The sequence below is a fragment of the Telopea speciosissima genome, chromosome 3 (assembly GCF_018873765.1).
Source record: "Telopea speciosissima isolate NSW1024214 ecotype Mountain lineage chromosome 3, Tspe_v1, whole genome shotgun sequence".
Taxonomy (NCBI): domain Eukaryota; kingdom Viridiplantae; phylum Streptophyta; class Magnoliopsida; order Proteales; family Proteaceae; genus Telopea; species Telopea speciosissima.
Window position 1 is genome coordinate 58,224,104 of NC_057918.1, and position 280,443 is coordinate 58,504,546.

General features: G+C 40.3%; 8 protein-coding genes, 1 long non-coding RNA gene and 2 pseudogenes across 12 annotated transcripts; 5 read left to right on the forward strand and 6 right to left on the reverse strand.

Moving 5' to 3' along the window:
• The first annotated feature begins 9,666 nt into the window (after positions 1–9,666).
• On the forward strand, positions 9,667–18,621 carry LOC122656723 (transcription factor ILR3-like). Its single transcript, XM_043851343.1, has 5 exons — positions 9,667–9,987; positions 16,605–16,667; positions 16,930–17,007; positions 17,818–17,980; positions 18,173–18,621. Exons 1-5 carry the CDS (start codon positions 9,845–9,847, stop codon positions 18,434–18,436), a joined length of 711 nt encoding a protein of 236 aa, XP_043707278.1. The 5' UTR covers positions 9,667–9,844; the 3' UTR covers positions 18,437–18,621.
• A 23,291-nt stretch (positions 18,622–41,912) lies between these two features.
• LOC122655336 (uclacyanin 1-like) lies at positions 41,913–43,014 on the reverse strand. The gene is made up of 2 exons (XM_043849541.1): positions 42,777–43,014; positions 41,913–42,544 (listed from the first exon to the last, which is right to left on the reverse strand). The coding sequence occupies exons 1-2, from the start codon at positions 42,937–42,939 to the stop codon at positions 41,913–41,915; spliced, it is 795 nt and encodes a 264-aa protein (XP_043705476.1). The 5' UTR covers positions 42,940–43,014.
• A 6,020-nt stretch (positions 43,015–49,034) lies between these two features.
• On the forward strand, positions 49,035–50,164 carry LOC122654206. The gene has a single exon (XM_043848196.1). It carries the CDS (start codon positions 49,135–49,137, stop codon positions 50,161–50,163), a length of 1,029 nt encoding a protein of 342 aa, XP_043704131.1. The 5' UTR covers positions 49,035–49,134; the 3' UTR covers position 50,164.
• A 2,435-nt stretch (positions 50,165–52,599) lies between these two features.
• On the reverse strand, positions 52,600–56,333 carry LOC122654201 (putative receptor-like protein kinase At4g00960). Of its 3 annotated transcripts, XM_043848189.1 has the most exons (8): positions 55,909–56,000; positions 55,467–55,873; positions 55,099–55,212; positions 54,562–54,683; positions 54,245–54,455; positions 53,426–53,663; positions 53,169–53,319; positions 52,600–53,078 (listed from the first exon to the last, which is right to left on the reverse strand). In XM_043848189.1, the coding sequence occupies exons 2-8, from the start codon at positions 55,825–55,827 to the stop codon at positions 52,704–52,706; spliced, it is 1,572 nt and encodes a 523-aa protein (XP_043704124.1). In that variant the 5' UTR covers positions 55,828–55,873; positions 55,909–56,000; the 3' UTR covers positions 52,600–52,703. The 3 variants fall into 3 exon arrangements, with proteins under 3 accessions (XP_043704124.1, XP_043704122.1, XP_043704123.1); XM_043848187.1 differs by having other exon boundaries at positions 55,467–56,333; XM_043848188.1 differs by lacking the exons at positions 54,245–54,455; positions 54,562–54,683 and having other exon boundaries at positions 55,467–56,333.
• LOC122654208 lies at positions 55,118–76,856 on the forward strand. The gene is made up of 4 exons (XR_006331881.1): positions 55,118–55,238; positions 60,105–60,110; positions 73,477–73,486; positions 76,844–76,856. It is a non-coding gene; the product is annotated as an uncharacterized LOC122654208 (long non-coding RNA).
• A 4,592-nt stretch (positions 76,857–81,448) lies between these two features.
• LOC122655337 lies at positions 81,449–109,664 on the forward strand (annotated as a pseudogene).
• A 1,533-nt stretch (positions 109,665–111,197) lies between these two features.
• LOC122655338 (cysteine-rich receptor-like protein kinase 15) lies at positions 111,198–124,234 on the reverse strand. Its single transcript, XM_043849542.1, has 15 exons — positions 124,163–124,234; positions 123,660–123,781; positions 123,301–123,511; positions 122,731–122,965; positions 122,286–122,433; positions 121,633–121,976; positions 120,426–120,631; positions 119,521–119,849; positions 114,195–114,981; positions 113,923–114,048; positions 113,447–113,568; positions 113,088–113,298; positions 112,471–112,705; positions 112,003–112,153; positions 111,198–111,565 (listed from the first exon to the last, which is right to left on the reverse strand). The coding sequence occupies exons 2-15, from the start codon at positions 123,762–123,764 to the stop codon at positions 111,218–111,220; spliced, it is 3,558 nt and encodes a 1,185-aa protein (XP_043705477.1). The 5' UTR covers positions 123,765–123,781; positions 124,163–124,234; the 3' UTR covers positions 111,198–111,217.
• A 299-nt stretch (positions 124,235–124,533) lies between these two features.
• On the reverse strand, positions 124,534–125,085 carry LOC122655339 (cysteine-rich receptor-like protein kinase 25). The gene has a single exon (XM_043849543.1). The coding sequence runs from the start codon at positions 125,083–125,085 to the stop codon at positions 124,534–124,536; it is 552 nt and encodes a 183-aa protein (XP_043705478.1).
• Positions 125,086–218,369: 93,284 nt separating this feature from the next.
• Positions 218,370–221,817, forward strand: LOC122655341 (annotated as a pseudogene).
• Positions 221,818–223,370: 1,553 nt separating this feature from the next.
• Positions 223,371–227,407, reverse strand: LOC122655342 (cysteine-rich receptor-like protein kinase 15). Its single transcript, XM_043849544.1, has 7 exons — positions 226,419–227,407; positions 226,184–226,264; positions 225,654–225,775; positions 225,295–225,547; positions 224,678–224,912; positions 224,205–224,355; positions 223,371–223,763 (listed from the first exon to the last, which is right to left on the reverse strand). Exons 1-7 carry the CDS (start codon positions 227,377–227,379, stop codon positions 223,371–223,373), a joined length of 2,196 nt encoding a protein of 731 aa, XP_043705479.1. The 5' UTR covers positions 227,380–227,407.
• Positions 227,408–235,102: 7,695 nt separating this feature from the next.
• On the reverse strand, positions 235,103–239,758 carry LOC122654202 (cysteine-rich receptor-like protein kinase 10). 2 transcript variants are annotated; one of them, XM_043848192.1, is made up of 7 exons: positions 238,874–239,758; positions 238,588–238,713; positions 238,107–238,162; positions 237,748–237,958; positions 237,132–237,366; positions 236,657–236,807; positions 235,103–235,651 (listed from the first exon to the last, which is right to left on the reverse strand). In XM_043848192.1, exons 1-7 carry the CDS (start codon positions 239,730–239,732, stop codon positions 235,304–235,306), a joined length of 1,986 nt encoding a protein of 661 aa, XP_043704127.1. In that variant the 5' UTR covers positions 239,733–239,758; the 3' UTR covers positions 235,103–235,303. The 2 variants fall into 2 exon arrangements, with proteins under 2 accessions (XP_043704127.1, XP_043704126.1); XM_043848191.1 differs by having other exon boundaries at positions 238,107–238,228.
• Positions 239,759–280,443: the final 40,685 nt, after the last annotated feature.

Below are 280,443 nucleotides of genomic sequence, written 5' to 3' on the forward strand. Positions count from 1 at the left end.
AGTCAAAAATCAACCATTACCTCAGGGCTCTCTTTCTTGGGGATAAGCACCAAATGCACTGATGTGCAACTTTTTGGTAAGAAACCCCTTGCAAAAAAATCCCTTGACTGCCTCCCACACCTCCCTGCCAATAATATCCCAACACGCTGTGAAGAAGTAGCCTGAGAAGCTATCGAGACCTAGAGCACTATCCTTAGATAACTCAAAAACAACCTTTTTGACCTCCTCTAGAGATGGCAAAGCTAACAGAAAAACATTATGAGCATCAGTGACCAATCGTGGAACCGTGTGAAGCAAATCTTCATCTCTTTGAGTGGGTTTGGGTATGATTTAATTTTGGGAGTGTTTAACATCATAGTCTATGATTTGTATGCCATGTCCCATGCATAATTTCATGCTTGCATTATTATAATTATGATTGTGATTATGCAGACATTGATTGATGAGTATGCGATGTGAATGTGGTATTGGATACGGTGGTCGGGTTATACCAACACCAGGATCATGTGGTTATGGAATATTCAAGGCATGCATTCTAAATGGCCTATCATGTGTCGTGTCATGTTGGTACTCACATACTAGATGGTATGGGACATTGATGCACCTGGAATACCTCTTGATACGATAGGATTATATAGTATTAAATGGTTAGGATGTTGTTCCCATTGCTATGACCCTTACCAATAGGGGTTTAGGTATTGGGTAATCAGGACTCCCAGCTTGCCTATGGAGTGGAGAGAGGCCAGGCCAGGGATGATCATTGGTTATCGGGGTCTGCCACTGGGTAGTCTATGTGCGTGTACCATTACCGATATGAGCTCCAAGGCAACAATTAAGGTTGCATCACGGCAATGACCGTAAGTGACCCGGGATGCTTCCTGAGTTGTTGTCATAGCACTGACCTAGTGACTTAGACTGTTTGCTAGGTGGCTAATCTTGTTAATTAATACATCCATCATGGACTCTCTATTATTGCTTGTATGTTCCCCTTCCCCTCGCTGGGCTCAGTGGAGCTTACCCCCTCTATGTGCACCTTGTTTAGATGTGATTTCAGATTATGGACTCACAGCTAGCTTTGAGGCTCATGTCCTCGAGTATGATTACGTTGGTGCCAAGGACCTCGAGTCGGTGACTGAGGATCACAGAATGGCTGTCTTTGTGATGACTGTGCCTATGGGGCACATTGATCGACGATATTTTATCCTTTTTGTTCCTTTTGAGTTGACACCATGTGTTGTATAAACATTCATTGTTATATGTAATGTTTGAGTAATAATTAAATGGTTAGTCAAGATAAGGTGTAATAACTTTACTAACTACTACTTAGACGATTGAACATTTTGTAACTATTATTAAACGCTTCCATAACTCTTGTTTTGTAATGAAATGTTATATTTCCTCTTTCTGTACTCTGATATTGTATTGTGATTTACAAGAGAGTTAACTGTGATTTAGGCCACTGCATCGAGATCCTAATGGCTTTGTGTAGACACCTCATTTTGTCTTTCCCCCTAGAGATTTTTCGTAATGATGATGAGCACCCTCTAAGGCCTAGAGCCGGTGTATCTGTGGATGTAGCATCAGTGGGCACTGCCAAATCCATCTACCGATCATCCATTCCCCTTGTTGAAGCCTAAACTAGAGCCTCCAAGCCCTCTAAGTACCCCTAGAAAGGCTAGTCCTGACCCAGACTCCTTGGAACCAGCCTGCCCAGCACAGAACCTGGCCCAAACAGCCCATTACCCCTGTCGACACCATAACCCAGGTCGACACTCAAAGGTCCTGAGTCAACATCGAGCCCATCTTCCATCGACATCAACAGATTTCATTTCACAGTGAGGCAGTGCGATTCTACTGTCTAACTTGCTTCGACATTCAAAAAATAATATTCGACAGCCAAACACCAACTCTCGATTTCGAGTACTGTTCATTGATAGCCACTTGATGTCAACCTCACCCCTCTTCAATGTCGACTTGGGCAATTTCACAGTCAAAACTGTGCAAATTTGAGAAGCCAAAACTTGCCATGTTTGACTCAGATCTCATTTTCTTTCACAAACAAGCCTATTTTTTGCACCCTGGATCTCAATCTTGGCTCCCTTAGGCCCCAAGAAATGTTCCCTAAGGCAACTAAACACTTGCCCACATCCCCCATTAGTTCTTACCTTGACTTTATACCCACCATTGATGCGAAGACAGCCCCCTTTGGACGATCCGGATTAACCCAAGGATCCCTACACAAATTTGGGAGTGCACACACCCCTCTACATCTATAAATACACCCCCTCTCAAGTTAAGGAGGATTACACAATCTTGAGATAGTCCTTACATGCATTTTCTAAGAACCTTGCTTGCCCCAAGTCAGCTCCCCCTCTCAAGAGCTTTGAGTCTTTAGCTTTGGCCCTCACTTGGCCCTAGCCTATTACCCCTCCCCCCTTTTTCAGTGCCACATACCCCCTTGAAACTACCAAAGATCAAAGCCCCAAGACATCAACCTGGTGATTTTGATGCTTGGTCAACGAAGTGCTCGAGTACAAGAGACAAGAGAAGCCTCCTATGAGCGGCAATACTTGCTCAGCGTATAAATCCCTTGAGTTACAAAAGGAAAATTTCCACATCTCCAGATTTGTTTGTCTTCTCACTAGGTAAGAGATTCTCTCTCTTTACACTTTAACCGAGTTTTGTCATTAATCACTTAATCTTCGTTTTGCATCTCTTGAAGGAGTGTGATCCCATCTCTATAGATGGTGATCACACCTCTTCTTTCTTCTCTTATTTATGCTTGCTTACATTCCTTGTTATATGATGAAGATTTTACCTCCATGCATGCATTCATTTTTATTAATTTCTTCACATGCTATGCACATGCACTTTCATGATTTATTAATGACTTCCATCATTCTGCCATGTTTAGCTTAGAGTCAATCGCACTTAGGCCATTTAGGTTTTAAGTCTTTTATTTTACATTCATGTATACTGACTCTTGTCTTGCATCCGAACCTCCGGGTATGTATTTTACCGCCTTCCTTTGCATTTTACTTTCTTGTTATTCCCTTACTTTGCATTTTCTCCCAAAGCATGTTGTACCATTGCCTAGTCTAGCAAGAGAAAGACTGGCAAGTCCAGGTAGACTTGGGGTGCCTAATACCTTCCCCATACTGTAACTTGACCCCTACCCAGACCAACAGACCATTTGTCTCCAAGAGAACAACGCATGAGAGTCATTACATTTACATTATGGGTCCTAGACCCTCCTCTAGGTGGCAACTCCCAACATTCAACACACCTCTCTCTTTCTCCCCAAAGAGGAATGAGGTAGAGAACATGTGGAGATCCCCCGCCATGTCATTATCCTCATACTTTGTAGGATGACAGGTGTTGTCCTAGTCATATCCCGAGTATTATACTTATATAATACACCTAGTTGGAATGGAGGTGTCATAAAGGGAATCGCCACCTAGGTTGTGAAGGGCCTAGAACCCTGAAGAGGTAGCCCAAATCCTAGTTAAAGGATAGGGGTTATGATTGATTCTATTTGATCTGGCCAGAGTATGGGTAAGAGGTCAGGTTGGGGAAGGTTTTACATACCCCACTCTGCTAGATGAACCGATCTTTGTGCTAGATGCTAGGGTTTAAGGATTCTCTCAAAATAAAGTTTCTTGTAACAACATGCAAATTTAATAAACCATCATAATATTATGCATCATAAGAAATAAAAAATGCAAACAAGCATAATATGATAAAAATTATCAGAATGCCCCTAGATAGCAGAAATATAGAAAATACATTTAAAGTCATATTTAAACATCACCACTGATTAAAACATGACTAAATATATGAACAACATATATACAATATATTCCAAATATCTAAAATACAAACAATCATAAAAGGATAAAATTATCAAAATGCCCCTAAAGGATAGAAATGCATGAAAAGTCATATCTAAAAATCGTCATTGATTAAAATATGACTAAATACATTAACAAGCATAAAATGTAAAAATTACCAAAATATCCCCCGGAGGACAGAAATGCATAAAATGCATGAAAATGTTTTCTTTTCCTAAACACATGTTTGATAATGTTAAAACATGTATCACAAGTGTTAGGAGTCCGTCCTGGGTCCTAAACAAGGTTAGGCCGCAAAATTACCAAAATGCCCCAAAGGGCACAATGGTAAAACTGTCAAAACAACACTTAAAGGCATTGCAGAAATCAAAAGTGATGTTAATAAATTTAAAATTACAAGACATACCAAATAGTATTACTGGAATGACATTGTAAGCCCACAATCAGTAAATTATCGAAATGTCCCAAAGGGCAAAATTGATATTTTATGTGCATTTATAGTGTATGATGGATGAATCTATCAATGAAAACCTTATGAAACACCTTAAATAGTATTAAAATTTACAATAAAAAGGCTACTTTAATGGCCTACATTATGCCAAATTCAAAATGAAATGAGGTGAAAATACCTAGATACGACCTTCAACGAGGATTAGAAAGAGAAGAACTTTCGTACAGAAATTTCTGTGGAGCTTCAGGTCTATTAGACAAACTTCATTGATAAAATCAAGGTAGAACCCCGACTTATCAAATGAACTTTTGTTTATGAAATTTGGGCAGAACCTCGGTGTGTTGAAATAACTTTGTTGAAATTCTGGCAGATGCTCGGCTTATCAAGTGCACTTTTTCGATGGAAATCGGACAAAACCCTGGCTCAAGTGGAGGAGGAAGGATTATTTCTCTCTTTATCTTGAAGGACTATACCTCCTAAAAAGGTAGGGTTTAGAAATGGACCACACACATACTTCTAAACCAAATCTGAAAAATTTTCCACTTTTACGGATTTGGGACATTGAGGGACTATCCACATAAAGAGGGGGTTGGGGCATTGAAATAACATTAATATAGAGGGAAAGTGCTCAAAAAATGAACTTGGGAGGTAGAAATCCGGGTTATTTTTCAAAAGGAGGGGCCTCCTATTTATAGGAGAAGAAAAAAGGACATAAAGGGGATTTAAATTTGATCCACTAATCCACTTGGAAAATCCGTGGAACCTCCAAGTGATCCATGGATCCTCTTTGGGTCCACCAATGACCTTTGGTCCGGTTTCGAGCACCGATTCTTGTCAGGACATTGAATTTTTGCGTATAATATATCATTGGAATTGTCTTTCAGTTCAAGTGTTGGACCAAGTTTTGGTCAAAAAATATTTTGAATTTCAGAACAAAGACTAATCCTAATTTTGTATTGGGGGTATTCCCGATAGTCTTTTTTTACATTGTTTTTGCATCCTTGGCTTCCATCAAGTATTTTGCCCTTAAAAACATTTGTCCGAACCTTGTCGAGGTGATGGTGAGGTAGGTTAGGTGTTCAAGTCCTTCTTGAGAGAGATACTATGTCAATCCACATTAGGTTGTTATCACTACCGAGGGGTGAGAAAATTCAGGGTCTATAGAATGCCTCTTTGGCCAAGGCATGTACGCTAGCCGAAGTGAAAAGACAAAAGAACACCTGATTTTGTCACCCAGAGTTGTACTGTTGGCACCCTGCTCAGGGGTGACGAAGATGCAATGCAAAATTACAAACGATAAAACTAAACCAAGCAAAATCGATCGGTAAATCTATGGTCCACTAAAATCTACGGTTATCAACCTAAGGGTTTTTTGGATAACAATCCCTATTAGTAGCCAATTGGTAGTTACACGAATATAAACCTAAGGGTTTTGCAACAATCCCTATTGGCAGCCTCACAGCTATAAACCTAAGGGTTTTCTGAGCAACAATCCCTATTGGAAGCCACACAACTATAAACCTGAGGGTTTGTTGGGTACTATAAACCTGAGGGATTTTTATGATTGCTTAAACCAGCAAAAAAAAAGTCCGAGACATGGTCAAACAAATACAATAATTTGGAAAATGATTGAGGATGATTGAAACGGGATGCAAAACCATGCCCCGTGATGTGAGACCATGCTAATTTAAAAGTGCTTGAAAAAATGGTTGAAAATGATGCATACGGGAGCAAAAGAAAGTCCATAGGCCACTCGGAGCCCAATCGAACCAAAAGAAGCAATCCAGAGCCATGGGATGGCCTAGGCCATCCCACGGATCCATGGGAGGGTTCCATGGATCTGTTGAACCTCCATGGATCCGTGGACATAAGGTCATCCATTATATAAGTATAAGAGAGGGGAGTCATTCTTACCTTTGGCTTTTTATGTGAAGCCTTGCTGAACTCGTGTCTTGACCATTTTTCCTCCTCTTCTCAGTGTTTTTCATCATTTTTTCACTTGAAACATGAGTTCAAACAAACACCCACATGCCAGAAAATGGAAATATACAATGGAAAATTACAAGCATGTTGAGGAGAAGGCGGATTGGTACCGTAGCCATCACATTTACGGGCACATTGTGGATGATGAGCTAATTTCTTACTTTTCAGAACATTGCTTGCATTTTTTGCCCCTTAATTATGATCCTATGATCAAAATTGTCATGCCTTCACTTTTTAGAAAATTTAATGTATATGTTCTTTCTTCAATGATGATCCCATGATCAAAATGACTTTTTTTTTTTGTTAGGGCCCACCTAAGTACAAAAGGTACGGATTCCCTAAATTGGTACGAAGTTGGTATAAAACTCTCTATTCCAAGGTCAAGGACCATATTGCAAGGGACGGTTTTGATTACACAACCTCTTTGGACGCTCTTGACATAGACTCGACTATCGTGCACCTTTTCTCTGAGCGCTGGTGGCCAGGGACCCACACTTTGCACATGGTCATGGGGGAGATGGATATTACTACCCTATGTTTCCATGCCCTTATTGGACTTCATTGTAGGAGAGGTGTTGTTTCCTTCCGATACCCAGAGTATCGAGGACCTGATTGGTATGCCAGTGTAGGGTAATCTCATCTCTCTTACTGCCCTGAGAAAGCATTGGGAACGTCAAATGGTACTTGATGCCTCTTCGCTGATGAAGCTTGATCAACTGGCCAAAGTATTTTACTCTACATGATAAGCCAGTTATGTTTCTACAACTTGTCGGGAGAGATGCCATCTGAATTTTCCCTCTTCTTTGCCCTCTTTGACTGTGTCTAGGAGTATGATTGAGCTGGGGCTGCATATGCTCATTTTCTAAGGATGATGGATATCCTTCCCCTTAATTCTATCAATTTATATGGCTCAACCTTTGTCATTCAGGTATGCTTTTCTTCACCATAGCTTGTCTTCTTTTTTCCTTTTGATTTGTTCTTATATTTATTCTTCCTTGTGCAAGCATGGGCCTACGAGCATCTGGGGTTCCTAACTCCAAAACTGAAGGTGGATGATTTGACCTGCTTCTCTCGCACCTCTAGGCGGGGGCCGTGGATAGACAATTCAGTGAAGGGTAGCTAAACGAGCTCGACCTCTTTTGCTTAAGCACTTCTTACTCCCCTCTTCAATTTGTGTACTTGTTTCCTTTGAAACAACTTTTCCTTTGATTTTTTATTTTTGATTTATAGGTCCGATGGTGTCCCTTTGAGAATGCTGCTTTCCCGGATATGGACTAGAAAGAGAAAGCCCTATAATTGACTTGCCAACAGGTTCTTTTCAAGGGCCCAGATGGTTATGCCTGGCACTTGGGAGAGCGTGTGTACCGGCAGTGACCAGGGTCTCTAGTCCATATAGTCCCCTACCCTCCTCCTGAGCTTGCATGAGCCAGAGTGTCTTTCAGAGGAGGATATGGCTATCCAGAGGGAGGGACTCGATGCTCAGGAGTTCCTAGATCGGAGGGCAAACTACCAAGAGTTCCTTGTGAGAGAGAATGTATGACCACTTTATTAGTAAATATCTTAAGAGACTCCCCTTTTAATCTCCACCACCTTATCTTAGGGTACACAGGATCTCTCCTCTTATGCTTTTGTGCATGGAGGTACATATCCAGGACCACCAGTCTATGTTGGGTGGTTAAGCTCTCCCTAGAGATAACCTTACAGTCCTTACACATTGTTCTGTCTGCCCTTCTTGTAAGGAAGAAGTCTATTTGGCCGATATGGTTCTCACTTGTATAGGTAACTAAGTATTTCTCTCTTTTTTCAAAGAAAGTGTTCACAACGGGAAGATCGTAAGCTACCACAAAGTCTAGGATTGAGGTCCCCTCCTCGTTCCTCTCCCCAATCCCAAAACTGTTATGGACACCTTCATAACCTCTACGGTCCCTCCCAACATGTCCGTTCAGGTCACCTCCAATAATAATCGATTCATCTTGGCCAAAACCCTAAATTAGATCATCCATGAGTTCCCAACAATAATGACACTAAGTACTTTCTTCCAAACCTATTTGGGGTGCATAAGCTCAAACAATATTGACAAACTCTTTCTCCAATACCAGTTTGATGGATAGAATCCTGTCTCCCAGTCTTTTGACCTCTACTACATCATTCTTTAGTTCTTTCTCCACAATTATACCCACTCTGCTTCTATTACTATGGTCTCCCGAATACCAAAGTTTGAACTCATTCATAACCTTAGTTTTGTTACCCTTCATCTTGACATTTGGACATATGCGATATTAATCCTACATCTCCTCATAATATCTACCAACTCCAGGCTCTTACCCGCTAAGGATCCAATATTCCTGGAAGATAGTCTAATCCTACGCTTCTGGGCTGAAAAACTTTGTCTCACTTGCCCTTGACTACTTATCACCACACTCGGGAGTCGGCACAACGCGTTGCTTACGGGGGACACCCTAGTAAAAAGAGCACGCACATGAGATCAAGAGAAAATAGATCATAAAACAAAATGATCCATGTAAAAGGTGATTGGCATAATATATTAAAGTGTTGGCTGCCGACCTAATTCACCACTATATATATATATATAAGTATATGCAAAAGGGTAGAAAGGAGAGGACACAACTAATGCATTAAAAGACAAACTCAATAGGTCAGCACAATTAAATTATATTAATTTTTCAAACCGAATAAGGAACCAAGTAAAATTATATTATTTTTAATATTTTAACCAGTTTGGATGATAAATTCTATTCCTTTATAATGTTTGAAAAAAGTTTGGTGGAATGTAGCCCTAATAAACAAGATTTTTTTTTTTTTGTGAAAGATGAAAAATAGTTGGCCCAAACACCTAAAATAAGAGCTAAATCAAATATAAAACTGACTAAAGGATCAACTACTAAATTGAATTGAGTTGTTTCGTTTTTAGTTTTGAAAATTGTGTTTCAATTCACAATTTTGTTTAGTTTTGATTTTTGCATTTTGCATCTTGAAAAACCGAACTGATTGACACCCTTAGGAGTCCGTTTTATCTTATTCAGTGCACTACATATGGTTGCACTCTCGATGTAACCATTCCTCGATACATTGAATATTTCTTTTTAGGTAGAAAGAATGCCACCCAGTTGCATCAGATATGTCGCCCCGGACTCTGACACAGGGGCACACAAAATGATCACCACACCCCTAGTCATTTCTCCAGGGGGTATAATGGTCATTTCAGGTGCCCGTGTCATAGCGCAAGGTGGCGTGCCCTGCGCGACTGGTGGCATTCTCTATCACTTTTTTTAATAATTTTTCCTACATCCCCTCCCACTCTGGGACCCTGGGAAGCTTTTACCACTTCCAAGTCCAAGCTCCGACGGGGTCATGCATCAAATCAAAATCCCAAGACTTTCCTACTCCGTTCATTTTCTCAACCAAAAAGCACACCCACTCTTTTTCTCCTCCGGCCCCAGTCCTCACCTACGATTGCCAGAAGACTAAAGACAAAACGTGCTTGAAAATTGCCGGTTGGTCTTAGCCGGAAAAATAGGTTTCCGGCGATTGGTTGGCGATGATTTCTCCGGAAAACAATAACTGGCTCTATGATTACGGCGTTATTGACGATGTTCCTGCATCAGACGGTGAATTTCAAGTTTCGGCAACCGGGTTTCACTGGCCTCCTTCACAGGGCTTGAACCTTTCATCTACTGTCAGGTTGGTTGGTCTGCTCTCTTCACTGAATCATCCTCTTACCATTCATTTTCTTTCCCTTGGCTTCAATTTACAAGCCCTTGTGTTTGAATAAACAGAGAAATGTTCGGCTTCAGTAGAATCGCACATAAATTTCTTATTTGGGTTTCCTTTTTCCTATTCCTTTGGTAATTGGTATTATTTCTTTGATGATTCATCTGTGTAATGCATGGGTAGAGAAGATTCTTTTGAGGAAACAACAGATGTGACCTTGAATGGTTGTGTTTTTTTAAGTATTGATGAGTCCTTGAATCTGAACCAGGACAGTTGAGATTGTAGATAAGGATTTTTGGTTTTCTTCTACAAGAGAGACAGAAAGCAGTGATTAAATTTAAGGATTTGTGGTATTTCGGAAGGATATGATCGTTTGTTGGCGGGGAATCAGATCATAAGGATATCATCTCCTATACACCTATGGATATCAGGCCTATTTTGGATGATATTATATATATTTGTCATCCTATTTTATTTCATGTAATTTTTTCTTTTGTTCCAAGGGAGTAAAACAGCTTTGCTGATTCCCTGGTAAGGAAGGCACTGTTGGTGACATGTAAAACAGTTTGGCTGAATTCCGATCCATGGATGATGGAGTTATGCTCATCTCCATCCATGTGTAAGTCACGTTAATTTCAATAAAGTTTCTCTTTCTAATAAAAAAAAAAAAGACTTTAAAGATCAGTGTGATCATTCAATATGAATCATTGTAGATTTGAATTCGGTGGGGCCTGAAATACATGCGCTTTGTGCATGTGAATTAGATACTAAATAGTCGCGCTTGGTTCTTTTTTCTTAGTAATACTTTACCATTAGTGGTAATTGGTAGAGTTTGCCAATTTTTTGGTGTATTCCTTGCTGCAACCAATAGGGAAGAAACAGTTGTAGTTGGTGTTTGCTTAGATATACTTTACTAGGAGTGAAAATGTTACGGTCCCATATCAGTCATATGGAGGGTTGATCCCACATCGAAAAGGAAAAGGGTGTGGGTTGATATGGTGGTGGGTTCCCTCACCTTTAAGTCAGTTTATGGGTGTCAAGTGTAATATTATTCCTTGATTATGATTCTTCAATAGAGGAATGTATATATACAGGGTACAAGAGATTCGCATATACAACGAAACAAATAATGGAGATTACATAGAATATTAGATTAACAGAGATTGTGAAAGAATCCATATCGCATGTGATCACGATTTCCCAACTATGGTAGAGTCCTTATCGCATGTGATAATAGTTGCTTGAAATAGGAGATTGAGTCATACATGGAATGTACAACCGTAGGAGAGGGTGATATTGTCAATAATGGGGTTGAGTTCTCTTAAGGTTCGTATCAATAGTAGCAGAGCCAAGACATGGCCCTACCAGTGGATTCCTGTATTCTTCCCCTATTTTATGTCATTCCTCTCCTATGCACGTAAACGAAAAACGGTCTTTCAACAAGCCTCAAACACTTACCAAAGTACATGCTTAGGAAACTCATTAGACACCCCTACCCAATAATAGATATGAAGCTCATTGGAGAACAAAATCTATTTACATCTTCCTATCCATTCTGTTACTTTGATATTTACAAATCCGTAATCCATCTCATAAGACTGCAACTTATAAAGAATCATTGATTTGGAAATGTGTGAATGGTAGCTCTTGTTGCCACACCCCACCCAAACTAAGCCAGGTTTTTGTGATTGAATGTCATCAACATTATCAAAATCTCCAGGATCACAATTACAGTGGTTCTACTCACAGTTAAATCAAAAGATTAAATAATCAATTCACAACTGAAGATTAACTATATAATATAAATGTCAAGAATATATCAGAGTTCTAAGTGATATTGTATAAGTATGTATCAAAATTCTCAGCTTTACATCTTGTATCATGTACTTTATATACTCAAAGATTATTTACATCAAAGGAGTTCTCAAACATAACGAAAGAAATAAAGTTCATAACAACTGTCTCATCAGACAAAATCCACTGAAAGCACAGCTGTCACAAGCACAGGAGTCATCATGCTCAACCAGATCGGCACTCCCAAAATCACCACCCAGATCATCAACAGACTGAGAGGCATCAACATCATGAATCTTCTCCACCTCACCTGCAAGATCACCTAAAAAGAAAGAATCCTCGAGAGATGAGCTCTACTGAGCCCAGTGGGAGGAAAACACACAAACATACGCACATAGTTCATGGATGCATGTCATATTTTAATATCAAGAATTAATCCTAACAAATAGAATGCCTAAGTCTCATAAAGGGTGTATGTGCTACTGCAACACACTAGGTTGTATCCCTGGTCTCGGAAATTGCACATCGGTCACCTAGCGATACAAGTCATACAACTCTAGTTGCGGGTAAAAGCCTGTCGGTCTCGGATGCGCCATCGGTCACCCAGCAAACCCCCTTGATAACCCTAGCCCTCGTCCGGTCCCGGAACTAACACATCGGTCACCAGGGTTTAGGAATGACATCCTAGAAATAACACATCAGTCACTGTCATTGGTTATCCAACACCTTACCCCCTGTTGGCAAGGGGTGTAACATAGGGTTAGATAATCCTAGCCGCATGCTCCTATTCATGATGAATCAATGTGCATGTGTAAGAGTATAATCCGTGTCCATATCACGGTCATACAAACACACATGACAGTGATCACTCAATATGCATCATAACAGTTCATACATAGGGACTTGAGTGAGAAGACCCGACACAAGGCATGTGGGTCCCACAGAGGGTTAATGCCGTTTGGCAGTTCAACACCATCGGATTATCAGACCTGTTGATCATTGGATCGACCTCTCAGATCAACCGGTGGCTGTTGCTGAACTTAGTCAGCAGGCTTTTGCTTCAAGGTCTCAACCAACACATTAAAGAGAATATAAAGCTTACCTCTTGGTCCTCAATGGTCATTGTCCACAATTAACCAGTGTCAACGGGTGCCATGGTGGGACCTACATCATTTAAAATTAATAGTTAGACCTGCTTCAGGTGTCGGTATGACACTTGTCCATCCCTTGCTTAACGAAGCTCTTGGCATGTCCGTCATCTATTTCAAAGGATCCATGTTTTAATCATTTTTGTTGCATGACCAACAAATTGTACTTGCTTCTAGAGACTTGTCTGCTGTTAATTGATGATGAGATACTATTATAAACTTCCCTTGGTACAACACTACGAACATCAATTTTTGGTTAGACAACTCCCAATTTGACTTCGTGAAGCCTTAATTTTAAATGTGTCATCACTGATGTGGTACTGCCTAAACATGGTCCACATAATATTCTATTTTTTTAGGTCCCTTTTTCTTATATGAATATTCATTCTTATTTTGTATTTTCCCTACTATTAGGTAGACCTTTCTGCATGTTTTTGTGAAATCTAAAGTTCTTTTGATTTGCTTCGTTTACTTAAGTTTTTTAAATGTATAGGAAATTGTAGCACCCTTCTGTAATCAATTTGTGTGTTGTTGTGATGCTTCTACGCAATATCCAACGTGGCCACTCTCTTTCATTAAGGATACCAAATGTATGCAATAAGTTACTTTTCACTGTTTTATGTGATACTGGAAATTCAAATCCTAGATATGACCTGACTGGGTACTTGAATTCTGAAATTTACATTGCAGGTGTTGTAGTTACTCTTGTTAAAAAGAGACTTAGATCTATAATTAAGATTGTTCAATTTAAGATTAGTGTGAATCACATGATTCATATCATGAATTGTAGATCTATTCAAATGATGATCTGCAAGATTTTAAGAATCATGTTTTCATGTTCTCCTGTTCTCATCCCATGAGTAACAGATTTCCAGAGTCTTCCACTGCTTCTATCATTTAATTTGAACTGAAAGGTGATTTGTAGTTTTTCGTGTTGATGAGTTTTGGTCTGCTGTTCCAGAATGTTTAATCCAAAGATGTGACTTGATCCTGCAAACTATGTATCTTGTGGGTGATTGAGAGATAAGAACTGGAGATGCTAGGAATATCTTCAACGTTGCAACTGGAACTTCTTGGGATATGCATCTATTTGACCTTACTATAGTTTGATACTTCAAGCTGTTGGAACCAGGAGCTAAGCCTAGAAATCTAGGAGGAAGCTATAATCTTGTGGTTAATCATGCCACACGTAAAGATTGAGAATAAAGACTGGTTAAAGCGGCTTATTGTGTAATGTGATCCCTGGTTATCTCTTCATAAGCTCCATGCAACAATTCCAACTGCCCAAGCACTGCATCTTACAGGCGATAACCATATTTCCAGTTGCAATGACATACTGGAATTAACTTCATAAGTCTCACTAATATTAGGGACTTGATCAAGAATGATGGGAGTTAGGAACCCTTCTATATTTAGGAATGATAATTGTCTCCAGCAAAACAGTTGGAGTGACTAAACCATGACGTTACTGAAACTGAGAGAGAATTGTTTTTGAAGTTGCTAGAAAGTTCTTCCTGTTATGGAGGTACATGCCCTGTTTCAAAACAGGGAAAATGAAAATCTTGCCCTCATGTGGTTGGTTAAAAATTCTGTCCTCCTTATGATTAGACATTATGAATTTACATGGCAAAACTGGTCATGAGTCATGACAAGACCATGAGATTCCCAATATTAAGAAAGAATTTAAAACTATTCAAGAACTGGTTTGGAAGGTTCCCCCTTTATTTGGAGTCGGTTTTCATGTATCAAAACTCGGATCATTAGTTTTATCTTCCTTCTGTTTCTGAGTTCTAATGCTAAATTATTTCATCAGAGGGGTCATCCGGTCCAAGACTGAACCTGACTGCCTGCTCTGCAACTTTGGTTGAGCTAAGCTGATGGGCTCCTCCACTCTGCTTTGTATGACATTGTTGGGTGTCTAATCAATTTTTTTTTTTTTATGACCTTCCCCAGACCCCACAGTGGGAGCCTCATGCACTGGGTATGCCCTTATTTATAGAATTTGGGGGGCCATGAGGGTGGTGAGTTGGAGCTAATTGTGATATTCATTCATATCAAGCATGTATTGCCATTTCGTACTGTTTTAGCAGTCCTCCCCTATCCCCTAAGTTTACGGTTTCGTTGTTGGAGCCTATAACCTTTTAATGCAGTGGTAACCTTGAACCAGTGAAGTCCAATGGGAGATCAGCTTGCGACAGTATCGTAGGTATATAAGGATAGAACCCTAATTGAGAAAAAACCTGATAACTCAATTTAAACGGGTCAGATATACATGAAATTCTGGTTGAATGGTCTATTTGTCAAGGATAACGAGTCTGTAAAATCTTATGTTTAATGGTCCGATTTGAAGACATGTGGTAGTCTCGAAAATAGCAAGTCACTAACAGAAAATAGGAAGTAGGAACCAAGAAATAGTAAGTCAAACCCAAAATAGAAACATGGTTCAGAAATAGGAATTAAGGTGCACAGAAAATAAATAGCAAGTAACTTCAGCCAATAGAAACGTGTAGAAAATAGAGATAAATGTAAAAGTACTACTGTAACAGAACTCATAACCGGGCTACAGAATCGATCTCGAACCAGGGAAGAACCAGTGGGAGACCAATCGCAATGAGATCGCATGTGAGGACAAACCAGTATTAAGAACAAAATTCTTTAACATTTTGGGAAAAAAAAAAAACATTTGAAAGAAATAAAAAGGATATGACCAAGGCTTTACCACTTGGTCTGCAGGAATAGAATCACCACCATACTGAACCTATTGAATTACCACAAAGAGGTGTTACAACTGCACAACTGCACAACTCTCCAGATTCATCACAGAACCAAAGAAAAAGCAAACTTTATTTCTCAACCATTTCTTCTATTGTAGGAGTACATTGTTTAATAAAAGACTCAAAGATAAAAAAAAATGCAACTAACTGGAACCTTCCCTATGTGGACAACACTACTCAAAAAGAGAAATCATAAAAATAGTAACTCTTAACTATTAATTTAGAAACTATTACAATAATAGAAGATAATTACTACTAGGAAAGCATTCCAGCAGATATTCTAGTAATTTTCAAGATATTCTAGCAGTGGGTGCATCTTCTTGTAACTAATTTGGTGAACTGACAAGTTATAACCTTTTTTTTTATTGCCCCTTGTCTTATTCCCAAAAGTTCTTTTAGTCGGGTAAAAAAGGATTTTCAAAATAATTTGAAAATGACTTACCATTATGTCATTCTCAAGAGCCGTCATCGTTTTGCATACTTTCCAAGTACTCATGTGAAATGATTACATTTTATCCTTATTGAAAGAAGTGTGTTATATCAAAAGGTCAAAAAAGTAAGGTTACAACAAGATTTCCCCTTTATTTATTTACTAATTACGTCTATACATGGAAAAATTCATCGAGCAACCATTCATGTTTCATTGTGGATGACAGATGACAGATTAAGTTCTACCTGTTCATTTTTATATTTCTGATACGTTTTTATCTGTATAGACATGCATAGCTTTGGCCTTGTATCAAGTATGTCCTCGAATAGGAACTGATTGGAGGGCTAGGATCCATGTAGCTGACCCCATTTAGTTGGGGTAAGGCTGAGTTGTTGTAGTCATTATTTAATTATATTTTGATGGCTAGACTATCTTTTTCAGTGTGGAAATTGATGGCTTCTTGGGGGATTCAGATGCTTTGAAGGAAATGGGCTCCCGAAAAAGGTACATACATTCCTGTATATTTTGTTAAATGTTACAGAAAAAAAACACATGGTGCATTGCCTTGATCAATTACAATGATGTCTTGTTGCCATCACTTGTTTTCGCCAAGGCTTTATTTTGTATGTTGTTTACCATCGTTGAGTTTTACAACTGTGGCACTTTAGCAAGTTAGGGTTCTTTTGCGTCTCTCTGTGACATACACAAACACTAGTGTGCCACTTGTTTGTTATACTCTTTAACTTATTAGTGATTTCTGTTGCAGGGTGAGGTCGGAATCATGCTGTGCTTCTGGGTCCAAAGCATGTAGGGAGAAAATGCGAAGAGATAGGCTGAATGACAGGCATGCACCCCCCTCTTGTGCCAATGCTTCATTCAACCCACCTGTCATCTTTTCATTTTATTTCTATTTGAGTAAGTTGAGGGTTAGGTAATCATAACCCTGTCAAAATTTGGGCTGAGTGGGCTGTAATTCCCCAACCAGCCCTGACATTGTTGTCGTCTAACTTCTAGTGAGGGGGTGCCAATGGATCCCCATTTGTCAGATTGACCAGTGAGCACAATCTCGTTTAGTAGGTCTAGTTCCATCTCTGGGGTCCTTATAATAGGGTTTGGTCAGTGTACAATATGCTGATACCTGATTAGCGATTGGTTTTACTAATGAATAACTGATACATTCAGGAATACATGAATGTTATGAAGTTTCAAGGTTAAATTGATCTATTTTTTGAGTTTTAGCAGTTATCTTATACCTCTTTATTTTAGTTATCCTATATGTTTAGAGAGTATATGATGAATTCCTCATTTAGTACTCCATGTTTTGGTCGGTGTGCTCTGATACTACATAATATTATGTTAGGACATGGACCCAACAAGACTGGAATCTAGTTGTAATTGGTCTAGGAATTGATACAGCCAATTCTGACTCTTCGACATCCCTATGATTAAAGGCCCAGCCCCTTTTTCCTTTTGCTGCCCTGCACGGATGCATCCTCTCTCCCACGCAAGAAAAAATGGGATGAGCACCATAACACACCTGACTATTGCAGAACAATTTCATTCTTCTGGTTTGGGCCGGGCAGTCCCAACCCGATCTAGGCCATTGCAACACCTCTCTCTCTCTCTCTCATAGCAACTTTGAAATGATTGCAAGGTTCCTGGATTTGGGTTCCATCCTTGAGCCTGGAAGACCACCAAAACTGGACAAGGCAGCTATTTTGAGTGATGCTGTTCGTATGGTGATTCAGTTGCGCAATGAAGCCCAGAAACTGAAGGAGTCAAATGAAAGTCTGCAGGAGAAAATTAAAGAGTTGAAAGTGAGCCCACAACTTCTCACGTTCTCTGCATATTTCGTATTGTTGCTCTTTTGAATGTACAGTTCGTTTTCCTTTCATCCTGATCATAATTTAGTTGTTGCTGACCTGGATGGTGCTGATGTTTGTTTAGGAAGCGGGTAAGATTAGGTTGTTTGCTGTGAGTTCTATTGAATTGTAATTCTAACTTTGTAGGCTGAGAAGAACGAGCTTCGTGATGAGAAGCAGCGGCTGAAGGCAGAGAAGGAGAAGCTGGAGCAAAAAGTTAAAGCAATGAATGCTCAACCAGGGTTTCTGCCTCACCCTTCTCCCATCCCGGCTGCGTTTGCTGCCCAAGGCCCTACTGTCAACAAGCTGATGCCTTTTGTCAGTTACCCGGGAGTTGCAATGTGGCAATTCATGCCACCAGCTGCTGTTGACACCTCACAAGATCATGTTCTCCGTCCACCAGTTGCATAAGTCAATAGATTTCAGTGATTGATCTTCATGTAGTTCTGTTCAGTCCATGTTGATTATGTTACATTTCTTGCAGTCAGAAAAGCTGGATTAAGTTGGTGTGGATTCCCTTGGAGGAAACTCCCCTCTGATTGAAGCAGAGAGCTTGTAAATGTCAATAAGCAAATCTGGTAATTTAGTTTTGGGCTTTCTAGCTGTTTGTACCTCCTCATGCCTGTGTTGAGACATGCACTGGGTTCTTAATCCTAGTTTTTAGGTATGGTTGTAATTGCAAAATGCTTAGATAAATTGGAATATCTGAAAAATAAAAAAAAACCAATCATAGTGTCGTTTAGCTAATAAATTTTAGAGTAAATTGCACTGACCTCTCCTGACTTAAGCCTTAATTACATTGACCTCCCCTACGTTTCTTGACAATTACCCAGACTATTACTTTCCAAACTTATTACAAGCAGGCAAACAGTTAGTGATTTATGGTTAGTTGATGACGGCAGGGGGAAGTAGATTCTAAATTGATGACTTTACCCATCTATGAAATAGTGGGACCCACATTAATGCACCCTTTTTCTTTCCTTTTCTTCTTTAGTCTTCTTCCTCTTGCAATCCCACTCGCACCCACTCCTCTTCAACCCCATCCTTGCAAGCCACAACCCCCACCCTCTGTCCTTGAACTACACCCGAGCTGCAAATTCTATACAAGGATCAAAAACTCGGTTTCGACCTAGTTGAAACTGAGTTTTGGTCGAAACTTGAGATTTTTTCCCATTGATGGAGAAATCATGGTTTCGACAAAAAAAAGAGACTTTAAATCTTTTTTTTTTTTTTTTGCAAGTAGTCTATTTTTTACATTTTAAACACAATTCATGAATTATTTTCACAAAAAATCACTCAAAATGGTACTTGTGGTTGTGACCCAAGTTTATTAATGTACGTGCTGATACAGACACTATAGTGGTATTATAAATATAAATATTTAGTTCACATAATTTTTAAGTACATGAACCATGTATAATACATATTATCCAAATAAAACATTAAACTGCTCTTTTCTCAATTCGATGTAGAGTTTCTTGGTGGGTTTAATTCACGAGTAGCGTACCACTAAAGATTTCGAAGCCGTTCATTCGAATGCACAACATACATATCCAATGACATGTTATGGGACCAATTGTTCTTATAGTCCATTATTGCCCAATGATAAGCCCTATCATCAACTTGTCCAAGATATCCCAATCTAAGGAAGGGTTCTCCGAGAGTGTAAGAAAGTGGATTTGGTACACATGGCTGGGATGGATACCCGAAGATACCATCGACAAGAGATGATCTAGCACCTGACCCATTCCCATATCCATATGTAGCAGCAAATGTATCATGACCACTCTCATATCCAAATAAACTAATGCTCTCAAAGGATGGTCCACCAGCATATCCACCCCCCATACAGTCCATACTTTGTGGCAAGTTTGATGGAAAAATGCCAAAATTGGGTGAAAAATGATTGTGAAGGGTCGAAACCACCGAAACCAGAGGGTTTTTGTCAAGTTCTTGGTGAGAAATGGCTTTCTCGGTCAAAATTTGGGATTTTATATACATGGTTCCATATGGTTCAACCAAGTTTCGATCGAAACAGTAGTTACGATCGAAACGCTGGATTTTTTTAAAATCACCCTTCAACTCGTCTCAGAAACCTGTGAAACTGAGTTAACTCGGTGGTTTCGACAGGTTTCGGTCGAGTTCTTCTTCCATGATTCTATAGTCTATACACCCTTGCGGTTCTGTAAGGACCCCGCCCCTTGTTTTCAGTGTCTTCCATCAATGGATACGATGTGAATTCATTATGCACCTTCTCAACATTCACTTCCCCCCTATGAACTCCATGGATTATTGTGAAGCTACTGAAACATATAAGGACTTAGAGAGATTTGCTTCTTATCCTCATTTTTTTTTTGTTCTTCTTCCGACAACCTCTCCCGCCCTCATCCGCCCCACCCCTCTGCAACCACGCCCTATCCCCACCCGCCCCCACCCTTCTGTAACCCCTGTTGCATCAAGAAATTATCGTGTAGTCTTGCGAGTGCCGTCACCTGCAAGTGGACCAAGGGGTCAACAGAGAGAACCGGTGTGGTTCTGACCTAGGGCTCTCCGATGCCAAAGTTAGATCTCTTGAGCAAATAGATGAATAGTGATTATTCAATATGAGTTTAGATGTCCCCTCTAAGGGTGGTGTACCTTTCCTTTTATAGTGGAGTATGATGATGTGGAGAGTCCCAGTTTGATGGCGAGTGTGCCGTTGAGTGGGTAGCAGGGCTCTATCCTGATTGGTCATCTCCCCGCGGGAGGAAGTGTCCCAGTGGTATCAAGATCCTTGACGGATAGATACTCGCGTGTGGTGATAACGTCATGGGTGCTTGAATCCGTCTGGGTGACGTGGCTTCTAAGCGGTGGCCTAGAGTCCTGGTGGTGGCATAAGTTTGTAGTGACACGATTGGGTGATAGACGAGCGGCCTCAGTGTCCGTGTACATCACGTCTGCGTCCACGATGCCACGCCTGGGTGAGAGGCCACACCTGGGTGCAGGCCGCGCCTGGGTGAGAGGCCGCTCCTGGGTGAGGCCGAGCCTGGGTATAGGCCGCGCCTGGGTGTGTCCGCGCCTGGGTGAGGCCGTGCCTGCGTGAGGCTGCTCCTGGGTGCTGGCTGCGCCCGAGTGGGACCCCCGGTTGGTTCTCCTTGGTTCTGGAGCGGGTCGCTTTGTGACACGTGGCAGCTGCTGACTGGTTCGGTGAATCTTGGAATGTATCATTTGCCCCCCACTCTCTTGAGATACGATGTCCAAGAGAGTAGATGCCTTTATATAGTGAGGGGTCCGCAGCTAATGAACTTTCTTTGTGGGGCTTGCCTGTAAATCTATTAGTGAGGTAGAAGAGGTTGGGGGTTCAAACCTTTCCTCCTATACTTTTCCCTCTTCTTTTTTGCTTTGTTGTTTTGTAGATATATGTCCCTCTTCTTCACTTTCTCTTTTTTCACTTTTCATTTCTCTTTCTTACTTTTTGTCTCCCACTTTTTGCTCTTCTTGAATTTCTTCTTTGCATTGCACTTTTGTCTTTTGTCCTCTTTTTGGTTCCCACCATGTGCTTATCCTTGGGTCACCTAGACTAGTGTCTATTTTTTGGTTTTCCTTCCTTTGGTTTTGGGTCCCTGTGCATGCCTTGTGCTCACTTAGTGCCTTACTTACTTGGAGGGCTTGAGTGGTGCTTAGCTTGAGTGCCTTGCATTTGGTGGTCTCTGTCACTTGATCGTGCTCGTGGTGTGGTCGCATCGTCATGTGTTTGCTCCCCCGTGCGATCGCCTTTCCACTAAGGTAAGTTCGACCCCTTCACTTTCTTTTTTTTTTATTTTTTTATATAGGGCCACACCTAGGTGAGGCCGCGCCTGCTGGTGTGAGGCCACGCCTGGAGTGGCCGTGCTTAAGGGCGTGAGGCCGCATCTGGGGTGGCAGCGCCTATGGGCGTGAGGCCGCGCCTGGGGTCACCGCGCCTGTGGGTGTGGCCATGCCTATGGGAGTGAGGCCGCGCCTGCGAGTGTGAGGCCAAGCCTAGGGTGGCTACGCCTGGGGTGGCCAAGCCTGCGGGTGTGAGGCCGTGCCTGGGTGGCCGCGCCTGCAGGTGTGAGGCCGTGCCTGGGGTGGCCGCGCCTGCGGGCATGGGGCCACGCTTGGGGTGGCAGTGCCTGCGGGTGTGAGGTCGTGCCTAGGGTGGCCGCGCCCGTGGGTGCGATGGACCCTCATGCTTCTCCACTCTCCTTCTTCTTGTCTGTGATGGATCTGATGTTTATACTTTGCAGGTGGTCTTCATTTCATTTTTCTTGCTAGCTTCTTGTCTGGGAGATCGCTTTCTTGAGTAAGTAGTCTATTCTTCTCTTGTCGTTCATGTCGTCTCCTGATGACCTTGGCCCTGCTTCGATCGGGGTTAGATCTTCAGAGGAGCGTTCCCCACGATCGCCTTCTTCTGTGTGTACTCCATCCTCTATACCTTCCCCCAGTGCTATTGATGGGGGTGTGGGACCTTCTAGTGTCTCTGGTTCTGGTAGGGATCGTAGGCCTTCTGGGGCGGCGTCCTCAGTCGCCGGTCCTGTTGAGATGTTGGGTCATGTTGCCAGTATCTTGTCCCCTTCCGACTTGGTCTCCCTCCGTGAGGAGTTCCACATTCCCACTGAGGTCGTGTTACGTATTCCTAGACCATGGCGAGTATGCCTTCTCTCACTGTGCAGATGAGACTGCCTCTACCGTGCCTTTTTCCTCCAAGGTCTTCACCTTCCTATCCCTTGCTTTGTCGAGTTGGTGCTAGAGCATTGGCACCTCACCCCTGGGCAGGTGTTGCCCAATTCTTGGAGGGTGATCTTGGGTTTCTATATATTTTTCATCCACATGGGGTGTACCACCACTGTTCCCCTATTCTCCCACTTTTATCTGTTGAAGAAGGGGAATCATGGATGTTATCACTTTGCTCACCGCGTGCTCAAGGGGCCCTATGCCTCTTTGGAGCTTCTCACAGGGATCACTAGCAACGTGAAGTATTGGAGGGATCGCTTCTTTTTTACCATGGTCCCTCGATGCCCACTACGGACTGTTAGGGAAGCCATTAACCTCAAGAGGGTCAACTAGGGGCTCGAGCTGAGTGATTTTGTGGGTGACTGCCTCAAGCAATGCCTGGGTCGCGATCCATTCCACATCCAAAAGTTGGACTCGGAGGCCTTCCTGTCCCTTTAGAAGCTGAGTCCTGGTAAAGCATTGTCTTTTGTACTTGATTGGCATGTCTGTATTTTAATATATATGTCATCTGACTGGTTGGGCAGTTTATGCAGTGGATATGCGTCCGGATTTCAGTTTGCTCCGTGGCAATCTGCGGAGGAAGGCCGCTTCTCAGGGTGGTCCATCTGTTGGAGTAACATATGTTGGTGGTCCTTCCGCACCTGTGGTTGTTGGGGAGAAGCGAAAGGGTGGTCCAAGACATGCCCATGTGACGAGCTCTGGTATGTATGTCCTCCTTCCCCGTACTTCTCCTGATGATGATGGTGTTTCGGGCTCTGTGCCTCCGCCTCCTATTGTCACCCCCTCCGGGTCTTCTGCATTGCCCCTCTCCAAGGGGAAAGGGGTGAGTTCCTCCGATGGTACTGCCACTGATCTTCCCGCTATGGATGAGTCCCTGGTGATCACCTTGGGCATGCCGGAGGGTTCTACCTTGGCTGGATCCGGCGTGTCGCGGGAATAGGTGGACAAGGGGAGGCTTCCTACCGCGAGGGTAGCCTTGCAGAGGCTTAGCGATGCGTGTCTGGCCCAGACTCTCTACCATGATATGGCTTTGGTGAGTTATGCCTTTTTGTTTCGTTATGTTTGCTGCTCTTCTTATACTTAGAGTGTTTACCACTTGTCATGCTGATTATAGGTCCATCACCGTGTTGCTGAGGCAGTGCTTTGACTGGAGGGTCACGCTTCTCGCGAGGTGCAGATACAGCGTACCCTGCGTGATGTGGAGAGGGAGCTCCAGGGACATATCAATGCCTGTGAGAGGGCCGAGGCCCGCACGTAGAGGGCATCGAAGGAGCTCGCGGTGGCGTCCGGGAAGCTCCTGGAGGCATCTGAGGAGCTTCGAGTGACCTCTGCCGGTGCGGCCGAGAGTTCGGCCAGGGTTCTTGCCTTAGAGGAGGAGCTTCATGCTTTGAGGGGGAGTCATGAGGCGGAGTTGGCATCTGCAAGCGAGCGAGCTGTGGCTGAGTTCCAGGCGTCCTCGACGTTCTCGGCGTTGTATCAAGAGCAGCTTCAGTCGACGTATAAGGGAGGGATCCGAGACTTAACCGCTTGTGTCCTCGAGGTGACTCCCGGTTATGACTTCTCCATCCTGGGGTTCTCTGAGTTTGCTGCGGCGCTTCCTGGTGTTGCGGTGGTGGAGAGCGTTCCAGTGCCAGAGGTTGAGACTGCCCTGCCTGAGGGGGGTGCTGCTGTGTGCCTTCCCGAGGTGGACCTGATGTCTCCTGCTGGGTCGGAGGTGACCCACGCCTCTGTGGTCCCTTGACCCTATGGCCGTATCGAACTTATAGACGTCTTGAACCTTTTCTTTTTGAACATGAGTTGTAACTATTATGACTTCTCTATGTGATCGTTGTTGCTTTTCTTTGATTGCACTATCTCTTGGTGGTTGATTGCGCATTGGTGCCCTATGACCCTTGACAGTCATGGGACTTTGGTAGTGGCGTTGCGCCTTGGTGGTCATCAGACCTTAGTGGCCTTGCGCCTGGGCGGTCATCAGACCTTGGTGGGATAACGCCTTAGGCATAAAGCCTCAGTGGTGGCATAACGCCTTAGGCATAAAGCCTCAGTGGTGGCATAACGCCTTAGGCATAAAGCCTCGATGGTGGCATAATGCCTTAGGCATAAAGCCTCAGTAGTGGCATAATGCCTTAGGCATAAAACCTCGATGGTGGCATAACGCCTTAGGCATAAAGCCTCAGTGGTGGCATAACACCTTAGGCATAAAGCCTCAATAGTGGCATAACGCCTTAGGCATAAAGCCTCGATGGTGGTATAACGCCTTAGGCATAAAGCCTCAGTGGTGGCATAACGCCTTGGTGTAGTGGCAGTGATTCGATTGAGTGGTAGAAGAAGACAAGTATTCCCGAAACACCTCTTTATTTTGAATGAAAATTTTCAAATTGTCCTTGAAACAGTGATGTCGTCTACTGCTACTGTTACCACTACCACTACTGCTACTACTTGACTGCTACTATCGATGGAGCTGTTGCTTCTACTGGTAATACTTTTTCAGATGTTCTGAGTTCCAGGTGCGGTCTACCTTCTTGCCCCCTGGAGTCTTCAAGCGATAGGTCCCTGGTCGTATCTGCTTGGAGACTATGTAAGGTCCTTCCCAGTTGGCTGACAGCTTTCCTGCCTTTTGTGGCTGTGATGCACTTGCCCTAAGTAGGACTAGATCTCCCTGGTAGAATAGCCTTTCCTTAACCCTGGCATTATAGTACTTGGTAGTACGTTGTTGGTAGGCGACTTTCCTTAGTAGTGCTCTCTCACGGACCTCATCTATAAAGTGTAGGTTCGCCCATAGTCCATCGATATAGGTACGTTCGTTGAAGTGCAGAACCCTATGGGACATGGCGCAGACCTCTACTGGCGCCAATGCTTCAGTGCCATATGCTAGGCGGAATGGGCTCTCTCCTGTGGGTGTCCGTACTGTAGTTCGGTACGCCCATAGAACGCTTGGTAGCTCTTCGACCCATTTCCCTTTGTCTCCCTTTAGCCTTTTCTTGACTCCTTCCAGTAGTGTTCTATTGGTGACCTCCACCTGACCATTGGCCTGTGGGTATGCTACCGATACAGGTCAATAGTCGATGTTGTAACTTTGACAGAATGCTTGGAATTTGGGATTGTTGAATTATTTGTCATTATCTGAGACGAGGATCTGTGGAACCCCAAACCTGTAGATGACGTCGTCGCAGACGAACTTCTCCATCTCTGACTCTGTTTTCTTGGCCAAGGGTTTAGCTTCGACCCACTTGGTGAAGTAATCAATCACGAAGACCAGGTAATTTCTGTTTCCCGGTGCTGCGGTGAAGTTTCCTAAGATGTCCAGCCCCTACATGGCAAAGGGTATGGGGTTGAGGATTGATGCTAGCTTGGTGCCGGGTAGATGGGGTACTGGGCCGAATAACTGACATTGCTCGCACTTCTTGGCATATTGTATGGCCTCCTCTTACATTCGTGGCCAGTACAGTCCCTGGCAGAGGATTTTGTAGGCTAGGGCTCGTCCCCCCATGTGGCTTCCACATATCACCTCATGGACTTCTGTTAGGGCGTACTCTGCCCCCTTAGGTCCTAGGCACCGGAGTAGTGGTGCTGTTGCCCCCCGCGTGTACAGTACCCCATCTAGGACGGTGTACATTGCAACTCTCATCCTGATCTTCTTTGCCTCAACCTTGTCTTCTGGTAAGACGTCGTTCTGGAGGTAGTTGAGTATGGGGTCCATCCAGCTAGGTCCCTCCTCGATTTTGTTAACCTACTTTTCCTTATACGTTGGCTCATGCAGGATCTCAACATAGACTGCACTAGCCAAATTTTGGAGTTCCTCATTGGCTAGCTTGGATAGGGCGGCGGTGGCGGCATTCTCATCCCTGGGAACTCGAACCATCTCAAAATTCACAAAACCCTCAATCAATGCTTGAGCACGTGCTAGATATGATGCCATCCTATCATCTTTCTCCTCGTACTCTCCATTCACTTGATTCACCACAAGCTGGGAGTCGCTCCGGGTGGCTAGGTGTGTGACTTGAATGGCCTTGGCCACCCAGAGTCCAGCTAGTAGTGCTTCGTATTCTGCTTCATTGTTGGATGCTTGGAAGGTGAATCGGAGAGCATATTGGATACGAAATCCTTCGGGGCTCGTTAATATGAGGCCAGCGTCGCTTCCTGCCACATTACTCGACCCGTCCATGAACATGTCCCACGATCCGGGATCCTTCTCCTTGGGTTCCCCTATCTCTGGCTCGATCTCAGATAGGGTACACTCTGCAATGAAATCTGCCAGGGCTTGACCTTTGATGGCTGTCCTTGGTTGGAACCTGATGTCATGCTCACTTAACTCCACTGCCCATGCTATCAATCGTTCGGAGACGTCTGGCTTGAGGAGTACCTTCTTCAGCGGTAGGTCTGTGAGGACTGTGATGGTATGGGCTTGGAAGTATGGTTGTAGCTTCCTAGCCACGATTACCAATGCATAGGCTACCTTCTCGATCTTGGTATACCTGGTTTCTACATCAATCAGAACATGACTGACATAGTAGATGGGCCTTTGGACTTTGTCTTCTTCTTTCAGCAGTACTGCGTTGACCGCAATAGGGGTAGTGGCCAGGTAGAGCTGCAATTCTTCGTTAGGTTCTGGTCGCCCAAGCAACGGTGGGCTCTCTAGGTACTCCTTCAATTCTTCGAACGCCTTCTGGCACTCTTCTGTCCATGTGAAGTCCAGAGGTTCTTCAATGTTTTGAAGAATGGTAGGCACTTGTCACCTACCCGTGACACGAACCTTGAAAGGGCGGCGACCCTTCCATTCAACCTCTGCACTTCCCTGATTGTTCAAGGAGGTGCCATCTCTTGGATGGCCTTGATCTTGGATGGGTTGGCTTCTATTCCGCGTACTGAGACCTTGAGCCACAAAAATTTTCCTGACGTTATACCGAAGGTGCACTTTGTAGAGTTTAGCTTCATCTGGTTCCTCCTCAGTACTGTGAATGCTTCCTCTAGGTCAGTCAGGTGCTGGCTGGCGTGGATGCTTTTCACGAGCATGTCATCTACATATACCTCCATGTTGCACTCGATCTGTTCCTCAAACATCTTGTTGACCATCCTTTGATAGGTGGCCCTTGCATTCTTCAACCCGAACGGTATGACGTGGTAGTAGTAGTTCTCCTTGTCTGTCCGGAATACGGTGTAGGACTCATCACCCTCATGCATGAGGATCTGGTTGTACCCGGAGTAGGCATCCATGAAACTCAGCATCTCATGGCCGGCGGTGGCATCGATCAATAGGTCGATCCTTGGCAGTGGGTACTCATCTTTTGGGCATGCCTTGTTCAGGTTGGTGTAGTCGACACACTTCCTCCACTTCCCACTTGGCTTTGGTACCATGACCACGTTTGCGAGCCAAGTTGGAAACTTCTCCTTTCTGATGAATCCTGACTGGCTAAACTTCTAGACCTCTTCCTTGATTGATGCTTGTCGGTCGAGGGCGAAGTTACGCCGCTTTTGTTGGATGGGCTTCCTGGTTGGGTCAACATGTAGTCGGTGCTCTACTATGGAACGTGGTATTCTAGGCATGTCAGAGGTTGACCATGCAAAGAAGTCCATGTTCGCTTGGAGGAGGTGTCCAAGTCCTTTTTTCTGTTCCTTGCTTAGTAGTAAGCCAACCTGTACGACCTTGGTCATCCCTGCTGAGGGGCCATGGGATGAGGTCTTCCATTGGTCTTCCTCTTCACTTTGTCAGTTCATCTCTTTAGTCACAGACCATGTTCTCTAGGCAGAGTGCCATTCCGCGGGTGTTACCATTATTCTTCTTCATGAAGGTGGTGTAGCACTCCCTTGCTTTCTTTTGATTTGCTCGGACTTCGCCTACCCCATTCTCGGTGGGGAACTTCATCTTCAGGTGGAGTGGCGATATGACTCCTCTAAGGGCTATCAGAGACGGTCACCCTAGGAGACCATTGAAGGACACCACGGACTTGACAACCATAAAGTTCACCATGATAGTCACTTGTCGAGGATGTACCCCGAAGGTGACGGGTAGTTCTATGATACCTCTGATGGAGACGGTGGCACCTGAGAATCCATGGAGGTAAGTGGGCTCTGGTTTGAGATGATCCCCCAAACCCTAACTGTCAATAGGCGTCCAAGGAGAGTACGTCTACAGATGCCCCTGTGTACAAGTCGGTTGGCTACCTCCACCTGTACTACCAGGGCATCCTCATGCTGGAAGCTTAGTCCTTCTAGGTCTTCATCCGAGAAGGAGATCACCGTCTTGATCTTGGCTATGTTACTTGGCTTCTCTGCCACTCCCACGAACCTGGCATGGGCTTTAGCCTTCCTGGTGGACTCTTGCCCCGGTCCTCCAAGTATAGTGAGGATAGGAGGTCCCTTGGTGCCATTACGTTCTGTTGCATCTCTCCGCTCTTCTAGGCGGTCTCTCTCTCGATCTGTTCTTCTTTCTTCTCATCTCGGTTCTATTTTGTCTCCGTCATGACCTCTACCTCCTTGACCTGAGCGGTTGTCACGTCTCCCCTTCACATACTTGTTCAAGCTTCCTGCTCTTATAAGTTGTTCAATCTCTTTCTTCAATTGATAGCACTCCTCTGTGTCGTGACCATTCTCTTTGTGGAAGAGACAGTACTTGTTAGGGTTTCGCTTCTCTGGTCCTACTAGCATGGGTCATGGCCAATGGAGTAGGTCACGGTCTTGGATCTGCATGAGGATCTGGGACCTGGTGGTGTTCAGTGGTGTGAACTCAGGGCTGCTTACCCTCTCACTTCTCTCTACGCGATGGTCAGTCCTCCCAGATGGGCGGTCGCCCTTCTCTTGTCGACGCTCTATCCTCGACCTCTTATTTTCTTTGCTGTCATCAGGTGCTGACCTCTTGCTGTCCTGCGGCTTGGCCTCGATTATCTTCGTTCTAGCTCGTAGTACCTCAGCCATATTTGTAAACTCGTTGCACTACTCCAGGAGCTCTTTCATAGTCCTGGTCTCATGACGTGCCAGGTCCTTGATCAGGTCCAGGTCCCTGATACCTCCTGCTAGGGCTGCATGCTGTGTCTGGTCGTCCAAGTCTCAAACCTCCAAGGACTCCTTGGTGAACCTGCTAACATACTCCCTGAGAGATTCCTCAGGGTTTCGTACCATGTTCAGTAGGTTGACGGTGGTCTTCTTCTGCTAGACACTACTCTAGAAGCGGGTGACGAACTGTTCGTATAGCTTCGTGAACGAACCTATAGATCTCAGTCGTAGTCTGAAGAACCATGATGTGGCTGCTCCCTTGAGGGATGCAGGGAATGCCCGAAAGGAGACCACGTCTGACCCACCATATAGTGTCATCATGCCATTAAAGTAGTTGATGTGGTCATTAGGGTTAGTGGTACCACTATAAAGTTCAAAGGTGGGTAGTCGGAACCTGAAAGGTAGCGTGGCTGACATGATCTCTGTCAAGAATGGGTGTTGTCCAGGTATGGAATGTGTCTCTCCTTTGGTCTGCTTCTTCAGCCCTTCCAGCTTCTCATCTAGGTCGCAGAGTCTTCGATCGAGCTCCTCATCCCATGTCTGTCTCTCATGCCTGGCAGGACGTTCACTGCGACCTCATTCACACTCTCTCCTGGATGTCTCCTCTCGCCTTGAGTGTTGGCAGTATGGTGAATGGTCACGCCGCGATGAACCCTGTAGCGAAGGTGAGGGGCTTTCCTCTCTGTAGGTCCGGCTTCGTCGTGGTATGTGACCTTCTTCAAGTCGTCTGTCGAACACAGACCTCTGGACCGATCTTTCCGGGCTAGGCATCCTCGCCCTGGGTGTTGGTGTCCTCCCACACTCTGACCATGGTGGGAGGTCTCTTGTTCTCCTGGGATGCTGGGAAGGCTCCCACCGCTGCGGAGTAGGGGTTACCCGTCGCGTAAGTCTCTCTGATCCCACGCCTCTGAGAGATGATCTCCTAGGGTTTGGCTCTTGTCGAGGTACGGACTCTGCTCTTGCTGACGGTGACGTCCTTCGACGGTGAGACATCGCACGCTGTGTCAAGTATTCTCGAACGAGTCGTTGTTCATCGAGGATCTGTCGCTACAGGTTGTTGATCTGACCCACAGTTGCTGGTGCATTGGGGTTAGGTATCACCTCCACCACCACATCATCTGCCTCGTCATTGTTGGGCTTGTCGACCACAAACTGGTCATTAAGGAGGATCTCTTCCTCCAAAGGGACATAGTCCTGGTCATTGGCTTTGCGGTGAGAGCACTCTGGGGGTGGTGATCCATCCCTCGCCACGTTGTTGGTGGTTGTAGTCTTCCTTCGTGCCATTGAATGAATATGGAAGTGAGCTAGTAGATGTAATGGCTAGCGTCGTTCCCACAGACGGCGCCAATCTGTTGCGTCAAGAAATCATCGTGCGGTCCTGCGTGTACCGTCACCTACAAGTGGACCAAGGGGTCAACAGAGAGAACCGGTGTGGTTCCGGCCTAGGGCTCTCCGCTGCCAAAGTTAGATCTCCTGAGCAAATAGATGAATAGTGATTATTCAATATGAGTTTAGATGTCCCCTCTAAGGGTGGCGTACCTTTCCTTTTATAGTGGAGTATGATGATATGGAGAGTCCCAGTTAGATGGCGAGTGTGCCGTTAAGTGGATAGAGGCCCTGGGTAGTAGGGCTCTATTCTGATTGGTCATCTCCCTGCGAGAGGGAGTGTCCCAGTGGTATCAAGATCCTTGGCGGATAGATACTCGTGTGTGGTGATAACGTCATGGGTGCTTGAATCCGTCTGGGTGACGTGACTTCCAAGCGGTGGCCTAGAGTCCTGGTGGTGGTATAAGTCTGTAGTGACATAATTGGGTCATAAACGAGCGGCCTCGGTGTCCGTGTACATCACGTCTGCTTCCACGATGCCGCGCCTGGGTGAGAGGTCGCGCCTGGGTATAGGCCGCGCCTGGGTGAGGCCGCGCTTGGGTGCAGGCCTTGCCTGGGTGTGGCCACCCCTGGGTGAGGCCGCGCCTGGGTGCAGGCCGCACCTGGGTGAGGCCGCGCCTGGGTGTAGGCCACGCCTGGGGCAGGCGGCGCCTTGGTGTAGGCCGCGCCTAGGTGAGGCTGCGCCTGGGTGCTGGCCGCGCCCGGGTGGGACCCCCGGTTGGTTCTCCTTGGTTCTGGAGCGGGTCGCTTTGTGACACGTGGCTGCCGCTGACTGGTTCGGTGAATCTTGGATGTATCAACCCCCATCCTCATCCACCCGCCCCCACCCCTCTGTGACCCTGCCCCATCTTTGTAGCTTTGCCTACTCTTCTTCATTTCTCTAGTTCTGCTTCCTCCTCAATCTTCATTGTAGAAGGTAGCCTAGCGATAGATGATGATGGCCGTGAATCAAACTCAACCAGTCACCAGCCTTATAGTGGCTCACCCCCTCCAACTGCAAACCTGATCCAGAACATGGTGCTTGATTTCAGCATTCTTCTACAACTAGAAAGATTATCATTTATCGAGTTGCATCTATGTTTCTTTAGGGATTCAGGGAGATTTGCTTCTTACCCTCTTCATGGCTCGTTCTCTCCCCATCTCTATCTCTCTTTGCCATTTCTCCCCCTTGAGCAACCCTGTCAAAAATGGCTCCTCCGAAGACCAATGCAGTTTTGGCAAGGGTTACATCTACGATCTCCCACCAACGTTCAACGGAGAGCTCTTTAACAACTGTCAAGACTTGGAACTCTCGCTGCGACGCTCTCTCCAATGGTAGTTTCAAACAAACAGTCATGGGATTGACACTAGAAAAAGACCTCTCCCTTCCTACTGTCACCAAAAAATGGCTTAGGGTAGCTTATCCAGGAAGTAGTACAGCATCTGGCGGTTATGAAATGCAATGTCCGTGGGGCATAATCATAAAAAATCTGTGGTTTATATGAAAGGGCATTTTGGTCAGAGCATATTTTTCACTAACACGGTTAGCATCAGGGGGTACGGGAGTAATTGTCAGAAACATAGGGGAGGTCAGTTTAATTAAGGCTTAGGTCAGGGGAGATCTGTGTAATTTAGGCACCGCTTGATAACATTCCCAGAAACAGTTTCTGGTGTTCTTTTTTGCTGAGAAACACACCAGAGCACAAAAACTGCTTGATAACCACTGTTCTTTATAAATTGTTTTCTGCAGCATAAATCAGAATTTATACTCTCCAGAAGACATTTTACAGAACATGTCTGCTTGCTCAGCACAAACTGATTAAAAACTGTGCCCGATACTTTTAACCCAACCCCACCCCAAAACCTAACAATTATTCAACGAAGGAACTCCTCTCGCTCTCTCGCTCTCTCGCTCTCTCGCTCCCTCGATCTCTCACTCTCTCGATCTCTCGCTCTGATTGCTCGCTCTCTGTGGGTTCTCCTAGAGATCAATCTCACAACTTCATGAAGGTCTCGTTCTCTCGCTCTCTCGCTGCCTGGAACTCTCTGGGGGTTCTCCTATAAATCAGAAGGGATTTCGGTGGCGCATTTTACAGTGCTTCTTCACGCACTCTTCTCCCTGGTCTCACTGCCTCGTCTCGCTCTCTCGCTCTGTCGAGCTCTGGGGGTTATCGATCTGAACGGATTTCGGTGGTTTTCTGCAACTCTGAAGGTAACTCTCTGTCTTTTCCATCATGCACTCTCTCTCGCTCACTCTCTCTTTCCCTCTCTGTCACTCCCTGTTCAAGATTTTAGGGCTTTTTTTTTCTTCTCATTTACTATTTTTTTTTTCATGAGATCTGTAGTGTATTATTTTTTGTATAAATATTGAGATCTGTAGTGTATTAATTAATCAATTTTTAGATTCTATATGTTTTGATGTCTCAAAGACCTCTACCCTTGAATTTTCCTTGTTATATAGGCTTGAATTTTTTCAGCCGAATGGGTTGCTTTGTGAGTCTTGTCTCTTGATCTGGATGTTCCTCTATTATAGATGCTAGAAAGAGGGAAAAAACAGGGATGAAATAACTTGTGATGTCTCTTCATCTGGATTTTCCTCTTAAAGTTGCAGTCTTCATTTTTACCCTTGTACCCATTAAATTTGATGTTTTTAGTTAAAAATAATTGGATGAAGCCAACGTGACAAGATCCCTGAAGTGATTCTGCAGTTGATCTTTGCTAGTGAAATATTTTATTATTTGTATGAATCAAAACCTACAAACCCCAGTTTGTTCCAAAACCACCACCAGATGTGATTTCAAGGGGTTAAAATCCTCTCTTCACTTGCTGATTGGGTTGAATCTTAGTTGCATTCAACAAGTCTATGTATCATCTACCTCCCCTTAAAATCTTAGGTCCAACTGAGAAGCACTAAAGGAGTGCTATCCTTCAAAAGTCTGCTGGTTTGTCCACCTCTTGCCTAGCTGGAGGTTGAAGACAACCCCAAACCCAAATCGTGGGTTTTGTTTTTAAGGCCTTATTTCTTAGTTTAAAAAATTACCCCCCTTCTTATTCCTGTAAAACCATGCCTCATTCTAGTAGTGAATAACTGACTTTAGTGATTAAGAATCATTAGACCAGTGAATTGTTAAGAGGCACATTAACCTGAAGTTGACTTTGGAAAACAGATGCATGCTTCCACGCCATGCAAATTTAATGGTTCATGTGCATGTGTGTATTTGTGTTATTCTCTGTCAATGAATGACAACAGGTCCATTACTAAAGTTTCCCTATTATCAATTGCATAAAGGGTGTTCAAATGTCCATCCTCCATGTTATTAAGTCCAAAGATCCATTTTTTCCTCCTTTTCTCCATTTTCAAATGACTAGTTCCTATCTTGTATGCGAGTCATTGTATGTGCAGATATTTCCAATCCCTCATATTAAAAGTATAAAGTAATTCTCTTTAAGCACTGTTATATGTTTGATGCTAAGAGCTTCAACTTGTAATGCCATTTGGAGAGTATATGCAGAGAGATATTTGAACTAAAAAAACTGATGTTTATAGCTTTGGGGTTCTGGTGCTTGAAGTGTTGAATGGGAAAAGACTCATATCTGAATTTTGAAGTCATTCTGGGATATATTGGTCTACTGGGTGCATGGTAGAGATGGAACTATGTCAATTAACAATTTCAAAAAGTTGCCTTCTTTTTTTTTTTTTTTGGATCTTGTGCTGTATGCACTGTCACCTTGAAGACTGATTTAGTCCTTGTTATATTTTAGTATAGTGGAAACTCATGGATAGATGTGACTTAAGTAGTTTGTTATTTTGCTAGGTTATGTTGGTATTTCAGATGTCATAAGATAGATTCCATTTTATTCATATTTGTAATGATAGAGAGAGATGACTCTTTTTTCTTGAATTTCATTAATCTACATTTTACCAAGTGGATAGATGTGACTTCTGCAGCTTGTTTGCTGTTGATTTTTGCATCAAGTGGATTTCCTCCTCTTCTTCTTCTTCTTCTTTGTTTGTTGTTTTTCTGCAGTCAAAGTCTGGGGTTTGTTCCTTTATTGGAAGTCTGAACCCTTTTAAGTAAATAATGGGATTAGTTGAGGTCAACCATGCATATTTTTTTTTTTTTTTTTTTTTTAATATAACTTATATATAATGATAACCAATTGTTATATTATTTATTTATTTATTTAGGTTTTCAAATGGTATCTAGTTCAAATCCTGCCCCAATGTTTATCAACTGGACTGCAATTGAGATCGAAAAATTCATTACTCTAATGGTTGATAATATGAGAAATGGTCAAAAGACAAACACAACCTTTACCAAGACTGGTTGGAGTAACATCAAAGCTGCACTTGAAGCTGCATTTCGACGTTCTTTTACTAAGGACCAATTCCATAATAAAATGTACAAATTACGGGGTGATTATGATAGCTTCAAGAAACTGCTAGATACAACAGGATTTGGTTGGGACCATCAGACTAGGACTGCTACTGCTGAAGATTCTGTTTGGGAACGGGCTATACAGGTAATAAACGAAGTTTTTTTTTTTTAGTTATATATTATATATCTAATTAAAGTTAAAAAGTTAGGTGTACTAAATCCATGGTTGTTTACCAACAGGCAAACCCAACTTGGTCTAAATTTCGAAAGAGTGGTCTTCCATGGTGGCCTGAGTTGGAAGAGCTTTTTTTGGAACATCGTGCTCGGGGAGATAGAGGGGTGAGTCAAATGATAGTGAACATTCCTCCTAGGGCCATCGATGAGCCTGAGGATGTTATTCCTCAAACCCAAATAGATTCTCCAAACTATGGAGGTTTGGATGACATAGAATCAAGTGATGGAGAGGAAGAAGTGACTCATACTCTAACCAAAAAGAGGAACTTGAATAGAACACCAAAAGATCGAAGGAAGAAGGGTACCGACAAATCATTGACTGCTTGTACTGCAGATTTTACTAGGTTTCTTAATTGGAAAATGGAACGAGCAGGCAGTTGCACTCCCACTTCATCCACCCAACCAGCAGCATGTACTAGTACTGTCATTCCTGCAGATCCTCTAGTAGATGGACCCTACAGTATTAAGAGCTGTCAAACTGTGTTAGACTCTGTACCAGACATTACAGAGGATATGTATGTGAAGGCTCAGAAGAAAATTCACGGTGACCCTGTTTGGAGACTGTCATTTGTTGAAGTGATTCCTGAAAAAAAGATGTGGATGTTGAGAGCTTTGCTTAGGGAGTAGTCTTGTAGGATTGGAGTGTATGATGATTTCTGGATTTGAATAATACCGTTTTAAGTTGGTTGATTGTTTAAGATATTTTATGGTACTTTTGGATATTTGATTTTGAATAGTTAGGGTACACTTGGATGTAGGATATGTATGGTGTATTTGGATGATTGCTTTAGACTTGTATGTCATTTTATTAAGTGATTTGTTTCTGGATATTTGTTTTTTTACTTATATGTTATGCATTTGACTTCTTCTACTTTGATTAAATTGCATTTTGCTAAAAGAATTTATAGTCATATTGATATGTCTATGTATATACAGATATGTCAATGAACAATGATCATCATGATGATTCATCAAGTGATGATGATATACTCATGATATGTGAACTTCAAAGACAAATAGATCATTACCGGATTAGAGAGCCATTAATGGATAGTTATTACACAGCATCTATTAAGGTAGCAAAAATTTTGAATGGACATTCAAATCTATGCTACGAACATTTTAGGATGGAAAGACATGTTTTTCTCAACCTCCATGATAAGATAAGATGGTACGTATAAGTAGATGATGAAATTCCTCAATACTGCATGGTAAATCTAGTAGGAGATGTTGTCATTTAGCCGCACAACAATTAAAAAGTGACTACCTATATTTTAAGGTAGTCTCAAAACAGAATATGGAATTATATATTATTGTTTAGGATGACAAGTCCATGATTTTGGTTTGTTGCCTATATCATATAGGATTGCATTAGTGCGATAGACGGTACTCATATTAGTGCTGCTGTCCCGGTTCTAGATCAAACCCGTTATAGGAATCGAAAATGATTAATCACACAGAATGTGATGTGTGTATGTTCCTTCAATATACGTTTCACATTTGTGTACGTAGGCTGGGAAGAAAGTGCACATGATGCTCTGGTATTTGAAGCAGCAAGATCAAATCCCAACTTGGGATTTCCTCATCCACCTCCAGGTATAATTTATTACTATAAATTTAATCTTATACAAATTATATTTGAATGTTTTTACTAAAATGTTAATTTACAATGTCCATAATACTTCAAGACAAGTATTATGTTGTTGACTCAGGTTATGCAAGTCAACTAGGATTTTTAACACCGTTTCAAGGTGAAAGATATCATTTACAAGATTTTGAAGGGGATAGAGGACGTGCAACAACAGCGAAAGAATTGTTCAACCACCGGCATTCCTCTTTGCGGAATGTTATTGAAAGGACATTTGGCGTGTTGAAAAATAGGTTTCAAATTTTAAGATTAATGAAACCTTATGACATTAAGGATTAAGCCGCAATTATAGTAGCATGTTGTGGACTGCACAACTACATCAAAGAAGAACAATGACGGGATGAATTATTTGAAGAATATGGGAATGAACAACCAGTGAAAGATGAGCTAAATCCAGTTCGTCAAACTTTTGAGCAAACTGGTTTAACTGTACCTCAAAGGGTAGGGGCAAGAATTATGAATGAGCTTCGAATAATTATTGCAAATAGTATGGCTAGAAGAAGGAGGTTAGTGCAGATTCCAGTTTAATAGTGGTCCTCACATTGTAATGTTTGAACTTTTAAAGTACACTGTTTCATTATACTGTTCTTATTCTATTTGATTTAGCAATTTTGTTAGCTTTAATCTGACAGTGATTGTAGTAACTTTTATTAAACTACATATGGTTAAGTCTAAATTATGTTACATTTTGCATAACTGTTATTGCATTTATTTCTTTTAGTATTGAATAGATGACTTTCAATGCGTCCATGGGTACCATTGCAAAATGCGAAGTCTGTCAAACATTGTGTAAAGTTTACAGAACAAAGAACGGTCCAAATAGTGACAGAGACTTCTTCAAATGTCCAAACCATATTTCATTTTTTTATGTGAGTGGACGAATTTCGATTATGTGGTTGTGGCTTGGGACAATGTACAGTTCGAATTCCAAAATCAGAAACAAATCTAGGCCGACGATTTTGGTGTTGTCCGCAATCTACAGGGGTATAAGACTATCAACTTATACATTCTAATTGAAATTCAATCCATTTTTTTTTCTTTTTAAACCAATAAGGGTATTTTAATATATAATAGTTTATATGGCATACAGGTTTCAAACCGTAGTTGCAATTTTTTCAAATGGGTGGAAGATGAAAACAACAGCTCTACTACCAAAGTTAACCCACCCACAACTGATTCTGTGGGACCGTCCACATCTGCTCCTTCTCCTGACACTCCCCCTTCATCAGATTATGTCAAGGGATATATACAAAGAGCAATCCAAGGCGAGGAGGAAAAAAAAAGGATGTTAACTGGACAAATTGAAGATGCAGAGGAAAGGTCAAGGATATTTAAAGATATCCTTGGTGTTGTTCAGAAGCTTGATTTAAACAAAGGAGAAAATTAGAACCCCATTTGAGCATATTTGGCACCCCCTTGCTTTGCTGTGGACTTTTATTGGACCACAATCCTTTTAAGTACAATGTTTATTTTAAGCTTTGTTGTGGACTTTAATTGGACCAAGGCCTGTTTATTTTAAGCTTTGTTGTACACTTTTATTAGACCAAGGGGATCTTTATTGAAATGTTCATAGCATAGTTAGTTATGCATATTTTTAATGACATCTTTAAAATTAGACATTTTTAATTTGGTCCTTGAAAAAGGATTTTACAAGTCTTTTTTTTTTTGTATAATTGAAAAAGAAATGGCATTATCGTAATTAACATCAATTAGGAACTACCCATATTTTAATTACAATGTTTAAAATGCAATATTCAGCATAAATATTATTAAAATACATTATTCAATATAATTATTGATTAAAGTTGGTCACATTTCCAAAACAGAAACAAATTTTATCAAGCACTAATGGTGTTCATTTGTGTTCTGGAAATGTTTTCAGAACAGGTTTATCAAGTAGGTAAAAAACAGTTTCTCAGCAAAGAAAATGAAAAAAATTGTGCTGCACAACAAAAAAATGTTTTCTTGTTACGCAGCACACTTCCATAACAGAAACACCAGGTAAGGTTATCAAACGGTGCCTTAATTCTCATACTGATTCTGATTCTCAACTTTGAATCGAGAATCAGGATCGCATTTGGAAGAGTATACACGTAAGTAGGAATTAGGGGTGTAATCCACAATTCGACCCAGAGTCCAAAATTGTAATGTCGGCTTGTTATCGGTCAAAACTAGCCTTGGGTGATTAAAGACGAGTCTGGATCCTCTACCATGTGGGTTGGCACCCCACATGGTGAGAACCAATCAAACAAAATCTCTCCCCTATCTAACATAGGGCTTAGAGGATCACGTAGGGTTGAAGATTCTTTTTGGTTGGTTCTCATCATGTGCGGTGGGCTCCTACATGGGTAGAGGATCTAGACTTAATTAAAGACAGTCTCACATCGGTGAGTGAAGGGAAGAATGTGGTCTTTGTAAGGATTGGAGTCCTTACTCTTTCATTAGGCCTTTTAATAACCATGAGGGCGACATTAAACTAGTTTTGGCGGGCAGCTCAGAGAGGACAATATCATAAGACATATTCCTTGACCTCATCATTGGCGCTGTCTGTGAGAATCCCTGCTTGCGTTAGTAAAACCTAGCAACACGCTCTTCCCTTCGTTGAGAGGCCTTAGTTGTAGATAAAAACTAGCCTCAGAGGAAACTAAAGGCAGTCCCACATCAGTGAGTGACGGAAAGACCGTGGTCCTTATAAGGATTGGAGTCCTCACTTCCTCATGAAGCCTTTTAAAACCGTGAGGGCGACTTCCCTTCATTGGGGGGCTTTGTTGTGGGTAAAAACTAGCCTCAGGGGTGACATCATCATATTGTTCGTTCTAAGCTACCTACTTCCCTTCACTGGGGGGCCTCTGTTGCAGTTAAAAACTAACCTCAGGGGTGACCTCATGATACTGTTTGCTCTAAGCTACCTACCGAAGCTAACTTAATGTCGCTCTCATGGTTTTAAAAGGCCTCATGAGGGAGTAAGGACTCCAATCCTTATAAGGACCATAGTCTTCCTTTCATTCACTGATGTGAGATTGTCTTTACTCGCTCCCTGAGGCTAGTTTTTTACCCACAACAGAGGCCTCCTTGTGAGAGGGAAGAGTGCATTGCTACTTTTTACCTACCCGAATAGGGATTTTCATAGACGGCGTCGATCTGAGCTGTCCACCAAAACTAACTTAATGTCACTCTCATGATTTAAAAGAACTCACGAGGGACTGAGGACTCCAATCCTTATAAGAACCATTGTCTTCTTTTCACACATCGATGTGGGACTGCGTTAATGACCCACCATGTGTGGGACTGCGTTAATGACCCTGAGGCTAGTTTTTACCCACAACACTGACTCTCAAATTCTGGACCTCTTTTTTCTGCAGATGCTAGAAGGTCAGACCCTGAGTCGGATTCCGGGGTTGGACTGGATTCTTCGTAAGGTGGTTCAGTTCACGTTCAAATTGAAGGGTAAAATGGTAAACCTGTGTTCTAACAAAATATTGCACATAAGGAGGGAGGGTTATGTTTCCTCTCCCTGCTGTAACTCTGGGGTTCCTTCTCCGTCGACGGGTGATGGGCGAGTCCGTTAAGTTCAGCAATTCTCTCTCTCTCTCTCTCTCTCTCATGTGGAGCTATTCTTTACCCATCGAACCTTTCTTTATCTCCTCCACGCCATGGTCTTCTCTTCCCATACGATAATTCTCTAATTCTGATATTTGCAGGTAAGGTTTTCAATTTTCTTTTCTCATGTGTTTTGATTTTGTCGATTTGAGATCGGCATTCTTTGGTGACATATGTGTCTCCGGTCGAGAGATTGCCATAATGGGCCATGTTTATGCTCTAGTATTGTCTTTTCAATCTTGTGTTTTTTGTTCAAATGGAGGTAAAAGTAGGATCCGATTAAGCGTTATTACCACTTTCTACTTTCTCCCTCTCTTTTTAGGTTAGGCGTTACCAACCTCTGCAACTGAAATGGTTGCTGGAGCTCTGTGTGTGTGTGTGTGTGCATCTCCTACAATCCATTCGTTATTTAATTTTTTTTTTGTTCAGTGATTTAAGAATTATGTATTTGAGAATTCGTGCCAACCAAACATGTTTCTATTCTAAGCCATTAGAATCAAAGAACAACATTTGTGCCTTCCAAATGCAATTCTACAATTCTTAGAATTGAGCTACAATTCATGTTTCTAAAATTGTTCAAAATCCCAAAATCTAGAATTGTTCATTTTTAGTCCCCCCCCAAAAAAAAAAATATACTTTGGAATTCTTATTGTCCTCTGGTTGAATTGTGCAGCCAAGCTTGGTTGTGAGTTGTGTTGATCAAAAGTTCAGAAATGATAGTTGAAGGAGCCGCAGAGGTTTAGGGTAGGGCATATCATTTTTACTCTGAAACATTAAAAGGGAAATAAGATAAAATTTCTATCTTCTCGCATGGCTAAGGGAGAGCCGGAGAGAGTACAGAACAAGAATGTTTAGGAAAAAAAAAAAAAAAAGAAAAGAAAGAAGTGACAAGAATTTCTACAACAAGAAGACACCTCACACAACATGTTGCTGATGCTTAAAAGGCCTGCAACATCTTCATTCCAAAACATATTCCAACGATGAGCAGCTTCGTCTGTAAATGGCCCCTGTTAGCCGACGAGGTAGAGGGAGGTGGTGGTGTTGTAAATGCAATTCCAGAAGGCGCCACCCCAGGAGATTCAGAAGAGGGAAGGATGGGTGACAATCCACTAGGAACAGATCCATCTGGTGCCAATGAGGGGGGACTGAATGGAGCCAAAGTTGCAGTGCTAGGCAATGGAGGGGTGGCTGAAGGAGCAGTTGCTACAGCAGGTGAAGGAGGGATGACCGAAGGAGCAGTTGCTACAGAAGGTGAAGGAGGGGTGGCCGAAGGAGCAGTTGCTACAGCAGGTGTAGGAGAGGTGGCAATATTTGGCAAGGTGGAAGGAGAAGTTGCCGTACTGGGTGATGGAGCAGTAGCAGCAGAAGTAGCTAGAGTGTCAACTTGGAGCTTCATTCCTTGGGTACAATGTCCTGGGACTCCACATGTGAAGTATCTCTTCCCTGGAGTGGTTAATGTAATCACAGTGTTGCCGTCACTGTAAACCTGGAGCGCGTTGGTTGCCTGGCAGGAGTCATAATCGGACTTTGTAACCTCGGCCAAATTGTGAGGCGACGAGTATTGGAAAACTGCAAGCATTGAAGGCCATGGTGAGTGTTCTGTAATTGGAAGTTCATGACTAATTTATTGTTATTTCTGTAAAGAGCCATGGAGCTTAAGCAAATTCAGGGCAGATTAGGCATTAGAGTAGTACTGTATCTAATAGACAGACCACCTCTGTTTCTGATCATCTTCCATTGCTAATGTGATACTTGCAAGTAAAATGAAGAGAGCACAACATAACCAGGAGAAGAAGCTTACTCAAGTTGTCTCCAACATGGAACGATTGGGCAGCCGACCACGCCTGTAAGTTGGAGGTTAGATCCCACCCATTGCTACCTCCCACTGTGTAATTCGCTCCCATGGCAAACTCAACCAGCATGGGTATGACAATCAGGCTCAGAAGTGCTCTAAACATGGCCATTTTTCTGATGGAATGATAAAAACAGGGAGAGATGTCCAAGCATACAAACACAGTTCTATGGGTTTGGTTTCAATGCTTGATGAGAGATCATTCATAATATATATATATAGCAATAGAAAAGAAAGCTTTTCAAGGGTAGAGATGATTTCAAATTTAAAAATGTATTTTATTAACTTAAATCTTGTCTTTTTTTGGGGTTTGTACATTTGTTTAAGTTATTTGAGTAGTTAAAATAGCAAATACAGAGTTGTTTGGTCCAGCCTATTCTGCTCTCTTTCTTCACTATTCTTGACTTCCCTGATCTCATTCACTGCTAATGAAACACTAGTTCCTGGCCAACCCAGATGAGTATATTTTTCTTGTGTGCTTTGTTTCTTAGTATAGCTTATCATATATACATCAAAAAGCTATCCGGGCTACCCATCTGATCAAGGTTTAATTCAAAACCTCAACAGAAAACTGAACTATTTGTTTGAGCTGGATTGACCAGCTGGTCTAACCGGGTTACCCAGACAAGTTGGCCAAACCATCTCAGGAAAAGCACATGTGTCACATCAATTAGACAACCTGGATTACTTGGAGAAAGCATGCTTAAAGGATCTGTAATGATGGATTAAACAAAATTCAAATTTCAATAAATAACTTCCTATTGTATGTTATGGTTAGTGGTTCTCAACTAATAATTATGAAACCAGTTGAAATGGGTTCAGTGGGGGAATAATTTTTCACTTCCTCTTTCTGCCAATTTATCTTCTTGGTTTTTCCTGAATTTCTGTATCACTATCATGTGACTATGTGAAGGGAGCAGCAGGCAGAGTAGATAGGCTTTTTGGTTAAGACTTAATTGAGAGGGTTCACCTAATCCTAACGTTTCTCTGCTGGAATTCAATAAAGTGGATTCCTCATCTTTTGAGCTTCTGCATGTCCTGAATTGAGTTTTGAATTTCTTTATTGTTTCACAGGGCCTGAGCTTACCAACAACTCCCATAAACAAATTTTAACTAGTATGATATAATTCCCCCAGATTTTTTGAGTATTGGTCCCTGAGTCCTGACCATGGTTATTGGTATCAAAATCGGTGCATGGTTGTATCGGTTACCGCCTATACCAATTCCGATATGTTGTGATAGGAACTGATTGTATCAACCCGTTTCAGAACTTTATTGGATGTAAATTTAAAAAGAAATCACTTTTTGGTTGATACGTTCGATCTGTAACGATATCGGGTACTAATGCGTATTAACTAATAATACCAATACTTGGAATCATGGTCCTAACTGAACGCATCAATCATAATAATATATTATTAATGAAGAGAAATAGATTCTTTGAGGAAAAAAACACTTTGAAGAACTAAAGTTCAAATGTAAGTGCTCTGAAAAAGTTCGAACTTACTCTGTACATGACCTTCTCTTGATCTTTATTTTGAGTATTCCTACTCTTCTTAAACATGTAAGACCCAACACATGTGACCCTATTTATATTAGAAGATTAGCATATTAATGATCTTTGTTTTGATATGCATAGCTTCATGATTGATCTAGATTATCTTGGAAATTTTAATTATTGTTAAATTAGAAAAACATGATTGTTCTCGAGATCAAATGATGGTATTTGGATCTGGCACCTTTTATATTATTAAGTAGAACATTAAACTAGCTTATTAACAACTCTAAGTTTACTTATTTTGGTGTGCGTGAGAATGTTGTCAAACTCGTTTTGAATGTAAATATTTTTATAGCTATTAAAATAAATGAATATTTTATTACTTTTTTGATTTTTAGTGATGTTCTACCATATTAAGATTTATAAAACTTTTAGATTTGAGAAAAATCCTAGCCTTAGACAGGTGAAAGTGAAAATGCTCTCGAGTTGGGCGGTTGACTTTTTATCTTTTTGAAATTTGATTTTTTGATTATTTTTATTGAATCTAAATGATGAGTATTTTCCTATTTATGAATAATATTGTAAGTAAATGAAATACCAAATATAAAATAAAGGAGAAACTTTTCTGCCCGGGAGTGTGGCCTACATCAACACTCCCATGTGTCTCTCTCTCCTCCTCAAAACAAGGGGGTAGAGGTGTCTTTTCATATGGGGAGGAGACAAATGGAAGTGCTACTCCCAGACAGAAAACTAATTCCCATAAAATAAATAAGAGATAATATTTGAGGCTTGTACAACAGACTTAGGAAGGGGCTTATGTGAAGCTTCGTTTGCGAAATGTTTTGAAACACTTTGTTTTTTTTAGGGAAAAGAAATGCTAATAGATGCTGCAGCGTAACGTGTACCTAAGACCAGGCACAGCTGTGCTTGAATTGATCGATACACCTCTCGTCTTTTCTCGCCTTTCTATGGTATTGTACCGATCATTTCACACACGACTGTTCCTAGATGCAGGTACACGCGGTGCTGCGACACCGGTTAGCGTTCATTATCCCATTTTTTTTTATTATCTATTGATCAAGAGCCAAGTGAACACAACGTGAAAGGACTGTCTAGTGACTCAACCAGAGTACCTACGAAGATGATGCAATGACTGGCACCAGCTTTGAACTGAGAACATGAGACGTATGAAGTAACATTCCCCATTGAATGTAATGGTAGAGTTGCATCATCCTCATATAATTAATGAAAAAGAAGTGGAGTTTCACAATAATGAGTTAGCGATCTCAACCGTGCATCCCAGTACTACGTGTGCCTTGTGTTTTTGTCTCAATACCTGAAAACCTTCTTTGTGAGTAGAATATTAAAAACTAATCATTCTCATTTTTCGTATCTACATGAAAGAAACAGGAACAGAAACAATTAGGTCTTAAGTTGTTGTTGTTAGTTGATTAAGGGCTCTCTCTTATTTTCTATCTAACTCCAACCTCCTCACAACTCTTTCTACCAAACCAAAAGGGAGGAAGAAGCTAGCAGGGATGAGAAAAACCCCTCTGGCCCACAATTCGCCCTTAATTTGTTTAGTTTAAAGTTCTATATTTCTATTCTCTTTCTCTCTCTCTCTCTCTCTCTCTCTCTATCTCTCTCTCTATCATTTATATAGGTGGAAATCTCTATCAATCTTGGACATTTTCGTGAAAGAAGAGACAAAGTTTTTTCTTCTTCTCTTCTGACTTAAGACTTCTTATGGTGCTACACTGCCACTTGGCTTTGTTTCATGGAGAGAAGCTAGATTTACCTATATATGATGCAAGTGTATTGGTGAGTTTGGTAAGTGTACCGTTGAGGAAGAGAGACCTTGAGACCAAAACTACTCCTGTTTAAGGTGTTTATCATATGAGCAGTCAGTTCTTTATTCTAGTTACCATAGCAAGGTCATGCTTTCTTGCAAAATTAAGTTGTAGACTTGGATTGCCAATAAACTGTATAGAATTTAGTGGTTTATGAATAATTTTTGTGTCATTTTGAATGGTATTTTGAAGGCACTTACCCTTCTCTCTTTTTGGGCCGAAATTGGACCAATTATATGGATCTAGGCCTCTTCCATTGCATGGACCCACCCATAATTGTGACCTAGAATGTGACACCATTAACCTTCAGGTTGGGCTTGGGGTGGAGCTAAATCCTCTTGTCTACCTCTATCCAAGCATAAGTTTGTTGGGAAGAAATATGTCATCAAGATAGAATTTCCTAAGTGGAGATCTAAAGCTCCGGAAGTTGATGGAAAATTCAACCTTGGAAATTGAAGGACAAAAAAATTCAAAGATGTTAAACTTGAGATGGCCATAAGATTGTTTCATGGATTTTCACCCAAAACAATTCTCGACTAGGGATAGGACCGGGCATACTGTTTATATGGTCGTTATATTGTATGTCAGTAGAAATGATGATTTCAGGGTATAAATGTAATTACATATCATGTATGCGTATAGAAAAGAATCTTATACAATTCTCACATGTATTACTGCTTTGTGGTATTAGGATGCGAAGCATATTTGTTACGAGTTGACCCTTTGACCTGAGAGATCCTTATCGTTTCAGCGTTAAGTTACTGGGTTTGGTACACCAATGGTTGATGTTATGTGAACTATATATCGGTGTGGTGGATTCATGATTGTGCATCGTGAACGAAAGAGATGATCAACATGTAACCAACTACTTTTGATTGGGGAGTATCAAGAAGAGAGAAAGTCTGTGATCAATTAGATTGAAATTTCGATCGAATGGCGTTTTTGTAAATTGTTTACAAAATTTATTTTCTTATTATTAAATATATTATTGTAATGATGTTTGATCACGTTTTTTACATCTGATTGTCATCACTAATCTCTGATAAAGACATGTATGATGGATTGAGGTTTGGTAGTATTTAATTACATATCCTATAGTTCATTATGAGGTATTGTTTAGTGATGGGTCTTATATGCAAATTAAAAAATTTAATTGTGCATGACATTTAGTGGAAAAATAAAATAGATTGATTATCTATTTAATTATAGTAATTTTATTTGATGAAATTACCAATTATAATTCTAAAGATATCAAATTCCCTTTTAGTTTCTACCTCTTCCAACTTTGGAAGCAAAATGGATTGCAAGTCAACTTCAACAAGCCTCACAATCAATTTAGAAAACTGAATGTTGAGATTCACCTCAACCCTGAAGGGTTGTGGACTATAAAAAGACACATGGGGGACACGGCTGGCCGAACTCTACTGGTGCTCCCCCGCACTTGGCCAATCCACTCTCTCTCTCTCTCTCTCTGAGGTGTGGTGTGTGATTATGACTAGGATTTTTGGGAACCCTAGTTCGTTAGTGATAGTTTTTTATTACTTGCATCGAATTGAAGAATCAAGAGTTGATCGTCATCAATTCTCATCATTGCTCAAGCAAGGAAGAAATATATCTAGAGAAGGAACTACAATTGCAGTTCTAAAGTAACATATTTTTCTCGCTTCAATTTGTTATGGGATGTTAATATCAAATTTGAATGCAAAGGTTCTATATCTAATTTGAATCCGATGCACAATTGGAGTAACTATCATATTTTGTTGGAATGCCCATTTGCTCATGCAGTTTGGTTTGAAAGTAGCTTGAGGTATATTCCTTGTCACGATATTAATCTTCCTAAATGGATTGAAGAGAGGAATTATTTTTCCAAGCTTGGTAGGGCTTCTGGTCGCAACTTGATATCTCTGTGTTCGTTCTTTTGTTGGTTCCTTTGGATTGCAAGGAATGACCATGTGTTTGGGAGACATTTCTGGAAGCCTGAAGAGGTTATTATGACTTCATCTAAAGCTTTTGAAGAATATCAAGCTGCATTCAACAATGATGCTTAATCTCAGATATCTAATGGCGTTAGAGAGAAAACTCAGGTTTTCTCGAGAGCAAGGTTATGTAATCCACCACCACAACATTGTGTTAAATTGATTTGTGATGCAAGTTGGAAACTAGGAACTATAACTAGTGGTTTGGATTTCATCGTTAGAGTTAATGCTGGACAACCTCTGTTTGCACTCTCTTCAGTTAAGAGTCTGAGTGTTGTTGAAGCATTAGCAGTCCCGTCAAGCTTTACTGGAATCAATTTCTTAAGGATTTGATAATGTGATTGTTGAGTCTGACAATAAGGATGTTGTCCCTTATCTTCAACAGTAATCTTCATTTTCGCCTTTGGAGATAGTATCCATCTTTGAAGATATTCAACAGTTATCTGCATTTTTTGTATCTTGTTCTTTCCAATGTATTTCGAGGGAGTTAAACAACATTGCTGATTTCCGTCAAGGAGGTCACTATCAATTATAGGTACGATGATTTGGTCTAATTCCGATCCATGATTTTTGAAAATGTGTTCAACTTCAGCCATGAGTTATTTACGTTGATTATGAATAAAGATCTTTTCCTACAAAATACACAAAAAAAAAAAAAAAAAAAAAAAAACTACATAGTTTTGTAATGCAAAACCCAAAACTGTGTAGTCATGTAATTTTCCTTTTTTTTTTTCTTTTGGTTGGATTTAATTTTTTTTTTCTAATAAACAACTGTTCCCCTAATTAAAATACAAAAAAGAAGGGATAAATGATTGTAGCAAGACATTAGATATGGGCCGTTTTGGAATATAGTGGATTAATCCTGTTTGGATGGCTGCCATGATTTGTCACGTTATCTGTTTCTGTCGAGAATTGGGAGCCTCTCACTCCCACACACACACTGAAACGAGCAGAGGCAAGAGCCATTTCTTTTACCCTTTCAAATGGCTTCCAACGTCCTCAAACTTCAAACACCGACAACTAAAATTACAAAAGCCACCACTCCATTGAACCCTTCAACAAGAACTCTCTTCCCATCTCAACCAACTCCTTTCCGGCATCATCACTATGAACATCATCACCTCCACCTCTCCTTATTGCCCCACAAACAGTTATTCCATGGGCCTTTATTTCTGCAATCTTCACTCTCATCTTACACTCCACCCACCACTAAAGAAGAAGCCATTCTCCAAGCCAAGACATGCCTCTCAACCACCTTAGAGAAGCCCCTCAACAACCCAAGACTCGCGGCAGGCAAGCTCAGGAAACAGAATCAGCCCAGGTTCCGAGTCGAGATCCCAGTCGTCGACGACTCGGCGGAGTCACTATCCCAACTCGCTCTCGAGGTGCTCGGAGACCTACCCATTAGAAGAAAAGGCTCCCCGCTTAAGATCCTAATTTTATGGCCCGATCCCACCTCTACAAGATTAGCTAACAAAGTTTTCGAGTCTCTTTCATCGAAATCAAACCAAGTTGAACATATTGACATTTCTTCGCTCACTGATTATGATACCAGAGTCTTGAATTCCGCCGATGTAGCAGTGTTTTTGGCGCCAGAGGCTTCAAAATTGAATGTTATGAAAGCGGTTAGTGACAGTTTATATCCGAAACCGGTGGTGGTTTTCAATCCCAAGTGGGCATTCGAGGAAGAGAGCGGATTTGGGGAATTGAGTAGCTTTGTTAGGTCGTTTGAAGTGGTTTATTCTTTCATGGGTTTGGAGGTCAGAGGAGTTCTGAGCAAGAAGAAAGGAGTAGTTTTCAGGAGTGTAAAAAATGGGGTTTTGTCTGGTGAGAGATGGGAGGTTTCGGTTGAAGAAGAAGGAGAATTGAAGGTGATTTCGAGGTTCAACAAACGACCGTCGATTGGTGAGGTTGAGAACGTCCTGTATAACCTGATGGCCGCCAATTCGCCTATTACCAAGTCAGCTAAGTTTCTGAGAGATTTGGTGTCAAATGCGAGGGGAAAGAAGTAAGTCTCGACGGAATGTATGCGTCTTGTTTGTTGAAATTCCTGAATAACTGTTTGGTTACCCTAATTTTGTCACTTGAATCATCATGAATTACTGTTTGATATCCATGAATCTATTAGTTAGATTCATCCAAATTCCACCTGAGTAACTGTTTGGTTTACCATGTGTCTACCAATTGGGAGTTGGGACACCTCTCCTATTCACCTGGCTCTTGTCCTACCGTGGTGGAAGCTGGACCGTCCAACCACGCTAATCGACAGCAAAATCAGGGGTGCGATGGTCATTTCACAGTTGGGTCCCAGGTAACCTTGTGTAACCATGACTTTTATTTGAATGAATTTATATTTACGACAAAAAAAAATACCATCTTGTTTTAGTGTTTTTTTCTTGCTAGAAATAGTGGACAGATCCGGTGGAGCCATGTGATGATTACATCTTCTAATCAATCAAATGATGGGAAAAGATATTTCCTGGGGTATATAAATACACTCCGTAGATAACAAAAAAGGGCATACCTAGTGCACAAGGTTCTCGTCACTACGAGGCCTGTGTAGGGTCATAATGTAAGCAGTCTTACCCTTGCTTCACAGAGAGGTTGTTTCTAGAACTCTCCGTAGATAACTTGAAGGGAAAAAGAATGCTGCCTAGTCACATCAAACTTGCACTCACACACGGGAACACAAACTTACTACTCCAATCCCGTGAAATAAAAATTTCCATCCATGTTGATATTCCTATGCACGCTCTCATTGGCTCTGCACTGGTGCAGAGTCCACACCACCAGGCAACAACGGATTATTATCCCCTCCAATTCCTCTCCGGATGGTCGCCACGTGGTCAAAACTAATCCTTCGATCCATTTTAAAATTCACTTTTGTTTTTCCCAAAAAAAAAATCACTTTACAGTGACGCTGGCTTCTCTTTCCCGCTATTCTCCCTCCTCTCGATTCTGTCTCTCCTCTCTACCTCTGCAACCTGCGTGCAAGAGGGATGAGAGCCTGCTGGAGTTCAAAATCGGACCATTTTTTGCCGAAAAAGTACGATCCGAGAAGAGTCACATAATGAAACAAGTATCCAATTCTTAACTACATTTTACAAACTGCAAAGACAATCAGTACGAGAGCATAAACTGCAAGATGGATTTGGGGATCCCAATTATATTGGAGAACAGGGTGTTTAAACTCAACTGAAACTCTTTTTAAACCATCAAAGCTCGAGAATAGGGTGTTTAAATTCCCAAACTGGAAATGCTCACCTCACAGATTTTGTGAGCCTCATGAGCCCTAAAGCCCAACCACCCTCTATTTTATGTGACTCCCAATGTCTAGGATCCAGTTTTCCATGTTTGAATAGGGCAGTGACATTCAAAGTGAATGAAAAAGAAGTGAGAAGAAAATGGAGGTGGTCGCAACCATCGATGAGAAGAAATTTCCAACTTTTTCATGTAAAAATCTCCAAGGTTTCCTTCTCGTGGGGTTGGGTGATTTGAAGAGATTGGGGAAGAAATCTGTCTTGTGTTCTTCTGCTCCCTATTGCTGTCATATATAAACTAAAATGTTTTGTTAATTTTTCTCTCTACTCAAACCAGTTAGATGTGTGCATTGGGCCACATCCACTGATGGATTAAATTATGGGACTTGTTCTGTTTCTTCTTTGCTGGTTAAGAGTTAGAATTTGTATTGTTTAACTGTTCACAAACCAAAGATCCTAACAGAAACAACCCTAAAACTCCGCAAGCCAAATCGGTCTCAGGTTTCCTGTTATTACTCAAAAAATTCATCAAAGCGCAAACACCCAGCAATCGAAAGTTGCAGGTCCAGAGAGACCGAGCCATATCCTAATCCTCATTAATCTGTAGGGCTGATCTTGGCTGCAGCATCTAACCCAAGTTTGTCCATGCCAAGTTTCACTCAACACCTTAATATCCCCATTGCAACAAATCCATGGAAATAAACCGATCGGTGTGTTGAAGACCAGACATGCTAACTTTGATATCAACTGCCAATACTTCCCCCCTCAAACTCACTCTTAGGGCCCAGGGAACAAGCATGCAAGCAGTAAACAAGATGAGAGCTTCGCTTGTTGATTTGACCGGGTTTTTCCAAAATCCTCCCTTCCACATACTATTAGACACTAAATGGATGGATCAACAAAACAGCATGAGCAAGCTATATACGTTTTGGGAAAAAGATCTCTGTCCGGGAGTGCGGCCTACGCCAGCACTCCCATGAGTCTATCTCTCTCCTCCCCATGTGAAAAGACACCTCTGCCCCCTTGTTTTAAGGAGGAGAGAGATAGACACATGGGAGTGATGGCGCAGGCCACACTCCCATACAGAAAACTGCATCCCATATGTTTTTTATGGGTTTCTTGTTTAGGAAAAGCAAATCAAGCTATATTTGTTATCAGGTATTTTTGTTCATTAAAAGCATTAATTCAAAGAATAACATAATGATAGAATTATTATTATTATTATAGAAGATAAAAAATAATATTCAAATGAAGCAATGACTATTAATTTCAACAACACATCAATCTGATTCTTAGCGAGGTTGCAATTCACTAAACGTAACATCATTATTTGAGTGTTGTGGTTGTGAATTAGTTGTAGACAGTCCAGGTTCACTTGCATATGAATTAGACCTTCCAAGATCATCTGCATCTGAATTTCTAGGAAGCTTATCTGGTTCAGTTGTACTCCAAAGAAAAAATGCAGGTCGCGAAGGTACTGAGAGGCTTATCGAGTGGCTAGTAAGCATGAGAACAACTGTTGACATGGTTGGCCTATCAGTTGGCTTTTCTTGAACACAAAGTAGCCCAATATGAATGCATCTTAAAACTTCATGCCTCGGGCAGGGTTGTCTTACAGTTCTATCAAGCAAGTCAGTTGCTGTTCCATTGGCCCAATGTTTCCATACCTTTTACAAACATTAAACATATGATGATCAAATTGAAGCATTTATGTAAATGGTAAGAGAAAATGCAAAGGAAGATTCCATGGTACTTACAAAACTTGAAAGATTGGTAGAGCTGTTAGAGTCGCAGAAAGTCGAATTTTTTCGGCCTGTCACAATCTCTAAAACCAAAACCCCAAAACTATATACATCTGATTTTGTTGAGAAGCGCCCATGAACAGCATACTCTGGTGGCATATATCCACTGCATGTGACAAAGAATGTTGCATTGGTAAATATGTTTTGGCTTTTTTAAAAGGGGTAACTTTTATAGTAAAAACACAAATCATAGTATAAAATGTATAACTTACTATGTCCCAGCAATCTGCTTTGTATGGTCTTGAGTTTTATCTCCATGAAAAGGTCTGGCCAAACCGAAGTCCGCAATTTTAGGATTCATTTCTTCATCTAATAAAACATTGCTGGCCTTCAAGTCCCGGTGAATTATCCTAAGCTGAGAATCTTGGTGAAGATAAAGTAGTCCCCGAGCAATCCCTTCGATGATTTTGTGCCGTCGTTCCCAGTCTAACATCAGACGCTTTACACGGTCTATCTCATACAAATAAAAGAAATGGTTAATATCAATCAATATATGTTGAAAGCCAATTGTTATTAAGATTTTAAGTATAGTGGAATGGTGGAATAGGATTTGTGCAGTTAAACTTCTTGTTTTGTGGAACCTGTAAACGATAGCAATTATTGAAGAACACACACACACAGAAAAAAGGATTTACGTGGTTTGGCCAACGTGCCCACGCCCACGGGGATGATGATTCTTCTTTGGTCAATGGAGTAAACAGGAATACAGAGTGTTTTCAGCTTAAGCCTCTCTTACAATCCTTAACCCTAAATACTCCAAGCAACTACGACAACAGGACAACAATAATAGGGACGAAGTTACAAAAATAACCCCCAAAAAAGTATGAAGCTATTAGACTGAAACAGAAACAGTCCAATCATCAGAAGTCAAGACACCAAACCTCAACAAAACTCAAGTAGTTGGATAAGGGTTAATTGAATTGGGTTATAGTCTGCAGAACTAACACAAATGGTGAATTCATCTAATTTGATTATGTTTTGTGCAGTAATTTCTCACAATAAGAGAATTTAAATAGTGTTGGAACCCATACGGAACAAATAGTTGTCGAGGCTCAAGTTAGGGAAGTATTCATAGACAAGTAGCTTCTCTTGCTCATCCAAACAAAAACCCAGAAGTCTCACTAAGTTCCTATGCTGAAGTTTGGCAACCACAAGTATCTCAGTTCTTATCTCCTCTAAACTTTGAGGCGAACTCCGTGAAAGTCTTTTCACAGCTATTTCACGCCCATCCAATAGTTTACCCTGTAGAAAAGTATGAATCTATTAGACTGAAACAGAAACAGAAACAGAAACAGAAAATTCGATAATCCAGATGCAACAAAAGGGTAACGGAAAAAGTTTTTTTAACCTTATAAACAGTACCAAACCCTCCCTGCCCAAGCTTATTTGAATCAGAAAACCCTCCAGTGGCAACTTTTAGTGTTCTCAAATCAAACAATAGCGAATCCGCATCTTCTGTCTTCTCTGTCTCTGCACATAGAAGATGCAAAACGCAAACAAGATTATTAATAGTGTTGTTACCCAAAACGTTTGCTATATACAATTCAAATATTAGGAAAATGACTTCCATTTTCAATTTCTTGATGTTGTTTTCAGAAAAAATAAACTGGTTATATTATGGTCAATGATCAATTGCCTCCCATGGAGGATACCATTACCATCCCATCATATGGATGTATTTTTTTCCTCACCATTAAAAAAAGAACAAAAAGCAAAGACATACAAAACAGGTTTTTTTAGAAAATAAAAATTGATATTTCAGAAGAAAAAAAATTCCCTTTGAAACTAGCAGAGCCGAAAAATAAATTCCATTGAAACAAGCAGAGCCTTAACAAGGGTTCTGTTGTTCACGAAATAGAGCATAGACAAGGTGTAGGGTATTTACCATTTTCTTTCCTTAAGGACCTCCGTAGCCACCAAACTCGAACTGCAATCACTAATATTGTAACACTAACCACAGGAATGACCAGAGAACCAGTAATTATTAAGGTCAACTTTCCTGCAACAAGGAAGAAAATTAAATCAGTGAAGCAACTAACAGAATACTAAAGAAGAGACATTTAATAGTACCATAGGATTCCCCCCCCCCTCCTCAAGACAGCAACTACTTTGCAACAGAGTTACTAAATGATACCGATGCCCATAATTGGTTCAGGAAATAAGCCGAACAGTATGTGGGTGATATTGAAAACCTGAACTAAGGTTGAAAATCTCAGAGAGAGAGAGAGAGAGAGAGAGAGAAAGAGAGAGCACCATCTCCTTTTCCTCGTGTTGTATTGGTTCTGGTGGTCCCATCATCCGGCATAGGTGGGGATGGTGGTAGTGGAGAAGCCTGCGTTGGGGACGGAGGAGGCGGAGATAACAAGTTAAAGAAGAGATAATAATCGTATCTTAAGAAGCAACTAACAGAATACACATTTCCACCCGATCGCCAATTACAACAATAAGGGATGTCTGCAATTATGTCTCTCAGGCAGGAGTAACAAGTATTGTCCGACAAGTCACTCGTGCACTGCAACATTCCATATATAAACTTAAAGTCATTCAAAAACCTGGTCCTTCCAGTCGCGAATTTGGAAGGGCTAACAGCAGCTGCAATCGACAAGTTGTCCATTAGACCTCCAACCCTCTCGTTAAACAGAGCCACATCTGTCACGTTATCCACTGGAACAAAGTAGGCTCTCCCGACTCTATCATCGATTTGGCCGAAGAAGTTCCAGTCCGCGTAGCGTAAGACACAACCCCAATAGCGTATCACTCCCTCCTTTCGAAGAGGACAACGTCGAACAAGCTCAATGGTCGAAGTATTCATACAGTTCCGGCATTCTTCCTGTGTGGAATCTCCTCTGCACTGGACCAGACCATACACCCGGTTGGGATCTTCGCCGGAAACGGTGGTGTTGAAACGGGTTAAGGGAGTATTTTTGGATAAGGTAGAGAAGATGTGGTGGAGATTAGTTTCGAATTGGCTGCCGGAAGTATAATTGGCGGAGTCATAACAGGAGCAGATAGAAGGATCCTCAGCTTTTGATATGGAGGAGAACTGAAACAAAAAAGCAAGAGTTTCAAATAAGAGAAAGGTGGGAATGACATTTGATGCAAGAGGAAACCGCATGGCCATACAAGGGTACAAGAATTAGGAGAAGAAGAAGAAACACAGAATTGCGAGAGTTGGTGAATGTCTACAAAGGTCGATGTGTTTGCGGAGTGGTGAATCAATTATACAATGGAAATGGAAGTTCAACCATTGACAATCAACACGTTTTTGTTTATTTTCCTGGAAAATAGTCTTCTTTTTTGGTACGACCTGGAAAACAGTCTTCCATGGAGGGGATAACGTCTTCTACAGTTCTACCCTCTCCCTATTATATAGCTGCCATGCGTAGGAAATACTGGATCTAGAAATATTTTTTAAATGAGAGTCACAAAGACTCTATAAAGACAAAAAAAAAAAAAAAAAAAAAAAACTTTGATTCTTTGACTAGTCCTCTTTCCAACACTACACCGTGTCTGGACTCGGCTTCTGTCAATCCAGGCAGCATGCAGCCATGTGCAGCACTTGAGTGAGGCGGTGCGTATTTATCACCTTACCCCTACCCAAACACCTTGCTCGAGCAAGGGTAAGGCGGTAAATGCGCATTGCCTCACTCAGGTGCTGCACATGGCTGCACGCTGCCTGGATTGACGGGATCTTTTTCACGTCTATATACTCTTGTTCTTTTTCTTTATAAAGAGAATTTATTAACACTGAAACAAAGTTCTAGAAAAGTCGGCATGCAAGGCAAGGTGAATAAAAGGGGGAGGAGAATGAAGCCAAACAAGATCAGCCTGAACAGAAGCACCAATAGTCGCCAATCTATCTGCCACGAAATTGGCTTCTCTAAGAGTGTGACGGAAGAAAACATTTTGGAAAGCCTGGGACAATATCCTGCAGTCGTTGATAATGGTAGCAATTTTCCCAGGAATGGCCTGAGATCGATCTGGAAGAATGTTCACAACCAGAAGATTATCACTTTCCACAATGATCTTCGAGATACCCAAACTTGAAGCCATCCGAAGAGCACACCGAATTGCAATTGCCTCAGCAACCAACGCAAAATTACTACCAATACCCTGAGCAAATCGGCAAACGAAATTTGAATTGGGCAACCTGCAGACACCTCCAATACCCGCTTTTCCTGGGTTACCATGACTCGCACCATCAACATTAAGTTTGAAGAAAGGCTCCGGAGGGGGAATCCATCTGACCAATCTTGTAGTAGCTTGAGTGAATTGGGGAACTGACCTCATGAACTCTTTAGTATTAGAGATAGCGCCTAAGATGACCTGTCTTGCATTGAAGGGAGATTGCCTGAATATCAAGTCCCAATATCCAATCCAAATTTGCCAAATAATGTTGCACAGAAGAGAGACCTTAAATTTATCATCCCTGTTGTTGTTGGTGGCCAAAGATATAGCTGATAAAATCCCAACTCTTATATCCATGTTGGAAAAAAGTTCTGAAAGACCCACTTGCTGCCAAATACTCAAAATCTCTGGACATTCTAAGAACAAATGATTGGCGGATTGAGGGGAATTATGAAAAATGAAACACAAAGGGTTTAAGTTGAACCCCCTCAAATTGAGTAAGTCTGGGAGCGGTAATTTCTGATGAAGAGTTTTCCAAATAAGGTGTTGTAGTTTAGGCACTGCGGGGAGATGCCACAATTTCAACCAGTAGGAATGTGAAATATTAGAGAATCCACTAATGGCTATGGCATGGGCTAAAGCAATAGTGAAACGGCCAGTTGATGTACCATTCCACACAAGGTGGTCCTCACAGGGAAATATTGGAATAGGGATTGAGAGAATGGTGAACGCTATGTCAGGAGGCCACCAATGAAAGATCCTTTCTCTTATCCAAGAATTAGAAGATTGATCAATAAAGTAGGAAACAGAGAGAGGAGCATTGTGAGGGAGAAGAAATGGAGCAGATGAGGGAGGGAAATTGGGGATCCAAAAATTGATCCCAGGATTGATCGATCGACCGACCATTGCCAACTTGGAAGAAGGATCCTTGTCGCAGTAGATCCCTGGAAGAATAGATAGACTTCCATCCCCAGGAGGAGTTAGAAGAGCATTTGGCATGAAAAAAGGTTGTGGAGGGGAAGTATTTCGCTTTCATGAGTTTGGACCAAAGAGAGTTAGGGGGTTGTAACAACTCCCAACCTTTTTTGGATAACAATACTTGGTTCATTATGCCCGACGATTTCACATTTAAGCCCCCTTGTCTTTTAGGAAGATAAATTGTATTCCAGGAAATGTTGGGAACCTGTTTGGAACAGCCATTGGACCAAAAAAAGCTTCTACAGATGCGATCCAGAGATTGGTGTATGGATGAAGGAAGCTTGAAACAAGACATGGTGTAAAGGGGCATAGCTGAGAGAGTAGATTGCACAACACTGAGCTTCCCTGCAGGACTAAGAAATTGGGTCTTCCAATGTTGAAGCTTCTTGGAAACTCTAGAGGTAAGATTATCACAATGAGTCTTAGAAAGCTTCCCGCTGATGTAAGAAATCCCTAAATAAAAGTCCAAGGAAGAGGTGGGAATAATTTGAAAGAACTCTCTCAATTGTCTCTTAATAGCTGAACTCACCGAGGGATTGAACTGTGCTCTTGTTTTGTTTAAATTCAAAGCTTGCCCAGAAACTCTGCAATAATCATGTAGAACTTCCTTTAATGCTCTAGCCTCCACCATAGAGGCCTCACCAAACAGAATAAGGTCATCTGCGAATGCCATGTGCGAGAGCTTCTCTCCCCCCCCTACAAATTTGAAGCCCTTTAATTTTATTTTCTTGAAGAGCTATAGCCAACTTGGTTGATAAGACCTTTGCACAGAGGACGAACAAATAAAAAGATAAAGGATCCCCTTGCCTTAGACCTCTAGACGGTTTGAAGAATGAGAGTGGAGAACCATTGAACAATAAACTTAACTGGGTAGTTTCTACACAGAACATCACCCTCTGAACCCAACAGCATCAAAGCCCCAATGGAGGAGAGTGCTACGAAGAAAATTCTATTCCACCCGATCATAAGCTTTACTCATATCGACCTTGATAGAAAAATATCCCTTGTTACCTCTTCTGGTGTTCTTGATTTTGTGCAGCAATTCAAGGCATATGAGAACATTGTCTTGAATATGCCTTCCTTTAATAAACCCATTCTGGCTGAAAGAGATAATCTTGTTTAAAATAGGTCGAAGTCTGTTCACCATAATTCTTTATATGGCCTTATAGATGAAGTAACACAAACTAATAGGCCTGAATTCAGATATGGAAGAAGGATGATCAACTTTTAGGATAAGAGCAACGTAAGTCATATTAAGAGGAAGATTGAAAGTTCCAGAAGTGAAAAAAAATTATATGCAAGAAAGGACTTCATCACTAACTATATGCCAAGCATTGTGAAAGAACATTCCATAGAACCCATTAGGACCAGGGGCTTTATTAGAAGGCATGGATTTGATAGTAGCAAAAATTTCTTCATTGGTGACCGGTCTAGTAAGCCTTCTGTTATCTTCAGGAGACACTCTACCTCTGATCGGATCAAAGTAGAAAGCATCAATGATAGGACTAGAAGTGGAGTAAATATCTTTAAAGAAATTCATGAAAGCTTGCCCCATATGTTGCTCATCTGAAATTGTAAGGCCACCCACATTGATAAATCTAACCTTGTTCTTAGTAAGATGAAAGAACTTGAAATTCCTATCTCCATTCTTGATCCAATTATCTCTAGACTTCTGCTGCCACAAAATCTCTTCTTGGTAAGCCAACTTCCTTAAAGAACCTAAAAGAAACTTCTAATTCAAGAACCATTGATTGTCTCTATCTCTAGGCACAATGTTATAAAGAGAAGAAAGTTCTTCCTTAGCCTCTTCCATCTTGCAGAAAACATTGCTGATATAATTTCTATTCCATTCCTTGAGATTTCCTTGTAAGGTATTGAGCTTATTGCAGACTTTAAAAGAAGGAGAGCCTATAGAAATGGGAATAGACCATGAATTGGAAACAACTTCCAAAAAACTCGGTTTAGTCAACCAGAAAGCTTCAAACCGAAAAGGTTTGACAATACGAGATGGGATTCTATCAGTACAGAGGATGATGGCTTTATGATCAGATGAAGCAACAATATCCATAGAAACAATAGCATTAGGGAACAAATTAAACCACTCCGAATTGACAAAGGATTGGTCAAGTTTAGCTTCAATTCTTCTTTCACCATGTTGACGATTATCCCAAGTAAAACTGTAACTAGAGTGATTAATTTCAGAAATACAAGCATTGTTGACAAAATCATTGAGTGGAACCAATTGTCTTTGAGATAACGGTCTTCCTCCCAATTTATCATCCACACTTAAATAGGAATTCTAGTCACCATCAAGGACCCAAGGATTACTAATAAAAGGGGAAAGTTGGAGAAGAGAATTAAATTGTTCAGCCCTTATATGATCCTAGCAGCTCATGTAAACAAATGTTAGAGTCCAGATTTGATTAATATCCCCAAAATGCATATTCACATACGTACAAGTCCAGATTTGATTAATGTCCCCAAAATGCATATTCACATGCGTACACCACGTAGTTTTCCATAGAACATTACAAGCAACATTGTTGGACCACATTAGAATAGTGCCACTTGCTCCATTGATGGCTGGAAAACATTCAAAATAAGCAAAATTTAGAGAATGACAAAATCTGAGTAGGTTTGAGCTGGACTTTTTAGTCTCCGAAAGGAAGCAAACATCAGGTCTGTATTTAAATATAAGCTGACGGATCTCTCGCTTAGCCGAGGGTTGACCAATCCCTCGATAGTTGAGCACAATGACTTTCATATCTCCTCGGGTGACTGTTTCCGGCCAGCCATAAAAGCTTTGGAAATGATCAAAGCAGTAAAATCTCCACTTTTTCTCGCATTGAAGTAACATCCACATCAACCGAGACCAATTGCATATTGAGTATATCTAGCAAGGAAGAGAACACGACAGCTAATCTCTCCACAAAGGCTAACGAACTAGCAATTTCAGAGAAGCCAAAGCCAGATTAAGAATACCAGGAAGGAGAAAGAACCAAGGGGAAGGAGAAAGTGTCACATGACTATACCACAGAAGCGCTCATACAACAGAGGACCTCTAGGCGGATGAAGAAGGTCAAACAACCCTTCCTCCAACGCCATCCGTAAAAATACCAATGAGAATCATTGTAAAACAAGCCTAGTTAACCTTTGAAGAGCTGCAGCCATAGAGAATGAAGCAAAAACCTTGATAAAAGGGGGTAATAATGAAATTATGCAAGAGGCGTGATGCGAACGCCGTAACAGAGAGCAAAGTGAAAGTCTCCAGGTCGACAAAGTTTCGTGGAATTCACATGCATAATAAATGAAGACCCAGAAGCAATTTAGTAGCTAAATCTGAAGAAGATGACGAGACTTACAGAAGAGATGATTCTCAAGAAATGAAGATAACCAAAGAAGATCTGGGAGAACAGCGCCGATTTAAGCGTGAAGTTAGACCAAATAAGAACCTCAGTGTGCAATACTGCTTCAGAACTTGATGCAGAAGGCGACGGAGGGAGATCGAAAAGTCTGCTTTGTAGATGAGCTCTTAGTGATAATCCAAACACAAAATAACAAGTGCCAATTTCCAGCATAATTTGAATTATAAGTAACCCCGACGAGCATACAGACCAAGAGAATTTGGGGAAAAAAGCATCTGAGACTCCAAACCAAATGGGGAAGAAAAATAGAAAAATGGGAATACCAAGAAGCTGAAAAAGGGAATCCGAAAGTAGAGGGGAAGAGCACGGTGAAACGCCAAAAAAATCTAAAGATTCCGGCAGAAGAAGCGGCAACCTAGAAAAACTTTGGAAGGTCCGCTTGAAAACCTTGGTGTTTCCACTCTATCCCCTTATTAGTCTTGATCAAAAAGATGATTTTATATACTCTTGTTCTCATAACAATTGGACCGTTAATCCCAGACAGTGGGACCTACTATCAGTGTTGGTATCCCTTAAAACTAAGGGTGTTAAACGGTCTGGTTTTGGTTAAACGATTCGGTTCGGTTTAAACTGTTTAAGTAACCGGTCTCAATTTTGAAACCATAATCGAACCATTTATTAAAAGGTTTCACGGTTTCGGTTTTAAATGGTTTGGTTCGATTCGGTAAGCGGTTTTTGTTTGCTTTTGGCACATTTATGTACAATTAAGAGTGTTAAACGGTTCGGTTCGGTTCAAACCATTTAACTAAACAGCCTCAATTTTGAAACCATAACCGAACCATTTATTAAACGATTTCATAGTTTCGATTTAAACGGTTTGATTTTGGTAAACGGTTTCAGTTTGATTGACACCCTTACTTAAAACACCCATTGGTTTGTGAAATCAGTATCAGATGGGCCATGTTGGCTGATCCGGATTAGTATCGGCACTAGCCCATTTTGATTCCTAGTCGATCAAGTATCGAAGTAGTGGTAGTGGTACACTGGTACTGATGTGAAAGTAAAATAGGTTAAAAAACTAAGGGAGAAAGAACGTCACTTGGTCTGCAGCATAAGCTGTCCCTGCGCCTAGACACGTGAGTGCACGACATGACCGCCGCAACCCCAAAATAGTGCAGCGGTCATTTCACATGCCCCTATGTCTGACGCAGGCGCAATGTACGCTGCACAACAAGATGGCATTTTTCATCCTAAAAAAAAAAATTTATCTCTTCTAGTTCCCTGATTTGCTAGCATTTTGTGTGTATCTCTCTTCCCTTTACATGAAGTGCCCTTGCTTCCCTCCAATATACAAGGAAAATTATCTCCTCCAGTTCCCTTCCTGACCCAGTTCCCCTATCCCTCTAATAAGGGGGGGGGGGGGTGGACCCCACCCGGGTAAAGTGTTCGGGCTAGGCAAGGAATTGGAGGGGATAAAGATCCAATATACAATACCGTGTTGCCAAAACCTCTACCCTAAGTTATTTTGGGTTTTGCAAGCCTAATAGTAACAATTGTTTGTCCGAACTGGCCTCTATTTCTATTGCACTTGGAATATTGAGAATAAATAAAATGGGAAAAAGAACCTTGCCAAGCTATGTGTAGGCTGTGCCTAGAGACCCTAGACACCCTAGACACAGGACCCATGAAGTGACTGCTCCTTCCATTGATGCCCCTATGGACGCTCTTATTGGCCCCTACGCTTGTGTAGAGCCACACATCTTGACAGCAATCTTCTGCCCAAATAAAATTTGGGAAAAGAACTCTATCCGGGAGTGTGGCCTACCCCAACACTCCCATGTGTCTATCTCTCTCCTCCCCATATGAAAAGACACCTTTGCCCCCTTGTTTTGAGGAGGAGAGAGATAGACACATGGGAGTGCTGACGTAGGCCACACTCCAGAACTGAAAACTGCACCCCATAAAATTTAGTTGACATTTGATTGGGTTGTCATTCTTCATGAAAATTAACATTTTGTAGTTGTTTAATTTTCTATAAATTTGGATGGAAAATGTAAAGGATTTAAGGTTTTAAAGCATTGATATGCATTTATCGAAAAAAAAAGACTAATTACCCTCCCCCACTTGGTGAATAGAAGATAGTATCCTAGAGTTCACGAACCCCTCTTAGGTTTTAGTATGCTCCCTAAAATACCCTATGATACCCTGCGTACATCTAAAGGTGCCTCTGTCAATGGAATCCCATTCAATGTGGCTGGAGGAAAACTTGGTCCTTTTCTATGTATGGGATCTCAGCCAATCAAGCATAAATGCAGTAAAGTGTTGAATGGCAACCAAGTCAAAATAATAAGGGAATGCACCATTTTCTTACCGCTCTGACAAGTACCCAAAGTGTAGAGCACCTAGTAAGCCCTTTCTGTCAAGCTTTTTTATTTGGTTACTGATGAGCACATTTATGTGTGAAATCTTAGGATATAAAGCATTCATTTTACCACATTGAACAGTGCTACTCGGGTACTTTTTGTCATTTTTCAGGTTTAGGGGCATTTTGGTCAAAGTGGAGAATACATGTCTAATTGGACCGCCAAATGCCAGATTACAAGGTTGAAGACTTCAGTCGGGTTAGCTTTCCAATGCGCAACATCGGAAGTCACTTGATTAGAGCCAATTCGAGTTTAGAAGAAGAAGAAGAGAGAAAAATCAAGCATAGGGGCATAATGGTAATTTTGGAGAATCAAGAATCTTTCAAAAGATATCGGATATTGGGCTCATATTGTCTGAAATTTAAAATGGTGTAACTTTAATTCTCGGGTTAGTTCCATCTGGACCTAGGATAAAAAGATATAGCCCAAAAACGATTCTTAATAAAGTTGGAATTTAGGATAAAAAAATATAATAAAAAAAATGAGAAAAATATCTTTTCTCTCTAATCTCTCTCCTTAACTCTCTCGGATTCTCTCTCGGATTGTATTTCTTTTATTTTGGTAAATTCGGTTTCTATATCTTCTCTCTCCCACTTCCTCTTAAATTCCCTCATCTCTCTTATCTCCTTCCCATCTCCCTTTCACGAGCTCTCTCCCCCATATAAAACCCATCTTGATCGCACTCCAGACGCTCTCTCTCTTCAATCCTTCGATTTTTTTTTTTCAGTTTTAATTTTCTATTCTAGAATGATAATAGCAGCAGTAGTGCCGTTCCTCTTCGTTATACCCGATCTTTCAACCTCTTCTTTTTATTTTTAGTTTTTAGATCTTATGTAATTAGGTTATCATATGTAATTTTATTTTTTTTTTAGAATCATTGTTAGGATAAATTTTATTTCCCCATCCCTTCGATCATATGTGTAATCTTCATTATACACTTTGGTAATTTGTTCTTCAATATTGGATGCGACTTCAAGTGATGGGATTCAAGTGACGGAATCATCTTCATTGGAGTTATTCGAATCAGCTAAGTTCTTCTTCTTATAAATTTTTAGTTTTAATAATTTCTATGTCTTTTTCTCCATCAATCCTTCCTTCCCTCTTCATTGCTTTCATGGCTAGCTAAACCTCTCCTTTTGGGAGTGGGTGAAACCATGAGAGAAGGAAGAATTGATGACTAGCATTGTCTATGTGATTAATGGACATGATCAATATTGGACTTACAATGGATGACCGCCCACAGCTTGTATGTCATTCCAAGGGGAACTATATACATGTTCGTTAGCCGTATCCATTGTGACACAATTATGTCCATGTATTTTTTTTTTGTTTACATTGTATGTTGTATGAGCACTGTTTTCATAGGATATGTTAGCCGTATATGAGCCGTGCCGCATATCTTATAGACTTAGGCCGTATGCATGCTTTGCCCTAATATGCTAGTCATTGATCTGCCCTAATTCTCATGGTGGAACTCATTCCCAAGTGACTTTCTTATTTTTAATTCATCCATTACCTTAGTGGTTGCCCTAGTTTCTATTTTTAATTTGTTATCTTTGGTAATTTAGTTGCTTCTATATTTGCTAGTTTCCATAATTGGTAGTTTCTATATATAGGTTGTTTTCATATTTGGTAAGTTGTACACTTTGCGTTAATTAAAAGTGAAAATTTATTCAAGGTTGACCTCCTCGTGTTTGACCCGTAGCTACGATTGACCCGTACGCCTGCGGTTATTATTTTAAACTCAAACAAGTTTTTGGCGCCATTGTCGGGGAGGTGACGCTTGTTTAGTTTCCAATTTTAATTGATTCGTAGTGTTTTCAATAAATAAAAAAAAAAAAAAAAAATTTAAAAAAAAATCCAAAAGAAAAAAAATAAGAGCTTTGTGCTTTAAATTTCGGATTGTGGCTTTTGTATGCTTGTTTGAGAGAGGAATTTTAAGAACCGGATAGAACGAGTTGAGATTCCAACTATGGGTGAGGAAGGAGAGAGGCAACCTATGACCCTTAGGGACCGCTTTTATCCCGCACGGGTTGCACAACCCCCATGCATTCGCTTACCCGCCACCCAAGGAAACAATTATGAGCTTAAATCTAATTTCATTAGTATGTTGCCCCACTTTCATGGGGTAGCTAACGAAGATGTATATTTGTTTCTTAGGGAGTTTGAGGAGGTATGTGTGCTCATTAAGATGCAACAATTGACTGATGATGTGGTTAAGTTGAGATTCATCCCCTTTGCACTTAAGGATCAAGCTAAAAAGTGGCTCTATGGTTTTCCTAGAGACTCAATAACTACATGGGATCAATTTATAGTTGTCTTCCTAAAGAAGTTCTTTCCCTTGCATAAGACCAATAGGATTAGGAATGATATTCTGCAGTTCAGACACAGGCCAAACGAATCCTTCTCTAAATTCATGGAGAGATTCAACAACCTTCTTCAAGAGTGTCCTCACCATGGCCTAGATACTTGGCATCTGTGCCAAATCATCTATGAGGGTATAGATTATCAAACCAAGCAGTTGGTGGAATCCATGTGCCCAACTGGATTCACATCATTCACCGATGAAAATCAAGCTTGGGAGTTTTTGGTTGACTTAGCGGACAAGACCAGAGAGTGGGAATCCACTCAAGAAAATGAAAACTCCGGTGAGGGATTTTTGGTAGAGGGAACTGTAGCCTAAGAGGCTCAGTTGGACAGTCTTATTAGAAGACTAGAAGCCATAGTGACCAAGGGACCTTCCCCGATAAATCAGGTTTATCAGACCACCCCTTTGTGTAGTGGATACCAATCCTCATCACATGTGATGGATGAGTGCCATAATAGGTGTAGTGGGCATGGAAGCTATGAGAGTGTGCATGTATGAACAATACTTATAGTGGAACCTATAATCCTGGGTGGAGAAATCACCCTAACTTCTCATGGAACCAAGATCCCAATCAAGTTGGTTCATCTACATTCCAGCCTCCAATCCAAGGTCAGTTTGCTCCCCAGCAGACTAACCCTAGATTTGTCTCCCCTCCCAATAATCTAACTCCAATGATGAATCAGCAACCACCTGAATTTTTGAAAAATAGTGATGAGTCTACCAGGTTAAATTCCCTTGAGAAGAGTATGGAGCTCCTCATGAGCGCATTCCTGACCAGCCAACATAACATGGAGAGGCAAATCTCTCAACTGGCCAATACTCTCCATGAAAGGGAAAAGGGTAAGGTGACGAGTCAACCAGATCCGAACCCTGGGACCTCTATGCCCTATCCACCTCACACTCAGTTGAACTCTATCCATCAGAGTCCACACCACTCAGAACCCTCTAGTCAATGTAATGCCATATATGCTCTGAGGAGTGGACATGAGAACCAACAAGAGGCTCCAATTCAACCAACTCCTTTAACTTCTGAGCCTCCTATTGATGCTGTGAATGTTCTCCATCCATCACCCATTGTAAGTGCCCCACATGACCCCCCCCATAGTTGTGAATGACCAGCTCCCTGTCCAAGGTTTATTTGATGAGCCTATAGTGGTTAGTGAAGAGAAACATGAAGAGCCACCTGAGAAGACTTATGTCTCTAAGGTTTCATTTTCCAATAGGCTTAAAAGCAACAAGAAGGATGCAATAACTGAAAAAATTTTAAATGTCTTAAAAAGTGTGCAAGTTAACATTCCTCTTTTAGATGCTATTTCCCAGGTACCTACCTATGCAAAGGTCCTCAAGGACTAGTGTACTCAGAAAAGGAAAATCAATGTACCTAAGAAAGCCTTCCTGACTGCCAATGTGAGCTCAGTTCTGTCACAACAGATAGTGGCTAAGTATAAGGATCCTGGTTGCCCAACTATCTCATGCATGATTGGTAACACTAGAATTGACCATGCCCTTCTTGATCTAGGAGCTAGTGTCAATTTATTGCCATATTCAGTGTACCAACAATTAGGGTTAGGAGACCTTAAGCCTACATCTGTCACATTACAATTGGCAGATAGATCAGTCAAGACTCCCAAGGGAGTAATTGAGGATGTGTTATTAAAGGTTGGAGAATTTCTTTTTCCCGTGGATTTCATAGTCCTAGATACCCAACCTGTGACCAATATCAAAGGTCAAATCCCAATTATCCTTGGTAGACCTTTCTTAGCTACTAGCAATGCTCTGATCAATTGTAGGAATGGTCTGATGAGGCTATCTTTTGGGAATGCATCTCGTGATTTTAATGTCTTTCGATTGGAAAAGCAACCATACTTAGATGAAGACGTGCATCTAATTTTTGAACCACCTGATTTGGTTACAACTGCTCTTAACACAGGTATTAATCAATGTCTAAAGGATTTGCCTCAATCCAAGTATGGGGGAGAGCCTTCTAAATTGTGGACCAAGCCACCACCTGTTGAGCCAGATGGTAATCTGTCTACTTCTCTTCCCAAGTCACCACCAGTGGAACCGCCTGAAAAGGAACAAGAGGTGTTGTCCCAACAACACAATGGAGGCCTTGTAATATTTGATCCAGGTAAGGGTACACACTCTACAATCTCTAGCACATCTTTTAATTCCTCTCTCATACCACTTTCTTCACCACATTCTTACGAGGTCATGGCTTTCCATGCACCTCCTTATTTTGAGCCACCATGATCATATCCGGTACGCCCCCTCTTCTTTGTCCTTATTTTTTTTTTCATGCATTGAGGACACTGCATCATTTAAGTATGGGGGGGATTTCATTGAATTGTAGTCTTTACTTTGGTTTGAGTGCGAGTGTGTAGCCTCTTTAGTTTACTTTTCTGAAAGACTTTGAGAGCATCCAAAATACCCTACACTTTGAAGTAATAAAAAATTTCGCACTGAGGAGAGAATTGAAATATACCGATCAAAGGGATTTTAAATTCTTTGAAAGTATGCTGTCTACTAAGAGAGCCGATTTTGTTAGTCATCCTGTTTACACGAGTTTTGGCTAGGTGCTAAGGTTGAACCATGATATACTTGCATGATATAGCTGATTGCCAAGAAAAAAAAATTATTTACTCTTTGATCCAGTCTTGGCTTGTAGCCTATTTGGTTTGAGTAAGTAAGCCCGAGGGGTGTTTTACACCTAATTCCTTAAAGCCGTATGGTTTGAGAGTAATTGGCCTAAAGCTCGCTACAAGAGCCACCTAGAAAGCTTAAGAAGTCAAGACATTGCACGGATTGGAGTAATGTGTGTTGGAAAAAAAAAAAAAAAGAAGTTTGAACTCATACTGCATCAATGTCTAAAGCCATAATATGGCAATCAAATGATATATGCACTGAGAATCTACTCCAACACTACTTAGTAACTTGGGTGTCTGGTGCAAGTCCTGCATGTCATTCAAGCCAATTGTAGTGGAGGGAAACTTGAGTTCAATACTTGAAAATGTATGGTAAAGTGAAATTGAAAGTGTGCATATGTTTAAAGGTTCTACCAAGATTCCGAGCTGAAATCTTTTGTAGCCTTGATGACCTACTCGATCTAATCTCAAGGAAAAATAGTGTGACTCACCTGACCCCAAACCTCCCTAAGTTAGATGTATGATAATTCTCCAACTCAGAGTGGGATAATAAAGTTCAAGTGTGGGGGAATATCTAGAAAATCTCAAAGTAAATTATCTTGGGGTTGCATTCCTTATCTTGGCTATAGTATGGATTTACAAATTGAATTTTGTGTGTATATTCACTGCAAACACTCACGAGACACAACTCGTCCACTAGGGGTAACCTAGGGGTTTAAAAGCTTGTTGCACATACTAAGTGCAACCGTGATTCCTACGAAAGTGAGTTAGGATTTTTGCATTCTAGATTAGTTTTTGTTTTGTTTACTTGAGGACAAGTAACATTCAAGTGTGGGAGAATCTGATGAGCACATTTATGTGTGAAATCTTAGGATATAAAGCATTCATTTTACCACATTGAACAGTGCTACTCAGGTACTTTTTGTCATTTTTCAGGTTTAGGGGCATTTTGGTCAAAGTGGAGAATACATGTCTAATTGGACCGCCAAACGCCAGATTACAAGGTTGAAGACTTCAGTCGGGTTAGCTTTCCAATGCGCAACATCGGAAGTCACTTGATTAGAGCCAATTCGAGTTTAGAAGAAGAAGAAGAGAGAAAAATCAAGCATAGGGGCATAACGGTAATTTTGGAGAATCAAGAATCTTTCAAAAGATATCGGATATTGGGCTCATATTGTCTGAAATTTAAAATGGTGTAACTTTAATTCTCGGGTTAGTTCCATCTGGACCTAGGATAAAAAGATATAGCCCAAAAACGATTCTTAATGAAGTTGGAATTTAGGATAAAAAAATATAATAAAAAAAATGAGAAAAATATCTTTTCTCTCTAATCTCTCTCCTTAACTGTCTCGGATTCTCTCTCGGATTGTATTTCTTTTATTTTGGTAAATTCGGTTTCTATATCTTCTCTCTCCCACTTCCTCTTAAATTCCCTCATCTCTCTTATCTCCTTCCCATCTCCCTTTCACGAGCTCTCTCCCCCATATAAAACCCATCTTGATCGCACTCCAGCCGTTCTCTCCCTTCAATCCTTCGTTTTTTCTTTTTCAGTTTTAATTTTCTATTCTAGAATGATAATAGCAGCAGTAGTGCCGTTCCTCTTCGTTATACCCGATCTTTCATCCTCTTCTTTTTATTTTTAGGTTTTAGATCTTATGTAATTAGGTTATCATATGTAATTTTATTTTTTTTTAGAATCATTGTTAGGATAAATTTTATTTCCCCATCCCTTCGATCATATGTGTAATCTTCATTATACACTTTGGTAATTTGTTCTTCAATATTGGATGCGACTTCAAGTGATGGGATTCAAGTGACGGAATCATCTTCATTGGAGTTATTCGAATCAGCTAAGTTCTTCTTCTTATAAATTTTAGTTTTAATAATTTCTATGTCTTTTTCTCCATCAATCCTTCCTTCCCTCTTCATTGCTTTCATGGCTAGCTCTCCTTTTGGGAATGGGTGAAACCATGAGAGAAGGAAGAATTGATGACTAGCATTGTCTATGTGATTAATGGACATGATCAATATTGGACTTACGATGGATGACCGCCCACAGCTTGTATGTCATTCCAAGGGGAACTATATACATATTCGTTAGCCGTATCCATTGTGACACAATTATGTTCATGTATTTTTTTTTTTTGTTTACATTGTATGTTGTATGAGCACTGTTTTCATAGGATATGTTAGCCGTATATGAGCCGTGCCGCATATCTTATAGACTTAGGCCGTATGCATGCTTTGCCCTAATATGATAGTCATTGATCTGCCCTAATTCTCATGGTGGAACTCATTCCCAAGTGACTTTCTTATTTTTAATTCATCCATTACCTTAGTGGTTGCCCTAGTTTCTATTTTTAATTTGTTATCTTTGGTAATTTAGTTGCTTCTATATTTGCTAGTTTCCATAATTGGTAGTTTCTATATACAGGTTGTTTTCATATTTGGTAAGTTGTACACTTTGCGTTAATTAAAAGTGAAAATTTATTCAAGGTTGACCTCCTCGTGTTCGACCCGTAGCTACGATTGACCCGTACGGTTGCGGTTATTATTTTAAACTCAAACAGTTACCTTGTAGAGGATTGAGGAGAGGATAGACAACCTGAGCAACCCTAGACTACTATTTTTCAATTACTTGTGAATTAATGGACTGCTAACCTTGCGATCCCTATCGTATCTAACGTCCTCTGGTGCTTCTCTGTCTGTTATCTGGCTAAATAGGAAACCGACAAATTAGAAAGCTAAAAGCTACAGTTTTGTTACCCCTATTTTCACCTAGTCAATCTTTGCTATGACGCATTCTATTGGATATGTGTCCATCAAACCCAGTTCACATTAATAAAAGTGTTTATTTTGTTTCATGCATGATATATACTTTTATTGGGCTTATAAGTTGTTCCATGGGTTTTCAACAAAAACAGTTCTCGACTAGGGACAGGACCGGACATCCCATTCATATGGACATCACATTGAATGCTACCAAAAATGTATTTTCGGTACATAATATGGGTACGCATATCATGTGTGTATAGAAAAGAATCTGGTTAGAATCTCGCATGTATTACTGCCAGTTGTTGGTGACGAGATTTGCACACATCATTTGACCTTTGACTTGAGAGATCCTATTCGCTGCAATGCTATGTCACTTGTTTTGGCAAGCCAATGGTTGACGTCCTACATACTACATATTGGCATGCTGGACATGTGATCTTGCATTGTTAGTGAAAGAGACAGTCAATATGGAATCTATTACCGTTGATTCAAGAATATCAAGAAGAGAGAAAGTCTGTGATTGATCAGACAAAAATCTGGTACCAGTGGCGTTTTTTAGTAAATTGTTTCTGAAAATTATTTTTTTATATGAAAATTTATATATTATACATTGAAATCTATTTTAAATGTTTTTCTGTGTCTGATCGTAATCATATAATCTCTGGAGCGTGCTTGTACGATGAGTTGGGGTTTGGTAGAATTTAAATACATGCCTCGAAGTTCATTATGGGATATTAGAACTGTAGAAGGTCATATATGTAAATTAAAGTATTTAATTTTACATCAAAAATTTTGGGAATATTAATTGATTAATTATTTTTTATTTATGGCAATAAATAAAATGTAATTTGATTATATGGGTGGCCATAATTAAAGAGATTGGAATCCCAGTCAGTTATGGAAGCACATGGCAGTGCAGTTCACTCTGTCGGTTATGGCAGTGCAGTTCACCTGTCGGTTATGGCAGTGTAGTTCACTCCCCAAGCGCGGTTATGGCGCACGGAGCATGATAAGTCAGAGAGAAACCCTATAAATAGGGAGTCACCGAAGAGAAAAGGATTCCGAAACACTAATCTTCTTCACCCCTTTGCCTGGTTCGGTTAGGGTTCCTTTTGGGAAGTTTCATATCATCGTTTTTCTTCTTAAAGTTCATTCTTGAGCTTCCATTTAGCCTATTTTGGTATTGTGAGATGTCTGGGCTTCAATCTAAGCCCCTAGCATAGCTATATTCTCAACCTCAACATTGGAATCAGGAGATTTCAGACCTATTTCCATCAATAACTTCAACCTTAGATCTGAGAACTTGACTTTCAGCAATTCACAACTCCAGCAAAGGTAAAATCTATAATCCATGTTTTCTTTGGATGAATTAACAATGCTATTTTTGCTTGTAATGATTCTTTTAGTCTTACTTGAATTAGTGAGTGGTATTGTAAAAATAATCTTATAATTCCTCATAAAGAAACGGTTCATCAGTACTATAAATTCAGTCTTCCTCTTCTTTGGCTTCTTAGCTTGATTTTTCTTTCTTTCTCCTCATTCTTATTGTGTTCTTGATTTACAATTCTTCACTAAAATGAGTTGTTTTGTAGTTTTGTTCTCCATTCTTGATTAAAATAGATTGATAAGCTTTGTTCTCCATTCTTGATTAAAATAGATTGATAAGTTTTATCCTCCATTCTTGAGAAAAAATAGATTGATATGCTTTGTTCTCCATTCTTGAGAAAAATGTATTGATGAACTTTGTTTTCCATTCTTGATTAAAATGAATTGATGGATTGATGCATTCATATCCTCCTTTGCTGAATATCTATTTAGAATTTATGTACTCATGCCTTGCTTTCCATAATCAAATTAATGCATTCATACCCTTTTTTTCTGGATTTTCATTTAGAATTTATGTACTCATGCCCTCTTGTCAATGATTGAATGATGCATTCATACTCTCCCTTGTTGGATTTCCATTTAAAATATATGTACTCATGCCCTACTGTCCATGATCCCCGTTGTCCATGATGAATTGATGCATTCATACTCTCTCTTGCTAGATTTCCATTTAGAATATATGTACTCATGCCCTACTGTCCATGATTGAATTGATGCATTCATACTCTCCATTGCTGAATTTCCATTTAGAATTTAGGTTCTTGTGCCCTGCTGTCCATAATCAAATTGATGCATTCATATCCTCTCTTGCTGAATTTCCGTTTAGAATTTATGTACTCATGTCATGCAGTCCATAAGTTAATTGATTCATTCATATTTTTCCTTGCCAAATTTCTGTTTGGAATTCATATTCTTGTGCCTGCTATCCATAATTGAATTGGCGCATCCATACTTTCTCTTGCTGAATTTCTATTTAGGATCAAATACACTTCTGTCTAGCTATCCATATGTGGATTGATGTCACTATAATTCATTAATCAATGTACTTGTGTCTTATTTGGGTTGATGTAACTATAATTTGCATATTAAAATTCTATTTAGGACTTTTACACTAGATTATCTCATATTGAAGTCCATGCAAGTATAGCTTGCTTATTAAAATTCTATGTAGGACTTTTATACTGGATTCTCATGTCAAAAACTGATGCATCCATGATTTTTATAATCAAAATTCTGTTTAATATCCATGCCAACTTGATTTTCATACCAAGAACTGATGCATCTATGATTTTATAATTAAGATTTTGTTTAGCACCTATGCATACTGGATTCTCCATGATAGAATGGATACATCTATGGTTTTATTGCTGAAAATCTATTTGAACAATATGTTTACTAAATTCTTGTCTTAGAGTATTGAACTCTATATGTTATTTTCATTCTAAGAGTGCTGTACTTGTGATCTCACTGCTGAATTTCTATCTTATCTATTGAACTCTATAGTATCTTCCCATTTTGCTGTACTTGTGATTTATTTGCTGAACTTTTTATCTTAATTTACAATTGTTCATTAAAGTCTATAATATCTTTCCATTTTACTGTACTCATGATCTCCTTGTTGGATTTTACCTTGGAATACAAAGGCCTATTAAATTTTCTGTTGTTCTCCCATTTCAGATTTGAAAGTGCTTGAAAATGTCATTGTATTCCTTGATATTCTCTTATTTCATAATAAAAAATCTCTTGTGGTCTCTTTGTTGGAAATTTTACTTTTACGATAGGGACTGCTCATTGACTTCTTTATTTATGAAAATATTAATTCTTTTGCTGAAATTCCTATTGGATATAGTCATGCACATTGATTACCTACAATTTGGTAGGTATCCTTATAGTTTTAACCATCTTTTATCAAATTACGTTGACTCATGGGAGGGCCAAGGTTTGGAATATTGACTTTATGTAATCTCATTTCCTTCATTAGATTGTTTGGCCTTAATGAAGTATCGAAGTTTGCTTTATCATTTGGTTTTAGGGTCTATTTTGACCATTTCCAGTTTCAAGTCGAATTCAAAACAAAAAGTGATTTCATTGTTCTTAAAATGGAGTCTGGTTTAAGTGATGTGATCATTCTTGATATCTAGTACAAAATCTTCTGACTCACATCAAATTTGGCCTTAGGATAGATATTAAATGGGTCAGATTTTGAGTTGGATTTCAATTTGGAGATTCTGATCTCCTTTGTTCAATGAGTTTCTAGACAGGACATCACTTGGCCTTTTGGCCTAGGGATTCTGATTTTCCCCATCCTTCGGGCTTATGTTATCCCAAGATATTCATTTGGCTAGGTCCGTACACGAACCAAGTCGATTGTCAGAACTTCATGTGCTATTCAAAACTTAATGTGTTATTCTATCCCATTTGATGGTTGGTTCACTTTGTGCTGAGCCGGATAAAATTTTGGGGGATTTTAAGTCAAAGTTTAGAATAGATAGTCCAATGCTTGCTAGTTTATACTTGGATCATCCCAAGGGTCATACATTTCCCAATTTGTCAATACAAATTGGGACTTCCCTTTGGTATTTTTCTTTCTTTCTTTTCAAATCTTTTCTTATTTTATTTTATTTTATTTTAAACTCTATTGCTTTTAATTGCATTTTTTATTTATCCAGTCTCTAAATGATGTAGTTTAAATTCAAGTTGAACCATTTAATTCTAGCATTTTCCATGTGTTTAATGTATGATCCCATTACCACTTGTACACAAATACATATCTGTTATGGCCGTATTCATACATACTTGCTTGTTTTCATATCACACATGACTTAGGTTAGAAAAATGTAGAAACTTGTTTTAGGTCTTCACATGTGCGTAGGTTGCCTAGTTTTAGGTTCAAGTTTTTAGATTTAAGTTCAATCAATAGGATGTATGCAATGTTAGATCCAAATAGAAAGAGACCGACCCTAAGGTCTGGCAGGTCAAGTTCCTAACATCTCCCCGACCTATAAATTGACACTTATCTAGAGACCTGGATGCTAATCTAGTACCTTATCCATTATGAGAGTCATTAGGTTTTATCTTCTGTAAAGAAGAGAATCTTTTTGGAGTTCTTGGAATATCTCATTGAGTTCTTTCAATTTTGTGGGTGCCATTTGATATGGGGCTTTGGAGATAGGTGTTGTCCCCGGTAATAGATCAATGGAAAATTCCAATTCCCGATCAGGTGGTAACCCTGGAAGATTCTCTAGGAACACATCTTGATATTCTCTATGTAACACTCTATATTTTAGTATAGAAATTCTATTTCTAACATTGAAACATAATATCTCAATTGCGCATACAAAATACAACATCACATTATGTAACATATAAAAGAATATATCACAAGGTATCATATCTATGATGTATGGTTGAAGTGGATGCATTTGCATTGCTGGTTGTCAAGGCAAATACCCATCCTTGAGCCTATGACCTCTGTCCTCGCTTGATAGCTTGGTGGTTTTGAGGCTGCTGAACTAGCTCCTCAAGGCAGCTCCTCGCATAATGTCCAGGTCTTCCACACCAGAAACATGATCTCTCACCACACGACCCTTGGTGAACATTACCACACCTAGGGCATGATCTAGATGCTCTAGACATCATACGGCCTCTTTGGTGCCATTGTGGTGCTACTGCCCTGGTGTCGGCCGGGCTGGTTTCTCTTCCTTGAATCCTGCCCTCGAAAATGTAGCTCTACTCGAGTATCCCTCTCAATGATCAAACCATTCCTCACAACTTGAGCATATGTCTCATACTCTTCGACCATCATGAACCTTTCGATATCAGGGTGCAGTCCTCCCTCAAACTGCCTTGCTCTTGTCTCCTCCGTATCCACAAGATACATTGCATACCTAGATAGCACTATGAACTGATGCTCATACTCCTTCACTGTCATGCTCCCTTGCTGGAGTTGAATAAACTCTGCCTTCTTCTTCACTCTTATGGTAACTGGAAAGTACTCCTCATAGAAAGCGTTGACAAAACTCTCTCAGGTAATTGGCTGCCCCTCCAACACCCTCTAAGTCATCTCCAACCAGTTGTATGCTTATCCCTAAAACGTAAAGGTGGTACATGTCACCTGCTGCTCATCGGTGCTCCTTAACGCTTCAAAAATCTTCTCCATTTCCTTCACCCAAGTTTCGGCAGTGAATGGATCCGTAGATGCCCCTTGAAAGACTAGGGATGCCCTTGGTATGTCCTTTGGGATTACCACCAGAGAAGTTGTTTCCAACAAAATCTTGTCCCTGTTGTCTAGCTGGGATTCCAAGACCCATATTATGTTGTTCCAGAGCCGGTGGAACATGAGTTACTCCCAATATAATACCCCGTCCCTAGAAAAGCATTTAATTTTGAGTTTTATTAGTGATCAGGCATAGACGGGTTAGTTTTGACGGATTCTAGTTTGGGATAGCTCAACAAAGGAGATTTGAATAGCAAAGGTAAATATGAAATTTCATCATTTACAAGCATTAAGTAGGTTCGAATGACCCTACATGATTGTGGACCCTATTGGTATTCCACACTAAAGAGGAAAGAATGGAAATTGTATTCTTTTGGTTATCGTTTCCAACAAAACCTTGTCTCTGCTGTCCAGTCCGGATTCTAAGATCTATATGATGTTCCACCGGGGCCCCGGTGGAACATGAGTTACTCCACCCTCGGCCCCAAAAAACCATATAATTTTGAGTTTTATAGGTGATCAGGCATAGATGGGTTCATTTTGACAGATTCCGGTTTAGGTCAGCTCAATAGAGGAGATTTGAATAGCAAAGATAAATATGAAATTTCATCATTTTCAAGCATTAAGTAGGTTAGAATGACCCTACGTGACTGGGGACCCTATATTGGTGTTCCATACCAAAGAGGAAAGAATGGAAATTGTATTGTTTTGGTTAAAGTATTGACTTCACGTGGATTTTAGAAGACCTTGAGCCAGAACTTGAAAAAGTCCTAAACATAAAACATGTAGGTAATCTAATTATATTTCAAGCGGAAAAAAATCAAGTTATTTTGAGGTGTATCGGCCGAGTTATGGCCAAAATAGTGAGTAAAGGTCAACCAAGGGAATTTCGAGAAGCAGCCACTGTAGCCAACCAATTAGTGAACCGGTTCAACCGGTTTTGACATTCGACTAGAGATTCTCCACTCGGTATGAGGCCAGTTGACACAACAGAGGGCTGGTTAAGCAACCGGTCCGACTAGTTGCTCATACTGGTCGACCGGTGGCAGTGAAATAAATAGTTTAAGTGCAAATTTTGGATCATTTCTAAGCCAGGAAAGATAGATAAGAGAGAGAGGAAAGAAAGGTGAAAAGAGAAAGGAAGAGGGATTTGGTGATTTTGGAGCCTTAGGATTGTTGCACGATTGAAAGAAGTGTGCCTTGGGTCGAAATTGCGCTCAAAGCAGATTCAGAGAGGGATTTTTTGGTTTAAAAGGTAAGCCCTAGGTTTCCTTTTGGTTTATTTGGGTGTTTAACTATGAATTGATCCGTTAGAAGGTTTCCTTGTAGTGTTGTGCTTGTAGTAAGACTAGTTTCATAGAAAGTAGATGAGTTTCCACAAAGTTATGTAAGAAAAGGGAGTAAAACCTAATTTTGGGTTTAGGTTTTCCCTATTTGGACTGCTGGTTCGACCTATGGGTCGACCAATGGTACCTAAATGTCCAGGTAGGGCTACAGAGATAAGTTTGATTAAGTATGGATGGTGGGGTACTATTCCCACTATTCCAAGAGTAGAAAAAGGTTAATGATATTGAAATGTCGTGCAGAGGTCTAGTTTGACCCAAAGGCGACAAAGAGATCCTAGTGTTTGGGGGGGTCTCAATCGAGACCCCTCAAATCTCATATAATCGTCACGAAAGAATAATCTTTAGATTTCTCTATTTCCTATAAAGCATCAAAATTCTATAGTCAAAATTTAGGAATATTACAAGAGTACCAAATTATCACTATTGATTAGGACAAAGAGATCCTAGTGTTGGGAGGCGACAAAGAGATCCTAGTGTTGGAGGGGGGAAGAATAATCTTTAAATTATTCTACATTGATGATTGAGACCCCTCAAATCTCATATAGCCGTCCCGAAAGAATAATATTTAGATTTCTTTGTTTCCTATAAAACATCAAAATTCTATAATCAAAATTTAGGGATATTACACGAGGAGTACCGAATTATCACTATTGAGGACATAGACATAACACATAGCGCAAACACAGACAGGTGAGAGGAATTCTATCATATTTTTGAATGTTTTCTCAGAAATAGTATGTTTATTAGTCATTTGAGATTGTAGTATGTTTTTATTAGAAGAAAATCTATTTTTATGAATAGTATAAAGTAGGATGAGGAATAATAAGCTAAGTAATAGTACAAAACAGTATAGCATAGTAAAGAACATACAAAAAAAAATAAAAAAACTAAAATTGAAGGTTTCAACAATGTTTGCTTCAACAAAAGGAATGAACGGGGTAATGGGGTTTTACAATGTGCACAAAAGATGCAGTGATCAGTTGGACCTTTGATTAATTAAATCTCTTTTTTTGATTGACCTCCTGTGAATTAAAGAAAGGAGGAGGTCAAATCAAATACAGTACAATGTGCTGTTCAAGTTAGTGAATTAGTGAAGTTATTTCATTATAATTCGGCCTAACAAACAAGGACCCCACTAATATGGTGGACAACAGGGATTTTATCAATATATAGTTCATTCTAGAGTTGAGGTAGAGATAGTGTGCACTAGAATTAGAGGTTAGTAAAGAAAGCAAAGGAGGACCAAAGGCTCAAGAAAAGAAAAGCAAACTAAAGAGTAGAATAGTAAGACCCCGTGGCTGCCAATCTTTTTTGGTAGGGGTTTAAGTACTAGATGAGGCATACATAGGTCTTCTCTGCAACATGGGTCAACGATACATAATAGTATACTGGGAGCATGATGCGACGGCGATACATAACAACAGTGAGTGAGACGTGTTAAGAGTTTACAGAGATGTAATAACATATGATGTTTACAATATGATATGGCTTATGCTAGAGTTTATAGAATACAAATGATTATAGAAATGTTTAAAGTATTTCCGCTGTGATATTCAGATGTCTATGATATTATCTAATATATATTTATGTTTCTATACATAGAAAGTAACGAAAATGAGATTTCAACCGTTACTTAATAGCAGCCCGGATCTAGGGGTGCAACAGGTATTTAAGGTGGTTTTGGTTGCACGTAGAGGAAGAAAAGAATGGTCGACAAAAAATCGATATCGCGATTGGATCGCACGATATGGTGCGATATATCGCATATGGTATCATATTGATATCAATATGATATGGGTCGATCTCATATCGGATCGATAAAGAGTTGGTATCGAATCTGTATTGAAAGTGGTTTCGATTGCATAAAGAGTAACAAAAGAACGGAAATTTGAATGAAAAAAAAAAAAAAAGTATTAACAAATAATAATAAATGACAATAATTTTGAAAGATTTTGAATAAAAAAATAAGGAGAAATTGAAGAGGTAGAGAGACACACCAGCCCTTGGATCCTTTCCAATACACATGTCATATGGAGAGACTTCACTGCGAGATCCCCAACAACCTCCGTGCTAGAGAAGATCGAAATGCAATTTTTTTGAAAAAAACCCATTAGGGTTGGAATGGGAGAAGTCTATCTACAGTCTTGGACCTTAGTCCAATCTAGCTGTAGTGTTATGATCTCTAGCCGTCAAACACAAAGAGCATTGGTATCGTATCGCCCGTATAGCAGCACAGTACGGATAAGGAGTAAAATGGTCAGAAAACTTATTTTTCAAGCGAATCTAGGTCGATACCATATCAATATTTTATCGATTTTACATGTTGACGATACTTGTTCCCATACCATGCACTAAAACCATGAGTGAGACGGCCAAAGAAATACAAATTCTATTGTGATTGTTTTTTTTGTTTTCTTGGTAAGGAAATTCTATTGTGATTACAGTTTCCAAATTTTTTATTTATATTATTTTTTCCTAAAAATAAACAAATAACTCACACTTTCATTTGGAGAAGAAGTCTCCAATTTTTCGAAAACTTACTAATTATATGTTATTAAATGCAGGTACAGTGAACAGAGCAAGAGCTTTTCCCTTTTGTATGACAATGTCCGATCGTTTCTCTCCCTCTCTCGAATCTGAAGTTAGTAGCTCCAACGTAAAGAGGCATTGCAATCAAGTTAGAGAACAAAACCCTATTTCTTCCTGGAGCGAATTGCCTAACGATATTCTTATCATAATCTTACAGAAACTAGGGTTTCTAGATATTTTATCTGCTTCTCTGACCTGCAATTCTTGGAAGAAGGCGTGTTTGAATGTTAACGCGTTTTCAGTTATAGATTTCAGAGATTGGAATACAATTTATCAAGTTGTTCGTAATCGTTTTCTTAAACTTGATTCCTCTTCCCCACCTGTTAGTGAAAACAAGATATTTGGTTGGATTCTTCGCTTCGCCGTCCGTCGTAGCTTGGGAAGTGAAACCACCATTATCTATCCTAACACTCATCGTGTTCCTAATGCCATCCATTACATCAAGAAACGGTAACTAAACTCTCTCTCTCTCTCTCTCTCTCTCTTTCTCTTTTTTTCTAGGGATTGATTTGTGTGATTAGGGTTCATGTAAGAAGTGTTGTTTGTAGGTGTCCGACTATCAAAGTGTTCTATCTGGGTGATGAAGGGGAGTATTGGCATGGAAGGAAGATGAATTTCTGTTGCAAATGTTCTTTCTGCGCAACTAGAATAGAATAGATTGATGCTGGCAAGGAGAAGGCTGATGGTTGTTTCTTCTCTAGAGGATGGGGGAGAGACTATAATTGGGTTTCTTCAACGAACAGTGGCTGACTTATAATTGGTTTATTAAAGATAAAGTATACCCAGGTTGTGTAATAATTTGATTCTTTATTTAGACCTTTTTTGGGTCCAAGTAATGACTGCATACCATTGTTCTAAGTATCGGTATCGTATCGTCTGTATCGGGCGATACATACTAGTTTTGTTAGTCACCGATATCGATACCATGTCAATACCGTATCGATAGCACGGTACGGATAAGGGGTAAAATGGTCCAAAAATTCATTTTGCCGATAATTGTTTCGATACCGTGCACTAAAACCATGGACTGCATACCCAGGTTTTAAAGTTTAGAATTTATTTTTTTTCCCGATTAAATTTAAAGTTTACAAGTAAAACTGTTCTGAGTGTTAAATATTTATGAAACAATATGTACAAATCAAAAGTCTATTCCTATGTAAGCAGTATTTTATGTTAAAAAGTAAGCGAAATATTATTATCACATGGTCTAGATTAGTCATGTGTCAAATTTTGGAGTCTAAAAAAAAGGTTGTACTAGTGCAGAAGGCTCCTGCATTTAGCAGGGTCTGGGGAGGGTCAAATGTACACAGCCTTACCACTGTTTCTAGGACTTAAACCTGTGATCAAGCGTTCAGCAAGTTAGCACTTGACCAACGCATAAAACATGACCTTCTATCAAATTTCGGAGTCTAATTCAATCAAATACCCCCAGTATATTAACACAAATCTAATTTGTGCATATATATCTGTATTCTAGCCATTAATATACTTCTCGCATATTAGAGTTGGAATAGACAATTTAGAGAGAAAAAGCCATGAAAATTGATGGCCAGATCTATCTTGTGACCTCTAGAAATATCATATACCCTAGTGTTTCCAATAGTTACTGTTAAAACAATCATACACTAATAATTTGTATCCTACCAAGGGTCCAAGGGTATTAATTATTAAAGCTTAGTAATAGATTAGTCAAGTGTTAAATTTCATTACTAATTCAATTATTCAATCAAATACCCCTTGTTAAAGTATGTGCCGTGAGGACATAGAGTTGTAACTCAATAGGGGGTATCTTTTCTCTATCGAGATTAAGTGTTAGGTGTCCTATCGTATTGTGTTAATTAGGATTAGTCATTGATTTATATTTGAGTTGTTACTTACTCAAAATTTTGATTCCTTTTACAAATAGGAGTCTATCCCCCTTTTCTCTTCATCTCTTCTCGTCTTCTTTAGATTCTGGTTTATATTATCATTTGTTACATGTATCAAAGTGATAAAGAAGAAGAAGAAACTTGTGAAATCCTAAAAAAAAATATTTCATGTGTTGGTCGTACCTGCTGTTTCTAGATTCTTTTTTAGGTTGTTTCAGCACCACTGGTTGGATAATTTCTTCGCCTTTTTTTTTTTTTTTTTTTTTTTTTTTTTTTTTTTATGGAAAGAAAAATATATTACTGAGAAGAAGAAAGGGAAACAACATGATTGTTACAAGTTCAGTTATCCAGATTAGCTTTAGAAGCTAAAGATTTAACCATATGAAAGATAGTAGGGTTAGGGGACCAACAAACTTAACAGTTGAGAAATTTTTTGTTTTGATCCGCCATTCTAATGAATAAGGTCATTAAATTCCAAGGCCAACAGGTGGTGTCTGTTGGTGGAGGAAGAGCAGTGGAATCTTTGCTATTAAGCCAGATTTCTTGGGGCTTAACCACAAACCGATTTGCTTGTTTCAAACCCTGCAAAATTCCAAAAATCTCTGCTTCTTACATTTAGGTCTGGGTTATATACCCCTCCGTAGATTGAAAGCATGGTTAGAATCATATAAGAAATCAATGGAGGTGAGGGGTTAGTATTGGTGAGGTAGATATAATAGATGCAATCGAAGGGGAAGTAATGTGAAGCTCTGTTAGTCATTTAGTTACAGACCGAAAAACCAAATTAGGATTGGCAGTAGCCAAACCTTTAACAACTTTGTTCCTGACAAACTAGATATAATAACAAGTAATGATAAAGACAGAAAAACCAACTGTAAGATTGTTTATCAAGGGCCTTGGAAGATAGGAAGTGAGCGCATAGGTGGGTCATAGTAGAGCCGGAGAGGAGCTCTGTTCTCAATCCGAGAAGACCTGCTGCCCAAATACGCGTAGTCCAATCACATGATAAGAAAAGGTGCCAATTGGATTTAGCACAAGAACCACATAGAACAAAAGTAGGGTCGACTGATATCCATTTTGAGAGTCGACACTTCAACTGGCAGTCTTGCATGTAAAACATTCCAAAAGAAAATCTTAAATTTAGGGAGATTATTTAGCTTCCAAAAAACGAAAAAAAACAACACCATTTCAAGAGGATGGGGCTTGATTCAACAAGTGCTTGAATGAAATTTGCAGCTAGTTGAGTAAAAGAACACCCAATCTTGGATAACTGTTAGGCATATTTTATACCTCATTTTAATGTATTATTTACTGTCATTTTATTCCAAGAACAGTACTATTCGGGTACTTTTTATCATTTTTCAGGTTTAGGGGCATTTTGGTCAAAGAGGTGAATACATGTCTAATTGGACTGCCAAACGCCAGGTTATAAGGTTGAAGAATTCAGCCGGGATAACTTTCCAATGCATAATGTCAAAAGTCACTTGGTTAGAGCCGATTCGAGTTTAGAAGAAGAGGAAGAGAGAAAAATCAAGCATAGAGGCATAAGGGTAATTTCGGTAAATTAGGAATCTTTTGAAAAATATTGGATATTGGGATCATATCGTCTGGAATTTTAAATGGTGCAACTTCAATTCTCGGGCTGATTCCATCTGGACCCAGGATAAAAAGATATAGCCCAAAAATGATTTTTATAAGTGAAGTTGACATTTATGATGAAATAATAGAATTAAAAAAAGTCTCACTCACTCTCTCTCTCTCTCTCTCTCTCTCTCTCTCTCATGTGATAACACTCGGCTATGGTTATGGGTAGGGGTGTCAATACCCAATCCGAACCGATGAAACCAGCCCGAACGAGCCCGGACCACACTGGACCGAACTCTTAATGGTTCGGATTCGATTTGTGAATCCAGAGAGGCAAACGGTTTGGTTTGGTTTGGGCTAGCCCGATGGTGCACCGGTAGCCCGAACCGTTAGGCCCGAACCCAAACCGAACCGACCTAACCCGATAAATAAGTAAATCAATAAATGCCTAATGCCCCATTGCCCCCTAAATGTGTTGTGATAGTTTCTCACTTTATCTCATATCCTTTGTTAGTGATTACCCAACCAATTGTATCCATAGGCCATACGACATAGGATACAAAGATGCATTGTATTTGAAATATTTTATGTACTTAAAAGAGAAAGAGAAGAAAATTTAACACTAACCGGACCTTACTAGTTGTATAAAACCGGTACCAAACCGAATCCAAACCAATATCAACCCGTTATCATAAACCGAAACCGACACGAAACCGAACCGCACCGAAACCGAAACCGCACCGAAACCGAACATTTCTTAATGGTTTGATTTCGGTTTCTATAAAAGTCACACCGAAACCGAAAAGCCCGAACCGAAACCGGCCCGAACCGGCCCATTGACACCCCTAGCTATGGGCGACGTTTTTTGTGCAAGACTCCAAATTAGAATGGTTTTTCAAGATTGAAGACTCCTATTCCTTTATCTTTACTCTTCTAAATAGGTTAGGTTTCTAAGGCCTGGTTTGGTATGATTTTTATTTCAATTTTAGATTGATTTCTTGAAATAATCAACAAATAGATTTTTGGTCAAAAAAATTGAAATTATTTTGATTGTATCAATATGAAATATTTCAAAAATAAAAAAATCCATTTGATAGTTCAAATTCTAAGAATAGATTCTCTATATTTCTTTGGGAAGGATGGTGGTGGTGGTGACAGTGGTGGCAGGGTAGTGGTGACGTGGAAGTAGTGAGGGTGGTGGTGGCGGCGGTAGCGGTGGCAGCAGCAGTGGTGGCGGTGGTGGTGGTGGTAGCGGGGTAGTAGTGGTGGTGGTGGTAGCGGGGTAGTGGTGGTAATAGGGTAGTAGTGGTGGTAGTGATGGTGGCGACGGCAATGGTGGGAGTGGGGTGGTGATGGTGAGACCATTAAGAGAAGAAGGGTGGTGTTTTATTTTTAACATGAAATTACTCCTTTGCCCATGAAATTAACCATGTGTTCTTTCAAGAGCAAGAGTGCTAAATCAAATGAAATAGAAATTCTGAAACAGCTCCTCAGCTATTTCAGAATTTCTATTTCATTTGATTTCTATTTCACTGAAATAAGGTGCAAAAATTAAACCAAACAATTTCAGAAATAGAAATCACCTCTTGAAATTGAAATAGAAATCATACCAAATCAGGCCTAAGTTCTAGGAACTTTAGTTTATCTTTCTATTTTAGAACAAAGGGGAGAGTTGTATTTAGGGTGGGATTCAACCACGATTTGGGTGGTTCTTCTTTAGTTTTTTTATTTTTCTTCTTTCCCTTTTATCTTAGGAAAAAGATATAAAAGGGGAGAGAGGAGAAACGGACTCAAGATTTTTTTCTCTCCCATCTAGTTTTTCTACTTCTTTAGTTTTTTGTTGGTTTTATTCTTTTATGTTCTAGTCTCTTTGTCTATTAAGCAATTCTGATTTCTGAGTGGGGCTGTAATCGACATTCAAGTTTGTGGAGTTATTGAAGACTAGAAGATTCAATTCAAAGCTATTCTATTTTCTTCAAGTTCGGCAATTTTTTTTCCATTCTATTATTCTGTTCTTCTTATTGGTAAAACAGAATTTTATCTCCCTTCTTCTAAGATCATATGTGTAATTTTATTTAAGCACTTTTGTAATTTGTTCTTCGTTATCGGGGTGCGGCGAATTCAAGTGATGGGCTAGAGTGACAGAGTCATCTTCATTGGATTGTGCAACCTCCTTAACCAGCTAAGTTCTTCTTCTTATAACTTTAGTTTTAGTAATTTCTATGTCTTTTTCTCCATCAATCCTTCCTTCCCTCTTCATTGTTTTCATGGCTAGCTAAACCTCTCCTCTTGGGAGTGGGTGAAAACATGAGAGAAGAAAGAATTGATGGCTAGCATTGTTTATGTGATTAATGGACATGATCAATATTGGACTTATAATGGATGACCGCCCACAGCTTGTATGTCATTCTAAGGGGAACTATATACATGTTCGTTAGCCGTATCCATTGTGACACCATTATGTTCATGTATTTTTTTGTTTATATTGTATGTTGTATGAGCACTATTTTCATAGGATATGTTAGCCGTATATGAGCCGTACCGCATATCTTATAGACCTAGGCTGTATGCATGCTTTGCCTTAATATGCTAGTCATTGATCTACCCTAATTCTCATGGTGGAACCCATTCCCAAGTGACTTTCTTACTTTTAATTCATCCATTCCCTTAGCAGTTACCCTAGTTTCTATTTTTAATTTGTTATCTTTGGTAATTTAGTTGCTTCTATATTTGCTAGTTTCCATAATTGGTAGTTTTCATATATAGGTTGTTTCCATATTTGGTAAGTTGTACACTTTGCCTTAATTAAAAGTGAAAATTTATTCAAGGTTGACCTCCTCGTGTTCGACCCGTAGCTACGATTGACCCGCACGCTTGCGATATTATTTTAAACTCAAACAATAACGAACATCTCCATTGATCTTCATCTCCTGTAATAGGAATCTGAAGAATTTCATCAACAAAAGCAGGGGGTAAATGACTATGAAGAATATTAGTATTCCAAGAAGATATAGTAACAGTATCCTTAACAAGATGTATGGTCCGAGATCGAAGTATTTCAGGAGGGATTGAAAGTCCAGGAATCCAAGGGTCAAACCAAAAATTAGTTCTATCTCCTTTCCCAATGTTGATAAAAACCAACTATTTCAAGCTTGGAATGATTGAAGTTATACTGTTCCAGAACCAGGACCCTCTTTTGATTAATAGTAATACATTGGGGTCAAACAAAGAAGTATGAGGGTAGTATTTAGCCTTAATGGTTTTAGCCCATAAAGAGGATTCCTCAGTTAAAAGGCGCCATCCGAGCTTTAGGAGAAGGGCTTTGTTATGGGTCAAGGCTTTTCGAAAGCATGGCCCACCAAAATAGGTTGGTCCACAAGTTTTATTCCAACTAATTAAGCGAAGTTTCTTAGAATTCCCAGTATCTCCATTCCAAAACGGGAGGCATAGGGAGTCGAGAGTCTTGCAAATTTTAGTAGGAAACAAAAACCAAGACATGAGGTAAGAAGGGATGGAAGCTAAAATAGATTGGCTTAACATCCGTCTACCTACATATGATAGGGAATTAGCTTTCCAAGTAGTGAGTTTGGTCCTAAACCGTTGCACAATAAATTCAAGATCCTTAATCTTAGAGTGGGAGTGAGATAGCTTTGTTCCCAAAATATAAGGAGTCCTTTGACATTTCTGAAATATGAAGAAGGGAACTAAGTCTTCTTATATTTTTCAGCATAATTTCTTCGTTGTTCCATGGATGTTGCGATATGAACTTGAGGGCTGTTTTGGATACTATTTTGAATATGATGTGGACTGTTATCTAACACCAATCGACATGCGCCATGTGGCGTGGCTACAAAGGAGCGTATAAATTTAAATGTGTGTACAACTGGAATTCTCCTCAAAAAACGAAGTTAATTCAAGTCGATATCAGTTGCAATTGGTAACTTATTATATTCCTATTATAACTTATGCGTATCTCGAGGAAAAAAGAAAACTCTAAGGATTTTATTCCTATCAGAGCTAGGATCTTGTGCACAAGAAGGGACATATCCCCTAAACCTTATAAATACCATGCTCCGAGCAAGAGCTAAACACTTTTGAACTACTCTTTCGTTCCCCATTGAATATTTGATTAGCATACTGATTTGAGCGTCAGAGGGTTTTCTCTGGAGATCAACTCCGGGCTCTAACTCTCTCTGTTTCAGGTCTTCAGGATCGTTCGTGAAGAAGAAGATAGTTTCTATTAGAAAAATTTGGCACTGTCTGTGGGAATGAAGAGAATCCTTCACAAACATCTACCATGGTGAATACTCGAAACACCATTAGAACAGCCCCTTCAAAGCAAGAACAAGAAGGACACCCAGTACCTGTTGATTTACCACATCCTAATCCCATTCAGGAGGATGAGCAACAACAAGTTCACCAGAACCATGGGTCTCGAAGCCACAATCGATAAGAAAATATACCAGGGGAACCACAAGCCTATGTCACCATGGCCCAATTCGCTACTCTACAACAGCAAATACAACAGCAAGATGATAAATCTCCAATGACAAGCAGTTGCCAGAACCAATCCCTCTCCACCACCAGTTCAAGTGGTGGTAAGGACTCGGTCATCTTCTCCCAATCATAGTGCAAATCACAGCAACTCCAATGATGACTGTGGACAGGAGAAAACCAAAGCTGCATCCACCGCTAAAAAAGTGGAGTCGCAAATAACAAGGGCGAGCTAGCCCCGAACGAGCGAGTACGTGAACTGTATGATCAGATGCAAGAAGTTCTGAAGAATCATGCCACCTGCCATGATTTCACTTTCAACATGGATACAACTTTCACTAATAAAATCAAGGCAGACCGATTACCCAAGGGATTCGAGATGCCAACCTTAGATCATGATGGAACTCTTGACCCCAAGGATCATCTGGAGAGTTTCAAATCAGTGATGCTTTTCCAGGGAGCATTAGATGCCATCATGTGCAGAGCCTTCCCTTCAACTTTGAAGGGAGCTGTTCGGCTCTAGTTTTCTTGGCTAAAGCCACAATCCATCTCCAGCTTCAAGAAACTTCCTTGCTTTTCTTGGTTATGCACCCGATTCTACTTATTGTGTGTGTTTTCTAATGCTCTAGGTATGTCTACCTCTTTCAACTTTTTGTACATATTTTCTTATAGTGGTGCATCAGGTCGGGAACCAGAACTTTAATATATTCGCCAATAGTCTCTTGCATAGATCATTTTGGGTTTTGATCATTTTTCCCCTTGATCTAATGTCTTACCATCCTAATTTTAGTAGGGCATCCCTCGTAAGCGATGCGCTGTGTCATCGCCTGAACACAGTGATAAGTAGACAAGGGCCAGTGAGAGGAAACATTGCAGCCCGGAAATGTAGGATTAGAGTAGCTTCTTAGAACATTGGATCTTTAACGGGTAAGACTCTGGAGTTGGTGGATGTTATGAGGAGACAAAGGATAAATATTACGTGTATCCAAGAGACAAGATGGAAGGGTAGCAAAGCTAAGATATTAGATAACTTCAAACTTTGGTATTCGAGAAATCATAGTAATTGAAGCAGAGTGGGAATTATAGTGGGCAAAGATCTTAAGAATGAGGATTATATCCATCAAATTGGTATTGAAGAAAGAGGTTGTCAATATTGTTTGCACTTATGCACCACAATTAGGATTGGATGAAAGTTGTAAGAGTCAATTTTGGGAAAACATAGATGATCTAATCCAGAGTTTTGACTAGGATGAAATGATTATTATTGAAGGAGATTTGAACGGACATGTTGGGAGAGATCACAGAGGATATGAAGGTGTACATGGAGATTACGGGGTTGGGAAGAGAAACGAAGAGGGGACCTTAATCCTCGACTTTGTGGTAGCATATGATCTTTCCATTGTGAACACTTTCTTTGAAAAAAGAGAGGAGCACCTAGATACCTATTACAGTGGGAATCATACTTGCCAAATAGACTTCTTCCTTACATGAAGGGCAAACAGAATGATGTGTAAGAACTGTAAGGTTATCCTTGGAGAGAGCCTAACCACCCAACATAGACTGGTGGTCCTGAATATGTACCTTAGTGCATAAAAGTATAGGAGGAAGGAACCTATGTACCCTAAGATAAGGTGGTGGAGATTAAAAGGGAGAGTTCCTAAGGACATTCACTGATAATGTGATCAAACAAGGAAAGTGGGAGTTTGGGGGAGACACCAATGCAATGTGGAACGAGATGATGACTAGTATTAAGAGGGTTGCCAAAGATGTACTAGGGGAAGTGAAATATAGTTGTTAGGCCCCTAGGCAGACTTTGTGTTGGAACGGTGAGGTCCAAACAGCCATCAAGACCAAGAAAGATTGTTTCAAGACATGGCAAAGAACTAAAGAACCAGAAGATAAAAAAAGGTATTATGATGCTAGCAACGAAGTTTGGAAGATTGTGGGGATGACTAGGACAAAGAAATATGAGGATCTCTATACCAACCTAAACACAAAAGAAGGCAAAAAAACCATTTATAGGATAACTAAGATGAGAGATAGGGAGAACATAGATTTTGATTAGGTGAGATCTATCAAGGGTGATGATGGAAGGGTGTTGGTAAGGGATGAAGACATTGAGAAAAGATGGGATGAGTATATCTGTGACTTACTAAATGGAGATAGGTCGCGTAGAGATGGCCCAGATGATTACATTATTCAACAAGGCACCACATGTCATAGATACTTACAAAAGGTTAGTGTGGCAGAAGTTAAACAAACCCTAAAAAAGATGAAAGCAAGCAAGACACCAAGTCCAAATGAGATTCCAATAGAAGTGTGGAAAACCATATGAGGTTGTGGGGTATTTTGGTTAACCAAGTTGTTTAACTTGATTATGATCTCAAGGAAGATGCAGATGAATGGAGAAGAAGTATTGTAGTCCCAATATACAAAAATAAAGCTGATATCCAAAGCAGCAATAATTATAGAAGCATAAAGCTAATGAGTCACATTGGAAGGTTATTGAAACCCGTTTGAGAAGAGATACTCATATCTCGGTGAACAAATTTGGCTCATTGAAAGATACAGAGATGGCAAGAAGGATCCCCATATGATCTTCATTGATCTGGAAAAAGCCTGTGATCGAGTCTCTAGAGATTTAATTTAGCAAGTTCCAGTGAAGAGAGGGGTGTGAAGTAAATATGTTTCTGTAATCAAAGATATGTATGAGGGCGACGTAGTGACTAGTGTGAGATCTGTGGGAGGTTAAAGCAAGGAATTTTCAATTATGATTGGGTTACAGTAGGGATCAGCCTTAAGCCCTTATCTATTTGCACTAATGATGGACGACCTAACCAAGAACATTCAAGACAAGGACACTTGGTGTATACTGATGATATCGTTTCAGTGGATGAGACAAAAGTAGGGATTAGGACCAAGTTAGAGTATGGAGACCAACCTTGGAAGTAAGAGGTTTTAAGATTAATAGAATGAAGATAGAGTATTTGACGTGTAATTTTAGTAATGCTATAATGGATACTGACATGGTGAGAATTGGGGAAAGAGAGATACCGCGAAGTGACTATTTTCGATATTTGGGGTCAATCATTAATAAGGAAGGTGACATATAGGATGACGTTTCATAGAAAATTAAAGTGGGTTGGATGAAGTGGAGAGGTGAATGTGGAGTACTATGTGATCGACGTATTCCTTTAAAGCATAAAAGAAAGTTTTATAGGATTGTTGTTCGACCAGCTATGTTGTATGGGGCAGAATGTTGGGCAGTTAAAAAGTGTCATACTAAGAAGCTTTATGTTGTAGAGATGACGATGTTAAGATGGATGTGTAGAAATAGTAGGAATGATAAAGTAACAAATGAGTCCATTAGAGCTGACTTGGGAGTTGCCCCGATCAACGACAAGCTCCAAAGGAGTCGGTTGAGGTGGTATGGTCATGTTCAACGGAGGCCTAGGGACGCTCCAATAAGGAGGAGTGATATGATCCCGATTGAAAGAGTTAAAAGAGCTAATTTTACGGGTAAAATACTACAACCATTCACAATAAGACACGTGGAGACGCAAGGATAGGAAACATGGACCGTAAGGTCTCTCACCTTACTTTCCCGATATGGAAGCCTTCTAAAATCCCTATAGCAAGGACATACACTCCAATATGGAAACTTAGAAGATCTACGTCATCGCTCCCCATTGGGGGAAGGAATCTCATCAATCTCTGAGATATAGAAGCTTGCCGAAAACAGACTCTCCAAGAATAAGTTCCTACTCTTATTAGGAATCTCCAATCAAGGCTACCATGCCATCAATATAAATAGAACTTCCCCCCAGGGGGCAAGGTATGTTACAACTACTGCTTTACACTTAGAGGAGATTACTTTGCTATTCCCTTCAGTTGCACTTGTAGCTACAGAAAGTCAGTTTTTGCTGCAACAGAGAAATTGTGAGGAAGGACATACATGGTCTAGGTCTTGTTCCAAGTATGACCTCAGATAGAGCCTATTGGAGGGCAAGGATCCATATATCAAACCCCATGTAGCTGAGTTTCTTCTAATTTGTCAGGTTGTGCCTCGTTCCTCTTACACCCATCTTTCATTTTTCTTTTATTTCTCAATCTTTCTTTTGACATTTGACATTTTTCTTTTCTCATCTTATCCCCTATCCCTCTTTTCCCCTTCTCTGGTTAGACTTCAATTTTCCCTATCTTATTTTGTTTGGATCCATGTAGCCGACCCCATTAAGTTGGGATAAGGCTGAGTTTGTTGTTGTTGTATCCAAGAATCTGATCCTCCTTATATTGGAGTGATAAAAATATAAGAAATAAAGTGTCAAATTACACATGATATTGGTAATTGAAATTGAAACAATATTTAAGAATTCTAACAAAAAAAAAAGAGCAAATTACTTAGACCTCCCCTGACCTTTCTGACAATTCAGGGAACCTCCCCTGCCCTTCTACAACTACTCAGACCTCCCCTACTTTTCAAACTTGGTTTTACTTAGCCCAAGTCCGTTAACGGTGTTAGTAAAATACCTGTTGTGACCAAAATGCCCTTACACATTTTCCTTTTTTCTTCTTCTTCTTGCCACTGCCACACCATGATCTCCATGCCTCAACTCACCCCCTCCATCTGCAAACTCCATCCCACACATTCTCTGGTCACTCCATCAGTATGTTTAATCCCTGCATTGCCATGAGAGATACTAGAATAGAGCAAGAGAGAGAGAGAGAAAGAACAGGCTCTCACTAGAAAAACCAAAAATTTTAGATGCTCTTGTTTTTCATTCTTAAATCTTTATGAGGATATTATAGAACTGGGCAATATGCTGGAATCCTTCTCTGCTTCAAAGTTGAATACATAATTGTTATCTTATTGTCACTAGTTTTTGGAGATTAAGGGACATAATATGAATAAATTGATGACAACTCCAGGTGAGTTTTGTCTTCCTTTTGATCTGCTTTTCAATTTTTCTCCTTAAAAAATAAATTACTTCCAAATTTTACAATTTGGTTGGAGATCTTTGGTCATTACATTTTAGTCAAAGACTCAAAGTTCGAGTTTCAATGAGTTTAACTTTTCCTTGAATCTCATTCTATTAACTGTATAGGTAATGGGGAGAATCTAAAGACGAGATTCCAAGATGAATATTTGACTGCCATGATTTAAACTGTAGGTTTACTATTGTTACTACTTACTGTAAGTCTGTAACCCTGATGCTGTGATTAATCAAGATTTTTCTTTGTTTCTATGTGTTGGTCAACTGGGTCAACTGAGGTTTGCTGGAGTGGTGTTGTCATTGTTGGCAATATTTTTATCCATATTGGTGATGCGGCAGTGGTATTTGATGAGTTGGAAGAGCTGAAATGGTCAAACAGTCACCTACACAGCTATAAGGGTATTTTGGTCATTTGGTAGGGTTACAAGGGTACCCGCACTTGAAGAATGTCATTTAACAGCATATTAAGTCCTTATATAGTGTTTTCCAAAGGGGTGAATTAGCAGGTGAAGGTTTCATATTGTTAAAGTTGTGATTTCACAGGTTCATGCAATGGCAATGACTTTAAGATCATTTTTGGAAGGTTTAATGGCAGTTTTGGGTGAAGTAGGCTTCACTAGAAATGAAATTCGTTGAGTCGTGGTTCCAACGCAACTGGTCTCATATCATTTCAGTGTCGGACGAGAAAGTTACAGATGTTTCCGTGTCAATGCGCAAAAACGGAGCGAATCTGGAATAGGCAAAAGGTTTTATACTTAGCCAAAATTTTTGGTTTTTTTTTTTTAAAGTGCTACTGTAGACAGACGTTTGCCATTGTTTTATAAAGTTACAGGATCATGGTGGCCGTTGGATGTTGTTCATCACGTCATTTTTTATTGATCCGAACTGGCACATCTCCATTGGCTAGTTCTATGGTATTTGGTACAGCTGCACTACATCGAATCAAGATCTCATTGAAACAAGGTAAAGAGAGCTGTATTCGTTTCTTCCGTCAGATTCTCGCACGAGCTCTCTGATTGGCTTGCCCTTGATGGTGCACGGTGCTACGCCATACACCATAACATAGTCCCTTGAAAGAGTTATACTCGGTTTTGGATTTTGAAATCTGTTTTGGGTAAGTGCTGTACAGCTGTCACCTTATTTTGGAAAGTGATCTCTCGGCCAATCTTGCTATGCAAGTCGTGCCTTGCCGATTGTCACAAATATTTCTAGATATTACATTTCCACCCTCCACTTGACATTTTTGGATCATCTAACTTTAGAAGGCAATATCTCTCTCATTCGGATTCCAAATCAATTGGCATTTTTTTTGAAATTGCATAATTTTTCAAGGAAAATACAGTGGAAATGTGAGAAACTATAGAAGTATGTCAGAAACATAAAAATAAAAAAAAAAACTGTGAAAAACCTTGATTGAACAATCGAAGATGCTGCTTTGAACATTGGAGGACGTGCACGACATCAGGAAGGCTTCAAGCAGTGGGTTGGTCACGGGATTACTCAAGGAGAGGTAATCTTTTGTTTCACAAGTCCTATTTGATATCTAGGGTTTGATTCATGTTGAAAGAATTCAAATTTTATTCATGTTATTGGGAGAGACTTGTAATTGAATTTTTATATTTATATTGTAATTCCATTCAAGTTGGGGCTTGATTGGATTGGGGTTGTAGCCCTAAATTTCGTTGTTGCGGAGTCAGAAGCAGGTGTTGTAGCACCTGGGCTATTGTAGTAGTCGAATTCGAGTTGAATATTTAAGGAAATACGAAACCCTTACGGGTATTCCTCCATGGATGTAGGCAGCTTAGCCGAACCACGTATACTTGGTGTACTGTGTGCTTGTTATTTTGTTTTCGTATTCTTGGAGTGTGTTTGCTGCAGAGTGGTGGTGCATTGTCTGGTAGACCTGGCCACACAGTGGTTGCGAGGTGGACGTGCATGTGTGATTGGTAATTACGGGACTGTCCCGACCAATCTTTGTGTGTGATTGTTATTGCTACGGGATTGAATTTGGAAGAATTTTTTAAGGCACTAATTCACCCCCCTCTCAGCGCACCTGGGATTATCACTATGGTGAAACTTTCTCCATACACATAACCGAACCCATCCCTCCACTGAACTTCAAAACCCATCTCTCTTTCTCTTCCATTAACTAAAATTCCATCATCATCGTGATCCACTCCCTTTCCAAAACCCCCAAAAACAAAACCCATTTTCCTCACTTCATTCTTTTCCCCTTAACTCAAAACCCCTCCCACCACTTCTTTCCATTTCCCTTCTCTGTGACTGCACAAGCCAATCCTTCGAAAAAAGATCACCGCTGCAGATTTTCGATGATAGGGTGAGGTGGGAGATCGATTAGATTTGCAGGTAAGGGTTTAGATTTGCAGATTCGGAATTTTTAGAAACAAAGAAGAAAAGTGGGGGAAAGAGAGGGTGGTTGGACGGCTGCTGTGAACAGGTAACCAAAAAAACAAAATGGTATTCAATATTGGATCCTTCTTATCTCTAATAATCAGTTTGACTTCAGATCTAAACTTGAAGAAATTCAAAAGCAACAAATAAAATCGCACAATATGGGTACCTTTGGTTGTAGAGGGAGTAGATTTGATTAGGACAAACATTAGCGAGCACAACAACACTGTTGAACGACATGGAAAGCATTACCGGAAAGGGAAGAGAGGAAATCCTTGAGAATCTCCTCTGGAGCAGAAAGGGAGGTTTCGGATGGTTACAGAGTAGATCGAAGCAATAGGCAAAAAAATGGAGTTTCATACCAACAGTTTTAAATTTCATTGCACTAGCCATTTCGATTCAGCGGTTCTTCTTCAAAACCATCTTCTTAATTTATTGGATCGAAATCACCATATATGCAAGATACCTGTTGCCTCTCCTTGCTATTGGACAAACCTGTAAAATCTTCAAGATGATTCATCACGTTTGAAGACTGCTTTCTTTTTTGGTTGTTGGATCCTTCTCATGGATCCTTCTTATGCTTGGATTGGGTTGCAGACGGGTGGGAGCAGGGTGGGTTTGCAAGAGGAAGAAAAAGAAGATGAGGAAGAAGAAGGGTTTGCTAGAGGAGGAAGTAGAGGAAGTAGCAATAGGGTAAATTCCTATAGATAAAATAGTAATATTTGGCAATTTTTTTAGGTTTTTCAAATTTATCGGTTACCTAGCATTAAAAAACTAACGAACTGGGGCTGAGTGAAGCCCAGTTTGAAAAGTAGGAAAGGTCTAAGTAGCTGTCAGCAGGAGAGGGGAGGTTATTTGAATTGTCAGAAAGGTCAGGGAGATCTAAGTAATTTGCTCCAAAAAAAAACTATCTAAGATTTACCATCTCACCCTCCCATCTAGAAAAGGTATGATCACCTCATTGTCCCCTTGTGTTGATGGTTGAGTTTGTTGAGCCTTCAGCGTTAGAGTATCCAAAGAGCCTAAATGGGTCCTAGGCATGGTTTCCAGAATGGGGAATCGGTAGATCCGGATTGGAATTGGCTAACACCGATCCCGGTTCCTACCTATCTTAATTGTTATTAATTGAATCGAAATTGAACCAGATCGGATCGGCAGATTCCTAGTTATTTTCTTCGTATTTCAACTTGGATTGGACCCATTCATGAGCCAATTCCCAATTCCAAAGTTGATCTCATTTTCACCCCAAAATGGTTTAGAATCAAATGGCCTACTCGAGCAAACCGATTCAAGCCGATTCTGATTCGAATGGGCTTTGATCGACTCAATCCTCAATTCCGGTCAACCACCACCAAAACCAAAGGTGAAAGTGATGCAAATGCTCAATGACAAGTTTTAGATGAGTTTTTTAAACAAATGAAGATTCAAAATACTTCTTAATAGTTGTTTAAATGCAAAAGAAGTTCCATAATAGTTTCTACAGTTTGGAGACTATGTCTCCCATTGAATGTTTCTTATTCTCTTCATTTCTTAGAGATTAAATAGTCTCAATGTTTTATTCAATTCTTAAAGTTTCCAATTAAGTCCTCCTCTCAAAGTGTTTGTTTGAGTTAAAAAATTACCGCAAGCGTACGGGTCAATCGTAGCTACGGGTCGAACACGAGGAGATATACGCCATTCTATTTAACTAACTTAAAAGTAATGCAAAGTGAATCAGATTAAAGTGTTAAATTAAACTAATTAAACTAATGAAAATTAATGCATCCTAACTCATAAGCCTCTAACAAAATTAAGGGATTAAATTGTCATCTTAACACATGAGCATCTAACCTATCAAACTAACGCAAATTGGAACGAATTGGAAGGAATAAAAATAGAATGCAGCCACACTTCACAACCACATAAACAAAATAACCACATAAAGGGAAAAAAAAATAAAAGAAATAGAGGGAGAAGAAGAAGAATAGAGAGAGAGAGAGAGAGAGAGAGAGAATGAGATGGAGGAGAGGTAGCATGAGATTGAGAGTTTAGAGAATGCAAACCTAGATGTGCTTGAACCGGATTAATTGAAGAAACTTGAATGAATACTTGCATGAACTTATCATGGCCTTCTCTTCTAAATCTCCAAGTCTTGTCATCAACATAGGAGCTTAGACTAGGAAGCTTTAAACTAAAACTATTACAACCATATTGAAGACATTAAAGCATGAACTAATCCTATTACAACCATTAATTAATCTTATGAAAGCAAAATTAAGAACTTGAAAGAACTAATCTTATGAAATCAAACTAAGAACTAAAGTCAAAAATAGGAGAAGAAGAAAAAATTTCACTAAGTGAATGAACTAAAAATTACACTAAAAACTGAATTAAAATTGAACTAGAAACTAACTAAAAAACTAACTTGTTACAATCCAAAGGGCAAAGGGTATTTATAAAGGGAAGAGAGGAGAAGAGAGAAGAAGGAAGCGTAGGAGAAATATTTTCTAAGAAAAGAGAATATTCTCTTCTCCTTCCTCTTTTACAATGCCTTGAATCCTAAGAACAAAAAAAAAAAAATAGAAAAAGAAGAAGAAGATTGTTTACATAGGCCTTCTATTTCTAGAAAAGTAAACGTCCAATTCTAACAAGTGCTTTCTTTTCTTTGTAGATATCTTCTCCAAGCAATAAAATCAAAGCATCTTTGATTTTTCAACCTTCCATAGATGAGAAAATATCTTTTAAAATAAATCTATCCCAAGTAGAATTTCAGAAATGCCCTTAGAAAGTTGGAGGAGAGAGAGAGTGATGACTAGGATTTCACTCATAATTAATGAAATGCCAAATCTGTCCTTCAAAAAACGTGGAGCATGGAGTGGTTATATAGGTCTCACCATTGTGTTCCTTGCGAAAAATCACCCAAAATAGGCCCAAATTTCGTCCAATTTGGAGTTGGGGAGCCCAAGATATCTCAAGTTGAAGTTGGACTGTCTAGAGCCCTCCAAATGGAATCTTTCGGGTATAGGAAAGTAATTTCTGATAATTGCGTTAAGGCCCCTAGAATCCAAACTTCCACTTCACTTTGTCTCCAACCAACTGTCAATAATTACAAATAAACCCTTATAGACCATTTTCGCGCGTCATTACGAAAACGGCCGTAACTTCTTCGGTTCAACTCGAAATCAAGTGTCGTTTGAACCGTTGCAAAGCTGACTCGATGGGCTACGCATCCATACTATTAACACCTCTAAAAAGCTTAAAAACATTTCCTTAGCATCATCTCCTCCATTTTCACAAGAATTCACCTAAAACCTGAAAAGCACAAGAAAGCACCGAGTAACTCTGTCCAATGTGGTAAAATATATGCTTTATGCCCTAAGATTTTACACATAAATGTGCTCATCAGATTCCCCCACACTTGAACGTTACTTGTCCTCAAGTAAAGCAAAAGAAAAACTAACCTAGAATGCAAAAAATTCTAACTCACTTTCGTAGGAATCACGGTTGCACTTAGCATGTGCAACAAGCCTTTAAACCCCTAGGTTACCCCTAGTGGACGAGTTGTGTCTCGTGAGTGTTTGCAGTGAATATACACCCAAAATTCAATTGTAAATGAATGATGTAAATTTTAATCATGGCATAAGTAGGACAGTGCACATAATCCCAAAAAGTGCTCAACTAAAGATCAAGGAACCCAAGGTTCCCCCACACTTGAATTTTATCACCCCACATCAATTCAAGTAACAAGTATGCATCAAATTCAAGGGATCTCCTCATATTTTCTGAACACTACTCACCTTCAAGTAAACCCCCCATAGCATCGATGGAACCAAAAACTTAGGCATTGAGTATTGTTGACCATACTTTTTTTTTTTTTTCAGGCATTAAGGCAAAAGTTTTTTTTTTTCTCAACCACAAACTCGATTTCTACTCTACTACTGTTCTCTGAATGACATGGTGGAGCATACACCAGACACCCAAATACTTGGTAGCTTCGCTTTTTGCATATATCCATAAGACATTGAGACATTGATGCAAGAGTTTTTTTTTTTTTTTTTGAGTTTCCTTCCAAGGAATTTCGATCAAGTCACCCTGCTTCATGAGGCACAGTGCCCTGTCTAGTTCCAAGGAATTCCACTTTCCTTTCTGTTTCTTTTTTTTTTTTTTTTTTCTTTCACTTCCACTTTCATGCCTTGCCTTGCCACAAACAAATTGATCTCAACTACTAGCCAAAAGATCAAAGGGTCCATAAAACACCTAGAGGAATCTAGCCATCAAATGAAATAACGCTCATATTTTTCAGCTCAATTCCCATCACCGGATACATACCAACTACTGTCCTTGAAAACTTGAAAAGGGATTTTTTATTATTTCGCATGCTAGGACACCTAATTCCCTCTCTCTCTCGTTTTGCAATCAAAGAGACATGCACAAAACCAAACTATTGTCACAATCAAAATTCACCAATTAAACCCAACATCCCCCCCCCACTTAATTCAAGCAGTGTCCTCAATGCATGCATAAAAGAAAGAATAAGGACAAGGGAGGAGATGAAGGGGCTTACCAGATATAATCAACAAAGAGGATCATAAAGAGTCATGAGCTCTACAAAAAGTGTTAGGAGCAGCAACAGAAATCTCAATCCATGGCCAGTAAATGGAGAAATAGCTTCAAACCCAGAAAACACTTGACCATGAATTTTAGTAAAACGAGAAATAATATAGAAGCTAAGCACAACTGAGAAATATCCAATAGAAAAATCTGTCCTCATGGGACAGTAGAAAATGAAGGCACTAAAACTCAGGCCATAAATCCGTCCCTTCTCTCCCGTTTGCAATGTAGAACGCATGTCATTATCGTAAAAATCAACCAAGAATGGATCACAATAAGCATAAAAAAGATTATGAATAACCTCATCAAAATAATCATAAAAAATGGGAGGTTTACTCAAATCAATCCTAGCAATAAAACTATCCGCTTTTTGCAGAACTTGGTTTGCTAAATAAGGATCATGGAAATATGCTTGAAAGGCATTATGACTAACATTGTCTTCCTCAATAAAATCATCAAACCTAAGAGGTTTGGACAAATCAACATGTGACACAATGGAATCCTCAAAATGACAATTATCTAAGTTTTCCAAAGAGAAAGGGGGAGATCGAATTTCTTGGGTTTCTATGTTATCATGAAAATTTGATTCTAAATTAATAAATTCACTAGGCTCACTAAAATCAAAAATTTCAGGCAAAAGGTGGACTTCCCCAGGTAGCTCATCAAACCTCGCTTCACTAATATCTTTAGGAGACTCAATCTCAACAAATAAATCATCATGAAAAGCATCTTGTTGGGAGTGACTCTCATTAACCTCAAATTGGGGTGGTGGACTTTCAATATCATTAAATTGGGGATGGGGTGATTCATTCTGAATAGGAATTTGGTAACATAAACTAGGTTCAAGCTGACTAGGTAATGTACCCATTTCCTCCTCCTATAACATGGTGATCAGTTGAGAGAGTTGTTTCTCCATGATATTGTGGTTTGTTGTGAGAAGGACTATGTTCCTCTCAAGCTCACTCAGTCTGGCCTCCTCACCCATGTTCTGAAATTCAGGGGGTTGGTGATATGGTTCAAGGAGAGGTGGCCCATTGAGATTCAATGGAGGGTTGGGCATTGGAGGACAAAACTGACCATGATATTGGAAATTGGGTGGTCCAGCTTGGTTATTCCATTGATCACACGAGAAATAGGGATGATCACTCCACCCATGATTGTAAGTGCCAAAAGAATTGTATTGAAATTGAGGGCTCACATTCTCATCACCATAGCTACCCCCATTAAGATTAGGGCATCCTTCCATAACATGGATTGTCTGGGGATGTGACCAATCAAAATTTCTCGAAAACCCATAGTTGGGTTGGGGAGCAAAATTGTACTGGGGTAGGGCAAAATTGTTCTCTATCTCACTACTTTTGGCTTCCCTAACCTGTTTAAGCATTTCCTCCAAAATCATGGTTGCCTTAGCATAGTTCCATCTTTCCCCCAAAGTCATATATGGAAGTGTATCTCCCATTATTCTAAATTAACCACCTATCCCAAATTGAGGTCTCCCATAAAAAAATGTTTAAAGAAAAATAAAAGACTAAAAAAAAAAAATACTAAAAACAAGAAGGAGCCCAAGGTAGATAGTGCATCTATCCCTCAAAAATAGAAACAATGGTTCCAAAGCTGTAAGGTTGTCATATAGGTTGACAGCAAGGGAACCCGTATAATCTTCACCAGCCACCTACGGGCGACTCCAAATGGATTCTGATGTAGGGTAGAGGACTACTATACGTTTATGTTTCCAACGCTCTCACTATGTCGTTTTCCTGTTATCAAGAGTGGTCACCTCCAAAGATAAGTCACATGCCAATCCAAACCACCCAACGAATCAAGGAGCACCAAGATTGGCTGGGTTTGGGCATATGAAGGACTTTAGATTGGGCGCACACTATTTGAAATAGAAGAGAAACAAGAGAAAGAGAAGAAACTAAAGCACTTCGAATTACTTAAAAATCAAAAAAATAAAGTGGTCAATAATCTCCCCGGCAACGAAGCCAAAAACTTGTTTGAGTTAAAAAATTATAGCAACCGTACGAGTCAATCGTAGCTACGGGTGAACACGAGGAGATATACGCCAGTCTATTTAACTAACTTAAAAATAATACAAAGTGAATCAGATTAAAGTGTTAAATTAAACTAATTAAACTAATGAAAATTAATGCATCCTAACTCATAAGCATCTAACAAAATTAAGGGATTAAATTGACGTCCTAACACATGAGCATCTAACCTATCAAATTAACGCAAATTGGAACGAATTGAAAGGAATAAAAATAGAATGCAGCCACACTTCACAACCACATAAACAAAATAACCACATAAAGGAGAAAAAAAATAAAAGAAATAGAGGGAGACGAAGAAGAATAGAGAGAGAGAGAGAGAGAGAGAGAGAGAGAGAGAATGAGATGGAGGAGAGGGAGAATGAGATTGAGAGTTTAGAGAATGCAAATCTAGATGTGCTTGAACCGGATTAATTGAAGAAGCTTGAATGAATACTTGCATGAACTTACCATGGCCTCCTCTTCTAAATCTCCAAGTCTTGTCATCAACATAGGAGCTTAAACTAGGAAGCTTTAAACTAAAACTATTACAATCATATTGAAGACATTAAAGCATAAACTAATCCTATTACAACCATTAACTAATCTTATGAAAGCAAAATTAAGAACTTGAAAGAACTAATCTTATGAAATCAAACTAAGAACTAAAGTCAAAAATAGGAGAAGAAGAGAAAATTTCACTAAGTGAATGAACTAAAAATTACACTAAAAACTGAATTAAAATTGAACTAGAAACTAACTAAAAAACTAACTTGTTACAACCCAAAGGGCAAGGGGTATTTATAAGGGGAAGAGAGGAGAATAGAGAAGAGAGAAGAAGGAAGTGTAGGAGAAATATTCCCTAAGAAAAGAGAATATTCTCTTCTCCTTCCTCTTTTACAATGCCTTGAATCCTAAGAACGAAAAAAAAAAAAAAAAAAAAAAAGAAGAAGAAGAAAAGATTGTTTACATAGACCTTCTATTTCTAGAAAAATAAACTTTCAATTCTAACAAGTGCTTTTTTTTCTTTGTAGATATCTTCTCCAAGCAATAAAATCAAAGCATCTTTGATTTTTCAATCTTCCATAGATGAGAAAATATCTTTTAAAATAAATCTATCCCAAGTAGAATTTCAGAAGTGCCCTTAGAAAGTTGGAGGAGAGAGAGAGTGATGACTAGGATTTCACTCATAATTAATGAAATGCCAAATCTGTCCTTCAAAAAATGTGGAGCATGGAGTGGTTATATAGACCTCACCATTGTGTTCCTTGCGAAAAATCACCCAAAATAAGCCCAAATTTCGTCCAATTCGGAGTTGGAGAACCCAGGATATCTCAAGTTGAAGTTGGACTGTCCAGAGCCCTCCAAATGGAATCTTTCGGGTACATGAAAGTAACTTTTGATAATTGCATTAAGGCCCCTAGAATCCAAAATTCCGCTTCACTTTGTCCCCAGCCAACTATCAATAATTACAAATAAACCCCTATAGACCATTTTCCCGCGTCGTTACGAAAACGGCCGTAACTTCTTCGTTTCAACTCGGAATCAAGTGTTGTTTGAACCGTTGCAAAGCTGACTCGATGGGCTACGCATCCATACTATTAGCACCTCTAAAAAGCTTAAAAACATTTTCTTAGCATCATCTTCTCCATTTTCATAAGAATTCACCTAAAACCTGAAAAGCACAAGAAAATACCAAGCAACTCTGTCCAATGTGGTAAAATGTATGCTTTATGCCCTAAGATTTTACATATAAATCTGCTCATCAATGTCTTTCTACCAATATAAGTAGAGGGGGAATTTAACCTTTTAAGCATCAATCATGTCTCTCTTGAACTATTCGTATGTATGTTCTTGCTCTTCTTTGGTTTTGAGTTTGAAAGTGATATTATTGTAAGTGTTATCTTTATAGTTTGAGCACAATCCTATAGTATTCGAAGGGGTCTAGTAGTTGAGTGCATAATTACTAAGAGAGTCAGTAGGGTTGTTTTATCTTGGAAGTTGATTTGCAATACTCTCGGACATTTATTGTCTTAAAGACAGTGTCAACTACACAACTCAGTCCATCAATCTTTCTAGCAATTTTTTGTTAAAGGTTTCCGGAAAAAATCAGTGCAAGAGATAGTTTGAGACAACAGATAGGATTGATCTCTCATATAATACCAACATATCTTCTGAATGACATGAGTCCAGATAATGACTGAGTACATTGTTATTGGTGAAGCCTGATTTCTGTACTTTTTAGATTACGGCTTCTCTATATATTGTTCTTTTCTTTAGAAAATCAGTAAATTTAGGGTTTGTAATATTTCAGAGATAGTCAAATCCATTTTGTTGCTTGGTATGTAAATCTTCTGTGTTGTGTATTTGTGTATTGCTTCTTCTCTTTCATTTTTCGTTTTCTTCTGCAAATCGCCACTTCTGGGCATTGTTTCTTAACATACAGGGTGAGGGTGGAGAATTGGAAAAACAATACTACCATGCATGGTTCAACCCCAAGAACCCAAGTAGTGTTGGTAGTCTTCTTCCTTGTCGCCCTCTCATTCCTGTGTAATTTCTGCAACTGCGCCCTCTACAACATTTGCTCCAACACAACTCTCTACTCTTACAGCAGCACTTACCAGTCCAACCTCAACACCCTCCTCTCTTCTCTCGCCTCAAATGCCAACTCCAACAACAACGCCTACCGGAACGCCACCGTTGGCCAGAGCCCCAACACCGTTTACGGCCTCTACTATTGCAGAGGTGACGTTGCCCACGATGTGTGCAGGGATTGTGTCAACAACGCTGCTTGGGAGATCGTCCAGAAATGCCCGGACCGAAAAGTTGGATACATTTGGTACAACGAGTGTATGTTGCGGTACTCCAACCAGTCCTCCTTCTCCATTGTCTCCGAATCCCCTAATTTCACCCGGTGGACTACGGAGTACATCTCTGATGCAACTCAGTTTAATAAACTCGTGGCAAATACCATGAACAAGGTCACCACTACAGCTGCTACCAATTCAGAGAGATTCGCTGCTCAAGAAGCTAATTTCACGCAATCTCAGATTCTGTATTGTCTTGCGCAGTGCAGCCTGGATTTAGAAGCGAATGACTGTTACAGGTGCCTAGTGGGTGCTATTGCTGATCTTCCCAGTTGCTGTAGCGGCAAGATAGGTGGAAGGGTTGTCAATCCCAGTTGTAATATTAGGTATGAGATGTACCTTTTCTACCGAGTTACACTGTCTCCTTCCCCTCCAAATAGCAGCACTGCCAGTCAAGGTGAGCCACTTGAGCTTTAAATTTTGATTATACTATAAGGAGCTAATATTAGATTTATAATTCAGTTCACTTTGATATCCTAAAACAGGGGAGTGGTATTTAGGAAAATCATCCACGAAAATAGTTGCCATTGCTGTTCTGGTTGCTGGGGCAGGAGTAATTCTTTTCTCTGTTCTCTTGTATTGTCTGCTAATTTGGAAGATAAAGGTGGATCCATCAAAGGAGAATGGTATGAAGCTTTGGCATTTTTTATCTACTTTGAAAAACTCTGAATTTGATCTTATATCTTGGTCCTATTGGGGAGGTTTATTTGTTCATTCATTTTGTTCAAAAGTCAAAACTTCGTTTATTTCCTCTTGTGGCTTAATTCAGGGACATCTTGCATAGGTGAGAACACAAGTAGAAGTGCAGGATTATTGCAATTTGATTTCAGTACAGTCCTTGCATCCACAAATAACTTTGCAAATGTTAATAAGATTGGTGAAGGAGGATTTGGTGAAGTTTTCAAGGTAGAAAAAGAAGTCACAAACATATAGTAATCAAAACTAGAATTCTTGTATGTCAAATTTCATTTTGCCATGGAATAGAAACCTGATTTGCTAATGAAGCTTGAGAGATTTATTAATCACTTGTAATTTGTCTTCAGGGTAAGCTTCCTAATGGACAAGAAATTTCTGTGAACAGGCTCTCAAGAAACTCTGGGCAAGGTGCAGAGGAATTCAAGAATGAGGTTGTGATAGTAGCAAAGCTTCAACACCGGAATCTGGTCAAGCTCTTAGGATTTTGGTTGGAGGGAGGGGAAAAGATACTCATCTATGAAATTGTACCAAACAAAAGCCTTGACTACTTCCTATTTGGTTTGCTCCACACCTTCTCTCTCTCTCTCTCTCTCTCTCTCGTGGTGGGAGGATGGGGGGAATTGTTTTGTTATGGAAATTTCCATGAATTGAACATCCCAATTTTCTGTGAAGTTTGAAAGTAAAACTGACACATACTTTCTCCTCCAATTCCTTCTAGTCGAGCCTCCTGATCTGTCATTATACCTCGAGAAGTTGAAAGAATTACAATCCCTATTCCACCTAATATCCTAAGAATTCGTTGATAATTAGAATAGATTCGTAATCAGGATCATCTAATACGTTTTAAAATAGTTCTATATGGCCCCTTCCTATTCCTTCTAGGTGACAAGGTTGAAACCAAGAAATATTTGTTGTTTTCCCGGTGTTTCCTCATGTTTTCGATAAAACCTTCTCGTAGAAGTATTTTAACAATGTTTTCAATGATATTATTGGATGCTATTCGAACTGTTCCTTTTTTATTCATGTTAGCATTTCGTATAGAAGTTATTATATTGGCAATAATGTCTCCATCCATGAAAAACTATAATTGTTGGTGCCCCGAGTTTTGACATAATCAACATGCTCTATTTTTATTATTTATGGATATGATGCATTTTTAAAAGTATATGCGTGAGACAATCTACTAAGTTAATTAATATATTACAGATATCTTATTCAACACTATATCTAGAATTTAGATTCTATTCTTATATATTTATATTATTATTATATTATAGTCCTAACACTTCATCCTCTTGTCCACACACCAATCTTTCTTTTTCAATTTTTTTCTTTTGGGTAAATTACACTCCAATTATTCATATGATAAATTATTTGGAACCTTTGTTTTTTTTCTAAATTCTGACTTTACATTTCATTTGGATGAGCACAGATCCTGAGCAATATATGCAGTTAGATTGGCAGAGATGTTACAAGATCATAAGAGGGATTATTCGAGGACTCCTTTATCTTCATGAAGATTCCCGCCTTCGAATTATTCATAGAGATCTTAAAGCCAGCAACATCTAGTTAGATGAGGAAATGAACCCTAAGATTTCAGACTTTAGGATGGCAAAAAATTTTGGTGTGGACCAAATTCGAGCAAATACAAACAGAATAGTTGGGACTTAGTAAGATTCAGAACCATATTCCTCCTCATGATTATGATCAGAGAAAGCATTTTGACGCATTCCAATTTTCTAAACTCTAATTGAATAGTATTTTTTTTTTTTCTTTTCCTCCCAGAAGAAAACGTTGGCTACCATTTGTAGGTCCTCCAAGGCCTGTTGAGGAAATATTTATTTTCGCTTTGGCAGTGAAAGCTATACAAAGCATCTAGTGAAAATTAACTGAGGAGAACCTCAATCTAGTAGATTCTCTATTGTTACCTTTAGTTGCTTAAATCATCTTATAATAACTTCTTGCAGTGGTTACATGTCTCTGGAGTATGCAAAGCATGGGCAGTTCTCAGTCAAATCAGATATGTTCAACTTTGGTGTATTAGTTTTGGACATTCTAACTGGAAAGAGGAACAGTAGTTTCTATCAAACAGACTATGCTGAAGACCTTTTAAGCTATGTAAGTATGGATGTCTACAATCCTTTTCCCTTCATCGTTGTAGATTGCTACTATCTACTGGACCATTATTAGGACCTTCAGTTTGTCTGAAGAACCTAATAATTACTTATATGGATCAATTGTTGCAGGCATGAAGACGTTGGAATGCAGGAAGAGCCTTTGAGTTGATTGATCCAATTATGAGAGAAAATTGTTCAATAAGAAGTTATGAGATGCATTAATATTGGGTTATTGTGTGTTCAAGAAGATGTAGCTGACAGACCCACCATGGCATCTATAGCCTTGGTGTTGAGCAGCTTCTCAGTTACTCTCCCTTAACCCTCACGACCAGCTTTTTTTGTTCAGAAGCAAAATGGAATAAGGTATACTTATAGTAGGGAAAGAAATGCAAGAAGCTGAATCAGATCAATCTAGAAGAAGATCGATACCATTGTCTGTCAATGAAGTGTCGATCACCGACTTAGAGCCCCGATAATGTGAGTGGATTAAGAGTAATGAAGAATAAATGTATACTAGTCATCAAGTAAGGTTGGATTGTGTAACATTTAGTGTATTCCTTGAATGGAAATAATTAATTCAATGAAGCAAGTGAAGGGAGATCACATATTTGTAGAAAGAATGAAAAGAGCTTAGTAACTGACAAAGTAAAGGACTTAGTCACAAAAAGGATGGATAAATGATGAAAGTGTGAAATAGAAATACCAGTTTAGACTTTGAAGTTGGGACAATCTTTACCCCCATGGAATGAAAAACAAATTGCCTTCAAAGCCATAGCACGAGTAGTGTGTTAATGGATAAGTTATAACAATTTGGATCCTCTACTGTCGATATGCTTGTAAATTGCAACCTATTTATTAGCAATTTGAATGAAGGAATGATACGTAGAATTTTGCTAAAAATTTCTCTCATTATCGAGGGCGAGGCAGGACTTCCTCGTTAGAACTCAACCCCTATTTCTTCTTCATCAATCGTGTTGAACTTATCTTTCCATCTCTCTCTTCTCTTAAAAGTTCTACATCATAGGTAACAAAAGAGGAACCACGTACTGCAACAAGCTCGGGTTGCGCTGGGCTTTATAGAACCTTAGCCCAATCCTAAGTCCCCTTAGTTGGGCCAATACCCCACCCGACCTTGACTCAGGGCCAAAAAAATCCAACCCTGACCCCCCTTCAGGGTCGGGCCAGGTTGACCCTGATTGGCACTAATTATGAAGAGTGGAAGGAAATGCATGGACTAACATGGGCTGGGGAGAAAATTATCAATTTTACGAAAAATAACACTGTAATAAAATGTATTATATTACTTATTGTCTTCATATATAATATATTATATAACAAAATATGGATGACGTTTAAAGTTTATAATATATATAATATATATATCAATATATATTTTATAGTATAACTTAAAATAGGATCGGGCCGGGCTTAGCCCGAGGCTTCATCCCTAACCCAACCCAACCCTGACTTACGGCCAGAAATCTCTAGCCCTGACTCGCCCTGAGGGCCAAATATCTCAGTCCAGGCCCTGTTCGGGCTCAAGGCGGGTTCAGGTAGACGGGGCCAAATTTGCACCCCTAGTACATACCACAAGCATTGAGTGCATTCCCAGGTTATCAAAGTTTAGAAGTTTATTTGTAATGATTGTCAACTTTTTATTAGATTTAGTTTATAATCATTAAGCATGAAACAATTGGTTAACAGAGTCGAAGTTTATTTCCTATGTATGCAGTATTTTATGTTAACAACCATGTGAAATATTAATGTCACAAGGGTCTTTAATTTTCCAAACATCATAAGAAATCTATTCTACCACATAGTCAGATAATGTGTCCGTTTCCAAGTATTGTATAGAGAGGACATGGTCTAGATTAGTCATGTGTGAAATTTCAGAGTCCAATTCAATCAAATACCCCTTGTAATAGCATGCATCTCATGTATGTCTGTATATGTACTAGTATTATTACTATACATTCTCCCAATTTGGAGCAGGAATAGAAAGTTTAAATAGGCAAAGCCATGAAGATAAACGGCTCAGATCTGTCTTGTGACCTACAAAAACATCATAATTAAACCTTCATGTTTCCAAATTGCTACTGTAAAAACAGTCGTGTACTACTCTTCCTTTGTATCTCACCGAGGGTAAAGCTCGGTAATAGATACACCATTTATAGACCTTGGTGTTGACTTAGTTGTGGATGGGCGCAGTTGTGTTTCCTGGGAATCATTCTCTGAGGAAGATTTCTCTGTCTCGTTTCTGTTATAAACGGAAAAGGAAGGTGACGATGGTATTGGAAGAGAGAAAGATGAGCTACTGAACATGAGATTAACTGATGCCATGGTGGGTCTGTCAGCAACATCCTCTTGAACACATAGCAATCCAATGTGAATGCAACGCATTACTTCACTTATCGAACAATTTCCTCTCAAAGTTGTATCTATCAACTCAAAGGCCGAGTTTTCCCTCCAATGTCTCCATGCCTACAAGAATTCGTCAACATAAGCATATAAAATCAGAGATAGGTTCTATGATTTGTATATGCGAGTCAAGGATGATGATGAATGACAAGTAGTTTTAGTACTCATGAATTGTGCAATTTTGTGATGGGTTGGATCAGTTCATATTCAAGTTTAGGTTAGTTTCATGATTTCCTCTCATAATGGATCATTGACTAGAGAAGTTGTGTGGGTTAGAAATGTCTTTTCTTTATTTATCTTGGGTTTTGCTTCTTTCTAAGTTTCACTAGGTGAGTTATTTGACATGTCCTACCCAAAGAAAGATGAAGTGGAAGTGACTTATATTAGGCAGCCCAAACAGTTATAATAATGCAGCTAGGCAAGTTATCTCAAGAATTCCCTTGAAGTTAGTACACACTACTTATGAAAGAAAGTATATTACATCCAGAGTTTATACGTACATAGCTAAGAAGATTCTCAGTTTGCTCCACTTGATAAAAACTGTTGTTCTTCCGCCCACTCACAATTTCCAAAAGTAAGACACCAAAACTAAAGACATCTGACTTAACTGAGAAGAACCCATGCAATGCATACTCTGGAGCCATATATCCACTGCATTCCATATCAATACATTAGTTATTACAGTAAGAAGAAATTTTTTTTTTAGTTTGTAGTCAATGAATTAGGATATTCGAAAAAATGAACACTACTAGTATTACATTAACCAGAGAACTAAATCAAATCCAATGTAACAAACTTAGCAAATTTGAACCCAGGGAAGTGCAGGAATGCCAACTCAAAAATATTGCTCTTTTAGAATAATTTACCTCCATATAGAATAACTGAAGAATGTTTTGTCGATTTCTAAGACGTTTCACAAATTCTAGAATGATAGCTAAGATTAATAGGTTCACGGAATTTTCACTTACTATGTTCCAACAATCCTATTGGTATTTTGAGTTTGGTCGATCTCAAAAAGCCTTGCCATACCAAAATCTGAAATTTTTGGGTTCAAATCCTCATCCAACAAAACATTGCTGGCTTTGAGATCTCGATGTATAATCCTAAGTTGAGAATCTTCATGAAGATAGAGAAGCCCTCGAGCAATCCCGATGATGATTTTGAGACGCTTTTCCCAGTTCAATTGTGTGCATTTGATTGGATCTACATGTTCACACATAAAATGATCAAATTAGGATTCAGGTATTAATGCAGTTTCCAAATAATCATAACAATTACATATGCAGTTTCCTAATAATCATAACATTGCATACACAGTTTCCAAATAAAAGAATTTAATTGGATCTCATAATGAAGCTTTATGCTTAAAATAATGGATGCAGAAATATCTTTGAAATAGAGATCTCATAGGCTCTCGATGGATTATCTTTTGAAGAATCAGAAGGTACTCTTCTCCAGCCAGACATCTTAATGGGATTCCACTTTGCATCAGAAAAATAGAAGATAATTTCTATTTTTCTCTAGCCAAGAAACTCAGAAAATAGAAAGAAATGCAATTAAAAAAGAAGCAGAGACAGAGTCTAACCAAAGATGAAATAATCGAGGCTTGTATTTGGCAAGAATTCATAGATCAGGAGCTTTTCTTCTCCTTGTAAGCTGTAGCCGAGGAGCCGCACAAGATTTCTGTGCTGCAACTTCGCCACTAACACCACCTCATTCTTAAATTCTAGTTCACCTTGTCTAGAATTTCTAGAAAGCCTCTTCACAGCAACTTCTTGTCCATTCAAAAGCATACCCTGTATACTATTTGTATTAGAAGATACTAGAAAAAGTGTGGTCTTGTATAGACTGATTTAAAAACACCTTTAGGAATTCAGAATGCAAATTTATATTGTACATGTTAAGAATTTGCTGTATACTTGCATCATAGTTTTGTATCATTACCTTATAAACGGGACCGAATCCACCTTTTCCAAGCATATTCAAATCAGAGAAATTGGCCGTGGCAGCTTTTATTGTATCAAAGTCGAATTGGAATGATTCCACCATGCTAATCTCATTCAAACCTTAAATCCCCCAAATGCAAAACAATAAAATCAATCAATATTTGCCTAATAAAAGTTCTTCCAAATTTTATGCAGTGAGCATAGGTAGCCAAAGCTTTATATTTCCTTTCAGCAAAACTAGTTCTGTAGGGAGTAGAATATGTTTCTCCCAAGGGATTTTCAATGGGTCATTAATGTTTGCCCCTAATATTTTGTTTTTCCCTACACAGCTCCTTTTGATTCCTCCCACAATCATCAGGATATAATGAAATTAATCCATTATTAGTGTTTTTCCTGCAAACAATTTTTTTTGGAGACATGGAAACCAAAATAAAATGTAGAAGATAGAGAAGTATTTGAACTATAGTTGCTCACCATCAACTTCAATCTTTGGCTTCCTCCTCATCCAAAAATATATACATATGCCAGAAACAAGTAGAACTCCTGTTATTGGCAGGACCACAGCAATAATAACAATATTTGATGAACTTTTCCCTTTCCCTGCCAAAACCCAAATATTTATTTTCAAGTATGATCTATTTTCTTGAAATTGATATTGAGGAATGTTAATAGTTCATTGGTGGAGCTAAAGGAGAAAATCAGAAACAGAGAGAGAGAGAGGAATGAAAGAGTACCATCTCCTTTACCTTGTGTCGTATTGGTGGTGGCGGTGGTGTTGGTGCCTCCACCATCAACAGTCAGTGGGGTCGGTGAAAGAGAAGCCTGCGTTGGGGACGGAGGTGGCGGAGGAAACATGTCAAAGAAGAGATAAGAATCGTACCTTAAGAAGCAACTGGAAGTATAAACATTCCCTCCCGATCTCCAATTACAACAAGTTGGAATGTCTGTAATTATGCTTTGGAGGCAGGAATAACAGTTACTGTCCGACAAGTCGCTTGTGCACTGCAACATACCATATACAGAACTAAAGCTATTCACAGAACTGGTCTGTCCAGTCGCAAACTTGGAAGGGCTACCAGCAGCCGCAATCGACAAGTTATGCATTAGACCTGCAACTCTCTGGTTAAACAGAGTCACATCTGTCACGTTGTCCACCGGGAAGACGTAGATTTTAGGGCTTTGATTGTCGATTTGGCCGAAGAAGTCCCAGTCAGCGTAGCGTAAGACACAAGCCCAATAGCGTATCATTCCTTCCTTTCCAAGAGGACAACGTCGAACGATCTCAATAGTCGAAGTATTCACACAGTTCCGGCATTCATCTTGGGTGGCATCTCCTCTGCACTGGACCAAACCATAAACTCGGTTGGGATCTTCGCCGTATACGGTGGTGTTGAAAAGGGTTAAGGGAGTATTGTTGTATAGGGAAGAGAAGGTGTTGTTGAGATTAGTTTCGAATGGGCTGTTGGTAGTATAATTGGCGGAATTGTAACAGGAGTAGATGGAAGGATCCTCAGCTTTCGATATAAAGAGAATCTGAAACAGCAAAGCAAGAGTTGCGAATAAGATAAAGGTGGGATTGGGATTTGATGCAAGAACACGCCGCATGGTATACAAAGCTACAAGGAGGAGAAGAAGAAGAGTTGAAGACGAAGTACAGACTTTTTTTGTTTTTGTTTTTCGGTATGAAGAAAATTATTTTTTTGGGAATTGGGACCTTTATATATATTCTGAAGGAAAAGGAGTGTGGCCTCACGGTGTCAATTTGGAACAGTAATCGTATACCGAAATCGAAACCACCCGTGTAAAATCGTATCAAATCGTATCGTTGCAAAAATGGTACGGTACAATATGGTCAAATGGTATTGACCACGATATGGTATGATATCGATATTAAATACAATACCGTTGGTATATATCGAAATCGTACTATTTTAAAAGATATATTTATAAAATTAAATAAATGTAAAAACAGTAGAGTGATTTGACCACACAGTTTGAATTTGAAACCATAAAGAGAAATTATATCCAGCCTGACCCTTTATTGTCAGACTGTCACATGTCTTGTACATAAAACCATCTATTAAATGCTTTTCTCTATTGCTTTTCAGAAGGCATCAGTTGGAATTATGCTCTAGTAGCAGAAGCAACAGCCGCCAAAAGAGCTATTATGATTGCAATGTCTCTTAATATTAAGAAGATCATAGAGAGTGACAATCTCCTTGTCGTGCAGATTCTCAGTGGCAAATCGCAATCCATCCCTTGGCGCATTGCTCCCATTGTGGCCGATTGTATGTTTTCGGTTCAGTTTTTTTATGAGATTTACTTCTCTCATACTCTTCGTGAGGGTAACTCTATAGCAGACTGCCTAGCCTCTGCAGGAGCCGCATCACAATTGTCTACTTTCTCTAATTCCCCTCCTCCGGGTATCCTCTCTTGCTTGTACTTTGACTTTGTTGGAACTTTGTTCTTTTGCTAATAAATTTGTTTACCAAAAAAAAAAAAAAAAAATCATCTATTAAATGGTTTTATACATAAAACAATAAACCATCTTTTTTATTTTTTGTGTCAGACTGTCAATGTCAATATGTCATAAATAATTAAACCACAATAAGGGCACGGATCCCGTTGCATTTTTACTACTTATACCACTTTAAATACATTCAAATCTTAAACTTCACACCCCACATACCGTTTTTTCATACAGAACGAATATCGTTTTTCATACAGTTTTTATATCGTATCAAAATTGTATCAAAACGGTACGATATCGGTATTAAAAATGATATTTTTAAACTGTATGATACGGTATCGATATTGGGTACCTATTTTTTGTACTGTACCAATTGACAAGCCTAGTGTGCCCTATGCCAGCTGTCCCATGAGTCTATCTCTCTCCTCCCCATGTGAAACGACACCTCTGTCCCCTTATTTTAATGAGGAGAGAGAAAAACACATGAGATTGCTAACGTAGGCCGCACCCCGTACAGAAAACTGCTTCCCATATTTTAAATAGAGTTGAAGACAAAATACAGACTTTTTTTTTTTTTTTTTGGTATGAAGAGAATTATTTATTAAAGCATGAGAAACGCATGGTATCCAAATTACATAAGTCGAATATCCAAAGAGTGTGAATATGGACAAAGAAATCGTACACGCAACAGACAGTGCCTTCCTTGACAGATAGTCAACCACGCTGGACGTGATACTTAATGTCCTAAATAATAGATGTGATCTCCAAAAAAAAGCAGAGTCCGAACGAAGTACAGACTTCAAACGTCAACGCTTTTTTTCTGGTCAACAAAAATAAGTCAACGCGTTTGGTGTTGAAAAATAGTATATGGCGAGTCTTCGACCAAAAACACCAATGACGTGAGTGCCCGACAATAGCTCTAGGCGTCTAGCTGTTCAGATAAGGACAAATGTAATGTTGGCCACGGTCAAGGACTCCACACATAAGGGTTTAATTGATCAGCCCAACCCATTAAAGGTAGAACTGTCCGCATGTGTGAACCTCTATGCATGCTTTTATTGGCCATTACCTAGGGGTCCAGTCCCAACCTGAGTTTATGATGGTTTTAGTTTTAGGTTTTATAGCTTTAGTTGATTGCTGATAAATTTTTACATATTTAATTTCTATAGTTTCATTGTTCTCGGATTTCAAATTCTATTTTAAAACCCTAAAATTGTAATTAAATTGAAGTTTTCTATTTCAAATCTGATTCTTTTAATTCTGATTTGCATGCTGAAACTGAATATTATTTATGCTCTTCCTAAATTTGAATATCTACAATTTTGTTTTGAGTTCTTAAAGTTCCATAATCGATCCTGCAATTCGAGTTTGCCTTTCAATTTCCTAGTTCCAATAGGATTGCTCATAACTTGAGATCCATCTATTAGAATTGGATAAAAAAATGACATAAAGAGGGCCCTAATGATAAAAAATCTGGGCCAAATAGGGTCAATCAAGCCAACCCACCCTAGCCCAGCCTGATCAAGGTCAATCAGGGTGGGCCTGGGTTGGGCTGAGCCCAACAAGGTTGGACTTGGGTTGAGTTTTTTAGACCCTGAGTTAGGGTCAGGGCGGGCCTGGGCTAAGCTAAAGGGTTCCAGGGTTAGGCTAGGATTTTAAAAAACCTGGCCCAACCCCACCCTATTTCACCCCTACCCTTAACTATGCATAAGGGCCACTCTTCCCCTATCATTATCATTGTCATTTCATTTCATTTCATTATCATTACTACTTTTAAAAGTACAAACTGTCTTTATTTTCGTATACTTTTTCAGTAGACAAAAGCACCTTTTCCCTTCTAACAATAACAATAACAACCACTTTTAAAAGTACAAAGTGTTTTTTGTTTTCGTATACTTTTTCAGTAGACAACAGTACCCTTCCCCTTCTAACAACCAAAAACCTCTACATGAAGCATTCTTCCCCGTTCCCGATCAGGCACACACCTGCTACCCTGATTTCTCTCTCTCTCTCTCTCTCTCTCTCTCTCTCTCTCTCTCACACACACACACACACACACACACACAAAGGCGTTATTCGCATCCATTTGGTGGACGGGCCATCGGCGAACAGCCGCCAGTTCCAAAAGAATCCGAACAGTGACAAGTTTGGGCACTGGAGCATAAGAGTCATGATAATTGACACCCTCAATTTGAGAGTACCCTTTTGCAACAAGACGTGCCTTATAACACTCAATACTGGCATCGGAGCCGCGCTTAATCTTATACATCCATTTTGATCCAATGCGTTTTTTGCCAGGACGAAGAGGCACAGTGACCATGTGTTATTTTGAGACAGAGCTTGAATTTTGTCCTGCATAGTGTCTCTCCATTCCTTGTGTTTCATGGCCTCGGTAAAGATGGCAGATTCATTCTCAAGAGTAACAAATGTAAGAAATGCCCAATGAAAGTTGTGATCATATGTAAGAAAATTTTGTAAAGGATAGGACGGTGGCAAACCTGCATTTGGGAAGACAACTACGTTGGGCTGCACAAGCATTGGTAGTCTTGAAGATAGCGGGGTGGCTGGCGATGCTACTGAGGTCGAACTGATGGTGAGGGAGGTGGGGTAGTGGTATTTGGTGAAGAGAGGTCATCAAGAGATGGGTCATCCGTGTGGGATGGTGGCAAGGGAAGAACGGGTGAGCCAAGTGGCATAGGTGTAGGGAGGGTAACATAAGGAAAAATGTGTTCCTGAAACACTACGTCCTGTATCACGTAAATTTTTTTTGTTGGGGATCAAGCACACGGTAACCTTTCTGGCCATGGGACTATCCAATGAACACCCCTGAGGAAGCCCGCTTATCAAACTTATGCTAGACAACATGATTCCATCCAAAAATAGACAACCAAAAACCCGCAAATGGGAAAGATTGGGTGTTTTGTTATGGAGGGCTTCATAAGGGATACGCCCTTGTAGACTTTGGTTGGAAGACGATTAATCAAGTACGCTGTTGTCAAAACACACTCCCCTCAAAACTCAATAGGTATACTAGACTGAAAATGAAGTGCCCAAGAAACATTGAGGAGATGTCTATGTTTACGCTCCACAACGCTATTTTGTTGTGGAGTGGCAACACAACTGGATTGTTGGAGGACCCCCAAAGATTGAAGATATGTCGAAGTGGGATGGTTAAAAATCCAGTGACATTATCGGACCAAATGCACTTAATGGTGATGTTTAATTGATTATAACCCAAAGCAAAAAATTGTGGAATTTAGTAGTTAACTTTAGATTTAGATGACATAAGAAATAACCATTTACTTCGAGAATAATCATCCACAATAGTTGAAAAATAACGGGCACCAGATAAAAAAGTGGTCCGGTATGGCCCCCTAACATCAAAATGTACTAAATAAAAACAAGACGTAATTGTGATTACACTAGTAGGAAAGGGAAGATGAGATTGGTTAGCTATAGGAAATACGGTGCAAGTGCAATTATTAGAAATGGAAATTGCAGGAGTAAGATGATGCAAAAGCAACACAGAAGAGTAACTCGGTTGACCCAACTTGACCCGACCTCCAATGCTAAAGGTCAAAGTAATTGCCAGGGCCAGTCACCGAAGCAAAGGGAAGTGTCAAATCAAGGAGGTAGAAGACACCATGCTTGCTACCTGTCGCAACAGTCCTCTTCGAATGTGGGTCTTGAAAGAGGCACGAATCAACAGCGAAGGTGACAAGAAATTTAGAAGAAGTAGTGAGCTTGTTTATAGACAACAAATTATATTTAAAAGATGGAACAAGTAAGACCCGTTCTAAAGTAAAGCAAGGAAATAAAGTGACAAAAGCAAAACAACCATTGGATAAGGTGATAAGCAATGAAGAGGTGCAACGTGTAACTGCAGTAAAAAAGGAGGCATCAAAGGCAATGTGTTTAGTTGCTCCAGAATCTACAATCCAAGTAGAAATGACATTAGAACAAAGAATGTTACCTGCCAAGGTGACCAAAGGATGATTACTAGGAGGAATTAGAGTGAGGAGATGTTGAATATGCTCGAATGTAAGAGAAGGGGTGTCGGGCTGAGAAGGAGATGACTCAGTGGCGGTAGCCACGGCAAATCGTGGGTGGTGCCTCGAGAAGAACCAAATTGTACATCATTGTGCTTTGATGTCACGGCGAGAGGTCCACCATTCAGGATAGCCATTCTTCTTGAAACAACGACTCTCCGAGTATCCATCCTTATTACAATAAGTGCAATGATATTGAGGCTTGGAAGAGGGCTGTCCGGTTCATTGGGAATGAGACGGATCAGCAGAAATTCGGCTAGCAGCCATGGCAGCCGAGTCATGTAGAGATGATCGTACATCATGTATGGAACGTTACCGTTCCTCTCAAGGAAAAAGAGCATAGGACTTATTAACTGTGGGTAAAGATTCCATGAGCAAGATCTAGGAATCGTTCAAGCCTTGAAGAAAATCCATTAAATAATCCGTCTCCAAAAATTCTTGAAGAGGTTTCAATGCACCACAAGAGCAAGGTGGTAGGGCATGATAAGAAAGCAACTCATCATGGTAGCCTTTAACAGTGGTGTAATAAGCCAAAATTGAATCTGTGCCTTGGACATGGGTAGAAAGAGCACGCCGAATCTCAAAGATGCGTGGAGCATTTTTTTGAGAAAATCGATCACGAAGATTGTTCAGCACATCAAAAGCCGAATCAAGCCATAAAGTACTACGAGATATGGAAGAAATAGTGTAGTGTAAGATCCAAGAATGTACCATGCTGTTGCACCGAATCCAATTAGGTAAATCGGTAGAGTTGGAGTCAGGCTTCAAAAGAGTACCATCAACAAAGGAAAGCTTTTTCTTTGCTTCAAGCACCATGATCATGAAAGAAACCGGAATGGTGGAAGACAATGCATCTGCCGGCAACGTTTTAGAAGCAGTCGCCGCCGTAGTGTTGGAATCACCAGGCATGACTGACTAAAGATGGGTCGATTAGGCTGATACCATGTCAAACCTCACTATCCAAAATGGATTGTATTGATCGGATTTTCTCTCCACAATTGTGGGATATATAAATCTTTGTATGATTGAGTTACCTAATTCTACTTCTACCAATATGGAAATTGCAACAAATATGGTATCTAGGATAAGAATGAATAGGTGGAGAGATTAGATGATAAGACAATCTCTCTCGCTCTCTCCCCGGCCCTTCCAAATGTCAAATTGTTCTATCTTGGTGATGGAAGATAGTATTGGCATGGACGTACGCAAGCTTGCTAATTGGAAGTCTATGAACTATCCATGTAGATCAATTTCTATTCCAAATGTTCATTCTGTATTAAAGGAAACGAAAATACTTCAATCCCGGAAAGGAGAAGGCTGCTGGTTGACTCTCTCGTCCAGGGGGGAGGCCAATAATTCGTTATTAGAGAGAGTATACACTAACCAGCAATAATTTCTTTCTTTGTAATCCCTGTTTTCGGATGCAAGCAATGATTTCATTCTCCAGATGATCAAAGTTTAGAACTTAGTCTGTATTGATTGTCGAATTTTAATTAAAATTTAGAACAACCAAATTGGATTCTATTTATAATCATGAAAATATGAAACAATATGTCAAGAGTCAAGAGTCATTTTTATAAGTAAGCAGTATTTTCTCATTTCAGGCTCTATTTACCAGTGATTTCACCCTCTGTTTTTATGCACTACCCTTCCTCTGTGTCTCACCGAGGGTACAACTCAGTAATAGATGCATCATTGGTAGACCTTGGTGTTGGCTTAATTGTGGATGAACCTGACTCTGTTCCTTGCGAATAATTCTCTGAGGAAGATTTGTCTGCCTCGTTTCTGTTATGAATGAAAAAGCCAGGTGATGATGGTACTGGGAGAGTGATGGATGAGCTATTGAACATGAGATCAACTGATGCAATGGTGGGTCTGTCAGCAACATTTTCTTGAACACATAGCAATCCAATGTGAATGCATCGCATCACTTCATTTATCAAACAATTTCCTCTCAAAGTTGTATCCATCAACTCCAAGACTGTGTTGTCCCTCCAATTTCTCCATGCCTACAAGATTTCATCAACATATGCATATGAAATCTAATGATCTATAAAATGAGAGAGAGAAGTTGTGTGGGTTAGAAATGCTTTTATTAATTTTTTCATTTTTTCTCCCATGTTTCATTAGGTGGGTTGTTTGAGATGTCCTACCTGAAGAAAGATGAAGTGGAAATGATTTATATATGGGGTAGCCCAAACAGTTGGGATAACACAGCAAGGCAAGTTTTCTCAAGAATTGTTTTGTAGTAGTAGTAGTAGTAGTGGTAGTCATCTCTTATAAAAGAAAGTGTATTACATCCAGAGTTCCATACTTACACAGCAAAGAAGGTCCTCAGTTTGCTCCAATTGATAAAAACTGTTCTTCCGACCGCTCACAATTTCCAATAGTAAGACACCAAAACTAAAGACATCTGACTTAACTGAGAAGAACCCATGTAATGCATACTCTGGAGCCATATATCCACTGCATTCCATCTCAATACAGTTAGTTATAACAACAGTAAGCAATATTTGAAAATATGAACAAACAAAACTGCTACTATTACATTAACCAGATAACTACATGAAATGTGATGTAACCAACTTTAGAAAATTTGAGGACAGGGGAGTGCAATAATGCCTATTCAAAAATATGGTTCTTTTAGTGCTATTCACCCCCACCAAGAATAACTGAAGAATGTGTTGTTGATTTATAAGAAAATTAGCAAATTCTTGAATGATAGCTATGTAATATCAATAGGTTAATGGAATCTTCACTTACTATGTTCCGACAATCCTACTGGTATTTTCAGTTTGGTCGACTACAAAAAGTCTTGCCATTCCAAAATCTGAAATTTTTGGGTTCATCTCCTCATCTAACAAAACATTGCTGGCTTTGAGATCTCTATGTATAATCCTAAGTCGAGAATCTTCATGAAGATAGAGAAGCCCACGAGCAATCCCTCTTATGATTTTGTGACGCTTTTCCCAGTCCAATTGTGTGCGTTTGATTGGATCTATATGTTCAAACATAAAAAGATCAAATAAGTATTCAGATATTAGCAACTTATCATAATCAAAGCAATTCCATATGCAGTTTCCAAATAAAAGGAATTAATTGGATCTCATAGCTAAGCTTTATGCCTAAAATAAGGGATGCAGTAGTGTCTTTGAAATACAGATCTCACAGGTTCTGTAGTGATAATCTTTTGTAAAATCAAAGGTACTCTTCTCCAACCAGACATCTTAATGGGTATCTTCTTTGCATTGGAAAAATACAAGATATTTTTCAAAGAACTTCAAAAAAACAGAAAGAAATACACTTGAAAGGGAAGCAGAGATAGAGTCTTACCAAATATGAAGTGATCGAGGCTTGCATTTGGCAAGAATTCATAGATCAGGAGCTTTTCTTCTCCTTGTAAGCTGAAGCCAAGGAGTCGTACAAGATTCCTATGCTGCAACTTGGCCACTAACACCACCTCATTCTTAAATTCTAGTTCACCTTGTCCAGAATCTCTAGATAGCCTCTTCACAGCAACTTCTTGTCCATTCAAAAGCTTACCCTGTATACTATTTGTATTAGAGGATCCTCTCAAAAGTGTGGACTTGTATAGACTGATTTAAAACAACCTTTCAGAATTCAGAATGCAACTTTAAACTGTAAATGTTAAGAATTTGTTGCATGCTTGCATCATAGTAATGGATCATTACCTTGTAGACGGGACCGAATCCACCTTGTCCAAGCTTATTCATATCAGAGAAGTTGGCTGTGGCAGCTCTTATTGTATCAAAGTCAAATTGCAAGGATTGTGCCATATTGATATCAGCCACACCTTAAAAACCAACCCCAAAAATAAAATAAAAAATAAACAAAATCAATCAATACTTCCCAAATAGAAATGCTTTGATGAAAACATGCAAACAATTTCGTATAGTGAGCATAGCTGGCCAAGTGTTTCTTTCCTTGGATTCAAACTAGTTCTCTAGGGAGTTCTGCAATATGTTTCTCCCAAGAGATTTTCCAAGGGAAATTACTGTTTGCCTAATAGTTTGTTTTTCCCTGCACAGCTCCTCTTGATTCCTCCCACAATCAAAAGAATATAATGAAATCAATCCATTATATATGTTAAATTTTCTACATACAAAATTTCAGATACATTGACACCTAAATAAAATATAAAAGACAAGAGAAGGATTAAAGTATAGTTGCTCACCATCAATTTCACTCTTTGGCTTCCTCCTTATAAAAAACCATATAAATAGGGCAGAAACAAGAATAACTACTGTTATTGCCACGACGACAATAATAATGACAATAGTCGACGAATTGTTTCCTTTCCCTGCAAAAACCAAAATCTTTCTTTTCATGTGTGATCCAATTGATTGATTTAAAAGGATTTATAGCAAATGATGCATTTTTTTTTTTGGTAGAAATAGCAAATGATGCATGAATACACATAAAAAATAGACAGTCTTGAAGTTAAAAGGTGTGTGTTTAAGGGGAGGGGGGTCAATCTTGCTTCTAATAGAAAAAAATTAGAAGTAAAAAATAAAATGAAACATCAATCAGTATTAACTAGAGCTCCTAAAAGCATAACATACCCTGTGTTACTGTACTGTTTGCCGGTGGAGGCAAGGAAAGAGGAGGAGGAGTTGAAGGAGGTGATGGAGGTGGTGGAGCAGCAATTGATTCATAGAAAGGATCATTGAGCTCAAACCTCAAATTACAGCTGGGCATGAGAACTCTCCCACCTTGCTTTGCATTGCAACAATTTGGGATATCACCAACAGCTTCAACTAAGCATTTATTGCAATCATTCTGAGATATATCAGGAGTACACTGAACTAACCCATAAATCTTCTCAAAGGTGCTTGTATAATTTACAGACCCAGCTGCAAACATTCGAGTGGAAGAACCAAAGATAGCTTGGTTCACAAGGTTATTCATTAAATCTGCCAAAGTCTGATTAAATTGAACTGGGTTTGACACATAATTGACATTCCACAAATACCAAGTTGGATTTTCTTGAATAGTTGAGAAGATGAACTGATCTGAGTACCTTAACATGCATAAATCATACCATACTATTGCACCTGTTTGATTGGGACAAAGTTGTGTGATATCTTTGCTTGCCATGTTAACACAATTTTGACATTCTTGGGAAGTAATATCGCCTCTGCACAGAAAGAGACCGTAGACTGTGTTGGAATTCTGGGTAATTGTTGTGTTGTAAAATCCAGTACTATTGATAGCATTAGAGGATATAGAAGATAGAAGATGGTTGAGATTGGTTTGGGATTTGCTGTTAGCAGTGTAATTAGTTCCTGAGCAGGAATTGGCTGCAAAATTTGGTTGCAGAGTGCTTTGGCTCAACAACCAGAGGAGACTAGAAGAAAGAAGAAAGAGCAATCCAGAGCACTGCATCATCGCTTATGGCTGTCGCTGCTGGAATTTCACTCTGATTTGTATAGTTGTAACATTTATGTTTGGTTGCAGAGTGTTTTGAGATAGGTTGCAAAGCACAAGGAAATGAATTATTAATGTCACCATATGAATTGAATATTCATTACGAGGGGAAGACTTTGAATTCTAACACGCCAAAGCAGGTTTTTCCACCCTAGAAACCGAATTTTTTTCGTGTACAGTTCCTTGACCGGTGAGGTTCCCTAGTTTCTCACAAGAGGGGGGGTGGGACCCACCCGGGGCACCTAACCGAATAGTCTGCCCAGGTGGGGTCCACCCCCCTTTTGTGAGAGGAACTAGGGAACTGCACCAGTCAGGAACCGTAGACGATAATTGTCCCAAGAAACCACCTAGAAAGCACAATTGGTCTTTCGGTCATTCGGTAAACCGAGGGATGACTAAAAGCAAGTCCAATGTAGGATGTAGCATGCACCGAAGCATAAGGAAAAAGGAAGCATACGCGGCTGCGCAAGTGGGGTTCATTCTTTAGATTTTTCATTGGTTTAACAGACAAATTCCTTCTTACACTGCCTCATTGGGAAATCCTCCTCCTTACAATATAGGTATAAAAAAGTCAAAAATCTTGATTCCATGGCATAGGAGAATTGGATAGGAAAAGGGAATTTTTATCTGCTGTTGTACAGGCAGTGCTGCTATGTGCATCGTGTGGCGCAACAGCAGCCATGTGTGCACAACAGGCCCCACTGTGCAGACATGGCCGCTGTTGCGCCGCACGATGCGTATAGCAACGGCTTCTGTACAGTAGCGGATAAAGGTCCTAGAAAAAGGACCTATAATTTAGGATGTCAAATTAAAGACCTAATTCAAGTATATTATATGCTTTGTATTGCAAATATTTGCTTGTACGTTTATAATCTAGATTTGCTTGAATTTTATGTGTTTTCACTAATTTAATTTGTTTACTTTTATTTTGACATAGTAGAGTTGAATTTCGATTGTATTCTATCAAAAAAATAAAAATGTGATCATATTCAAACTCGGTACACCAAGAAATTGCTAGGATCTTTTGTAGTTCATATCGGAAAGAGACATCCCTCCGGACAATTGTTAAGTACAATAGTGTTTTTTTTATCACATTTTTTTTTTATTTAGGCTCCCTTTGTTTTGGCTTACATGTGAAAATTGTACATTGAAAAATTTTATATGTTGACAAATTTTTTAATGTTTGTTTACCATTTATTTTACATGGTAAAATTATTTAAAATAATTACATAAGATGTCATTACAACAAATTTGAATTAGATAATCTATATTATATGATTGTAATAATCATATATCGACAAGAGACCCACAAATACATAGGTCTTATGTGATCCAAGATACACTCAATGTGAAACACTTTTATCTTTAATTTTATTTTGTCAATAGTGAGGTTGATAGCCACTCATCATATCTATTGATCTGAATAAATATATTCTTACCAATATATATATATATATATGAAAATTAAGATACCTTGCATAATCCCAAACAGCTAAGCCTAATTTGCTAGAAACAGGCTTTAAGTGGCTCAGTAGATATGCTAGAGGACTTCTACCTGTGCTACTCTATTGTCTAATGTACTCTATTTAGGCCTTAATCTTCCACTTGTCTTGTCTGGGCCAGATACAGGTAAATTGGGCTAGCCATTGAGAACGCAACACATGGCCAGCAAAATCTCAACGAAGAATGATGGTTTGCGCTGCCGTGCAATATCACAACTTCCCATGTAGAGACCTACTCGAAATCTGGCGCCTGCCATCTATGTCCTACCCCTAATAGGAAACTAACTCCACCAAATCCTAACGACCTAAGGAGCCTATTTTACAGGGGCTGAAATCGTCATAAGGCAAGAGGATCGCCCAGAGACCGCCAAGTATAGAAACCTCAAATGTCAGGACTCCATATATATCCCATCTCCCACAAGGAAACTACTGACTTAGCGAAGACAATGTACCAAACAAGGACTCCTATCACCGCTTCACACCTCTTGGGAACAGAAATAAATAAGGCTACAATCGAACAGGTATGGATCAAGCTTTAGCTGTGTGATTTTGCTCTGCAATTCTTAACTATTACTAGAGAACTAACTTAAGATCTTAGAGCTCTCCCCCCCCCCCCCTGAGTCCACTGTAGCCATCTCTGGTGTTCTTCCCCTTATCTTGCAGATCTGCCGCTGTCCACAGGTTGGGAAGGCGTACAGACAATTTTTTGTTGCAACAATTTGGCGCTTTTGTGGGAAACGATCACAAAGCAATCCAACAGCCTTCTTAACAATCAACATGGTGCAAACCTGAGTCGCAACTACCTCATCAAGCTGCACAAGAGACTGCAACTAACAAGGCTAGTCCTCTAGGGCTGGTTGGCCCCACGTCTCTCTGCAGCCTCTGACGGTGTGACTGCAAACCCCAATGGAGACGAGGTACAAAGTCAAGCCTCCAGAACATTAGCCTCCTAGATTTTAGGATCTCCCAACTATCGATCCTCCTAATCCCCAAGTCTCGGCAATAGATGCTAGACTTGATGCCCTGTAGCTATAGATCCTGAACATGGAGAACCTCTTGCATAACGCTGTCAGGCAGGTCACTCAAGCTCCTAAGCCATCTGTCCACCCAAGGCGTGTCCCTCGTGATGTTGGGTATAACTTCAGTAAGTCAAGCTCAAGTAGTCCCAAGGGAAGATTTCCTAACTGCAATGATCAACTTGCCAGACAGTCCCAACAAGTCAATCCCTCGGCAGGTCAAAGATGACCTAGAAGATCATCCTTGGGTAGATCTAAGCGAAGACATTGTCACAGCCCTTGTCGAGCTGCGCCCACTAGAAGGCCCGAGAAAGAATGACCTCAAGAGATAGAGGAAGGTTTGAAAAAACAACTCTGTGACCTCAATGAACAGATGTAGAAGGTATTGAAGAGGAAACTAGGCACTGAAGACCTTAAGTTCTCCAATGACAGTGCGCTTTCCGAAGAGATCATGAAAGCCCCACTTCCAGCAGGATTAAAGCCCCCAACATTTGAGCTGCATAGTGGGAAGACAGATCCAATCGACCATCTGAATTACTTCAATTCAACTAAGATCCTAACTGGAGCACAAGATGCTATCATCTACAGAGTGTTCCCCGCTACTTTCAAGGAACCTACGAGAACATGGTTTTCACAACTCGTGTCGAAGTTAATTAAGGATTTCACTAAGCTTAGCCAGAAATTCCTTACCAACTTGCAGAATAGCCGCTAGAGTAAGAAGAACTCGGCGACGCTCATGTCGATGAAGCAGCAACCTGGTGAGTTCCTCAAAGATTATGTCAGATGCTTCAACCAAGAGTTCATGGAGGTTGAGGACTTGGACTATGCCATAGCCTTCGCCACACTCCATAACGGTGTAATAGACTGAGAGTTGCTGAGGTCATTAGCAAAGAGAGCATTAGAAAGTATCGCCAAGCTCCTGGCAAGGTACGAGAACTATGGTAATATGCTTGAGGTCTTGGCGGCTCAAAAAGAGAATGACAGCAAGAAGACTAATAAGAAGAGGATGTATCAAGATGACAATATAGCTCATACCGACCGAGGTAAAAGACAAAGATACGAGCAGCATTCAGATCGTCCCAAGAGCCCTGACATGACTTATACACCTCTTACTCATAGGAGGTCAAAGATCCAATACCAGATCAGAGATCGTGACATCTTGACATGGCCTAAAAAAAGAAGGTCTAATCCAAAAAATTGAGACCCAAGTAAGTATTGTAGATTTCATTTAAAGCATAGCCACGAAACTGACCAAGTGCAGGCACCTTAAGAGGAAGATAAAGAGCCTGATCCAACAAGGCCATCTCGGCCAATACGTGTGAAGAGAAGAAAAGACCCCAACAGAATCTTGGAGACAAGAAGAACGAGAGGAAATTAGAGGAAGAGATGACCGCTACGACAATAGAAGCTGTAATGATCGTTCGGATGACCAAAGAGGAGAGGATCTAAGAAGAGAAAGAGACTTGTCCCCAACTAACCGAGGTTAGCGACTAGAATGACCTGCTCAAGATGCCCTAGCTGGAGTAATCGCAACGATCGGTAGACTTGTCACATCAAAAATCTCATCTAATAGATAGGCCAATGCCTAAGCCAGAAATCATCTTTATACAAAAAGCTGAAGACTGGCCAGGTCATCTATTTCTCAAAAGATGGCCTCGAAAGGATAAAAACTCCTCACAATGACTTAATGGTGATAAAGATGATTATTACCAACTTCGAGGACCAAAGGGTCCTAGTGGATAACGGTAGCTCAGCCGATATATTGTTCTATCACACGTTTGAGAAGATGAATATCATACTAGAGAGACTAAAACCAATTATCTGACCTCTCTATGGTTTCTATAGCGCTCCAGTTCACATCGAAGGCTTCATTAGCCTACCAATCACCCTGGATACGAAGCCCAACCATTCCACGATGATGACCATGCTCATTGTCGTCAAGGTTGCCAATGCATAAAATGCCATACTCGACAGAACGAGACTTAATGCGTTGAAGGTATTGATGTCTACACCACATCTGAAAAATGAAGTTCCCTATGTTGAACAGAGTTGGCGAATGCAGAGGAGACCAAAAGGAAGCTTGGGAGTGTTATACTACCTTAACCCGAGTTATCCGAAACTCAGGCGAGAAGCCCTTCCTATCTAGATAGAAGGCCTTCGCAATGAGTTTGACCCGCGAAGAGTAGAGCCAACAGAAGATCTCACTATTGTTAGGTTGAACGGAGACCTTAGCAAAGCTATGTAGATTGGCACACGACTAGAGGGAAGAGAATGAGAAGCACTGATCTAATTCTTGGAAGAGAATTTTGATGTTTTTGCCTGGTCAGCCTCGGACATGTCGGGGATCGCTCAGGATGAAATAGAGCACAAGCTAAGTGTTGACCTTACAAGGAAACCCGTCTAGCAGAATTGAAGGAATTTTGGTCTTAAAAGACAAGAGAATCATCAAAGAGGAATATGATAAACTACTCAAGGCAGGGTTTATTCAAGAAATTAGATACCCAAAATGGCTGGAGAACGTGGTCAAGGTTCTAAAGGAGAATTAAAAGGGAAGAATTTGCATTGCTTTCACCGACCTCAATAAGGCTTGCCTAAAGGACACATATCCCCTACCTCGGATCGACCAAATGATTGATGCGACTATAGATCATAATGTGTTGAGCTTCATAGATTCCTATTCGGGTTACAATCAGATCAAGATGTACACGCCCAATGTCCTAAAAATAGCTTTCCTTACTAGTGACAATCAGTACTGCTACAAGGTCATTCCATTCGGGTTGAAGAATTTAGGAGCTAGCTACTAGAGACTCATCAATAAAATCTTCACAGAGCAGATTGGAAGAAATATCGAGGTATACATTGATGACATGCTCATCAAAACCATGCAAGACAAAAATCATATTTTAGACTTACGAGAAGCCTTTCAAGTCCTCAGAAGCTACTAGATAAAGCTGAACTCAGCCAAATGTGCCTTTGGCATCTCCATGGGAAAGTTACTCTGATTTATAGTCTCCAATAGAGGTATAGTAGCCAACCCATTGAAGATCAAAGCCATCTTTGACATGGCACCTCCGAGAACCATAAAGCAAGTACAAGAGCCCACCAGATGAATAGCGGCATTGGGATGCTTTATTTCCAAGCCAAGAGACAAGTGTCTCCCATTCTTTAAAGTGTTGAATGGTGTAAAGAAGTTTGAGTGGACCAACGAGAGATAGAAATCATTTGAGATGACCTAGCCTCCCCACCTCTACTTACAAAGTTGGAGGTCAGAGTTGAACTGCAATTATATCTAGCAGTGACACCAATGGTTGTCAGTGTAGTCATAGTCCGAGAATAAGGAAAGACCCATTGACCAATCTACTACGTCAGCAAGGTACTATTGGATGCAGAGACGAGGTACAAAATAATAGAATTTTTTTATATGATTTGATGACAATAGCTCAAAAGCTCAAGCCATATTTCTAAGCTTATACCATACAAGTCCTTACCAATCAACCACCACAGAAGATGCTACAGAGACCATTTACTTTAGGTCATTTGCCAAACTGGTCAATGGAGCTAAGAGAGTTCGACCTCCGCCAATATCCACGAACTACGATCAAGGCCCAAGTCCTGGTGGACTTTGTGGTAGAATCCACACTTTCTAATGAGACAGCTGGCGAAGAACAAGAGCAGGACACTTTGAATCAGTGGACCCTATATGTTGATAGCTCCTCAAGATTAGGATGGGGAGGTGCTGGCTTGATACTCACAAGCTCGGAAGGATTCATGGTACAATACACCCTAAGGTTTGGATTCTAGGTCTCCAACAATGAGGTAGAGTACGAGGCACTGCATGTAGGACTGAATCTGGAAAAAGCCCTAATGGTAGCATGGCTAATAGTGCACAATGACTCTCAACTCATTGTCAGGCAAGTGATGGAAGAATACATGGCAAAGGAGAAAAGGATGATGGAATACCTGTAGAAGGTATGAAGCGGTCCATAAGTTTAAAGATTTTTAGATGCGACTGGTTCCTGAGGCAGAGAATACATCTACCGATGTACTATCTCGACTAGCCACCTCGGATTTCCCAAATTTAGGCCATAATGTCTATATCGAGGTTCTATAGAAGCCCAATGTCAAGAAGGAAATGAAAGTGCAACAGGTTGATTTTGAACTCACCTGGATGGACCCATACTGCATTATCTTAGAGAAGGTATTCTGCTAGAACAAACATCTGAAGCAATGAAAGTAAATTGAGGGCAGCCAAGTTCCTCATCATAAATGACGAGTTGTATAGGAGGTCATACACATTGCCCTATCTCAAGTGTCTAAAGCCATCAAAATCCCAGTATGACTCCAAGAAGTTCATGGAGTTTGTGGTCAACACCTCGAGGGTAGAGCATTAACTCACAAGATACTCAGGCAGGGCTATTGCTGGCAAAAAATGCACCAAAATGCATAGATTACATCTTTTGGTTTGGTGTACCTCTAATATTAGTCACAGATAATGGAAAGTAGTTTGCTAACCCACAGTTCAGGGCTTTCTGTGATGAGCTGGCGATAGACCACAAGACGACTTCAGTAGGGTACTCCTCAAAGAATGGGCAAAGCGAGGTCATAAATTGAACACTCCTCCAAGGCCTCTGTAGACACATCATTTTGTCATTCCCCCAAGAGGTTTCCCGTGATGATGATGAGTACCTCCAAGGCCTAGAGTCGCTGTATCTGTGGATGTAGCGTCAGTTTACACTGCCCGAATCCATTTATCGATCGTCGATCCCCTTGTCGAAGCCCAAACCAGAGCCTCCAAGCCCTCCAAGAACCCCTGAAAATGCTAGCCCTGACCCAAACCCCTTGGAACAAGCCTGGCCTAGCATAGAACCTGGCCCAAATAGTCCTGTTTATCCCTGTCGACACCGAAACCCAGGTTGACACTCAAAGGCCTCTAGTCGACATTGACCCTACCTTCCATCGACATCGAGCCATGCCCTTTGACCGTCGGGCATAGCCTTCCTATTGTCTATCCTACCTTGACATTTAGAAAATAACCATCGATAGCCGAGCACATCTCCTCGATGTCGAATGCTTTTCATCGACAATCACTTGATGTCGGTCTTACCCATCTTCGATGTTGACTTGGGCAACTTCACTGTCAAATCTATGTAAATCCGAGAAGCCAAAACTTACCATGTTTGACTCCAATTTTAATTACTTTCGCGATCAAGCCTATTTTTGGCACCTTGGATTCATATTTTGGCTTCTTAGGCATCAAGAAACACCTCCTAAGGCAATAAAACACATGCCCACCTCCATTGGATCTTACCTTGACTTTACACCCACCGTCGATGCATAGACAGTCCTTTTCGACGATCCGGATCAACCCAAGGATCCCTACACGAATTTGGGAGTGCACACATCCCTTCATATCTATAAATACACCCCCCTCATGTCGTGGAAGGTTAGACAGGTAGTGAATTTTTCTATGTTAGTTTAGTGCTTGCATGCTCTAAGTTTAGCTCCTCCATTCAAGTGCTTTGAGTCTTTGGTCTTTGGCCCCCAATCTCCCACTTCTTGAGTATTACAATCCAACTAGAAGCTTCAAGATCCAGGCTTGGAGACATCAATCCGGTGATCTCGGCACCTAGACAACGAAGTATTCGTTTATAAGGAGACAAGAGAGTCATTATAAGTGGCGATACTTGCTCAACGTACGAACCCCCCTGAGTCACAAAAGGGAAGCCTCAACATCCCTGTTTTGATCTTTTTCTAACTAGGTAGGTGACTATTTCTTCTCACCTTTTGGTTATTTTACATTATTTTACTGATTTAATTCGTTTTGCATCTCCTAAGGAATGTGATCCCATCTCTCTAGATGGTGATCACACCTCTTCTTTCTCTCCTTCTCTCTTTATTTCTTTTTTTTCTTTTTTCTTTTTTTTTTTAATGTTGAAGACTCCTTGTATGCATATCTCCATGATCCTCATCCCTTGTTGTCTAAGACTCCCTCATGCAAATATTTATGTTGACCTATTTACATGCCATGCACACATTTTCGTGTTTTACCTTCGATTGTCATGTTTCTCCATGCATATGCATTTAATTATCGTCTTTGTTTTTGCACCTATCATGCTACCATGTTTAGATTAGTGTTAATCATGCTTAGGTCATCTAGAGTTTGAATCCTTTATTTTACTTTTTCGTATACTAACCCTTACCTTACAGCCGAACCTCCAGGTATGTGTTTCTTTTCCTCTATCCTTGCACTTTACTTTCTTACAATTTTTCACATCTTTATATTCTTTCCAAAAAGCATGTTATGACCTTACCTTGCCTAGCAATAGAAAGATAGGCAAGTCCAGGCGAACTGGGGTACCTAATACCTTTCCCGAACCATAACTTGACCCATACCCAGACCAACAGATCATTTGTCCCCAAAAGGGCATTTTTTTTGAGTCATTACAATACAATTTTTGGATCCTCGACCCTCCTCTAGGTGGCGAGTCTTAAACATTCAATTCACCTCTCTCTTCTCTCCTCAAGGAGAGGATGAGGTGGAGGACCCGTGGCAATCCCCCGCCATGGCTATTTGTCCTCAATGCCTCAAGAAGAGGTTAGACGATGCTAAAGGACTTTAGATGCTCTGAGTTTCAGAGCATTCTATGGGCATACATGACGTTAAGCCAGTCCACACTAGGAGAAACCCCCTTTATGATGGCCTACAGTTTAGAAGCAATAGTTCTTATGGAGATCAGGGCGAAGACTTACAGGGTCTAGCACTTCGACGAGCATGCTAAATAGGATGCATTAAGGGTAAACTTGGACCTAACGGGATCAGACACAACTCAAAATGACAGCCTACCAACAAAGGACTACTAGGTATTACAACTCGTAGGTAAGAGAGAAAAGATTCTGACCTAAGGACCTCATGTTAAGAAGGTTAGAAGTCTCAGACCCCACTAACTTAAGAAAGCTTGCTCCCAATTGGGAAGGACCTTATAGAGTAACTAGGGAAGATTTCCCTAGGACATACCACATGGAAGCTTTGGGGGGAGGGACGAAGAGTATCAACAGAGCTTGAAACTAGGAGAACCTACAAAAATTCTATCAGTGATTAGGTTGCCTTACTTCAGTTTAGATCTCACCATGAACAATTGGTTTATTTATCTTTAAATTTTTCATGTTATCATGACTCTTCTATTTTTTTTTTCTAGTTTGTAGAAGCTTTTGCTTGTCATGTTTTTTCAAGAACTAATAAAGTTGTAGATTTCTTCAGTAAAGAATAGTAAAATCATAAGACCTTTCAAGCAGAGGCATCTCGTAAGCCCTCTCACGTGGAGGCACCTCAAAAGACCTTCCAACCAGAGGCATCTTGTAAGCCCTCTCATGCGGAGGCATCTCATAAGACCTCCCACACAAAGGTATCTCGTAACCACTAACTGAGGCCTTGAAGATAACATAAACCTTACCCTTTCTGAAAGTCTAGATTTTGCAAAAAAAATAAATTGAATAGAGTAGATATGAGAAAAAATACACTTTTATTATGAGTAATACGTCTTAAGATTCTTGGAATTCCATGTCTTGAGTATTCCTATGCCCCAAGAGTTTACAAGTTGTATGTATATGATCCTTCCTAGTTGGGAGGTAACTTGTTTCGTTTTCTTGGTTGCGACGTAGCAGCTCTTTTGAGAACAAGATCCCCGGGATGGTATGCTCGTTCTTTAATTTTGTAGTTACAATAGTGAGCAGTTCTATGTTGGAGGTGGTAATTCTCAATCGAGTTGCATCTCTGGTTGCTTCAAGTAAATCCAAATTGACACGAAGTCCTTCATAATTGATTTGTTCGTTGAAAGTTCGGACTCTGTGCAATACGTTCCCTATTTCGGTTGGAATCACTGCTTCTGTTCTGAACGCAAACATGAAGGGAGTTTCTCCTATTGTGGATCGGTCGATTGTTCTATATGCCATAGAATGCTTTTTTGTTTTTCTACCCATAACCCTTTTGCATCTTCTAGCTTTTTCTTGATGTCGTTAAGTTGGATCATGTTAGTCGCCTCCGTTTGTCCCTTCGCTTGGGGGTAGGCAACTGAAGTATTTCAATGATTGATGCCTAATTCTTCACAGAGGTTGTTGAATTTTGAATTGGCAAACTGGGTATAATTCTATGTGATCATGACTTGTGGTGGAAGTGACAGTACTTCAATTGGTCTCTGCTCATCGTGGTGAGATGCATTCTTAGGGGCCACTTCAAGAGGTCTTTATCCTAGATTTGCATCAAAATATTCATAAGAGAATGGGTCAAGGAACTATAATTGACTTCAGGCCTTAGTAGGCTTCTGGGCCGACCATAGATTTGGTCCTAGCGAGGCCGTTTGTCTTGTCTGGCAAATTTTATCTCTTGATCCTCTCATGGCTTTCTTTTCTCCTGGGTAGTCCCTTCGTGACCTTATATGGCTTCCATCATCTCCGAAAGGTTAATGAATGGTTCAAAACGTGCCATCAACTCCATAAGGTCCTTTAGTTCCTCCATGACCACTAATTAGGCAAGTTTGATGTCTTGGATTCCAGCCAGTAGAGCAGCAAATGAGATATGGGAATCCAAGCCTTTTACCAACACACTTTCCTGGGTGAAGCATTTGAGGTAATCCCTGAGGGATTCACCTAATTGCTACCTGATGGTCATCAAGCTGACAAACGATCAGCAACCAGTTTTGCTACTCATGAAAGGATGAGTAAAAGCTTCGCCTAGCTGGCGATCGAAAGCTACTGACTATCTTTTTGGGAAGGCGGGTGAACCAAATCAGAACGCCCTTTCTAAAGTGGCATCTTTCACGCATGTTAGACCAATGTATGGCTTGATAACAGGCATCTTGAAATTTGTCAAAAGAGGAGCAGCAATAATGTCATCGGTGAAAGCCGTTTTGTTAGTGAAGCACTTCTGCTGAGTCCGACATTGTCTTTGTTCGCTTGCTGCTTTCTTTAATCGTCCTTCTTGGGTGTGGGGGGGAAGGTTTCTCTTCGACCCCAACTGATTAGTCTTGTCGATTTTGCTCTCACCATCTGCCTCTTGGAGATTTTGCACAGCGTTCTCTTGGGCTCCACGAACTCGTGTTTGTGGAGTAGATGCAGTATTGCTATGCTCAACATGGAGATTTGGATTCCTTTGTCAAGTAGTAGTTTGGGCCAAATTTTGCAGTGTTTTCGCCATATGAAGAAGTCATTGGTCAAGTTGATTAAACCCTATTTAGGTTATCAGAGCATGGATATTATTTGCTTGGATATCAGGGGAGTTTTGGGTGCCAAGGTCAGGTTCCCTCCTGGTTTGGTTGTTGTTAGTTTGTCTAGAGGTCGCATGTTGCACCCTGCTTCGAACCATGTTTCTTTTCTCACACTGGTCTCTTAAAGGTCTAAAAAAGGTTGGTTATGAGGGCAATGCCCCACGGTGGGAGCCAAACTAATGCGGGTGAAAACTGAAGGTGTGGTACAGGCTGTCTACGCCAATTTGCACAAAAGAAAGAGGACACAAGAGGTGAATCGAGGCTGGCCTTGGTGTAAACCTCCAATTTCTAAGGCAGTTTTTGGGGCAACCAGTCAAGAGGGAGAGACAGGCTCGAGAAGAAATGTAGAATCATATCAAGGATCCTCGACCATAGCCGAATCGCTTCCAGAACTTGCTCTAGGGTGGTAGATTGAGTTCAATCTGTCTTACCCAAAGTCTTCAGTTGATCTTTTTAGGCAATCAGAAGGATGCATAATGATGTGTCATGATGGGATGTTGAGCCATAGGCGACCTAATATTGGTCGGCTTACGTGAGCATGTGTTAAATGCAATGCGGCTTGTTAGGAGATAATCAACCCTTTCGGTGGATATTTGATCACTCTGAGCATGCCTCATTAAATACCCGCCGAATGATAATGTGCTTCGACACAAGACGTATCGGGGATGTGGACGATGGTGGTTCGTTCCCCATCTCCCAATGCTGATTAATTGACGTCTGCACCATCCTTATGTGTGTGTCAGGTATAGGCTTTATATCCTAAGGGATATTTAGGCTAGCCACCCCTGGTTCCAAAAGCTTCCATGAATTAAAATCGAACCTTGCTTCAAACAAATCGACCCCAAAGCTTTCCACGTGTCACTCATCCGTGGAACGAACTTTTAGTGACACAGCACTAATCATGAATCATGACACAATTAGGTTTCATCCGATAGGAGATTTACATGGTCAAGGAGGGAAGAGAGTATAATGTGAGACCCATATAAATGTATTAAAATCCTCTCCAATTCTTTAATCTGGCAATGCCTGGCAATACAACCTTCATTGTTCGACATGTGGCACAGAAAGATCTTAGGGTGGAGATTGGTTTGCACCATTTCGTGAAGCCCAACCCGATTTGACTTCCGGATCATCTCAACCCGCGACTTTCCCTCTCTTTCTGTTCACTCCTTCCCTCATTCCCACCATTGGAGAGCTTCAAAGTCTGAAACCAGATCTGGTTTCCTTTGCAAATAAACCCAAATCAGAGAAAAAAACTTAGGTACTCGGACAGGCTTTCAAATCGCACTTGACCTCTCTCTCTGTTCATCTCCTTCCCTCTATTGCCTTGCTTCAGAGGTCTGAAAGCAGGTCTGAAAGCGTCAATTTTGTGCACCTATTTCCTTAGTTTGAAGTCCTTGGGTTGGGTTTGCTATTTTTGTATCTGCAGTATCCAAGAATCTTTCGACAAAATTGAAAAACTCCCTTAACCTCGAATGAAATCATTGAGCATTCTAGCCCATTAAGTGACCTCCCCGACCCTCTCTCCACCCAATGAATTTTGAAAACCCTAAACTCCTTTAAGTTGTAATATCTGCAGATCTTCTCATGAAAAGCAAAGCAGAAAGTCGTCTTTAATTCCCTTGTTCTTTCTTCTTCGCTTCCTTCCCTATTGGTTTGGTTTGCTTGTCGGCTTAGGTGCTGCAGTTGTTCTTTGCGGTGGCCTTCTTGGCATTGCCTTTGCACACTCTATGGTCTGCTGCTACAAACTTGAATCCCTTTGGGGAGACAAGAGACTATTTTGTGACGAAGAACAGTAAGCCATGTCTGATCTATCAGCATATTTGGCACTTGTATTCCAGGATCTTCACTTCTGTGTTTCATATCAGGAGGTAGATTGTTCATTATTGGGTTCAGATCCCATCCCCCCCCCCCCCCCTCCTTGGTTTAATAAACTTGCTTTGGACAATATTGGTGTTGCGTGTGAAAACCTCCGGTACTTGGTTCGCCCGTGGATGAACCTGCAAAAACCAAACAATGAGCGCAAGAGGGCCGGTGTGGCTCCGGCCTAGGACTCTCCGATGCTCAAGTCAGGTCTTCAACGCGACAGCGTAACTGCGTAGTAAAAAGCAAGATCTCGAATAGAGCTCCATACCTGGGTATTTATAGAGTAAGGAGGAGATGAGAAGGCTGGGAGAGTCCTAGTATGGTAGGAGTCCTTCTTTGGAAGGTTCTCTCGCGTAGAGCGGAGTGGAGAGTTATTTTTCGGGTCGGACTCTTATTAAGGTAAGAGTCCATATAGAGTGTGATTCCGTGTTGCGGCTGGGATCGTGGCTCGGTCCTTATCCCATGATTCTCGGGATGTCTTGACGTGGCCGGAGATCCCGGTGGGGTGCTATGAGAGCCTCCATGGAGGAGGGCTCGGCCTACGAGGTCGGCCGTGGGGTCGGCAATGGAGGTCGGCCGGGAAGAGGTCGGTCTCGGCCATGAGGTCGGCTAGGAGTCTATGGCTGACCCGTATAATCTCGACCTCAGCCACCGGCCAGCTCGCTCAAACCAGGCTTTGTCGGGTGACTTATCGGATATGGGGTCGGCCCAATTTCTGCTCGACCCAACTCGGTTTCGGACTGAGGTCGGGTCAGCCACGTGGCAGCCTCGATAGGTGGGGTGTTTTATGCCTCATCACGAGGCCCCCACTCATCAAGTGTCGGCTCGGCGTTGATGAGTGAAATTTCCGGGCGCTTGTCGGGAAGATTCTTGCGGTTGGGCGAGATTATTTATTGCTGCGGTTGGCGTTGCACGATCGGCGGTTGAGTGTCCGTGCCACGTCGTGAGTCATTATGGCGGGCTCGGGAATTCGAAACGTCCTTTGATACGGGCCGTTGGATCATCTTTGAGCTGCAGTCGGCCGTTGGATCGGTGAAACCCAAGGATTATAAATAGGCGACTCCTAACTATTCATTCTTCTTTGCTCTAAGTTATTGACTTCTCGGCAAGTTTGGAACCGTCAACTCGGTAGATCTCATCGTTTGCTGCTCGTGATCGACTCAGTGAAGCTTCGTTCGTGATCGACTCGACCGTCGTTCCGTTCGCGCTCAACTCTTCTTCAACAGCGGTAAGTCTTCTCCACCCGAGTATGTCGGTTGGTAGTAGTCCTATGGGCGAACTGCTCGCCCAGGGCTGCGAGAGCGAGTCGAGGCGAGAACTCCCCGTCCGCTCTCCCACCATAGACTGTTGGGCTCGACCTCGACGAGCCCGATGTAGTGGGCCGCGGGCCGAGTGGCGGCCCCGTTACCCATGGAGTTTGACCACGGCCCAATCCACAGCCCACCGGGCCGAGAACTCCGGGTCGTCCTCATCCGATGAGGAATCAAGAGAGGGAGATTCGTCGAGATGGGGTTGGCTCGAAGCTGCCCACCCCCCCCCCCCCTCGTCCAACCCCCTACCCCCTACCCCCCCCCCCCCCCCCCCCCCCCCCCCCCCCCCCCCCCCCCCCCCCCCCCCCCCCCCCCCCCCCCCCCCCCCCAGCAGTTCCTAATCCGGGGAGATGGCCGCTTCATCGGGCCCGGTGAGGTGGCTCTGTCACGAGCGCCCTTCAAGTATGCGTTTGGCTCCCGTTCTCAACCTGGTGGACCAGATCTTGGACCACTTCCACTGTCTCCTGGTCGGTGGTGCCGAACTCTTGGCGGTTGTGTACGGCTTCTACGCCCTGCTACGCGAGATGGGCCGAGAGTGCGAGCGTGGCGCTTTTCTCTCGGCTCTTCTTCTGAAGAAGTCTCCGAGAAGGGATGGTATTATTTCTTCCGCCGATCGGGGAAGAGTGGGGCTCTAGGCGGTCACAAATTACGAGTAACACGCCGACCTTCAACAAGTATTGGAAGCCCCATTTTTTCTTCGCTTCCATTCCCAACATGCCCTCTCCGAACCGAGTGGAAGGAGATGAATCGAACTATGTAAATAGAGTACTACCCGACCGAGAAACGAGATGACCTCGCTCGACACGATCCCAGCGTCCGCCCTTCGATGTTCTCAGCCTTCAGGACGAGGGTTTCTTGAGTTGGCATATGACCCCTGGTAGGAACCCTTGCCGAGCTTATCTCGGTTGTCGAGCCGACCCCTCTACTTAACTTAGTTTTCTTTTCCTTTTCGACTTGTTTCCTATGTTTTCGGTTTCTCTTGCGCAGTGGTCGGCCACATTCCTCCAATGGACACGGCTCGGCTGAGGGCCGAGATTGTGCGGATAGGAAGAAGAAGAATGCCGAGAAGAGACCGGCGAGTCCTCCAAGGCCTCAAGGGAAAGGGGTGATCTTTGGGACCATCGGACGCGGTGGTCGATGCGGAGGCCGAGAAAAACACGGGTCAAGCCGGGTCTCGAGGAAGGAAAGGCCGAAAAGGCGAGAGGAGCCCGCCGAGAGACATCAAACGCCAAAAGCTCTCGGTAAACTGGACGAGTGGCGGCCTTCCGCCCGTGGCCTCTCCCACCAACATCCCCGCCCGCCCCCAGGGGGGCCCCCCCCCCCCCCCCCCCCCCCCCGGCCCCGCCCCCCCCCCCCCCCGGGCCCCCCCCCCCCCCCCCCCCCCCCCCGCCCCCCCCCCCCCCCCCCCCCCCCCCCCCCCCCCCCCCCCCCCCCCCCCCCCCCCCCCCCCCCCCCCCCCCCCCCCCCCCCCCCCCCCCCCCCCCCCCCCGACAGCTCGGAGAAGCTCGAGGCGCTGTCCGACCGACTCGAGCTCCTCTCCACCCTATTTCAAGACTTCAATATGGTAAGTTTCCTTGTCGGCTCTTGCCTATGATCTCGATATGTGTAGTTTATCCTGATTTTGTTCTCATGCTTTGTTGTAGGGGTTCGCCAAAGAAGGAGACCATGCTCCGCTTGAGCTACCTCTGGCCAAAGAACTATTCCTTGGACGTCCAGTCTGCAAGAAGGCTTATCGAGGACGCCCGGGATGCGCTCGCAGGCGTCGGAGACCCAAAGAAGCTCACCGAGGCCGTAAGTGGGAGAAACACTCTCGAGGCCGAAGGTGGCGGGCGAGGAGAGAGAGAAGGTCGAGCTCGCAGCTCGGCTCGCCCAGGTAAAGGAGAAGGCCAAGGAAGATCTGGCCACGGCTCGGGCGCGGCGATCGGCGACTATCTCCAATCGGAGGAGTCGCCGATATACGCCATGAGATCGGGAAGCCTCCCTTCGCCGAAGGTTTTGAAGCCCGCAGCCGAGATGAGCTTTTGGCCGAGATCAAGGGCGTATCCTGATCTCAATCTCTCCCTTTGACGATGATGCGACTACTTTGCGGGGAGATGGGAGATGAGGAGGGAGCCGAGGTCACCCAAGCTCAGCCCACGGAGGCACCTGCTCCGGTCGGCGTCTTCCCTGCGGGAGCTGGACCTCAAGACCTGCGCCGAGCCCAATATCGTGGACGCCTCGAGGCGCCTCCAAGTCCCACGAGGAGACGGAGATGTAATTTTTTTTTTTTTTTTTTTGTGGGTGTGGGGCCGAGCTGCCCTTTTGTAACCGTGCCGATCAGTCGGCTTACAATGAATAAAACAACTTATTTTTGTCGAATTTGTCCGAGTATTTGAACTCGGTGCCCTCGGCATTCTTTCCTTGCGTATTCTGTTTTGTTTGTGGCCAAGCTACCGAGTCGTTACACTAACCGAGCTTAGGAACTCGTCTCTTTTTTATCCATGCCCAACGTTGTCGGCGGTTTCGGCCATTCAACGCCCGAGGTCAATGTGATCTTCGCTTTGGTTGGTTAATTCGCCTTTCCTTGATCCGATTGGAGAGGCCTGTCATATAAGCGGACGCGTGGCCGAATATCCTTCTTGGCGAGCCTAATGCCTTAGCTTGGTTTTTGTACTTTGTTAGGCTCGGCCAAATAGGGATGTCGGCCCTTGAGAGGTCGGCCATGTCTATGTGGGACGAGTCTTACGACTCGGCTGCCGACCTATGAGGGTTGGTCTTTGATGTCGGCCTGGTCTATGAGGACCGGTCTTATGACTTGGCTGCCGACCTATGAGGGTCGATCTTTGATGTCGGCCTGGTCTATGAGGACCGGTCTTATGACTTAGGCCGACCTATGAGGGTCGGTCTTTGATGTCGGCTGGTCTATGAGGACCGGTCTTATGACTTGGTTGCCGACCTATGAGGGTCGATCTTTGATGTCGGCACTGGTCTATGAGGACGGTCTTATGACTTGGCTGCCGACCTATGAGGGTCGGTCTTTGATGTCGGCCTGGTCTATGAGGACCGGTCTTATGACTTAGGCTGCCGAGCCTATGAGGGTCGGTCTTTGATGTCGGCCTGGTCTACATGAGGACCGGTCTTATGACTTCGACTTGGGAGCTTGCCAATACGTTGAGTGTTGGAGAAAGACTTTATTGAATCAAATGTCGGAGCTGAAGCCGAATACAAGCATGCTCAATTATTGAAAAAACTTTTTCAAATTTTCAGTTCCAAGGTCTCGGTACCTTCTTGCCCTTGAGTCTCTGCAAGCGATATGTGCCGGGCTAATTTGCTTGGAGACTATGTACGGCCTTCCCAATTTGGTGCTAATTTTCCTTGTTGTCTCGGCAGGATGCGCTGAGTTTTACGAGAACAAGGTCCCCTTGACGAAAATGCCGCTCTTTGACTCTTGAATCATAGTAGCTTGCCGTCTTACGTTAGTGCGTCGCGTTTGGAGTAGAGCATTTTCTCGGACTTCATCGAGGAAGTCAAGATTGGCTCTCAGCCCATCTTCATAGGTCCTCTAATCAGTTGAGCACTCGATGCGATGAAGCCATAACTTCAACCGGTGCGAGGGCTTCGGTCCCATAAGCGAGGCAAAATGGACTCTCCCGGTTGGAGTTCTTACGATCAGTCCGATATGCCCATAGGATGCTTGGGAGTTCTTCCACCCATCTCCCTTGGCCTCATCCAACCTCCTCTTAATGCCGGCAAGTAATGTTCGGTTGGACACTTCTACTTGTCCATTTGCTTGTGGATGAGCTACCGAGATGGGTCAAGTCAATGTGGAAGTGCTCGCAGAATTCTCGGAAGGCCGGGTTGTTGAATTGCGCGCCATTATCGTGATGAGAACTTTCAGTAGTTCGAACCGGTAGATGACCTTATCTTGGAAAAATTTTTCCATGTTCTTCTCGATGATGGTGGCAAGGGGCTCGGCCTTGACCCACTTGGTGAAGTAATCGGTCGCCACTACTACGTATTTTCTGTTTCCCGATGCGGGGTGAAATCTCGAGAATGTCCATTCCCCACATAGCGAATGGGATTGGGCTCAGCATTGAGGTTAATTTTGTTGCTGGTCGGCTTGGGATTGGCGCGAACAGTTGGCACTTCTCACACGTCTTCACGTATTTCATGGCCTCTTCTTGCATTCTTGGCCAATAGAATCCTTGCCGAAGTATCTTGTATGCAAGAGCTCGGCCGCCCATGTGACTCCGCATATTCCCTCATGCACCTCGGCTAATGCATACTCGGCCCCCTTCGGTCCCGGACATCGGAGAAGAGGGGCCGAGATTTCCCTTTGTAGAGTACTCCGTCGATCATCGAGTACTTGGAAGATCGGATCTTGACCTTCCTTGCTTCGTCTCGATTCCCGGGAGCAGTCATTCTCCAAGTAGTTGACAATGGGGTCCTACCATGTCGGCCCATCCTCTTCAATGTGCTTTATGCTTTCTTCTTGTAAGGATGGCTTCTCCAATATTTCTATGTATCTGACCGGCTCGGATATTGGAGGTCGGCCTCGGCCAACCTAGATAAGGAGTCCGCGGCATTCTCTTTTCTCGGTATTCGAGTCATCTCAAAGTGTTCGAGCTCGGAGATCAGATCTCGGGCTCGACCCAGGTATGCTATCATCCTTTCGTCTTTTGCTTCGTAGTCTCCCGTTGACCTGGTTGACCACGAGTTGGGAGTCTCCTCGCACCTTCAACCGCTTTATGCCCATAGCTTTGCTGACTCAAGTCCGGCTAGAAGGGCTTCATACTCAGCCTCATTGTTTGAGGCGAGAAACTTGAACCTTAGGGCATATTGGACCAGAAAGCCTTCGGGGCTTACAAGTATTAGGCCGGCCCCGCTTCCTCCGAATTGCTTGAGCCATCAACATTCATGGTCCAAATCGGGTCGACCGTAGCCCCGACCTCCTCGATGTCTTTTCTTCTCCAACCTCATGTTCGGGCCCGTGCATTCGGCGATGATGTCGGCTAGGGCTTGTCCTTTTATCACCGTCCTCGGTCGATAGCTTATATCGTATTCATTTAGCTCAACCGCCAGAAATCAGCCGTCCAGAAATGTCGGGTTTGTGTAATATCTTTTTGAGTGGATGGTCGGTCCACCACGATCGGATGAGCTTAAGTACGGCCTTAGTTTCCTTGCAGCCGTGATTAGAGCGAATGCTACTTTCTCAACCCGAGTACCTTGTCTCGGCATCAACAAGAACGTGGCTGATATAGTATATCGGCCTTTGAGTTCGACTCTCTTCCCGATCAACACCGCACCGACCGCTACGGGAGTGGCGGCTAAGTAGACTTGAAGCTCCTCTTTTGGTTGGTCGGCCGAGAAGAGGCGGGTTCTCCAAATATTTCTTGACTCTTCAAAAGCTTCTTGGCATTCGGATGACCAGATAAAATCTTTTGGGTTCCAGATATTCTTTAAGGCCTTAAAGAACGCTAGGCACTTGTCTCCCCGATCTCGACATGAATCGCGCCAACGCCGCCACACGTCCGTTTAGCCTTTGTACTTCTCGGATCGTCCTTGGAGGACTCATCTCTTGGATGGCTCGATTTTTGCTGGATTGGCTTCGATGCCTCCGACAGAGACCATGAAGCCGAGGAACTTTCCGAGGTTACGCCGAATGCACACTTGGCGGGATTCAGCTTCATCCGGTTCTTCCTCAATACGCGAAGGCTTCTTCCAGTCGGCCAAGTGGTGCTCGCCTTCAAACTTTTCACCAACATGTCGCCCGTGAGACTTCCATGTTCTTTCCGACCGCTCGCGAATATATAGTTCACGAGGCGCTGGTATGTCGCTCCGGCGTTCTTCAATCCGAACGGCATGACATTGTAGCAAAATTTCTCTTGGTTAGTTCGGAAGGCCGTGTAGCACTCGCCCTCCTCATACATCATGATTTGGTTGTAGCAGATACGCATCCATGAAACTCAACATCTCGTGACTGCTGTGGCGTCGATCAAGAGGTTGATCCGAGGTAGTGGGTACTCATCTTTTGGGCAGGCCTTGTTGAGGTCGGTGTAGTCGACACACATTCTCCACTTCCCGTTCGGTTTAGGGACCATGACGCGTTAGCCAACCAGGTCGGAATTTCTCTTCTCGGATGAATCCCGATCGGCGAAGCTTCTCCACCTCTTCTTTGATTGCGGTTTGCCGATCAAGTGCGTAGTTCCTTCTCTTCGCCGGATTGGTTTCCGACCCGGATCCACATGGAGTCGGTGCTCAGCTATATGTCCGGTATGCCCGACATGTCGCGCCGACCAGCGAAGACATCGGCGTCGCTTTAAGAAAACTCCGAGCCGCCTCCTCGATCTTCATTTAGTAGTGATCCGAGCTGGACCACCTTGGTCGGGTCATCTTCGCCGAGATGAAGTGGGGTCGGTCTTCCACGGGTCGCCCTCTTCTCTCGATAAGCTCATCCCGCTGATCTTCGGGGAGATGTACGACGCACATGGCCATTCCTCGAACATTACCCTTGTTTTGCTTGACGAAAAGTAGCGTAGCACTCTCGTGCCTTCTTTTGGTCGCCTCGGACCTCGCCGACACCATTCTCGGTGGGGAACTTCATCTTCAAGTGAGTCGGGAGATGATGGCTTGGAGGGCGGTCAATGAAGGACGGCCGAGTATGGCGTTGAAAGCCACTACCGACCGTACCACCATGAATTTGACTTGGATCGTCGCCGGCATGGAGCTAGCCCAATTGTGACTAGTAGATCGATCGAGCCCTTGATGGTCGCGGCGCTCCGAGAACCCGTGAAGATAGGTGCCTTCGGGCTTGAGCGCCTCGTCGCCGAAGCCAAATTGTCGTGCACGCTTCCGGTGACATAAGGTCCATGGATGCGCCGGTATCGACCAATACACGGTGTCGGGTCTTCGCAATTTCTACCGCACCACTAAAGCATCGTCATGAGGTAAACTTATACCTTCGAGGTCGGCTTCCGTGAAGGAGATAGTCACCGCCGGCTTGAGTTTCTTGGAGGGCATCTCGGCTACTCCGACGAAGCGAGCGTTTGCCTTAGCCTTTCGAGTGCTCTCTTGCCCGGGCCCTCCGAGGAGGATAGTGTATATGGGGCTCCTTGCCATTGCTCGGCCCGGATTCGCCCTCCTTCTTCTCGGCTCGGACCTTGTCATCATCTCTTTCAACTCGCCTTGTTTTCGGCCCTAGGCTCGGCTCTTCTTTGATCTCGGTCATCAGGCCGCCGACCTCCACGATCTTCTCGGCCTCCTTTGACATATCGCTTCAAGTGGCCCGCTTTTATCGGCTCTTCGATTTCTCTTTTGGCTGATAACAATCCTCGGTGTCGTGACCGATGTCCTTGTGGAATTGGCAATATTTGTTGGGATTCGAGATGACCCGCTTGCATCGGTCGGGGTCGGCGGATGTACCCCCATCTTGTATTTGCATCAGGATCTCCTTGCGAGATGCATTCAATGGCGTGTACTCGGGGCTCGAGCTCGATCCGACCTGTCAGCTCGGCGATCCGTCTTTGGCCTTTTGTCTTCTCTTGTGTAGTACTGTTGTCGGCCTTTTCTTGTCGGTGCGACCTTCGTTGCCCTTCCGGGCTTGGAGGACCTCGGCCATATTTACGAACTCGTTGCACCTCTCCAAGAGCTCGCCAAGGTTTCTTGTCGGCTTACGGGCCAAGTCCTTGATAAGGTCCATGTCGGCCAATCCGTTGCTCATAGCCGTGTGGGCCGTGGCCTCATCCAAATCCTTGATATCTAAGGATTCCTTGTTGAAGGAGACGAATGCTCGGATCGACTCGTTGGGCCTTTGCTTCACGCTCGAGGAGGTTGACCGTGGTCTTCTTATGTTTCATACTACTCTGGAAGCGCGTGACAAAGGCTCGACGAGTTGAGCTAAGCTTTTATGGAATTCGGCGGCAACCAGGAAAACCATGAGGTCGCCGCGCCCTTGAGGGATGCGGGAAGGCTCGGCAAGAACGATCTCGGTTCCCGATACATGGTCATCATCGCATTAAAGTAGTTGATGTGATATGTCGAATGGTCGTCCCGTCATACACGCCGAACGGGGAGGTTTGAAACCGTGTGGTAGCGGCGCGGTCATGATCTCGGGAGGATAAGGGTGACGCCCGACCAAAGAGTAGGCATCCGGGTCGCTTGTTTCTTCAACCTCCACTTGCTCGGCCAAATCTCGTAGCCGCTTCTCCAGCTCGGTTTGGTGCTCGGCCAACCGGCTCCTCGGCCCGGGGTTGATAGGGTCGGTCGTCCCGCGTAGTCGGCCATTCGGCCGCTCGGTCCTCACCATCCTTCCTTGTTCTTTTTCTTCTTGGAAGTTGGACCCTGGGGCTCCCCGTTGTTCTTCTTGGGAGGTGAGCTCACGCCTGGAAGTATGACGCGATCCTTCTCCGTGTCTCGGCGCGCGCCTTTCAACCGGGTCTTTCCTTTGTTCTCGGAATATCCTCGGCTGTTCGTCCTCTCCGATCCGTCCGGAAAATACCGACCTCCTTGCAGAGCCGGCTGGTTCAATTTCTGTCTGTTCTCGGGCCACCATTTTGCTGCAAGTTTCTTTCGGCGTGGGCCGGAGCCGAGGAGCGCGGCCGGCGGCGACCCATCGCCCGCCTCGGCCATCCGGTTCATGAAGCGCGCGGCATCTCGTTGGTGTGGAGCATCTGCACCTGCAAATTCATAACTGTCGATTATTTGCCGAGGCTTCGGGTCCAAACTCTCCGGCAAGGGTGGCGGTGCAGGTAGGACATTCCCGTCCAAACTTGGCTCGGCTTGCCCGGCTAGCCGCGGCCGTGGTTAGTGCACCTCCCCATTCCCGCTCCGGAGGTGGAATGGTGCCCGTGATGGGCTGCGCACCACCGCCCTAGGGGTCTTCTTTATCCCCGCCGAGAGGCTTCGGGGCGGTGATCATCTCGTCGGCACAACGGGTTGCGGCTCCTCCGTCACGGGAAGTAGAGCCATGCGCCCCGACCTCGTATGCACCATTATTATTGTTCCGGGAATTGGCGAGAACGACGATGCTTGCCGATGTCGTTCCCACAGACGGCGCCAAATGCATTGCGTGTGAAAACCTCCGGTACTTGGTTCGCCCGTGGATGAACTGCAAAAACCAAGCAATGAGCGCAAGAGGGCCGGTGTGGCTCGGCCTAGGACTCTCCGATGCTCAAGTCAGGTCTTCAACGCGACAACAGAAGCTGCGTAGTAAAAGCAAGATCTCGAATAGAGCTCCATACTGGGTATTTATAGAGTAAGGAGGAGATGAGACGGTGGGAGAGTCCTAGTATGGTAGGAGTCCTTCTTTCGGAAGGTTCTCTCGCGTAGAGCGGAGTGGAGAGTTATTTTTGGGGTCGGACTCTTATTAAGGTAAGAGTCCATGTAGAGTGTGATTCCGTGTTGCGATGGGATCGTGGCTCGGTCCTTATCCCGTGATTCTCGGGATGTGCCGACGTGGTCTGGAGATCCCGGTGGGGTGCTATGAGAGCCTCCATGGAGGAGGGCTCGGCCTACGAGGTTGGCCCGTGGGGTCGGCAATGGAGGTCGGCCCGGGAGGAGGTCGGTCTCGGCCATGAGGTCAGCTAGGAGTCTATGGCTGACCCGTATAATCTCGGCCTCAACCACCGACCAGCTCGCTCAAACCAGGCTTTGTTAGGTGACTTATCGGATATGGGGTCGGCCCAATTTCCTGCTCGGCCCAACTCGGTTCTCGGACTGAGGTCGGGTCAGCCACGTGGCAGCCTCTGATAGGTGGGGTGTTTTATGCCTCATCAATTGGGTTTTTGTATTTTGTAAAGTAAGCGATGTTTAGGGGTAGATTGTTCATTATTGGCTTCTTCCTCTTCTTCATGTTCTTGCAAGGTTTAAGTTTTTTTACGTTGGACCTCTGAAACACGGCAAGGTTTGCCTTTTTTCCTCTGTTTTGGGGCTTAGAATCTACTCGGGTTTAGATGATCCGGAAACCAAATCGGGTTGGGCTTTCCTGAAATGGTGCAAAACAATCTCCACCACAGGATTTTTTTGTGCCACTTGTCGTACAATAAAGGTGGTATTGCTAGGCATTGCCGGATTAAAAAATTGGAGAGGATTTTTATCCCATATAAATAAGGCGTGAGAAATCTGAAAAAAACTTCTCCAACACTATTAGCATGAGAATTTTTTTTTTTTCATTTTTTCATTTCACATTATCCAAACCTACTTTTTTAAGGCAATCGTATAATACTAAAGAGCATGTTTCATACTGCTACAATTTCCCAGTACTTTACTAGTTATGCTCGAGACTAAGGATGACAACTACTCAGTAAAAAATATATATTTTGACAAACTTTGTTTATCAAAGAATAAAATAAAACAAAACGTAAACGTAATATGGTTTATGTATTTTGTGTTTTATATTGATATGTTAGGTAGCAGCATGAAACAAGCTATTTATTTAACTAAAGAAAAAAAAGAAACAAGCTATTTGTCGGAATTTTCAAATTATTGGTGTGGGATTTTAGTCCCACATCGATTGTAAAGAAAAGTTTAATATGGGTTACATCTGTTAGTGCTCTACTATCACATGTTACATTTAGAAAAGATTCTATGGAGCACTTGTAAGGATGGAGTGACCATCCATGTCCGAGCCCGTGTGTGTGCATAAGGCGCAATGTAGCGTTTTGATGATGCACTTTATATTCCTTGCATACGCATCCTTGCAATGAGGCACCTTAATCTTTTCTGGATCGTCGATCAACCTGTTTTATCTTAGAAGACAGATTTGCTATAACCCCTTAAAATAATAAGGGTGCAAAAGACAGAACACCATCGTCATAAATGTAGGCTTTGGAAAATGTGGAATAAGAAAATATGAAAATAATTCCCACCATATAGACTCATGTTGACGAAACCATTTTGCACATTCTTATTGTTGTGGTACAGAAGATTCCTCCCAACTACTGGTGTGAGGAAACCTACTACCTTAAAAATTAAAATCTGTTTAACAATTATCTCATCTAAAAATCCAAAATCCAATATTTTTTTTCTTTTGAAAAAATATCTTTGAGTGATTAGCGTAGCCATGCTCCCTCGTAAAAATATTTTATGGACAAGAGATTGATGCCTAGTTGTATGACCCCTTACACCACGCAGGAGCATTAATACAGATATAATTTTTTATTTTTTAGGGTAGGGTGATAATTTTGTATGCTTCTATGTCTGGGCCTGAGCACACTCTAGAGGACCAAGCAACACTTGTTTTTCAATTTTTATTGATTTATGTAACAAATAATATAAATAATTGAGGGAAAAAATTCTCTGCCCAAGAGTGTGGCCTACGCCAGCACTCCCATGAGTCTATCTCTCTCCTCTCATGGGAAAAGACACTTCTGTCCCCTCGTACAAAAAACTGTTTCCCAATAATTAAATATATTATAAGGGGACGTGGGCCATGCTGCCAGCCTAGACCACACTTCTTTTTTTTTTTGTCCTTTTTCAAGAGTGGCCCTACAATTCTGTGTCAACTTCGACCATGAGCAAGCCGGTGTGAGTAAAGCAAACAACAAACTCCTCCACTATGGGCTGGCATTAGTGAGAAAGCAGTTATGAACCACGAACCTAAGCCTGAAGCGGTATGAATAAAATAGGGAAGCTATTGCATTCAGTAATCTGATACGGATTCTTAGACCCATGAGCCCAACCATCTAAGGGTGCAAGTTTGGTCCTGTCGGCCTGACGTTGCCCTGAGCTCGAAGAGGGCCTAGACTGAGATACCTTAGCCCTGAGGGCGAGTTAGAGGTCCAGTTTTGGATCTCCCTTTCCTCTTCCATGAAGGAGTTGGATCAAAAATTCACATTTCATCCTCCACGTGCTATTAGGGCTGCAACAAGGTCGGGTTGAGCCGGGCTTTATAGAACCCTAGCCCAACCCTAAGTCCCCTTAAATGGATCCAGGCCCAACCCGACCTTGATTCAGGGCCAGAAAAATCCAACCCTGACCCACCCTCAGGGTTGGGCCGGGCTGACCTTGTTGGCCTTGATCATGGGAAGGGGGAAGGAAATGTATGGGCTAAAATGGGCCAGGGAGAAAATTATCAATTTTACGTAAAATAACACTATAATAAAATATATTATATCACTTACTGTCATCACATATAATATATATATATATATATATATATATATATATATATAACAAAATATGGGTGACATTTACAATATATATATATATATATATATATATATCATACTATATTATAAAAGTAGGAACTCAAAAATCATGGCAAATCTTTTCATACCAAAAATACCCTTCAACAATATCAATCCCAAAAAAATACCCTTCATTAATTGTTCTCCAAAAAAAAATAGAAACGAGTCTATTATTCACTCCCTCATTCTCTCCCAAAAAAATAGGTTTTATTAATCGTGTCCCTCGTTCTCTCCCGAAAAATAGCATTCATTAATAGTGAGTAGTTTACATTGAAAATTTCCCTTTTTTTAGGTAAGTATATTTAAATTATTTATTATTTAAGAAGTTAAAACAAAAAAAAAAAAGACTTTCCCATCATTCCAAAAAAAAAAGAAAAAAGAAACGCGTGTACCTTCATTAATAGTGAGTAGTTTACATTAAAATCCCAATTTTTTAGGTAAGTGTATTTAAATTATTTAAGAAGTTAGAAAAACAAAGACTTTCCCATTCTTCCAAAAAAAAAAAAAAAAAAAAAAAGAAACGCGTGTACCTTCATTAATGGTGAGTAATTTACATTGAAATTTCTCTTTTTTTAGGTAAATGTATTTAAATTATTTAAGAAGTTTAAAAAAAAAAAAAATTCCCATTCTTCCAAAAAAAAAAAAAAAAAGAAACTCGTGTATATACATTGCCATGCTCTGTACCAATCTTCATTTCCTAAGACTTTTCCGTTCTTAAAAAAAAAAAAAAAATAGAAACGAATTTTAGAGTTTGTATTTAATTGATTATCCTGCAATTCTGGTAGAAGTAAAATTTTGTTCTTATTTTTATGGATTTTTTTTTTAATTGTATTTGAATGATTTAAGAAGTTTAAAATTAGTAGAAATGATTCAAGCTTACCCAAAAAATAAAGTAGTAATAGTGAAACTAAAGTAGTAGGAAACGTCTTCTCATCTTTTTTGAAATTTTTATTCCCTTTTTTTATATAAGTGGTGGATTTAAATAATCTAGCTTGCATCTCCTTATTTAGCATATGCTGTGTTATCATTGCATTGTTATATAATGTTATGTCGAATTGTATTAGTTTATGTCTGTCTTATAAAGTTATGTAATGATATTTATTGTCATATATATCTACTATAAGAATATTTTTAAATTAAAACCAAGAGAGATAGAGTAGGAGAGAGAGAGACGCTGAGATTTATATAGTGAGAGGAATATCAGGAGGGAGAGAAAGAGTTAGCGTGAGGGATAACCGGATAAGGAAAGAGAACGATATAAAAAAAGTAGGTAGTTGAAGTACTATATACTGATAGTTCAAATAAATTAATATAAAATCTAATATCTATTGGAATTGCAACATTGTTTTAATCTTTTTTTTTTTTTTTTAGAGTTATACTTTCACAAAAGTCTAGACACGTGCGGAAAATAGGAAAGAGAGACTTGAACGTTGGAAAGACACAAAAGAGTAGTAGAGAGGGAAAGGGAGAGAGAGAGAGACATCGTGAGTGGGAGGACAGAGAGAGAGAGACGGTGAGATGTATATCTAGAGAAAAAGAGGGGGAGGAATATCGTGGGAGAGAGAGAGAGAGAGTTACCAAGAGAGATAAGGAAAAAGAGAGACATCAAAAATAATTTAGTTTAGATGGTAGTTACGTGTACATTTAAAAAATAATTTAATTTTATTGTCATATATATCTACTATATAGGGAGAGTTATATATATATATATATATATATATATATATAGAGAGAGAGAGAGAGAGAGAGAGAGAGAGTTATTTTCGATTGCTAATTAATCGTTGTAGAGCAAGTTTAAATTTTTTTTTCTTTTTAGTTGTACTTTCACAAAAGTTTAGATAACAGTTACGTGAGGAAAATAGAAAATAGGAAGAAGAGACGTGAGAAGTAGTTTAGATGGTAGTTATATGGACATTTAAAAAGTAATTTAGTTTTGTTGTCATATATATCTACTATACAAGTCTTTTTAATTTCTTTTTAAGTCTTTTTAAATTAAAACCAAGAGAGATAAGCAGACATGAAAGAGTAGGAGAGAGGCAGAGAGACATCGTGAGAGACTGGAAGAGAGAGAGAGACAGTGAGATATATACAGGGAGAGGAATATCGAGACAGAGAGAAAGAGTTATTTTGGGAGGTTAATTATTCGTTAGAGAGTAAGTTTTAAATTATTTTTTTTTTAGTTATACTTTCACAAAAGTTTAGATAATAGTTACGTGGGGGAAGATACGAAAGAGAGACTTGAACGTTGGAGAGAGAGATTTGAAGAAAAATAGGAGAGGATGGAGGACGAAGGGATGTGTCTTTTTGAAGTAGAAATATTTGGAGAGGGTATAATGTGTTTCATATTCAGGAACAAATAATGCTTAATAATTCAAGAATAAGTCTATGTTGACAAAGAATAAGTTATGCATTTTGTATGTGTCATTCTTTTACTATTTTCTGCAGCTTTTGTATTTCTTTTTTTATATGTAATACAGTTTATAAATTGGATTTTGGAGAGAGCTAATTTATTATTTTGTAATAAATTTGAAGACTTTAATAGGTATGATGTAAATTACTCGGATTCATTTAGCTGATTCAGAAATGAAACAAAGTAAACACGTACATTTGCATGTGCAACTTTACTAGTATATATATATATTTAGTATAACTTAAAACAAGGTCGGGCCGAGCCAAGCTTAGCCCGAGGCCTCAACCCTGACCCGACCCAAGCCTAACTCAAGGCCAGAAATTTCCAACCCTGACCCGCCCTCAGGGCCAAATATCTCAGCCCAGGCCCTATTTAGGCTCAGGGCGGCCATAGCAGGTTCGGGCCAATATTGCTAAACTTGCACCCCTACGTGCTATGCATAATGCTAAAGGTTGAGATGGACAAAAGAACTATATCATGGGTGTGCATTGTCCAATGGCTTTTAATTTTATTTTCAACTGTTCCTGATGAATTCTGTATGATATTTCAAAGCCTATGATGTTCTATACGTATTTCTAGTCCCAAAGGTGGGCACGAGCTACACTGATCTTTTAAGTAGATGTTTACACGGGTCAGGGTTGGATTTTCAAGCCCCAAGTCAAGGTCAGGCCGGGCCTGGGCCCAACTAAGGGATTTAGGTTTGGACTGATGTTTTAAAATATCCGGCCCAACTTAACCTTGTTCCAACCCTACAAGCATCAAATCCATAATTATTGAAACTAACCTGAAGAAACTAGCTTGATGGTTGGGAAACGATCTAATGGAGAGAGTGAGAGAGTTGCCTATCATCTTAATTCTTATTCTTTATAGTCAATTGCAGCTGCAGAAAATCATTGGTGACTACAAATCCATGTTGATTGGGGAGACCAAAGTTGGGGCTGCAGTCTCTTCATTAAGGGATGGGAAAGACTGAAGAGGTTGGGCGCATGAAGGAAGAAGACAGATTTTTGTTTCCCATTTATATTTTTCTTAATCGAAAATACTAAAATGAAGAAAGGATACCATCCTGCATTTCTCTTATGTCCCAAACTCCCATTCACAATCTTAGGTGGACCAATCATCTGAACTGGAAACAAACTATTGCCCCGAATGCTGAAACAGAGTATCTAGAGAGCTCTTCCATTTTTAGCTACTTCCTTTGCCTAATTTTGACTAAAATTTAGCAAAAAACATTGTTATGAGGTCCTCTATCTATCATATATTCACAATGATCCCTCCACAGACCAGGCGTAAGATTGTTTACGTTTTCCCTATAAAAAGTGATTATCTTTGCTCTTTGCCACTGCCATGGCTTTGAAGACAATCCGGACTTATCACTTATCAATCATTACCAGGAAGGAATTTGATAATGAGAGGCAAACGATTGAAGAGTCCAAATTCCTAACCACCCAGCACGCGCTTGGTTAGATTCTCTGAGCGCAAACATCAAACCTTGTACCCGTTTTGAAGATTGACCCGCTTTGACATTTTTTTAAAGCGACTTGAATGGAATTTTTTTTTAGTTTTTCTAAGGTCTGTGATAGATCAATCCGATTGGAAGAGTATTTATATGTTTTACCCATCTTGTTACGTAAGCAAGTGAAAATAAGTGAGACTTGGGGATTTCGAGCTAGGGTTTGTGGGTGAGAGTTATTGCACCATTTTTGGTGTCTTGAGAGATCTCCATTTTTATCTTTTTCCATTTTATATAGTGTTGCGTCAAGAAATCGCCGGGTGGTCCTTCGGATGCCGCAACCTGCAAAAGGACGTCAAGGACAAGGGAGAACCGGTGTGGTTCCGGCCTAGGACTCTCCGATGCCTAAGTTAGATCTCTCTCAGCAACAGATGAATTACTGAAATTCAACATGGGTCATGCGGTAGAATACCTGAGTATTTATAGCTGGGTATGGCGGTGGAGAGTCTAGGTAGTGGGTGATAGTCTCCTTGGTAGTACAGTCCATCACGTGGTAGATCACCTCCCCCTGGGAGGTAGAGTCCGGATAGGGAAGGTGTTCCCTGGCAGATGGATATGTGTGTCCCTCACACATTGGATCCTTGAGGGTCATGCATAGATAAGGTGCATCTCCTTTGGGATAAGATCCCTTGGCCGGTAGGATGATGTAAATCCGAGTGGTGATGCCATTGCCAACTCGTGTAGTGATGACCTTGGTCCTTGAGTGACTTACTGGGTTTCTTCCTCTTAAGTCTAGCGGATGAGTCTTGATGTAGTCGAGTTTGGGTCGTCTTCTCTTCATGCCATGCCTCGTGGCGAATTGGGGTTGACCCCAAGTATTTATGGTTTACCATATAGTGAATCATCTTCAGTTTCACCCGTGGACGTAGCACATCACATTGGTGTGTGAACCACATTAAATCTCTGTATCATCTTTGTTTTTGTTTATTTATGTTTCTTGGTGTTTGTTTTAATACATAACAATCATTGCAAGGATATACAACAAGATTTATCAGCATTATCATCCATGAAAATGTTGGATTGTGTCCATCAAACGGTTAATTTGGAATTTGCATGAATTTATTTACGTGCTTATAAATTTGTTCCATTGTTTTTTACCCAAAACGGTTCTCGACTAGGGATAGGACTGAACATCATATTCACATGATCATTACATTGTATGTCACTAAAAAAATTATTTTCGGGGTATAAATGTAAAGACATATAATGTGCGTATATACAAAAAATCTAGTACAAAATCTCACATGTGTTATTGTCTATCGTATTATGGAGAGATGCGTACCCGTCATCCGTGACCCTTTGACCTAAAAGATCCTTATCGTTATAGTGTTACATTACAAGTTTTTGTATACCAATGGTTGATGTCACATAAACTAAATATCGAGGTACTGGATTCGAAATTGTACATCGTGAACGAAAGAGATGCTCAACATGGAATCTATTATCCTTGATTGGGGAATATCAAGTAGAGAGAATGCATGTGATTAATCGAACTAAAATCTGGATCCATAAATGATTTACAAATTTTATTTTCTGTTTATTAAATAGATTAGTATATTATTTCAAATAATGTTTAATCGCATTTTTGGTTGTCCGATTATGATCACATGATCTCTGATTAAAGATATGTACAATGGATTGAGGTTTGTCAGTATTTAATTACATGACATATATAGTTAATCATGAGATACTGTTTAGTGGAGGTTCCTATGTGCAAATTAAAGAGTTTCATTATGTATGACATTTAATTGGAAAATTAAAAGTATGTTGGTGATATTTTATTTATGGTCATTAATTTTATTTGATACATATAATTAACTATAATTAAAATATCACAAAGTCTCTTTTAGATTTTACCACTTTCCTATTTAGAAGCAAGTTTGATCGCTAGTTAAACTTATCTTCACCAATAGTACCCTATTTATTTTAGGAAAGTGAATAAAGGAATTCAACACAACCCTAAGAGGTTGTGATTATATATAGTAGCACCAAGGGGAGGGAGAGAGCAGTCTTGACTGAATTTTTTGCTCCCCCTCCTTGGCCGAATTTTATCTCTCTCCAGTCTGTTTTTCATCAAGTGTGATTGTGGTGTGGTGCTTTGAGGTTTTGAATCTCAAGTTGTTTGTGATAGTTCAAGTTGATTGCTTGCTTTGATTTGGAGATTCAAGAGTTGTCACACCCCCATCCCTACCAGGGATAAAATAGTAAAATTAGCATACGGGGTATGACTAGGATGCTTATCAACATCCCAACCACTACCAGGATCTCAATGCAGTGGCCAACTCAAAATCATAAACCAATATTAATCACATAAAAATAGCAGAGTGCTGAAGTAAAAGAATATTACCTTTTCAAAGGGATCAAAAGTAGCAGAAGCATTTACAATAATATAAGGGTTCAAAGTCTAAGTGATAGATACTAATGTATATTATATTTTATCCCAAGAGATTCACTGAAACTAAAACAGCAGTAGCACTGCCAGGATTATACAATGCAAATGATAAACAAAATAACAAAACATAAAATTGTGCCCCAATGGCACTGTCTTCAAATGTATGCCAGCAATCGAAGCCCTAGGTCACCGGCTCCGAACGGTTCACATCAAAAGGGAGAAACATCATCAAAACACCACCTACATATAACTAAAAAGGGTTGCGTAACAGGGGTAAGCTCCACTGAGCCCAACAAGAGTATGGGGATGCACACACAATAATTTCAAATAGTCCATGATGCATGTAATGATTAACCAATTTTCCACCTAACACACAAGTCTAAGTCAATAGGTATATGCTACTATGATAACTCGGGAGACACCGTAGATCACTTATTATATCACCACGGTGAAACCTCAATTATCACAATGGAGCCCACGTCGGTCGTAGTCATCACCACCCAGAGGCAGACCCTGATGATCAAAGTCATCCCTGACATGGCCTCTCTCACTCTCTATAGACAACAGAGAGCTATGATCACCTAACATCTAAACTCCTGTTGGTAAGGATTGTAGCACAGGGAACGAAGTCCTAACCACAGTTATACAACATGCTTCCTATCGTGTCGAGAGGTATCCAGGTGTTTCAACGTCCCATTTCATCTAACACCTGGGTACCAGCACAACACGGCACATACAGATCATCATGATATGCAATAGTAGTTCTCATTCCTGGGTCCCAGTGCCGGTATGACCCGACACCAAAACCCATATACAAGTATATCTCAAGTCACATCACATATATATCACAATTCACTAATAAAATATATAAATGCAATATGCAACATGCTTTATTAATGATGCAATCATGAATAATAGATTATATAATAGCAAACCCAAACAATCGACCCAAACTCACTCACTAATTCACGTATCTTTTGATATTTGGAATCGATCGACGTGGTTCGTGCTCACTCGTATGAAGTAAGTAGCCTAAAAATGTATAAACAAGGTGTTAGGATGTATAAGAGGGTCCCTATGTGGGTCCCCAATGGTTACTTTTAAGTTTGGCAAGAAACAGGGCGAACGGATCCTGGAATGGACTCAGACCTTTAAGTCCGTTGGTGAATCCATTCTGACCAAATCAGGGGTTTTGAAGCTTGAAGTATCTCCAACTTCATTCCCATGGATTTTTACCATTTTAGATCTTAGGGAAGGTCAAAATAAGTCCATTTGGTCCACAATACACTATCTTAACCATAGGTTTTAGGGATTCAAAGGTTTGAATCAATCCAGATGGATTTCTAGGTTTTTGGGTAAGGAACACCCTAGGTCAGCATTTAGGGTGGCAATAGGACCTTTAGGATTTTTAAAACAATGCACAAACCTCATTTATGAGGTCCGAAGAAATTTTGAGTTCATACCTTGGGTTCCAAGTGGAACCCAAGACCAAACCTAACCCATAGCTCCCAAGACCCAAAGCAAGAAGGCGAAAGGTTGATGGGGGCATCAAGGGAATGCTTTGGCACCACAATAGGTCACCTAATTAGAATATATGGAGGGAACTATAGGCTGTATAAAATGCTCACAAAAATCTTTTATAAGTCTACCTAACAACCATGAAGCAAGCAGGGCCACTGGGGTGAACTTGGTTTTACCCTCATTGTCAAAAACACATCAGCAAGGTTTTGGCTCACTTTTTAGGGTCCTACATTCATATTGGGTCCAATGCTCCTTCATAAGAAATATATCCCTTCAAGTCTAGTTTACAACACAACTTGAAACACGTCAATACAATATGTATAGACAAAGTTATGGCCCAAATACTGAGCAGAGGTCCAGTAGTCAGTAATGAACAGATTTACGAACGGATTTAGTTGAGTGAATCCATTCGTGAGTCCGTTCATTATCCTGGGAAAGTCCCGTAGGGAACTGACTAACGGATGGAGGCAATAAGGGGAGTCCTTTCGTGAGTCTGATCAATTAAATGCTCTGAAGGTATGGAAAGGATCTACGAACGGAGGCACAATGGTGAGTCCGTTCACAGCAGAACACGAGTTTTCAGCCCAAAACTCCTCTAATTTGATTCCCAAGGACATTAATAGCTTCAAGGGGTTGTAGGGATGGTACCTAAAGTTCATTAGGATCCTATCAATCCTAATGACACAAAGAATCAAAGAATCTAAGGTTCATCCACAATCACTTAACCCAAACTTGGGTTTTTCCCTATTACTCCTAGATTTCTAAGTCAAGGTCTCATCAATGGGGTTGGGTCTTGAATGAGGGATTAAATTGAGTCACCACAGGCATCAACTACCTCTAAATGGCAGCATTTAAGCCAACATCAATGGCTTTCAACATTTGTTGGTGGAACCTCATAGACCTAGGTAGAAAACTTCAAAATAAAGTAAAATGGAGGGAAGGAGATGAGGTTTAATGTAGGGGTGTCAAAAAAGCCCGCTCAGCCCGAACCCGCCCAAACCCGCCTTGAGCCCGGCCCTAACCCGACCCTAATTTTTCAGCCCGAAGGGCGGGTTAGGGTTTAGAAATAGCTTGACCTTGGCAGGGTCGGGTCGGGATCGAGTTTAGGCCTCGGGTTGAGCCCGGCCCGGCCCGGCCCTACCCGACCCTGTATTGTTTTATAAACATATATATAATATATATATATACTTTTCTATATACAATATTTAATTATAGAGCAAATTACTTAGGCCTCCCTTAGTCTTTCTGACAATTCAGGGAACCTCCCCTGCCCTTCTGGCAACTACTCAAACCTCCCTTGTTTTTCAATCTTGGTTTCACTTAGCCCATGTCCGTTAGTATTTTAACGTCAGCTAACGGATAAATTTGAAAACCCTAAGAAATCTGATAATTATACCTATTTTCCATTTAGGAAATTACCATAGTACCCTTACACCCTTTCCCTTTCCCTTTCCCTCTCCCTCTCCCATTCTTCTTCTTCCTCCAGTAAACCCACCTGCTCGCTGCTCCCACCCCTGTGCAACCCCATCCATAGAAGAATAGTAATTGACGCCCCTGCACCACTCTATACTGGTCTAGGGATCGCGAAGAGTAGAGCTGGAAGAAGATCTGATGGCATCGCCAACAGCTGTGGAGGTGTCGATTCGTACATCCCACTGGCAATATTGAGATTTTCAGGAATGGAGAAGAAACAAAAATCGCTGGAGTTGCAAGAACCACTGGTAGCCATGACAACATAAGCGAATCGAAGAAGGAGAATAGCAACGGCAAACAAAAGCATTCTAACCAGTATGTTTTTCAAGGGGCTTGATTTTTCGGTCGTAGGCTCCATGACTGCGTGAGAGACTCTTTCTTTCCCTTGAGAAAAACAAAATAAGAAGATACAAAAAAATAAATCCCTTAATATAATTCTTTACATATTATTGGCCTTCCCATACATCAAAACTGTCTATTTAAAGGGTAAACAAAAACACATCTCTAGTTAGCACAAATAGGGGTGTCAATGGGTCGGGTTGGGCCGGGCCTGCCTAAACCCTGACCCTGACCATGACCCTTGAGGCCTTAACCTAAACCCTGACCCTGACCCAACCCTGGCAGGGCCAAGAAACCCTCAACCCTGACCCGACCCTGTCAGGGTCGGGTTGGCCCTGATTGACCCTGATTGACCCTATCCCTGACTTTAATCTTATACTAAAGCATAAAAATTCTTCAATCAAATGAAATATTCTAGCAAATGAATCAAAAGACAGCAAAATAAAACGCTAATTAAACTTATAATTAAACCGATAGCTATCAAATTCACACAACACTTTCATCTAAACAAAAAAACAGACAAATCCACACAACAAAAACTAATAAAAATGCACACCGTGAAACCAGAATGAAGAATAAGGAGAAGATGAAGATGGAGACGATTGGGATTAGTGGCGGCCACCTCAAACACTTCACTTGTTGGGTACTTATGGGCTCCAAATGCATACTCCATACCATATACTGCAAGTCTGCAAACCAGACTGAAATCAACACTCCATTCATGTTCACTAAGAAAGTCATTCCCATCCAATTCCTTACCCCAAACCAGATAACCTCTTCAATTTTCACTGAAAATCACCCCACCCATTTGACTTAAAAAAAAAAAAAAAACCACTGTCAATTCCAGCGAAAATGCCCACCACCCCTTTTTTCCCTCTGAAACTTTGATTAACCCCTTCTAGAGTTCGAGCCAGTGAAAAGGAACACAAATAAAAAAGAGAAATAGCAAAGAGAAGAGAGCGAGAGACAGAACCAAGAGAGAGATATGGAAGAAGAAGAACAATCGCACATACCTAGTTGGTCCAAACTCGCCTTGCAATTCTCCTCGTCAGCCTTCTCCAAAGCCCAAATGAGAACGATTGAGGCTAATCCAGAGTCCTCAAGAGTGACATCGCAGTCCGCTGGGAAAGAGATGGGGTTTCTTCGAAAGGGAAAGAGGAGAGATGGGGATGAGTTAAAAGAATCGCTTTTAGGGTTTTCAGTTTTGATGCTTTTGAGTGTTTTTTATTATATATAATATAATTAAATATTGTATATATAAAAGTATACATCTATATATATATTATATATGCTTATAAAACAATACAGGGTCGAGTAGGGCCGGGCCAGGCTCAACCCGAGGCCTAAACCCGATCCCGACCCGACCCTGTCAGGGTCAAGTTATTTCTAAACCCTAACCCGTCCTTCGGGCTGAAAAATCAAGGTCGGGTTAGGGCCGGGCTCAGGGCGGGTTCGGACGGGTTCGGGCCGAGCGGGCTTTTTTGACACCCCTAAGCACAAATATCTGCACTGTACATAAATTCTTTACAAGTAGAAGCCTAGGCTGCAAATCCCTTGATTTTTTTTAATCAATCTACATGTTGTTTCCACATAACTATTGTTTTAATATCCTCATGAGCCACAGGCTCCATGTAATGGTTGCAGGAAAGCAAACCCATAATTTTCTGCTCTATTGACTTAATCCTAATTCTTTGGCACTGCAAAACCTCGAACAAACCTAGCAATTTTTTTGAATTAAGCAAAGCTCTTAAGCTAACAGACAGTGTAGAAGGAGGTGTGGAACAATCCCTACAAGGGTCTGAAATAAAGAAATCATTGATATCAGATTTAGGATGTGATCAACAGAGGCAGACCGGATTTAAAAAAGAAGGGAAATCCTATTTTTTTGTCCACATCCACCTGGGCAATATGGAGCTGGCCACGGGCTCTCTAGCCATCGCCTTCGCTAACATCACTGGCTACTCTGTCGTCTTTGGCCTCGCCTTAGGTATGGAACCTCTCTGTTCGCAAGCCTTCGGTGCAGATTTGATCGGTGAAGGCTACCTCTAAAGCTTTATGCATCGAAACCCCAACCGAACAAGACGCATTCTCTCTGAAGGAGATCGGTGTTCATGATGCCGTCAGAATTTCCAAGAAAAAGTCTCCTCCGCTGGTGGTTTCCGATTAAGTAGTTTATCAGCCATTCCATGATAATACTTTTGATTGCAGAGGGGTGGGAGAGGAGGGTTTGCAGGAGGAAGAAGAAGAAGAAGAGGGAAAAAAATGAAAGGGTGCATTGGCCTTTATAAGTAAGGGCATTTTGGTCACAACAGGCGTTTTACTAATACCGTTAACGGACTGGGGCTAAGTGAAACCAAGATTGAAAAGCAGGGGAGGTCTGAGTAGTTGTTAGAAGGGCAGGGGAGGTTCTCTGAATTGTCAGAAAGGTCAGGGGAGGTTTAAGTAATTTGCTCTTAATTATATTATATATAATAAAAAACACTCAAAAGCGTCAAAAGTCAAAACCCTAAAATCGATTCAACTTTTAACTCAACCCCATCTCTTTCCCTTTGAAAGTCGAAACCCCATTTCTTTCCCTGCGGACTCACCGGACTGCGATGTCACTCTTGAAGACTCTGGATTAGCCTCATCTATTGTTCTCGTTTGGACTTTGGAGAAGGCTAACAAGGAGAATTGCAAGGCGAGTTTGGACCAACTAGGTATGTGCGATTGTTATTCTTCTTCCATATCTCTCTCTTGGTTCTGTCTCTCGCTCTCTTCTCTTCGCTATTTCTCTTTTTTTTGTTTTTTCCTTTTCACTGGGTTGAACCCTAGAAGGGGTTAATCAAAGTTTTAGAGGAAAAAAAGGGGTGGTGGGCATTTTCGCTGGAAATCGACAGTGGTTTTTTTTTTTTTTTTTTTTTAAAGTCAAATGGGTGGGGTGATTTTCAGTGAAAATTGAAGAGGTTATCTGGTTTGGGGTAAGGAATTGGATGGGAATGACTTTCTTAGTGAACATGAATGGAGTGTTGATTTCAGTCTAGTTTGTAGACTTGCGGTACATGGTATGGAGTATGCATTTGGAGCCCAAGAGTACCCAACAAGTGGAGTGTTTGAGGTGGCTGCCACTAATCCCAATCGTCTCCATCTTCATGTTCTCCTTATTCTTCATTCTGGTTTCGTATTCTGTTCCTTTCATTGTGTTACACGGTGAGCATCTTTATGAGTTTTTGTTGTGTGGATTTGTCTCTTTTTTTTTTTTTATGAAACTGTTGTGTGAATTTAATAGCTATCGGTTTAATTATAAGTTTAAATAGAGTTTTTCTTTTTTGCTGTCTTTTGATTCATTTGCTAGAATATTTCATTTGATTGAAGAATTTTTATGCTTTAGTCGAAGATTAAAGTCAAGGTCAGGTCAGGGACAGGGTCAATCAGGGTCAATCAAGGCCAACCCGACCCTGGCAGGGTCGAGTCAGGGTTGAGGGTTTCTTGGCCTTGCCAGGGTTGGGTCAGGGTCAGGGTTAGGGTCAGGGTTCAGGCAGGCCCGACCCAACCCGACCCATTGACACCCCTAGTTTAATGTGAGCTATGTACACTCACAGCAAGGTATTAAAGCTTGCTATTAAAGGTCTGCACATTAGGTTAGTGAAGCATTCATTTCATGCTCAAACCGATCCATTCCTAGGTCAACAAAATGGAAAAGAGAGAGACAGAGAGATGTGGAAGAGCACTCACCAATGTATGGGAGCTGAGCTAGGCTTAAGCTTGAGCTCGGGTTCCACCTTTATCCTCCTCCTTCTCCTTCTTCTTTTCTTCTTCTTCCTTTCTTTCTTTCTCATTGACGTTAGGGCTTGTATTTTTTTTCTTTCTCATTTACAGTAGGGCTTGTAAGGTTGAGAAATGGGTTCTTTATAAAGAGACTTAATCTCTTAAGGCATGTTTGGTATCTCATTAAAAACCCAAAGTGCTAAGGTCCTAAGGTCTTGTTTGGTTGGGCCCTTAACACTATTCACTCCATGTATTTAAATGGCCTAGTTAAACCCTGAAATTTATAAGTTAAACTGTACTTAACGTAATTAGACCTTAGTAACCTCTAGTCCAGTTTAGTATTAAGTAGAGCAAGTAGGTCCCACTCGGCCTAGATAGTGTACATGTATACATTTCGATCAATAACCCCTATAAATCGTCATTGCAAGCACCACTGAGGGTGAATTGACCTTAGCACCCAAAGACCAGGTTAGCATTAAGTAGGGGCGGGCCCTACTTAGGGTTAGGTGGGGCCCACAATCATTTAATTTAGTTTTTAGGGCTTAAAACTCATTAAAGCTTTAAGGGAGCCATGTTGGCCCACCTACTTGGCCCAACAAGGCAAGGGAAGGATAGGGGTAGGGTCCACCATGTCCGGGATCATGGCCACGTTGTCTGGGACACGGGCACGTGGGTCCCCACACAAGGAAACATTCAAAACAAGTATGACAACACGAACGAATTATCAAACAGGCTCACCAGTAGTGGGTCTTTTCGTTGATCTGTTCCTGCTGAAAGGGCTGAACAATAATGAAAAGTCTCCGGGCCTTGACCTGTACTTCGAGGTCTTCAAGGGGGTACATTTACATAAGATCTAGGATTAAAAGCTCACCCTTGGGTGGTGTCATTGCCCATCAAACCGATATTCCACTCTTTTATTCCAGCTAACCCATTGACTGCCATGACCCAAGGTCACAAGTGTTGACAATTGGCAGCGTTGCAACACCTACATTTGAAAATTCACTTTAACTTGAAAAATTAGGGTGTACTTTGGATGCAGGTATAACAAGAGTTGATCTTCTTCAAATCTTTTCGTTGCTCAAGTGTAGAAGAGCTATTATCTTGAGGGAGAACTACACTTGTGGTTATCAGGTATCCTACGTTTCCCCGTTTTAATTTTGTTATGAGAAGAGATCTCAAACTTGAATGCAAAGGTAAAATACCCCAATCCAAATTCCGCTGCATATTCGGGTAATCAGGTTGGTGGTTAATTTTCAACAATTGGTATCAAAACCATTCTTTTCTGTTTTAATTTGAGATGGTATGAAATCATATAATTCTTCATGTTTCTCTTATTTCCCATAAGAGTTTTATGAGATGGTACAAGTTAGGGTTTTTTTTTTTTTAATGGAGTTTTCCAAAGTTACCAATTATTCTCCAATCCTTTTAAAAAAAATAATTTTGGGGCTCAATTTGGCCGGATGGTGCTGCTTGCTTGGCAGCACCGGCTGGGCATTGGTCAGACCGTGCTGCCAAGTTAGCAACACAAGGGGTTGACTATACTACCAACTTAGTGGCACGGGCAAAGTACCAATCCCAAGCCATGCTGCCAGCTTGGCAGCACAGGGGGCATTGGTTTGTTCATGCTGCCAGCTTAGTAGGTCGGGCAGAGGCCTAAGCTTTACAAGTGCTACCAAGCTAGTAGCACCTACAGATTATGCCCTTTTCTCTCTCTTCATGGATTTTCAAAAAAAAAAAAATCCCAAGATTCCAGTGTTGAGGTTGGAGTGGCAGATGCTGTTGGAAATGTAGAGAGCTGTGTTGGGGAGAACTTAGTAATGTAAAAAAAACCTAACACGATATACAGAAGAATGGAAATCGCAAGCACAATCACACAATGCGCACAAGAATTTATGTGTTTCAGCAAGGTTACCTACATCCACGATGAGATGAGAACTGTTTCACTATCAATGGAGAATAGGGTTACAGTCGCTCGTTCCTCACACCTCTCTCAGAATTTTCAATACAGAGAAAGAACTCTCGCTATAGATTTATAGCAAAAACCCTATACAGTAAATTTACCAAGCGGCCCCCGGAGGCTCCACACATCAGTCCATAATCAGAAATTAAGACACTAAAACCTCAACAGGTAAAGGCACAGGTTGGACGCAGCTGTAGAAACTAAGCAAGAAAGAGAGGGCGACAAAAAAGAAAAGCATCATGACTCAGGTTATAGGAATTGTGGCCATAAATGGTTCAATTATTTCTCCAATTCTCCACCTCCACCATTCACGTACTCTCCTAGTCTCAATATTCTAGATGAAGACATTAAGCAGAGTCACAGAAAAAATTAGGGTCGTCTTTAATCATTTGCATCACTTTTGTTTTCAGATAGCTTCAAAGGATGCCATGGCCCGCAAGGGTTGGATCCTCACAGCCTCTTGCATAGATTGACCCAAGACACTGTTTGGCTTTTTTTGGTAGACAACGGACTCGACACACACAAGGAGATGATCTTTTCCTACTGATCAAAAAATTTTCTCAACAGATGTTTCCCCGGTCCCCACGGGCATCTAATTCTGCCACATGAAAGGGTTATGTGGGAATTCTCATCATTCGACATTTAGGGAATGATCTCAATTAACCACCTTTCAATTATTGTGTTTCCTTACATACTTTCTTATGCATCAACATCTTTTCTTGTATTTTTAGCTATTTCTGTATAACAAATTGCCCAAAATTCTGCAATAAGATTCATAGTAACTCCAATATATTGCAATTTAGACTTCAACATTGTTTCCATGAATAGAAATAGAGCTGCTGACTGGCTTGCATCTTAGGCTGCATCTTTACTTAACCCTAGTAAGAGTTTCAAGAGGATGACTTGCCTTCTCATACTAAAATTTTATCTCAAAGGAAAAATTGAGGTGAAATACGAAGTTTATAGTACAACAAACAAGGCATTACCCTTTTTCAGTTACCAAGGCCTTCTTGTTCCTTGCTTTAGGAAGATTTGATTTTGCATCACTTGCTTTTCTGAATTTTGTTTTTTTTGGTGAAGAAGGTAATATATTACTGATCAAACATAATATGTACAAGGTCCTCCAAACATTCAGAAGTGACCAACCGAGTCCTAGCAAAACGAGATAGTCTATCAGCAGGTTCAATAAGAGATCTAGGTTGTTTAAGATTATTACAGACCTAAAGGATGCAAAAAGGTGGGAAATATCATAGAGCCAAGAGAAAATATAGTAAGGCCAAGGATTGTCCTCCGGTTGTGAGAGCCAAAGTGTGATTTCCTCTGAATCGGTCCAAACAACTAGCTGTTTACATTCCAGTGAAAGTGCCTTTTGGATTCCTGCTTGGATTCCTCGCAGTTCTGCCTCTTGTGCTGATCCTACAAATCCATAATTCATAGAAGAAGATACCAATTTTTTGTGATGAATAATTAAATAACCCCAACCTCCTTGAGAAGTAGTTGGACAAAAACTCCCATTCGAAATGAGGATACAAGTCCCCTCACTCCCCAATTCCAAAAAGGCGGACTGAGAACTATGGGTGGGAGACAACTGGTGTTGTGTTCCAAGGTCCACCACAGAAGATGGGGCACACACCGGATCCATTGAAAGATTCAATTCAAAGATCCATCTATAAACCTTACGCAACACAAAATGAGGGTTTGGTATCCGGTGCTGGAAGAGTACTAGGTTCCTAAGTCCCCAAATAAAATATGTGGTATTGCAAACGATGCTCAAAATGTAAGATGCATGAGATTTTGAAAGCATAGCACCCATTAAAAGACTATGGAGAGAGTCTAGAAAAGAGTTTCTAGTGAGAAATTCAGTGCGAATACCTAAAGGTGTGGCATCCCAGATCGTTTTAGAAAATTCACAGGAAAGGAATAGGTGCCAGGGAGTTTCAAGTTCAGAACGACAAAATGGACAAAGAGGACACCACCCTCGAAGGGAGCGTAACCAAAATAATTTTGATTTTGTTGGAATGCCATTGTGGAGGAGTCTCCAGGCAAAGATTTGGAATTTTGGGGGAATTTTAAGTTTCCAAAGTACCTTCTAGAGTGGGTGAGGAGAGATCAAGGAAGACTTTGGTGTGTGGGTTAAAAAGGATACTACCTGTTTTGTGCTTAATACCCTTGTCTTAGAAAAGGGAGAGAAAAGGTGATCAGTGAAAGGATGAGCAGATATAGGTACAGAGAGAATTAATTTTGTGATGGATTGGGGGAAGAGAGAATTGAGTAATGGCAAATTCCAAGATCGGTTAAGCAATAGTTCACTGACATTTGTAAACAATGAATTTGGCTCCACCACCTGATTTAGTGTCATGAAAGAGGATGAGGGTAGCCAAGGATCTTCCCAAATTTTCACAAGGCTACCATCACCGATTTGCCAACAAACCAAACCCCTAAGAGTAGGAAGTAAGGACCGAATACTAATCCAAGTCCAAGATCCAGATCCCAGCCGTACACATGGGTTTAGAATAGAAGAGTGGGGGAAATATTTTCCTTTCAAAACCTTGACCCAAAGAGAGTCGGGTTTAGTGAGCAATCGCCAGCCCAATTTTAAAATAAGAGCCCAATTATGGTCCCAATTGGTACGAACACCCAGCCCTCCCTGAAATTTGGGTCGACAAATGGATTTCCAAGATATCAAGGAATGTCTAGTACTTGGTGCAGATTTGCGCCCCCCAAAAAGCAAAACTGATAGAGTCTAACTTAGAACAGACAGTTTTTGGGAAAAGAAAACAAGACATATAGTAGGTTGGGATTGAATGAAGGACAGATTTAATGAGAGTGAGCCTTCCAGCTTGAGAAAGAAAGTTGGTTTTCCAATCCGCTAACCTTGCAGTAACACGATTAAGGATAGGAGATAAACAACGGTGCTTAAACCGAGCATGGAATAGGGCTGTGCCAAGATATTTGGAATCCTCCTTCATGACCTTCATATCCAAAGCTTCACAGATCTCAGTTTATAAACCTGATGGTGTATTTGGACTGAAGAAAACATTTCTCTTAGTCAAATTTAACTGTTGGCCAGAGAGGGATTCAAAAAGATTTAAAATGGCCTTAAGGGTATGTACATCTTCTAAGGTGGCACGACAGAATAGGAGGGTATCATCTGCAAAGAAGAGGTGAGTAATTTCAGGACCACCACAAGAGATTCTAATGCCACGAAATAGGTTCATTTCCCGATAAGTATGTAAAAGGTGGGACAAACTCTCCATAGTTAATAAGAAGAGATAAGGACTGAGAGGACACCCCAATCTCAGGCCTCGAGTTGGTTGGAAGAAATCAAAAGCACTAGCTTGTAACTTAATAGAAAAAGAGCACTGCAGGAGAGTGGAGAGGAGTCTGGTCCAGTGTGGATCAAACCCAAGGAACCCAAAAAGAGGCAAAAGAAAACTCCACTCGACTCAGTCATAAGCTTTGGACATATCGAGTTTAAGTGCCAAGAACCCAGTTTTACCCCTTTTCTTTTTTCGCAGAAAATGGAAAACCTCTTGTGCGATGATGATAGTTTCATGGATCTGTCTTCCCCTTATGAATGCTGATTGGGTGGGTGAAATAAAGAGGGGGAGGAAGTGTTTCAACCTAGACACCAGTATTTTGGTGATAATCTTATACGACACAATACAAAGGCTAATAGGTCTATAATCATCCACTTTGTTATCGAGATCTGGGTATTAGCACAGAGAGCTAATACTGAGAGCACAGTGAGGAGGGTATTTTAGTCTAATCAACCATTAGGTTGTTTATTTTATTTTATTTGGGTGTTTATTGTTTTACCCTTTAAGTTATTTACATAATGAAGGTTTAGAGGAGAGTAACACACATCGTGAAACTCTCCCAGTTCTGCAGATTCTCGCCTCCTCTTCTCTCTTGGCTTCTCTTCTTCTTCTTCCTTTTTCTTAATTAATTTACATGGTATCAGAGCCATAAGGACTGCTACCGATTTCGTGGATCACTGCTTCCCTTATCTACAACATTCAATTGAAGTTTTAAATATTTTTTGAAGACTTGAAGCACTTGCGGTTTCTTCTATTTTTTGTTTGAAGGGGTGCAGCACCCTATGCTGTTTTTTGGATTTGTTTAGAGACTAGTTCATGCTATGAATTAAGAACTAGGTCTCTTTTTTTGTTGGAGGAATATTTGAAGGAGTTTTTAGGTGAAGTGAAGATTTTGTCAGGGTTTTGGTTGAGGAGGTCGATTGCTACCTCCACTGTCTGTATCGGATTTTGTCAGGGTTTTATCTGAGGGAATTGATTGCGGCCTCTATTGACTTCTATCAAGGTTCTTTAGTCTCTATCGATTTCTGTCCCTGTTTTCAGCATTCTTCATTCTATTTTGTCTTCACTTCATCAAGTAGATCATGGGTGATGAGTTGAAATCTGTTGAAGGTTCTAAGTCCGTAACCACAAAGATTTTTTCTTCCTCTTCCAATCGTATTACCGAGAAGAAGTTGGAAGGGGTTACTAATTTTTTGCAGTGGAAGAAAATTGTTCGGCTAGTGTTAACTGGCCGTGATCAGCACAAGCACCTCTTCGACACTAAGCCTGAGAATGACCCTTCGTGGGAGATAGTTAATGCTCGAATCTTGGGACAAATGCTGAATTCTATAGATCACCAAATTGTGGACCTGGTGACACACATTGACACAGTGAAGGAGTTGTGGGAGTTTCTTAATGTTTTGTATTCTGGACAAAACAATCTTTCCCGCATCTATGACTTGTCCCAAGAGTTCTACAGGGTTGATAGGAAGGGTCGTACTTTGACCCAGTACTTTGCTGATTTTAAGAGAATGTATGAAGAGTTTAATTCCTTACTTCCTATCACTGCCAATGTGAAGTAGATGCAGAACCAGTAGGAACAACTTGCTATTATAGGTTTTTTGGGAGGTCTTGGGAAGGAATTTGACTTTGTTCGCTCCCAAATTCTTGGTGGTGACAAGGCTGCCACTTTGTCTGAAACCTTTTCTAGGGTTCTTCGTGTTTCTCGGGAACACACTACTGATGGTGATACTTTAGCCCAAGCTTCTTTTCCATCCAACCTTGTGGTGGTAATGTCAGTTCTGGTGGTGGTGGTGGTGGCCGCGGTCGTGGTGGTGGGGCTGGTGTTTCTAGTAAGGCACCTACCTTGGGTACTCAGGGTACCTTTGATGTTTCTGGGGGTTCCGTGCGCACTTGTCATCATTGTGGTCTTCTGAGACATATCCAACGTTCCTGTTGGAAACTACATGGCAAACCAACTCAGCAACAGTTTGCCAATTCTGCTACAGTTGATTCTCCTGTTTCTCCACAGCCTGAGGTTAAGACTGTGAAGATGTCTGATGATGAATATGCTCGTTATACACAGTTTCAGATTTCTCAACCAGCCCAGCCTCCAACTGCGACCTTTGTTCAGACAGGTAATGCCACTGCATGCCTTTCGACTGTCTCTTCCCGTCCCTAGATCATTGATTCAGGGGCCTCCGAGCACATGACTGGCGTCTTAGGTATACTTTCTTCTTTTTAGCAATCCTCTTCGAGTGTCAATTTAGCTAATGGTTCCTTGGCTAAGGTGACTGGTACAGGTACTGTCCATATTACACCTTCCCTTTCTTTGTCTTCCGTTCTTTATGTTCTTGATTTTTTGTTTAACCTTTTCTCTGTTAGTCGATTTATTAAATCCCATAACTGTTCTGTAACCTTTTCGTCTGACTCTTGTGTATTTCAGGATCTTTCGTCGAAGAGGATGATTGGTAGAGGTCGTGCATCAGGGGGACTTTACATACTTGAGGACACTTCATCTATGGTGTGTACCGGTGTGGCGTCACCCCACCAGATTCATTGTCATTTGGGTCATCCTTCGTTGGAGAGTTTAAAGCTTCTTAATGGTCGTTTTCGATCTATTTCTAGTTTTAATTGTGAGTTGTGTCAGTTTGGGAAACTCCACCGTGCGAGTTATCCACTTAGAGTCAATAAACGGTCTGACAAACCACTGCCTTTAGTTCATTCAGATTTTTGGGGTCCATGTCCTGTCATTTCCACTTTGGGTTTTCGTTACTTTGTAACTTTTGTTGATGATTATTCCAGGGTTACCCGGATCTATTTAATGAAAAATTGTCCTGAGTTATTTTCTATATTCTGTGCATTTGTGAATGAAGTGAATAATCAGTTTTCACACTCTTTGCGTGTTCTTCATAGTGATAATGCTAAGGAATATTTCTCTGCTCCTTTTGCTGATTTTATGACTCAGCGTGGTATTATTCATCAGTCCTCTTGTGCCTACACCCCCCAGCGAAATGGTGTGGCTGAGAGGAAAAATAGACATTTGATGGAGGTTACTCGTTATCTCTTGCTTGAGATGAAAGTGGCTAAATCCTTTTGGGCAGATGCTGTTTTAACCTCATGTTATTTCATTAATCGTATGCCTTCTTTGGTTTTACGTGGTGGTATTCCTTTTTCTTTGTTGTTTCCTTCTAAGCCACTGTTTGTTTTGCCATCACGTGTGTTTGGTAATGTTTGCTTTATTCGTGATCATCGTCCAGGTGTTTCCAAGTTGGATCCCAAGGCTCTCAAGTGCATGTTTGTTGGTTATTCTCGCACTCAAAAGGGTTATCGTTGTTATTCTTTTGACTTGCGAAAATATTTTGTTACTGCTGATGTATCTTTCTTTGAGTCTACACCGTTCGTTCATTCTTCTAGTACTGTGTCTGACTTGGATGATGATATTCCCATTACTGTTGTTCGGTCTACTGTTCACCATGCTCCGCAGGCTGCCTCATTACCGGCACGTCAACCTAGTGTGTATCAACGTCACCAATGGAAAGTATGTCCATGGACCCCTGCTACATCGACTTCTACGCCATCTCCTACTTTACCGGCCGATCGTGTGATAGGTAATGATTCTCGTCCTTTGGAACCTTCTTCTGACCTTGATATTCCTATTGCTCGTCGTAAGGGGGTTAGGGCCTGTACCCAACACCCCATTTCTAACTTTGTTTCATATGATGGTTTGTCTTCCACCTTTCATTCTTGTTTACATACTGTTGAGAACCATCCTGTTCCTAAGTCTGTCGCAGAGGCATTGTCTAGTCATGGTTGGAGAGCTGCTATGGGTGAGGAATTATCGGCATTGGAAGAAAATCAGACTTGGGATCTTATTCCCTTACCTTCGGGGAAGACTGCTATTGGTTGTCGTTGGGTGTATGTGGGGAAGGTGAATCCTGATGGGCCCTTGGCTCGCTTGAAAGCCCGTCTGGTTGCCAAGGGGTATGCCCAAGTATATGGTGTGGATTACTTGGATACCTTTTCTCCCATGGCAAAGCTTACTTCTGTTCGTATTTTGATATCTCTTATTGCTACTTATCATTGGCCCTTATATCAGCTTGATGTCAAGAATGCATTCTTGCATGGTGATTTGCATGAAGAGGTTTATATGGAGCAACCTCCTGGGTTTGTTGCTCAAAGCGAGTCTGGCTTGGTGTGTAAATTGAAGAAATCTCTCTATGGGCTGAAACAGTCCCCTAGAGCTTGGTTCGGTAGGTTCACTGAAGTTGTGTTAGAGTTTGGGCTGACACGGTGTGATAGTGATCATTCTGTATTTTCCCGCTGTTCTGGAGGTGGAAAACTATTTCTTGTGGTTTATGTTGATGATATAGTCATCACAGAAGATGATGTTTCTGAAATTGATGGTTTGAAGGAACACTTGCAGCAGAAATTTCAGACCAAGGACTTAGGAAGGCTGAAATATTTTTTGGGTGTGGAAGTTGCTCAATCAAAGAAAGAAAAATCGCTCTCACAGTGGAAATATGTTCTTGATCTTCTATTAGAAACAGGAATGCTAGGTTCTAAATCTCTAGATACTCCTATGGATCCTAATTTAAAACTTGTTGCAGAGGATGGTGAGATTTTAGGTGATCCAGAAAAGTATCGGAGGCTTGCTGGTAAATTGAATTATCTCACAATGACTAGGCTTGATATAGCTTTTCCGGTTAGTGTGGTGAGTCAGTTTCTGTCTGCTCCTCGGACAACTCATTGGGAGGCTGTTGTGCATATTTTACGCTATCTTAAATAGGCTCCTGGATGTGGTCTTCTCTACAGTGATCATGGTCATGGGCAAATAATAGGTTTTTTAGATGCTGACTGGGCAAGATCTCCAGTTGATAGACGGTCTACTACAGGTTACTGTGTATTCGTTGGTGGAAATTTGGTTCCTGGAAGAGTAAGAAACAAATAGTTGTTGCCCGCTCCAGTGCTGAGTCAGAATACAGGGCTATGGCACATGTTACCTATGAGTTGATGTGGGTAAAGCAATTAGTGACTGAACTTGGCTTTGTTGATGGTGCTCCAATGAAACTGTGGTGTGATAATCAAGCTGCTGTCCATATTGCTTCAAATCCGGTGTTTCATGAGAGGACGAAACACATTGAAGTTGACTGTCATTTCGTTCGAGAAAAGTTACATCAAGGTTTGATTTCTCCTGGCCATGTCCGTACAGGAGAACAACTCGTAGATGTGTTCACAAAGTCATTGGGAAGTGCAAGAGTGGATTATATTTGTAACAAGCTGGGCATGATTGACATCTATTCTCCAGCTTAAGGGGGAGTGTTATTGTGATCTGGGTATTAGCGCAAAGAGCTAATACAGAGAGCATAGTGAGGAGGGTATTTTAGTCTAATCAGTCACTAGGTTGTTTCTTTTATTTTATTTGGGTGTTTACTGTTTTACCCTTTAAGTTATTTACATAATGAAGGTTTAGAGGAGAGTAGCACACATCGTGAAACTCTCCCAGTTCTGCAGATTCTCGCCTCCTCTTCTCTCTCGGCTTCTCTTCTCTCTCGGCTTCTCTTCTTCTTCTTCCTTTTTCTTAATTAATTTACACACTTTAAAGGACAAAGTTGTTTTGGGAACCAAGGCAATCAGGGTATGGTTAACCCGAACAGGGAGGGTGGTAGTGGAGAAGAAATTTTGAACAAAAAGGACATCAGATTGAATAATCTCCCAACAGGAATGGAAAAGACCGGCCGATAGGCCATCAAATCCAGGAGACTTGAATGCCCCAATACTAAAAACAGCCACCTTGACTTCATCCATATCAGGAATCAAAACAGGAGAGGAGGGGGGGAAGCAGGTTGGCTTAACGGAGGGAAAAGACATTCCACGAATGACAGGTCAAGGGGTTCGGATGAGGTCACTATAGACTGAAAATGAGGTGCAAAGAGATGAGCCATGGCAGGAGGGCTTGAAATTAAATTGCCACTAGAATCTTTCAAAGCTACCACACAGTTTGTTCGAAGATGTTGAGAAGCCATAGCATGAAAGAACTTTGTATTCCTATCACCACAGGAGATATATTTTTCCCTAGACTTTTGGAACCAGAAAATTTCCTCCACATTAAGAATCCATGTCAGCTGGGAGTAGGATTCCTTAAGCAAAAGAGAAATATATTCAGATGGCGTACAAGCCTCAAGAGAGGAGATTTTAGAGGTGAGCTCAGATTTAATAGAGTCAATTCTCCCAAAAACATTTGAATTCCAGGCTTTCAGCAAATGTGTGAAACAATTAATTTTAACCATAAGATTATCAGAAGGGGCATTATTCCAAGCCGAGGAAACAAAACAATTGAAAGTCGGGTGGGAGGTCCAAGCGGCTTGGAAGTGGAACAATTTCTTAAAAGATAAAATGGGCGGGGTAGTATTTAGTAGCAATGGACTATGATCAGATCTCAGAGCGGGTAAAATCTGAATAGATGCAAGAGGCCATAAGGAAATCCAAGTTTTATTAGCAATACAGCGGTCTAGGTGTTCCCTAACACAATTTGGTGGTTTGCGACTATTCCTCCAGGTAAACTAGTTGGACACCGGTCTCAGCTCATCCAAACAAAAATCAGAAAAAAATTTTTGAGAAAGCAGCAGCAGAGGGGGATGGAGAGAGGAAAGCAGACCCACCCAACTTATCCTCTTGGCAGAGGACCTCATTACAGTCACCCATTAATAAAAAAGGACAAGAAAGGGTTCCCAAAAAAGAGTGAAGGGAGGACCAAAAGGGGAGACAGAGGGGGGAGTGGGGAGGAGCATAAAGACATATTAAACACCAAGTTTGTCCCACAACAGAATCAAAAAAAGGAAAATAGCAATAAACCGATCAAAATGAATCGTATCAGTAACAACAAGATCAGGTCGACCTAAAATCCACAACCCCCCCCCCCCAAAACCCCTCGACCTTGAGCTACCTTGAAAACCCAATGTAGTATAAGGATGAAGTGCCCGAGGTAGGAGCTTAAGGTCCGGAGATTGCAACTTAGTTTCACAGAGGAATAAAATATCAGGTCTATGTTTATAGAAAAAATGCTTCAAAAACATGGGTTTAGATTTGGCTTTAAAGCCCCTAATATTCTAGCTACACACCTTCATTATGTATACCCCGAGTAACAGCTTTTGAATTTAAATTTCGCAAAAAGAAACAGCAGTAAAATAAAATAGTAGTGAAAATAGTAATAAAAGAAGACAGAGCTTTAATAGGATTAAAGAGTAGTACCGAAGAGGATGGGATATCAGGATCACCACGGCCTTGGCTATGTGTTGTCTGGCGCTCATCAGAATTCTCAGAAATTAGAATGGATCTCTTCTTCTGGGAAGAAGCATGGAATTCCTTGTCCGATTTAAGTTCACAGAGCCAACTTCTCAATTTCCTAGACAGAGCTTCAGGGGAGTCCACCAACTTTATGATATCCTCCGAGAAATTCTTGATTATATCCAACTCAGCTTGGTCCTCAAAGCCAACAAAATCAGAAGTATTATCATGTCTTTTGCATTTTCCTCGGCCCCTGCTAGTACTAGCCTTATGTTTCCCTTTTGCCTTAGATTTTGCCTTGTACCTCTTTCCACTAGTCGTTGTTGAGTCTGAGGAGGTTGCAGAGGTGGAACCAGGCATGGAGGAAGAAACAAGGTCTTGACCCGATTCAACAGAGTCCTTACTAGTGGAGGAAGGAGAGCGAGATTTAGGTACCAAACCAGCACCAGTAGGGGGATTCAAAACCACCGAGAACTTTGGAATCTTGGCCTTCTTTGAACGATACCGAGAGCAGCACCTTTTTGCAACACTTCAAGATTTTTATAACAATAGATCGACTCCCAGGTTTGTTGAGATCCCTAGAATCTAATGCACCAAAGAAGCCCCAGGTGGGGAATCAAAAGGAAAGCTGACAACAGGAACAGCAGGTGGTGGAGGAGCATAATGGAGGTTCCGCAGGTGGTCGTGGGTGTGAAACAGCAGATCAGTGAAGGAAAATCAATTAGAGAAAAAGATAGGTTGGGGGGTTAAGAGAGGGAGACCAGTAGAGACATTAGGGCACAAAGGTTGAGAAAGGCTGGGCTGGGGGGAAGGTTCGAAAATAGGTAGGCTAAACCCAGGGGTGGGTAAAGGTTCAGTAATGTGGTAAAAAACAGGGCTGGAAATGAACAGATCAGCAATAGAAGGGGGGGGACAGATCAGCTAAGGAGGGGCCAGGTGGAGAGGAAATGTGTTCAACCAGGGGGTCAAAGTCCAACAAGGACGGCTCAAAGCAATCCAAGTGGCTGGGTTCTTGTTGCCAGCAGGGAGTTGTCGAGACAATATTGGAAGGAACAACGAGTGGAGGGCAAGTGGTGGGATGGAGCAAACTAGAGGTGGAAGAACCACAAACACATCAGGGCTGCAGACAGGTACATTAGAGCAGACAGAGGGAGGGGAAGAAGGGAAGGGGTGGACGTGGTGGATAGACCACAGGTGGGAAGAGGAGAGATCGAAGTGGTCGGAGCAGGGAGTGAAGAGACCACCGGAGAAGGAGCTCTGGGTAAATGATTTTTCTTAACTGGCTTGGATAGGATATTGGACACAGAAGCAGCAGGAAGAGAAGGAAACAATTCTAAAATCCGCTTATCCTCTTTAGAAGGGGTAGTATTTTTGGATGACCTCCAACCATAACAATCAGCAATTTTGTGTGTAAGATGACCACACCAAGAACACAGGAAATAAGCCTCAAAAGAAAGGTGCACCTGAAATTCTTTTCCAGCAGAGTTAAAGATGGCAACCTCAGAGAGAACAGGTTGCCGCTTTGGAAAGGAGAGTTTGACTCGCGCAGTGAAGGAAGGTAGAAGATTTGCTTCCCAATCCAAGTCAATATCCAGAGGGGTACCAACAGCCTTAATAGTACCAAAGAGGAGATCCTTATCAAAACATTCCGGTGGGATTTGAAGAATCTGAACCCAGAGAGTAAGCTGCTCATATTGGATAAAAAAGAGAGGAGATTTTGGTTTAACCGTGAGAAGGTGAAGCAGGTGGCCCTCGAACCACCAAGGAGAGACTAGAACAACCCTATCCCTATTTTTAGGAGAACCGAATTCCACAGTAAAATGTCCTTGGTCTTCAGTCCACACAGCCTTGGCTCCCAACTTTCCCCACTTTGAAACTAGGAAACTACCCAACCGGTCTTCAGCAGGGGAGAAATTCCCAATCACACTTCCGAAAATTGGGGCTTGAAGTTCTGGAGGAGGCTTGGTCTTCAGCGATGGAGTGGACTCAGAAAAATGCTTTAACGGCTTGGAAGAGGATGACGCAATGGACTTCCCTTTGACATCTTCAGCTCTGATCTTCACTTTGGCAGAACATGGTGAAGGTGAGGAGCATGCCCTGGACGAAGACCCACCACCAGCAGGCACTTGCTTTTCTGAATTGACTATTTCCATTCAAGGCATACACTAAATATTGCAAAAAAGAATCTTGCATGATGATTAGCATACATTTATTCACATTATAGGGACTCTAACACACTGGTCGACAATCCATTGACAGACAATGGTCTCGTTCTGCTATTAGATTGATCTGATTCCATTCTGCTTTGAAAAACAAATGCAGGCTGCGAGGGCAATGGGAGATTAACTGAGTAGTTGTTCAACATGAGAACTACAGATGCGATAGTGGGTCTGTCGGCTACATTTTCCTGAACACACAATAATCCAATATGAATGCATCTCATAATTTCACTTTGTGAACAATTTTCTCTCATAATTGGGTCAACCAACTCAAAGGCTTTACCTGCATTCCAATATCTCCATGACTGCGACAATTGATCCATATAAGTCATTAGGTTCCTTAGGTTTAAAGACAAACTGAACGTCCTATTAATGTTATAGTAGATAATAACAATCTACAGCAATGAAGGAAAAAGGAAGTGCAGACATCCAATACTTACATGGCTCATAAGGGTAACAGAGTCTGTTTGATTAAAACTACTGTTCTTCTTTCCACTTACAATCTCCAAAACTAATAAACCATAGCTGAACACATCTGATTTGACTGAGAACTGCCCATGAATTGCATACTCCAGAGGCATGTAACCACTGCAAGAAGTTATTATAAGATAACTTAGGAAATTAAAAGTAAACACAGAGATTCTATTAAACTGTGTTCCTCAGTTAATTTTCACTAGATTCTATATATAGCTTCAAGGCCCAAGCAAACTATTTACTTCAACATTTATTTTGGCAGGTGGGGGGGCGATTGGGGAGGGAAAAAACTAGCTGGGTTTTTTCTTTGGCCTCTTTTATGGCAACTAATATCAGGTTGGCTAGATTGACCAAGATTGTATTCTCACGTCAGGCATTTCTTGATGGGCTGAACCATCTTCATGAAAAATCATAACAGTTTCTTTTTAGCAAGTTCTAACTGCTATGAAACTTCTCCAAATTTAGGTCAGGTATGACCCACCCAACCATAACACAGATTCTGTTCAGCTCTCTGCTTTTGTGAAACAAGATAGTAAAGGTCGTAGACTTCAGTGATTATGCACTTAATTTTCCCCACCAGGCATAGGAGGAACCTAAAAAAACTAGCCAACATTTTTTGGGGGGAAAGGAAAAAGAAAAAAACCCAAAGAGAAAAACTACTCAATAAGCAAAAAATCAAAGATAAGAACTATTCACTAAGCATTTGGCAAATTGGAATCTATCAAAATGCATTCTCTGATGATACTCATGAAAAGAAATACGGCTCCGAAACTTACTAAGTCCCAATTATTCTGTTAGTTGTTCCTCGAGTTTGATCCACGCCACAAATTCTTGGTGTCCCAAAATCTGAAATTTGGGGATTCATTTCCCTATCTAACAAGATATCACTTGCGTTAAGGTCTCTATGAATAATTCTAAGGCAGGAATCTTCATGAAGATAAAGGAGTCCTCGAGCAATCCCTCCTATGATCTTGTAACAACTCTGCCAATCTAACTGCACACAATTCTCAGGGTCTGTGTTCATCCAAATGAAAGGTAGAGTCAGAATTTAGGATTTGACTCCACACTTTGAGAAAATTGGGATGTAAATTCATGTAAATCCCCAAAGCATGAGAAAACAATCTCCCCTCCCCCCCCCCCCCTCCGCCCAACCTCTCTCTCACACACACACACACACACACAGGAGCGAACCGAATAGGAAGTAATCGAGGCTTTTGTTGGGTACAAACTCATAGATGAGTATCTTTTCCTCTCCCTCCAAGCAGTATCCCAAGAGCCTTGAGTCTCTTGAGAGCCTCTTCACAGCAATTTCTTGTCCATTAGGAAACTTACCCTGAAGACAAATCACAAGTAATTAATAAACTTCTATAGCATCATGAGCAAATCAGTGCTACTTTCAATTATTCCAAATTCATAAGTAATCAGATTTTCTATTCCATGGAAAAAGAAATATGTCATACAAGAATTCTAATTTAATAACTCTATGTTTGTAACTTCTTTTCTACCTTGAAAACTTCACCAAATCCTCCTTCACCAATCTTATTAACATCTGCAAAGTTGTTCGTGGCTGCAAGGACTTCACTGAAATCAAATTGCAATGATTCTGCATTTTTAATTCTGTTCCCACCTGTTCACAACTCACAAGAGGAAATAGATTAAGTTTGACCTTCCAATATAATGAATCAATAAATAAACCTCTCAATAGGAGCAAGAAGCGCTTCTTACCCTTCTCCTTTGACAAATCCTGCTTTCTCTTCCGAATTAGAAAACAATACAAGAGAACAGAAAAAAGAATCACTCCTGCAACAGCAACCGGAGCAACAACGGCAACTATTTTCCTTCATTTTCTGCATAAAAATTAAGGGGGGAAAAGAATTGGTGCTTTTAATCTTGTTAATCAAAATAATCAAAATTTAAAGCACAAAGTAGCTCACCTGGACTGGTAGTTCTGTCACTTGGAGGCGGAAGAGCATGAAGGGTAGGTCTCAAAGCTTTGACAGGGAAGAAACGGTACATCTCAAACATAATGTTTCAACTGGGATTGAGAACCCTTCCACCTTGCAAACCGCTAAAATAACTGAGTTGATCAGCGATGACACCCACAGGGCAAATGTTACAGTCATTCCCTGATAAATCAGGGCTACACTGCGCCGTACAATACAGTGTCTGATTATTTGTGAAATTAGCTTCTTTAATGGAGAATCTCTCTAAATTAGAGGCTGCTTCAGTGGCGGTATCGTTCATTGTATCTCCCAAGAGCTCATTAAACCGAATTGGGTCTGAGATGTTATTAGGATTATACAAATTGAATGAAGGGGAGTCGGAGATGGTGGAGAAGAAGGACTGGTCGGAGTAGCGCAACATACACTCGTCGTATCAAATATAAATGGTTTTTTGGTTGGGACAGTGCTGGAGAATATCCCGAGCACCGAAGTTAACACAATTACTGCCACGTCGCGGGTGACGTAGCCTGTACAGTAGTAATGGCCGTAAACGCCGTCGCTACTGTGGTCGATGGCGGCGTTGAAGTAGGCTTTATTGGAGTTGGAGGTGGCGTTTGAGGAGAGAAAAGTGAGAAGAGAGAAGCGTGTTGAGGTTGGATTGGTAGGTGCTGTTGGAACCGAAAACAGGAATTGTGTCTGGGCAAACGTGGCCAAGGTAAATAGGGTCGCCGCAGCTGCAGAAGCTAAGCAGGAAACAGAGGACGACGAAGAAGATGAGCACCAGTACTTGAGTTCTTGCGGTTCTCCAATTCCACTATACACTCTCTTATCCTCAGAACCCAAGAAGAAGAACACATTTCAAGATAGTCACAGAAGGCAGATTCGTCTCTGACCATGTGCATCACTTTCCGACTCTTTGACCATTTGCACAAATTCCACTTATTCACTTTGCCTCTAAGATCAGACAGCATGATGCCGTACGAAGCTCGTAATGGGTGGTTAGTTCTTCAGGTCCGGCTGCCCTGAACGGCTGAACCTTCTTGCACGGCTGGTTGGTTGGTTTGTCTATTTTGTTTTTTCGAAAGAAGGTGGAGTAACGGAAAATTATCCTCTTCAATTTCCTGTTGCTTGGCACTGCTAGTTTAGATGTCCAACACGTGGTAACTCGGATATTCAATGGTCGGAAATTATTGACTATATTGAGTGGTAACTCGGATATTCAATGGTCGGAAGTTATTGACTATATTGAGTTCATATCATTGGATGTACTGCTGCACTGCCGAGTTATAAGGAATTGGAGAGGATAATAGTCTGTGGAGTCACGCCTCTACCAAGAGAACTTGATTTTATTGAAAACGTGTAGAACTCAAGGCTAGGGTAGAACAACATTCTCTCGATTCACGGATTGGAATTGGGCCAGATCATTATACACAGATATCAAAAGAGTCCTCCTAACCAAGGAGTCAACCAAGTTGTTTATCTCCCTTGGAATAAAATTGAAAATACAAGATACAATATAATCATTTAGATACAAAAAATTTACAATAGAATCCTTTAGATACACGATATCCTCCAAGATAGACCAAATCTGTAATAGGGAGGATGTTAGCCTCTTTTGTAGGTAGGAGATAAAATTCCTAATATCAAATTCGATTATAAGGTTGTCAAAACCTTGAGAAACTTCCTCAAGCAAAGCTCCCCGAATTTTCAATGCCTCTCTTTCCATTGGATCTTGAATTGAGACTAGGATTAGAGACTGAAAGTAAAGCCTCACCATTAGCATTCCTGAAGATGAAGCTAACACCTCTTTTATTTGAATCATGAAGATAACCAACATCACAATTAATCGTCACATAACTAATAGAGGTACATTCCAAGAAACCAAAAGATAATGTCCAAACAAAAGGTCATTTCTTTGTAACCATAGATACCAGAAAATGAAGCTAACGTGAGAGATCAGCCTCTTATTAAAGGTTTTCCCATGAAGTGAAATTGCATCCCACTCCGAAATCTAGGATGATGGTGAATGAACTTTAGAAGTAGGTGCAATATTAGATAGCCAATCCCATAATCACATAGCCAATACAAATCATGTATGGGTGTTGGTCAACTGGGTCAACTGAGGTTTGTTGGAGTGGTGTTGTCATTGTTGACAACCTTATTAGCCATATTGATGATGCGACAGCGGTATTTGGTGAGTTGAAAGAGCTGAAATGGTCAAACAGTCACCTACACAGCTATAAGGGTATTTGGATCATTTGGTAGGGTTACAAGGGTACCTGCACTTGATGATCACCATATAACAGCATATTAAGTCCTTATATAGTGTTTGCCAAAGGGACGAAGCAGCAGGTGAAGGTTTCATACTATTAAAGTTGTGATTTCACATATTCATGCAATGGCAGTGATTTTAAGGTCATTTTTGGAAGGCTTAATGAAAATTATGGGTGAAGTATTCTTCATAAGAAATGAAGTTCGTCAAGTCGCGGTTCCAACGCAACTGGTCTTGTATCATTTGACCGTTGGACGAGAAAGTTACAGATGTTTTCGTGTCGATGCATGAAAACAAAGCAAATCTGGAATAGGCAAAAGTTTATATACTTAACCAAAATTTTGGGTATATTTTTAAGTGCTATACTGTAGACAGATGTTCTCCATTATTTTGTTGGAACTCCAGAATCTCCTCGAGCGTTAGATCGGTATCTTGTATCAGATTTGTTTCATTAAAAGAAAAAGAAAGAAAAAGAAAAAAAGGAGGAAATAATGAAAATTACTAATGTGTAGTGAAGTGTGATGTTGGCATGACATCACCCCCATTTCTTATGAAGGAAGAGAGTGTGAAAATCTCTGATGCATTTTTCCTTTTGTGCACGGTTTGTCACGAATAATCTTTTTATTTACGAATTTGCCACTGGTTACCAATTTTTGGAGCATTCAACTTTGGAAGGTCGTATCTTGGTCATCTGGAGTCCAAATTGGATACAATTTTTTTTTTTAAATTGGATTTTTTTTTAGAGGAATCCATTGGAGCCACTTTTAGAGGCAGAAAATGCAGAGAAAAAAAGTTTTATGCACGAAACAATTTAATGGATCAATCTGTGAAGCTACAATGAACATTCGGATGTATGCATCGACTCTCGAAGGGGTACTGTAGTAGATTGATCTCTGAAATACACAGGAGAGAGGTATTCTTTTATTTTACAAGTCCTATTATGTTTTTTTTTTTTTTGTTTGCTTATGTATTGAAAATAACCCTAGTTTTGTTCATCTTTTGGGGAAGGGCTTGTAATTGATTTTCAATTTAACATTGTAATACCAATCAAGTTGGGGCTTGATTGGCTTTGGAGTTGTAGCCATAGACTGTGTAGGATCATAGTCAGAAGTAGGTGTTGTTGCACCTGGATCATTGTGGCAATCATAATTTGAGTAGTGTATAGGGAAAATACTAAACCCTTTACGGGTATTCCTCCATGGACGTAGGCACTTTGGCCAAACCACATATATCTGGTGTCATTGCATTACTTTTATTTTCAACATATACTTGAAATGATTATTGGGCAGAGTGGTGGGACACTGTCTGGTAAACCCAACCACATTGTGGTGTGTGGTGGATGTGACTGTGTATAATTGGTAATTACAGGACCGCCCCGACTAATCTTGAATTGCAATAGGTGAAGTGTTGCCAATAAGTTGTTTGCTTAAGATTGGAAGAAAAATTATTGAGACCCGCTAATTCACCCCTCTCAGTGGTACTTGGGATTCACAAGTGGTATCAGAGCACACCAGGTTACCCGGTTACAGAGTTTAATAACTTCGGGATAATTACTGAGGCATAGTGCAATAGCTTCAAGCGAAGGCAACAGTGGTCACAACAACAACAAGGTTCCACAGTTACTGGGTTAAACAATTCTTTCTGGCGCATCAGGATGGAAACATATCTGAAATCCCTTGGTTATGAAGTTTAGATGTCAGTGAAGAATGTTTACACAATCCCCACAACAGATATCACAGATGCAACTGAACTGAAGAAATATGACAATGATTCAAAGGCCAAAAACGCTCTACTAAGTGAGTTAATCAATACAGAGTTTGCTAGAGTTATAGGTTGTGAGACTGCAAAGAAGTTTGGAACAAGTTGCAAAACATTCATGAAGGTGATGAAAAAATCAAAGAAGCCAAGCTGCAATGTTTTAGGGCATAGTTCGAAAGCTTGAAGATGTCAGATGGAGATCAATTGATCATTACATGAGCAAGGTGAATGAGGTTATAAATGCAATCAGAGGACTTAGTGAAACTCTCAAAGATGCAGTGGTAGTTAAGAAGATCCTTCGATCCTTACCTGATATGTATAATCCAAAGGTGTCAACCATAGAAGAGTCCAAGAACTTGAATGAGTTGAGTTTGGATGAGTTATATGGTTCTTTAACTGCCTATGAGATGAGAATGGTGAAAACCAAGCCCACAAAGAGAGAGACCGCCTTTAAAGCTATGAAGAAACTCATGATAAAGCAGGAAAGTGGTGATGAAGACTTTGAAGATGAATTAATTGCATACTTAGCAAGGAAGCTCAATAGTGGAAAAGAAAAAACTTCTCTTGAAGTGCTTCAACTGTGGTGGCATAGGGTACTTTACCTCTAAGTGTCTAAAGAAGGGAGAAACTGATGAATCAGATGATGAAGACCCACAAGTGAAGAAATCAAGTTTCAAAAAAAAAGAAATCATTTCTTAAGAAGAAAAGTTTGATTACACACAAGGATAGCACTACCACAGACAAGTCATCTGTGGATGAGGAGTCTGATGATGAAAACTATGAGACTTTGTTCATGGCTACCTCCACCAATGATATACAAGAAGAAGGAGACAAATCAAATAAGGAAGAAGAGCAATCAGAAGATGAGTATGATCTTCAAGTAGAACTATACCATTGTACGAGAACTCGCGAGATCTCACCGAGTTTCTCAATTTTTGGAAAAATCGAGATGAGACTGCCTGTGAGTCTCAAAAGTGCAATATCTCGACGAGATCTCAGACCTCGATTTGGACCCATTTTTTTAACCCACCTAGGCCACCTACCACTTAAATATCTTACCTAACTCGGCAAAACTCGATATATCTTAGCGAGATTTCGTCGAGATCTTGGATCTCGAGTCCAGATCTTGGGTTGACCCAAAGTTGAGGCTTCGAGTTGAAAAAAAAAATGCCCCAACTCAGCGAGATCTCAGCGGGATCTCGACTCATCTCGGTTTTTCCAAAAGCCGAGTTGGTACCGAGACCCGAGTTTTAGTACCTTGAACTATACATCGCCTTAAAGAAATTCAAGGTAAAAAGAAAGAAGATAAAAACTCTTGAGACTCAACTTACAGAAGAAAGTGAGAAGATCAATCAGTTGTCACTTATCATAGAAGAAACCAAGAAGATCAATAAAGATATAAGCTTTAGCTTATCCTCAAAGATTGACGAATGCACTCAACTTAAAGAAGAAATTGTCACTTTGAGAGCTAAATGTGACTTGTTGAAAAAGACTGACTATTGGGCAGTTGTTACCTGAACTCCAACAGTGACAGTGTCAAGTTCAAAAGGCAAAGAAGTGAGTGTACAAGTACTTGAGGAAGATCATTATGAAGTTTATGAGAGTACTATCTTGGATGAGATACGTAGTGTCCAAAGACCCAGTAATGACAAATCTGGTTTAGGGTATGAGAAAGGAGGAGTTTCTAGGCATGGCACAAAATCCAATTCGGTTTGTTGGGGAGAAAAAAAAGAAAAATGGCTCTAATTCTAAAAATTCAGATAAAAGGAAGGTTGATAAGGATGGATTTACTGCAATCAATCATCATAGGTCAAATAGCTACAATCAGAACTTATGGAAGATTCAGAGGTTCAATGGGTATTGCTATGGTTGCAACATGTTTGGGCACCATGTAGCAGAGTGTAGAAGGAATGAAAAACCCACAAATTTTTTAAGCAAAAATAAATTTGCAGCTCTTGTAGATGATAGCATTGAGTGATATAGGTGTGGAAAGATTGGTCATCTAGCAAGGAACTGCAAGACCTTACTTCCATCTCAAAGACAAGCCATAAGAAGTCAAAAGCAAACCCTCCCAAATAGGCAACATAAGAAAAAGAAAATGGTTATTGAAGAGAAGGCAAGAAAATCCATCACTGTTATTGAAAAAACAAGTTGGGTTGAGAAGAAAAAGAGAAAGGACAACAATAGCTCATTAATTGTTCAAACAGCTTTCAAGGCAAATAACAAACCATCTCTTTAGATTCTTGACAGTGGGTGTTCTACACATATGACTGGTGACAAGGGCAGATTCTCTAATCTTAACAAGATTGAAGGTGGCTCAGTTAGGTTTAGGAACAATGATGGTGCCAAGATTGAAGGCAGAGGAACAGTTAACTTGGACCAAGGAAAAATCAAATCTAACAATGTATTGTATGTGAGAAGGCTGAAACATAACCTTCTTAGTGTTAGCCAGATATGCGACCAGGGAAATGAGGTTGTATTTACAAAAGAAGGTTGTGTAATTAAGAGGACAAAAAATGGAAGAACCGTGGCTCATGGTTCCAGGACACCTAGAAATTTGTATGTCCTCTCAGAGAATATGGAAGATAAATGCATGATTAGTCAGGAAGATGAAAATAATCTATGGCAAAAACAAGGCAATGAGAGATCTTTTAAGAATAAAGAATCCAACAAATCATGTTTGTGGACCATGTCAAAAGGGTACGCAAACAAGAGCTATCTATAACTCAAAGGACTATCACTCAATTAAGCCATTGGACCTAATTCATACCGATTTGTGTGGACCGATGAGGACTCAAGCAATAGGAGGTGAGAGGTACTTTATGCTTTTTGTGGATGAGTTCTCTAGGATGACATGGGTTTCATTTCTCAAGGACAAAATTGAGGCCTTGGACTGTTTCAAGATATTCAAGAAAAGGGTTGGGAATGAAATTGATAGGTCAATCAAGTGCATCAGGTCTAACCAAGGAAAGGAATTCACATGGAGTGCTTTCTCAAGTTTTTGTAATGATCATGACATCAGGATTCAATACTCAGTAGCAAGAACCCCACAATAAAATGGGGTAGTTGAGAGAAAAAATAGAATAGTTCAAGAAATATCAAGGGCTATGTTAATAGAAAATAATGTTGTAAAGCATTTTTGGAGAGAAGTCATCTGCACAGCTGTCTACGCATGTAACAGATGCCTATTGAGACCAAAAGAATCTAAAACTCCATATAAATTATGGTTTAAGAGAAAAGCCACAATGAAACACTTTTGAGTGTTTGGTAGCAAATGCTTCATCAAAAGAAAGGAAGATAACCTTGGGAAATTCGATGACAGAGCAGATGAAGGGATCTTTCTAGGCTACTCTTCCAAAAGCAAAGGTTATCGATGCTATAACAAAAGGTCTAGTAAGATTGTGGAAAGTTCTGATAATAAGATTGATGAACAGATAGGATCTTCCAAACAAGTACAACCACATGGTATAATGTTTGAAGATGAAGATTCTCATGATGATGCAGTTGATGTTGAGAAGCAGTTAGACAGTCATTCAGAAGTTTGAAGGCATAATGATTATGGCTCAGATAGTCCAAAAATTGACACACAGACTAAGAGAGATGGCAGACCTAAGGATACCCAAATACAGAAGAACCATCCTCCTCAACAGATCATTGGTGACCCGAGTGCGGGAATTCAAACAAGGAAAATAAAGAAGTCCAAGCAGATGTTTTCTTTATTGTCATAGGTTGAGCCCAAAACAGTTGATGAGGCAAATAAAAATGAAAATTGGGTAAAGGCAATGAATGGAAAGTTGGATCAGATAGAGAAGAACAAAACATGGGAGTTAGTTCCTAGGCCTGCAAACAAAAATGTAATTGGCACCAAGTGGGTCTACAGGAACAAGCTAAATGAAGACAGTAAAGTTGTCAGAAACAAGGCCAGATTGGTTTGCAAAGGATATGCACAGGTTGAAGGAATCGATTTTGATGAGACTTTTGCACCAGTTGCAAGGCTTGAATCTATTCAGATTTTTTGGCATTAGTAGTGTACAAGGGGTTCAAGGTATATCAGATGGACGTCAAATCAGCCTTTTTGAATGATAAACTTGAAGAAGAGGTATACATTGAACAACCTGATGGGTTTCAGCTTTGTGATGATCCCAATATGGTTTGTAGACTGAAGAAAGCTTTATATGGCTTAAAGCAAGCACCACGGGCATGGTACTCAAGGTTAGATACATACTTACATCAGTTAGGGCTTCGCGAAGGTATGGTGGACAACAACCTGTATGTTATGGCAGAAGATAGCAGCAAACTAGTTGTTGTGTGCGTTGATGATATCATCTTTGGAGGACATTGCGATGACCTATGCAAATAGTTTGCGGAGAAGATGAAATCTGTGTTTGAGATGTCAGATGAAATACACAAAAGAAATGTTAAAGAAGTTCCAGATGGAAGACAGTAAACCAGTGGGTACACCCATATTAGTGGGATGCAAATTGAGTATTGATAATGAATCCCCCTCCATTGACCAAACACGTTACAGATCAATGATTGGCAGTCTATTATACTTGACGGCATCACGACCTGATATTCTACAAGCAGTATGTTTGGTGGCTAGATTTCAAGCAAGTTCGAAAGAGACACATCTTTTAGCAGTCAAACGAATTTTCAGATATCTTAGGGGTACAGTTGATTATGAATTATGGTACTCCAAAACTGATAGGTTCACTCTCACAGCATTTTTAGATGTGGATTAGGCAGGCAACATTGATGATAGGAAAAGTACTAGTGGCGGTGCTTTCTATCTGGGGTAGAGTTTGGTGGCATGGCATAGTAAGAAATAAGAGTCTGTTTCATTATCGACAGCAAAGGCCGAATATATTGTAGTGACAGCTTGTTACACTCAGTTGATATGGATGAAGAGGCAAGTTGCAGACCATGGCATCATTAGTACTGAACCAATTCCCATTATATGTGATAATATGTGCACCATCAACATTTTTAAGAATCCGATGCAACACTCAAGGACAAAGCATATCGACATTGGATATCACTTTTTGAAGGAGAATGCGACAGATAATGAGGTGAGATTAGACTTTGTCCCTACATCAGAATAAGTGGTAGATATTTTCACAAAACCTCTTCCCAAGGAGAGTTTTGAGTGGCTTCGAGACAAACTTGGAGTTGTAACTCCAATTGCACAGTAGATAGCACATGTTTAAAGGGAGCTTCTGGATAGGGGGAGTTTCCATGACCCTTTGTACTTGTTGTCAAAGGGGGAGAAGTTGGTGTGTGTGTGTAAAGAGTTGCTAACAATTTCAAAGGGGGAGATTGTTGGTCAACTGGGTCAACTGAGGTTTGCTAGAGTGGTTTTGTCATTGTTGGCAACCTTATTAGCCATATTGATGATGTGATAATGGTATTTGGTGAGTTGGAAGAGCTAAAATGGTCAAACAGTCACCTACACAGCTATAAGGGTATTTTGGCTATTTGGCAAGGTTACAAGGGTACCCACACTTGAAGAACACCATTTAACAGTATATTAAGTCCTTATATAGTGTTTGGTAAAGGTGACGGTACTGTTAAAATCATGATTTCACAGATTTATGCAATGGCAGTGACTTTAAGGATATTTTTGGAAGGGTTAATGGAAATTTTGGGTGAAGTGTTTTTCATGAGAAATGAAGTTCGTTGAGTCACAGTTCCAACGCAACTAGTCTCATATCATTTGAGTGTTGGGCGAGAAAGTTACAGATGTTTTTGTGTCAATGCATAAAAACCAAGCAAATCTGGAATGGGCTAAAGTTTATATACTTAACCAAACTTTTTTGGCTTATTTTTAAGTGCTATACTATATACAGACGTTTTCCATTGTTTTATTAAAACTCCAGAATCTCTTCGAGCGTCGGATCGGCATCTTGCATCAGATTTGGCTCATTAAAAGAAAAAGAAAAAAAAAAGAAAAAAGGAAGAAATAAAGGAAATTACTAATGTGTAATTAAGTGTGATGTTGGCATGAAATCACCCCCATTTCTTATGAAGGAAGAGAGTGTGAAAATCTTTGATGCGTTTTTCCTTTTGTGCACGGTTTGTCATGAAGAATCTTTTTATTTACAGATTTGCCACTAGTACCAATTTTTGGAGCATTCAACTTTGGAAAGTCGTATCTTGGTCATCTGGATTCCAAATTGGATGTACTTTTTTTTTTAAATTGGGTATTTTTTTGAGGGAAATCCATTGAAGCCAGTTTTAGAGGCAAAAAAAATGCAGAAAAAAAGTTTTATTCATGGAATACTTTACTGGATCGATCTGTGAAGCTGCAATGAACATTCGGATGTGTGCATCAACTCTCAAAGGGGTACTGCACTAAATTGATCTCTGGAATACACAGGAGAGATGTATTCTTTTATTTTACAAGTCCTATTATGTTTTTTTGGGTTTGCTTATGTGTTGAAAACATCCCTAGTTTTGTTCATCTTTTGGGGAAGGGCTTGTAATTGATTTTCAATTTAACATTGTAATACCAATCAAGTTGTGGCTTGACTGGCTTTGGGGTTATAGCCCTAGACTGTGTAGGATCATAGTCAGAAACAGGTGTTGTTGCACCTGGATTGTTGTGGCGATCATAATTTGAGTAGTGTATTGGGAAAATATGAAACCCTTTACGGGTATTCCTCCGTGGAAGTAGGCACTTTGCCCGAACCACATATATCTGGTGTCGTTGCATTGCTTTTATGTTCAATATATACTTGAAGTGATTGTTGTGCAGAGTGGTGGGACACTGTCTGGTAGACCCAACCACATTGTGGTGTGTGGTGGACGTTTCTGTGTATGATGGTAATTACGGGACCTCTCCGGCCAATCTTAAATTGCAATAGATGAAGTTTTGCCAGTAAGTTGTTTGCTTAAGATTGGAAGAAAAATTATTGAGATCCACTGATTCACCCCCCCTCTCAATGGCACCTGGGATTCACAATGGGCATAACCATGCAAGTAAGGAAACACATGGATTTCATCAACTATTGAAGCACCACATCACATGTGATAATATGTATCCAAACCCATAAAAATTAAAAAAAACCAATTTTAATTCCAAGTGGGTGGAGAGAGTATCTCTTTACCCATCTTCTTCCTCCAAGCACAAAACTAATGTTTAAAAACAAAATTCTGTTTTGTAATTTTTTTTTTAAATACTGGAGGGAAAAATACTACAGGAAAAAAAAAATTTTGTCCACCGCATACTGACACAGGCCGCGGTCATGCACTTAATTCTACTTATTGTGTGTGTTTTTTAATGCTCTAGGTGTATCTACTCTTTCAATTTTTTGTACCTATTTTTTTATATTGGTGGGTCAGGTTAGGAGCCAGAACTTTAATATATTAGCCAATAGTCTCTTGCATGGATCCTTTTGCATTTTGATCATTTTTTACCTTGATCAATGTCTTTCCATCCTAATTTTACTACGGCGTCCCTCGTAAGTGATGCGTTGTGTCATCGCCTAAACACGGTGATAAGTAGACAAGGGCCAGTGAGAGGAAACATTGCAGCCCGAAAATGTAGGATTAGAGTAACTTCTTGGAACATTGGATCTTTAACAAGTAGAGTCTAGAGTTGGTGGATGTTATGAGGAGGCAAAGGATAAATATTATGTGTATCCAAGAGACAAGATGGAAGGGTAGCAAAGCTAAGATATTAGATAACTTCAAACTTTGGTATTCGAGAAATCATAGTAATAGAAGCAGAGTGGGAATTATAGTGGACAAAGATCTTAAGAATGAAGTAGTTGAGGTCAAAATACTACAAGACAGGATTATATCCATCAAATTGGTATTGAAGAAAGTGGTTGTCAATATTGTTTTCACTTATGCACCATGAGTAGGAATAAATGAAAGTTTTAAGAGTCAATTTTGGGAAAACATAGATGATCTAATCCAGGGTTTTGGCCAGGATAAAATGATTATTATTGGAAGAGATTTGAATGGACATCTTGGGAGAGATCGTAGAGGATATGAAGGTGTACATAGAGATTACCGAGGTTGGGAAGAGAAACGAAGAGGGGACATTAATCCTTGACTTTGCGGTAGCATATGATCTTTCCATTGTGAACACTTTCTTTGAAAAAAGAGAGGAGCACCTAGATACCTATAAAAGTGGGATCATACTTACCAAATAGACTGCTTCCTTACATGAAGGGCAAACATAATGGTGTGTAAGAACTGTAAGGTTATCCTTGGAGAGAGCCTAACCACCCAACATAGATTGGTGGTCTTGGATATGTACCTTAGTGCACAGAAGCGTAGGAGGAAGGAACCTATGCACCCTAAGATAAGGTGGTGAAGATTAAAAGGGAGAGTCCCTAAGGACATTCTCTAATAATGTGGTCAAATAAGGAGAGTAGGAGTTTGTGGGAGACACCAATGCGATGTGAAACGAGATGATGATTAGTATTAAGAGGGTTGCCAAAGACATACTAGGGGAAGCGAAGTGTAGTTGTTAGGCCCCTAGGGAGACTTGGCGTTGGAACAGTGAGGTCCCAGCAGCCATCAAGACCAAGAAAGATTGTTTCAAGACATGGGATGGCTTATGTGGTGGAGTAATGATTTCCATATCATCCAAATCCATCAAGATCTACGTAGTTGTTCAGTAAACAATTATACTTTTCGCATACAATACCCGAGTCTTGCCATTTAAGGAATATGGAGGGTACGCAGTAGGCTCGGTCGCCTTGACCAATCACAGATCAGCCCGACTAACGATCGCTTTGATCCGTTACAGATCAGCTCGAAAGTACCCCCTTTCTATTATGATAGGGGCGGATGGTAGGGCTAGAACAGGCATAATCGCTTGAACGGCTAGAAGTGGGCCGACTATCTTCCATTATAAATAATAATAATAATAATAATAATAATATATTATTATTATATTTATAATCTTTTTATATTTTTTAGGCTTTAGGCGGCTGATCGATTGAAATAAAGATCGGGAGAAATATGAGGATCTCTATACCAACCTAAACACAAAAGAAGGCAAAAAAATCATTTATAGGATAACTAAGATGAGAGATAGGGAGAACATAGATTTCGATTAGGTGAGGTCTATCAAGGGTGATGATGGAAGAGTGTTGGTAAGGGATGAAGACATTGTGAAAAGATGGGATGAGTATATCTGTGACTTACTAAATGGAGATAGGTCGAGTAGAGATGGTCCAGACGAATACATTATTCAACAAGGCACCACATGCCATAGACATGTACGAAAGATTAGTGTGGCAGAAGTTAAAGAAACCCTAAAAAAGATGAAAGCAAACAAGACACCAAACCCAAATGAGATTCCAATAGAAGTGTGTAAAACCATATGAGGTTGTGGGGTATTTTGGTTAACCAAGTTGTTTAACAAAATTATGATCTCAAGGAAGATGCCAGATGAATGGAGAATAAGTATTGTAGTCCCAATATACAAAAATAAAGCTGATATCCAAAGCAGCAATAAATTATAGAAGCATAAAGCTAATGAGTCACACTGGAAGGTTGTTGAAACCCATTTGAGAAGAAATACTCATATCTCGGTGAACCAACTTAGCTCATGGTAATATATAGAGATGGCAAGAAGGATCTCCATATGGTCTTTATTGATCTGAAAAAAGCCTATGACCAAGTCTATAGAGATTTAATTCAGCAAGTTCCAATCAAGAGAGGGTTGTGAAGTAAATATGTTTCTATAATCAAAGATATGTATGAGGGCGACGTGGTAACTAGTTTGAGATCTGTGGGAGGTCAAAGCAAGGAATTTCCAATTATGATTGGGTTACATCAAGGATCAACCTTAAACCCTTATCTATTTGCACTAATGATGGAAGATCTAACCAAGAACATTCAAGACGAGGGCCCGTGGTGTATGCTATTCACTGATGATATCGTTTTGGTGGGTGAAACAAAAGTAGGGATTAACACCAAGTTATAATTATAGAGACCAACCTTGGAAGCAAGAGGTTTTAAGATTAATAGAATAAAGACAGAATATTTGACGTGTAATTTTAGTAATGCTATAATGGATACTGACATGGTGAAAATTGAGGACACAGAGATACCGCAAAGTGACAATTTTAGATATTTGGGGTCAATCATTAATAAGGAAGGTGACATATAGAATGACATTTCACAAAGAATTAAAGTGGGTTGGATGAAGTAGAGAAGTGTGTTTAGAGTACTGTGTGATCGACGTATTCCTTTAAAGCATAAAACAAAGTTCTATAGTTGTTTTCGACCAGCAATGTTGTATGGGGGCAGAATGTTGGACAGTTAAAAAGTATCATCCTAAGAAGCTTTATGTTGCAGAGATGAAGATGCAAAGATGGATGTGCAGAAATAGTAGGAAAGATAAAGTAACGAATGAGTGTATTAGAGCTAACTTGAGAGTTGCCCCAATCAACGACAAGCTCCAAAGAAGTTGGTTGAGGTGGTATGGTCATGTTCAACGGAGGCCTAGGGACGCCCCAATAAGGAGGAGTGATATGATCCTGATTAAAGGAGTTAAAGAGCTAAGGGCGGGCCTAAAATGACCATAGGAGAATGTTACGGGTAAAATACTACAACCACTCATAGTAAGACATGTGGAGACGCAAGGATAGAAAACATGGACCGTAAGGTCTCTCACCTTACTTTCCCAATATGGAAGCCTTATAAAATCCCAATAGCAAGGAAATATACTCCGATATGGAAACTTAAAAGATCTACGCCATCAGCTCCCCATGGGGGAAGGAATCTCATCAATCTCTGAGATTTAGAAGCTTGCCTAAAATAGACTCTCCAAGAATAAGTTTCTACTCTTATTAGGAATCTACTAAATCAAGTCGGATCCAAATTCGAGAAGGACCCTCCTCTCCAATCAAAGTTACCATGCCATCAATATAAATAGAACTTCGCCCCAGGGGCAAGGTATGCTACAACTACTGCTTTACACTTAGAGGAGATTACTCTACTATTCCCTTCAGTTGCACACTTAGCTATGGAAAGTCAGTTTCCTTCTGCAACAAAGAAGTTCTGAGGAAAAACATGCATAGTCTAGGTCTTGTTCCAAGTATGACCTCAGATAGAGATTGTTGGAGGGCAAGGATCCATGTATCAGACCCCAAGCAATTGAGTTCTCCTAATTTGTCAGGTTGTGCCTCGTTCCTCTTACACCCATCTTTCATTTTTCTTTTATTTCTCAATCTTTCTTTTGGCATTTTACATTTTTCTTTTCCCATCTCATCCCCTATCCCTCTTTTCCCCTTCTCGTCTTTCTCCTTCTCTGATTAGACCTCAGTTTTTCCTATCTTGCTTTGTTTGGACCATGTAGCTGACCCCATTAAGTTGGAATAAGTCCGAGTTTGTTGTTATCGTATCCAAGAATCTGATCCTCCTTATATAGGAGTGAAAAAACTACAAGAAATAAATTGTCAAATTACACATGATATTGGTAATTGAAACAATATTTAATGAGTAAAACAAAAATACAACAACTAAATATTACCAATATGGGCAGAGATAGTATTCTTAGCCATATTCCTAGGTCACCATCCTTTACAAAAGACATATCCTGAGTACGGTTAGATATATATAGACAATCAATAAACAAGGTCCATGGCCATAAACATTTGGTGGGGGATGGTAGCGTATCGGGAATGAAACTGTTGTTACTCCAAACCGCTTTAATCTGCAACCCATTTCTGGCAGCGTGGTCGATACCTCTACGAATCACAAAAAGGACAGCAGTTAACTTGTCAGCAGCTTGCAAAGTTCTTGCATCAAAAAACTTAAGCCTGCCACCTATCAAAAAGAAATAGGACCATCATGCTAGGTTTAACCCCATTTGACAGTATCCTGCACAGATCAGAACAGTGAAATTGAGCACTGGCAGTTTAAGGTCATAAGAAGTAAGGGAGATAGAATCAAAATCATCTATTACAGGCAGGGACGAAAGAGGGGGAGGATGTAAATTGTGATCTATGATCCAGTTTTGCGTGCACTGAAGCACCCAAAGGGGGTCGGGAGGATGTGCACCATAGACACATAGATTTCTTGCCATCCAAATAAAATAACAGGTAATTAAAATGACGCCAAAAACCCATGAGACCAATATTTAAACAAAAAAACAATATCTATGATTTACCATCTCACCCTGCCATCTAGAAAAGGTATGATCGCCTCATTGTCCCCTTGTGTTGATGGTCGAGTTTGTTGAGCCTTCAGCGTTACACTACCCAAAGAGCCTAAATGGGTCCTAGGCATGGTTTCCAGAATGGGGAATCGGTAGATCGGGATTGGAATTGGCTAACACCGATCCCGGTTCTTACCTGTCTTAATTATTACTGATTGAATCGAAATTGAACCAGATCGGATCGGCAGATTCCTAGTTATTTTCTTCGTATTTCAACTTGGATTGGACCCATTCATGAGCCAATTCCCAATTCCAAAGTTGATCTCATTTTCACCTCAAAATGGTTTAGAATCAAATGGCCTACTCGAGCAGACCGATTCAAGCCAATTCTGATTCGAATGGGCTTTGACCAATTCAATCCCCAATTCCAGTCAACCACCACCAAAACCAAAGGTGAAAGTGATGCAAATGCTCAATGATAAGTTTTAAATGAGTTTTTTAAACAAATGAAATTCAAAATACTTCTTAATAGTTGTTTAAATGCAACAGAAGTTTCATAATAGTTTCTACAGTTTGGAGACTCTTTATGTCTCCCCTTGAATGTTTCTTGTTCTCTTCATTTCTTAGAGATTTACATAGTCTCAATGTTTTATTCACTTCTTAAAGTTTCCACTTAATTCCTTGTTCCAAAGTGTCTTTCTACTTATATAATTAGAGGGGGAATTTAGCCTTTTAAGCATCAATCAAGTTGCTCTTGAACTATTCGTATGGAAGTTCTTGTTCTTCTTTGGTTTTGAGTTTGAAAGTGATATTACTGTAAGTGTTATCTTTATAGTATGAGCACAAGCCTATAGTATTCGAAGGGGTCTAGTAGTTGAGTGCACAATTACTAAGAGAGTCAGTGAGGCTGTTTTATCTCGGAGGCCGATTTGCAATACTCTCGAGCGTTTATTGTCTTACAAACAGTGTCAACTGCACAACTCTGTCCATCAATCTTTCTAGCAATTTTTTGTTAAAAGTTTTCAGAAAAAAAATTAGTGCAAGAGATAGTTTGAGACAACAAATAGGATTGATCTCTCATATAATACATATCAACATGTCTTCTGAATGACATGAGTCTAGAGAATGACAGTACATTGTTATTGGTGAAGCTTGATATGATTTATGTACTTTCAAGATTACGGCCTCTCTATATATTGTTCTTTTTTTTTTTTTTTTAGAAAAACAGTAATTGAGGGTTTGTAACATGTCAGAAACAATCAAATTCGTTTTGTCGCTCGACCGTAGATGTAGCTTTCCATGTTGGAGGTGAACTACGTAAATCCTTTGAGTTGTATATTTGTGTGTTAGCTTCTTCTCTTTCATTTTTCGTTTTCTTCTGCAAATCACCACGTCTGGGCGTTGTTTCTTAACATACATGGTGAGGATGGAGAATTGGAAGAAAAAAAATTGAACCATGCATGGTTCAACCCCAAGAACCCAAGTCGTGTTGGTGGTCTTCTTCCTCGTCGCCCTCTCATTCCTGTGCAATTTCTGCAACTGCGCCCTCTACAACATTTGCTCCAACACAACTCTCTACGCTTACAGCAGCACTTACCAGTCCAACCTCAAAACCCTCGTCTCTTCTCTCTCCTCAAATGCCAACTCCAACAACAATGCCACCGTTGGCCAGAGTGTTGAACAGAGCAAGGCGCCAGGCTGAAACGACCCGATAAGGATTCCGAGCTGTGACGATAAGATAAATATGGCTAGTTGTGGATTCCTTGTAGGAGATCAATTAGAGATAAGAAAGAAGCAGGATCGTTGTAACCTTTTTAATCTAGATCTCTCTTGTAAATCCTATTTAAGGATAATAAACTCACCCTAAGGAGTAACGTGAAAAAATTGGGGTTTTATCTCTGTGGACGTAGGCATCAATGGCCGAACCATGTTACATCATTTTGTCTCTGTTTTTCATTACTCTTTCTCTGTGAGTGTGTGAATCTGAAACTTAGTATAATCTGATCATGGTATCAAAGCCTAATCGAGCTTGGGAATGACCAAAGTTTTGATCGAGACGTGTTCTGGTTTTATCTTCTTCTGAGTTCAGTTTGAACTTGGATCTGGTGGTGATTGTTAGCTGATCGATCTTATCTTCTTCAACTGCATTCTGGTTTTATCTTCTTCTGAGTTTTGTTTGAACTTTGATTTGGCGTGCATTCTTGCTGCTATGCTTTCCGTGCCCTTTTTGGAACAACTTTGACTGTATTTGTTTTGCTGCTTTGATCTCAGATAAGTTGTCTTATCTTGGTAGCATATTTATTATTTTTTATTTATCATGGGTGATTCAAACAACACTGGTGTTATAAATAAAACATAATGGAACTGTGGTAAACAATCGTCTCACATCCATTATGTTAAATGGATTGAATTATCTACCTTGGGCTCAGGCTGTTATCGTAGCTCTTGGAGGTAGGTCGAAGTTGGGCTATGTCACTGGTAAAGTTTCAGCTCCTGATAATACTGATGCTAAGTATGATGAATGGCTTGCTACTGATAATATGGTAATGTCATGGGTATTCAATTCAATGGAATCCCAAATATATGAGATATTTGCTTATTCTAAAAATTCTAAAGGCCTATGGGATTCCTTAAAAGACATGTATGGACATGCGGACAATGTTGCCCGTATTTTTGAATTACAGTAAGAACTCTCTCACATTAAGTAGTCCCCTAATCAAAGCTTTACTGAACACCTTGGTAATTTAAAGAAAAAATGGGATGAATACCATCAGTACAGACCTCCTGCTCAATCGATTGACATCTATGTGCAACGTGAAGAGCAGGATAGAAGTTTTTAATTACTTGCTAGCATTGGACCTGATTATGAAGACCTTAAATGGCAAATTTTAATGAACTCCACCCTTCCAAAGTTCACTACTATTTGTGCCACACTATAGAGAGAAGAAACTAGACGCAGAGCGATGCATTTCGAACCTAAAAGTGGGGGAGGAACTGTAGAAAACTCTGCTCATGCTGCCAACACCAATATAAAGCATCAAGCTGATAATGGTGCGTGAAATCAGTCTACAAGAGGTAGGGAGAGAGGTCGTATTCCTTATCATTGTGATCACTGCAACAAAGATGGGCACACCAAGGACAGGTGTTGGGTTTTGTTTCCTTACCTACGTCTCAATAAAGATAAAGGGACTAAGTCTACTAAAGTTGCTGCTCAGGCAAGTGTAATTGATTTTTCAGGAGTCGTTGGGAAAAATTATTGATTCGGGTGCCACTGATCATATGTGTTGTTCTAAATATTATTTGTTTGATGTCAAAACTGATGATACTTGGCCTCCCATTACTGTTGCAAATGGTGCTCAAGTACCGGTTGAAGGAGTTGGAAAACATACCTTGTTTTCTGGCACTATTGATGTTTTATTTGTTCCCTCACTTGACTCAAATTTATTGTCTGTTAGTAAGCTTACTAAAGACTTAAAGTGTGATGTCAATTTTTTGCCCAACAAGGTAATCTTTCAGGACAGAGTCACAGGGAGGACGATTGGTGAAGGGTGGGTTCATCAAGGAGTTTATTTGTTGAATTTATCAAAAGAAGCATTCGTTGCTCAACCGCATAACACTGAGAAGGCAATCTTATGGCATTGGTGTTTGGGACATCCATCTGATCAAGTGCTTCGTCATATTGCTCCCTCTTTGTCTCATAATTCTAGTTCTTATGAAACTTATCATTATTCAAAATTGCACAGACTTCCATTTTCTAGTAGTACTCATATTTCTACTGAGTTTTTTGAATTATTGCACTCTGATGTGTGGGGTCATGCCCCTGTCGACTCTAGGGATGGATATAAAAATTTTATTACTTTTATAGATGACAAGTCTAGGGCTACTTGGCTATATTTATTAACTTCTAAGAATGATGTCTTGCAAGTTTTTCATGATTTTTTTCAGATGGTTCAGACTCAATTTGCTACACGTATTAAAGTGTGACGGACTAACAATGGGACTAAATATACCAATAATGCCTTTGAAGCCAACCTTAAGACTCTTGGAATTGTCCATCAGACCTCTTGCGTCGGCACTCCCAAACAAAATGGAGTGGCTAAACGCAAAAATCGTCACCTCTTGGAGGTAACTCAATCTTTACTTTTTCACGGGAACATGCCCGAAAATTATTGTTCTGATGCAGTTCTCACCAGTTGCTATCTAATAAATCGGCTGCCTACTAAGGTGTTACATTCTAAGTCTCGCATGGAGGTGCTCCATGGTCGGTCATTTAACATCTCTCACCTTCGTGTTTTTGGTAACATTTGTTTTGTGCACTCTCAAACTGGGGGGAAACTTGATCCTAGGGCTCGCAAATGTATTTTTGTGAGTTATTCTTCCGTTAAGAAAGGCTATAAATGCTATGACCCAGCAACCAGGAAGACCTATATTTCTCGTGATGTTCAATTTGATGAAACTCGTATGTATTTTCCTGGCAGGAATCAAATTTAGGGGGAGACTAGTGAAATGATTGATTATACGGATCTTGATGTGGTTTTTCCATTACCGGTGGTAACTAATATACATCTGGGCGATGCTCATGTTGATACTACCATGACTAATACTCAAGATGATCTTGATATTCCAACGACAACCTCTGCAGAAGAAAATGCTCCATTACATATTCCAGCATACCCGTGCAGAAGAAAATGCTCCATTACCTGTGCAAAGATCAATTCGCACCATCCAACCTTCAACCAGACTCCAAGATTATCAAATTTATCATACTGTGACCTTCCCTATTCAAGCTTATGTAAGTTATGAGAACTTATCAGATACTTTTCAAGCTTTTCTAACATCCATTGACACTCACAAGGAACCTACCAGCTTTGTGGAAGCAAAAGAATGTTCTATATGGGTGAGAGCTATGGATGATGAGTTGAAAGCCCTCGCTAAAAACCATACTTTGGGACATTGTTACTCTACCTAAAGGCATACGACCTGTTGGGTGCCGGTGGATATACAAATTAAATTCAATAGTGATGGCTCTATTGAAAGATATAAGGTGAGACTTGTCGCCAAAGGTTACACCCAGACCTACAGTATAGATTACAAGGTGACCTTTGCTCTTGTAGTTAAAATGAGCACTATCAGGATTCTTATGTCAATGGTTAACTATGAATGGCCTTTATTCCAAATGGACATGAAAAATGCGTTTCTGCAAGGAGACCTTGAAGAAGATGTGTATATGACCCTTCCTCCTGGACATCCACTTGAAAATAAGGAGGGAATTGCTTGTAAACTCAACAAAGGCATATATGGCTTAAAGCAGTCTCCAAGGGCATGGTACAGCAAGTTAAGTACTGCTCTCTTAAGTTTTGGATTCAAAAAATGTGAATCTGATTCCTCGATGTTTGTTAAAAGAGGTGCTGAAGGAGTTGTGATTATTTTGGTTTACGTGGATGACATTGTAATCACAGGAGACAACCATCATGAGATTGTTACTCTCAAGCAATACCTAAAGCAGAAGTTTGACATCAAAGATCTGGGAAAGTTGAGTTATTTTCTCGAAATAGAAATTGCCAGTTCTCAAAAGGGACTATTCCTTTCACAAAGGAAATATGTCTTGGATTTGTTAAAAGATACAGGGAAGTTGGGTGCTAAACCTGTGAATACTCCTATGGAGTACAATAGTAAATTTATTGATGAATCTACCTTGTTACCTGATGCTGGAAGATTTCAAAGACTTGTGGGTCGGTTAATATACTTAACCATTACTAGATCGGATATCACATATGTTGTCAGCTATGTCAGTCAATTCATGCATGCTCCCACTGAGGAACATATGAACCTGGTCAAGCGTATATTGTGCTACCTCAAATCTTGCCCCGGAAGAGGTATCTTGATGAGAAAAATGAAATACAGATATTGTGGGGGTATGCTGATGCAGACTGGGCAGGAAACCCTGTAGATAGAAGATCTACTACTGGTTTCTGTACCTTTGTGGGAGGAAATCTCATCACATGGAAAAGTAAGAAGCAAAGTGTTGTTGCTTGTTCAAGCGCTGAGGTGGAATATAGAGCAATGGCTGCTGCTAGAAGTGAATTAGTGTGGATTCACCATGTGTTACAAGAACTGGGATATGACTCTACTCCTATGAAACTCTTTTGTGATAATTAAGCTGCAACTCACATTGCATCCAATCCAGTATTTCATGAAAGGACCAAACATTTAGAAGTGGACTGCCACTTTGTGCGTGAGAAGGTTCAAGACAAAACTATAGAGACCCCGTACATTCGAAGTACGGATCAAATTGCATATATGTTTACTAAGGCTCTTCCTAAGGGTATATTCTAATGCATGTTGTCCAAGTTGACCTCTGAGGATATTTTCGCTCCAACTTGGAGGGGGAGTGTTGAACAGATCAAGGCGCCAGGTTGTAACAACCTGATAAGGATTTCGAGCTATGACGATAAGATAAATATGGCTAGTTGTGGATTCCTTGTAGGAGATCAATTAGAGATAAGCAAGAAGCAGGATCGTTGTAACCTTGTTAATCTAGATCTCTCTTGTAAATCCTATTTAAGGATAATAAACTCACCCCCAGAAGTAACGTGAAAGCCTGGGGTTTTATCTCTGTGGACGTAGGCATCAATGGCGAGACCACTTTACATCATTTTGTCTCTGCTTTTCATTACTCTTTCTCTGTGAGTGTGTGAATCTGAAACTTAGTATAATATGATCACAGAGCCCCAACACCGTTTACGACCTCTACTTTTGCAGAGGCAATGTTGCCCGCGATGTTTACAGGGATTGTGTCAACAACGCTGCTTGGGAGATCGTCCAGAAATGCCCAGACCGGAAAGTTGGATACATATGGTACAACGAGTGTATGTTGCAGTACTCCAACCAGTCCTTCTTCTCCATCATCACCAAATCCCCTAATTTCACCCTGTGGAACACACAGTACATCTCTGATGCTACTCAGTTTAATAAGTTCTTGGCAAATACCATGAACAAGGTCACCACTGCAACTGCTACCAATTCAAAGAGATTAGCTACTCAAGAAGCTAATTTCACACAATCTCAGAACCTGTATTGTCTTGAGCAGTGCAGCCCCGATTTAGAAGCGAATGACTGTTATAGGTCCCTAGTGGGTGCTATTGTTGATCTTCCCAATTGCTATAGCGGCAAGATAGGTGGAACGGTTGCAATTTGGATACTCTAGTGCCGAGCTGCCCGGCAGGACCGTGCTGCCCAGACATGGGTGTTGTGTGCAATGTGCGCCTTACCCCTGCCCAAATGCCTTGCTCGAGTGGGGGTAAGGTGGTCTTTGCGCACAACACCATGTCTGGGCAGCATGGTCCTGCCGGTCAGCTCTGCAGTAGAGGATCTAGATCCGAAGGGTTGTCAATCTCCCAGGGATTCAGATCTTCTACGGCCTCGGCTATAGCAGCCATCTTCCGGCCCTGAACCTGGATGTGACACCTGTAAAGTGAAACATCCAAAGGTTGTTTTTTAAACGGTTGGATAAGTGATAGGTAAAGGCGGTTGAATGCATTCAACCCAATCCGAACCGGTTTGGGTTTTCCGAACCAAATCGGTTTACCATTTAAACAAAACAAACCCCATCATTCCAGATTCCAGATTTCAGATTTGAAAGTAGGGGTGTCAATGGGTTGGTTCGGTCCAATTTCGGTTCGGGTTTTTCAGTTTCGGTGTGGCTTTTAGAGAAACCGAGACCAATCCAATAAGAACTTTTTGGTTTCGGCTCGATTTCGGTTTCAGTGTGGTTTGGTTTCGTGTCGTTTTCAGTTTATGATAACTTGTTGATATCGGTTTGGATTCGGTTCGGTACTGGGTTTTTTTAAACAAGTTGGGTTCGGTTTGTGCCTATTTTCTTCTCTTTTTCTTTTCAACTACATAAAATATTTCATTAGCCCCACATTTAACAAGGAGATCAATGGAACAAGCATTGTTACAAATCAATTTTTCCCTATTTTCATAAACTCATACTCATTGATTTGTAACAATTTATCTTACAACCATAAATTTGCTCACTAATATTGAAATCAATTCAGTGATTCATAACCTTATACTCATTATTTTCTTATCGGTTTCATTCGGTTCGGTTTTCGGTTTGTTATCGGTCGGTCTGGTGTGGTCCAGTTTTCCACCGGTCCCATCATACCCTAATCCAAAACCAATTCAATAAGGATCGGTTCAGTTCGGTCTCGGGTTTTTCCAATCGGTCTTAACCGTTCGGGCTAGGTTTTAACACCCTTATTTGAAACCCTCGATTTTTCTTCCCACGATTCTCTTCTTCTTCCTCTTCAAAAATCCAATCATTCCAAATTTAAAATCTGAAACCCTCGATTCTGTGTTATCTCTCTCTCACAAACTCTTATCTGCCCTGGGTTTATCACCCAATGACAGGGCAATGTAAGAACTCTGTTTCAATAGCTTTCAATGTAGTTGCAGAAACTGAATCTCTATTATCCTTCTCTCTATTTTGTTTGTTCTCCGTATATTTCATAAACAACTCCCTTGTTTTCACATTCAATAAGTCAGGAATAATGTGCACAAGCATAAGGGCCGTTACACAAGAAACGAAAGCAGTCAAAACTTTTGTTGTGGTTATGACAACTTCCACAGTCCTTGAATGTTTACTGAAAGTCCACAAATTGCACCACAAAGAAATATAAAAGCCCCAAATTGCACAAGCACCCATCTATAAGGGAAAAGTGCAGATTTCTTATGAGCTAGATGAGCTCAAGGGGAATAGAAAAATAAGCAAGTGCAATGAAGAACTCTAAAATGTACTGGTATTTCATCAATAGTTCTTCAGCTGGCCATTGTGGCTAAGCATATGATGGTTTGGTGTGCGATTTGCTATGGATAGGCATTATTTGTATGTATGGTGCAATGTATACCCATCAAGGGGATTTTACTTCTCTCCATTTCTAGATCCATTATTTTCTATTATTTCTCCCTTCAGAGTGTGACATGTGGCATACTTCAATCCAACGGCTTTAAATCACTCTCTCTATTTTAGTTGACACTTAACCCTGATTACACCAACCACAAGCCTAACCCGGTTCAGTGTAACCTAACCAGCCCTAAACCTATGGTTAAGTCAAAATTCAAAATTGAAAACCCTAATACTCCGCTCTTTCTCTCTCTCCTCTCCTATGCCCTCATTGCTCAACGTTCGCAGAAGCTCAACGAACAGAGAACAAAGCTGCCGCTGCCGTTGTCGCCGGAATCGTCGAGCTACGAACGGAGATCTCATCGTGTCTCTCTCTCCTCTCGTATGCCTTCATTGCTCAACGTTTGCAGAAGCTCAACGAACAGAGAATAATGCTGCCGCTGCCGCTGTCGCCGGATTCGTCGAGCTGCGAACGGAGATCTCATCGTGTCTCTCTCTCCTCTCGTATGCCCTCATTGCTCAATGTTCGCAGAAGCTCAACGAACAGAGAACGCTGCCGCTGTGGCCGGAATCGTCGAGCTGCGAACGGAGATCTTTTATTTTGTTGTCGCCCCCATCTCGCCGGATCCTTCGAGGAGAACCGGAGTTGCAGTCCATAGAGGTTGGCTCCCCATTAAAGTTACTCTGATTTTTTTTTTTAGGTAGAGTTCTGTCTCTGATTGATTGTGTGGACTATTACAGAATCTCTCTTTGCCTTTGTCTTTAGAAAACACTTTCCGTTACTCTATTTATTTTGTTTCCCTGATGTTTGAATCCATTTTCGAGAAAAAAAAAAAGAAAAAGAATCCAACACCTCATAACAGGGAAGAAAGGGAGAGGAAAAAAAAAAAACCAGCAAGGCTCCTTCTCTGAAATAGATTTTTTTGGCTTTGGTTCGACGCCTGTCTTGCCTCATTTTTCCTTTTTATTTTTTCAGTTAATCCTCCCCCCTCTCCCCCCCCCCCCCCCCCTTTTCATTTTGAAATGAGATCTCTCTACTGCAGGGGTCAAAGGGTATATTTTAATAAGCTTACTGAGCTTCTCCTTCTGGGATTTGAGAAGCCAGCTTCTCTAGTTTGGAAACATCTGTCCAGTATAGATTTAACACGTTTGAAATTTATATGCTTGAAGCATCAGGCTTATGCAGTTGGCATGCGGTTTTAAATTATAAGCAAAGATTGTGTTTGCAGTGGTCTTCTTTAGTTTCAATTATAAGGACTTGTCAATGGTAAATGAATGAATGGTTTAAATTTACAATTGATTTAGACTTGGATTTTTGGCTTCGTAGTTGAGGCTTTGGGTTCCTAGATAGCAAAGGGTGGAATTTTTTTTCCATTAGAAATAGTATTGGGAATAGAATAATGACTAATCCGTTGGGAAATTATTATTTTGGACATTTTTATGACAGAAATCTATCTTGTTTCTACTTTCCAACTTCCCTATGCAGGACTGAGTAGTTTTTTTTTTTGATGCATTGTGGAGGTTGAAATAACACAATGTGAAAATCTGTTCTAGTTTTGCTTCTCCGATCCACTCTGCTCACCTAAATCCCTATTGAATGCCTCTGCCCTCTGATGATTCCTGTGATGAACCTGTCTGTCCATATTTCACATAAGGCAAGAGAGGTTTGTTGTCTTAAATGAACACTACAGCTCAAGCTGCTTCCTTCAACTCTTGGTCATTACTCTTGTCAGTTAAGGGCAGAAGAAATTACCATAGGAGATTCCCCATCATTGAACATCTAATTTTTGCTTGCAAAAAATTCCATAGGTTCACTGTAGGACAAAATACCCAGGGTCTTTGATCCATTTGTTAACTAAAATAGGGAGAAATGGGTTTCAAGAATCACAATGGAGAGAGCCACTATTTAATTTGACAGCCTCACCAAGAGAAATATTGACAATAGATTTTTTTTTGATTGATTGCTCCTTAACTAACATGGATTATGCAAATATATGAGTTTTTAGCTCAAAAGGAAGAGCACCTGGGTTTGTTCCTAGGAGATGATGGTCCGAGTCCATCAAGACTCATGTATGATTCAGTAGGTTATTTATTTACTGTTTTGGATTTCTCTTTAAATCTGGGTTCTTGATGATGGTGGTGAGACTATTTCCATGTACTCCTAGTCTAGTCTCTTTTACTGTGTTACTCAAGAATTCACTCAGTTTTGGGGTCGGTGATCCTATAAATCAGCAATTCACTGTTTTCAGGTATTATGAGTGCACTAGATTTTGGGGTTCTTTTATAGATTTTTCTTTGTATTATTGGTATAATGTTTCTGTCTTTCCTTTTGATTTTCTTGGTGAATAAGATCTCTCAAAATGAAACTAGCTTGATTAGGTGTCTCAAGCTAATGTGAACCATTTTCGGATCTTTGATGGCACTTATAGGAACATTAATGAGCTCAAGGGGAAGAAGATGAGCAGCCTTGTGCTGGTCAATAGCATCAGTCTTTGAAAGTAATCGACACCAACAACAAAAAGAATTTAAAAAATAATAATAATAAGAACAAGGACATTTCAACATTGCATGCTAGATAGCCATAGCTGGTAGTGTCATATCAGGTTAGGAGTACGAGTCCTGATGGATTTGAACCATCATACCCTGGAATTCCCAGGTGCTCTACCATTTTGAGCTAAGGACTCACCATCCAATCTTTAATTGATTGTGATCAAATGTGAAGGAAACTAAGTATCAACAAAATGATAATGAAATGCATGATGGATTTTTAGAAATAAAATGAACTAAACTGGTTCGGTTATCCATTGAAGATTACAAATTCTGAGATCAGATGGGCATATTTTAATTCAGTTATCCATTACATTCTTCAATTCCACTGTTGCTTATAACTCTTGATAAAACGAAGCAGTCCATAAGAGAGTTGTAATGGATTTAGTGAGTGCCTCCTTGTAGTTGAAATCACCATTGACAACACTACAAACAATAATCCATTGAACAGAGCCAACCAGGTCACAATAATGGTAGTTGATGCTCTTAGAATAAGCATTCTCCTACTAATTATGTTGTATTCTGCTTCAATCATTCTTTCTGCTGTACTAATATAGCAGACATTAGACTAAATTGAGCCTAAACCCAACCCTGTCCAACTTATTCTGTATCTAAAACATCTGTTGAATATGGGAAAGGATATTGAAGTTTCCCAACAAGGCTCCTTCTTTGCAAAGGATTTCCGCGACCCACCTCCGGCACCGTTGGTGGATGCCGAAGAGCTGACCAAATGGTCATTCTACAGGGCTATCATTGCTGAGTTCATTGCAACACTTTTGTTTCTTTACATCACTGTTGGGGGGAGGGTTAACTGAAACAAAAAAAAAAGGAAAAATGAGGGAAACAAAATAAATAGAGTAACGGAAGGTGTCTTCTAAGGACAAAGGCAAAGAGAGAGAGAAATAGTCCACACAATCAATCAAAGAAAGAACTCTACCTAAAAAAAAAAAATCAGAGTAACTTTAATGGGGAGCCAACCTCTATGGACTGCAACTCTGGTTCTCCTCGAAGGATCCGGCGAGATGGGGGCGAAAATGAAATAAAAGATCTCCGTTCGCAGCTCGATGATTCCGACGACAGCGACAGCGGCAGCGTTCTCTGTTCGTTGAGCTTCTGCGAATGTTGAGCAATGAGGGCATATGAGAGGAGAGAGAGAGAGACACGATGAGATCTCCGTACGCAGCTCGACGATTCCGGTGACAGCGGCGGCGGCAGCGTTATTCTCTGTTAGTTGAGCTTCTGCAAACGTTGAGCAATGAGGGCATACGAGAGGAGAGAGAGACACGATGAGATCTCCGTTTGTAGCTCGACGATTCTGGCGACAGCGGCAACGGTAGCGTTGTTCTCTGTTCGTTGAGCTTCTGCGAACATTGAGCAATGAGGGCATAGGAGAGGAGAGAGAGAAAGAGCGGAGTAATAGGGTTTTCAATTTTGAATTTTGAATTTTGACTTAACCAAGGTTTAGGGTTGGTTAGGTTACACTGAACCGGGTTAGGCTTGTGGTTGAATGTCAATTGAAATAAAGAGAGTGATTTAAAGCCGTTGGATTGAAGTATGCCACGTGTCGTACTCTGTAGGGGGAAATAATAGAAAGTAATGGATCTAGAAATGGAGAGGAGTAAAATCCCCATCAAGGTGTTTGCGATTTAAATAAAAGAAACCCCATCGTCTCCCCATTGTCCATCGAAACCCTCATTCTTCTTCCCAAGAAATCGTAACCAAGCATTCTCTTCTTCCCCCTTTAATCCTTTGACTCCGTTTTATTGTAAGGGGAATTAAAGGGAAGGGAAGTGAAATTTTCATACCTAAAAAATGAACTTTTTTAATTATTACCCCATGTGACACCATGTGATAATATATCTAACTCCAAATCATTCCATATTTAGTTATTAAATTTTACTTTATTTTGCATCCATTTTCTTTTGGTTTAAAATATAAAATAAATATTACATGTAAAATGTATCTTTACTAGATATGATAAGAAATTTAAGTAGCTTATACAATCACATGTGGTAATGATTACAAAAATTTCTATTTTATGTTTGAAAGTTTTACCTTCTTTTTTCCTTTAATTTCCCTTGCAATCAAACGGAGCTTTGTGAAAATATCAATTATCCACCCAAAACCAAATGAATGAAAATCAACTAAGTCCACAAACCACCACTATCCATTATCCACTGCAGAGAAGAGAAGCGAGACACGATTTTAGTGTTGCAGACATGCAGAAGCAAATATCAGCCACTGCACGGCCATCCTCTTTCTTTTAACAGATTAAGAAAGAGATGCAGTGGTTTACCCAAATGAATAAAACTGAATTAATAGGGGTTTTTCATTCCTTTTTTTCTTTAAAGGAAAATACTTTGGGACTTTTTTGACGAAGGTACAGAACAAAAATATAATGGGAGTGAAACGATTTAGGGGAGATTTGTAGTCTTCATTTCTTGATTTTCTTTTTCTTTTAGACAGAGATGGAACAGGGTTGAAGAATGCCGCATCCATTAAATGTAGACCAGAGCTCAGAGCTGTGTTTTTAATAATTATGGAGAGAAATAGAGCAACGCAGATGTTAAAACTGGAGCTATCGAGTATCAACACACCACTGTAAAATTACCCAGAACATCACTAGCCCATTAAATCCTCCATCCATCAAGAAAAGATTAACAGTTTTAGCAAATGTAAAGAAAACCCAAAAATGAGAATCTGGTCAGTGGTGGTGAAGATTAATGTTCTTCAATTGTTTTTAAACAAACGTAATTTTCTTCGATTTTGGGCTTTCGTAACGACCGAAAGAACGATCCAAGCTCTTCTCTCACCGTGGGTTGAGAGGAAGAAGAGTTGTAGGAGGAGTGAAGAACTGAGTTGGGGAAGAAAGTAAAAAAAAACACACAAAATGGGGATACAGGGTTAAAGTTTTAGGGATTCAGTGGTATTGATTTGCAGTGAGCTCGGAGAAGAAGAAGCCTTCGGCGGTGGGATTTGCAGTGACTCAGAAAAGAAGAAGTTGGGAAAGTCGATTTGGGGATTTGGGGACTTAGGCCCGCTTGATAACCTTCCCAGAATCAGATTCTGGTGTTTTCTTATTCTGAGAAACACAAAAACACTAGAAAAGTGCTTGATAAATCCTGTTCTGCATAAACTGTTCTGTGGTGGATAAATCATAATTTCTATTCTGGAGAAGGCTTTTTACAGAACATAAGACATGTTGTGCATTGCTCAGCACATTTGGACCAAAACTGTGCCCTATAAAGTCCTTACCCAAACCCCCCAAAACCTAAACACTCCATTCACCCGAACGAACTCTCACACAGACCTTCTTCGCGGCTCTCTCGCTCTCTCGCTCTCTTGGGGGAGACGATCTGAAGGGATTTCGTCAAGCAACCTGCAAAAAGACCGGCGGAGCTCCGTTGTTTCACTGTCTCGCTCTCTTGCTCTCTCGCTCTCTGGGGGGAGACGATCTGAAGGGATTTCGTCAAGCAACCTGCAACATCTGAAGGTAAATCATCAGGCTTCTTGCTATCTCTCACTCTCTGTCACATCTACGGTTGCTCATCTCTCTCTCGCTCACTCTTTCTCTCTTTCTCTTTCGCTCTCTCTGTTCTAAACCCACCGTAGAAGGAGAAAATCATGTTGATTCTCTGAAACGAAGACAGAGAATCCCTGTAAGAAAGTAACCCACCCAAGACCTCAAGATCTCAGTAGAGCTACATGGCTCGGCCTCTTCCTCTTCCTCTGCCTCCCCTGTTGAAGATCTTAGGGCTTTTTTTTTTCTTCTCAATTTCTGTTATTTTTATAGAATGGGTCAGTTTGATAAGCTTACCAGAACAGGCCAAATATCTACCATGTGGCAGATCACAAAGAATGTTGCCAGAAAACTCACAGTCAAAATAGGATGAAAGCATAATGAAAACTTTAATGAAGGGATCTAAACTTGAAATTTTGGGGATTGTTGAACCCAACAAAGAATGTTTGCCATAGAAGGGAAATGGAAGAATAAAGATCATCAACAGGGAAGGAAAGGGTAGGTGGGAAGATTGTTGCCGCAGAAGAAAGGGGGAGGAATTTCCCTGTTCTGACCTGTCTGATAGTTTTGGACCTTTCAGTCCATCTGAAAACACAGAAATACCCCTCAAATTTGTCTCACTAGTGTTAAGAGATCCTAGAAAAGTCTCTTTTATGGGTAGTTTCTAGTCATTCCTTGGAACTAAAAAAATGACAAAAAGTAACTCCAAAAACTGTATTTCAGGATATTTGAACATCTTTCATATTTCGGTGGTTTAGACACATGAACAGAGATTCTTATCTTCTCAAGATAAAAGATCTCTCCAGGGCCTATGGAGATAGGATCTGTTTATGGGCTTTGCTTTGTCTACCACATGCATGAACCACTAATTTGGCCTTTCTGGCTATTGGATATATAGATAGGTTACGATATGAAGAATGGTCATTTTAGTTTTGTGGGTTCATCTTAACAACATGATCCACCAAGTATGTCAACCAATCCTCTTGGTGATTTTTTTTTCTGTTTCCGTATGATCTAAGGGCCATAAAGCTCAGTTTTTATGGAGCCAACCACTTTTTAAGGCATTTTTGTCCTTAAAAAATTGTTTATGAACTTCAGTCAATTGATCTAAGCTTTCTATGGGTACTGCTGGGTTTTTAAAATGTTTGAATGAGCATTTGTCGGACTAAGAAGTCAGTGGTCAATTTTGCTGATTTGTACATTTCAAATTATAAGCTGATTAATATCAAGTCAGTGGGGCTTAAAGCCTATCTCACCTTGTAGCTCAGTCCATCCTTCCTCACTCAGACACCATTGTAGTATGCATAGGAAACATTGTGTTTTTAAATCAGGCGCCCTCCCATTGCCCATATTTCCCCACCTCCACCAGACCAACTGACCAAGCAGGCATTGCTTGCTGTCACCGCCCCCCACCCTCATCCCCTCCCTCACCCCCATCCCCATTTTCCTCTTCTCCTACCTAGACCTCTCAATCATTCAATTTTCCTCCATCCTTTATAGTTAAAACCTCCAATCATCCATATATCCCATTTCTTTATTCTCTCTCTCTCTCATAAATGGGTTCTTGATCATTTATTTGTTGTATTTTAAGTGCCTAGCTCATTTCCATTTGCAAGGACTGCTGCAACTCAAACCATGCTATTAGGCTAATCTATGCTATAATATTCTGAGATCCCCAATCCCTAAAAACCCAGAAAAAATAATAGACACCAATCCATATTCTTTGGTTTTTTTTTTTATGCTTCTTGCCCATCTCTGGGTATTCATAAAAGTTGTAGATAAGCATGACTTTAGTAGCTCCACCAATAAAGTACTACTTGATGGGTCTTTAGCTCAAATTGGTAGAGCACTTGGAACATGAGCATGTTCCAAGAGGATGGTGGTTCTAGTCTACCAAGGCCTTCTTTATTCAACTGTTCATAGCATAGTCAGTTATGCTACTAATCCACACAATAACCCAATTCTAATGGCATTTTTAAAATTTGACATATTTTTATACTTACTTTGGTTATGTTAATGAGATATTTTAATTTTTTTTTTTTGGTAAGAATGAGAGATTTTAATGTTATGCTAAGGTTGGTAAGAAAAGGATTTTACAAGTCTTTTTTTGGTATAATTGACAAAGAAATGGAATTATTGTAATTATTCCAATTGTTTTCTGGAAATGTTTCCAGAACAGGTTTACCAAGCAGGTAAAAAACAGTTTCTTAGCAAAGAAAATGAAAAAAATGTGCTGCAAAACAAAAAACTATTTTGATGTTTCGCAGCACACTTCCAGAACAGAAACACCAGGTAAGGTTATCAAGCGGTGCCTTAGGTTTGCATCGGTTTTGTTGGTTTTGGATTTACCAAAACTGGGTTAGTCTTTATGGTATTTATGGTTTAACTCAAACTTTTCAACCTTTTTAAAAATAGGGTAATTTACACATACCACCCCTAAGGTTTGATGAAAGGATGATTTTACCCCCAGTTTTGAAAAATTCTGCGTACCTCCTTGAGGTTTACAAACGGTAACTCCGCCAGTTATATAACTAACACTGTTAAAATTAAAAGGTAAAGTGACAAAAATGCCCCGTCAAAAAAAAAAACAAAAAAAAAATCTGCAACTCATCTTCCCCAAATCGATTGGGGAAAGATGAGTTGCAGGCTATAGATAGAAGGTCTGTCCATTAGAACAGCAAACCTAGCTTTATCTCGACAAGGGAGCAACTTCAACCAGGGAGTCAGGTTCTCAGTAAAAACAACCTCCCGTGGCAGAGCACCATATCTAAGGGTACCCGAGAATGGTCGAAAGCTCCAATGTGGAGAAGCATAAGCAGTAGATGATTCCAAGCCCAAAAGCAAATACATCTTCCATTTCCGAAACCCCATCACCGACCCTCTCTCAAAACCCATCTCTGTTAAAACCGCCATCATCTCCACTAACCCCTATTTCTCCTTTCATCCCTATTCTTTTCTCTTTATTTTTTTTTTATCATTTTCATTCTAAAAACCCTCATCCCACCATCACCGATTCTCCTCTTCATTTCGTTTCACTTCTAATCTAACCCACATCCTTGTCTAAACAAAACTCCAATCTGAATTCCAGCCATGACCACACCCATCCTCAACTAATTTATCATTTCTGATCCCATCATGTCTTTGATTTCCTTTTCCATTTTCCCTCCCAATAACCATCGGATCCCTATTTCTTTTCTTTTATTCCCATTTTTCCAAACCCAACACAGAATCAGAATCCATTGGCTGCCATCATTTTTTTTTCAAGCTCTCTGGAATCCATTGTCGGCTGTGGTGCAAAGAAATGTGGAGCAAAAAAATAGAAGAAGATTAGGAAGAAGAAGAGGAAACCTGGGTGGAGAAGAAGGAGATGGGAAGGAAATTGTGCGGACATAGAAGTTAATCGAAGCACAGAAGAGACCCGAGAAGGGGTGGGTCAGATTTTTCTAGGTTGAATCGACCTGATCTTGGGGACATCGAAGACAGCCCACAACTCAACTCCGGGAGGTTTCGCATTTGCGCTCGATACAAGATCAAATTCACCCCATCATTCGTAGTTCCAACGATCTTGCGTGAATGACAACTCCATTTGACGAATCCGGAATTTTTTAACCTAATCAAAGCAGCATAAAATCCCATTAGTTATTACTCTTTGAACTTAAACTGCAGTTTTAAAGACGGTAACAATTAACAAACCTTAGATTCTGAACAGAAATAAAGCTGATCATAGAGTTAAAAGCAAAAGCTAGAAACACAGATACAAATGGGTTATAACCTAAAGCAAATGGAAGAGGGAAAGGAAGGAGAGTGAATCAAGATTGGTTCCATGGTGTTCCCTACAAGAATACCTGCAACTTATCTTCCCCAAATCGAGTTGCAGGTTTTTTTTTTTCCTTGAAGGGGCATTTTTGTCACTTAACCTTTTGATTTTAACATTGTTAATCATAAACTGACGAAATGGGTTTATTTGTTACCATTTGTAAACCTCAGGGGGGACGCAGAATTTTCCAAAACTGGGGGGTAAAATCATCCTTTCGTCAAACCTCAGGGATGGTATGTGTAAATTACCCTTAAAAATAACCGTTGGATTAAGTGTTTTACATGTGTCATCTTCAAATTGCAGGGCTCGGACGATGGCTGCTACAGCCAAAGCCATAGAAGATCTGAATCCCAATCGGAGTTGTAATATTAGGTATGAGATGTACCTTTTCTACCGAGTTACACTGTCTCCTTCCCCTCCAAATAGCAGCACTGCCAGTCAAGGTGAGCCACTTGAGCTTTAAATTTTGATTATACTATAAGGAGCTAATATTAGATTGTAAAATTCAGTTTTTTTCTCTGTTCTCTTTTATTGTTTGCTAATTCGGAAGAAAAAGGAGGATCCATCAAAGGAGAATGCTATGAAGCTTTGGTATTTTTTATCTACTTTGAAAAACTCTGAATATGATCTTATATCTTGGTCCTGTTGGGAGGTTTATTTGTTCATTCATTTTGTTCAAAAATCAAAACTTCGTTTATTTGCTCGTGGCTTAATTCAGGGACATCTTGCATAGGTGAGAACACAACTAGAAGTGCAGAATCATTGCAATTTGATTTCAGTACAGTCCTTGCATCCACAAACAACTTTGCAAATGTTAATAAGATTGGTGAGGGAGGATTTGGTGAAGTTTTCAAGGTAGAAAAAGAAGTTACAAACATATAGTACTCAAACTGCCATGGAATAGAAACCTGATTTGCTCACAAAGCTAAAGAAGTTTATTAATCACTTGTAATTTATCTTCAGGGTAAGCTTCCTAATGGACAAGAAATTGCTGTGAAGAGGCTCTCAAGAAACTTTGGGTAAGGTGCAGAGGAATTCAAGAATGAGGTTGTGATAGTAGCAAAGCTTCAACACCGGAATCTGGTCAAGCTCTTGGGATTTTGCTTGGAGGGAGAGGAAAAGATATCTATGAGTTTGTACCAAACAAAAGCCTTGACTACTTCCTATTTGGTTTGCTCCACACCTTCTCTCTCTCTCTCTCTTGGTGGGAGGGTGGGGGGAATTGTTTTGTTATGGAAATTTCTATGAATTGAACATCCCAATTTTTTGTGAAGTTTGAAAGTGAAACTGACACATACTCTCTCCTTCGATTCCTTCTAGTCGAGCCTCCTGATCTGTCATTATACCTCGAGAAGTTGAAAGAATTACAATCCCCATTCCACCTAATATCCTAGGAATTCGTTGATAATTAGAATAGAATTGTAATCAGGGTCAGCTAATACGTTTTAAAATAGTTCTATATGGCCCCTTCCTATTCTTTCTAGGTGGCAGGGTTGAAACCAAGAAATATTTGTTGTTTTCCCGGTGTTTCCTCATGTTTTCGATAAAACCTTCTCGTAGAAGTATTTTAACAATGTTTTCAATGATATTATTGGATGCTATTCGAACTGTTCCTTTTTTTATTCATTTTAGCATTTTGTATAGAAGTTATTACATCGACAATAGTGTCTCCATCCATGAAAAACTATAATTATTGGTGCCCCGAGTTTTGACATAATCAACATGCTCTATTTTTATTATTTATGGATATGATGCTTTTTTAAAGGTATATGCGTGAGACACAATCTACTAAGTTAATTAATCTATTACAGATATCTTATTCTACACTATATCTAGAATTTAGATTCTATTCTTATATATTTATATTATTATTATATTATAATCCTAACACTTTATCCTCTTGTCCACACACCAATCTTTCTTTTCCAACTTTTCTTTTTTGAGTAAATAACACTCCAATTATTTGGAAACTTTGTTTAATTCCTAAATTATGACTTTACATTTCATTTGGATGAGCACAGATCTTGAGCAATATATACAATTAGATTGGCAGAGATGTTACAAGATCATAAGAGGGATTGCTCGAGGACTCCTTTATCTTCAAGAAGATTCCTGCCTTCGAATTATTCATAGAGATCTTAAAGCCAGCAACATCTTGTTAGATGAGGAAATGAGTCCCAAGATTTCAAACTTTGGGATGGCAAGAATTTTTGGTATGGACCAAATTCGAGCAAATACAAACAAAATATTTGGGACTTAGTAAGTTTCAGAGCCATATTCCTCCTCATGATTATGATCAAAGAAAGCGTTTTGATGCATTCCAATTTTCTAAACTCTAATCGAATACTATTTATTTTTTTTCTTTTCCTCTCAGAAGAAAATGTTGGCTACTATTTGTAGGTCCTCCAAGGCCTGTTGAAGAAATATTTATTGCATAATCACTATAGTCTACAACCTATAGTATGTTGTTCCACAAGGCAGAGAGCTAAAGGGATTCATTGTGGTGTGGTTGGGTGGGTCATACCTGACATAAATTTGGAGAAGTTTCATACCATTTAGACCTAATTGAAAATGCCTGACATGAAAATGTAATCTTGGTTAGACTCAAGGTAACTCGGGTCTCGGGACCAACTCGATTCTTGGAAAAACCGAGACGAGTTGAGATCTCGCTGAGTTGGTGCATTTTTTTTTTCCAACTCGGAGCCTGAACTTTGGCTGGACCCGAGATCTCGCCGAAATATGTCGAGTTTTGTCCAATTAGGTAAGGTATTTAAGTGGTAGGTGGATTAAAATAATGGGTTGAAACTGAGATCCAACCGAGATCCGAGATCTCACTGAGATCTCGCCGAGATATTGCACTTTTTAGTTTCGGATGCCATCTCGGTATTACAAAAAACCGAGAATCTCGGCAAGATCTCTCGAGATTTCGGACTATGGTTAGACTAGCCAACCTGATATCAGTTGCCACAACAAAGGCCCAAGAAAAAAGCAAATGGGAAGGATTTTTTGCTTTGGCAGTGAAAGCTATATAAAGCATCTAGTGAAAATTAACTGAGGAGAACCTCAATCTAGTAGATTCTCTATTGTTACCTTTAGTTGCTTAAATCATCTTATAATAACTTCTTGCAGTGGTTACATGTCTCTGGAGTATGCAATGCATGGGCAGTTCTCAGTCAAATCAGATATGTTCAACTTTGGTGTATTAGTTTTGGACATTCTAACTGGAAAGAAGAATAGTAGTTTCTATCAAACAGACTATGCTGAAGACCTTTTAAGCTATGTAAGTATGGATGTCTGCAATCCTTTTCCCTTCGTCGTTGTAGATTGCTAGTATCTACTGGACCATTATTAGGACCTTCAGTTTGTCTGAAGAACCTAATAATTACTTATATGGATCAATTGTTGCAGGCATGGAGACGTTGGAATGCAGGAAGAGCCTTCGAGTTGATTGATCCAATTATGAGAGAAAATTGTTCAATAAGAAGTTATGAGATGCATTAATATTGGGTTATTGTGTGTTCAAGAAGATGTAGCTGACAGACCCACTATGGCATCTATAGCCTTGGTGTTGAGCAGCTACTCAGTTACTCTCCCTTAACCCTCACGATCAGCTTTTTTTGTTCAGAAGCAAAATGGAATCAAGTATACTTATAGAAGGGAAAGAAATGCAGGAAGCTGAATCAGATCAATCTAGAAGAAGATCGATACCATTGTCTGTCAATGAAGTGTCGATCACCGACTTAGAGCCCCGATAATGTGAGTGGATTAAGAGTAATGAAGAATAAATGTATACTAGTCATCAAGTAAGGTTGGATTGTGTAACATTTAGTGTATTCCTTGAATGGAAATAATTAATTCAATGAAGCAAGTGAAGGGAGATCACATATTTGTAGAAGGAATGAAAAGAGCTTAGTAACTGACAAAGTAAAGGACTTAGTCACAAAAAGGATGGATAAATGATGAAAGTGTGAAATAGAAATACCAGTTTAGACTTTGAAGTTGGGACAATCTTTACCCCAATGGAATGAAAAACAAACTGCCTTCAAAGCCATAGCACAAGTAGTGTGTTAATGGATAAGTTATAACAATTTGGATCCTCTACTGTCGATATGCTTGTAAATTGCAACCTATTTATTAGCAATTTGAATGAAGGAATGATACGCAGAATTTTGCTAAAAATTTCTCTCATTATCGAGGGCGAGGCAGGACTTCCTCGTTAGAACTCAACCCTTCTTCGTCAATCGTGTTGAACTTATCTTTCCATCTCTCTCTTCTCTTAAAAGTTCTACATCATAGGTAACAAAAGAGGAACCACGTACTGCAACAATCTCGGGTTGCGCTGGGCTTTATAGAACCCTAGCCCAATCCTAAGTCCCCTTAGTTGGGCCTATACCCCACCCGACTTTGACTCAGGGCCAAAAAAATCCAACCCTGACCCTAATTGGCACTAATTATGGAGAGTGGAAGGAAATGCATGGACTAACATGGGCTGGGGAGAAAATGATCAATTTTACGAAAAATAACACTGTAATAAAATGTATTATATTACTTATTGTCTTCATATATAATATATTATATAACAAAATATGGATGACGTTTAAAGTTTATAATATATATTTTATAGTATAACTTAAAATAGGATTGGGCCGGGCTTAGCCCAAGGCTTCAACCCTAACCCAACCCAACCCTGACTTAGGGCCAGAAATCTCTAGCCCTGACCTGCCCTGAGGGCCAAATATCTCAGCCCAGGCCCTGTTCGGGCTCAAGGCGGGTTCAGGCAGACAGGGCCAAATTTGCACCCCTAGTACATACCACAAGCATTGAGTGCATTCCCAGGTTATCAAAGTTTAGAAGTTTATCTGTAATGATTGTCAACTTTTTATTAGATTTAGTTTATAATCATTAAGCATGAAACAATTGGTTAACAAAGTCGAAGTTTATTTCCTATGTATGCAGTATTTTATGTTAACAACCATGTGAAATATTAATGTCACAAGGGTCTTTAATTTTCCAAACATCATAAGAAATCTATTCTACCACATAGTCAAATAATGTGTCCGTTCCAAGTATTGTATAGAGAGGACATGGTCTAGATTAGTCATGTGTCATATTTCCGAGTTTAATTCAATCAAATACCCCTTGTAATAGCATGCATCTCATGTATGTACGCGCATATGTACCAGTATTATTACTATAGATTCTCCCAATTTTGTGCAGGAATAGAAAGTTCAAATAGGAAAAGCCATGAAAATAAACGGCTCAGATCTATCTTGTGACCTACAAAAACATCATAAACCTTCATGTTTCCAAATTGCTACTGTAAAAACAGTCGTGTACTACTCTTCCTTTGTATCTCACCGAGGGTAGGGTAAAGCTCGGTAATAGATACACTATCTATAGACCTTGGTGTTGACTTAGTTGTGGATGGACGCAGTTGTGTTTCCCGCGAATCATTCTCTGAGGAAGATATCTCTGTCTCGTTTCTGTTATAAACGGAAAAGGAAGGTGACGATGGTATTGGGAGAGTGACGGATGAGCTACTGAACATGAGATTAACTGATCCCATGGTGGGTCTGTCAGCAACATCCCCTTGAACACATAGCAGTCCAATGTGAATGCAACGCATTACTTCACTTATTGAACAATTTCTCCTCAAAGTTGTATCTATCAACTCCAAGGCCGTGTTTTCCCTCCAATGTCTCCATGCCTACAAGAATTCATGAACAAAAGCATATAAAATCAGAGATAGGTTCTATGATTTGTATATGCGAGTCAAGGATGATGATGAATGAGAAGTAGTTTTAGTACTCATGAATTGTGCAATTTTGTGATGGGTTGGATCAGTTCATATTCAAGTTTAGGTTAGTTTCATGATTTCCTCTCATAATGGATCATTGACTAGAGAAGTTGTGTGGGTTAGAAAGGTCTTTTCTTTATTTATCTTGGGTTTTGCTTCTTTCTAAGTTTCACTAGGTGAGTTGTTTGAGACGTCCTACCCAAAGAAAGATGAAGTGGAAGTGACTTATATTAGGTAGCCCAAACCGTTATAATAATGCAGCTAGGCAGGTTACCTCAAGATCGAATTCCCTTGTAGTTAGTACACACTACTTATGAAAGAAAGTATATTACATCAAGAGTTTATACTTACATAGCTAAGAAGATCCTCAGTGTGCTCCACTTGATAAAAACTGTTGTTCTTCCGCCCACTCACAATTTCCAAAAGTAAGACACCAAAACTAAAGACATCTGACTTAACTGAGAAGAACCCATGCAATGCATACTCTGGAGCCATATATCCACTGCATTCCATATCAATACATTAGTTATTACAGTAAGAAGAATATTCTTTTTTTAGTTCATAGTCAATGAATTAGGATATTCGAAAAAATGAACACTACTAGTATTACATTAACCAGAGAACTAAATAAAATGCAATGTAACAAACTTTAGCAAATTTGAACCCAGGGAAGTGCAGGAATGCCAACTCAAAAATATTGCTCTTTTAGTATTATTTACCTCCATATAGAAGAATAACTGAACAATGTTTTGTCGATTTCTAAGACGTTTCACAAATTCTAGAATGATAGCTAAGATTAATTGGTTCACGGAATTTTCACTTACTATGTTCCAACAATCCTATTGGTATTTTGAGTTTGGTCGAACTCAAAAAGCCTTGCCATACCAAAATCTGAAATTTTTGGGTTCCAATCCTCATCCAACAAAACATTGCTGGCTTTGAGATCTCGATGTATAATCCTAAGTTGAGAATCTTCATGAAGATAGAGAAGCCCTCGAGCAACCCCGATGATGATTTTGTAACGCTTTTCCCAGTTCAATTGTGTGGATTTGATTGGATCTACATGTTCACACATAAAATGATCAAATTAGGATTCAGGTATTAATGCAGTTTCCAAGTAATCATAACAATTACATATGCAGTTTCCTAATAATCATAACATTGCATACTCAGTTTCCAAATAAAAGAATTTAATTGGATCTCATAATGAAGCTTTATGCTTAAAATAATGGATGCAGAAATATCTTTGAAATAGAGATCTCATAGGCTCTCGATGGATTATCTTTTGAAGAATCAGAAGGTACTCTTCTCCAGCCAGACATCTTAATGGGATTCCACTTTGCATCAGAAAAATAGAAGATAATTTCTATTTTTCTCTAGCCAAGAAACTCAGAAAATAGAAAGAAATGCAATTGAAAAAGAAGCAGAGACAGAGTCTAACCAAAGATGAAGTAATCGAGGCTTGTATTTGGCAAGAATTCATAGATCAGGAGCTTTTCTTCTCCTTGTAAGCTGTAGCCGAGGAGCCGCACAAGATTTCTGTGCTGCAACTTCGCCACTAACACCACCTCATTCTTAAATTCTAGTTCACCTTGTCCAGAATTTCTAGAAAGCCTCTTCACAGCAATTTCTTGTCCATTTAAAAGCTTACCCTGTATACTATTTGTATTAGAGGATACTAGCACAAGTGTGGTCTCATATAGACTGATTTAAAACCACCTTTAAGAATTCAGAATGCAACTTTAAACTGTATATGTTAAAAATTTGTAGTATACTTGCATCATAGTTTTGTATCATTACCTTGTAAACGGGACCGAATCCACCTTGTCCAAGCATATTGAAATCAGAGAAATTGGCTGTGGCAGCTTTTATTGTATCAAAGTCGAATTGTAATGATTCCACCGTGCTAATCTCATTCAAACCTTAAACCCCCCCACCCCAAATGCACAACAATAAAATCAATCAATATTTGCCGAATAAAAGTTCATCCAAATTTTGTGCAGTGAGCATAGGTAGCCAAAGCTTTATATTTCCTTTCAGCAAAACTAGTTCTGTAGGGAGTGGAATATTTTCTCCCAAGGGATTTTCAATGGTTCATTAATGTTTGCCCCTAATATTTTGTTTTTCCCTACACAACACCTTTTGATTCCTCCCACAATCATCAGGATATAATGAAATTAATCCATTATTAATGTTTTTCCTGCATTAAATATTTTTTGGAGACATGGAATCCTAAATAAAATGTAGAAGATAGAGAAGTATTTGACCTATAGTTGCTTGCTCACCACCAACTTCACTCTTTGGCTTCCTCCTCATCCAAAAATATATACATATGCCAGAAACAAGTAGAACTCCTGTTATTGGCAGGACCACAGCAATAATAACAATATTTGATGAACTTTTCCTTTTCCCTGCAAAAACCCAAATATTTATTTTCAAGTATGATCTATTTTCTTGAAATTGATATTGAGGAATGTTAATAGTTCATTGATGGAGCTAAAGGAGAAAATCAGAAACAGAGAGAGAGAGAGAGAGAGAGGAATGAAAGAGTACCATCTCCTTTACCTTGTGTTGTATTGGTGGTAGCGGTGGTGTTGGTGCCTCCACCATCAACAGTCAGTGGGGTTGGTGAAAGAGAAGCCTGCGAAAGAGTACCATCTCCTTTACCTTGTGTTGTATTGGTGGTAGCGGTGGTGTTGGTGCCTCCACCATCAACAGTCAGTGGGGTTGGTGAAAGAGAAGCCTGCGTTGGGGACGGAGGTGGCGGAGGAAACATGTCAAAGAAGAGATAAGAATCGTACCTTAAGAAGCAACTGGAAGTATAAACATTCCCTCCCGATCTCCAATTACAACAAGTTGGAATGTCTGTAATTATGCTTTGGAGGCAGGAATAACAGTTACTGTCCGACAAGTCGCTTGTGCACTGCAACATACCATATACAGAACTAAAGCTATTCACAGAACTGGTCTGTCCAGTCGCAAACTTGGAAGGGCTACCAGCAGCCGCAATCGACAAGTTATGCATTAGACCTGCAACTCTCTCGTTAAACAGAGTCACATCTGTCACGTTGTCCACCGGGTAGGCATAGATTATAGGGCTTTGATTGTCGATTTGGCCGAAGAAGTCCCAGTCAGCGTAGCGTAAGACACAAGCCCAATAGCGTATCATTCCTTCCTTTCCAAAAGGACAACGTCGAACGATCTCAATAGTCGAATTATTCACACAGTTCCGACATTCATCTTGGGTGGCATCTCCTCTGCACTGGACCAAACCATAAACTCGGTTGGGATCTTCGCCGTATACGGTGGTATTGAAAAGGGTTAAGGGAGTATTGTTGTATAGGGAAGAGAAGGTGTGGTTGAGATTAGTTTTGAATGGGCTGTTGGTAGTATAATTGGCGGAATTGTAACAGGAGTAGATGGAAGGATCCTCAGCTTTCGATATAAAGAGAAACTGAAACAACAAAGCAAGAGTTGCGAATGAGATAAAGGTGGGATTGGGATTTGATGCAAGAACACGCCTCATGGTATACAAAGCTACAAGAAGGAGAAGAAGAAGAGTTGACGATGAAGTACAGATTACGGATTACATATTACAGAATCGAAAGAGAAAATAGTGTAGTAACTGGTTACTAAAAACGTCAACGCTTTTGTTTTTCTGGTATTTTTCTCGTCAATAAAAATAAGTCAACGCATTTGCCATGTTAAAAATTAGTATATCGCGAGTCTTTGACTAAAAACACCAATGAATGGTATGGTACTACTATGAGTGCTGAGTGCAGCTCACGTTCAAGGACGTGAGTGCACGAGAATAGCTGTAGCTGTTCAGATGGAATACGTACTAAGGACCAATGTAATGTCGCCCACGGTCATGGACTCCACACATAATGGGTTAAATGAATTTTTATCACCTCCAATGCGCTGTTCGCGTCAATTCTCTCCAATTCCTCACATAGGAGCAGAAATGATTATCCTACCCCACCTTGGGTAGTTTGTTTGGGCAGGGGATAAGATGGTCATTTCTGCTCCTATGTGAGGAATTGGAGGGAATTGGAGCGGACATAAATTGGAGATGATAACGATTCAGGATTACATGACCAGCTCAACCCATGAAAGGTAGAACTTTCCGCCTCTGTGAATCTCTATGCATGTTTTTATTGGCCCTTACCTAGGGGTGTAATTTTGGCCCTTACTTAGCCTGAGCCCGCCCTGGCCTGCACTGTTTGGGCTCGATTTTTCAACCCTGAGGGCGGGTTAAGGTTCAATTGTTCAAGCCCAAGGTCAGGGTTGGGCTGGGCTAGGATTGAGACCTCGAGCTGAACCTAGCCCGGCCCAACCCATCCTTGATTTTAACCTGAGTTTATGATGGTTTTAGTTTTAGGTTTTGGCAGTTGATTGCTGATAAATTTTGATATATTTGATTTTTGTAGTTTCATTGTTCAGATTTCAAATTTTATTTCAAAACCCTAAAATTGTAATCAAATTGAAGTTTTCTATTTCAAATCTGCTTCTTTTAATTCTGATTTGCATGCTAAAACTGAATATTGTTTATGCTCTTCCAAATTTTGAAATAATCGATCCTGTTGTTCTAGTTTGCTTTTCAATTTTCCTAGTTCCAATAGGATTGCTCATAACTTGAGATCCATCTATTATAAAAAATGACAAAAAGCAGGGCCCTAATGACAAAAAATCTGGATCAAATAGGTTCAATCAAGTCAACCAGTCTTAGCCTGGCCCTACCAGGGTCAATCAAGGCGGGCCTAGGTTGGGCTGAGCATTACAAGGTTGGGCCTGGGCTAAGCTAAATGGTTCCAGGGTTGGACAAAAGTACATTTTCACTTGTAACAATAACAACCACTTCAAAAGTACAAACTGTTTTTTGTTTTCGTATACTTTTTCAGTAGACAAAAGTACCCTTCCCCTTCTAACAACCAAAAACCTCTCCACGAGGCGTTCTTTCCCGTTCTTGATCAGGCACACCTACAACCCTGATCTCTCTCTCTCTCTCTCTCTCTCTCTCTCACACACACACAAAAAGGAACACCTCTTCGACCTACTTACATCTCCTTCCCAATCAAACCAGAACTCATCCACGTCAACAATGAAACCAAAAATCTTTAGTTGTCAAAAATTAGATTTTTCAAAGGCCACCCTTTCTCTAGCCGCCTTGGTGGTCGAAGTTGTTTTCTCAAGGAAATTTCTTATTGCAAGGGAGATTCATCGGGGCTTCGTACTAACCATTTGTCTTTGAATCTTTATCCAGACTGGGAAATTTCACAAATACTTCTCCGTAACAGAATCTAGTGTTTCAGAAGTGTTTTTTGTTTTTTTTTTGTTTTTATGTTGATAGATACTTCTTAATTGGGTTAATCACGGGTTTTAGAGGAGTTCTAACATTTGATTTTTTATATTTTTTAGACCCTTTTTAGGGTTAATACATTTCTAACTTGGTTTACGACGATAGGAATCCATTGATTCTATGTTTGTATTGTATGCTATGATGTTTTAAATTCTTCTAAATTGGGCACTAAGGCCAAGATGTAGGACCAAATTTAGCCTTTTCGATCGTTAAAGATTCTAGTGCTTCCAATATTTCCTCTTGCCATCTCTCTTTTTCTCTTCCCGCTTACAAATGCTCTGCACCTCCATTTCTCGTTGTAGATTGCTACTATCTACTGGACCATTATTAGGACCTTCAGTTTGTCTTAAAACTTAAAGAACCTAATAATTACTTATATGGATCAATTTTTGCAGGCATGGAGACATTGGAATGCAGGAACAACCTTTGAGTTGATTGTTCCAATTATGAGAGAAAATTGTTCAAGAAGTGAAGGCCATCTTTGGTATAGTTTTTATTTTTTATTTTTACTTTAAAAACATTTTTGGTTGTGTTTGGTATCGTTTATAGAACCTATTTCTATTTAAAAAAGATTGAAATAAACCAAAAACAAAAAATACGTCAAGACCCATTTATGTGTTTTGGCCAAAAATCATTTTTGGTCATTTTTTCGAGCACTTTAAAGAGCACGTGTTCCCAAGTCTAAAAGTTAAAGGGTAAAAATGTCATTTCGTATATAATTAGAAGATCGACCTTTTTTTTTTTTTTTTTTCTTCTTCTTCTTCCTCTTCTTCCTCCCGTTCCTCCTGTTGCAACACCATCCTCTTCTTCCTCCCTTATCTCCTTCTTCATGCAACCCCACCCGCACTTCTTCTTCTACAAATGTATGCCCTCAAATTTCCCCTAATCTCTCTGTTTCACCAATGGAAACCGCCATCACCATCTGCAATCCGACCAAAACCCATTTCCCTCATTTTTGATCTCCGTGGCCCAGATTCCATAGCTCTTCCGCTCTATTTCTTCTTCCCATCTCCATCTCCATTGGCCAAAAATTTTATCAGCACTTTGACCTTCCCACTTTCCAAAACCCACTGACCGAACCCTCTCATCTTCTCCATTTTTTTTAATACTCCAAACCTAGTAGCCGCAACCTATCATCTCCATTTCCTTTTTTCATTTTCATCTTTCTAATCGACTGACCGTATACTCTCTTTAATTCCCACTTTCTTCCCAAAATCAAACCCATCTGTTACACAAAACCCATTTCTCTTTCTGATTTTTAAATCCCTTCCTGCAATACCGAGCACAACCGACTGAAATCTTTCCTATTTTCCTATTTCCATGCATTATTGAATCATTCATCAGCAATTCCTACAATTTGAATTTGAATTGGGATTTCCATATTTATTTTTCTTTTCCTTTCCTGGATACTCTGTAAATGTAATTCTACCCACTTCCATGGTTGCACAGCAAGACCTGGGAAGGAAGCGGAAAAGTATCGAGTTATAAGAAAGGTGGATGAAGGGAGCATCTCTTAATCCATTTTTTCAAAAAAAACATTTTGCACAAAGGGATACCAAACCATTTCTTCAAAAAAACCATTTTATGTCTATTGGTTACCAAACCATTTTTATGTTTTGATCAAAAATAATTTTCGTTATTGATTTATGTTAAATAGGCAAAAATAAAAAATAAAAATGATACCAAAGATAGTCGAAGTTACGAGATGCATTAATATTGGGTTATTGTGTGTTCAGGAAGATGTAGCTGACAGACCCACTGTGGCATCTGTAATCCTCATGTTGAGCAGCTACTCAGTTACTCTCACTTTACCCTCATGACGAGCCTTTTTTGTTCGACGCAGAATGGGATCAGGTGTGCTTATAGAAGGGAAAGAAATGCAGGAAACTGAATCAAATCAATCTAGAAGAAGACCGATACCATTGTCAGTCAATGAAGTATTGATCACTGAGTTAGAGACCCGATGATGTGAGTGGATTAAGAATAATGAAGAATAAATGTATTTTAGTCATCAAGTACGGTTGGATTGTGTAACATTTAGTGTATTCCTTGAATGAAAATAATTAGGGAAAATTACATATACCTCTCCTGTACTTTGCCATAATTACACATTCCTCCCCTTGGTTTTTCCACCGTACATTTTGACCCCTTATGGCTGACGGTGTTGGGGTACTATTAATTAATGGTTTGAAAAGACAATATAACCCTAATTATAAAACACCACAAGTAGAATTACAATGATATCCTTTTCATCATCTTCAACCTTAAAACACCCATTTCTTTCCTCCTCAACCGCAGCCACCACCACCGCCATCACTACAGCCACTGCCTCCTCCTCCAACGCCACCATTGCCGCTGCCTCCTCCTCCTCGGACTCTTATTCCCTAAAACTTTAAATTCACGAACTAAATGTTGACCCTTCTATCTACAGATTATGTTTCAATTAAATGTTAGTAAATTACAATTCAGAAAAAGCTTAAGGGGTGAAATAGAAGAATCAAACTTGGATTTGATAATAGATCGAGTGGAAGATTGATTGTTCACCTTGGTATATACCAAGCAGGTGGAAGATCGAAAACCACAGAAAACCCTAAGCACCAAAACCCCCAACGCCAAAACCCATCCAGAAAAAAGAAAAAGAATGAGGATAGCTCCTATCGTTTCTGCTCTGTTATTAGCTCTTCTAAACCGCCTTGCTCCTCCTTTGCCGGAGCTTCCATGGCAGGTTGTGCCCTCGCCGATGAAGCTGGAGGTTCTGATCTCCACCCCCAAAAAAGAGAAAAAGAAGCAAAATGGCATAGCTAGCTATAGCTCACTTGGAGTTCCTGGAAGATTCCTCTTCTTCTTCACCACTGACACAAGAGCTGGATTGGGAGATGGGTTGTTCTCCACTTCAAATGCCCTGCTCTTGAACAAAAATGGGTACTCTATTGCCATTAAACTCTATGAGAAAATTGTTCTCCGAAATTCCTCTTTCTAACTTGAATATGTGATAATAAAAAAAAAATCTGTTGAATTCTGTTGTTTCTGCAACTTTTATCTCTTGCATTACATCATTGGAAGATGCCAATGGGATGAAGCTTCTTAATCTTGAGATGAAACGATTCCACACAAGACAGACATCTCCGAAGCATTCGTTGCCTCTGTTTTGGACCCCTGAATCTCTTAAAAGTTCTTGATAGGGCTCTCGGGTGAAGCTCAAAATTGGATTTCCCAAGATTTACTTGAAACCCAATCTGATTTTTGTTTTTCTGATCAAACAAAACCCAATAGCTTACAGCAATAGCAGCAACGAATAGACCATATTCGTCTTCAAATCCATTTTTGTATGAATTTTGGGTTTCTCGAGCTGCTTCTGTTGTTTCTTGTTCTTCTCAAAGAAAACCCAGCCAATTATAATCACACTGTGATGCAGGCTGTAATCTAACTTGACTCATCCAAGGGCGAGGTTGGAACTTGGAATTGAAAATTTTTCAAATTGGCAAAATGGCCTGGGTGGTTTTCTATCACCGAATTGTAATTATGTTGTTCCCTTTTTTCCATTCAACAATGAATCCCTCCAACTGAAGCTGGAACCGTCGATGTTGGTGGAGCTGCCTTGGGAGCTTGCACTGGCAGAGCTAAAACTACCGTCGGTGGTGTCGTTCTTGGTGTTGCTACTGGGGTGGCTGGGGGTTTAGGCGTGGTCGGCGTGGTGGCAACAGCGGGTGGTGATGAAACTGACGTGACCGGAGTAGTTGGCGGTTAGTTTAGGAATTATGAAAAATCTAACTATGCCACATCAGTACCTAACAGACGGATGCTAACGGCAGGGGAGGAATTAGTAATTTTTTAAAAACTACAGGGGAATCGTATGTAAGGTGGAAAAACCAAGCGGAGGAACATGTAATTAGGGTAAAGTATAGAAGAGGTATATGTAATTTTTCCAAATAATTAATTCAATGAAACAAGTGAAGGGGGATCACATATTTGTAGAAGGAATGAAAAGAGCTTAGTAACTGACAAAGTAAAGGACGTAGTCACAAAAAGGATTAATGATGAAAGTGTGAAATATAAATACCAGTTTAGACCACTGTTAGCAAAAACGTGTTTAAAACTCAGCATTCCCATTTTTTACCGTTTTAAACACGTTTTGCTGTATGCTTCCCAAACATACGGTAAAAACTGACAAACAGCAAGCATTCCTGCTTTAAAATTATTTAAAACACGTTTCCGTTTATTTGGCATTTTTTAAGACCTTGGACTTAAGTGACCATATCTCTCTCCCAAACTTTGATCGGCTTGATTCTTTCACTAATGTAAAGATGACTCGAAAGGCTACATTTTTCATGATATCACCTTCAAATCAAGGTCAATGCATGGATACCAAAATTAGAAGCATGTATTTCAAATAAAAATTCCACAATTTATATGAGAATAGTGCCCTTTTTTTGGTTATTTTTTTTTTAAATGTAAATGTTTAAAACCCGTACCGTCCGTTTTCCGATCTTTATCGTTCTCTTTTTTTTTTTTACCGTTTTATTTGATCACCCGTTTGTAAATACTCTATTTTTTTACCATTTCGGTTTTTGCTAATGTTGGAATTTTTCAAATATTCATGTGGGACTTTGGTTATGAAAGAAAATTTCTTTTGGCTTATTTGTGATAATGATCTATTATCACATATTATGTTTAGAAATGGCTGTACGGTGCATTTTCGAGTGAGGACGGTGACCGTCTGAGAGCGTGTGTGTGCGTAAGGGCGCTTTGATGACGCACTTTGCACTTCTAAATTCCAACCATTGGATCAATGTCTGATCAAAGGGGTACTTAGGATCCGATCGTCGGATCGGTGGCTGGTCAAAGGGAGGTGCAACCCTTGGAACAACGTTGAGCCTAGTGGTTGTGACCCATCCAAGCAGCCATGTGAGCCCAATGGTTGTACCCATGCGAACAGCCAGGTCCAAGCCCATATATAGCTCACAAATTCAGTCATTCAGACGTATTAATTCTCTGATAGTTTCAAGTGATTACTATCTTTGCATATCAGTGATCAAACTAGCCTGATTTATCTTGGGAGGCAGATTTGTTGTAATCCATTTGTAGTAATAGGGTACAAATACTATCTTAAGGACAGAACGACCTCATTCGACTCGGGCTATCTCTCTATCCTCTTCCTTTTTATATCAGTTTTTAATAGCTAACTATGGTTTAGACTTTGAAGTTGGGACAATCTTTACCCCCAATGGAATGAAAAACAACCTGCCTTCAAAGCCATAGTCGGGAGGAAGGAATGTTACGTGCATAGGAGTAGGTAGTTATAGTAATCCTTATTGTGAGTCATGGATTGTAGTTAGTAGTATTGGTACGTGCACGCACAAGTAGTGTGTTAATAGATAAGTTATAACTAGCTTTAGTGGGGTGTACTTATGCTTGTAACGGTTGCTATTCAATTGCAACCTATTTATTTGCAATTTGAATGAAGGAATGATACGTAGAATTTTGCTAAAAATTTCTCTCATTATAGAGGGCGAGGGAAGGCTTCCTAGATAGAGCTCAACCCCTATTTCTTCTTCATCAATCGTGTTGAACTTGTCTTTCCATCTCTCTCTCTCTCTTCTCTTACAAGTTCTACATCTAGGTAACAAAAGAGGAACCACGTACATACTACAAGCATTGAGCGCATTCCCAGGTTATCAAAGTTTAGACGTTTATCACAAGGGTCTTTAATTTTCCAAACATCACAAGACATCTATTCTACCACATGGTCAGATAATGTGTCCATTCCAAGTATTGTATAGAGAAGACATGGTCTAGATTAATCATGTGTCAAATTTCAGAATCTAATTCAATCAAATACTCCTTGTAATAGCATGCATCTCATGTATGTCTGTGCATAAGTACCAGTATTATTACTATACATTCTCCCAATTTTGAGCAGGAATAGAAAGTTTAAATAGGAAAAGCCATGAAAATAAACGGCTCAGATCTGTCTTGTGACCTACAAAAACATCGTAAACCTTCATGTTTCCAAATTGCTACTGTAAAAACAGTCATGTAATAATAATTAGTGATTTCACCCCTTTTTTATGGACTACTCTTCCTTTGTATCTCACCGAGGGTAAAGCTCGGTAATAGATACACCATTTATAGACCTTAGTGTTGACTTAGTTGTGGATGGACGCGGTTGTGTTTCCCGCGAATCATTCTCTGAGGAAGATTTCTCTGCCTCGTTTCTGCTATAAACAGAAAAGGAAGGTGATGATGGTATTGGAAGAGTGACGGATGAGCTACTGAACATGAGATTAACTGATGCCATGGTGGGTCTGTCAGAAACATCCTCTTGAACACATAGCAATCCAATGTGAATGCAACGCATTACTTGACTTATCGAACAATTTCCTCTCAAAGTTATATCTATCAACTCCAAGGCCGTGTTTGCCCTCCAATTTCTCCATGCCTACAAGAATTCGTCAATATAAGCATATAACATCAGAGATAGGTTCTATGATTTGAATATGTGAGTCAAGGATGATAATAAATGACAAGTAGTTTTAGCACTCATGAATTGTGCAATATTATGATGGGTTGGATCAGTTCATATTCAAGTTTAGGTTAGTTATGATTTCATATCATAATGGAATAATCCCAACTCGAACCCACTGATGGCAAAGTATGGCAGCTGTAGAGGCACTGCAACAAGCTTCTAAAATGGGCTTTACTCATGTACACCCACCGTTTCATCCGATCCCATTTCCTGCCAATCCAGCTTGTCCGACGCTTATAAGGAAAAAACCTAGATACCAAGAATATACTGATTCCAGGACCGATCCAGGCCAATTCTGATCTGGATCCCGATTCCGTGTTTAGAATCCCTCCCTTTACACCTTGAAGGGGACTTGACAACTGCTATATATTTTCTTTTACATCGCAATGTACTAAACTCTTGGTACTTCGATATCCTTCTACATGATTGCCACTTATACATCAACAGTGTTATACACTGTCGAATCAATCACTCTTATAGGGAGGCTAATGCTGTAGGAAATATATTGCCACCTATGGGGCTCTTTCAGTTTCCTTGACTGAAACTCTTCCTTTGGCCCCTCCTATTCTATCCCCTCTTCTGGATGATGTAACTAGGTTTTCTTTTCCCAGACTTTACATATTGATCGAGAAACATAGTTTTCCCAGAGAGAGATTGGTGGATCATTGACTAGAGAAGCTCTGGGTTAGAAAGGTCTTTTCTTTATTTATCTTGGGTTTTGCTTTCTTTCTAAGTTTCACTAGGTGAGTTGTTTGAGATGTCCTACCCAAAGAAAGATGAAGTGGAAGTGACTTATATTAGGTAGCCCAAACCGTTATAATAATGCAGCTAGGCAGGTTACCTCAAGATCGAATTCCCTTGTAGTTAGTACACACTACTTATGAAAGAAAGTATATTACATCAAGAGTTTATACTTACATAGCTAAGAAGATCCTCAGTGTGCTCCACTTGATAAAAACTGTTGTTCTTCCGCCCACTCACAATTTCCAAAAGTAAGACACCAAAACTAAAGACATCTGACTTAACTGAGAAGAACCCATGCAATGCATACTCTGGAGCCATATATCCACTGCATTCCATATCAATACATTAGTTATTACAGTAAGAAGAATATTCTTTTTTTAGTTCATAGTCAATGAATTAGGATATTCGAAAAAATGAACACACAAACTACTAGTATTACATTAACCAGAGAACTAAATAAAATGCAATGTAACAAACTTTAGCAAATTTGAGCCCAGCAGAGTGCAGGCATGCCTACTCAAAAATATGGATCTTTTAGTCTTGTTCACCTCCATATAGAACAACTGAAGAATGTTTGTCAATTTCTAGGACGTTTCACAAATTCTAGAATGATAGCTAAGATCAATAGGTTTACAGAATTTTCACTTACTATGTTCCAACAATCCTACTCGTATTTTGAGTTTGGTCGATCACAAAAAGCCTTGCCATACCAAAATCTGAAATTTTTGGGTTCAAATCCTTATCTAACAAAACATTGCAGGCTTTGAGATCTCGATGTATAATCCTAAGTTGAGAATCTTCATGAAGATAGAGAAGCCCTCGAGCAATCCCAGTTATGATTTTGTGACGCTTTTCCCAGTTCAATTGTGTGCGTTTGATTGGATCTACATGTTCACACATAAAATGATCAAATTAGGATTCAGGTATTAATGCAGTTTCCAAATAATCATAACAATTCCATATGCAGTTTCCTAATAATCATAACATTGCATACACAGTTTCGAAATAAAAGAACTTAATTGGATCTCATAATGAAGCTTTATGCTTAAAATAATGGATGCAGAAATATCTTTGAAATAGAGATCTCATAGGCTCTCGATGGATTATCTTTTGTAGAATCAGAAGAACTCTTCTCCAGCCAGATATCTTAATGGAATTCCACTTTGCATCAGAAAAATAGAAGATAATTTCTATTTTTCTCTAGCCAAGAAACTCAGAAAATAGAAAGAAATGCAATTGAAAAAGAAGCAGAGACAGAGTCTAACCAAAGATGAAGTAATCGAGGCTTTTATTTGGCAAGAATTCATAGATCAGGAGCTTTTCTTCTCCTTGTAAGCTGTAGCCGAGGAGCTGCACAAGATTTCTGTGCTGCAACTTCGCCACTAACACCACCTCATTCTTAAATTCTAGTTCACCTTGTCCAGAATTTCTAGAAAGCCTCTTCACAGCAATTTCTTGTCCATTCAAAAGCTTACCCTGTATACTATTTGTATTAGAGGATACTAGCACAAGTGTGGTCTTATATAGACTGATTTAAAACCACTTTTAAGAATTCAGAATGCAACTTTAAACTGTATATGTTAAGAATTTGTAGTATACTTGCATCATAGTTTTGTATCATTACCTTGTAAACGGGACCGAATCCACCTTGTCCAAGCATATTGAAATCAGAGAAATTGGCTGTGGCAGCTTTTATTGTATCAAAGTCGAATTGTAATGATTCCACCATGCTAATCTCATTCAAACCTTAAACCCCCCACCCCAAATGCACAACAATAAAATCAATCAATATTTGCCGAATAAAAGTTCATCCAAATTTTGTGCAGTGAGCATAGGTAGCCAAAGCTTTATCTTTCCTTTGAGCTAGACTAGTTCTTTAGGGAGTGGAATATGTTTCTCTCAAGGGATTTTCAATGGGTCATTAATGTTTGCCCTTAATATTTTGTTTTTCCCTACACAGTTCCTTTTGATTCCGCCCACAATCATCAGGATATAATGAAATTAATCCATTAATAATGTTTTTCCTGCGTACAAATTTTTTGGAGACATGGAAACCAAAATAAAATGTAGAAGATAGAGAAGTATTTGAACTATAGTATGCTCACCATCAACTTCACTCTTTGGCTTCCTCCTCATCCAAAAATATATACATATGCCAGAAACAAGTAGAACTGCTGTTATTGGCAGGACCACAGCAATAATAACAATATTTGATGAACTTTTCCCTTTCCCTGCAAAAACCCAAATATTTATTTTCAAGTATGATCTATTTTCTTGAAATTGATATTGAGGAATGTTAATAGTTCATTGGTGGAGCTAAAGGAGAAAATCAGAAACAGAGAGAGAGAGAGAGAGAGAGAGAGAGAGAGAGGAATGAAACAGTACCATCTCCTTTTCCTTGTGTTGTATTGGTGGTGGTGGTGGTGCCTCCACCATCAACAGTCTGTGGGGGTGGTGAAAGAGAAGCCAGCGTTGGGGACGGAGGTGGCGGAGAAAACATGTCAAAGAAGAGATAAGAATCGTACCTTAAGAAGCAACTGGAAGTATAAACATTCCCTCCCGATCTCCAATTACAACAAGATGGAATGTCTGCAATTATGTTTTGGAGACAAGAAGAACAGTTACCGTCCGACAAGTCGCTTGTGCACTGCAACATACCATATACAGAACTAAAGCTATTCACAGAACTGGTCTGTCCAGTCGCAAACTTGGAAGGGCTACCAGCAGCCGCAATCGACAAGTTATGCATTAGACCTGCAACTCTCTCGTTAAACAGAGTCACATCTGTCACGTTGTCCACCGGGTAGGCATAGATTATAGGGCTTTGATTGTCGATTTGGCCGAAGAAGTCCCAGTCAGCGTAGCGTAAGACACAAGCCCAATAGCGTATCATTCCTTCCTTTCCAAGAGGACAACGTCGAACGATCTCAGTAGTCGAAGTATTCACACAGTTCCGGCATTCATCTTGGGTGGCATCTCCTCTACACTGGACCAGACCATAAACTCGGTCGGGATCTTCGCCGTATACGGTGGTGTTGAAAAGGGTTAAGGGAGTATTTTTGTATAGGGAAGAGAAGGTGTGGTTGAGATTAGTTTCGAATGGGCTGTTGGTAGTATAATTGGCGGAACCGTAACAGGAGTAGATGGAAGGATTCTCAGCTTTCGTTATAAAGAGAATCTGAAACAACAAAGCAAGAGTTGCAAATAAGATAAAGGTGGGATGGGGATTTGATGCAAGAACACGCCGCATGGTATACAAAGCAACAAGGAAGAGAAGAAGAATGAAGAGTTGAGAAGACGATGTACAGACTACAGATTAGAGAATCGAAAGAGTAAAGTGTAGTAACTAGTAAGTAGTACGTACAAACGTCAAGGTTTTTTTATTATTTTTTTTCTGGTCAACAAAAGTTTGTCAACGCGTTTGCGTGTTGAAGAATGGTACATCGTGTACTCTTGGACCAAAAACACCAATGAATGGTATGGTACTGTGAGTGCAGCTTACGTTCATGGACGTGAGTGGACGATAATAGCTCCTAGCTATTCAGATGGATTACGTATTAAGGACAAATGTAATGTCGCCCACGGTCATGGACTCCACACATAAGGGGTTAAATGATCAGCCCAACCCATGAAAGCTAGAATTGTCCGCCTCTGTGAAACTGTATGCATGCTTTTATTGTCCCTTACCTAGGGGTATAAGTTTGTCTCTTTGATAGCCCTTAGCCCGCCCTGGCTTGCACTGAGCCCAAATAAGGTCTGGGCTGGATTTTTCTATTCTGAGGACGGGTTAGGATTCAATTGTTCAAGCCCGAGGTTAGGGTTGGGTTGGGCTATGCTAGGGTTGAGACCTCAAGCTGAACCTAGCCCGGCCCAGCCTGACCTTGATTTTAACCTGAGTTTATGATGGTTTTAGTTTTAGGTTTTACTGCTTTAGTTGATTGCTGATAAATTTTGATATATTTGATTTCTATAGTTTCATTTTCTGTTTCAAAACCCTAAAATTGTAATCAAATTGAAGTTTTCTATTTCAAATCTGCTTCTTTTAATTCTAATTTGCATGTTGAAGCTGAATATTGTTTATGCTCTTCCTAATATTGAATCTCTGATTCAATTCTGTTTTGAGTTCTTAAAGTTTCATAATCGATCCTGCAGTTCTAATTTGCTTTTCAATTTTCCTAGTTCCAATAAGATTGCTCATAACTTGAGATCCATCTATTAGAATTGGATAAAAAAAAAATGACAAAAAAAAGGGGCTCTAATGACAAAAAATCTGGGCCAAACAGGGTCAGTCAATCAGGGCGGGCCTGGGTTGGGCTTGGGTTGAGTTTTTTAGACCCTGAGTCAGGCTCAAAGCAGGCCTGGGCTAAGCTAAAGGGTTCCAGGGTTGGGCTAGGGTTTTAAAAAACTTGGCCCAACCCTTACCTGTTTCAACCCTACCTTTACCTAACATTCAATTTTATCCTTTTTAAGCCTTTTTTAGGATTATTACATTTCTTACTTACTTTATGCCAGTAAGAATCCATTGATGCTTTGTTTGTATTGTATGTAGTATGATGTTTTGACATCCTTCTAATTGGGGCACTAAGGCCATGATCTAGGGCCAGATTTACCCTTGTCGATCAATAATGATTCCAGTGTTTCCAAAATTTCCGCTTTCCATATCTCTTTTTATCTTCCCGATATTGCTTACAAATACTCTGCCCCTCCATGTGTGCTGCTGCTGAAGAGATAGAGAGATAGAGCAAGCCACATTGGCAATTTCAACAATATGTCCTTCCCACTGTAGGTATGTGGTATCATTTTCCTTCAATTGATTATCTTAAGTGGGATTTCTGCTAGGTCTTTAGTAGCAAGATCTGATTGAGTAGAATAAATAATTGATAAAGTAGAAGCAACATATCCTTAACTATATCTTTGTCTATCTTATTACTTTGATTTCTTCATCTTTTACAATTAGCTAGAGCAACATTGCTTCTAATATGTTTGAAACTATTGTAGGTACAAATGATATTTCTTCCATTTAAAATCTAAAATACTGGTTACAATAAGTTTCTAAAAGAAAAGGTTGAAATGAAAATAAGAGATGAAAAAACTGAAAGCCATGATGAGAAGGTAAAAAAATTTCTTATGAATTGATTATTTTGTTCACCTGTCTAACTTTGTAAGAACATTGGAATGATTGCCTAGCCCTGGAATTTCACATTTGTCCTTTATTAATTGATTCTAGTAAAGGTTATTGCAGGATATAGAACTTTGAACCAGCTGTATATTTTTCTGGTATTACCCTTTGAGCTTCTTCCTGTATCTCATAAATGAAAAGATATTGCATACCAATGTATTCAACTCATGATGCTTAGTAAACATTTATGGCTATTTTTTATTATCATTATTTGGTGTATAATTTTTGTTTTGGAAAATATGGTTCATGTTTTCTTCCTATTTTAATTTGATGTTTTAACATGGATGATATTGGACTGGTGCTACATTGACAGGATGATGTAGTTAATTATTGTAACGCCCCCAAAACTACCCTAGCAGTTTAGGGACATTGACGATCCACAAGATCATTTATGCCAAGGGAATATGAACCGGAATAGAACCAAAACATAAACACATGTCTAAAATGTATAGATTAAGAATTCAACTAAAGTTGGATAGTCAAACTAAGCTATTACAACTTCTAATTTAAACATAAAATTCTGAAATAAAGTTTACAATCTCAAAAAATTAAATTAAACTCAAACAAACTAAAAGTTCATCTAAAATTTAAAAGAAAGTATAAAGTTTTTAATAGTAGTTGTCCTCTTCTAATCCAAACGCTTCGTCCTCTTGGACCTCCTCCTCTAGTACATCCGTACATCCAGGTTCGCATTCATAAAGTTATTCATCTGAAAAGTGGTGAAGGTAAGCTTCGAAAAAAATTTAGCAAGTAAATCCACAACAACTACATAGGTGTGAAAATATGCACAAGTAATACAAAAATATAAAGACATATAATAATATGTATATATAGATTTGAAATGAAAAAAAATAAAATAAAATGATCGCAAGCATATTTATTTATCATTACTATCGTAATGAAAAGTATACATGACAACAATCAACAAAAGATACATCAAAAGTGTAAAATAACAAACATATCACTCCCTAATAGACTAGTGTGAACTAGTTACCATACACTGGTCAAGGCCCTTATAATAGCGGCGTATGAACTCCAGTTATGATCAACTACAACACCACTGTCCCCTCTCACATACAGAAACTAAAGGGATGCTAGCGACCAATCTTACCATCTAGACAGAGTATTAACCCCCGAAGTTTTTCCTAGTCATACCGTTCCGATGGTTAATTGATTAATAGAAAATATAACCAACACCCTTTAAGTTCCAGTAAAGACAAACTCAAATTAATAAGAATCATAATCTGAAGGCATCATCTTTACCCCAACATATTCACCAATGTCGGTAAGGTAAACAACAAAATAACAATCAAGGGTTTGTTTATAATTTAAAGCTATACATCCAAGTTCGGAACTTAGAGGTCATGACTCCTCAATTCCACCTAACACATGTTATTGAAAAGAATGAAAATATAGTGTGAAAATAGTAACTTTCATCAATATATCAATGCATAAAGTGAAGAACAATAATAGGGAAGATTGGGCAAAATCTTCGCAATCACTTATCCAACAATAACATCAATGAAAATTAAATGATAAACCCTAAACAAAATCAGATTTTTATGCATCATCTATAAACATCATGCATTAGGTTATAATCATGAAGAATCATTCATAGACCTTCCTCATACTATCAGCAAATAAGCATTGGATTCATTAGTCTATGAACATGACATTATTAAAATTTCTGCACACACATATATGAATTAAATCACTAGAAAATTCAACATTCCTTGCAAGCAATCATGTGTGAACAATTTAATTGATTAAAAAATATTAATGAAATATGTTTTTGGCATGGTAAATCTCAATCTAAAATTAAATTCCAGATTTAAAACAATGTTTCAAAATAAATTTTATATATAGATAAAATATCAAGTATAATAGTTGAAGATCTACTCACCTTGTGTGAAGCGACTAGGGTTTCTATAGGTGACCTCAAATTAATATTTCAATGGTGTTGATTTCCCTCTTCCTAGTTCAGAATCACTTTAATGGAGTCTTATGAGTAAGGTAATGATGAAATCAACTTCAAGGTATTGTTTAAACTCAGATTTGGGAAACACAGATTTTTGACAGAAATACCTATCTTCAGTAAATCAGCGATATCTCTCTTCTTAGATCTCCAATTGGAGTGATTCAAGTTGTGTTACAAAGATAAGAGATGATGCTATGTTTTATAGTGAAATATAATTTTCTCAATTCGACTCCAAAAAGAGTCAAAATTGGCCTTCAAGTGACTGATTTTGCATAGTTCGAATCCTCCTCTTCTCCTTTCTTCTTCTTCTTCTTCTCTTCCTCTCTGTAGTCCACGAATTTCTCTCTCTCCTTCTCTCTCTCTCTCTCTCTCTCCTCTCTCTCTCTCTCTCTCTCTCTCTCTCTCTCTTAGTTTTTGATAATGGGAATAGGGTTTGGGATTTGGTTATGAGAATTTATTCCTAACAAGAGAGGAGGAGGTGGGAAGATTCCGATTTAGGCTCTAACTAGATCTCTTCACTATCCCTCCAATGAAAATATTTTAAAAGAAATCTTAACTGAAGGTTTTAAATTTAAAAATTTAGATTTGGTAGATTAATTTTACCTAAATTCCTAACTTAATTAAATCTCTCTTAGATTCCTACCATAATTCTATCTCTCTTTCTTAGGTACATTCTTTTGTTTTTATTATTTATTTTTCTTTCAAGTTCCCTCCGTGGCTTCTCAAATGTGGAGAGTGAAAATCCTTTATTTGGTAGTTAACAAGTGGGGTCCATCGATGATTAGGATTCAAAATTATTAAATTTTAAATAAAATATACTTAATGCACAAATGGAGTCTTTAACCTTTAATCTATCACTAATTAAATCAAGTTCGAATCACTAGACTACATTACTAGTTATGCATTAATTTCCAAATCAAATTATCTATATTGTTTTAAACAACACCCTAATTCTACACTTAGGCAAAGAATAAATCCAATTAAGAGTGTTACACTAGGGTACACTACTTACCATGCATGCATGTGTACACCCAACAAGTCCAAGCTCCTACACTTCAGCTTGCCGTAATTCTGTATTAGTTAAAAAGACCAAATTAGCCCTAATCCAAAATCAGGGTATTACAATTATCATCTTAACCTTTAATTTCACCTTGATTCCTTATTTAGGAAAATACCCCCACTTAATTCAAAACCTTTGGGGGGCTCAAATTTATGAGATTATTTTTATCCATTTCTTGGATTTGAATGAAACCTTGTGTCTGTAAAGTGTGTTTATGTCTATTATTGTAGAACATGTAGTAGGCATCGACTCATTTGATGTTGGCTTTCACTTATAGAGAATTAATTTGTTTATCAATGGATTTTTTTTAATGGCATGTTATATTCCTATGTTGCGATGTTTTGATAATTTTCTTGGTGCAAGCAAAGTACCTTGAAAGAGGTGGAGCAATTGCTATAAAGAATGTCTTGCAAGACAAGAGAAAAACACAGAGAACTCCAAATCATGCGGTGGCTTGACCAACTTAATGTAGTTCATCATCTGAAGCATTATTTCTGTTCTACTGCTGAAAAGGATGGCTTGTATCTGAACCTTGTCCTCGATATATGTCCAAGACAGTTTATTGTGTTTCAAATTACTATACTAGGATGAATCAACATATGCCCCAATACATGAGATGCTTTAAATTTACCAAGTTAGTTGATATTGGTCATTAGATGGTACTAATCTTTTTTGGGTTGTGAGACCGATCTATTGTATAATATTTTTACAATGGTTAATTGTCTATATTTCTAGATTGATAGCTAATTCAGTTGTTTTCTTTCTATTGTTGACAACAATTTTACAAATTCAACGTAGTTCTAGAACTTTATAGATATGTCTGTTATTTGTTAGGATGAATCAACATATGTTCCTATACATGGGCTGCCTTATACTTAGCAGGTGAGTTGATATTCTTTGTTAGATGGTACTAATCTTATTGCAGCACTGGTGTCGGGGAGGTAAGATCACTCTCTCTATCTCTTCGCAAAATTCCCCCTAATGTTACAATTGCATCATTGGTTGAAGTCGAAACCAGCATGAACCCCAACCCCACTACCATCGGCACTCCAACTAGATAGAACACAGTTCTGATTTCTAAAGTCTATCTTGTGTTGTTTCTTACTTTACGATTTCATATTTCTTTAAATATTTAAGAATTTGATTTTGACCAAGTATTTGAAACTTTGGGTATGTTTATTTGAAATGCATTCTGTATCAATGTGAAACTCCTATTGCTAAAACTTCTCTGACCTTCTCTATTAAATATGTGTTTGTATGACATTTTAGAGTATAGTGTTGAGAAGCAACTTAATGATTCAGTGTTATTGAGGGTTCACCAGGCACAAAAATAGCAACAAGCTCATCAAAATCAGTGCAATTTTTTCTGGAGTTCTTTACTTTATTGGATAGCATATTTGTTGTAAATCAAACTTTGTTCTCAAAAAAATCTATGGTTGATAATTAAATCATTGGAAAGTACTTCAAAATTTTCCTCATTTTCACATTGTCCCAACTTTATCAAGGTTATGTGTCTTTAATTCAAAATTTATTGCCCGATTTGATTTGGTACTATAATGGTTGTTTCACCTGAAAAAGAATGGATTAGGAAATTGCTCTTGAGGTTTTGATGAGGTGCTTGAAATTTGATATATTAATTTTGCATTATACTAAGTCTCTGCACTTAGATATATTTTCTCTCTCTACCATCGATCAAATACCCGCATGTACATTTGCAGGTGAAAGTTTACTAGTATATAAATAGGCAAAAGATTTTTGTCTGGTCATGTAGCACTTGCACCAGTGCGGGGGCCAATGAGAACGCATGCAAGGGGATTTGCATGAATGACATATTTATTTCATTGGCGGCTAAGCGGTAATTTCACATAGTCTTGTCTCTCGTCATAGGAATCACACGATAAATTAGCATCCTTTTTCCCAAATATAAATAAAGATTTTTGTTTATTTTAATATATAATTTATTAAAAAGAAAAAAAGGCCCCAAGAAATAAGACCACAAGGATCAACAATAACAACAACGTGTTTGCATATGATCATAATCGGATGACCTGTCAACAGTTTTTTTTTGTAACCGACCAGTCAACATCTCAGCGGACCAAAAGATGATACCATGTATGTCATATACCATCTCTTAGTGCACCTGACTTACCAAAAGGCTTGAAATGGAATCCTGGCCATATCTCCCTCATTTTAATGAATCTTTAAATGAGGTCTTCACCACAAATACTCGTGAAATATTGTGTGTCACGACACATATGCAATATTAGGAAAAACTGACATTAAGCACCTTGAAATTTCCAAACTCTCCTAGTTTGATTCTTTTCAACACGACTTTACAAAAATTGGTAGATATAACTTCTTCATTCGATATCAAAACGACGCACTTTAGGTTGCATTAGAAAGATAACTTGATGAAATAAAATTTCCATGTACATGAATCCTTCCGAATATTCCATTTGAGCTACCTAAATTGGCTCCAAAGTGGATATATCTATGTGAACCTACAAAATCTCCATTCAAATTGTGAGTAGCCTTCACCTGATAATGCCACATGCTGCCAAATCTGCCCCGGATGCCTTAGTATTATTGACAAACACTGTCTGTATGGAAATTGCCCTACCCTACTCTGTCAATTCACTGTCTGACACTTACAACAATGCCAGAACATTTGAAACATTTTGCACATTGTACAAAGAAGCTTTGAATAAGCCTTCTTCATGTGCATACACTCACTCTCATATAATTCTGCATAGGGAGTATTCTGCATATAGGTACTATCTTTCCTCACTTGTTTATATATATTTAAATCTTAGTGTTTATCTAAGAGTTGGTAGAACTCTTGATCAAACTAAGTGTGCATCAGCCTAGACTGGACTTGGTTGATAGCACAGATACTCTTATCCTTAAAAGATTTTGTGCATGGATCCTTTTATCCTTAAAATATTCTTTTGTAAAGGATTCTCTTGTCATGTAACAAGATTTTGTAAAGATGTTATTTCCCATCTACTGTACTGTAAGGAAACATCTAGTAGAATTCTCTCAAGTGTTGAGAGGAGTAGATGTAGACTCTTGAGCGTCGAACTACTATAAATTGCTTGCCTCTTATAATTATTTGTTTCATTATTTTAATTATGTAATTTTTTTTATAAAAAAGGATCCAATCCACTAAATCCAACCTATTCACCCCACTCTAGGTTTGTTTTGTTTTGTTTTTTGTTTTTTTTTGTTTTTTTTTTTTTTGAGGTTTTACTTTGAGAAGATGGATTATTTTATCATGATGCTCATGAGTTCAGAATTATAGTTGGGAGAACAATGTGACTTGTCATTAACGATAGAGGTCCACTTTATTTATATTGAGATTTACAACCCAAGGGCAAAATAGTAAAGAGGAAAAAAATAATAAAACCCCAATGTAACCTAAGACAAAGTGACAATATTCCAATCCCACGGTTCTCAACACTCCCATTCAAGTTGGTGCAAATATATCAAACATGCCCAACTTGGAGACCAGTGGGTGGAACACCTTATAATTCAGGCCCTTAGTGAATACATCAAATAACTGATTATCAGAGCTAACAAAAGGAATGTAGATCAGTCCTTCTTCAAGCTTTTCTTTGATGAAGTATCTATCGATCTCCACATGTTTGGTATGGTAATGTTGAACAAGATTTAGAGCAATACTGATTGCAACCTTGTTGTCACAGTAAAGGCGCCTAGGATCTTCACCAACGATTCTCAAATCACTCAAAATTCCCTTAAGCCACATAAGTTCTCAAATTCCATGTGCCATGGCATGGAATTTGGCTTCTGCACTGGAGTGAGAGACGACTGAATGTTTCTTGCCACGCAATGTGACAAGATTTCCGCTAAGGAAGGAACAGTAACTAGGGGTGGATGCTTGTCATCAAGGATCCAGCCCAATTGACATCGGTAAATATTTCCAGTCGAAGGTTCCCATTATTGGAGAAGAGGATTCCCTTCCCAGGGACAAACTTTAAGTACCTCAGTATACGACTTACTACCTCTAGGTGAGATGTCCTGGGATCATGAAGGAAGTGACTGACGATGCCCACAACATAGGAAATATTAAGTTTAGTATGGGACAGATAGATCAACCATCCAACAAGTCTCTGGTACTATCCTCTATCAACAAGGTCACCCATATCACGGCACAACTGATGATTGACTACAATAGGGGGACCTGCAAGCTTGCATCCTAACTAGGGCTATAAATGGATAACCGAAAATCCGAATTCGATCCCCATCCATATTTGTTTTGGAGCATCCGAATTCGTTTAGAGATATCTGGAAAAAAAATCCGAATACTCCGATAAAAATCCGAATCTGAATACTTAATTATAAAAAATTAAGTAAATAATGATCTTGAGGGTTTTTAAAGATTCAACAGGTTCTAGAATATGAGGAAAAGAGAATCATGATCTAAAACTATGGATTGAGAGTGAATTGTATCCACTAGGGGGAGGAAGGTTCGGGTTACACAAGGCAGCGGTGTAAACAGATGGTCAAAAATCTGAATTTGATCCGCATCCGAATCCATCCGAATCCGTTTAGAGGTATCCGAATTCAACCAAGAAATATTCGAATCCGATTACATCCGATCCGTATCCGAGCCAAATCCGATCCGTTTACAAGCCTAATTCTAACATGTCGATATCTTGGAGACGGTCTAAGCCATACTTCTTTTGGGAGATGAAATGCCATTATTTGACCTTATAACTTCAATCCCTAAAAAATACTGAAGAGATCTCAAATCCTCGATTTTAAACTACTCTACAAGTAATGATTTTAAATGGGAGATTTCATCATCACTGTTCCTAGTGAGCACTATATCATCAATATACACAATGAGGGTGGTGATCCAGGTTCCATCTCTTTTCACAAACAAGGTATGATTGGCCTGACTTTGTCGATATTCAAACTTCTGCATTGCTTTCAGAAATCAACCAAACCAGGCCCTAGGAGATTGCTTGAGACCGTATAAGGATTTCTTCAACTCGCAGACATGACCAACAATTGATGGGAATGGGAAACCAAGATGTAGATCCATGTATACCTCTTCTTCAAGGTCTCCATTCAGGAAGGCATTCTTGATATCCACTTGTTAGAGATTCCAACCCAAATTAGCAGCACAAGACAGTTATGCTCTTAATGTATTCTACGGGGGTGAAGGTTTCTTGGTAGTCGATCTCATAAGTTTAGGTGAAGCCCTTTGCAACCAAACGTGCCTTGTATCTCTCAACAGTGCCATCGGCTCTTTGCTTGACTGTGAATATCCACTTGCAACCAACTAATTTCTTCTCTACAAGGCGAAAGTAACTTCCCAGGTACCATTTTTATCCAAGGCCTGCATTTCTTTTATCATGGTAGCCTTCCACTTTGGATCTTTGATGGCTTCCTTCCAATCCTGTGGAATTGATACAGAAGACAGAGATGAAACAAAAGCCCGATAGGAAGGTGATAAGGACTTATAAGAAACAAAGTGGTTAGTGGGATGTTGGGTACATAAACAAACCCCTTTTCTAAAGGCAATGGGGCGGTCATCAGGAGCATTATAAAAAAAAGAAGCACAGAATCAATAACAGGAGAGATGTTACCTGATGGTGAGGGTAGATCTAGTGGAGGCACCACAATAGGTAATGGTAGATCATCATCCATGGTATCCTTTCGCTTGGATCTATTCCGAGTGTAAGTTATCAAGTCTGGAATAGCAAGACTTAGTGGTGGAACCGATTTCTCCCTCTGAATAGGAACAGGTAGCGTACCAATTATTAGAGTGGGTAACGACAACTCTTCTTCCTCATGACTCTCCCCTAAAGAAGTGCCATGAAATATGGTTCAGAATCATGAAAAGTGACATCCAGGGTAACATAAAGACAGAGAGAAGGGGGTGATAACATTTGTAACACTTATGAGAGGCCGAATAACCTAGAAAAAGCACTAAATAGCATGTTTGAGTTAAAATAATACATCGGAGAAACGAGAGATATCGCCACTCTATTTAATTATTAAAAGTAATGCAAAGTGGACCAAATTAAAATGTTAAATTAAACTAATTAAACTAATGAAAATTAATGCATCCTAACCCATAAGCATCTAACAAAATTAAGGATTAAATTCGCCACATGAGCATCTAACCTATACGCATGAGCATCTAACCTATCAAACTAAGCGAATTGAAAGGAATAATAAAACGCAGCCACACTTCATAATCACATAAAAGAAAGGGAATAAAAGTGCATCCACATACCACAACCATATAAAAAAATAAAAGAAATAGAGGGGAAGAAGAAGAAGATAGAGAGAGATAGAGAAAGGAGAATCAAAACTAAGAACTTGAAATCAAAACTAAGAACTTAAGCCAAAAATAGGAAAAGAAGAGAAAATTTCACTAAGTGAATGAAATAAAAATTACACTAAAAAACTGAATTAAAATTGAACTAGAAACTAACTAAAAACTGAACTAAAACTACTAACTTACAACCCAAAGGGCAAGGGGTATTTATAGGGGAAGAGAAGAGAAGAGAGAAGAGGAAGTGTAGGAGAAATATTCCCTAAGAAAAGAGAATATTCTCTTCTCCTTCCTCTTTACAATGCCTTGAATCCTAAGAAAAAGAAAAAATAGAAAGAAGAAGAAGAAGATTATTTACTGAGACTTCTATTTCAGAAAAGTAAACTTCCAATCTAACAAGTGCTTCCTTTTCTTTGTAGATATCTTACTCCAAGCAATAAAATCAAAACATCTTTGATTTTTCAACTTTCCATAGGTGAGAGAATATCTTTCAAAATAAATCTATCCCAAGTAGAATTTGAAGTGCCCTTGAGAAGTTGGAGAGAGAGAGAGTAAGGGTGAGATGAGTAGGATTCCTTCAAGAATAAATAAAATATCCATTCTGTCCTTCAGGAAACGTGGAGCATGGGGTGCTTATATAGGCCTCACCATTGTGTTCCTTGCGAAGAATCACCCAAAATAGACCCAAATTTCGTCCAATTTGGAGTTCGGGAGCCCAAGATATCTCAAGTTGAAGTTGGACTGTCCGAGCCCTCCAAATGGAATCTTTCGGGTACAAGAAATATAACTTCTAATAATTTCGTTAAGGCCCCTGCAATCTGAACTTTCGTTTCACTTTATCCCCAGCCGACTGTCAATAATTACAAATAAACCCCTATAGACCATTTTCGTAGCCGTTACGGAAACATCGTAACTCTTCGCTTCAACTCGGAATCATGTGCCGTTTGAACCGTTCGAAGCTGACTCGATGGGCTACACATCCAAGCCATTAACACCTTTAAACAACTTAAAAACATTTCCTTAGCATCATCTCCTCCATTTTCACAGAAATCACCTACAACTGAAAGCGAAAGCAGAGATCCAATGTGATAAAATGTAGACACATAAATGTGCTCATCATAGCACAAGGATCCAATTTAGACCAAGAGGGAGAGGAATTATGGGCAAACAAACACACCCAAAAATTTTGGGAGGGAGAGGAGGTAATTGTAGGAATCGGGAGGAAAGAAATAGGTGTTTTAAAATTAATAACACTAGAGGGAACCCGATTAATGAGGTATGCAACAGTAAGGGTAGCATCACCCCAATAGGTTTTAGGGACACCAGTAGTGAACACTAAGGCATGGGTCACATCTAGAAGGTGACAGTTTTTCCATTCAAGGATGCCATTCTGTTCTGGGGTCCAAACACATGAAGTTTGGGAGAGGAGATACTGTTGAAATTTACCATCAATATATTCAGTACCATTATCACTCCTAAGAACCCGAATGGTTGCATTAAATTTGGTCGAAGCATGGTATGGAAGGACTGGAAGCATGAAAAAGTATCATATTTAATGTGTAAAAGGTAAACCCATGTGAGACGAATGCAATTATCAATACATGTAATAAACCAGCAAAAACCACTATGATCAACAGTCTTAGAGGGACCCCATATATGAGAGTGAATAATAGAAAATGAAACATCATTTTTAACATCACTAATAGGATAAGAATGTCTAGTGTTTTATCAAATTCACACACATTAGAATGAAGCTATTCTAAACTCCAAATTTTAACTAAGTCTGGAAGCATAGAACGTAAAATAGGAAAACTAAGGTATCCTAAGCAGCGATGCCAGTGGTGAAGCTTGGTCAATGCATTATCATAACTAAAAGTGTGACTAGAGGATGGGAGAGGTGTTGTTGATGGAGATTCCAAGTAGTAGAGACCATCACGGACCCGACCAGACCCAATTGTTGCACCCATCACCAGATTCTGAAACAAACAATGAGTAGGAAAGAAGTGAACAAAACAATTCAACTCAATAGTCAGACGGTAAATAGACAATAAATTCGCATACAACTTGGGAACATGTAACACAGAAGAAAGAGAGAGAGAGATGGAAAGAACAAGTAATTGAACCTTTACCCAAATTGGAGGACATAGACCCATCAACAACTCATACCTTATCCTAGCCAAAGCAAGGAGTGTAGGTCTAGAAGACCTCAGAGTTTCTAGTCATGTTGTTCATGGCTCTAGAAGCAATTAACCACAAGGGACTCGAAGATGAAACATTAAAATTACCTGACTGAGCAAGGTTGGAAACAAGAGAAGAGGTAGAACTAGTTGTTAATTGTGTCACCAATTTTTTTATAGTAGCCATCTGATCCAAAGAGAAGGGTGCCATAGTAGGAGTGGTAGGACCAATGTCGAACGCTTTAAAGAGATGAGTCTGGGAATGAGTGCTGCCCTGTTTAGAGTTGTGCCTACCCTTAGGATGCTTATGGAGCTTCCAACAAGTTTCCTGTGTGATGGAGCAAACACAATAATCACACTTCATGGATTCCCGTGTAAAAATAGGAGCCTTAGAGAAATATGTAGGATATGATATAGTCGATGGAGGTGGTGTAGTGAGTAGGGCAGATTGAACAGGATTAACAAGAGGCATTATAACAGTCCGTCGGTGCTCTTCATACTGAACCAAATTATATGCTTGAAGAAGTGTAGGGAATTTATCAACCCCAATATTTGCACCCTAACTTGGTCATACTCAAGATTCAAGCTAGTAAAGAAATCATACAGACACTCCATTTCCCTTTCCTTTAGAAGGTACCAACATCATCAGGGTGAACTATAGGAGCGAGATGGTAAAAGTTTAATTTTTACTAGAGAGTGGTCAACGCAGAGTAGTAGGCAATAAGAGATAGCTCTTTTTAAATAGTATTATGAACCTGACGCCATATCTCATAAATCTGGGCATAATTTCCTACCTGTAAATAAGTCTGATGAATTGCATCCCATAGTTCCTTGGCCAACTTAAAGAAAACAAAGCTGGGATGAATAAAGGGCTTCATCAAATTATGCAAGAAGGATATAACCAGCGCATCATTAGACAGCCATATAGAAGCGACTGTAGGATCAACTGGCTTGGGAATGTCTCCTGTAATGAGGCCAAGGTATTTATTTCCCTGAAGTGTGAGAAGGCATGCCTGCAACCAAGAAAGGTAGTTCTGACCATTCAGTTTGATAGGGTTAGGTTGGAGAGTGTGATTCTCAGTGCTACTTGATCGACCAAGTGGGTGTCCCTCAATTGTGTCAGAGGAGGGTACACCAATAGAGGTAGTACTTGTATTGTCTTCGCCCATGATAACTAAGAAGAGGGAGGATCAAGGGCAGCAACAAGTAGGAGTATTCTTTAATACCCAAAATAACATGAGTATCAACATCAACTGCAGAGAGGCCGGTGGAGAAGGCGCGGCAACCAGATGGGTTGCGACAAAGAAGTGCCACTGGCAGTAGGAGAGGCTGGTGGGAGATGGCACAACAACCTAGAAGGTCATAGTGGCACTGATAGGAAGAGGCCGACAATGGAGGCACGATGACCTGGACGATTGAAGGATTGGCAGCGCCAGCAGAGAGACCCGTAAAGAAGGCACAATGACTTAGAGGTTACGTTGGTGGCAACACCAATGACGAGAGAGGCCGATGGAGGAGGTGCGATGACTTGAAGGTCGTAGCAGTAGTGATAGTGCCAGCAACTAAGGTCACATGACAGAGGGGAGACCAGTGAGGAGTTCGCAACCAGGCGGTAATCGTAGCAACGGGAAGAGAGGCGACCTTGAGTTGCATTTAACAAGGCTGCGATAACAACAAATCCAATGAGAAAAAGCTGGAGGGCATGGTGACAGGAAGGCGTTGTGAGGAGGTGTAAGGGTAGGGAAAAATTTGAAGGTTGCATGGTATGGTGGTTGTCTACCATGCTAGACGAGGAGGCAACAATCTCCAACAGGCAGTAGGAAGGTGCAAGGTAGGAAAAAAATCAAGGTTGCATGCTACGGTTATCGTCTACCATGCTAGATGAGGAGGTTAAGACCTCCAAATGATAGCGGCAGTGTTGAATAAGGACAATGCAAAAACCAAGAAAGATTTCCTAGGTTTTGGTCTCTGATACCAAGTTCAGAATCAGAGTTGGGAGAACAATGTGACTTATCATTAATGACAGAGGTCCACTTTATTTATAATGAGAATTACAACCTAAGAGCAAAATAGTAAATAGAAAAAAATAATAAAACCCTCAATTAAGACAATGTGACAATATTCCAATCCCATGGTCCTCAACATCATGTTATTGAATTCTCTATTTTTGTTAAGAAAGTTTTCCACCATTTATAGTATGTATATGATGGAATAAAGTTTTAATTTAGAACGCTTTTTGAGAAATCATGCTCCAATGTTATTAACATTTGAATGAATATTCAAATTTTTCCTTTGCGGTCCTAGCCAGATCTGGTGTCATAGGCCCCACTAGGTCTAGGTTTTTTGAGGTCATGGTACAAACACCATCATATATTGTCATATCATTGTTTGACACTTTCAATTGCACTACCACTACACTGACACAACTGTATAGCTATTGTCACTTCACTGATACTGCACTGCACTGCACTATCTACACTATCACATGTGCACTATCTACATTACCACTGTACTCTATACTACCATATCAGTGCACCTCCTGATTGTATTGCCATATCACACTGTCATCTATCTATCGCTGACTACGTTAACAATAATGACAACACCAATTGTTATATCCCCAACATTACCTATCAAAGAAAAACATGTGAGAATTGTCAAAGTAATCTATCTTTTCCTTTTGCTTCAAAACTTTGACTATTAATCTAGCCTTAAACTTATCAAGAGTCCCATCAGATTTTAGTTTCTTTATGAAATTTCATCTTATATCTAAAACCTTTGTTCTAGGAGGTAGCTCTACAAATTCCGAAGTGTGGTTAATAATAATGGCCTCATAATAATAAAGTCTAACTCGGTGTGCACATTTGGGAAAATACACTCCGAACTCCCTGGGATGAGAGCATAGTGAGCCTTTATTTCATGGAGTTTTACCTTTGTAGTTCGTATTCTAATGCATGAACCTCACTTCTCTCTCTTTCATATCCAATGTGAGTAACTTCTTTTATTTCAATTCATTTAATAGCAATAACGTTAGGTAGCTATAATCTGTCAAACTTGACTATCCGAAATGGATTATATTGATCTGATTTTCTCTCCACAATTATGGGATATATACATCTTTGTATAGTTGACTTACCTAATTCTACATCTACCAATATGGAATTTACAACAAAGAAGGTCTACAAGATAAGAATGAATAGGTAGAGAGATAAGATGATAAAACTCCCCCTCAAGTTGGAGCGTGGAGGTTATGAACGCCCAACTTGGATAGCAAGTATCAAAACCACTCATGACCGAAGGCTTTAGTGAATAAGTCAGCGGGATGGTTTGGGAGGCCATCATGCTTGGAAAAATGAGCCCGTGTTGTCGTTCATGAACAAGATGACGGTCTATTTCAATATGCTTCGTGCGTTCATGAAAAACGGGATTGGCAGCAATGTGTACAGCGACTTGATTATCACAATACAATGGGATGGGAGTGTTGTAGGAGAGACCAATATCACGTAGTAAATAGGTTAAACATATCAACTCACATGTGGCAACAACCATCGCGCGATATTTTGCTTGGGCAGAAGATCAAGAAATAATCTTGTGCTTCTTTGTCTTCCAAAAAATGATACTAGAACCCAACAATACATAATAACTAGTTGTAGAACACCTAGTTATGGGGCAGTTGACCTAATCCGAATCACAATAGACCTATAGGCCTAGGTTCGTGTAAGAGGGATAATGGAGACCTTTACCCGGAGTGGTCTTAAGATACCGTAATAAATGGTGAGCAACATCAAGGTGGGGTTGCCATGGCTGGTGCATGAATTAACTTAAGATGTTGACGGTATGCACTATATTAGGACTAGTAACCGTGAGGTTTATCAAACACCCAACCAAATGACGATAAGAAGAAGGATTGGCTAGAGGATCACTCGCATCATTAGACAATTTCAAGTTTTGCTCCATAGGTATGTCTACAGGTCGTGCGCTAGTGTATCCACAATCATCTAAAATGTCAAGGACATAGTTGTATTGGCATGTGAGACACTTTGGCCATATTCCATTCCTTGGTTTTTGATACTTTGTATCCAAACCTTGTGTAATTCATGTTGTTTATTTGAATAGAACTACTTTTTACCAAAAAAGAATACAAGCCTTGGTGAGACTGAGCAACCTTGATTCCCAATAAATACTTGAGCTGGCCAAGGTCCTTAATATGAAATTGGTAGGGGAACATGCTTTGGACGTCATGGATTAAATTAGCATTGGATTCGGTGATGACAACATCATCAACATATAAGAGAATAAACACTGTCGCATCCCCCCTTATGCAGAATAAATAGTGAATGATCCGCATGCGAATATTGAAATCCATAGGCATATAAGGCTATAGAAAATTTGGAATACCATTGATGTGATGTCTATTTAAGGCCATAGAGGGACTTGTAAAGACGACAAACAAACATCTCCCCCTTTAGACGATATCTAGGGGGAGGGATCATATAGACCTCCTCATCAAGATCACCATGTAAAAAGGCGTTATTCACATCCATTTGGTGGAGGGGCCATCGGCGAGCAGCCGCCAGTTCCAAAAGAATCTGAATAGTGATAAGTTTGGGCACTGGAGCATAAGTGTCATGATAATCGACACCCTCAATTTGAGTGTACCCTTTTGCAATAAGACGTGCCTTATAACACTCAATACTGCCATCAGAGTGGCACTTAATCTTATACACCCATTTTGATCCAATGCATTTTTTGTCAGGACGAAGAGGCACAATGACCATGTGTTATTTTGAGACAGAGCTTGAATTTTATCCTGCGTAGTATCTCTCCATTCCTTGTGTTTCATGGCCTCGGTAAAGGTAGCAGATTCCTTCTCAAGAGTAACAAATGTACGAAATGCCTTATGAGAGTTGTGATCATATGTAAGAAAATTTTGTAAAGGACGGGACGGTGGCGAACTTGCATTTGGGGAGATAACTATGTTGGACTGCACAAGCATTGGTAGTCTTGAAGATAGCGGGGTGGCTGGCGATGCTACTGAGGTCGAACTGATGGTGTGGGAGGTGGGGTAGTGGTATTTGGTGAAGAGAGGTCATCAAGAGATGAGTCATCCGTGTAGGATGGTGGCAAGGGAAGAACGGGTGAGCCAAGGGGCATAGGTGTAGGGAGGGTAGCATAAGGAAAAATGTGTTCTTGAAATACTACATCCCGTATCACGTAAATCTTTTTTGATTGGATATCAAGCACGTGGTAACCTTTCTGGCCATGGGAATATCCAATGAACACCCCTGGGGAAGCCCGCTTATCAAACTTATGCTGGACAACATGATTCCATCCAAAAATAGACAACCAAAAACCCATAAATGGGAAAGATTGGGTATTTTGTTATGGAGGACTTCATAAGGGATACACCCTTGTAGACTTTGGTTGGAAGACGATTAATCAAGTACGCTGTTGTCAAAACACACTCCCCTCAAAACTCAATAGGTATACTAGACTGAAAAGGAAGTGCCTGAGAAAAATTGAGGAGATGTCTATGTTTACGCTCCATGACACTATTTTGTTGTGGAGTGGCAACACAACTGGATTGTTGGAGGACCCTCAAAGATTGAAGATATGTCGAAGTGGGATGGTTAAAAAATCCGGTGACATTATCGGACCGAATGCACTTAATGGTGATGTTAAATTGATTATAACCCATAGCAAAGGAATTTAGTGGTTAACTTTACATTTAGATGACATAAGAAATAACCATGTACTTCGAGAATAATCATCCATAATAGTTAAAAAATAATGGGCACCAGATAAAAAAGTGGTCTAGTACGGCCCCCAAACATCAAAATGTACTAAATAAAAACAAGACATAATTGTGATTACACTAGTAGGAAAGGGAAGACGAGATTGCTTAGCTAAACGACATACGGTGCAAGTGCAATTATTAGAAATGGAAATTGAGGGAGTAAGATGATGCAAAAGCGACACAGAAGAGTAACTCGGTTGACCCAACCTTGACCCAACCTCCAATGCTAAAGATCAATGTGATTGCCAGGGACAGTCGTCGAAGCAAAGGGAAGTGTCAAATCAAGGAGGTAGAAACCACCATGCTTACTACCTGTCACAACAGTCCTCTTCGAATGCGGGTCTTGAAAGAGACAAGAATCAACAACGAAGGTGACAAGAAATTTAGAAGAAGTAGTGAGCTTGTTTATAGACAATAAATTATATTTAAAAGATGGAACAAGTAAGACCTGTTCTAAAGTAAAGCAACAAAATAAAGTGACAAAGCAAAAGAACCATTGGGTAAGGTGATAAGCAATGAAGAGGTGCAAGGTGTAAGTGCAGTAAACAAGGAGGCATCAAAGGCAATGTGTTTATTTGCTCCAGAATCTACAATCCAAGTAGAAATGACATTAGAACAAAGAATGTTACCTGCTATGGTGACCAAAGGGTGATTACCAGGAGGAATTAGAGTGAGGAGAAGCTAAAACTGCTCGAATGTAAGAGATGAGGTGTTGGGCTGAGAAGGAGATGACTTAATGGCTGTAGCCACGGCAAATTGCGAGCGGTTCCACGAGAAGAACCAGATTATACATCATTATGCTTGATGTCACGGCGAGAGGTCCACCATTCAGCATAGCCATTCTTCTTGAAACAATGACTCTCCGAGTGTCCATCCTTATTATAATAAGTGCAATGATATTGAGGCTTGGAAGAGGGCTGCCCAGATCATTGGGAATGAGAAGGATCAGTAGAAATTCGGCTAGCAGCTATGGCAGCCGAGTCATGTAGAGATGAGCGTACATCATGTATGGAACGTTACCATTCCTCTTAAGGAAAAAGAGCATAGGACTTATTAACCGTGGGTAAAGGTTCCATGAACAAGATCAGTTGAACACATAGTGCAGATGGCAGTGATTGTGTGTTGGTTGTCATTGTTGTCAATACAGTGCATGTGTGTTGTTGTGGTCAACACAATGCATCTTGGTGCAGTTACAGTGCTCAGGCAAGTTCAGGCAGCATTCTGGTTGAGTAGACATGCTTATGGCAGTACAGGTAGTGATTGGATAGTGTCCCCACCATCCCCAGTAGTTCTTAAAGTGTTCACAATGGTAGTGATATCATTATAGGGGTTTGGCAGTATATACAGAGGTCCCATAGTGTTTGGGAGTCATCCAAGGGCATTTTTCTCATTTTAGGCATGGATAGCATTCAGGGGTATTTAAGTAATTTTATAGAGTACAAATGGCCTAGACAGGTGACAGAGAGCATCCAGTAGTATATTGGTGATTTTGTCAGTCACAGAGGTCTATGGAGTGTTGACACAGCTCACAGGGGCATTTTGGTCTTTTGACAGTGATGTGACATATTGACAATGATACTAGAGCATCTGGGAATTATGTGGCAGCATGAAATTGTTCATTGTAGTGTTTAGAAGCCTTAAACAGCCTTGGGTGAAGGCTAGGTGCATTAAGAATGTTGATTTCATAGGTTTCCACACTGACAGCGTGTTTGTCAGAATTTTTGGAGGGTATAATGTCAGAACTAGACAGAGCATTCCACATCAATATTTTAGTTCGTCGAGTCCTCTTTCCATCAGTTCAAACGGTTTGTCAATCCAACGTCAGACGAGGGAGTTATGAATTTTTCTCGTATGGGTGTGCAGAATAGAAGTAAATCTGGAAATTTTGGATTTCATCTCATGCTCTTGGCCAGCATCACAGATTCAATTTGTGTCTCAGGGGTTTATTTGCAAATAAATATAAGTTTTGTCTTCAATGACATAAATAGGTGGAACAAGGGGTTCTTTTGAAATTTACAAGAAGTTGGTGATGTAACGTTGCTTTTGAGAACAAAATAGTTAAAATATTCCATCTTGAAATTATTTCTCCAAAAAGTTCTCAAAAGACGTGCCATTGACTTTTTCAAAAATCTTTTTAGCAATACCCATTTTGAAGATTCTCTTTGTGAAGATTTGATTAGTTCATCTCAAAGGGTTATTTTGGTACTTTTTCTAAAAGTCCTGTATTGTAAAAAGATAAGTGGTCTTCATCTCCATAGAGAGAAGTACATAACCATGGAGAGCAAAAGAGAAAAAAAAAGGGAGAAGAAAAGAAAAGAAGAAACAGGGGTTTTTGCTTGAGAAAAAAGAACAACCAAAAGGATGAAGATGGAATCTCTATCTCTCTCTTTGAAGCTTTGATTTTTGAAGAAATAGAAGGCTGTTTTGGGTTGCAGCCCTAGATGGTTGATTCGCTCATTCATGGTTTGAGTCCCCCTCTCTATCTCATGTCTCCGCCCTTCCTGGATGCCATTGAAGATCTGAAATCATAGAACCAGAGCCTCTATTTCATGGTGGCAGCCAAGAAAGAAAGGGAAAAGAAGAAGGAAGGAAGAAAGAAAGAAGTAAAAAGAGGAGAAGAAATTTGAAGCTCCATCACAGATTTGGTGGAGGAAAGAAAGAAGAAAGGAAAGGGGAAAAGAAAAGAAAGAGAACAGAAAAGGAAAGGAAAGGAAAAGAAAGGAAAAGAAAGGAAAAGAAAAGAGAAGGGAAGAAGAAAGTGGTTTCCCACACTGCCAGGAACCACTCCAGAGCATAAGTGATTGAGCACACTTGAAGATTCCAATTCTCCATCAAATTGGGAGAAGTTAAAGATTCTAGTGAGCTACCAGAGTTGCTAGACTCCATCTACGGATACCAGGAATCAGAGACACTACATAGTTGTGAGAATTTCTATCTCTTGACTTTGTAATTTTTGTATTTCGATATTCATTGTATATGCTAGCAGCAGGGATGCATGTTGAGACCTATGCTAGATGTGCTTGACATTGTAGGGCATTCATATAAGCCCAAGTATTTTTATTGAGTTGTCCAGTTGCATCTGGACACAGTATTGGCTACTCGTGGGTGCTAGGAAACCATTGGGGATAACACCCTTGTCTTTATACTCAGGGATAGAAGCAGGTTAGATGTCCTGAATCATAGGTGTGACTAAAACATCATATGCCATGGGTGCGGCCTCTCAATTTTATGCTGGAAACATTAGTGATCAGTGGATGCTGAGTTCCAAGTGACCATTACTCCGTGCACGTAGGCAAACTGCCAAAACACTTATTTCTTTGTGGTGTGGATGATTGCTTGCCTTGTTAGAAGTGCTTTTCTGCAGGATGGGTGTATACACCTGGTAGAGCCTTTAACAGTCAGGTTGGGGTGTGTATGCATATTTGTATGCCATCAGTGAAGTCCTCCAATTGTGATTGAGTCAGTGTGCTTGGGTGAGGGATCTCCAACAGTTAATGTAGCAGCTCTTGGTAGCACTTTGTTTAGCAGCTCTTGGTAGTAGTAGTATCAGTGACTATGGTTGTATGAGACTGAGTTAGGATTGCTATTAGAGTTTGCTTGTGTGTCTTTTGAGAAGACTGTGTCGGTGGTTATGGTGAGTGTTAAAGATCTCAACAGGTGAACTAGGAGGTGAACCTGTTGGAGGGAAAAGTTTTATAGTCCATTGATTCACCCCCCCTCTCAGTGGCCATCACTGTTCAACAATTGGTATCAGAGCAAGGTCCCTGCAGTTAGCTTCAGCAGCTTAGGGTGATCTTGGTAGTGATGGCAGCAGTTGACAGCCTTGGACGTCCTAGATTTTCTAATTTAGGAGCACCTATCTTCTATGGTGTAGATTATGTTTTCTGGAGATGCAGGATGGGCTCATATATTGGTGCTGAAAGAGGTTATGATGTGCATTAGGTAGTCAACAAAGGCTGTGGAAAATCAAAGAAAAAAAAAGTGTTTGATTCCAAAGTCAAAACTCTTATATGTGTTGGATTGAGTGACAACATTAAAGTTATGGTTAGTGGATGTACTTCCTCCAAGTCTATGTGGGATAGACTTCAGAACTTATATGCTAGTGAGCCATATAGAGCAGTTGTATAGTCAGCTAGTGATGAGTCAGCATCAGAGGCAGCTAGCATATCATCAGGAGAGTGTTCTTCTATTCATTCAAAAACAGAGGTGGATAGGCCAATGTGTATGGTTTTTTATGAGAGAGAGAGCATGGCAGTTCAGAGTTCACATGAGGTATCTGATGATGAGATAGATGATGCAGAGATTGACTGGAGAGGAGAGCTAACATCTGCTCTCAATGAGTTGAGACTGGAGAGGGATAGACACCAGGAGATCTCTCAGATGCTAGAGAGACCATCTAGTCCTTGAGAGCACAGCTGAGAGAGTCCTCAATTATAGTTGAGGAGCTGGAGGCTCAGGTTATCAGGAGGGATGATATGTACAGCAGTTTACAAGTGGAGACTATAGCTCTGAGGTCACAGTTGGCAGAGCTTGAGAGTAGTAGATGTGTGTACTGGAGACGGTTAGAGTTTGATAGCACAGTCCTGAGATCATTACCGGAGACATCAGTATAGGAGTTCAGCGATAGTCAGCTTGAGGAGAGATAGAAAGGACTTTAGGTAGAAGTCACAGCATTGCAGACACAATTGCAGGAGCTTCAGAGCAGTCAGACATCGATCCCACCTATGGTTGTAGATATTGATAGACAGCCAGCTCAGTTTATAGATTGTCAGAGACCACCCATCATTAGTTCTGATGCTATTACAGAGCAGGGTGAGTCATCTAGGAGAGATGCAGAGACAGACTTGAGCAGACCACAGAGAGTGAGCACTGGCACAACTTAGAGGAGGACACAGCAGAGAGCTCATAGGAGACAGAGACAGAGAGATCAGAGGCACAGGCAGATGAGACCTCCAGTACACCAAGCACAGTGTGGAGGTAGTACTCTGTAGAGGCATATCAGAGGGACTCATAACAGAGGTACCTCACAGCAGATGCAGAGCAGAGGTGGTGGCACAGGGAGATATAGCAGACTATATCAGAGATTAGCTGGGCATGGCAGGTTCAACAGATTTCCCCATCAGAGGCAGACGGTTCCTATAGGATGGCATAGAGTACCACCCAGTAGGCACAGGCAGCCCCCAGTGAGACAGTCACATTTTTATGGGTGTTGTCACAGGTGCAGTGGGTATGGACACAGGAGTACAGAGTGCACTCAGAGAGTAAGATCCACTGGCTATGGAGGGAGGATTCCCATGGCACCACGAGGTAGGCAGGTAGTGGAGTGCCTCAGATGTCACTAGCTTGGACATTGGGCCAAGCACTGCAGGACAGTTCTCTCCCCTCATCATGCTCAGCAGTAGAGAGATTATTTGCACTCCAGAACCAAGAAACCTAGAAGAGTTTCTAGGAGGCAGCAGATGAGTAGATAGCATCAGTCACAGTCTAGTGACATGTCTCAGATGACCTTGTTAAGTATGTGGAGAGTCAGAGGAACACAGAGGACACAGGCATCAACTAGACAGACCGGATAGAGGGCTAGGACAGTTGTGGACAGAGTCTGGAGCTAGAAGACAGATGTCAGTTCAGCAGTTGTTCAGGCAGGCTTCAGAGAGAGTAGACCATCAGTTGGGCAGGCAACTGAGAGGTTAGTTGGTTCGGTTGTGCAAAGACAGAGGCACAGACAAAGATACAGAGTAGTGAGTGAACAAAGAGATTGGCAGTAGAGCAGGAGAGCTTATGAGAAGAAGTCCAGGCAGAAGACCAAGGTAGTTGGTCAGAGAGTTTGGAGAGAGAGGCACACTGAGGTGTGTGTAGGTACACTCACCACCCTCTCACCACCCAGCTTGGGTGTGGGAGTGGGCACACCTCCCAGGCACTAGGTGCACTTAGGTGCACAAGAGAGGGGGAGCTCACTAGATGTTCATTAGTGCCCCAAATAGGACTCAGATTATAGCAGTAGAGTTCCTATAGTAGTACTTGGATTGGAGACATCAGTTGACACACAGTCCAGTTCTCGACAGTGTTGTTGCATTTGGTGGATATGGCAGTCATCAGATGAGAAGTTTTAGGACAATCAGAGAACAGTGCAGTTAGTGAGATGTTAGTGGTGATGTCAGAGGTTTACAATTGATGAGTGTGATAGCCAGCAGTCAGTTTTATGTGCATCAGTATGGGTCAGAGTTTCAATTGGTATCACTTTCAGAGATAGTTGTCAGAGTGCAGTTCTTCAGTTAGTATGATGATTGTCTGACTTGGGCAGTGTTAGATGTTTTAGCACTGGTGACAAGGGGAGTGATATGTTGTTTTGACTAGATATAGAGGTTTATGGTAAACATCCGGTGTTGGTGTTACAGTTGTAGGTTGTAGATGGTTTTGTTGGTATGTATCCACTTGTGACAACACTCTTTCTATTGAGTAGTGTTGGGAGGATATGATTTTGAGGTGAGCAATTGAATTTTCAACTCATAGGATAGGGAAGATGCGTATGGGCACTCCTATGTAGTTTGAGAATTCACACCTGTAGGATAGGAAGATGCGGTGGGCACTCCTATAGGTGCTTGTATCCCACACTGGGAGAGATTGCTCAGGTGAGGTGATTGTCAGAGGTAGCAGATGGATATATGGATTATTTTTGTTGTTGCTACTTTTAGTTTGGACTCATGTGGAGTCAAATGGAATTCTTTGGTACTGATGCCAAAGATGGTGTTCTCAGATATACAGGAGACAGAGACACCAGTTGGGCACAGAAATATCCCAGGCAGGGGGAGTATTCTCAGGCAGTTGTGCTCAGTAGCATAGAGTAGAGATTGGACTTAGGGGGAGTCTCTGTTGAAGGTGGAAGGCAGTCCACTTCAGCCCTTTGCAATTATTGTCAAGGGGGAGAGAGAGAGTCTCATGAGCATGGATGGCTTGTGATGATATTTTGCTCATGATGTGTTGACAACAATTCCAAAGGGGGAGATTGGTGAACACAGTGCAGATGGCAGTGATTGTGTGTTGGTTGTCATTGTTGTCAACACAGTCCATGTGTGTTGTTGTGGTCAACACAATGCATCTTAGTACAGTTACAGTGCTCAGGCCAGTTCAAGCAGCATTCTGGTTAAGAGACATCCTTATGGCAGTGCAGGCAATGATTGGATATTGTCCCCACCATCCCCAATAGTTCTTACAGTGTTCACAATGGTAGTGATATCATTACAAGGGCTTGGTAGTGTATACAGAGGTCCCATAGTGTTTGGGAGTCATCCAGGGGCATTTCTATCATTTTAGGCATGGACAGCATTCTGGGGCTGTTATACCCGCACCCCGGGAGTATAATTAATTATTAATTCTTCCCCGTGACGTGTAGTTATCACTGCCACTTATGCTGGTGAGTTGTTCTCACTGGTAGTCAAACCCAACTATAAAATTATTGACCATAGTACGAGTTTGCCTGTGGAAATTAGTCGGGACCACGGAGGTTGCACCTTGACATGTCGGGGTAAGTAGTTGACCAAATTTTTGTGTGCTTACCGCCCTCTCAAAGCCCTCGAAGTGTGGTCCAAAGGCCCGACCTCTTATGGTGGGAACCACCTTCCTACTCGCATCGGAGGCAAGGTTCTTGGTTGCCTCCGACCCCGCATCCAATGTTGCCGACAAGGACCCTTGTGGATGAGACCACGTGGCTAAGGTACTATTGGTGTCTGCCATGTTTGACCCTACCCTTACCCCTTTTTATTAACTTGATCTTATGTGGGCCTTGGGGCCCAAGTTAGATTTTTAGAGCTTGTGTAGGGGTGGATGGTTGTTTGACCCTATCCAAACAGACCTAGCCTACACTTATGAGGCCTTATCCAAACAGGCCATTAAAAGTGATTTTCTATATGAGAGAGAGGGGTAAGACTATTCCTTAGTCTTTCTTTTTCTTTTCTTTCCTAACCTAATCGTGAAAAGGAGGAGAGCTTTGAAGAGAGGAGGCGGCAAGGAGGAGAAGAAGGAGAAGGAAGGGAAGAAGAAGAAGGAAACGGTCTTGGGTTTGGAGCTTTAAAGAGGGCACATCGTGTGTACCTCAAACTAGGTAAGCCAAGTGCCCTTTTCCCCCATTTTTCTCTCTTCCCCCTTGCTCGTTTGAGCTTGGGTGGTTCGTTGGTTGCAGCCCCAAGATGGGGATTTCTTTTTTGAAACCCAAAGGGTTAGCTCGAGTCATGTGTAGTTTCCCCTTGTAGGATGCTTTCCTATTTTCATTACAATCCTATAAAGACCTCTATTTTGACCTCTTGCTGAATCTATTTGATTCTAAAGCTTCAACCACCAAAGAAAACCCCAAATCTGGATTTTTGAGCTTTTGATCCTTTAAACCCCCTTAAATATTTGAATGTTGGGTGTTTCTAAGACCCAAATAGACTCCAAGACACCCCTCCCTTGTCCCTTGAGGCTTAGAGAACCAAATGGGACAACCCGGGCTTTTAAAGACCTTGAAATCACACTTGGTTGCATCGGAGGCAAGCTGCGTGAGTCCGATGTTTGCCTCCGATGTGTCCTGAGCCTGCAGGGAAGGTCGGAGGCAAGGTCGGAGGCAAGCTCGCTGAGTCCGACGTTGCCTCCGATGCAGTTTTAAGGCTTATAACTTATGTAAACGGTGGGGTTTCTCTATGAGGCCTCCCTACACTCTCTCACACTCTTATTCACTTCCATAGGCGCCAACATTGTAGGGCATTCATATAAGCCCAAGTTTTTAAGGCTTATAACTTATGTATTCTATCCCTTGAGCGGGAATCTTTGCGCTTATACAAATTCCATTTGAAGTAATTGGTGAGTGGGTTTGGGTGACTGTTTGAGCTTGTTTACTATTGCTTATTCATGCATTTATGAATTATATTGTGACATTATCATTCAAGCATGATTGCATATTTGCATTTATTCTTATTCGATGATGATGATTTGGATGATATGGATTTGTGTTGGGTTACGGTGGAAAATCGCACCGGAACCCTCGTATACGTGGAATTGTATATTGCATCTCATTCTTGTCTGTATGCGCCGTGTTGTCTTGGTACCCGGTGTTAGATGGAATGGGACGTTGACACACCGGATGTACCTCTCAACACGATAGGATTCATGTAGTATATCGTGGTTAGGCTCGTTCCCTATGCTACGACCCTTACCAAAAGGGGTTTAGGTGTTGGGTAGCCGAGCACTGCTGCTGTGGAGAGTTAGAGAGGCCAGGCCGGGGTAGTAATGGTTATCGGGTGCCTGCGGGTGGTGATGACTACGACCGGCGTGGGCTCCATAGTAATAATTGAGGTTGCATTGTGGTGAGAATGGAAGGATCCACAATGTCTTCCCGAGTTATTGCGTAGCATATACCCATTGACTTAGCATTGTGTGTTAGGTGGTAAATGAATTAATAATAGCATGCACCATGGACTATTTGTGATTGTGTGATTGTGCATCCCCTTTTCTCTCTCACTAGCTCGGTGGAGCTAACCCCGTGTACACATTCTTTTTAGATTTGGATGCGGATGATTCTTGTGGAGCCAGAGACCGTGGATCGAGGATCATGGCGATGATTGCCCATGATGATTGTGCCTACGGGTTGTCTGTTACTTGGGATCGTTCCGTTTTATTATTATTTTAGAGCATTGTGCTTTGTATAAACTTTTATGTTTTACCTTTTTGGTAGCTACTTGATGGTCATAGGAATTTTGTAACTATGTTACTTATTATCATTAGTCAATGAACATCTTATAATCATTTCATTTACGCTTTCGCAAACTCGACTGTCTTGGAATGTAATATTCCTTTGTCTTTCGTACTACGATATTATTGTATTTTAATATTGGTTTATGACCGTGAGTTGGCCATCGCACGAGATCCTGGCGGTGAGGTGGGATGACGCGTGTCACCCCAATCATACCCTGATATTGTATTCTATCCCTTGTTGGGATAGGGGTGTGACAATATGGTATCGAGCCATGATGCTCTGCACCAACCACGATCTTGCGGACTCTTGATTTACTCTCCACAATTAGGTTCTAAATTAAAAATCTTCAAGAACATAAATGATTGTGTGCGAGACATAGGAGAAGACTGATTGTAGTGAAACAAGGACTTAGAAGATAATAGATAACATGGAACTTAGGACTTGAACCATAGGTGTTAAGCTACAACTATGTAATTGCTTGGTTGAGTCTTAAGTAGGTCATAGATGGGCAACTATATGTTAAAATTCATAAATAATAATGAATCAATTATAATCACCCACAATTATCAACAATGAATTAAACAAGAAAGAATTAAGTAAATACATAGAGATACATATAAGATTAATTACAAATATCAAATTGTTCCAAATTTTCTTAGGAGGCAATCATATCCTTCCTATTTCAACATTCATGATTTCATCTATTCCAATAAAAACATATGACTCCATCCTGCTCAATCAAGAGATACCAATCTAAACACCATAATTGTTCCAGATTCTCTGTTTGGGCATAACTGTGCCTTTCCCAACTCAGAATGCAAGACCCCATTTGTTCCAATTCAAAACATTTGATTCTGGTTATCTCGGATTAAATATACAAGTCTACCATTTCTAAAAGTTCCCGATTGTTCATCCTAAGACAAGAACTAGAAGAAGCGATCCGGATAACTTCAATTTATTGAGAGAAAGTTGGGATAGTCATTTGCACCACCGCCACCATCGCGACCAAGAAAGGTGTTGATGTCATCTACCCCTCTCTCGATACCCTCTAGGCGTCGAGTCGGTCGAAGAGTTGCTTCATGACCTCATCGAAGCCTTCCACCACTCGCGAGTTCAGCCGCCGATGGTCGTCTGAATGTCAATACCTCCCACCGATGAAGGTATAGGGATTCCTTCTAGGTGAACAATAGGTCTTTGCTCCTCCAATGGACATGTCGATAACGCCGACCAACCGTGCTGTAGTGAAGGCTATAGGAACCCCCTTGACATATGAGACAACCCGATAATTTTGTATGTCCGGGTTCTCGGTGTCCAGATTTGTTTAGAAATGGCGAATGAGTTTCAAGTAGTATGGTTCAGGAAGGTTGTGAATGTTGGTCCACCTCAATGCCTCAAATCTCTGCCCCACCTTGTAAGCTTGAGATCATTCAACACTACATCCCACCCTTCCATTATATTTCTGAAGCGGAAGTAGTCTCGGTAAAGCTCTTGGTCCTCTATCTTTTGGAACCATAGTGGATCTAGGACAGTTGGTGCAATTTGTTCAACGCATGCACATTGTGTTCTTGGAGCCATTGATTGTTTTAACCTGCAGCCAAAAGCCAAGTAGATAGCAAATTAATACCTTGAATGCTAAGGCCTAAGTAGATGATCAATGTAAGGTTATGGGGTTTAAAACCTAGCCTTTGATTCTTTTCCCAAGGCAATTAAGTTACAGCAGAATTCTTAGGCTAGAAATTTCCGATTTTTTATCAAATTGTGATCTAAGAAGTTGGAGAAAAAGGAAAGGCATGGCCATTATGTGAATGACATGATAAATAATGAAGATTCATGGTCATAATATGCCTAAAAAGTAATATTTTATACAAAATAGTGGGTTCAAGCAAGAAATGGGTTTATTCAATCATGGAGCATGCCTTGAACTTCAAAGAAAATTTTCAGATTTTGTGGTTGAAAGTTTGAATCTTGGGAAACAAGTAAATATGATTTGTGACAACTCAGAGAATGTAAGCTAAGCCCTATCTAGTAAGACCAAATCAAATATGGCAAAAGAGAAGAGGAAAGATTCTAAGGATTTTATCAACAATCATGTATACAAGGAAATATGTTTGAAGATAAGACAAGGTGATAATTTTCTATGAGATTTTATGGCATGTAAAAGAATTAGATTTGAACTTGGAGAGTTTTCCCAAAATATTGTGAATTGATAACTTTACCACAATCAAAACCTAAACATAATCCTAGTAAAATTCAACTAGACTTGACAAACATAGCAACAGTCTCTAAAATGCTTGCAAAGACTTGAAAATTTATAAAAGATGCAATAATCAAACAAAGATCCAACAACTTAGTGTCATCGATCAAATAGGACTTGATTTACACCTAAAAACCCTAGTTTCTGCCAATCGGTTTGGTATGAATTTGGTGTACATGGCCATGGGATTACAAGCAAAATCAAGACATGATCACAACTTGAGATGATTCATCCCAAATCCAAGAAAGAGAAAGTAGGAATGGGAAGAAAGCCATATCTTGAACAAGCGAGAGTTGAACCTTGAGGCTTAGGATTACAAGAAAACCACCTAAGGGGAGCTTGAGCGGAAGTCCCAGAGAGATTTTTCTCCCTGCGATTATGTCCTTTTCTTTGGAGCCAAAAATGAGTTTTAAAACTCGTGGCTCTGTTTTGTTAAAATTCTACGAACAAGCGAGCGAACGGATCCACTTGTCGTGAATCCGCTCTGCGCACAAAACTCAAAATTATCATTTTAAAAGCGTGCGGATCAACGAACAGATCCACACTCATGCATCCATTCGTAGATCCGTTTGACTTCAACTCTCTCGCCTTTGAGACTTCGAGACCGGACGAATGAACGGATTTGCATTCCACATCCGCCCGTTAATCCACTCTACCTATTTTCACGGAGGAGTCACGAACGCACCCGGAATGCGACGTCGCTTGTGAGTCCACCCGATTTCTTTTAAGATTTTGAGCCTATTTTGGAGACCTTTTGACCACACCTATATGTGATGATCATGTGCCTATACCCTAGATCGACCACCCCTGTTGTGTGACCCATTTGTGGGGACCACTTAAGTCTAGTTAATACCTTTAAATTAAAAGAGGTTACGACTTGTACCCGACTGGGCCCGCTAATAAGAACTAGCGGCATTGGTAATTGTGACTCCTCTCTTACATGAAAGGAGAAAAGTTACCTTGAGGATGAAGATCCATAGACCTTATGAATGTAAGGACTCAAACCTTATGGATAGGAAAACCTAAATCTATGCGGGTAGAGACCCTTAATGGGGTGCGTAGAATCTAAACCGTGGGTAGGTACTAGGAAAGGAAAGTAATAGGCTGGTTTGGGCTGTTTATTTGAGTAAGCCATGAAGGTCACGTGTATTTGGAAGTCACTCATAACACCTCAAGCTAGTGATGACTCTATTTGGACTTTACTTGGTCCATCCAAACCTTGTTTAGACTCATAGAGAAAGTCCTACACCGTGATTCGACTTTCCAAAGAAAGGACTTAGCGAACCGTGCACGAGAACTTCTTGTTCGGTGGATTGACCTAGATGACAGATATGTCCATAGGAATTTGAATGTAATTATTGAATCTATGCCTACATATTGGTGTGATATATATATATATATAGTTATCCCTTAGAACCTTGGACTTGTGTGACTATAGTGATTCTCTGGTACTATAAGTATGACTTACCTCGACCTTACTGTGAAACTAGTTGGAGCCCTGACCTTGGTTGACCAAACCTTAGGGTAATGAATAATGAATTTAATGACCGAGTAGGTTAATTTATTGAGACCTGCTTGAAGAGTTGACTTGGACCAAAACTATTAAAGGGTTATTGGTTCTCGAAAGAGGACTGATGTGGACTCTTCCTTGTGGGATAACTGTGTAGTAGGTTTAAAGGTTGTGAAAGTTGAAACTGAAGGATGTAACAAGACCTTCTCCAACGACGGATATGAATGGGGTAATGGATCACCAAATGCGTTCCCTCCGTCTGGGAGTGAACAATAGGAGATTCCATCAATATTCTAAATCATTCTAAAGTTGGGTTAGGTAATGAGACAACCAGATGTGAAAGCCTTCAGAATGTAAACCCTATGTTGGGTCATGGACAGGTTAAATCCTGTAACCCAAGAATGACCAGAGTAGTGAAGGCTAGAGTGGTATCATCCGATCTGGAAGATCTAGGGAACCTTTGGTCCTTGAGACTTAACTTAGTAGTTGGAACCCTGTTTTCCTAGGGTTATTGTGAACCACACCCCTGTGGTAATTTGACCTGTAAGGAAAAGAGAATTGTGGAACCCGACTTGCTGTGACATGTAGGCACCGCCTCATCTTGACCCGACCTTTGACTTAGTTTAAGATGTGGGTGACTTGGGATGTTGTTATCCAACAGCCCTTATCACTTGAGACCCTAGCTGCCTCAAATTTCGGGGACAAAATTTCTTATAAGGTGGGGAGAATGTTATACCCGCACCCGGGAGTATAATTAATTATTAATTCTTCCCGTGACGTGTAGTTATCATCGCCACTTATCTTTGGTGAGTTGTTCTCACTGGTGGTCAAACCACTATAAAATTATTGACCATAGTACGAGTTTGCCTGTGGAAACTAGTCGGGACCACGGAGGTTGCACCTTGACATGTCGGGGTAAGTAGTTGACCAAATTTGTTGTGTGCTTACGCCTCCTCAAAGCCCTCGAAGTGTGGTCCAAAGGCCCTGACCTCTTATGGTGGGAACCACCTTCCTACTACGCATCGGAGGCAAGGTTCTGGTTGCCTCCGCCCGCATCCAATGCTTTGCGACAAGGACCCTTGTGGATGAGACCCGTGGCTAAGGTACTATTGGTGTCTGCCATGTTTGACCCTACCCTTACCCCTTTTTATTAACTTGATCTTATGTGGGCCTTGGGGCCCAAGTTAGGATTTTTAGAGCTTGTGTAGGGGTGGATGGTTGTTTGACCCTATCCAAACAGACCCTAGCCTACACTTATGAGGCCTTATCCAAACAGGCCATTAAAAGTGATTTTCTATATGAGAGAGAGGGGTAAGACTATTCCTTAGTCTTTCTTTTTCTTTTCTTTCCTAACCTAATCGTGAAAAGGAGGAGAGCTTTGAAGAGAGGAGGCGGCAAGGAGGAGAAGAAGGAGAAGGAAGGGAAGAAGAAGAAGGAAACGGCTGCTGGGTTTGGAGCTTTAAAGAGGGCACATCGTGTGTACCTCAAACTAGGTAAGCCAAGTGCCCTTTTCCCCCATTTTTCTCTCTTCCCCCTTGCTCGTTTGAGCTTGGGTGGTTCGTTGGTTGCAGCCCCAAGATGGGGATTTCTTTTTGAAACCCAAAGGGTTAGCTCGAGTCATGTGTAGTTTCCCCTTGTAGGATGCTTTCCTATTTTCATTACAATCCTATAAAGACCTCTATTTTGACCTCTTGCTGAATCTATTTGATTCTAAAGCTTCAACCACCAAAGAAAACCCCAAATCTGGATTTTTGAGCTTTTGATCCTTTAAACCCCCTTAAATATTTGAATGTTGGGTGTTTCTAAGACCCAAATAGACTCCAAGACACCCCTCCCTTGTCCCTTGAGGCCTAGAGAACCAAATGGGACAACCCTGGGCTTTTAAAGACCTTGAAATCACACTTGGGTTGCATCGGAGGCAAGACTGCGTGAGTCCGATGTTTGCCTCCGATGTGTCCCGAGCCTGGAGGGAAGGTCGGAGGCAAGGTCGGAGGCAAGCCTCCCGAGTCCGACGTTACCTCCGATGCAGTTTTAAGGCTTATAACTTATGTAAACGGTGGGGTTTCTCTATGAGGCCTCCCCTACACTCTCTCACACTCTTATTCACTTCCATAGGCGCCAACATATGTGCAATGGGGTGATTTTGAGCGGGAATCGTTGCGCTTATATAAATTCCATTTGAAGTAATTGGTGAGTGGGTTTGGGTGATTGTTTGAGCTTGTTTACTATTGCTTATTCATGCATTTATGAATTATATTGTGACATTATCATTCAAGCATGATTGCATATTTGCATTTATTCTTATTCGATGATGATGATTTGGATGATATGGATTTGTGTTGGGTTACGGTGCGGGAAATCCGGCAGAACCCTCGTTACGTGGAATTGTATATTACATCTCATTCTTATCAGTATGTGCCGTGTTGTGCTGGTACCCGGGTGTTAGATGGAATGGGACGTTGACACACCCGGATGTACCTCTCAACACGATAGGATTCATGTAGTATATCGTGGTTAGGCTCGGTTCCTATGCTACGACCCTTACCAACAGGGGTTTAGGTGTTGGGTAGCGAGCACTTGCCTCCGTGGAGAGTTAGAGAGGCCAGGCCGGGGTAGTAATGGTTATCGGGGTGCCTCTCGGGTGGTGATGACTACGACCGCGCGGGCTCCATAGTAATAATTGAGGTTGCATTGTGGTGAGAATGGAAGGATCCACAATGTCTTCCCGAGTTATTGCAGTAGCATATACCCATTGACTTAACATTGTGTGTTAGGTGGTAAATGAATTAATAATAGCATGCACCATGGACTATTTATGATTGTGTGATTGTGCATCCCCTTTTCTCTCCTCACTAGCTCGGTGGAGCTAACCCCGTGTACACATTCTTTTTAGATTTGGATGCGAGATGATTCTTGTGGAGCCGAGACCGTGGACCGAGGATCATGGCGATGGTTGCCCATGATGATTGTGCCTACGGGTTGTCTTTATTACTTGGGATCGTTCCGTTTTATTATTATTTTAGAGCATTGTGCTTTGTATAAACTTTTATGTTTTACCTTTTTGGTAGCTACTTGATGGTCATAGGAATTTTGTAACTATGTTACTTATTATCATTAGTCAATGAACATCTTATAATCATTTCATTTACGCTTTCGCAAACTCTGACCTGTCTTGGAATGTAATATTCCTTTGTCTTTCGTACTCTGATATTATTGTATTTTAATATTGGTTTATGACTGTGAGTTGGCCACTGCATCGAGATCCTGGCGGTGAGGTGGGATGACGCGTGTCACCCCAATCATACCCTGATATTGTATTCTATCCCTTGTTGGGATAGGGGTGTGGTAGGGGCATTTATATAATTTTACACAGTACAAATGGCTTAGACAGGTGATAAAGAGCATCCAGTAGTATATTGGTGATTTTGTCAGTCACTGAGGTCTATGGAGTGTTGACACTGCTCACAGGGGTATTTTGGTCTTTTGACAATGATGTGACATGTTGGCAATGATACTGGAGCATAAGGGAATTATGTGGCAGCATGAGATTGTTCATTGCAGTGTTAGTAAGCCTTTAACAGCCTTGGGTGAAGGCTAGGTGCATTAAGAATATTGATTTCATAGGTTTCCACATTGACAACATGTTCGTCGGTATTTTTGGAGGGTATAATGTTAGAACTAGGTGGAGCATTCTACATGAATATTTTAGTTCGTCGAGTCCTTTTTCCATCGGTTCAAACGGTTTTTCAATCCGACGTCAGACGAGGGAGTTATTAATTTTCTCGTATGGGTGTGCAGAATAGAAGCAAATCTAGACATTTTGGATTTCATTTCATGCTCTCAGCCAGCATCACAGAATCAATTTGTGTCTCTGGGGTTTGTTTGCAAATAAATATAAATTTTATCTTCAATGAGACAAATAGGTGGAACAAGGGGTTCTTTTGAAATTTACAAGAAGTTGGTGACGTAACATTGCTTTTGAGAACAAAATAGTTAAAATATTCCATCTTGAAATTATTTCTCCAAAAAGTTCTCAAAAAACGTGCCATTGACTTTTCAAAAAAGCTTTTTTAGCAATACCTATTTTGAAGATTCTCTTTATGAAGATTTGATTAGTTCATCTCAAAGGGTTATTTTGGTACTTTTTCTAAAAGTCTTTTATGGTAAAAAGATAAGTGGTCTTCTTCTCCATAGAGAAAAGTACAGAACCATGGAGAGCAAAAGAGAAAAAAAAAAAAAAGGGAGAAGAAAAAAAAAGAAGAAAGAGTGGTTTTTGCTTGAGTAAAAATAGCAAACAAAAGGGTGAAGATGGAATCTCTCTCTCTCTCTTTCAAGCTTTGATTTTTGAAGAAATAGAAGGTTGTTTTGGGTTGCAGCCCTAGATGGTTGATTTGCTCATTCATGGTTTGAGTCCCCCTCTCTATCTCATGTCTCCAGCCTTCCTTGATGCCATTGAAGATCTGAAATCATAGAACCAGAGCCTCAATTTCGTGGTGGCAGCCAAGAAAGAAAGGGAAAAGAAGAAAGAAGGAAGAAAGAAAGAAGTAAAAAGAGGAGAAGAAATTTGAAGCTCCATCTTAGATTCGGTGGAGGAAAGAAAGAAGAAAGGAAAGGGGAAAAGAAAAGAAAGAGAAGAGAAAAGGGAAGGAAAGGAATAGGAAGGAAAAGAAAGGAAAAGAAAAGAGAAGGGAAGAAGAAAGTGGTTTCCCACACTGCCAGGAACCACTCCAGAGCACAAATGATTGAGCACACTTGAAGATTCCAATTCTCCATCAAATTGGTAGAAGTTGAAGATTCCAGTAAGCTACCAGAGTTGCCAGACTCCATCTACGGATACCAGGAATCAGAGACACTGCATAGTTGTGAGAATTTCTATCTCTTGACTTTGTAATTTTTATTTTTCGGTATTCATTGTATATGCTAGCAGTAGGGATACATGTTGAGACCTATGCTAGATGTGCTTGGCATTAGAGGGCATTCATATAAGCCCAAGTATTTTTGTTGAGTTGTCCAGTTGCATCTAGACACAGTGTTGGTTACTAGTGGGTGCTAGGAAATCATTGGGCGTAACACCCTTGTCTCTATACTTAGGGATAGAAGCAGGTCAGATGTCCTGAGTCATAGGTGTGACTAAAACATCATCTGCCGTAGGTGCGGCCTTTCAGTTTTATGTTGGAAAAATTAGTGATGAGTAGATGTTGAGGTCCAAGTGACCATTACTCCGTGCATATAGGCAAACTGCCGAAGCACGTATATCTTTGTGTTGTGGATGATTGGTTGCCTTTGTTAGAAGTGCTTTTCTGCAGGATGGGTGTACACACCTGGTAGAGCCTTTGACATTCAGGCTGAGTCAAGCTGGGGTGTGTAAGTGTATATGTATGCCATCAGTGAGGTCCTCCAGTTGTGATTGAGTCAGTGTGCTTGGGTAAGGGATCTCCAACAGTTGACGTAGCAGCTCTTGGCAGCACTTTGTTTAGCAACTCTTGGTAGTATCAGTGACTGTGGTTGTATGAGACTGAGTTAGGATTGCTATTAGAGTGTGCTTGTGTGCCTGTGTGTCTTTTGAGAAGACTGTGTGGGTGGTTGTGGTGAGTGTTAAAGATCTCAACAGGTGAACTAGGAGGTGAACCTATTGGAGGGAAAAGTTTTATAGTCCACTGATTCACCCCCCTCTCTGTGGCCATCACTGTTTAATAATTGGCATCAGAGCAAGGTCCCTGCAGTTAGCTTCAGCAGCTTAGGGTGATCTTGGTAGTGATGGCAGCAGTTTATAGCCCTGAACGTCCCACATTTTCTGATTCAGGAGCACCTATCTTCTATGGTGTAGATTATGTTTTTTGGAGATGCAGGATGGACTAATATATTGGAGCTGAAGGAGGTTATGATGTGCATCAGGTAGTCAAGAAAGGCTGTGGAAAATCAAAGAAAGAAAAAGGGTTTGATTCCAAAGCCAAAACTCTTATACTTGATGGATTGAGTGACAACATTAAAGTTATGGTTAGTGGATGTACTTCCTCCAAGTCTATGTGGGATAGACTTCAGCGCTTATATGCTGGTGAACCATGTAGAGCAGTTGTACAGTTAGCTAGTGATGAGTCAGCATCAGAGGCAGCTAGCAGATCATCAGGAGAGTGTTCTTCTATTCATTCATAGACAGAGGTGGATAGGCCAGTGTGTGTGGTTTCTGATGAAAGAGAGAGCATGGCAGTTCAGAGTTCACATGAGGAGTCTGATGATGAGGTAGATGATGCAGAGATTGACTGGAGAGGAGAGCTAACATCTGCCCTCAGTGAGTTGAGACTGGAGAGGGATAGACACCAGGAGATCTCACAGATGCTAGAGAGACCATCCAGTCCTTGAGAGCACAGCTGAGAGAGTCCTCAATTATAGTTGAGGAGCTGGAGGCTCCGGTTATCAGGAGGGATGATATGTACAGCAGTTTACAGGTGGACACTACAGCTCTAAGGTCACTGTTGGCAGAGCTTGAGAGTAGTAGATGTGTGTACTGCAGACAGTCATAGTCTGATAGCACAGTCTTGAGATCATTACCGGAAACATCAGTACAAGAGTTCTGCGATAGTCACCTTGAGGAGAGATGCTGAGGACTTCAGGTAGAAGTCACAGCATTGCAGACACAGTTGTAGGAACTTCAGAGCAGTCAGACATCCATCCCATCTATGGTTGTAGATATTGACAGATAGCCAGCTCAGTTTGTAGATTGTCAGAGACTACCCATCATTAGTTCTGATTCTATTATAGAGCAGGGTGAGTCATCAAGGAGAGCTGCAGAGACAGACTTGAGCAGATCACAGAGACTGAGCACTGGCACAGCTTAGAGGAGGACACAGTAGAGAGCTCATAGGAGACAGAGACAGAGAGATCAGAGGCACAGGCAAATGAGACCTCCAGTACACCAGGCATAGTGTGCAGGTAGTACTCAGCAGAGGTTTATCAGAGGGACTCATAACAGAGGTACCTCACAGCAGATGCAGAGCAGACGTGGTGGCACAGGGAGATATAGCAGACTATATCAGAGATTAGCTGGGCATGGTAGGTTCAGCAGATTTCCCCATCAGAGGCAGATGGTTCCTACAGGATGGCATAGAATACCACCCAGTAGGCACAGGCAGCCCCCAATGAGATAGTCACATTTTTATGGGTATTATCACAGGTGCAGTGGGTATGGACACAGGAGTGCAGAGTGCACTCAGAGAGTAGGATCCACTAGCTATGGAGGGAGGATTCCCATAGCACCACAAGGTAGGCAGGTAGTGGAGTGCCTCAGATGTCACTGGCTTGGACATTGGGCCAAGCACTACAGGATAGTTCTCTCCCCTCATCTTGCTCAGCAGCAGAGAGATTATTTGCACTCCAGAACCAGGAAACCCAGAAGAGGTTTTAGGAGGCAGTAGATGAGTAGACAGCAACAGAGACAGGAGAGACAGCATCAGTCACAGTCTAGTGACCAGTCTCAGATGGCCTTATGTAGTATGTGGAGAGTCAGAGGCACACAGAGGACACATGCCTCAACTAGACAGACCGGACAGAGGGCCAGGACAGTTGTGGATAGTGTCTGGAGATAGAAGACATATGTCAGTTCAGCAGTTGTTCAGGCAGGCTTCAGAGAGAGTAGACCATTAGTTGGGCAGGCAATAGAGAGGTCAGTTGGTTCGATTGAGCAGAGACAGAGGCACAGATAGAGATACAAAGTAGTAAGTGAACAGAGAGATAGGCAGCAGAGCAAGAGAGCCTATGAGAAGAAGCCCAGGCAGAAGACCAAGGCAGTTGGTTAGAGAGTTTGGAGAGAGAGGCACACTGAGGTGTGTGCAGCTACACTCACCACCCTTACACCACCCAGCTTGGGTATGGGAGTGGGCACACCTCCCAGGCACTAAGTGCACTTAGGTGCACAAGAGAGGGGGAGCTCACTAGATGTTCATTAGTGCCCCCAACAGGACTCAGATTATAGGAT

What these genes read in the sequence shown, in the direction of transcription:
- LOC122656723 (XM_043851343.1), top strand. Translation starts at nt 9,845, where the DNA reads ATGATTTCTCCGGAAAACAATAACTGGCTCTATGATTACGGCGTTATT. An exon ending in GAAATGGGCTCCCGAAAAAG is followed by an intron (nt 16,668 to 16,929) that starts GTACATACATTC and finishes TTTCTGTTGCAG; the next exon opens with GGTGAGGTCGGAATCATGCT. An exon ending in AGAGATAGGCTGAATGACAG is followed by an intron (nt 17,008 to 17,817) that starts GCATGCACCCCC and finishes AATGATTGCAAG; the next exon opens with GTTCCTGGATTTGGGTTCCA.
- LOC122655336 (XM_043849541.1), bottom strand. Translation starts at nt 42,939, where the DNA reads ATGGCCATGTTTAGAGCACTTCTGAGCCTGATTGTCATACCCATGCTG. An exon ending in CCATGTTGGAGACAACTTGA is followed by an intron (nt 42,545 to 42,776) that starts GTAAGCTTCTTC and finishes CAATGCTTGCAG; the next exon opens with TTTTCCAATACTCGTCGCCT.
- LOC122654206 (XM_043848196.1), top strand. Translation starts at nt 49,135, where the DNA reads ATGGCTTCCAACGTCCTCAAACTTCAAACACCGACAACTAAAATTACA.
- LOC122654201 (XM_043848187.1), bottom strand. Translation starts at nt 56,328, where the DNA reads ATGCGGTTTCCTCTTGCATCAAATGTCATTCCCACCTTTCTCTTATTT. An exon ending in GTCCTTAAGGAAAGAAAATG is followed by an intron (nt 54,684 to 55,098) that starts GTAAATACCCTA and finishes TTCTATGTGCAG; the next exon opens with AGACAGAGAAGACAGAAGAT. An exon ending in CCTCGACAACTATTTGTTCC is followed by an intron (nt 53,664 to 54,244) that starts GTATGGGTTCCA and finishes TGTATGAGATAG; the next exon opens with ACCGTGTAAAGCGTCTGATG.
- LOC122655338 (XM_043849542.1), bottom strand. Translation starts at nt 123,764, where the DNA reads ATGGCACAATCCTTGCAATTTGACTTTGATACAATAAGAGCTGCCACA. An exon ending in AGTAGGATTGTCGGAACATA is followed by an intron (nt 122,434 to 122,730) that starts GTAAGTGAAGAT and finishes GATGGAATGCAG; the next exon opens with TGGATATATGGCTCCAGAGT. An exon ending in GCCAAAGATTGAAGTTGATG is followed by an intron (nt 113,569 to 113,922) that starts GTGAGCAACTAT and finishes GGGGGATTTAAG; the next exon opens with GTTTGAATGAGATTAGCATG.
- LOC122655339 (XM_043849543.1), bottom strand. Translation starts at nt 125,085, where the DNA reads ATGGCAAGCAAAGATATCACACAACTTTGTCCCAATCAAACAGGTGCA.
- LOC122655342 (XM_043849544.1), bottom strand. Translation starts at nt 227,379, where the DNA reads ATGAGGCGTGTTCTTGCATCAAATCCCAATCCCACCTTTATCTCATTC. An exon ending in TACCACCAATACAACACAAG is followed by an intron (nt 226,265 to 226,418) that starts GTAAAGGAGATG and finishes GGGTTTTTGCAG; the next exon opens with GGAAAAGGAAAAGTTCATCA. An exon ending in GATTCGGTCCCGTTTACAAG is followed by an intron (nt 225,548 to 225,653) that starts GTAATGATACAA and finishes AGTCTATATGAG; the next exon opens with ACCACACTTGTGCTAGTATC.
- LOC122654202 (XM_043848191.1), bottom strand. Translation starts at nt 239,732, where the DNA reads ATGCGGCGTGTTCTTGCATCAAATCCCCATCCCACCTTTATCTTATTT. An exon ending in GATTCGGTCCCGTTTACAAG is followed by an intron (nt 237,959 to 238,106) that starts GTAATGATACAA and finishes AATAGTATACAG; the next exon opens with GGTAAGCTTTTGAATGGACA. An exon ending in CCTCGATTACTTCATCTTTG is followed by an intron (nt 237,367 to 237,747) that starts GTTAGACTCTGT and finishes GTGAACATGTAG; the next exon opens with ATCCAATCAAACGCACACAA.